At 43.0% G+C, this 277,392-nt stretch overlaps 20 protein-coding genes and 2 long non-coding RNA genes across 44 annotated transcripts; 9 read left to right on the top strand and 13 right to left on the bottom strand.

Moving 5' to 3' along the window:
• Positions 1-1,176: 1,176 nt before the first annotated feature.
• LOC101166148 (probable ATP-dependent RNA helicase ddx6) lies at positions 1,177-12,575 on the bottom strand. 2 transcript variants are annotated; one of them, XM_004074311.4, is made up of 13 exons: positions 12,417-12,575; positions 7,928-8,990; positions 7,741-7,845; positions 7,225-7,354; positions 6,993-7,139; positions 6,823-6,917; positions 6,625-6,747; positions 6,393-6,521; positions 5,998-6,114; positions 5,857-5,920; positions 5,562-5,663; positions 5,266-5,476; positions 1,177-5,196 (listed from the first exon to the last, which is right to left on the bottom strand). In XM_004074311.4, exons 2-12 carry the CDS (start codon positions 8,168-8,170, stop codon positions 5,271-5,273), a joined length of 1,461 nt encoding a protein of 486 aa, XP_004074359.1. In that variant the 5' UTR covers positions 8,171-8,990; positions 12,417-12,575; the 3' UTR covers positions 1,177-5,196; positions 5,266-5,270. The 2 variants fall into 2 exon arrangements, with proteins under 2 accessions (XP_004074359.1, XP_020562902.1); XM_020707243.2 differs by lacking the exon at positions 12,417-12,575 and adding an exon at positions 9,699-9,721.
• Positions 12,576-13,874: 1,299 nt separating this feature from the next.
• LOC101160745 (hormone-sensitive lipase) lies at positions 13,875-28,742 on the bottom strand. The gene is made up of 11 exons (XM_004074121.4): positions 28,667-28,742; positions 25,676-25,923; positions 23,276-23,560; positions 23,110-23,200; positions 22,895-23,040; positions 22,612-22,797; positions 21,717-21,869; positions 21,480-21,624; positions 16,923-17,150; positions 15,027-15,409; positions 13,875-14,955 (listed from the first exon to the last, which is right to left on the bottom strand). Exons 2-11 carry the CDS (start codon positions 25,913-25,915, stop codon positions 14,695-14,697), a joined length of 2,118 nt encoding a protein of 705 aa, XP_004074169.1. The 5' UTR covers positions 25,916-25,923; positions 28,667-28,742; the 3' UTR covers positions 13,875-14,694.
• A 6,134-nt stretch (positions 28,743-34,876) lies between these two features.
• LOC110015931 lies at positions 34,877-36,117 on the bottom strand. The gene is made up of 3 exons (XR_002874162.1): positions 35,974-36,117; positions 35,676-35,748; positions 34,877-35,236 (listed from the first exon to the last, which is right to left on the bottom strand). It is a non-coding gene; the product is annotated as an uncharacterized LOC110015931 (long non-coding RNA).
• Positions 36,118-37,651: 1,534 nt separating this feature from the next.
• slc9a3 (solute carrier family 9 member A3) lies at positions 37,652-57,790 on the top strand. Of its 2 annotated transcripts, none has more exons than XM_023960019.1 (16): positions 37,652-38,062; positions 49,712-50,014; positions 50,151-50,311; positions 52,911-52,989; positions 53,119-53,296; positions 53,593-53,813; positions 53,890-54,092; positions 54,966-55,055; positions 55,138-55,208; positions 55,287-55,416; positions 55,500-55,645; positions 55,862-55,985; positions 56,064-56,234; positions 56,678-56,714; positions 57,181-57,246; positions 57,335-57,790. In XM_023960019.1, the coding sequence occupies exons 1-16, from the start codon at positions 37,819-37,821 to the stop codon at positions 57,628-57,630; spliced, it is 2,520 nt and encodes an 839-aa protein (XP_023815787.1). In that variant the 5' UTR covers positions 37,652-37,818; the 3' UTR covers positions 57,631-57,790. The 2 variants fall into 2 exon arrangements, with proteins under 2 accessions (XP_023815787.1, XP_023815788.1); XM_023960020.1 differs by lacking the exon at positions 37,652-38,062 and adding an exon at positions 47,628-48,019.
• A 528-nt stretch (positions 57,791-58,318) lies between these two features.
• On the bottom strand, positions 58,319-64,466 carry olah (oleoyl-ACP hydrolase). 2 transcript variants are annotated; one of them, XM_004074120.4, is made up of 6 exons: positions 64,158-64,466; positions 59,585-59,723; positions 59,417-59,516; positions 59,179-59,348; positions 59,031-59,113; positions 58,319-58,947 (listed from the first exon to the last, which is right to left on the bottom strand). In XM_004074120.4, exons 1-6 carry the CDS (start codon positions 64,282-64,284, stop codon positions 58,805-58,807), a joined length of 762 nt encoding a protein of 253 aa, XP_004074168.1. In that variant the 5' UTR covers positions 64,285-64,466; the 3' UTR covers positions 58,319-58,804. The 2 variants fall into 2 exon arrangements, with proteins under 2 accessions (XP_004074168.1, XP_020562901.1); XM_020707242.2 differs by lacking the exon at positions 64,158-64,466 and having other exon boundaries at positions 59,585-59,957.
• Positions 64,467-66,939: 2,473 nt separating this feature from the next.
• LOC101165653 (protein argonaute-3) lies at positions 66,940-79,462 on the top strand. 3 transcript variants are annotated; one of them, XM_023960016.1, is made up of 20 exons: positions 66,940-67,525; positions 67,671-67,853; positions 69,652-69,823; positions 69,906-70,026; positions 70,114-70,322; positions 70,599-70,735; positions 71,468-71,602; positions 71,725-71,812; positions 72,246-72,393; positions 72,530-72,649; positions 72,727-72,870; positions 73,678-73,811; positions 73,928-74,112; positions 75,124-75,283; positions 75,367-75,457; positions 75,536-75,730; positions 76,699-76,833; positions 77,277-77,378; positions 77,476-77,675; positions 77,859-79,462. In XM_023960016.1, exons 2-20 carry the CDS (start codon positions 67,835-67,837, stop codon positions 77,965-77,967), a joined length of 2,604 nt encoding a protein of 867 aa, XP_023815784.1. In that variant the 5' UTR covers positions 66,940-67,525; positions 67,671-67,834; the 3' UTR covers positions 77,968-79,462. The 3 variants fall into 3 exon arrangements, with proteins under 3 accessions (XP_023815784.1, XP_023815785.1, XP_023815786.1); XM_023960017.1 differs by having other exon boundaries at positions 66,940-67,529; XM_023960018.1 differs by having other exon boundaries at positions 66,942-67,525; positions 72,727-72,849.
• Positions 79,463-81,556: 2,094 nt separating this feature from the next.
• LOC110015930 lies at positions 81,557-89,434 on the bottom strand. Its single transcript, XM_020707241.2, has 2 exons — positions 88,437-89,434; positions 81,557-84,345 (listed from the first exon to the last, which is right to left on the bottom strand). The coding sequence occupies exons 1-2, from the start codon at positions 89,432-89,434 to the stop codon at positions 83,322-83,324; spliced, it is 2,022 nt and encodes a 673-aa protein (XP_020562900.2). The 3' UTR covers positions 81,557-83,321.
• Positions 89,435-90,520: 1,086 nt separating this feature from the next.
• On the bottom strand, positions 90,521-97,923 carry tekt2 (tektin 2). The gene is made up of 10 exons (XM_011481325.3): positions 97,412-97,923; positions 95,662-95,811; positions 95,465-95,590; positions 93,653-93,858; positions 93,432-93,575; positions 93,218-93,332; positions 92,824-92,931; positions 92,617-92,760; positions 92,466-92,545; positions 90,521-92,319 (listed from the first exon to the last, which is right to left on the bottom strand). The coding sequence occupies exons 2-10, from the start codon at positions 95,809-95,811 to the stop codon at positions 92,115-92,117; spliced, it is 1,278 nt and encodes a 425-aa protein (XP_011479627.1). The 5' UTR covers positions 97,412-97,923; the 3' UTR covers positions 90,521-92,114.
• Positions 97,924-97,998: 75 nt separating this feature from the next.
• Positions 97,999-107,861, bottom strand: LOC101164660 (upstream stimulatory factor 2). Of its 2 annotated transcripts, none has more exons than XM_011481094.3 (10): positions 107,030-107,861; positions 105,935-105,978; positions 102,295-102,410; positions 101,411-101,530; positions 100,905-101,055; positions 100,454-100,532; positions 100,275-100,336; positions 99,725-99,816; positions 99,509-99,637; positions 97,999-99,204 (listed from the first exon to the last, which is right to left on the bottom strand). In XM_011481094.3, the coding sequence occupies exons 1-10, from the start codon at positions 107,065-107,067 to the stop codon at positions 99,115-99,117; spliced, it is 921 nt and encodes a 306-aa protein (XP_011479396.1). In that variant the 5' UTR covers positions 107,068-107,861; the 3' UTR covers positions 97,999-99,114. The 2 variants fall into 2 exon arrangements, with proteins under 2 accessions (XP_011479396.1, XP_004074353.1); XM_004074305.4 differs by having other exon boundaries at positions 100,275-100,333.
• A 3,408-nt stretch (positions 107,862-111,269) lies between these two features.
• Positions 111,270-118,550, top strand: LOC101160250 (lamin-A). Of its 2 annotated transcripts, none has more exons than XM_011481093.3 (13): positions 111,270-111,560; positions 111,970-112,332; positions 113,519-113,675; positions 113,867-113,992; positions 114,075-114,245; positions 114,332-114,457; positions 114,689-114,909; positions 115,558-115,819; positions 115,909-116,016; positions 116,097-116,216; positions 116,296-116,352; positions 117,547-117,741; positions 118,225-118,550. In XM_011481093.3, the coding sequence occupies exons 2-13, from the start codon at positions 111,992-111,994 to the stop codon at positions 118,258-118,260; spliced, it is 1,920 nt and encodes a 639-aa protein (XP_011479395.1). In that variant the 5' UTR covers positions 111,270-111,560; positions 111,970-111,991; the 3' UTR covers positions 118,261-118,550. The 2 variants fall into 2 exon arrangements, with proteins under 2 accessions (XP_011479395.1, XP_004074167.1); XM_004074119.4 differs by having other exon boundaries at positions 111,276-111,560; positions 117,544-117,741.
• A 739-nt stretch (positions 118,551-119,289) lies between these two features.
• naxe (NAD(P)HX epimerase) lies at positions 119,290-122,499 on the top strand. Its single transcript, XM_004074118.4, has 7 exons — positions 119,290-119,437; positions 120,296-120,483; positions 120,556-120,664; positions 121,259-121,369; positions 121,550-121,660; positions 121,732-121,879; positions 122,166-122,499. Exons 2-7 carry the CDS (start codon positions 120,314-120,316, stop codon positions 122,363-122,365), a joined length of 849 nt encoding a protein of 282 aa, XP_004074166.1. The 5' UTR covers positions 119,290-119,437; positions 120,296-120,313; the 3' UTR covers positions 122,366-122,499.
• A 68-nt stretch (positions 122,500-122,567) lies between these two features.
• Positions 122,568-134,485, bottom strand: LOC101159760 (sodium channel subunit beta-1). Its single transcript, XM_020707240.1, has 6 exons — positions 133,689-134,485; positions 133,439-133,602; positions 124,725-124,965; positions 123,742-123,883; positions 123,570-123,644; positions 122,568-122,951 (listed from the first exon to the last, which is right to left on the bottom strand). Exons 1-5 carry the CDS (start codon positions 133,777-133,779, stop codon positions 123,575-123,577), a joined length of 708 nt encoding a protein of 235 aa, XP_020562899.1. The 5' UTR covers positions 133,780-134,485; the 3' UTR covers positions 122,568-122,951; positions 123,570-123,574.
• A 1,943-nt stretch (positions 134,486-136,428) lies between these two features.
• Positions 136,429-141,244, top strand: LOC101164416 (zinc finger and BTB domain-containing protein 22). Of its 2 annotated transcripts, none has more exons than XM_004074304.4 (4): positions 136,429-136,573; positions 137,208-137,405; positions 137,480-138,185; positions 139,659-141,244. In XM_004074304.4, exons 2-4 carry the CDS (start codon positions 137,217-137,219, stop codon positions 140,660-140,662), a joined length of 1,899 nt encoding a protein of 632 aa, XP_004074352.1. In that variant the 5' UTR covers positions 136,429-136,573; positions 137,208-137,216; the 3' UTR covers positions 140,663-141,244. The 2 variants fall into 2 exon arrangements, with proteins under 2 accessions (XP_004074352.1, XP_020562898.1); XM_020707239.2 differs by having other exon boundaries at positions 137,164-137,405.
• Positions 141,245-143,814: 2,570 nt separating this feature from the next.
• LOC101159204 (myelin basic protein) lies at positions 143,815-149,434 on the bottom strand. 4 transcript variants are annotated; one of them, XM_011481089.3, is made up of 8 exons: positions 149,171-149,426; positions 148,499-148,594; positions 148,151-148,177; positions 147,180-147,200; positions 146,869-146,921; positions 145,154-145,237; positions 145,035-145,055; positions 143,815-144,710 (listed from the first exon to the last, which is right to left on the bottom strand). In XM_011481089.3, exons 1-8 carry the CDS (start codon positions 149,288-149,290, stop codon positions 144,575-144,577), a joined length of 558 nt encoding a protein of 185 aa, XP_011479391.1. In that variant the 5' UTR covers positions 149,291-149,426; the 3' UTR covers positions 143,815-144,574. The 4 variants fall into 4 exon arrangements, with proteins under 4 accessions (XP_011479391.1, XP_011479392.1, XP_004074162.1 ...); XM_011481090.3 differs by lacking the exon at positions 145,035-145,055 and having other exon boundaries at positions 149,171-149,434; XM_004074114.4 differs by lacking the exon at positions 146,869-146,921 and having other exon boundaries at positions 149,171-149,428.
• A 26,895-nt stretch (positions 149,435-176,329) lies between these two features.
• On the top strand, positions 176,330-183,599 carry LOC101164169 (sal-like protein 3). The gene is made up of 4 exons (XM_004074303.4): positions 176,330-177,002; positions 179,266-181,824; positions 181,908-182,218; positions 182,954-183,599. Exons 1-4 carry the CDS (start codon positions 176,759-176,761, stop codon positions 183,308-183,310), a joined length of 3,471 nt encoding a protein of 1,156 aa, XP_004074351.2. The 5' UTR covers positions 176,330-176,758; the 3' UTR covers positions 183,311-183,599.
• A 1,738-nt stretch (positions 183,600-185,337) lies between these two features.
• atp9b (ATPase phospholipid transporting 9B (putative)) lies at positions 185,338-205,199 on the top strand. Of its 5 annotated transcripts, XM_023960010.1 has the most exons (31): positions 185,356-185,450; positions 186,476-186,528; positions 187,282-187,455; positions 188,978-189,128; positions 189,890-190,003; positions 190,089-190,197; positions 190,682-190,740; positions 191,105-191,156; positions 191,538-191,632; positions 192,041-192,121; positions 193,020-193,095; positions 193,580-193,656; positions 195,518-195,678; positions 195,792-195,934; positions 196,508-196,632; positions 198,054-198,299; positions 198,911-199,072; positions 199,197-199,289; positions 200,925-201,008; positions 201,091-201,261; positions 201,524-201,622; positions 201,703-201,792; positions 201,916-202,060; positions 202,132-202,196; positions 202,317-202,472; positions 202,565-202,629; positions 202,716-202,824; positions 202,899-202,956; positions 203,680-203,883; positions 203,983-204,015; positions 204,579-205,199. In XM_023960010.1, exons 2-31 carry the CDS (start codon positions 186,515-186,517, stop codon positions 204,713-204,715), a joined length of 3,348 nt encoding a protein of 1,115 aa, XP_023815778.1. In that variant the 5' UTR covers positions 185,356-185,450; positions 186,476-186,514; the 3' UTR covers positions 204,716-205,199. The 5 variants fall into 5 exon arrangements, with proteins under 5 accessions (XP_023815775.1, XP_023815774.1, XP_023815777.1 ...); XM_023960007.1 differs by lacking the exon at positions 186,476-186,528 and having other exon boundaries at positions 185,338-185,450; positions 196,508-196,620; XM_023960006.1 differs by lacking the exon at positions 186,476-186,528 and having other exon boundaries at positions 185,338-185,450.
• Positions 205,200-205,898: 699 nt separating this feature from the next.
• Positions 205,899-212,404, bottom strand: asns (asparagine synthetase (glutamine-hydrolyzing)). Of its 2 annotated transcripts, XM_011481088.3 has the most exons (13): positions 212,288-212,404; positions 211,097-211,352; positions 210,111-210,348; positions 209,860-210,045; positions 209,691-209,792; positions 209,385-209,512; positions 209,182-209,308; positions 207,378-207,484; positions 207,170-207,270; positions 206,858-206,939; positions 206,631-206,786; positions 206,330-206,566; positions 205,899-206,215 (listed from the first exon to the last, which is right to left on the bottom strand). In XM_011481088.3, the coding sequence occupies exons 2-12, from the start codon at positions 211,343-211,345 to the stop codon at positions 206,357-206,359; spliced, it is 1,686 nt and encodes a 561-aa protein (XP_011479390.1). In that variant the 5' UTR covers positions 211,346-211,352; positions 212,288-212,404; the 3' UTR covers positions 205,899-206,215; positions 206,330-206,356. The 2 variants fall into 2 exon arrangements, with proteins under 2 accessions (XP_011479390.1, XP_004074161.1); XM_004074113.4 differs by having other exon boundaries at positions 205,899-206,566.
• Positions 212,405-217,074: 4,670 nt separating this feature from the next.
• Positions 217,075-229,471, bottom strand: anln (anillin actin binding protein). 5 transcript variants are annotated; one of them, XM_011481085.3, is made up of 24 exons: positions 229,250-229,471; positions 227,732-227,882; positions 227,247-227,645; positions 226,512-227,116; positions 224,479-224,773; positions 224,195-224,397; positions 224,021-224,113; positions 223,807-223,912; positions 221,885-222,201; positions 221,607-221,755; positions 221,390-221,531; positions 221,035-221,170; positions 220,521-220,703; positions 220,309-220,435; positions 220,181-220,229; positions 220,037-220,090; positions 219,913-219,957; positions 219,698-219,730; positions 219,597-219,615; positions 218,732-218,844; positions 218,543-218,629; positions 218,349-218,456; positions 217,905-218,077; positions 217,075-217,834 (listed from the first exon to the last, which is right to left on the bottom strand). In XM_011481085.3, the coding sequence occupies exons 1-24, from the start codon at positions 229,265-229,267 to the stop codon at positions 217,720-217,722; spliced, it is 3,720 nt and encodes a 1,239-aa protein (XP_011479387.1). In that variant the 5' UTR covers positions 229,268-229,471; the 3' UTR covers positions 217,075-217,719. The 5 variants fall into 5 exon arrangements, with proteins under 5 accessions (XP_011479387.1, XP_023815771.1, XP_011479388.1 ...); XM_023960003.1 differs by having other exon boundaries at positions 219,597-219,612; XM_011481086.3 differs by having other exon boundaries at positions 221,885-222,198.
• Positions 229,472-230,790: 1,319 nt separating this feature from the next.
• Positions 230,791-237,011, top strand: kiaa0895 (KIAA0895 ortholog). The gene is made up of 7 exons (XM_004074112.4): positions 230,791-231,097; positions 231,613-232,265; positions 233,022-233,165; positions 234,991-235,123; positions 235,306-235,611; positions 235,740-235,837; positions 236,462-237,011. Exons 1-7 carry the CDS (start codon positions 231,076-231,078, stop codon positions 236,618-236,620), a joined length of 1,515 nt encoding a protein of 504 aa, XP_004074160.1. The 5' UTR covers positions 230,791-231,075; the 3' UTR covers positions 236,621-237,011.
• Positions 237,012-238,168: 1,157 nt separating this feature from the next.
• On the bottom strand, positions 238,169-251,206 carry eepd1 (endonuclease/exonuclease/phosphatase family domain containing 1). The gene is made up of 7 exons (XM_004074111.4): positions 250,089-251,206; positions 246,070-246,121; positions 239,645-239,755; positions 239,271-239,399; positions 238,962-239,091; positions 238,702-238,896; positions 238,169-238,498 (listed from the first exon to the last, which is right to left on the bottom strand). The coding sequence occupies exons 1-7, from the start codon at positions 250,919-250,921 to the stop codon at positions 238,308-238,310; spliced, it is 1,641 nt and encodes a 546-aa protein (XP_004074159.1). The 5' UTR covers positions 250,922-251,206; the 3' UTR covers positions 238,169-238,307.
• LOC105355112 lies at positions 248,996-268,699 on the top strand. Of its 2 annotated transcripts, none has more exons than XR_002291194.2 (5): positions 248,996-250,072; positions 254,993-255,097; positions 255,414-255,527; positions 266,876-266,955; positions 268,502-268,699. It is a non-coding gene; the product is annotated as an uncharacterized LOC105355112 (long non-coding RNA). The 2 variants fall into 2 exon arrangements; XR_909605.2 differs by having other exon boundaries at positions 248,997-250,072; positions 255,414-255,513.
• On the bottom strand, positions 253,629-271,435 carry LOC101158211 (septin-7). Of its 2 annotated transcripts, XM_023960022.1 has the most exons (15): positions 271,233-271,434; positions 266,341-266,342; positions 265,037-265,139; positions 263,600-263,706; positions 262,197-262,297; positions 261,980-262,114; positions 260,153-260,270; positions 259,608-259,700; positions 259,393-259,489; positions 258,513-258,564; positions 257,807-257,929; positions 255,539-255,559; positions 254,501-254,636; positions 254,269-254,414; positions 253,629-254,034 (listed from the first exon to the last, which is right to left on the bottom strand). In XM_023960022.1, exons 1-15 carry the CDS (start codon positions 271,285-271,287, stop codon positions 254,004-254,006), a joined length of 1,320 nt encoding a protein of 439 aa, XP_023815790.1. In that variant the 5' UTR covers positions 271,288-271,434; the 3' UTR covers positions 253,629-254,003. The 2 variants fall into 2 exon arrangements, with proteins under 2 accessions (XP_023815790.1, XP_023815791.1); XM_023960023.1 differs by lacking the exon at positions 255,539-255,559 and having other exon boundaries at positions 271,233-271,435.
• Positions 271,436-277,392: the final 5,957 nt, after the last annotated feature.

Genomic DNA, 277,392 nt, shown 5'->3' with positions numbered 1-277,392 from the left:
ATCATATAAATAAGAAAAAGTCTTAAATTATGAGAAAAAACAAAATCTTACAAAAAATAAAGTAACAAATTCCTAAATTTGTTTCAGAAAGTTGTAATTTTAAATAAAGGACAATGTAAAATAAAACCAAAAACTTATATTTAGAGTCTAAAGTTTTCAACAAAGCCAATCGAACATCAACCTGCAACATTGATTTGTGTACATATTACTTTTTAATAAAATATCCATTAAAAAAAGCAGGACTTTCTCCTTGAAAGAATTCAAACATTTTAAATTCGTACATTTTAGTTTTGTTCTTGTGAAATGTAGACTTTTTTCTCACAAATTCACAGCCTTTTTCTACATAATTTTACAACTTTATTTCATAATTGATTTATTTTAACAGTGCCCCTTAATTCTTTACTGTAGATTCTTATCAAAGGTTTTAGAACAATTCTGTTTCATTTCAGCATTTGAGCAAAAAGAGCTTCAGAGATTTCCATCAGGTTTTAGGAAATATGGCTGTAGTGTGTGTGAAGCCCGAAGATGTAAAATGTACCATTTCAAAAATCCCTTAAAATGAATAAAGCTCAAAAAAGTGACATTTGACCTTAATACTCCACCCCTAAAACAACTGGTATTTACACAAGTGCATCAAGAGGGTTCACTCTGGCAGATCTGGTCCTGGTCTGATCCAGAACTGGTTTCCTCTGATGCTCCTCTTGGTACTACTAGGAGCGAGAAGCTGAGAACTTCAAGCAGCGACTCCTGGCACAATGGGGCAGTGGTTAGCCCCGTGGTTCAAGTCCCGGCTGGGGGACCTGAAACAGAGCACCATTGGGGGACCTTTCTGTGTGGAGTTTGCATGTTCTCCCTGTGCATGTGTGGGTTTTCTCCGGGGACTCTGGCTTCCTTCCACTGTCCAAAAACATGCCTCATAGGTTATTGGTTACACTAAATTGTCCCTAGGCATGAGTGTGCATGGGTGTATGATAGTGGCCCTGCGATTTGAACAAATGACAAACTCTATATAGTGCAGTATGTAGTGAATAATAAAGGAATTTGGATTCAATATTGGACAATGTTGGATGATATTAAACAAGGAAGGTAAAGAAAGAAAAAAAGATCACATGACTAAAATGTCCTAAAGAGGAAGAAACTTCAGTTCAAAACACAGAATCAATGACAGCACACAGATCCAAGTAAATTCAGGCCAATTTATTAAATTTCACAACTCCTGCATGTAGAGGGCAGAGCGGTCAGTTGCAATGAACCAAAACAATAAGGGGAGAAAATAAAAGTTTGATAGCTCAACTAAAACAAAAACTTTTGTTTTCAATGCTCTTTTCTTTCAGACCAAAACAATCAGGTCAAAAAATTTTCCAGTAACAAATAAAACCTGAAATAACCAAATTTATTTAAACAGATGCCGCTTTAGAACTGCTCTTTTTGGTGTTGCTCCTCCGCCTGCATGTGTCAGAAGCAAGTTTGATGCTAATAAACAACAACTGTTAGAAATTCTTCATGTCAGGAGGATTTTATCTTAGACCCCGAACCATCCCCATTTTTTAGAATTTTTGTTTTCCTTTTAAGAGATTCCACCCACGAGTCGGCACACCACGCAGGAGTGCCGACACACAAAAACACACACAGACACACACTTAGCCAACAGACAGAACCATTCGCTCTACATTCAAAACTTCTTTCAGAGTAACCTCTAGGAGGTGACCATTGACCCGACTCGCAGGGAAGGTGGAGTGCTGCTGCCTGAGACGTGATGGCAACAATTCTCTGCCAGGGAAACAACTGCCACTCAAAGCCTCCGTCGGGGACGCGCCCCCAACAGAAAGCCTCCGCCGGGGATGCGCCCCGCAACGGAAGGCCTCCGCCAAGGACACGCCCAACAACGCAAGGCCTCCATCTGGGATGCGTCCCGCAAAAGGATGCACTCCGCTGGGGACGGGCCCCGCAACAGAAAGCCTCCGCCGGGGATGCGCCCCGCAACGGAAGACCTAGGTCTAGGACATGGCCACAACAGAAGGCCTCGGTCAGGGCCGTGCCAGCAAAAGAAGGCCTCCATCAGGGGTGCAATCCCAACGGACAACCTCCATCAGGGCCACGGCCACAACAAAAGGCCTCCGTCAAGGACGCACCCCCAACAGGAGGTCTCTGTCGGGAACGCTACAACAATACAGGAACTTCGCAAGGATGCAGTTTTAACATGGGAAAATTCTGACAAACGCAGAAACTGTCAGTGACATCACCCAACAAGAGAACACAATAAGGGTCACAAGAATCCAACAGAAACCTCATGTTTTATCTAAAGTTGAAAGACTCGAGCTCCTGAGACGTGAGTGGAACAGAGAACCAAGAAAAACAAAGAATTTTGGAGAAAAAGAAAAGAAAATTGCATCCCAGAAGAAAACAATCGGGCCATTCGAACCAGACAAAACATGAACATGTGTGCACACAAAAGCACAACTCACCTACATGCAACCTTGACTCAAACAAAAAACAGCAATCGCATCCATCCAAACCAACAGGCAAGAAACCTGCAAAAAACAGACATGGCGTGCACACCAGACACACATTTACACCACTTGCACCCACACACACCTTTTTGTATTTATGCCCACACAAATGCATAAACACACAAACACACATTTTTGGTTTTGCTTCGATCTAAATCTTGAACTCCATCTCAAAAGCAGGAAAACTGCGCCCTCGTCCTCTCCTGAAGCAAACATTTCTCTTTATCTTTATTGTAAACGACCCGTAAACATTAATTCATTTACAATTTAAATGTCGCCTCAAAATGACCTCGAACACGTCAGATGAAGAAAGTCCTGCAGAAGCACGACTACGAAATCGAAGAGCCGCTCTGATCGTCCCACACAACCTGGTTCTGAAAGACGGGGGTCTCAGAAGATGGGCCGCTCTTCAAAACCTTGGGTGTGAACGAAAAGTTCAATCAGAGCTCTTTTTCGTGATGAAAGACAACAGAGGAAACTCGAGATGCCCGTGCATCGAAACACTTGGCCACTGCAAAAAAAAAAAAAAAAAAAAAAAAAAATTCCCCCAAATGATCTCATAAAAAAAAAAACAAAAAAAAAAGTTATTTTGGACATACACTCCTCCAGGAAACAAAAATAGATCTTCAAAAGCTAAAATAAATGTGTTTTTTTCCAATTGTCTTTTAAACTCGTTATTGGTGGTCTGTAAGGGAGGACTGGAGAAGTCACAGCTGCCTGTTCAAATATGCTACAATTCTGCTGCTGAATCCAGAGTCCAACCAGACAACGCTCACATGGATGAGAATCTACAAAACTGTGCAGACGCAGGAAAGTTATTGCTGCTGGAGAAAGAAACCAATTTCCGGCGTGGTCCGTTAGAGGCCGGAGCCCAATTCATCACTCTGGTCCCGGTTCACGTCCAGTTATGACTCAACGAAAAACAAACCTGAAAGGGGGGTTTCTGAAACGACAGCACCGTGTGCTGAAGAGAGAAAGGCGCTCACATGTTCTGCTCAGGATTGGGATTTACTGAATGAACCTGAATCAAAGTTTACACAGCTTGGCTTCAATTTTTCTTTTGACAGAACCCATCTGCTTAATATCTGTTGACTCGTCTGACAGATGCTTGGAAAAACACGGCAGCACAACAAATTCTGCAGCAATAAAAAAACCCAAAAACTGCTGTTCATTCAGTTTACTCTCACAGTGTGGGGACTGAGTTTCTCTGCCTTGACATCAAACAAGTCTCTTCAGCATTTCTCTGTAAAAATCAAAACTGACTTGTATGATTTACCAAACGGAGGGAAGTTTGTCTCATGTTGCAGAAGGCGGCAACCACGTGCTCACCGGAACACGTGTGCAGCATTTTCACAAACGTTTGCTTTGCTTCAGATTATTTTTGTGTGAACCAAGTCAATAAACGTGCAAACTCTCAAACCCCAAAAACGCATGCTGCATTCAAGTGCCTGTAAAAAGCTGGAATAAGTCACATTATTATGATCTGATCCCTTTTCTATGGATCATAGATAAGCTTGCGGTTTATATATATTTTAATTTTAATATCTTCTGCATGTCATCTACTCAAGTAGTTCTTTAGCAGTCAGAAAACCCAGAAACCAAAGTTACAACTAGGTGACGAGCAAATGTCCCAGCTTTTTCTGAACTTGGAGGCAGCACGAATGTGAACACTTGGCGTGTTATAAAACGTAGTTTTATTGCAAACACGCTTACCTAAACGTGTGCAAAAGGCTTGCGCACGTTTGAGAGGCGTGATTTCATGAGACAGACTTCCCTCCGTAGTTTTTCACAGACCATCAAGGTCTGGAGGTAAACTTGTGAGCATGAAGCAGGCTTGCTTTGAGGCTGCAATCCAACCCTCCCAACCGCGTCACAACCGGGCCAACGCTCTTTTGCACAACACAAACAAGAAACTGAGGTGGTGAGAAACACACAAAAAAAGACTGTTATTTAGCACCCAACTCAAAAAGCAATGAAGAATCTGCAGCGGATTGAATTGGTCCCACTCAGGTCAAGAGGTGGTTTTCATCCACCAGCAGCAGATCACTGACGACGTTCTGAATCAGAAAACTCTCCGATTTAATGCAGATCATTATATCATTTATATAAAAGGAGGGCAGAAACAGTCGCGCAGTGTTTAAATAAAGCTGCCGTTATTATTGCAACATTTACATTACAGGGGGAAAAAAATAAAAATGCTCATATTGGGGATGGTTGCTGCTGTTTTTCTTGCATAAAAGCCGTTTAACTGAACGTGGATTTCTATTAACGTTGTGCTCACTCGGCTGCGCGACAGAAGGCGGCGGCGGGCTATGGGGGGGGAGAGTAAGGCACTTCACTGGCATGAGAGCAGGAGGAGGGCTGGAGGGAGCGCGTGTCGGGAGCGGAGTAACACCTGCTGCTGGGGAGAAAAACCACCTGCGGAGGAAAAACTTCAGAGAGCTCAGCTGCTTCTGTGAGCCCAGACCACCCAGGTTTGGAAAAAAATATGTTTGTGGGTTAAGTTTGGTGCAAAACAACATTCAGTTAGCAGAAGGAGGCATTGGTCTGAGGAAATCAGGAAAAAAAATAATAATAAAACAGCTTCTTGAGAGGCTGGAGAACGAGGGGTGGATGTGAAAATGAAGAGTTGCCTGAAGCTTGATGCTTGAAGCTTGTCTGTGCAAAAGCCCGGTGTGTTGCGGTTCTGCAGGAGACAGCACAGATTAGGACCTCTTTAGTCAGTTTAGATGCCGCTCGACTCACTGAGCCTCACCTGGTTTAGGTGCTGTCCTGCTGGCGCTCCGGTTTGTCCTCCCCATCACCGTCGGCGCCGGATGAGTGGTATTCAGCCACATACAGACTCTTGTCGATGCTGCTGGGGATGGGCTTGATGTCTGTCACCAGCTGCTCTTCGATGGCCTTCAGGTTGAAGCGGTCCTCTGACGTGATCAGATTTATGGCCAAGCCCAAATGACCAAACCTCCCTGCAGGCCAGAGAGGACGGATCCTTTAAAATGAGCTCAGAGTTTAGAGAATCTACCAACAAAAAGATCAGCAAATTCCTCACACCTGATCTTCCGATGCGATGGAGGTACGTCTCTGCATTTTTTGGGAAGTCAAAGTTGATGACCACGTTCACAGCTTGGATGTCGATGCCTCTGGTAAAGAGATCTGTCAGAGGAGAGCAGAAGATCAGAGCTTCATGGCATCTAATCAGAGCTGTGTTTTGACCTAATTTACTGGTCAATGTTGCCGTTGTATCAAAGGACAGAAAGATGGGTGGCTTTGCTGTCAGGTACAGAGCAGATCAGGGAGGAGGATTTTCCCCAATATTCCTGAATCAGTGTTTGGAGCCGCAACTCACCAGTACAGACCAGGTTTCTGCACAGCCCGTTCCTGAAGTCATGAAAGACTCGGTTCCTGTACTCCTGCAAACAAACGGGACAACAAAGAACTCAGGCGGGCTGCACGAACACAGAGAACTCAGGGGTCCACTCTTCCTCACCTGCATCATCTTAGCGTGGATGTAGAAACAGGAGTATCCCAGCTGAGTGATCTTTTTGGCCAGGAGCTCCACCCTCTGGGTGGAGTTACAGAAGATGATTGACTGGTTGATCTGCAGCTGTGGTGACAGAGAGGATCCATCAAACACAGAAAAGCTCCCAGAAGGACCAATCCTTTATTGGGCATTATTTCTCCTCTGGTTCTTTTCTTTCGTTAGAAACAAAAAGGACGTCCTTCCAGATTAAAGGAAGTGCAAATGCGTATATGTGAATGAGATCTCCTCAAAACCGAAGATTCTTACAGCAGGAATGGTAGTTTTTTTAAGTTAAAATGACAACAACCAAAGGATGAATGGATGACCACCAGGTTTTCTATCAGTGAGAAGGAGTGAGTTACCCTGGAGAACAGAGTGTTGAGACAGTGGACCTTCTGTCTCTCTGTAACGTAGGCGTAGAACTGAGTGATACCCTTCAGGGTCAGCTCCTCCATCAGGTTGATCTCGTACGGTTTCTGCAGATGCTTTGCCTGCAGAAACAGACGGGACGTTATTCATGTGTTAGCAGAATCCAGCCACAGCCCGTCTGCGTACAGGAAGAACACCGGTCTGCGTCTGTCTGCCGATGCTCACCATGAACTTCTGAACGCTCATGGGGAAGGTTGCTGAGTAGAGCAGGATCTGCCTGTTCTTGGCCAGGAAGCTAATGATGTCCTCGATGAGCACCACAAAGTCCTGAGAGAGCAGCTTATCCGCCTGGAGACAGAGCAGAGAGCCACTTTATAGGACCGATCAGTGACCACAAAAGCAGGAATTTGTTCAACCGTTTACCTCGTCCATCACTATCATCTGCACTCTATCCACTTTGGCCACGCCTTTCTTTATCAAGTCCAGGATCCTTCCGGGAGTGGCGATGACCACGTGCACTGACGATAGAACAGAAATGTGACTGGGGAGGTGCGACCACTGGGGTTCACATTCTTAAAGGCAGCAGCATTTACCTATCTCATCCAGACGCATGATGTCATCCCGCAGGTTGGTGCCGCCTGTGGTGGCCATGACTTTGACCCCTCCCATGTGTTTGCTGATCTGGATGCTGATCTGGCTCACCTGCAGAGCCAGCTCTCGTGTGGGCACCATGACGATGGCTGGGGGGGCGGGGAAACAAGACAGGAGTGTTGGGCGTGGCGTGAAGACCACATGTTCTCTACAAGGTGGAGGAATTCAGCTCACCCTGGATGTGGTCTTTCTTCAGGTCTATCCTCTCCAGCAGGGGGATGAGATACGCCCCACTTTTTCCTGTCCCGTTCTTGGCTCGAGCCAGAATGTCCCGTCCAGACAGAGCAATCGGGATGCTCTCCTCCTGCAAAAATGAGGATAAATAGTTTCTTACATAAAAATAATATGATAGCACTAATATCGTCAGGAGGAAAGATGGATGAGAGTTCAGAAAGGAGGGACAGATGGAAAAACTGGAAAGACAAACACAAAGAAGGAATGAAAAGACGGCCATAAAAGAGAAACAGAATGAAGTATGGCAAGAATAAGTAAAGAAAAATATGTAAAAAAAGAGAGGACTGACCCAAAAAAGTAAAGGAAAGAAGGATAATATCTTGAAGAAACTATTAAGTCTCACAAACTGAATAATAAAAACCATCTAAAGTTTCCATGGAGACGCCAAAGCTCAGTTTGAGGTTGAAGTGTGCAGAACACGCCCCCTGCTGACAGCATACAGAACAACAGCTGTACCTGGATGGGTGAAGGTTTCTCCCAGCCCATCTCAAAGATGCCCATCAGCAGCTCCCTTTTGAGGCAGTAGTCTTCAAACTCGTTCCCCTTTGTGGCTGTGACGTCCTGCGGAGCACAGAAAGTTCACCATAACACCTCAGATGTTCACAGGAGGTGTGCGAGTGTGTGTACTGGTTCTGGGACTCACTGAAGTTTTGACCCTGTTGTCTTTCGGGGGGAGCAGCAGGCTCCTTTTCCAGTCGTCTCCAAACTTGATGCCTCCACCGTCCTGAGGTGGGCCGCCTGCCTTCTGATGGGCACCGAAACCCTTTCCTTGACCAGGGGGCGCTGGCTGAACTGCGGGGGGTTTGTTCTGTCCTCTGAGCTGCCCGTTCTGCTTGTTCAGTCCCATGACCATTGGCCCAACGTTCTCCGTTCTTGCGGTTGCCATTTTTTCCTGAAGTTCGTTGGGATTTCTTTTTTTTTTTCCTTTCGTTTTCCTCCTCTCCTGCTACAAGGTTTTTGCCTCTTAGGTTTTCAGTTTTTAAAAATTTTCTTCAAAAATAAAAAAAAAGTCCAATAAAGCATTAGCAAACAATATTCTCTGTTCTTTTCACGTCCAAAGCGCTGCAACAGAAGTGGATTATTTACATATACACATGTACGTGCAGTTCGGTCCCCTTCAACAACAGAGCGACTGACGCACAACAACGACAAAAGTTTTTACACAAGAGCTCTTCAAAATGAAGATAAATCTGCATTCAAATGCATGAATATACTCATTCACAGTATAGAAAATTATATGTGAACAAGTATGAAAGCAGTTCAAAGTCCTGAAATAGAACAACTAAGGCAATCTGCACGCGGGGGAAAGATGCTTCAATGTGATTTCAGTTCAAAACTTCTTTCGTTTTGTCTTTAACTCAATAATATTGACTGTTTCCACTCTGAGTCCAAAAGTTCCTCAGTCTTCCTCCACTGGAAAAAACGAGCTTCCTCCCCAAATCATATAGTCTGTAAATGAGTTTATTTCCTCTGCATTAGCGGGTGTTGCTCCGTAAGGACAGATCCTGCAAAGGGTTCTCAAGTCCAAAGCCAAAAAGCTTTTCACCCTTGTTGCGTCTTGAGTGCGTTTCCTTAGTGCTGCAGGCGTTTGACCTTCCTTCTGCCTCCTCAGCACAGGTACCCAGATCACTCTCTGAAGTGTGAGTGTGGCTGCAACCAACCCACAGCCTCCACAGAAATTCAGGCCTGATACGCAAACCTGCCACCTGAAACAAATCCAAGAAAAGCAGTCATTTGTTATTTGAACGTCGACAACAACAAAAAAGTACATGTAGCTGTGCTTGACCCATAAATCAATAGTCAGTTTCTAAATAACCCTGATCTTAAACCTTTTTCCTACTCCTCTTGCTCTTCATCAGATAAACGCAAGGTAGGGCAGCGATTTCTGAAAATCTAGCAAGACACCGTCTCCTGTCCCTCCAGGACTTGAGTTTTGACGCATCTGCCTTTAATCTACAAACATTTAACAGTGCGACTGATCTAGTCTGCCCGGTCAAATGAGGTATATTTGAATGAAATTGTTTTTACCATTTAATCTACCCCAAAAAAATCCCTGTGGTTCAATGTAAGACTCAAATTAAGCTCATATTGTGGTCTGAAACAGAAACCATTTAAGGCTCACGTTCACCTCTGATGGGCTGAGTGCAGATATTCTTGTATGTGTGAGTAAAAAAACCATCAGCAGCTAGCTAATGAGATCAGATTTGAAAAAACAAAACAAAGATGACATGTTTTTCTATGATTTCAAGGCAAAGGCACTTTGATTAGAAGCAATTATAAAATCAGTCACAGCAGGTTCCCGAAAAGCCTCTTAAAACCATTTAAAGAAAATTGTTTTAAGGAGAGAATTGTCCTACAAAAGTTGTGGATATCACAAGATCACAAACTGAGGTTGAAAAACACTAAATACCAACCCAATATGGTGCAATCAATTGTCCGGCACACACTGCAGGAAAAAGTGCTATTTCAGGAGAGGGGGGGACAGTTGTTAGCAACCAAAAAATAAAAACTGAGGACTATATTAATACTTTTACTATGCGCAATTTTTTTTTCCTTTGAACATAATTAGAACGGAGGGACCAGTTTTATGCTGAAAGCTTCATGACAGCTCAACAGAACTCAAATCGTTTTTTTTTCTTTCACAAATGAATATTTTGTTTGTTACCAATACAAAAGACGATAAAGATAGTTGGCAGCCTTTTAATAATATAACATCCAGTGTATTTTACAATAATAAGAGATGATGTTTTTATTTTTACCAACACAAAGAAAGAATGTTAAAAATAAAGGAGACACTGACGCAGTGGAGAATGCAGTTTTTAGGGTCAGGAAAATTAAGTTTAGGATGCAAAAGATGCTGCTTTTGCTTGATTTTACTGCAATGAAATGATTCAGAGCTTTTTTTAAATAAATTTTTGTGCAGAGAGCAAGGAAGGAGACTAGAAAAAGGCAGAGGAAAAGACAGATTCAGACTCAAAAGAAGAAAAAGAAATTATTGAGACTGCTAAACAGAAAATCTAACCATTAACTTATAATTTAGTAAACTACATAGAAACATTGGGGTGCTGTGCTGTGTCTCTGTTCACATACAGTAAAGCTCACAATACACTCAGTTTATTGTAAAGACTGGGAGGACAATGGATAACAACAGTGTATTGATGATACGTGTTAAGATGAAACAAAAATCTCAATGCATCAATTAAATAATTAAACTTCATGATGAATTATTAAAACTATAAAAACAATATCAGAAATACAAAACTGTCATACTCCCTCCAGCCTTTAGGGGGCACTGTAATTTTATTTGAAATTTTTGTAAAGCACCTCTCTGCTCTCAGACCAAATTTGAAGTGAATGGTGGTAATGCTGGAGGAGATAATCTGACCTTTAACCATTTACACAGAAGATTAGCGGCTGTGCAGATGTAAACTCGAGATCCAGAGTTGTGGTTTTAATAGGATAAATCCTTTGTCAACAACAACAAAGAAGCACCATGGCAGCCAAAAACTCCAGAATGAGTCATGATGCAGCATCTCAGCTGCTCTGCTCACTCCTTATTTAGCTCCGCACAGCTGTAAGCTTGTTAAGGAGACTGAGACGCATTAGCAGATTTTTTCAGAGGCAGCATAAACACAAACTGTGCCTCAGAAGATGGAAACACCATCCAAAACAAGCTGTGGAACTCAACATCAGCCAGACTTACTGGGATCTAAAAACCAGTTGTGTTAAAAAAAAAAATTAAGTAGAAAAGTCTATTTTCAAGTTAAGAAAAAAAGTCCTGTGTGTACGTGCAGCCTTTAGTTCATTTTCCTGGGTGTACAGGGACAATTATGGGTCTTTGAAGAGGTTGAACTTGCACAAAATATTTAATTTACGGTTTTTGAACTGAAATAAACTTAAACCGAGATTGTTGTATTACAGAAATTTTAAATAAAATATACTTTTAAGACAGCAGTTACATTTTTAAATAACTTTCGTTTTTGATCAATTATAATTGAGTCCCCTGATTCTGTTGTGTTGGAACAGCCTCAGGTAAATTTCTAATCTTGAAATCTCCCAGTGTTTAAAATCGAGGTCATTCTTAAGCTCAATCATTTATTGTGTGCAAACTATCTACCGCAAACTGTGTGAGATGTTTTTGATTGTATTAGATACAGTCTCTACTCTTAGTCAGATTTATTTTATAAACAATAAAAAAATAAGGCGTTAAGTAAATCCTAACATAGTCTTACAGTTTTAGGCATATGCTTTTTTGTAAAACAAAAACAGGTTTTCTACATGCAGTGCAAGATTCATTAACGAATAAATAATAAGACTAACTCCAGATTTAAACAATAGGGGGGAAACAAAAGCGATATACATAGAGGTAAAGAGATTTTTTGCACATGTTGATAAATCCTAAAGAGTTTTAGCAAATTTACTTAAAAATATTTTTCATAAACTGCGAAATCTATCGAGTACGAAGTTTTAAGTCACGTTAAAAAGGTAAAACAGTGTTCCTATATTTGAAAATTACTTCATAATAAGATTTAGATTTGACCAACCTGTCGTGTTTGTACCGCCAACAAGAATAGTCACGGCAGGTGTTTTTAACTGAAAAAAAGTCTGACGCGAACACGCAGCGCTGCTAGTAAGAAGAATCCAGTTTCCGACCACAAACCACTTCTTCTCCGTTTTTAATCGACGCACTTTTGATTTAGTCTTAAAGTACACAGTTTTTGAAAAAACAAGTACGATAATAATAATTAACTACATCCTATTGGAGTGAGATGATGCTCCCTGTTCGTGTCAGTTTAAATCCGCGGTACAACTGCGTGTCAAGGGTAGTGTTAGCAGACCGGCTAACGGAGTTAGCATTACACGGCTACAACTCAATACTTCGATCATTAAATATCAAAAACAACGTTGACCAATTTATGTAAAGCACATAAGGCAAAAATAAACTGAAGCAGCACTTTGATTCACATCTAAACTTATATTTGATAATCCCAGGCATAAAGAAGTGGCGCGACAGTTAGCCTCGAGGCTGGTTAGCACAAATAACTCTAGCTAACATTAGCTTCGTGCTAATCTACTCAACATTGCGATCGTTTTAACAGACCATAGCCGTTTCAAAGTTGCAATAAATTTACCTTAATCTGCTCCTCTTTGTATTAGCGGTGTTTTACGCGCGTTATGTCAAAGTCCTCCGTTAGAATACGCAGAAAATTACTTGATACAAATCGTCTCTTTTGTGTTCCTTCTTAAATCAACACGGTCACCCTCTTCTTCGTCTCCTCGTGCTTGATGGCTCACTGCCGTTTATCAAATATTTCTTGGGAACGCCACTCCCCCTACTGTCTGGCGTTGGTACTACAACACAGCAAAAGGCTTTGAATTTGTTTCAATGAAGGCAAAATTGTCTAAATTTTCTCTTCTATAGTTTTTTTTTTGTAATTTCATTGTATTTGTATTTAGTTTGTTTAAACTCCTTTATACTCTCAGCGTTTCTGTCTTAAAAAATAATGTGCTTTCTAAGAGTGAACATTTTAGCACGCTATTGGTCAAAACATTTTCAAACATTTTCAAACAAGTGAAAATATTTCACTTGTGCACAGCTCTTAAAATCGCCTATAAATACTGTGTAATGGTAGAAATATTTTAAGCTATGAGATTTATTGGGTTACTATACACACAGAACTAAGGAGCTTGAGCTGGCAACACAAATTAATTTAAAAAATGTTTTCATCAGTCAAGAGTTCAATATATTGCTTAAAAACTACTTTTTTTAAACTAACCCTAATGGGAAGCCTTTTAACTGATTCAGTTCTTATCATGGGCTCCTCTCTTCTTTAACCAAAAATGTAAATTTAAAAAAAAAAAAATCCTTTTTATTCTCTAAAACAAAAATTAGCACGTTTTGTCAGTTCTGGCATCCATTTTTGTGACGCTCATACATTTATTTTATTTATATTTTTTTTTCCTTATATATCCAACTCCATTTAGCTTATCACATTAGCAGCATCTGCAGGTAATAAGTTAAACTTTATTTCTGTTCACCTTTCTTTTTGAGCTAATTTAGCTTTCAAAAAGTAACCCAAGAGTCACAGCAATTCTTAGATTTATTTTCAAAATTTCTGTAGTGCTAAAGCACACTTACCTTTTTTCATTGAGTTAAATATGAGATTTAAAATAATTCAAATCTTTGCAACAATCTCTGCACTAAGTCAAAACAGTGTGTAATTTGAATAATCATTAAAGTGGAATGGTGCTTTTAATAAGTATATTTAAAGGGTTGTTCTTTATCCAGGCTTTTATTATTTTACAAGACTCCTGCTGCATTAACCTGCTTTAAATCCATGAAAACAAGGGGAAATTCTTTTAATTTAAAATTTTCCTTTAATCTCCTTTAACCTAAAATTTGTTTTGTTCTCTAAAATGAAATAATTGTTTTTAGGAATAAATAACGCCAGCATTTCCTGACTAAAACCATAAATACAGAGATAAACTAGAATATTTAGGGATTAAAAAGAATCCAACTTTGATTGCTGAATTCAATTAATCCTATTCAAGTTGATAATTTTAGAAAGACAAAGACAATCAGTTTAGTATTTTTTTTAAAACCGTTTTTAATCTATTATAAACTGGGAAGATCTTGTAGAATTCCGAAGCTGTTTTGTTGAGGGTGAGCTTTGGTGTTACGCTGATTTTCATCCCCTCTCTGTCTGCTCATATTGAGGGATAAGTAAAGCAGGAAAAAAATGGATCTTTGACTTTGACAAGCAAACAGGCTGCTCTAAAAAACGTAAACACTTCCCATTTGCTTTTCAGAATAAAGTACACTGAAATGAGCATAAACAACAGCTACGATGTTGATTTAATGCAGGTTACAAAAACTGAAGCAGCAGTTTTGTTTTTTCTTTTTACAGACAGTTCCTTAAAGCTCACATCCTCAAGCTGCAAGTAAACACATGTTGCAGGCCTTGTTGACAGTCTGTGGTAAATATGTAACAAACAGGTTTATCAGGAAATAAATAGCAGCAAAGAGTGAATAGTGGAGTGTGATTCCTGCTTAAATAAAACCCTGACATTAGCTTTCGGGTGTCTGCAGTGATGAGGAGACTGGAGCCGCTCTGAAGGAAACTGTCGTTGGGAATTGGGGTCCTGCGGCCGGTTCTCTGGAACGCTGTGGCCTCCAGAAAGTGCTGAGCAGGACGGGCTTAAAGTGCAGTGAAAGCCAGAAAGTCTCCCCTTTAGAAATGAAAGTTTTTAAAAATGTTCGAGTGAGCCTCAGCAGTGATTGACATATTGCTGTGAAAGTAATAAAACTGTGAGGATGTTGTTCTTCCGACTTTGTTTGAGGATAACAACCTGAAGATTTTCAGAAATTAGTGTTTTTTGGGAGGTTATTGCAAACAGAGCAGCTCAGCATCAGGAAAAGGCGCGCTGGGGACCGTCTTGCACCGTGGTCATTTTGTGAAGCACGTTTGTGGCTTTCTCCTGCTCAAAAACCTCTCTGATTCGGGAAACGCAAACGTCGGCAGCGAACTGCGTCTCTTTGCAGATGTGCGACAGGCTGAGGAAGCCGTGAGGAAGGTCCTCCACCACCGTCAGGCTCACCGGCTGGCCCAGCCCTCGCAGCTTCTTGGCGAAGGTCACAGAGTCGTCCAGCAGAGCGTCCAGAGCTGAGGCCTGCAAGCACACAAACAATGAATAGAATGCCTCACTCAGAGCAGATGAATGCTGGTAGAAGGTAAACTCACCACAATGTGGATGGGGGGCAGGCCTTTCAGTAGGTTGGGTGGGGCCAGCAGTGGTGACACAAATGGATTTCTGAAGATAGGGGACGATGTTGGGGGAATAAAAGCCAGGTTCTGGGAGCGCAGGGGCTCAAAGCCTTCTGGGTAACTGACGTGGTGGTCATGGTCTGGCACAGGGGTGTGAGTGGGTGTCCAGTGGGTCTCAGACCTCATCTGTGGTGTGGACTGGGAACGCTTGACCCCTGAGCTCCGGTTGGGGTCCAGGAAGGACTGGATCCACTTGGAGGCGCCCTGGGTGAGGTCAGAGAGCAGCAGGGCCGTGTCTCTGCCCAGAGCACTCAGGCTGCCCCTCCTCTCTGAGGGCTGCACCGTCTGAAAGTTGGTACCTGAGGGGAGGAGAGCTTTCAGTCGTACAAAGAGGTCAAAACTCAACCGCTTCCCCAATAAGCCCCTGTTCTGCATCTCAACTGAGAAGAGATTGCATCAGCAGCCTGCAGCACCGAACCCCACTCTCTGATCTGTTTTAGTCATGAATGCTTCTCTACTCTTTACATATCCAACTCTTCTTTTTTCTTTTTCTAAGTTGTTGTGATTGAGTTTTGGCAGAAAGACCGTCAGCTTTTGAGGGACAGCATTTGCGTTTCTTTTGCTTCCACATCAACAGGTTGGTTGGTGCGTGAGCGAGAACATCACGTACCTCTCAGATGGAGTCGATTTAGTGAGGAAAGATTTGCAATTTCCTCTTTTTTTTAGTCTTTCTGAGGCAGAATCAGCACTCTGACAGATTTTGAGCATATCCTTCTTTATTTCATTTTTGTTTAAATTCTACAAATACCTTTTTGTGAAGAATTTGGAAAAAGTAACAAACCATTAAAGTCAATCCTTAACCAGTTAACAGGGTGAGTGGAGGTACATCCAAATGTGGGCAACAGTTTGGAAATTATCAACAAACCTGCCCCTCTTTTTGGAAAATGTTGTCTTTGAACACCAAACACATCTGAAGATTTCTGTTACTGCAGGAAGAAAAGTCAAAACAACTCCTCGAAAAAATGAAGAGTGGGTTCATAAAGGTCACGGAGCACGCTCAGTTCACATCTGAAGGGAAAACAAACTCGCCAGCTCCAAACTTGAAAAAGCTTTCTTGGTAAATGTTAACCAGTTAAGCCACTTTTTCTTATTGTTAAGTATAAAAAGCTAATTTAACCCCAGATGAAACAAACATGCCTGTTAAAATTCAAAGTTTTACAGTGTAAATATAAAGTAAAAGCATCTTTGAAGAGCTACGTATAGTAAAAGTATAAAACTTATTAAACGAGCTGCAAATACTGAAATATTCTTTTGATAATAATGCAGCTTTGGATATATAGTTCCTTTCCTCACTGTTAAATAACAAAGTCCTGTTTCTGATTGCTTTTTCATTATTTTTCGAAGCTTGACAGTCGTTTTCCTTCTGGATCTCCTTTGCAAACTCTTCTCATACATTTTGGATCAGCGTGGAAAAAAATTCCTAAAGGTTTCTGACTGTTTTACTGTCTAACGGCTCGTTGTAGTCAGCAGTCCTGTTAGGAAAGCTGCTTCACAAACTTAAAAAAACCTGGACTGCTTCATTTTACCCTTACTTAAACAGAAAGGCTGATATTTTCTAAAACCAGCAGAGGTTTGCAGCGTTCTTCATCAGGTATTATTAAACTGGTTTGTCCAGTCTATAGAGAAGGTGGGGGGCTGTAAATAGAGACATACTTACGTAGCTGGAGCAGGAAGTTTAACATTTTCCTGCTTCATCACCTCATTTATGCATAAATCCTTTGAATGTCCTGTATTATTATTATGTTTTTGAGTGGCTCCGGAATGTTCTTTTGAATTTCATGAGGCGTGACCCTCACCTACACAGACACATACCTGCATAGGCATTAAGGCACCTTGCGAGAACGCCTAAAGGTAGCAGGGGGTCGAGGAGGGTGAGCAGGCGGGACGGCGAGGCATCAGTGGTGAGCAGGGTGGCGGGGTAGGCCGCCATGATGCCATCAGGTACCCTGATGCCGGCGGCCAGCGCTCGCATCGACACGGTGATGCATAGGTTTCCTCCAGCGCTGTCACCGGCCAGACAGATGCGCTCTGCCGTGGAGCCTTGAACACAGAAAAATGCTGTTTGAACGGCAACAACTAGCAGAGAAGCAGCACCAAAATATTCAAGGGCATGGTTTGTGTGCTGTGCATGAGAAGTAAAGTTTATTCTGCCCCCAGAAGAAGACACATGGAGTTTTAGGGTTCGCAGCCTGTAGAGGTAAAATTCCTAGAGACTAAATTAAAAAAAAAAAAAGGCAGGAGATCATCCGATCTGATGAGACCCTGTTCCAGAGTGAGGAGGAATCCTATTTGCTGCTTGTGGCGCCAGAATCATCATATGGGCTACAGCTGACTGAACTTCCTGAATGAGCAAAGCTCTTCTCCTCATTGACAGATTCCTGATTGAAACTGTAAGCCTTCATGACGTTCAGGAGCAGGAGTCCACACCCGAACCTTTGTTTCCGGCCACGTAAACCGTAAATTTACCGACGTGCTTTGTATGTGTAGGAACTGCACCCAAAAAGATTTTCTTTTGGAGCCAGACTTGTCCTTTGGGATTTTCTTTGTACTGGAGTTAAATATTCACAATCTCTATGATTATATTTCACATTTCCGATTATAATTTTTGAGTAAAGGAGGAGTGGCCTTTATCAACCCATGTGGTCATGTGACCTGCAGCTGCCCTGCTTCTATTGCTTACAACAGCACACTTACACTGGAACAAATCAAATGTGAACTTTCATAAGTGGAACAAACATGATAAGAAAAAGCTCTGCACGCAGAAACTCGCTGTGGCTTTTCTATGGAGGCCCAGGAGGCTCATATTGTGGGGAGTTAAGGATTGTTTGTTGTAGAATGCATAATTTTCTGCTGTCAGTTTGGCAAAAAAATAAATGTTTTTAATTAAACTACACATTTCTTTTTTCAGATCTGTTTGTTGATGCTGCTTGTTTACCACAAGTGTTAAATTAATTGTTTACTACAAAACTTAAAAGGAATATTTTGTTGTGAGCCTGAAATAAAGTATTTTTGAAGTGAACTGAATGAAAACTGATTAGAGGTAATGGTAAGATTGATTGGTAAGTTAAACAACTGTTCTGGAATTGTATAATTCTAAAAGGCTTGACTGGGAAACAGATCGACTGTCATAAATACAATTAAAAAGAAAAATCAAAGGCAATCTGAACAAACGTAAACACGGGGAAGCTCAAACGAAGCTGAAAATGTCCACTTGTTGCTCTTTTTTTTTAGAACAAAAACGGTTATTGATGACTTTTGAGAGGAAAAATCATCTAAGATGAATCCAGAGTGACTTCATTCTGGAGCAAGGTCAGCCAATAGCACACACCCTTCATCACCACTTTATGATCCTTAGAATATGTTAAAAAAATAAAAACGTGACACCAAACGACTGATGACTCAAGGCTCGAGCCATTAAAACTCAAATCCTGTCAGCTGCTGCCCTTCCTCGCCTCCTCCTCCTCCTCTTCTCTGGGGTCAAATGTGACACCCTCCGTGTTTCTGTTGTGACAACATTCTGTGGACATACAAACACTTCATTTGAAATCCAGAGAACTACAAGTCCCTCCCCACACACACAGTCACTCCTGGAAGCACAGAACAGTGTTGCAGCGAGAGTAAACACTAATGTTTGAAGTACAAATAGAACATCTGTAGCGCTTTTATCAATGCCATGACACTTTCTCACACATCGCCCTGCATTTTTAGGAAGGCAGACCGGTGAAATCCATCTGATGCAGGAGTGACAGAGGAGTGACAGAGCATGACAGAGCATGACTGAGGGCCGCATCCTGGATGCCTTTGGAGAAGCAGGCCTCTAAAGGGGACCCAAACAATGACCGACTGTTTGTTTCCAACAAGGAAGGAGGGAAATTACACGAATAAACACAGAATCGCATAGAGGTCAATGCAAAACTGACCAACTTAGTTGCCGCAAACGTTTGTCCTTCCGGTTCTGCTGGTTCCTACATTAAGTAGCTGCTTTACATTTAACATTTTAGCATCAAAAGTTTCAACCTTTTCACAAGGTTCTTGGCTGTCCTTTTGTTCTTTTTTATCCTTTAAAGTTTCTGTTTTATACTATTGAAAATGGACAATAAATCTTCAAATCCTCTGCCAAAAGCATCCTGTAAACGCTAAACAACTAAAGTCAAGAATTCACCTTTTTAACTAATCTTTAAATATTACAAACAATCTAAAACTTTTATTACATAATGCAGCGTCTACTAGCAGTTTTGCGCTCCTATCTTTTTGTCTGTTTAACTTCCTTAACTTAATAAAGATTTTGTAACTTTCCCCTCTGGTTTCTACAGAATGCAGACACCGTTTTGCTCTTGCTTTTCATGTTTTCTTCATCTTTTCGGTTTCAAACTAACTGAAGAGTCAAGTGACCACAAATCATTGTGCAGCAACAGACGGTTCTGCTTTAGGAATTGAGAAACAACTTTATGACCCACTGCCTTTGACGGCAGCTGATTTAAGAAAAGATTTTCTGCAATAAAAATGGATTTTCAAAAATGTTATTGCTCATCTGAATCTAAATGACACGCTTTTGAAACTGGCAAAAACTGGCATGGACATGCTGCCAAGACAAATAGGGAGCAAATAATCAAACACCGGCTGGCAGCAGAAATATTTGCAGCATCAGCAAACAAGCAGATTCTGTTTGAGTCCCATGAGAAAGAGATGGAAAACTCCGCCGAAGCCGTGAAGTTTGGAGGAAAAGAATCTGTGTCAAAAGTGAAGGACGCAGATATCCTGCTGCTGGGAGCGGCTGCTATCAGGGATGTAAACAACAGCGGGATTGTAACATGCAGCTGCACAAGAACCGCGGCCTGATCTCCCACAGCACAATCACACAGGGGCACTTGCCTCCCCCCACTAGAGACCCGGGAAAGGAGTCAGCACCAGCAGCACCCCCATCATCTTCATTAGTGCTCCTGTCTGTGCTAAAAAGCCCCGCTGAGAGTCCCCCCCCCCCCCCCAGCCCTGCCAACAACACCAACAATCCCTTTGCTGTTCCACGACTTTCAGTCAAAAATAAAGAAGAGACAAAGAGAGACCCCACCCCCCCACCCCAGAACCACAGCTCATTAGCTAAAAAAAGAGGCAGTTGAACTGTCCCATCGGCTAAATTTAATCAAATTCGTTGTGAACAGATGATTTCAGGTCCCGTTTTTATGTTTTTAACTGAGACCTGGTTATTAAATAAAGATCCTATTGATTTGAATCAGAAAGGAAAAACCTGATGAGGTTCACAGCTCACTGCAGTCTGACACCAAAGCTTCTGTGTTTCTGGTGCTGAAGTTTAATCTTTAGTCATTGGTTCATTAGAAATTTGCCAAGGAATTGTGGGCGGGGCAGTTGGAGTGTAAGTAAGCCTCTCCTGACTTCCCATCATTCCTCTGTCCACACTCTCTCCTGCTAGCTTCCAGCCCCTAAGAAGCCAAAAATTGCTTCTGATTGTTTACAATAGTTTCCGTTTAAATGCAACAATCTACTTTGTGTTTGCGCCGCTTTAGCATTTGATAAAACAATAAGAAACTAAAGTTGAAGTCTGGTATTTTTTTCTTTTTTATAAAGAAAAAAAATGACTGTTTTGTTCTAAAACAAACAAATGTTTTTTTTAAAATCTTCTTTTCTTTTTTTCTTTATTTGTTATATTTATTTTTGTTATATCTTTAAGTTTTATGGAACATAAAACCAGTGACTTGGCACGGCGACTCCTCCTGACTCAACGCTCTGCATCTATCTGGACTTGGGACTGGCAGACAAAAGGGCTACATTACGCCCCTAGTGGTTGCATTTTCTATCACTAATAAATGAGAGTTGCATAAAAGAATAACAGGAATTTTTACGGCCCCATGATACAAAATTACCCAGTTGTCTCAACAGGCTACACTAATTGTACAAAATATGACATTAGGTATAAAATACAATAGCTGATTGCTAAACTAAACAGACAAAACTAAACTGGGCATCCCTGCACTTAGACCCTCCTTTTTCGGTAAAGAAAAACTCCTAAAAAACTAATTCCAGAGGGAACAAAAAGAAGAAACCTTCATTCTTACAAAAATAAGAAGGGACTGTTTTTGTAGTTTCTGAGAATGATGGTAGGGAGACACTTGCAGTGAAGCTCTGTGGTTGTTTTAGAATAATGTGAGTCAAATTAAACCTAAACCGAAACATCCAGGTTTGTCTTTCTTTTTGTTAACACTAATAATGATGCACTTCATACTTAATAAGAGTTTGAAAAGTTAGAACATTTCCTCTTTGGAAAGTCTGACTTTACAAATGCTACATCTACATCTAATGAAATGTCAGTGATGTGATGCTGAGGTGAGGTCTGAGGGTCCGGAGAGAACTGACCCAGCAGGTGACAGTTGTTCAGGGCCCAGCAGTACGCGTAGAAACACTCCTCCAGGGCTCGGGGAAAGGGAGCCTCGGGTGACAGAGAGTAGTCGACAGAGAGGACCGGGACACCGAGCTCCTTTGACCAGTTCCGAAGGTAACTCTAAGATGATTGAACGTATTTGTCATGTGACTCACTCTAGGACAGCAGCAAATAAACAAAGCACATAAACAGATAAACAGAAGTTGTAGTACCTCATGGGAACGGGACGTCTGGGCCACAAAGCCTCCGCCGTGAAAATGGAGGATTAGCCAGGGGGAGAGAGGCAGCTTTTGAACCCAGGGGAGGTGACTCACTGAGATGGGAGCGTTGTCGCTGCGAAAGAATGTCTGCAGCTCTTCACTGTCCTGCACAGAGAAGTGGAGCAGGAATTATAAGGGCCTGAGATTTCCCATTAAATCAGTCCTGAATCGGTAGAAGCATATGTAGCCCCTCCTGTAGTTGGCAGACATGTGCTAGCAAACAGAAGAAAAAGAAAAGAAGAAGTAGCCCCTCCCTGCTTGTCCAGTGTGAACGTCACAGGCTAAACCCGCATTCTTGAATCCTCATCAAATGTCCAGTGTGTCTGTAACTTAAGATGTTTTTGAAAATCATTTTACAAAGTTCACCTGAACCAGAGTTCAGGAGAACATGTGCCAAACATTGCAGAACTTAAACCTGAAAGTGTGAAAACACAGAAACAAATGCAAATAGTTTTGGTTTTTCACTTGAAATGACAAAGCCGGGTGTGGCATCTGACTTTGCAGATTCATTAGGGATTAAACACAGAATTTAATAAAGGTTGGAATCTAAAATAAATTTTTAGGATGCTTAACTTTTTTTTACCTCTATCATTTTGTTTTAAAAGATTTGGGATGTTTTTTTTTTTCTTTCAATGACCAACATATGGACACACAATAACCTGACTGCAGCCTCCTGATTGGATGTAATGGAAGGGTTAGGCTAAGTGGATCCTGCTTTGTGAGATATAATCAGAAATATAACTAAGTTAGACAGACTGATGCTGATGGACGGACGTTCTGAGGATGGAAGATGTTTTCTGATAGGAGTTTTTCTGTTTGCATCTGTTTTTAACCTGCAGATCCTCACCTGTCCTTCTCGAAGCTCGTAGGAGATCAGTCGCATGTGGACAGGCCCTGGGCCCCAGTGGGCGACGGGAGGTGACACTGCAGTGGAGAGTCTGTGATCTGAGGCCAGAGGTAGGTGCAGAGTGACTGGAGGCACGGTCAGGGTGAGGTTTACCTGAACCGTGTTGGAGGCAATTCGGGTGAAGCCCTGGACAAAAGAAAACATGCAGAGGAGTGAAAATGCCAGGCGCAGCACTGCTTCCCAGGCGACTGCACAAAAACAAACACTGATGTCCCCTGCCTACTGATAAAATGTCAGACTCTGTGATGTTCCAGAAGGACTTCCAGAACTGCAGGTCCAGGTTCTGGGTGATGCGTTCAAACTCAGCTCCCCGCAGCTCTGGATTGACAACGTACTTCCCTGACGTGAGAAGAGAGCGAGCAGCTGTGCCTGCAGGAAAGGAGAGCTTAATTAAAAACCCAACATGACATCAACATCGTGACACAATCACAAACTCACCAACGCCCGACTGCTGTTTCCCAAATGTCTCTCCATATGAAACCATGCTGATGATGATGGTCTGCAGAAACGGACGCAGGGCTGGGCTGAACTGTGAGAAGAACACTTATAATACTTAGAAAAGTTTCTCATGAACTTTGGTGTAAAGAGGCCTGGTGTGGCTCACCTGGAAGCCAAGGCAGCGACCGTAGAAGCAGGCTTTGTGCATGGACATGTACTCCTGCACAAACCTGCTGCTCAGCTCCTCGTCCTGCAGGTTGTGCAGCTGGCCATACTCGTTGTCATTTAGCAGCATCTGGGCGACGTGGAGCAGCGCCCTCAGCTGGCAGAGGGTGTTGCAGTACGCCTCCATCTCTGAGGCGTTGTGCTCCGCTCTGAAGAAAGCACCGTTGTAGTTTGAAGAGATGTAACGGCCTTTATGAATGATGTGCAAAATGCAAGACTGCAGAATCTGCAAGAACAAAGATGTAACCTGATGAGCTGAGCTCCAGAACACGCGACACGTGTTAATCGATGTTTTCAGTTTGACGGTGTGTCTGGTCACAGATTTTATTTTACATGTAAATCCTTGTAAACATTTAGTTTGTTTAGGATTTCATCAAGATTAGAGACGAAAAGCAGGTAATGATGGATACATGACTTGCATCACTTTCTATAAAATAGCTCTTTCACATTTGTGGTCGGAGTCACTCTGGCAGGAAGTGACATCAATAAACCTTGACACTTTGTAAAAAATAAAATAAAAAAAGGTGAGACAAACAAGCCTTACAGCTGTTGGACTACACCCAGACAGATTAAAACTGGGTAAAAATAACCTGATCAATCAAATCAAATGTTTTTTTTAACCAGATAAAAAAATCAATTCATAAAATCTATCCATAAACTTTATTTTTAAATAGCTTTTCTGTTAATTTGTGATGAAAGTTTCAGTAACAATGATCAAATTTCCATCTTTGTTCAGTTTAAATTGTTACTTGTGTGAAAAAATGTTTTTTAAAACCAAACAAAAACGTAAAGTTAATTATAAATGGATATCTAGTGAAACTGTCAAATTCATAAATTGACTCAATTATAAACTTGTGAATCTGAATGGAACACATAAAACGTGAAAGTAACCTTCAATATATCTAACTAATGTAACAAGCCCCCTGGTGTTGACATGGTGAACTACACCTGTACAGGTTGCTCTTGTTTTAGAACAAGCATCAACCCAGAAGTCAAAGGTTTAAAATTGCCAAAGGGGGGGGGGGTCTTTTTTTCTCCTTTTTCTGTTTTGTGGAGCTCATGGAAATGTTATGTGAAATATTCCACCAAGAATGCGTGTTTATGCTCAGCGTTGTTACTATGGTAACCCCAAATTAATATTACAAACAATAATTTATTCTTTGAACCGTTGTGCCACACAAACAAAATTCAGATCATATTAACACTTTAAGTAAGGAGATACCATGTGACACAAGTGTGTCTTAGTGTGGGTTTGTGTGCATCTAGAGTCATAAACTGATTAAAAAAATTAATTTGTTTCAAAAGGATTAGTCACTCTGGTCCAACTTTACTATTTAGGCGTCAAAGTCGTGAAGAAACTGAATGTAACAGCTGTTGTCTAGCTCAGGCCTGTGATGGTCAAGAGGCTTACACAATGAGTGACTCATTTATGTCCACAACATTTTGTGTCTTTCCATGAACTGCTACATACTGTGCTCAGATTTACACTTAAAACACAGAAGTGACACAATCTGAATGTACTGGAGGAACTTAACTAAAACAGGAAACTGCATTTTTCCATCCTGAGAACAAGACAGGAGATCAAACAATGAAAAATAACATTTCTTTTCTCAAAATAGGAAAAATGTATTCCTTTTCCATCTTGAAAATAACTCTGTTTTTATTTAAAGTTTTACTTTACAATATCAATCTTGCTAAAACGAAAAACGATTTATTAACAAATTCACGAGATTTTAGCAAATGCACGACTATTCATTGAGGTCAATAAGTTATCAAATAACAAACCAGTTCCGCACACTTTAAATGAACAACTGTTTGTGTTAACAAATAAATAAGCAGATCCTGGGTTCTACTCAGTATTCCTTCATTTCGTGTGTTTCTCCTGAAAGGGTCTAGACTTTTCTGTAGTCCTCTGTTCAAAAGAATCAGCAGGGGTTTAATTATTTTTGTTTCTTCAGATACAAGGTGTTTTTTCTTCACTTTTAGTCACAATTATCTACAGAAGAATCCATGAAGTGTCACTGTTTATTATTAATTTTGTTTTCGCTTCAAAAATTCACAGTTCTTGTTTAGAGTCTAAAACTCTTCTGGAAGTGGAGTGGACTAAAAACAAGCGACATAAAACAGGGTTTTGGACGATCCTGATGTAAACTGCCTTAGCAGGTTAGAGGAGGCTTCTGCAGCCAGCTTGAAATGTAGCTCTTTGAAAGTATCTTGTCTGGAAATGACACAATAGGAATAAATATAATTGAAATTAAAAATGCTCCTGGTTGTAGACAAAGTTCAAGTAGAAGACACTCCATAAAGGAACAGAGACGGGTTGGCCTCCAGCGTGTCGTACCTTAACTAGCGAGCGGTAACCGTTCCCCGGTGTTTGAGCATCCAAGTCATAGTGGTGATAGACGGCAGCAAAGCTGGACACCAAAGGCTCCAAGGCGCGGCCGTGCTCCTGAATTTTCTTCAGACAGGTGACCAGGCGCTTGGTAACAGTCCCATACGGCATATCAGAGGGGCCGCACAAGATGGAGATGTTGTCCTCACACACTTTCTCCAAAGCCGGGAACAAAGCGCTGTGATCCATTTTTGAGGCTGGAGGAGAAGCAGAGAGACACTGAGTTTATCTATCCTCATCCTGAGGACGACGGCAGCAGCTCCATCCCCACAGATTCTCTCTGCTGCTGCTGCTGCTGCGATCAGAGTTGCACACATGCTATTTGTTTGATCAGGGGTTGAAGTTCCCCAGGGGTTTCAAGGACTTTGAAACTACTATTGACTACATCTGGTAAATTTAGTAAGACGGAGAAAGGCAGTTTAAGAAGAACAAACAGAAGCAGAGATGTTTATTCAACCGTCCACAGGCCCCTACCACAGAAAAGAGGAAGCAGTAGTTCTCGTGCATGTTTTTAATTTCCCACATCAATGAAGTTAAATGACCAGCCTGAAATAAAACAGTAAAAAATGTTTTTAAATGAACCTTGGATCATTTCCTTCATTAAAGGAAACTCATACATCACTGCAGGTTCCTGGAACTGAAAATTGGAACCAGTCGGAGCCGAGAGGGCATTCACACAAAGCACTCTCTCTTTATTTAAATGCATTGAACAGGTTATTAAAAGACATAAACTGGTCTTAATGGATCTTTAACAAATGAGAGCTCCAATAAACACATTTACTTAATAAAAACTGAAATGCAAAGCAGAATCAACGTCTGTTCCAACAGATTTCGACTCCCCACCCCCACCATCAGCTTTAATAACTTCAGCTAATGTTCTTTCTGCATCCTCTTCTCAGTCTCTCTCAGGCTACACGGCAATCTGGCCCACTATTCACACAGGAATTCAAAGCCAAGCCCTGTGGCTGCCATATAGGCCCACATCATCAACTTTCCACCGCCATGCCTCTATCCGCATCTAAAAAAATCTCCACTTTAGTCTCACGAGATCAGACAGACTGTTGTACGTTTTCTTTTTATACTCCTTTTGTGCTGATTTGAAACCAACCAGGAACTAAAAAAGTGTTGCATTTGCTTAAATGTCCACTGAAGGATGGTGGGGAAAATGTTCCTCGACTATCAGAGGAAAAAAAATTAAAATTTTACATCATAGCTAAATTACTTGGTGTCTGTTGTAAAAACTATTTCAATATTTAATACTTTATTTGCAATTCACGACCCTGGTGGGAGGTGAGAGCCTTTTATTTAGTACTTTGATTCTATGAGACCTCAAATATCTGTTTTGTTAGTGGGTGGAGTAAAACACCAATGAGGCTTCATTAAGGCTTCAATTTTGTTGTTAAAATCCATCAGGCAATGTCAAAGACTACACTTGAGCTTTTTCTTCAAACGTTTGCTCTGTGAATCATGCCATTGTGTAATATGTTGTGTCACGGTTCTCTGGTGTCGTACTCTAATTCTTTTTAAGTCCTGCCTGTAATATTTTAAGGCTAATTGATTATTTTTAAGCCTACCTGATGTAAAAAAAAAAAAAAAAAAAAGTTTAGTTTCATGTAAAAGGATCCCCTTTTTTAGGATAATGCTATCTTTGATATAAAAGTTTGTGTACAAGAAAAATATCAGCTGATGTCCTGCAGGACTGTGGAGATACGCCTGGGCTGTTTTTTTCCTTCTCTGCAGAGAGACATTTTTTTGTTTATGAGCTGAGTCTGGAGATCTTTATATAGATTTTCACTAAAAACTTTACACTCTTGCATAACAACGCGCATCAATGTGCACAATCTATAACATAAACTCAAACAGAGCCAGTTGAAAACGCTGATACTGTCATGAGAGCCAACAAACACACAGATGTAGGCGTTATCGTTAGGCACTGAAGTGCCGCTTCAAGGATTCAGCGTGACCATGACGAGGGCTGCAGGCTGAGAAGAAGGCTGCCCGGTCGCCACAGCGATGTCCCCCAACAGTGGCTGCTTTGTCTGTTATGACCGACAACTGATGGGGATTATGGTTATTTTTTTTGGACAAAATTCCCCATAATGATCACATGACACCAGCACGAATCTTGCTTCTTCTAGGGTACACATCAGACCCCCAGATTTTATTATCTAACTGATGTCTTGAGAAACATACTCTGCACAGAGCGTCAGCTGGCCTGCAGGTCAAACTGCACAAGCCTGCCCCTCTGAACAGGAAAAACTGAATTTTTACACCAAAACCCTGCATGTAGTGAATATTTTCGGCATTTCTTCAAGACAGCTTAACTACACATTGTTTTCTTTATCTTTATCTAAAAAGAATGTAGCTGGGAGCATTCTTTTTCCTATTTACATTTCACAAAAAATGTACAACTTGTCTCCAAGTATTCATTCAAGTTAATTAAACTTAGGCCATTACTGCACTCCATTTAGGAAGGGGTTGAGCTTTTTAATAATACTTAAACAGCACCGTCAAACTGTCGTGGTTGTGCTGTTTTGACCTGGTAGGATGCATTCATGTCATGAACATGGTGTCCAAAGACGAAGCTCCCCACTGTTCTGTCAACACGTCAGGTGACAAATGTCAACAAAAGAAAACAACGCTCCGAGCTTTGAAGCTACTCCTCTTCACAGAACTTTCTAGAACCGACGCGTTCTCCTCCTAAAAAATCCCAAAACATCCGCTTTCGTTTAGAATTCTGTCATTTTACACTAGGGGAAACTTCGCTTACGAAACAGAGTTTTTTTATGACTTAATTCGTTATTACAGAGTCACGGAGACGCAGCGGCACAAAATGACGACATTTCATTTCCACGTCGAAGTGAAGCGTTAAAACAAAACAGACGAGAACAAAATGAACGACTCTGCGTAGCTATTCCTTCCCCGGCGCCCGGCACTCACCCCGCCGTATCGCCTTCCTGGTTTCGCCTTCAGTTACCGCGCGCTCGCGTGAAACGGTGGTGCGCGCGCCTGGCAGCGCTCGTGCATAATCAGCTCGAGCATAATCAACAGGTACCAAGGGGAACTACAAATCAAGCTTTTTTTTTTTCTAAAGTGCTAACACATTAAGAAAATTGTTTGGTTTGCCTCTTAAATAAATTGTCATCTGTCATAGATTCCCTAACTTTTTCTAAAGGAGGGACTGTTTGCAAAATAAAACAGTAGACCTAAGACAGAGAACAGGCTATAATAAAAGCTTGTTTTACATTCATTTTTAAAATGTTATAAATTACTTGAATTTTTTTTCTAAAACCCTTTTCAGATTTGGCTTTTTTCGTTTTTTATGTTTAGTTTTTGGAGAGGTGGTTCCAAAATAAAACATCTATAAGTCTAGATTTTGTTTTTATGAAAATAGCATTTCATTTCTCTCAAAATAATACAAACTAAGTCAGTTTTGTAAGTCATTAAACGTTTGGGGGTAAATGGTTGTTACCTTTAAGTATTACTTAAAAAAACACAATACTGTAACCAAGTCATAAGACTTCTATAATTTTAATTGGTAAATATTTGATTTCTGGGATCCCTTTGTCCAGGGCTGATTAATAGATAAGATTTTCTTTGGAAGCAATAATATTTAATTTGTGAATGTTTTACAGTTTTTCTAGATACTTTTCTTGACAGCTGCTTTCCTTTTCTCTAAACTGTGAACACAAAACCCAATTTTCAAGCTACAGCCACAAAACCTCAGACTCTTCTTGCAAAACCAAACTTTGGCCTCAAAAAAGTTCAATCTGTTTTAAAACTGAACTTCGTTGTGAAATTGTGTGCAGAGTCAGTCAAAATTAAAAGTAACATTGAACAGTCACTAAACACTAGAAAAATAGAAAACACACATGGCAGGACATGAAGCTGGAGAAACGAAAGTTTAGTGTTGACTATAACCCAAAGGTGCAAAGGGTGTGGTAGAGATCTTGCATGAGACCAGTACCATCTTGTCCAAATGACTTCAAGGACTGATCACTCATTTGATGAAGATGTTGAAGAGGCTGGTGCTTACCCATTACTGTCAATGGACCCACAGCAGTTCCGCTGTGCAGGCAGATGTTATCATCTTCCTCTCAACTAGAGCTCTATCACATCTGGACAAAGCTAACAGCACTGTATGTCACGTTATTGACCTCTCCAGCAATCTCATGAGGGAGAAGTTTTTGTAACCGAACAAAATAGAATCTCTTCATCAGTGTTGTAAATTTGCATATAACAAAAATGTTAGCACTGCTAAAAAAGCAAGAGAGTACAAAGACCTGATTTAGTGTAAATTGAACCACGTCTATCAGTGTGGAGAAACCAAAGAGCTGGTGGTGCACTTCCCCAGACATTTTTGCTCTGATTCACCACTGGTGAACATTCATGGAAAGGACTTAACAATTACAATATTAACAATAAACTAGACTGGTTGTAAGTTTAAACTGTCCACAAATTTACCCCTTCCAATCCATCTTCCAGGATTCAAAATGCTTCAAGGTGCCAACACTTTCATCAACCTTGACCTACGGAATTTATGTTACAGACATGCATCAAGAAGAGGATTTCACACCACCAGTGGTCACTACAAATACTCAGCTATGGCATTCCAATTCACCAATTCTCCAGAAAGTTATGGTCAACAGTTTCATTGGCAATTTATCTATTACGCTTTTGTTTGTGTTTACCTCAATGAAATCCTTTTGTTGTGAAGAAGAGCACATCCACCACATGTGGAAGCTTCTACAACAGCTGCTACAGAACTGTATCTTAATAGAAGCTGAGAAGTGATAGTTCCTTCCATCTTCCACATCCATCTTGGGTTTAATTGTTTCAGATCAGTTATTTAGTTTTGAGGGTCAAAATGGATCCACCAGGGTTGAGGCTGGGCTGTCCTAGCTCCAAAGCACCACTCCAACCTTTTCTTGGCTTTGATAATTTTTTACATGAATTCATCCAATGAAATAAAAAGATTGTTCCCTACCTTGTACTCTAACCCCCTCCATGTGGCCTTTTGGGTGAACTTCTGGAGCAGATCAGGTTCTCAGCAAACCTCAGACCATTTTCACCGCTGCTCCAGTGCTAACTCTTCTAGAAAGCCACAACAAAAACACTTAGGGATAAAAAAGGACGGCGTTCTGACGAAATGTTCAATTTCTGTTGTTAAAATTATAACAAGATGTCAAATTTTGGGTGGAAAATGAACTGGAAGGTTAAAAATAATTCTTAAAAGATTATGATTTATGGTCAAAACAGTAACCCTTTTTCATAAAAACTGTATCATTGTAACAGGTCTCATTGTCCAATAAGCATTTGATCAGGTGAAGGGGAAAAAATGCTGCAGTGTTTGCCAGGTTCTTAATGGAGAGGGGATGAACTCCTGAGTCCCCATCAAACTTTTTGTGACGATTTCATGATGAAGAAAGGCTAAAAGAGAAACAGATGTGTCAGAGTTTAGTCAATCATCTGCTGGTGTGACAGCTCCTATCTCCACAGATCTCCCTGAGGCTGCTGCAGGACCAGAGTTCATCCGCTTGTGTTGTTAATGTTTGGTGTCACTAAGATTATAATCTGAGTGAGACTCAGCATGATGACACTCCTGTGATGCTAAGGTTCAGAGCTCAGATTTAAAGGCGTTGTTACAAGGTGGTACTATTTAAGAATTTTAGACTGAAAATTTTATTTGTATGTGCAAGACAACCAGCTTCATGAAATGTTCTATTGGCATAAAACAAATATCTAGAATTACATTTCAATATATGATTAGATTTGTTGATAATTGATATAGTTTTTGATACTTTAGTTTGTGTGTGTCTGATGTGTGGCTTCCAACACAATTAACTATCAATAATAATTCCTAGAAATTTAAGCTCTTCTCAATTGTAGCATCCTTAATTTTTATTACAGACTCTGGGATGAATTTATAATTTCCAAAGAACTTTAATTTTATTTTGCTTACATTAAGAGATAATTTATTGCTGCCCATCTACTTTTGAAAATTTATTTAACCTAATATTTATCACGTTGATCAACTCTTTACAGTTGTCGCTAGAAAAAAATATACTGGTATCATCAGCAATCATTGACAACTTTAATGATTTTAATACATTGAGTATGTCATACAAGTCAAACAATTTAGGACCTAATATTTATCCTTGTGGGAGACCACAAAAAATCATTCTGGTCTCTGACGTTGATGGACCCATCTTTTTTTTTTTTAACTTGTCCTGTCCAACCGCTGAGCAAGCAGATCAGAGCTGAAGGCCTCTTGTGTTGGACAGATTTTACTGTTACAATGGGGGTTTATGGATCTTCGGACAAACATATTGTATATTTGTATAAACCCCTTTTGTATTTGAGACTGTATTTATGCTAATTATATTTGAATGCATTCCTTGTTGGACCGGATGGAAGAAAAGAAGAGATAAAGAGTGGGATGTTAGAGATGGGGGATAAGGAGATAGAGTGGAGGATGGACCTAAAATCACAAACTGTTTTCTCCCTTCCAATCCAGTTTAAAACGACACCTATTATGCCATAAATTTCGACTTATAAAGTAAAATGGTATGATCTAATGTACCGAAGGCTTTCTTCAAATCCAGAAATACTTCAGCAGTATCTTCTTTTTGTCCACAGCATATGTAATTTCTTCCACAGCACTGATTATTCCTAGTGATGTTGAACTCTTTTCTCTGAATCCATATTGCCTATAATTGAATACATTGTATTTATTGACAAATACCAGTCACTTATCATAGACTATTTTTCTTTTTAGAAAACCGAAGAAGAGAATCGGGTCTGTAATTTGTTATTATTTGTTTTTCTCCATTTACATATATTGGAATTACTTTTGGGATTTTTTCTTTGTTTTGGGAAGGTGCCTGTTTGTAATGAAAGTTTACATGTGTACGAGTGTGTGTATGGTTTCTGTGTGACCATACAGCGAACCAGCAAACTGTGCAGGGTATTCTCCACCTCCACCCAACAGTATGTGGGTAGACGCCATTAACCCCAGGACCCTGCCCTCGAAAAAGCAGGTTTTAAATATGAAATAAGTTGACTTTTGGAGCTAATTTAACCTTAAACATTTAATTTTGCAGGTTTTATATTACTAAATATTTTCTAATAAATGTTTTCTTTTCTGTTGCTTTTTAAATAAATTCAAATTCAAATTAATTTTATTTATATAGCACCTTTCATGACAGCAAAGACAGCTCAAGGTGCTGTACATAAAAACAAAATCAAATGCAATAAAATACAATAAGATACATTAAATTAGCCCCACACAATAAAATACACAAAGACAAACACCAGTGGGAAAATAAATAAATAAATAAAGATAAACCAGAGAAACCAGAAGGCGCCGTCTGCCCTGTCCTCCTATTGGCAGGGGTGTCAGTATAAAACCCAAATACCCCAGCCAAGGGTGAGAAAACACTCGTAAACAGTCTATTCAATTCAATTCAATTCAATTTTATTTGTATAGCCCAAAATCACAACAACAGTCGTCTCGATGGGCTTCGAAGTAAAACATGAACTTAAAAGGATCACGAATACAAAGAGTTCAATAGGAAAATACTAAAATGAACTAACAAACTGACTAAGCTATACTGGCATCCCTGCCCTTAGACCCCCCTTCACGGTAAGGAAAAACTCCCAAAAAAACCGGATTCCGGAAAAAACGAAGAAACCTCAGGGGTGCCCACATGAAGGAGGGATCCTCCCCCAGGACAGACAGGCGATTTACCAGAACTCTTAGAGAAGAATTAACTTATCTAAATCTACAACTACATATATATATATATATATATATATATATATATATATATATATATATATATATATATATAAAAGTCCAGCAGACGATCTTCAGCCGTGGTTGTGGGGACAGTCAAGGGCGCGAGTCGAGCCGGAGACAGGAACCACAGCCAGGTGTAGGAGCAGGAGCAGAGACGAGGTACACGGCCAGGTACAGAGCAGAGACGAGCCAGAGATGAGCCAGAGGCAGGATCCACAGCCAGGTGTAGGAGCGGGAGCAGAGACGAGGTAGACGGTCAGGAACTGGAGCACAGATGAGCCAACAGGAGTCTGGAAGCACTCCCACTCCCCAGGAGGGGAGAGGAAAAGAGGGACAATACATGAATCGCACTGTACCAAACAGAGGCATGGAGAACTAAATGATAAATTATGATCAAGAATAGAGGAGAGGAAGCGTAGAAGTAGAAAAGAAAAGAGGACAGAACCCCGGAGCACCATAGTTACCCCAGCTTCAACTTCTAGCAGCCTTTTAAAGGAAAAAGTTATTAAGTTTAATTTAAACAAATTAACATTAAGTTAAATAATCTCTAAATACTAACTAGTCTGACAATAAGCCTGTCCAAAGAGGAATGTTTTAAGTCTAGCTTTGAATGTACAAACTGAGTCGGCCTCTCTTACATGAGCCTAATAAAATAAATGGTAAAATATAAAAAGTATACAAGTAAAATTCTAGATTAAACATATATGTATATGATAAAGTGTCATAAAATACAAGACTAAAAATTCTAGATTAAGCAAATAAAATGATAAAATGATGTGATAAAACATCATAAAACATAAAAAGATTGAAGAATAAATATTTATGATAAAATATAATAAAATATGATATTTGATATATGATATAAATGTATTCATCAGGCAAGTAACTTGAAGAAAATGATTTTAGCATCTAAGTTTCTGGTAGTCTTTCAGCATATTCAGTTTTAGCTGTCAGCATTCATGTTTGTTCTCTGTAGGAAAGGCAGTTTTTCTAGTTTATCCTCACATAACCTTTCTTGGCATCTCTGCAAACCTAAAAAGTGTCATACCAAAAACAAAAGATTCATGAATTGTGTTTTTATATAGAAAAGGCAAAGAACCTGAATCCTTTTGTAGCTTCCATGGAAGAAAGACCCCCCGCTCATTGGAGGTGACCTTACACATCACCGTGAGGATGACACGGCTCGGCAGCTGATTCACTGTCAACATGACAGCTCAAGTGCTTTGATGGTGTCAAAGGAGACAAAATGATTCAGCAATCTAAAACCAGGAATCGTGCTGTCTTTAGACAAAGGGCCTCACCATTGAGAATCTGAAAAAAATTCATGCTTGTTTGTTTAAACTTTGATAACTTTCTGAGTTTCTTAATGCTGAAGCTTTACTTCATTGTTGTTTGAACAAAAGAATGACTTCTATTTGAATGTGCAGATCTGGCCTTTTTTTTAAATTAATTTAACACAAAATACCTTTTGGATTCTTCAATGATGAATTTCAGAAAGAAAATCTGTATCTTTTTATTATCATATATTTTATTAAAATTCTGGTGTCTTTGTCTTGAGATTTTCATGGCGAGTTGAGTGGGGACCTTGCGGATCACTGACGGAGCAAGGCTGGAGGTCGTGGCGTGGCTGGAGGTCTTGATGTTGTGGTGGCTTGAGGGATCTTGACGAGAGTTGGACCCAGGCAGGCACTTGGTGGATGTTGCTTGTCCTAGAGACAGGAAGGGTAACTTGAGTAACGGGTTCAGAGACAACGAGAGTTTCATGAACCAAACGAGGAACACATGAGACCAGGTACTTCACCATAGTTGGCAACAAACTGGCGATGACTACTAGACTAGGCCATCTGATATACTGCGGGGTTGATGACGGAAGTGCCGGCAGCTGGGTCCAATCAGTGGAAACAAAGGAAGGGGGGAGAGGACTCCCGGGGTTACCATGACAGTTGGTATACTTTTTATGTTTTATGACTCAACAATGTTTTAATTTGCTTTTATGCTTTTTATTCTTTTACGTTTTATGATTGTGCAATGTTTTGTTTTCCCTGTCTACTGCACTTTGGGCCTCCTTGGCTGGTGGTGGACGGTGTTTTATAAATAAATAAATAAATGATGATGATGATGATGATGATATCTCGTCCATCCATTTACCGAAACAGCTGAAACCCCTTCGGGATCACAGGACTGCTATCCCAGCCACTGGTTGGCGAAGATGGGGAACACCCTGGACAGGTCACCAATGTTCACAGGGCCAGAAAGAAAAGGAAGAAGAAGATGAGCAGAAACTAGAAATGATCAAACTACAGGAAATTCTAAACCAAATAATCATGTTTAATCTGCACATTTTTAGGCTAAAAACTAAATTTCTAGTGATGCACTTTGCCCTAACCTAATTATGTAAAAATTGTTTTCTATTTAAAAGAAATTAAATATATTTATTCAGACTTACATGATGATTTTCCAGCTGGAAGGAAAAGCCTGGATTACAAAAGGTCCCAGGACAGAACGTGATCATTGAAACTCAGGGTCATTCTTTGGTTTCTGTCACCTAAACACAACAGAGGGGATGAAGGCTCAACAGCGCGCTGATGGATGCAGGTGCTGGTTTCCAATAAAGCAGACTAATGGGGCAAATCATTTTCCGTACTCGTTTCTTTCATCTTTCACCCGATGTCTCTGGGATTTGCCTCATCACTTGCAACATTTGTCCTTCCAGAAATGAATCACTTCAAGCAGAAACGTTGGGCTTGTCGTTCATAAGATTAGACTGAAGTAAAAATATAATGTTTGAAACTGAGAAATAAGGAGTTAAAGGAAATAATCTTTTTCTTTGGAAGACGCTGTTAGAGGTTGGATCAATAAAGTTTTATTGGGTCACCTGACATGACCCTGTTTAATCAACCCTATCTATTGAACAAGATGATAGGGTGAAAAATGAATTATTTCAAAATAATTTCTTGGTTTCATATTTGAGACAAAAATCTGCAATTAATTTTAAAAACTGTGAAATTATGTTACAGATTCAAACTCTTAATCCACACGTCACAAAGATTACTTGAAGTTAAAAGATGCTGGAATATGAAAAGAATAAGCAAAATCAAAAGATCTGTGTCGTCATTTACATCCGGATTCACGATTTGAATAAAGTAATACACATAAATGCCATTTTAAGCTTTAATTTTCTTTTATATGTCCTCCACCATCAGAAAAATACCACAAGAACACAGTTTTCATTGAAGTGGGTCTCTTTCATTGGCCGAACCATTGGTGCCTGTTTAAAGTGGATCCTCAGTGATTTTTTTTCTTTTTAAATTAAGGATGTAAATTTTAATGTTATCTTCTCAGCTCATATGAAACAGAGATTCTTTTATACCCTAACCCTTGTGCTATCTTAGGCACTCTAACACTGGGAGTGGGGTCATCTAGACCCCAAAATCTTTTTTCTTCAATGATTTGTGATCTTCACTGGTGTCCATGGATAACACGAAATCCTCTTCTCCTTTATCCACCTTTGTCATGGTAGGGAGAACACGTCAATGTGAGGATTGGGTCATCTGGACCCCATAGGATAGCACAAGGGTTAAAGGACATTTGAGGCAAGTTGGTTCTTAGGTGTTGGACTCAAGTCTGACCTGCTCAGAAAAGCCTGTGTTTGTTTTGGCATTGATTCCAGAGCAAGAACTTCTTCATATAGTGTCAAGAATTTTATAAAGCAATTAGCACTTTGTTTTTGCTGCCGTCATCTCTGCTGGTTTTCTCATCAGTGACCACGTTTTTAAACATATGCTTAATTGGTAATTGGTGGAGTCACCTGCTCTGAGAAATTTCTCAGCCAGAAACCGTGAGTAAATAGCAAAAAGTGGCGTGTAAAGAGTGTATTAGGACACTTCACACTCAAACACAGTTGACACAAGAACTGCAGTGTTGTGGAAATAACTGGGTTCTTCTATATCATTTAATTGCGTCTCACTGGAAGGTCAGACGGTGCTGGAAATACAGTCACTGAGCATCAAGTCCCTCTTTGAGGAAAGTGGCTAAACAAGCTGGTCAGGAATAGAGTGGGAGGAGCCAGAGCAGCATCAGAATGGGTTGAGCCTCACCTACAGTAAAACCTGCATCCCTGACAGGCAGAGCAGAACAACCTGACAACTTCTAGTTTGTTGAAGATGTAGATGACTGAAGAAACGGATTATGATCGAGATGTGGAAAGTAGTGGGAGCTGCTGTCTGACCTCCATATGGTTAAACTAACAACTTCCTGAGTTTGTGGGGACTTTTTTAAGCATTTTGAGACCATGGGGGGGAAACGGGGATTTGTGTTTTTTGTCTGCCTGTTGGTGGTCATGTCCAGAAGTCTGAGTTCAGCCAATGAGGCCCCGGTCCATGACACCGCACAGAGCCCCAGTAATGCAACATCCAGCACTGGACACGAAACACCGGTCATCACCACGCTACCCATTGTATCCTGGAAGTGGTCCCACGTCTCCCAGCCATACCTGGTGGCGCTGTGGATCCTGGTCTGTTGGCTTTGCAAACTGGGTGAGTCTCAATTTCTGATGGGTCTTGACCTTTAGGGATCCTGAAGGCATCAGCACCTCCTAAATGACAGATAATTTTTGTGGCTTTTTTGAAGCAGCAGGTAACTGATTTAGTGATTTATTTTATTTTTCTTATTTAAAAAAAGCTTGTACAATTGCAGAAACTATCCAAGCAGCAGACAATTCAGACTTTCATTAGAAAGGGTAGGAACTGAGAGTCTTTATCTGAAGTGGGAAGACGTATTTCCCTTCTGGTTTCATTTGAAGGCTTCAGAGGTTTTTACATGAGAACTGTTCTGCGCTGTCTCTCAAATTAAAAGAGAAAATGGCAGCAACCCAGATCAAAAGTTGAATTTTTTGCTTGCTAAAAATGTTCAAAATTTGATTGATTCATTCAGACGCACTATAAGGGTAGTCTTAAAAAATCTTTTGAGGACATCAGGGTTTGCTCTGAAGTGGTGTATGTTCTCCACTGACCTGTATTCACGCTGACATAGTCTGCAGATGGGAAAAAACTAGACGAGCAAAGAGTGTAGGATTACAGACTGAGCTAGAAAGCAAAAATCTTGGAGCTCAAGTGAATGCATATTAGATTTCGAGGAGTGTTCTCCACGATTATTTTCATATAAAGGTCATTCTAAATCCAGAGATTTTCTTACTAAAACTTTAATGAGATCTTTCTCCTCAAGCAACAGTTCAAGTGTTATCAAATTCTTAAAAATAAAAAAATGATATATATATATATATATATATATAATGTACTAAATTTTAGAATATATGTAATATGTTCCTAAAATATGTATGTCTTAAAACCCATTTAAAGAAATGATCTATTAACTTATTTTAAATGTCAAAAAAATTCTATGATAGAATATTTTTAAAGGTAAAACTTTGAACTAAAACTAGTTAGATTAATTTGTGACAAAGACTAAAAATATACTTTACAACAACAACCTTTTTTATTACTATAAAATAATTTCATAAAAGCATAACAGTTGTTATTTTTATAGTTTCGTGTGAGTGAACCGTACCTGCAGCAGACAACAAAGCAACATAATCATTTTATTCTGCATAACTCTGGTGAAACATTTAGAAATGTTACAAACAATCAAAGCTGAAAGCAGTGATGAGAAAAGTGACATCCACAAACCCGATTAAAACAACAATACATCTCAGGGCCAACATCTCTCCCACCCACCTGTCGGAACCGACCCAGCTTCAGGAGTTCAGCAAATTTGAAGGGTTTTGAAAGACTGCCTGAAACAAGGGGTTAAACTAATGCCCCAAATACAAACAAAAGCCAGGTCAGGTGATGGATTCAGATGATGCAGGTCAGAAAAGTCCAGTCAGGTGAACTTGCCTGTAAGGAATGGCCAAGCAAGAATATGGATCCTCCTTCCAGGAGTAAACAAAGTAGGTTAATGGGGTGACACTCAAAGGTCCCCCCCCCCCACACACACACACCTCCTGCTGGTCAGATCAGTCAGGTGGGGTTTGTGAAGAGTTGATGTTAAGAGGTAAACTTAGCAGGGAGTGATCAACGACTCATCCTCTGGTGTTACTGGGGCAGCTCCTTTAAGCTAAGAAGAGGTTCAGAAGAAAAGAACCCGAACCAGCTGTTGTTGGCATCTTAAACAGGGTGTGATGGATAAAGGAAAAAAAAAGCGGAACTCAAATCCAACTGAACAGCAGAAACGCTCTTCAAGAGAGTTTTTTGACTGGGATGTTCTCTTCCTGTCTTCTAAATCAGTGTTTTTCAATCTTTTTGGGTCAAGGTAAACTTTTTCCTTGATAAAAATCACATGGTGCACCACCAACTAAAAATACAACAAAATAAAAGGAAGCTCTGAAGGGTCTGGAATAAGAATTAAATAAACACAAAGAAAACGATGATCCGTTATGCTTAATTCTGCTCAATGTGAAACCTGGGCACGTTTGGATGAACATAGAGGCGATATCCCTGCAATGATAAATGTTTTCCCCCAAATTCTTTAAAATTAGACAATTTCTCATGCCACACCTGACGATCTATTGGTTGAAAAATCCAGTTCTAAATACTCGACAAAATTCACAGACTTTCCTTTTCAGATTTTGTTTTTGTCTTTGTTTTCCTGTGATTCTAAAAGAAAATTGAAAGTCCTGAGGACAGAATTTGCTTTGAACATGACTCTAAGGTCTGGAGGGCAAATATGAAGCTCCTCCCCTTTAGTCCTCAGTTTAGCCCGAAGATGGTGAAGCATTCTAAATGTTATGGGGTGACACCAACAAGGGACATGAAAACTTGGGTCACAGCCGAACATTAAAGGACAATCTGACCTCCCCGAGTATCAGCCCAGCTGCCAAACTTGTGCTGCTGTCTTTACAAAACACTGGCAGTGGCCATTCCTGTATACACAACAGGTGTAAATGAGTCACAGCCATGTGGACAATGTAAATGAAGGGGCGTGCACGACATTGACATTTACTGGCATAAATATGGGACCACGCTCCACGTGATACAGGTGTTCCGCTCGGTTCCTTCTTCAGTCGTCCTGCAGAACCCCGGTCCGGGTCAGGGCAGCTTCATTTGGATGAGAATCTAGAATCGGCTAGGTAGCCTGGTTGGTAAGGTAGAGGGCTGTCATGCAGGAATCCAGGGTTCGATTAAATTGAATAAATAATGGTACTGGAGGCAATTACCATATCAATGGTGAGCAATTAACATCACCCAGTGGGGGCCCTTGGGCAAGACCCTTAATGCTACTGCCTCCCAAGCACGGTTCAGCTGCAGCTCACCGCTGCCCCAGGGGATGGATCAAATGCGGAGAAGAATTTCCGATTGTGGGATGAATAAAGTATCAATATTATTATTATTATTAATAATCTGACAGGTCACTAGAAAAAGTTGCAATTCTGTTTTCTGTTCAAATTCAAACTATTTTACTATTTTTAGAGGTGTGGAAATATGTAAAAATAAAAAAAATTGACATACCGGTATGTTTAAAGAAATCCAAAACCAAATTCTTTTTATTCTCATTGATGACCTGAAATACCTGGATTTTTACAGCAATTGACACTTTGAGCCACTAGATGTCATCGTTTGAGCCGTTCAGTGAACCTGCAGGGTCTGGTTTGAATTATGAAATATTTTGTAGTGTAATAAGTAAACCTTGATGTTCTGTAAAAACTTCCTGATGCAGCAGTTTCCCACTAAAGTGCATTCAAACAAATAATCTAAAGATTGATTTAGAAGTGAAAAGCAAACATTAAAATTACTATTAATAAAATTGCTACTTGTGCAGATAAGGTTGGGAACATTTATTTCAGCTTAAGAGTAAAAACAAGATTTTAGTGCCATTCTGGGATGAATCAGAAACCTTTTTAGGCGTTTTAAAGACACACACTGGTCTGCATTCATAGTTGACTTCATCTTCTATTGAGTGAATTACTATTTAGGCTGTCATTTACTTAAGTTATTGTGAACATTTAGAACTCTCATCCAGAATCGGTCTGGGTAGACCTGAAGGAAGAAGTTTGAACGCGATATTGTAGCTAAGAAGAACAGGAAATATCAAATTCTGCCATAATTGGGGGGGAAAACAAAACCTGCAAGCTTCAGATTAGACAAAGAGGAGTTGTCATCCAAAGAAAAGTGAAGGAAGATTTATTTTTAAGTTTGAAAAAAAATATCTTTATGGGTCAAATTATTTAAAAAAATATAAATATTTTAAGAACTATAGCAGAAAATTTGAATTCTGGATCAGAATAGGAGTAAAGCTTGGAAAAAAAGGTACATACATGAACTTTTCCTTTTAACTAACTAAGAAAGAAACAAGATTTCATTTTTAGTTTTTCCCGCAAACATATCTTTGATGACTGTTGTGAAGACAAAATAAAAAGTAATAAATAAAATTAGCTGTTATCTGCAGATTTGTAGTTTAATGACTTGCAGTGACTTTGATCCATATTATTCCAAATGGAATTGAAACAAAGAATATTCTGAAAATAAAGATTGTTGTATTTAAAAAAAATACTTTAATAAAACCTTTTAATGGAAAGCAGATTTAACACTGACTTTTTTTTTCTGATTTACCGTATTTGTTGACAATTGAGTTATAAATTACACACTTTTTATTAGTTTAAAAAACAAAGACCAGGTTAAAAATAACAGTCTGAACCTCCACCCAATAAAATGAAATCTGAGCACTAACATTCAGAAACTGTCCTTTTACCATCCTGAACTGAGAGATGCCTCTTTGTGGTATTTTACACAAAGGAATGTCAGATCCTGCAAGGATGCCAAAGAAAATGACGAAAGATTAATAAAAGAAAGTCCTTCAGGGAATTTAATTTAAGTATTCTTCTCTTTTCACAAAGATCTCCTTTATTCTGGTTCTGGCAGAAGGAAATAAAGTTAAAAAAATATCAAAGGTTCCGGATACCTCTAGGAACAAAAATTGATTTACAAGGCTAATGACTTAGTATAAGATAAGCATAACCTCATTTCCTTAATCATTTGACCTAAAGCAAATTTGAGGTAAAAAAAAAAAACTCAGGTAAAAGCTAAGGTGTGAACCTACTGGTTCCCATCTATTTTGTCGTTTGTGCCTGAAGTCACAGATGACACGTTTCACTGAGCACAGTTTCATTTTTCTGATCTGCGTACTAACAAGAACAGCAGCTCTGCTGAACCTCTTTGTTCACAGAGAAGTCGACCTCCAGCACAGAGCTGCTGACGTCATCAAGCAACTCACACCTTCTGAGCGGGATTCATTAGGTCAACCGTTATGAGAATGGTTGATTTACAGTTTCAGAAGGACGTGAACTTTGTCAGGCTCAGGGTCGGCTCACTTTCCAGCTTTATTAGAGCACACATGAGCTGATACTCCAACCACTGACAGATTAAAGTTTCTGCATGGGATCCAGTTATCAGACCATGATTGATCGGTTTCCTGGTTTGTAGAGGAAATCAATCAAAATCTGAATCATTTAAAGCTGAGACACCAGATCAAATAAGGACATGAAGTTAACCTGATGCGTTCTTTTTTAATTTATGGCTGGACCTTCATGAAGTGAGAGAAAAATATCTTCAATTCAGCCTCTCACAGACAGAAGTCCTGATCTTCTGCAAATCTTCTTACAGCACAGCTTCACCATCAACGTCGGATATTCTTGAATCATCTAACAACTCCTAAAGATATGTTGGTTCATCACCAACGGCAAGTTTAGCAACTGATCCTGAAGATGATCATGTCCCAACACGTTACACATCTCAGCTCTGCATGGCTTTCGGTGGTTCCACTCTCTGAAGTGGTGCGTGTTCTCCACTGACCTGTTTTCACGCTGACACAGTCTGCACATGGGGAATAACTAGACGAGCAAAAAAAGTAGGATTACAGACTGAGCTCTCCTCTCAGCGAGTTCATATTAGATTTTGAATGTGTTCTTCACAATTATTTTCATGTAAAGGTCCTTTTAAATTCAGAGATTTTCTTACTCAATATTAAATGAGACCTTTTTCCTCAAACAACAGGTCAGGTTTTCTAAAATTCTTAAAAGATATCTATTTTATATCCACTATATTTTACATCTATACATATATATGATATGTTTATATGTATATAAAAATACTTTCTCAAAATATTTATGTCTTATAGAGCATTTGGAGAAATAATTTATTGATTTTAAATGTACTAAAAATTCTATGAACATAAGTGTTTTTTCAGAATATTTTTAAAGATAAAACTTTGAACAAAAACTCTTCTCTTATTTACTTACATACAGGTCTTCTGAGCATTACCTTTGAGGGAATTCCCTCATCCAGATGTAGAGCACATGGTCTCTGCAGCAGAGAAACTCCAGCATGGAGGGAATGAAGCTTTGCAGCCTGGCTGCTCCAAAGCAGCATTAAGAAAATGATAAAACTGAGACATTCTGAAGCTTTTTCATAACCCTAACAACAGTATCTAATCTTCAACTTTCCTTGGTTGAGACAGTTTTCTTTTTACCCTTGAATGTAACTTTGAGCTTGTTTTGTGCCTCATTTGTGAACCTTCTTGAAAAAAAAAACACTGCCAAAGGACTAAAATGAACATTTTAACTTTGCTCTTGAATTTTTGCTGCATTTATTGTCTGCAAAGGCGACAAGCCCCACACATGCATGATATATCATTCAGCGAGTTAAAGGCATGAAGCCACAAAACTGTTTGCAAAGACTAATTTTAAACTGATCATGGTACAAAGGTAATGAGTAACATGAAAGGGACTAATAAAAGCTAAAAGCAGGTCATTTGGTAAAATAGATGAGTCATTCTAAAGCAAATGTGGCTGCTCTTCTTTCTCCAGCAATGAACCAAAACTCATGACTAAGGAAGCAATACAATCTATAATAAGTATCGATAACACCATATAGAGGGGCAAAGATACATTTTCTTGGGGGGCCTGGGTGCATCATAACAGCTTGTAACTTTTAAAACTTAGTTTTCTTGCTCGCCCAAACCAAGAGGACCATCAGAGGAATCAACTGGTGTGTATGAAACCAGAATCAAGCAGATAAAAGTGAACGCTGTCAAATATTTGGAAACGAAAGATTGTGTGATGACTGTAGACTGCAAAAACAATGGATGAATTGACGTGTGACGTAACCCATAGAAAATGCCTAACCTCTGGCTCTCGTGAAATGAGGCAAAATCCTTTACCATTCCTTTCAGATACGGGCACTGGCACATTGAAACCAGTCGACAGTCTCAATCATCTCTCATGTCTTCACATTCAGTATCAGATGATTGATTCTTTGAACTCAGTATTTCTGTACATTATTGGACTCTGATTTATGCTGAAAGTCTGGGGGTTACCTGGTAAAAAAAAGTACGGTCACCTTTGGTACTCCTGTGCTGCTGACCTTCATCCAGGCGATTGTGGAGCAATTCATTTGTGCTTTTTGGTGTTTATTTTACAGTAGAAAATTCAGAATCACGGTCAGTCAGTTGTTTTTTTTCCAAGAGACAGAGTTTGTTGCAGCAGATGTATGAAGAACTTGTTTGCTTTAGCCTTAGTCACTTGCACCCACACTCTTGTTGACCTGTTGGGTGCTACACAAACTACACTCTGATTATCCACCGTCCTAATTTCTAAAAGTCATGCAACTCAAGGAGCACTCACTTTTCCCATGAAAAGCATTCAAAAGTCATTTTGCACTGTCCACAGAGTAAAAAAGGAAAAAGAAAAATCTGTACGACACCGATGCGTCCCACCTACTTCACCCTTACCCTCTATGTGTTGTTTAAGTAGGTTGCACTGGTGATTAAATCACCTAAATAAAATACTGTGCAAAAATGACCAAAAACAATTAAAAGTTTAAAAAGGGATTTACTAAATCGTAATCTAAAAAAAGTCGCAACAGGTAAAAAAATAAGACATAAAATTTTGATTAAAAAAATAAAATAAAAAGTCCAAAGCCGCCCCCCAAAGGTCCACCGTTGAAATGGAGGGGGAAAACCAGAGTCTGTGAGGAACACAAACAAAACGCAGAAACTTCAGGGTGTTGTACTGACGTCAGCCACACGCATCAAGGCAAATCAGGAGAGCAGACTTTCCTTTATTCACCGATTGTCAGGCCTTCAGGTCCCGCATGCAGCTTTCCATTCAGCCATAGCGTTCCTCCACACGGTCGACGCCCCCGTCTCACAAGGCTCCCGCTGCGTCAAGCTGGCGATCAGCTGATCCGCCCTGCCTTCGCTCTCACCCTGCCTTCGCTCTCACCCTGCCTTCGCTCTCACCCTGCCTTCGCTCTCACCCTGCCTTCGCTCTCACCCTGCCTTCGCTCTCACCCTGCCTTCGCTCTCACCCGGAGTTTTCTTCCTTACGGCACGCTTCAGTTGCTCGCATCTGCCTCAGGTGCTTGTTTGTTTCACTCTGGGGCAACTGCTCAGAGTTCCATATAAGCAGTGGCTAGGAGTTCTGCCCAATGAGGTCCAGGTGTGTGCAATCAGGTCCATGATCCAATCAATTAAACCGCATGCAACAAAACAGCACAACACACAAAACCACCCAACACCAAAAAGAAATACCACGGATCAGCACAAATCACCCACATACCGGTCCACCTTTGACAAATATTCACCACGACCGGTCGCCAGAAGCAAGACTATCGAAACAAATATGAACTTTTTCGCGCCCTCTATAAGGACTCACCGTGTGGTCTTCAACCACGATATTTTGTGTGCCCCACCTGCGGGCTCCAAACAGATTGGCCGTTTATTGCCTGCAGACAGCCCGTATCCACCCGTAAGGCCAGTTGTGACTCAGGCTTTCTACTTAGCTGGACTTGTATGAGTCTTTTAATTTGTATTATTTAATTCTCTTCAGGTTGTAAGAGAGATTTTCTTCACGTAAGACACAGTTTGAGCCAAAAATAGAGTTTCGTCATTTGACATTGCCGTTTATGTCAAAGTTAACACGGCTTGTAAACAATTTTATTGAAAGAAGCTGGAATTTTGCTACCATCACTCTGCCAGAACAGTGGTTCAAACCTTAGTTAACTGATAAGTGAGATCAAACTCTGTTATAACAATAAATACACTGTAAGGGGTGGTCAGAGTGAGCCGGCGTGGAGTCAGCAAGCAGCACGATGAAGAAACATTAACTTTGACAGAACCAGTGGTTCCGCTCCCACAGTTCAAACAGGCTGTGTTTTTACAAGTGAACATTTTAACCAGACTCTGAACATCTATCAGGTGAAGGCACGCACTAAAACATTTAACCTTCATCACCGTTGCTTTAGTTTTTTTTTTTTTCAAATTATGTAGCCTTGTAGTCACAGCCTCCTGGCTGTAGGGAGTCCTTTCAACATCCACACCCACTCCCTAGAGGTGGTCAATTTTTCGTCTTTGTGTGCAGCACGTGGAGGAAGTTTTTGCAAAGTCAGAGTCCAAGCACCCTGCAGGAAGTTCTGAAATGCTGGGAAGCAAGCTGAGATGAACCTATTAATCCATGTTTACAGCTGTACCAAAAGGGTTTGCCAGACCTCAGGTCCTGAAGATGCAGTAGTTTCTGACTGAATGGGGTCCCAAAGGGACAGCTGCAAACCTCTGAGAAACCAGCAGCTTAGATCTGCACGGAGCAGCAGCCGCAAACAAGTACAGATTAAAAAAAGTAAAAGCCTATGGTTGAAGGTTCTACAGTATGAACCAAACTGGTGGAGTTTAACCGCCTGGTCCATAAACTACAGACAGAAGTTTGTTTAGAGAATGTTCTCTTCTCGTGCACGGGGAGGGAAGTATTCTAATCTATATTGAGAAATGGGAGCGTCAATCATTACTGAGACACGCAGCCTTTGGAAACTCTCCAAATGTTTTTATTCAACACCCATCAAATGACCTCTGCTCCATCACCCTTCCCGATATAGGCTCACACACTTACAGGGATGTCATAACAGACCTGAGTCAAAGTACCGGAAAACAAACACAAAGTGTGAACTCCAACGTGACTGAGTAACCACAAAGTTCCGTGGTCCAGCCTCTCCCACCTCAGGCAGGACCCGTACACCTATATAAGACTGAGTCCAGCTTCCAGACAGGTCTGGAGTCTGCAGACTTCACACTGAGAGAGGCATCAGGATGCAAAGACCCAGAAAGTTCTAAAAACGTGATAGAAGGCCAGGTATAGGTAGACAAACCATAGAAAAACACAAGACAGACAAATAAAGGAGTGACCGTCCAGCCTCGTGCAGAACATCGCAGATCGATACATTATCACTCACTGATGGGGCTCCACAGACATGCAGGCCTCTGGCTGCTGGGGTCAGCCATGCTCCTCTGCTGCGTGTCGCCGCTGAAGGCAGAACTAAAAAACTCTCAGCATGAATCTCATTCCAACTCCAACATCACAGGAATTTCCATCGTCACCTTAAAGTGGGAGCATGTGAAGGCGCCCTATCTGGTGGCAGTGTGGATACTGGTGTGCTTTTTGTGCAAGCTCGGTACGTATATCATGATTGTGCTGCAGGTGTGTTTGCAAGGTTCAAGGTTGTGACCGTCTGGAGTTTTTTTTTTCTGAAAGATTTAAGTGTTTCCTCACAAAAAAAAAAAGAGAATGAGTCCATGCACTAATGAAATATCAGCATTTATGACCAGATCTGTAAGCTTTAGAAACATCATGAAAAGCTTGAAAACTTTGAGTAAGTCCAAATCTGGACAGCTCTCAGAAGGATTTTCAACAATTTTTATTAAGAAAAATGTTTTGATGTTGCTGGGATTGCTGAAACAAACAGTTGCTTCTTCTGAGCTTTTTTTCTGCCTGACTGCTGGGTTCTGAGGTCATCAAAGTTCTTAAGCACTAAATGAGTTAATTTTTTACATTAAATTGCAAAATCTATAATATTTTGTGCTATTTACTATCCAAGCTTCTTTTTTGTTAATGAATACAAATCCTATCTGAAATGCAAGCTCTTTACTGTCATAGAATGCATACTCAAATTCCCAATTTTGTTTAATAATATCCTGTAAATGTCCACGCTGTGAGACAGACAAAGCAGATAAAGCGGTTAGAGCAATACATTAAATTCTAAGAAATCTGTTTTTACACATCAGATCAGCTCAGTAGACAACTCCTACTGTCAGATATTCAAGTTCTTGGAAATGTTTGTCTCTTAGATGTTGAAATCCTGTTCAGTCATTGTGAATCTTTGAGAGGTGGCACATTCTGGGGGTGCTGCAGACACTTGCGTGCAAACACAGCTGTGCACCTCCGACAGCTCAGGTCCGTTTCTCCAACTAAAATGAAATTAGAGTGGTTTTGTTTTCTGCCTGTGTTCCTTGCATCCATTTAGGACAAACTTACTCACAGCAAAAATAATAAAAAATAATAATTATAATTCTAGAAATTGAGTCTTGTTCTCTGTCCAAAGGTTTTTTTTTTTTTATCTGGAACATCTTAAAAACCATGGATTAGAAATATTTTTTATTCTAATGCAAGAAATATTTACCTGGTACCTCGTCAGTGTTATCAACTTTTCAGCTCCTCAACAAAACCAAACACTAAAATGTGTTGTTCTAAAATCTTACATTTTCTCTGTTTATGGGTCTCAAAAAATAGTGAAGCAAAATCTTGGTTAAAAAAGATACCTCCTAGACTGCCCCCCCCCCCCCCAAAAAAAAAAAGTATTCAGGAACGCTTAATGTATTTTTAGAGGGTCATTAAACCTCACAAAGGGGTCCCCTTCATATATAAGAAAGTTCTCCTCTGTTTAGAAGCTGGGGAGACTTTTCAACTACCGGTACATGAAAAAAAAGTCTGACTTATCAAAGAGTAAATCAGTGCTCCTGCATGCAACACCTTGGTTGAGTGCGTTTACATATTATATAGGCTTTATGGACACTTCAATGGGCCGGGAGGCTTGCACCAGAAGTCTTAAGTTATGCTCAGAGCTTTCGTTTGTCCTTCCTTGCTGGTTAATCATACGCTCTGCTCAAAGTGACGCTTTCTCAAACCAGCTGTCGATCATTTGCACACCAACGTCTCTTTGTGAGTTTTACTTTTATGCTTTAGTTACAGTTTGTGCTCAGAAGTCACAGCCCATGTTAAAAGTTTTAAATTTTGGGGTAACATTAAAATCAGAGCGCCTTATTTTTAGTCTAACAAGGTTTTCTTGGTTTGTCTTTTCCTCAACCAGTCATTGAGGCCAACCACCATGTGACCAGCATCATCCCAGAGAGCGCCTTGCTCATCTGTGCCGGCTTCATCCTGGGGGGTATAATCTGGGGAGCAGACCATCAACAGACCTTCAGTCTCACTCCAGTAGTCTTCTTCTATTACCTGTTGCCTTCAATCATCGTGGACTCGGGTTACCACATGCCCAACAAGCTCTTCTTCAGCAATTTGGGGGCCATCCTGGTTCACGCCATCATTGGGACCTGTTGGAACGCTGCCACCTTAGGGCTTTCACTGTGGGGGTGTCAAAAAGGAGGAGCCATGGGTAAAAGAGGCATTTCCCTTTCATTTAAATCACTATGTCCATGAGATGTTCAGGCATATGGGTTGCCTACAAATATGTATTTACTTGGTCAATTAAAGTTGTGTCTTCACTTTCCTTCCTCGTTTGTTCGCTGCAGGGGATCTGGACATCGGTCTGCTGCAGTACCTGCTGTTTGGCAGCCTGATTGCGGCTGTGGACCCCGTCGCCGTCCTCGCTGTGTTTGAGCAAGTCCACGTCAATGATGTACTCTTCATCCTGGTGTTTGGAGAGTCGCTGCTCAACGATGGAGTTACAGTGGTTAGTATTGCTTAACCAAGTACAATTTCTAAAATTTATTGTGGTTTTTGGACATTCAAAACCATCTGTTAAAGGGTCAAAATCTGAACTATAAACAGGGTTTCTGCTTTCAGTAATCTTATAATCATGAAAGTGAACCAGATGAAGGAGTGGAAGTTTCCACTGGATTCTACCTTTTTAAAGTAGTCTTATAATGTGTTCGTTTGAATGAGACAGGAAGACTAAAGGAAATTAACTGAAATTAAAATCACCTTTTTCAGCATTGAGCCAAACGTTTCCCCACTGGGCAGATGATCCTGAAACATTCTGTTAGACATCCTACAAAATCATTGATTGTATAAGAGAACTCGACTGAGTGACCCCTCCCCACTGGCGTTCCAAACAGGAAGAACCCGCTGGTTGCAAGAAGTCAAAATTCCATAGACTTCTAAGTAAGGGTTAATGGCCGACGAAGTGTGCATTATGACTTTTTAACGCACGCCGTGGAAGCCTGAACCGTCCTACGCAAAGTGGAGTGCGTTAATTTCTGATAACACACTTTGAAGGCCAATAACCCACTTATACCATGGTCGCTTTCAAAAGAAATAAATATGAAGTAGTTTTTAGCCAATTAATTCTTGTTTTTTTTCGATTTGGATCTCTTTTTCACGAAAAGCGGACTATTTGTTAGGTGGTGCGGCACGTTGTCACGATAATGTAACAAGGCGCCGCACCACCGCTGCAGTCAAGATTCTGCGATATAAAGAAATATATATAAGCTGATCGTCCTGATGGGTTAAATAAAGCATTAGTTCAGAGAGAAAGTTCAGGTCTTACTGCTTACTGCGGGTTAATGGCCTTCAAAGTGTGTTATCAGAAATTAACGCAAGGCAACCCTCCTCCGCTTTGCGTCGGACGGTTCAGGCTTCCACGGCGTGCGTTAAAAAGTGATAATGTACACTTTGTCGGCCATTAATTCTTACTTATCGCACACCCAGCAGCCAATCAGAATCGAGCATTCACCCGGACCATGGTAGAATAAGAAATAAACAGCTAGTACTCATATTTGTTAGAATCCTTGATCTGTTACCTTTAAATATCATGTTCTTGATCATTCTACTTTTTTTTTCTGTACTGCAAGTTATTCAAGTTATAAACTGACCAATAGATGCCCCCGGTAGAAGTAGGTAGTCTCACATTGAAAATTCAAAGCCTTTAATTGACAGATTCACCCGAGCCCGCTTCCAAGTGGTTGGTGTGTGGACTTCCATCAAGCTCACTACTGATTGCCAAGAATGGTGGTCAAAGAAACAATGACTTTGATCGGCTCAGACCAACTGCTTACTGGCATCATCTGACTCCGACATTCCAACCACTGTATCTTGAAAAAATGTTGACTGAATTTGGTTGGTAGGAGCCGGAAGCAAGTCATTTTCTGTGGGTGACGTCACACTCACTCTGTTCAGTTCTCATTTACAGTCAATGAGTAAAAGAGAGTTAGCCATCCAGCTCCCTTTTTTTTAACAAACATTTACCTAAATGATAACTTTTGTTTAAACTATGTTTGAGCAAAAGCTGAATTGTATCAGAATAGAGTTCAGAAGGGCGTGAGCGTCCTACAGGTGATCAAGGTTAATTTGTTTAACCAGATCATTTAAGTCTTAACAAGATGTTTTTATAGAAGTTATGTGTATAAAATCACGCCAGCAAACTGGAGTGACCGATTCAAGAGTCCCTTTTGGTTTCTGTGGGATCAAAGTTCTGCTCATCAGAGTCGGGTTGGCCTCTCAGGAACTGCTCTTAACTTGTTTCAGTCGTATCTAACAGAATTACATTTTTTGGTAAGATTGGATACTCGGTCCTCAAGAATCCACAAAATAAGTTGTGGGGTTCCCCAAGGGTCAATTTTGGGTCCAATACTTTTTAATTTATATATGTTGCCTCTTGAGGATGTCATCAGGTAACACGATGTTGACTTTCACAGCTATGCTGATGATACACAGCTTTACATCGCCGTGTCTCCTGATGACCTTGAACCTATAAACACTCTTTTAACCCTTGTGCTATCTTTGATGACCCCACCCTTACATTTACGTGTTCTCCCTACCATGACAAACGTGGATAAAGGTGGAAAGATTTCATGTAATCCATGGACACCAGTGAAGATGACAAATCATTAAAGAAAAAAGATTCAGCGCACTGTCTAGTGGGTCTAGATGACCCAACTCCCAATGTTAAAGTGCCTAGGATAGCACAAGGGTTACTCTGCATTTTAGATATAAAGTTGTGGATGGCAGAAAACTTCCTTCAGCTCAACCAGGACAAAACTGAAGTTTTAATCATTGGTCCTGAAGACGAGAGAGAGAGAATTTTGCCCAAAATTAGGAATTTTAAACCTTCTCAATTTGTGAGAAACCTGGGCGTACTTTTTGACTGAGCTGAGTTTTATTTCTCACATGTCTCAAACTGCCCAAAAAGACGTTAAATTGGAATTTCTGGAGGTTTTGAGAAATTGTGAAAGGAAAACTTTCTTCCCTGGAGATAAAGCCAATTTCACCTCATGTAATTTACGCTGAATATCTCTGAAACTGAGACATTTACTTGTTCAATTGTCTTTTAGGTGCTCTTTAACGTATTTGATGCATTTGTAACCCTGGGAGGAGCCCAGATCGACGCTGTGGAGATCATTAAAGGAATAAGTGAGACATTTATCATTCTTCATTAAAAAAATGCTCTTGTGATGTCACAACTCAAGACTAGACTACAGTAAAATGGTTCAGTTGGAGAACTTGAAAGAAACCGTTTCATTTTTTCTTCTTCTGTTACAGTTTCATTTTTCGTGGTTGCCTTTGGTGGTTCCCTCTTGGGTATGGTGTTTGGCATACTGATGTGCTTTTTGACCAGATGCACCAAAAACATCGAGATAATCGAGCCTGGCTTCATCTTTGTGGTGGGATACCTGTCCTACCTGACAGCTGAGATGCTCTCCCTTTCTGCCATCCTTTCGTACGTATCACATTTGAAAAACAGCTTTTTTACTGCATAACATCATCCAGCAAGCGTGGACCAAACACCACACTCACCAATGCCTGTGTCAGGGAGATTATGACCTGTCACACAAATTTACTGGACACTGTGTGACCTCCTACCCATCTGTGATCAAAGGGTCCAAACTGACAGGCTCAAAAGTTGCAGATATCTGGGTAGTTGTTGGCTACCAGGGGCATCAAAAAGCAAACATATTTCAAATTAGGCCCAGATGAACTGATTTGTTCTGAACTCCATGTGTGTCTCTTGTGCAGGTGTGTGTTCTGTGGTGTGTGCTGTCAGAAGTACATCAATGCAAACATGAATGAGAACTCAGTCAAAACCGTTAAATACGTCATGAAGGTTTTGGCCAACGGCTCGGAGACCATGATCTTCGTTTTCCTCGGAATCTCTGCCATCGATAAGACCATCTGGGTGTGGAACACGGGTTTCATCCTGCTCACGCTGCTCTTCATCTTTGTGTACAGATTCATTGGTGAGATGCTGCCAGTGCTAGTGGAAATGGATTTGTCACCAAACAGACTGTTTGAATGTGTGTCTGTGTTCTCCAGGTGTTTTTCTCCTCACTTGGCCCCTGAACAGGTACAGGCTGGTTCCTCTGGAGTTCATCGATCAGCTCATCATGGGCTTTGGCGGCCTGCGAGGGGCTGTGGCATATGGCCTGGCGGTGATGATGGATGAGAAAAAGATAAAAGAGAAGAACCTGATGGTCAGCACGACTCTCATTGTGGTCTTCTTCACCGTCATCATACAGGTGAGAGCTCATAAGTTCAATGGTGTTATGGTGAGAAACAATGCTGCAAGTGATTATAAATTAAAAACTTCACAGAAACCTGATCACTTCATACACAAGTTCTAAAGGTCAATGTAAAATATTAGAGCACCTGGGGTTTGACCTCTGGGGCCTAAATCTGAGGATAAAGGTTATCTTAGAGACTCAAGTCCACATGTGACACTCATACTGTTGTGACATAAATCTACAATTCCAATACACCAGATGGCAGTAAGGGCTATTTTGTTGTAGCTGGAGCTTATATAACATAGTAAAAAGTTGTTTGAAGCCGTAAGTATTTATTTCATGTTTTCCCCCATATGTCTCATCTGGGTATTAGCTTTCCAATTTGTTTTAATTTCGCTAATTAAAAAAATTGAATGATAAACCTTAATTTCCCACGAAAATCTAAAAGTTTTGTACGCTAGGCTGTTACTGGGTTTATTATTGACTTTTTACCATGGGAGCTAATGAAAAATTGCTCCCCTCAGACATCTGCCTCCAAAGGACTTTCGAAGAACTGCAACATTTGCTACTTTCTGATTTGCTTAAAATGCAGGGAGATACCATTAGTGCTCATCACAACAGTCTTGATGTTCTGTATTGTTACAAACCTAAAATAAAGTTCATGGAAATGGCAGCTACTATCACCTAAAGGTCATTCTGGCATGTGCTGGTGGAACTCTGAGCCTGAAACCTTTGTTGTTTCCTAATTACACAAACAAAGAAAATAATTTGTGTCAAATGCTTGTACAGTTGTTATAAACTCGTAGCTGTTTTGACCTCTAAAAGGTGGGTGCCCTCTTCATGAAAGGGTTTATAACCTTCTGTTATGTGTCTCTCTGTTCATTACAGGGAATTCTCATGAAACCAGTGGTCACGTGGCTGAAAGTGAAGAGAGCTACACTTCATGACCTCACACTCATTGAGAAAGTGCAGAACCGGGTAAAGATCGCATCTTTCTCCAGATCCAACGTTCCTGTTCAACAGTTTTCTGTTCTCACTCAGCCTCTCTGTCCTGCTGCAGGTCTTTGACCACATGCTGGTCGCTGTCGAAGACATCTCCGGACAAATTGGACACAATTATTTTAGAGACAAGTAAGTTTGGACTGGAGATGTTTCAAAGCTTTCACACAGCCTCATTGAAGTTGCAGTAACTATTTCTTTAATCTTCAGGTGGAAGAACTTTGAGGAGAAGTGGATGATGTGGATGTTGATGAAACCTTCAGCCAGAAAGACGCAAGACCACGTCTTCAGCGTCTTCCATCAGCTGAACTTGAAGGATGCAGTTGAATATGTTACTGAGGTGAGAGTGGAGGCATGTTTCACTCTGGGGAGCGCAGGAGGGGGATGAGTCTACGGGAGCTGACGGAGGTTGTGTGCTTTCAGGGCGAGCGCAGTGGCTCTTTGGAGTTCATTCGGAACGACAGCGTCCTCATTGATTTCAAGAAAAAGCTTGGTGATGACATGTTGGATGCCATGCCTGATGTCACTGCTGACACGTCGTTTGATCAAGGCATCATGTTGCCCTTCAGGTAAGCGGACAGTTGGTCAGAGGAGTGAATGGAGAGGATGACTATTGAACTTAGGAGTCTTCAGTATTGGTTTTTGCATTCAAGCAAATGGGCACATGCATGACAATAATGCCTAAAAAAAGGGAAGACCCCCCCCCCCCCCCTTGTACCCTGGGGAGTCACAAGCCTTCACATTTGGACTGAACCTGGAGTTGGTGCTGAATGTTCTCCCTGCAGGAGAGACCCAGTGCCCTCTGTGAGTCTGGAAATGCACGAGCAGACTATGAACGGATTAAGAGAGATGGAAGACCTGAACTCCCACCACCTGCTGCAGGAGCACCTCTACAAAGGCAGGAAGCAGGTGAGGCCACTCTCTAGAGAGGGGGTGATGGCACGCAGCAGGTGCTGAAGCAGTTCTGAGGCTTCCTCTGTGTTTCAGCACCGACACAGGTTTAGCCGCAACCATCTCAGTATCAACACCGACGAAGACGAAGTGCAGGAGATCTTCCAGAGGACCATGAGGAAACGTCTGGAGTCTTTCAAATCTGCAAAGATGGGCATGGCCCTGCCCAAAACCATTTCAAAACACACAAAGAAGGAGCAGCAGAAGGTTAGAGCATGGCTCTTCCTCCTCATTTTTTCTCCTATCATGCTGCATTCACACAGTGCATTCTTGAATGTGCATCACATGTCCGTTCCCGGGCGTTCAGAGTGGACAAGCAGGGAGGAGCAATTTTTTCTTTTGCTACTGTTTACTAGCACACGTCCGCCACCTACAGTTGGAAGAGGCTAGGTTCCCAAAAATAGTTGTAGAAACTTGCATAACTACGTAGTGACACAAAGCTTGAAACGCGCATATATGCGCATTAACAGACTTTTTATTAAAGGTGATATTAAAGTGTAAACGTAGCTTTAGACTTTATACTCAGATTAGGGTTTGCTATAAGGTCCCGTGACTGCTTTCCTCCTGGCTGACAGGAGGAATGTGGTTTCTGAAGAAAATGTTTTCTGTTTGAATGGCATGGATGAGTTTTTGTGACCTTCTTCTTGCAGACGCCGAATGGAAAGAACAGAATCTCTGTAGATGAAGGTATGGGCCTCCCACTCATTCAACTAATAGAAATAATCAAAACAGACATTTGTTTTCTATTAAAATAAACTTAGTAAAACTGGGGAATGATTCTGGAAGTCTTTTGAATCTTCTATTTTGTATAATGACATTTCTTTATTCATACAAAGTAGGGTGGAATTCCTCTATTTTCTAAAGCCATACCATTTTTATTGACAGGCTCACAGTTTCGATGAAATATGTATTTAATTTTTCTATTTTCATTTCATGCTTTGAACTGGATAATTGGGAAACTTTAATTGATGAAATGATTAATTCTTACAAGAAATAATGTTAAAATTGATTTCAAATAAAAAAAATAGATTGATATTTTTGATGCATCATTGTTTCATTTTTAAAGCTACAGTATAAATTGTTGTGACTGAACTTTCCTCTTGGCTCCAAACGTTGGTTCAGCTTTTCTCAGACTCTGATTCTTTTTCTCCAGATTACGAGTTCTCAGAGGCGGACAGTGCGTCTGGCTATGACCCCTCCTTCACCTACAGGGCCGGAGGTAATGCAGACCCAAGCAGGCTTCAACATGACCTCTGCAACCCTCGGGAGTCATGGCAACACCCCCTCACTTCCTGTCTCTGTTGCAGGTGGGATTGAGAACCCGGCCTTCATGGCAGACTTGGATCCTGTAGTGCCGCTGCAGATCCCCCCCTGGCTGGCAGAGGCAGAGCTGGACAGTGGCGGCGTGGCTCCATCGCAACGGGCCCAGACGAGGCCCCCACTAACAGCAGGTGACCTGCGGCGCCTGGCCCCCCTCCGCATCAGCACCCAGTCGACTGACTCCTTCATGATGGCAGACATCCCTGACGCTGAGCAGCGCCGGGACAGCTTTGACCTGCCTCCACCCCCTCCTCCTCCCCCTAAAGATGGATATCATCAGTAGCTGGACACATAAACTATACCCCCCCCCCCCCCCCCCCCCCCCCCGGTTTTGTAACCAAGAATTATCTGTATGTCTGTAATTGCTGTTGAGTGTCCGATTGCTCTGTATTTATTCATGCCGCTTTGCTGCTTTTGGAAATAAAGGAGGAGTTTTGACCTCTGTGGAGTCACTTATTTATTGGACGCAGCTGAAGAACATGTGTCCTTCACTCCTCTGAATGTTAACCACGTCTCTGCACCTGCAGTCAGGACCGAGGTTGAAGATTTACCAACCAAAGAAAACACAGTGACATCATTTCAGCAGAACAGCACGAAACAGCCGCTTGTGCCACCAACATGGACTGAAAATCTCTCTCCTGGGGGCACAGTCTACAGAGAATTAGATTCCTCTTCGGGAAAGAGGTTCTTGTAGAGATGAAATCGGTTTTCCTCTCCATGCCAACATGTGAAACCAGGATTGCCTGGTTCTTTAGGAGAGCAGCTTAGCAACCATGGAGCTCAGATCTTAGGGAAGCTTTGCTAGGATCCTCCATACATTCACATCAGCCCTAAACAGTTTCATGTAACTGATGTTTCTTAGGAACTTTGTCCATCATTGATAATGTGGCAGCATGGCTAAAAGATCTCAACAACACCAAAGATTAGACAAAAGCAGGTTTAGGTCTCATCTCCAAGGCAGAGGCTGTGGGTTGCTTTAAAATAGAATTTATTAGATTTCCATTTAACACAATGTTAAGAAGAATCCTTAATAAAAACAACAATCCTCAATAAAAGTCAGTAAAAAAAATATTCTGGAGGGGGAGCTTACCGATGTGGTTAAAACTACATGAAAACAAAAGCAATCAGCACCATTATTGTGAAGCACTGCACACATGATGGGGAAAACCACCACTAGACGCGGCAGGCCTCCCACCTCCTAAAACAAGAGCAATAAAATTAACACACAATAAAACCCAGACAATTAAACACTAAAGATAAAAGTGATTCATGTTCAGGGGCGCCGGGTACATTAAAAGCCTCCTGTTGATCAGTCTTCATATTTAGACTTCAGTGTCAAAGGTGAAGAGGAGGCAAATATAAAAACACGAGGCTCATCCTAAAAAGAATGAGTCCACTTTGATTTGACTCCATGCTTTGTGCCAAAGTTCATGAAATCAGTGGACGTAGATGAGAGGTCACAGATAATCCAGCTGTGATGCCTCCAGGTGCTTCAACATGTGGTCCAGCAGGAGCTTTTCGTTTCCTGGATCCTTCAGGTAGAAGTGAGCGCCGTCGAACATCCTGATGGTGAACTCCCCAGATGTGATGCATCTCCACTCTGTTCAGAAAACACACAGACAGACAGGGTGAGTTTGGGAGGACCTGAGCGAGTGCCGTCCGTGTGGACTTCCTGAGGCTGACCCTGTAAATTGTGAGGAAGGTCGTCTTTTCCGTCCAAACAGGACAGCGAGCAGTGGAGAAGGGGACGCTCTGGCCTGGCACACCTGCAGTAGAGACAGCCGTCACCAGGAGGCTTGGCAAACGGGGTCAACGTGCGACGGATGCTCACCTGTAGTTCTCCACCACGTGCAGGTCGGCCTTGAGTGCGGGGAGGAAGAACTGCAGTACCTCCGGGTTCCCCAGCAGCTCAGGAGGAGTACCTCCCATCGAAGATAACCACCGCAGGAAGTCCTCGTCTGATAGCTCACTTCTCCTCTGTGACTTCAGACGGATCTCCGACTGAAAGAACAATCAGCATTTCACTCCTCTGCTACCTTCCTTTATCCTCAGGTGACGCTCTGACTCACAAAGGGGGCGGGAGCGCCGGACAGGAACATGTGGACCGGTTCCACATTGTGCTGTTTCTTCAGACGTTCGGCGACAGCAAAGCTCGTGAGGGCACCAAAACTAAAACAGAGGAAACAAAGATGAGGGCTCCTCAGAGCAGCCAAAAAAGTTCTTCACCTTCATCTTACCTGTGCCCAAACAGAGCAAACGGCTTCTCATCCAGCATAGGCAGCAGAGCGGCAACAACCTCTTCCACAATCTGCTCCATGTTCTGGAAGAACGGCTCCCTGAATCGCGTTTCTCGACCCGGAAGTTTGAGTGCGAACACTGAAAGACCCAACATCACGTCAGGATTTGAACTAAACATGGCTTTTTCATACGCCACGCTGGAAGATGAATAAAGTTTTGAATTCTGATGCCCCGCCCCCTTCAGATGCTCTTCTCTTTCCCCGTCCGGACACCCTAACACAGGGGTGTCAAACTCATTTTGGTTCGGGGGCCACATTTAACCCGTCTGATCTCAAGTGGGCCGGACCAGTAACATAAAAGCAAAATAACAGCATTGTTTTAGTTTTTCTTTTGGAGAAAATGCCTCAATCAACATAGTAGCCTAATCACTTGGGGCCAATGGATCTCAAATAAAATTAATTTCAATTAAAGAAAAGTTGGTCTATTCAAATTAATACAGACTGAATATTTTACATCTGACACTGAAGCAATCCAAAAACTTTTCTTTATGGTAAGTCTCTTAGCGGTGCTGAATGTCATATTCTTTGAGCACTGCGTTGTTGATGACATACAAAGCATTTGGGTTTTGCATTCAGCTTCGTGAAAGAAAGAAAAAACTGTCCATTTTTCCTGGAAGGCTCTTAACTCCACTTCACGTTCGACAAGATTTTGGTCGTTAGGGTGTCGCTAATGATCATCCTTATAGCAAGATAAGAGCAGTAAGGCTCATAGGGAACCAAGGTTCATCCTACCCAGACGCAGAGCTGTTATGTTTCGCTTTTGGCACGTGCAGAGATATGCTGTTTCAACTGTTTTTCCTTTCCTTTGCTCCCCCTAGTGGCGGAATTGCACATTTCGGTTATTTCTTTAAAAAATCATAACTTTCCACAGGAATGGACTAGAAACTTGCTTTCTTTTTTAATCATCCTTATGAATTTTACTCTTCATGTGTGGGCCGGAGTAAACCACCTGGCGGGCCGGATAAGGCCCGCGGGCCGTATGTTTGACACCCCTGCCCTAACATGACCACTGTTAATCCAGAATTTTCTCTATCAGCTGAGTTTATAACTTTACTTTCTTCTGTCCCTCCCAAAAGCATTTTTTTCAAACTAAAATCCCAGCATGCTTTGCCACATCTTAGCTTGATTTTAAAATATCCGAGGAGTGAAACTTTATCGATTCATTTATTTAAATCTAAGACAAAGAACACAAAGTTTCCTAGCAGGAATTGATAACGTTTATGGAATGTTTCTGGAACATTTAGCACAGCAACTTAAGCATGTCACTCTTAACCCTTCTGGTCGAACTAAAACATTGCAGGCTTTCCGGCGTTAAAATATAAAAAAGAAACAAAACCTGAAGATTTCAATTCATTTTTACAAAACTATTAGGGCCACCATAAAAGAAGAAAAAAGATAATTCATAAAATGATTAGAAAAATGCTCAAAAGTTTAAGAGAAGTTGCAAAATTATGAAAAGAAAGTCAATATTTTATTTCTGATTAAAAAAGTTGTAATTTTACCGGAAAAAAGTCAAGTTTTTTTAAATATGGTTTTAAATTTAAAAAAAAAATAGCACTGTACATTAACAAAAACAGTAAAGTGGATTCAGCTAGAATCCTAAGCAGTGTGATGTAAGACCAATTTATCTGATTTGTCTGCAACTTGTATATTAGTAATGTTTCTCTAAAAGCTACATGTAACATTTTATTTTCCATAAAGCGTGACCTTTTCCATGACTTTCAAGCATAAATTTACGACTCTACTCTTCTAAATTCTTGAATTTATTTATAATTTTTCTCATAACTGTAAAACTTTATTCTCGTAAAACTTTGACTTTTTCATAATTTTACAACTTTATTCTCCAATATTTGTTGATTTTTATTTTTTATGGTGACCCACTATCAGACATTGCTCAGCTGTTAGAAAAAAATCATCAGAAATACCTCAAAAAACCTCTAAATTTCTGTGAAGAGTGTGTGAAAATGTTTTGGTGCTATTTGGTTATTAATGTGATTTGTTTTTAACTTTCAATATGGAATTGTTCCCTTCATTTTTTTTTATTAAACTATAATTATTTTGTAACAAAAAGAAATAAACTAATTTTAGTCGTTTTTAGCTTAAACTCCTCAGAGGATGCAAGACTCACAAATCATCTGCTGCTGCGTTGCAGGTATGCAATAATAAAATGTTGCATGTTTTTTTTGGGTTCTCAAAAGAGTCTGAGTACAGAAAGGTTGGAGAAGAACGACTTGATGATTAGTTTACCCACAGAACCCTGAAATGAAAAAAAATCTAATCAGTTAGCTTTATTAACCTCCAGGTAAAACGTTTCTTCTAAAGATTCAACTGGAACTTAATCGGAATGATGTTTCCGTGGATCTTTGCGTTGAATGCTATCTGAGAGATAAAGAGAAGCACAGCCAAGTGTGATCACCTGAAGTGGTCTTTGAACCTGAAGGGAGGGAGGTCTGTTCCAGATCGCAGGTCCAAGTTACTCTGAAATGAACTGAACTCTAAGCTGCAATGAAGCCTGAACCTCCCTGAGAAAACACACAAAGTCCTCACAAATGTTTTTTTCCGTGGAGATAATAAAATGTCTCTGTTGACACAAACAGAAGCTCTCCTGATCATGTGGAGGCGTTATATCACCTCTTGTGATGAAATATCTACTACAGTAATTGATTGATATTAAATATGATGGATGTTGGATTTAAAATTCTTAATTTAGTTTTTTTTTTTTTTTAGATTTGTTAGCTTTCATTTAGATCTATAAAAACATCCAGCTGTGTTGTTTCTAAAATCCTTTATGAATAAAAGTGATTTGAAATAGAAAACAAAATCCAGTTGATTTTTGCAGCAACCTTAAGCACAACCATGCAGAAAATTAAAACATTTAGAGGTTTTAAGAAAGATTAAAGCCCATCTTTCGAGAAATTTATCTTCTAAAAAAAAAATCTAGACAAAAAACAGGAGTAAGGATTTGGAAATGTGAAATCTGAGAGATGATGGATGGAAGACGAGACTGATTTATTATCAAAGACATATGAAAACGTCTATTTGAATGTAATTCTTAAAGGTTATTGAGACATAACTGACATGTATGTAATGCAAAAATAAAAGACAATAAAAGTTATAGTCTTCTATTGTTTATTTTTATTATGGTAGATTTTTACAAGGTGTTGCTTACCTAATTTTATTTGTAGGCGTAAAGAGAGTTTTTTTTCTTTTTCTTACTTTGTTCAGCTCTTTGAGGTATTCTTAATAGGAAAAGGGCTTTCTTACTTCACTTTATCCAGGTTATCAGCCATGAATGCTATTGAACTTCAATAATCCCCCTTGTTTTTGGGCTTGGGTGACAATCATTTACAAGCTCTGTCATGGATTTTGGCACATGGGCAAACTGAAAAATCACGGATATTTAAATTAAATTTGACAGCAATTTGTTACCTGCAACGCTAGAAGCCACAGTTCTTATACTTTTCACAGATGAACCTTAAGAGATAATAAATGTTTAAACATACCACAAGATCAATAATTTTCCAAGTTTTAATTCGAGCTATGTTTTGTGAAAATCGGTTAGGAAATGAGGGAGTTTAGCCCTATTTTTTTGGTTCGCACGGTTCTGTTGACATGACTCACGCAAATAGGCAAAGGCCAATCCATACATATTTATCGATGAATGCGACCCCGGTTTTACTGACAGAGCTCAAAGGTTTCCTGTAGGTCTTCGCCAAGTTTACACTCTCTATTGCAGCTATTTTGGTCCAATTGTCCATGCCGAGCTTCTAAAAGCTGTGGTGTTTTGGGGCTGTTGCTGGGCAACACGGATTAACTGATAAAACCAGGTCTTTTTTTTCCCCTTCAGTCTCACACAGTTGAACGGTACAGACCTCTTAACTTTGTAAGTAGAACAACTTGCATAATCAATGACTGACACTGATACTTTTTTGAACCCTTGCACTGGTTAAATGAACTTAAATTACTGGTTAAATGCATGTTTATGTTTTAGGGGGGCTTTGTGTGTTGAGTCACTGCAACTGTCACTGCCAACATACTGAGTACTTGATTTATGTATTTATATACATACTTAATATATGTTTCTATATTGTTCAAAATCAATTAATGGTTTTTCTAGTTTCCATTCAAAACAAAGTTAGTTTAGTTATAAAAAATGCATTTTACATGACAGTGATTTAAACTTAACAAATGTATACAAATAATACAAAAAATTAAAAGCAATTTTGCTTCTTTTATGCATGTCAACAGAAATTTACTCAATTTGATCAAATAAATAGGTTTTAAATGGATATTTTATTAAAGAGAAGAAATTCTGAGTTTCTGAGGTGATCACGTGATTCAAAACATATAAGTTCCTACTTCCACTTAAATCTACGAACTCTGGACCTTATTCCGGATCTAATCTGTCCCCATTCTGTGGTGTTTTTTTTTTCTCCTGGTAATCAAAGTGGATCAGCCTGAGATTCGTAACCAACAGTGTCAAATGCGTGGACTCTGTTCTCAGGTGAGTTACCTTCCACGCTGTCCATCACACGTCCCCAGCGCGCGAAGTGCGCAGAGCCTCCACCCGCCCACGGGAAGCAGATCAGCCGAGCCACTGCGTCCGGCCGCCGCTTTAAGCAGTTCAGAACCGTCTCCATTTGGGTTTCATCGACTACGAGCTATGCTCCTGATCATTGCAAGGTGCTGCCGGTTCTTCTTTTGCAGGCTCCGAGTGTAATAATTGGTGTTAGCGACACCTGCAGTACGGGCGGACCACTGCAGCTGACTACACCTCCGCTGCCGTAAAATAACTGCTTTGGCGCCTCCGTCTGGTTCTGAGGGGTAACGCAGTTGAGTCATAGTTTCTAAAAAGAAAAAAAAAATCATGAATAAATATTAACACAAGTCATCTGTTTTCTTCGTTAATCTTAATTTCAAATTTTATCTAATGTAATTTTAGTTTTTTACTGTGTCCGTGCCATTACCTTTCTTTCTTTCTGCCATCGTTCCTGAACTCCAAATCAAACTTTTTCGTTCAGGTTTAAATCATTTTGCAATAATTCCACCTTCCCGTTGACTCATTTTCATGGCCTACAAGCAGCATGATAGTAAGTATTATTACTTAAACCTCATTTAAATTCCACGTAAAACATTTAAAAAACAACCATCTTCCGGCTTGCTTAGTTTCAAGTCCATATTCAGTTTTTTATGGTTTCCAGACTGACATTTGAGGCTCAGCACCAGAGGAACAAACGCTCACCTTCCCACTCCAGAACTATCTGCCCTAAAGCATCTGGTTTAAAACTAAATCTCAGCAATTGTGAATTGTAGCCAATTCACCATTCTGATCAGTCAGTTATTCATAACATACCTGTTAGGACTGTTGTGAAATATCTTGGAGTTCATATTACCAAAGATAACAAAACAATGGAGGAAATGAACTTATGGAAAACCTTAGAAAAGTGTAAAGTCAATTTAAACATGTGGTCACAGCGTGACATTTCTATTCTGGGTAAAGTGTTTCTCACTAAATTAGAATGTTTATCCAGATTCATTTATCCAGCATATTCACTCCCAATTCCTGAATCGGCAAGGAAAGCAATGATCCAGGCCAATTTTAACTTCATCTGGAAAAACAAAACTCATTACATAAAAAAGAACAATAATTCAGGATTACAAGATGGATTTAAAGCCAGACTTTGAAAGTTTGGATGGTATGATTAAAATAATTTGGCTTAGGTCTTTTCTGCAAAATGAAGGAAAAATTTGGTTTCATATTCCTTCAAACATTTTCTCTCATCTAGGGGGCATTGAATTCCTTCTAAAATGTGACTTTGATTAACTTCCTATCAAACTTTCTACTTATCATCAGCAGGTGTTACTGTGGAAACTCATATTCAAACACAACTTCAGTCCACACAACACTCCTATATGGAACTGTCGGTATATTTTATGTAGGAACAAATCAATATTTTACAAAACGTATTTTATTACATATTATGACTGATAATGGAAACATTGCCTCAATTGAAACTTTTTCCAGTAAGTTTAGATTGAATTATGGAAAACAATACAACAATGTGAACAAAGCAATCCCTCAGACTTTGATCCAAATGTCCCCCAGTCTGGTTCAAAATGTTCAAGTTCAGCTTCCATCTCTGTTGTTTGATTGTCCACCGGTTAACTCAAAACTTCCAAACTCATTTATGCGATCTTTGCTTGTTAGAGAACTGTTTCCAACATCTTACAAAAATCATTCTATGTCACACCATTACACAAAAAAAGAAACAAGCAAGTTAAGATCTCACTTTTTCCAAAGAGATCCATTTTAAAATAATGAATGCAGTCTATCCATGCAAGGAACTATTACACATACGTTTCTGTTTTCCAGAAAATAACTGTTCTTTCTGTGACATTAATATAGAACTATCAGCCCTTTCACTAACAGCCTGACCTAAAACTTTCCAGCATGACTCGTCACCATTACTCATCAGAGATGACACTTAAACGCAGCATTTCTTGTTCACTAAAATGTTGATGTTCCACTGAAAAAAAAGTTTTAATGTAATGAAGCCAAAGTTGCTCATTATTTATGTGTTTTTTATGGTTTTAGAATTCTCTCAGGAACAGTTGGACTCAAAGATGATTGACAAAATTGATCACATTTAAATTTGCCATTGATGCAATTTTTTCTTTATGTACAGACAGACACGTCTTTTTTTTTTTTTTTTTTTTTTTTTTTTTTTTTATTGAACAATTGCAACTTACAAAACAAAGATAACGTCAGAAGTCCACGGAAGTGACGCAACTCTTCACGAGTTTCCCTGAGTGGGGGGAGAGAGAGAGAGGATAAAGTAGCTGAACTGGGCATGTGCACATCGAAAAAAACGATTCTCCTTCAAAATAAAGCCTTTCGCCAGAAGCTATATTTAATTATGACAAAAGTTAATGTTTTAAGGTAAATGTCAAAATATGATTTATTTAAGCTTGAACTCGTGTGTTTTTGTCAATTATTGAATCAAATGTATTTTTAAATTTATTTTATGTCTTCTAGTCTGAAATTTCTAAATTTTTTGACTGCGATTTAGACACAATAAAAAAAAGTACCTTTACATTTCAAACAAGAAAAGTTAGAGATAATCAGATATTCAATTCCCTTTATTTGAAAGGCAAAACAAATTTATTAATTACTTTTCTTTTTTTCTTTTTCACTTTACTGCAGTTTTTTTTCTTTTACTTTATTTTGTTTGTCACTCATTACTTACATTTTATGTGTGGTATTTCTTTGGTGTTTTTTTTTTCAAGCATGCACTGCACTGTCACACAGTTATTAGCTTCAGCAAGAGGTCACAGTTGTCATCACACAACAAGAATCTCTGAGTTTATTTTTCCACTTTATACACATGTATTACTCTCGCTATATACAAAAACTATAGGTCGACAAGTTGTGCGAGATTGTTGGTAACCTGTTGAGATTGTACCCAAATTTAGCAGGTAGATGGGTATGACCAGGCAACACTAATGACTGTGCACAGAATGAAGCTTGTGAGTAGACGAACTTTAAAATACGTGTTTCTCTCAAAATAGAAAGAAATTAGGATTTTTTTTAAATAGCTAATTTATTTTTCCTGCCTTAGTTCGTTTGATCCGCCTCACGTTTGTAGAAAAATATATTTTATTAAAGGAGTCCAGCTTTTGTTCTGAAGGCCATACCCGGAAGTTATGTACATCCGTTTCCGTTAGCTTGCTAGTCAGGCGGAAGGAAAGCGATGTGAGAGCTAATTCAGACCGGTTCTTACGGAGGAGGACGCCGGGCAGGTGAAGCCCCACACCTGATAAAGTGCAGCACACACCGGACTGTCACCTCGGCCCAACAGAAGAACCAATCCGCTGTTCCGGGTAGGTAAGGATGAGCGACATTTTGAAAGCTAATTCAGCTACCAGCCTCCATCCGCCGGAAAGGAATGTCACCAAAGTCCAAACATAAAGTGACAGAAGAACGGCTCTGGACCCATTTTTAACTCTGTTCTTCTTTCCCCTCCAGCAAACAGAACACAGCAGAACCGAGGCCGCCGTATTCTGGCCAATCCAAAACTGTCCGGTCCGAGGAGAGGACTCCGAACCCCGCGGGGAAGTTCTTGGACTTGGGCGCTTGAATATCGGCCACAGGGTGGGGAGAACCGGGTCACCCGGATACGGACCTCATGAATGGAAATCGGAACAACAGGTGGGCTCTTCAGAACAACGGTGGTTATGTGTTGGTTCCGCCGTAGAAGCAGTTCAGCCTAAAAACCGGGTCATTTCTGACTCCCCCCGTCGGTCACATAACGTTCCGTTCCGGGCCCAAACAACCGGCCTCGTGGTTTTGTCTGAGCGATCACGTGGTAGGAAACCCGCCAGGTGTGCGCGTGCCTCAAGTGTATGGCCGTTGTTGCTGTGGTGACGCGGATCGGATTGACCACATGTGAGTCAGGGCGTGGATGAGTGATGCTGCGGCGGGAAAGAGCTGCAGCTCCCCCCGATGCTGTTAGATGGAGGGCTGCTCATAGGAATGGAACTTAAATGGATATTCTTCCTAAAGGAGGGGGGGGGGGGGGGGGGGGGGGGGGTCAGTTATCTGGGTGGAAGTGAGTGCAGAACGCCTGCTTCTCTGGATAGAGGAGCAGGTTGAGTTGGTGTAGGGGTCAGGCTGGGTCGGCCTCCAGCAAAGGAGTTTCCAGCGTATTCCACCTGGAAGAAGCCTCAGGGCCAACCTGGAACTCTGCAGAGATTTTCCAGCTGTCACTTGCTCCCCATCAATTTCTGTTACTGGGCTAAAAAGAACTTCCAGATCTTCCACAATGGTTTTCATCTTTTGAAGCATCCTAATCAGGTCTGGAGGCTCCAGAACAAAACCGGCTTTCTTCATCAGTTTGCTTGGCCTCTTTGAGTCTCTAATGGTGCAGCACCAATAGGTGACTGCAGATGTGATCACACTCTTGACAACATACTATGAGGAACATCTGGGCGAGGATGTTGAAGGACAGAAAATGTTCCTGATTAACAACAGTCTGCTTTGGTCCTTCTTGAAAACAGTTTAGCTGTTTTCTGAAATAACGTGACTAGTGCTGAAAGTCTGAGTCAGCTAAAATCAACACGAGCAAAGGGAAAAGTAGGATTCATGCATTGGGTCATCAGAGAAGACGATGGAAAGAAATGGAGACCTTGCTTGATTCAATTCAGATCAGAGTTCATGAGTCGACTTACAGAAAGAGGCTTTCAGACAAAAATGGATGATGCTGCAGAACTCAAAGAAAACTCATCCCAAATTAGACTAAACATCTTTTTAATTGCTAGTTTTAACGTCTGTGGTGCATTTTTTATGCTTTCTTAATTTAACATCAGCATCAGCAGGTGTTTATGCGTTTTTTTTTCTTACAGGAAATGCAACTTCTCTGTCATGAATTTTGTTTCCTAGAACTGAAAAAATCGATTCTCTTCTCATTCACCTGTTTCTTCCTCCATACTGGTTTGACATCTAATTTTAGTAGAGTTGAAGATAGATGCTGTTTTTCTCCAGGCAGCTGAATTAGAAAACCATGGGTACCGTTGTCATGGTAACGGCTCAGGGGAGGAAGTGATCTGTGGGGATGTACCAACAGAAAGTGAGCATTAACTGTGGCTTTGTGATGTTTTTATTCTCTTTCCTTCCAAAAGATCTTTTCCAATTTGGCATTTTTAGAAATGGGATCAAAATTGTTCCCAAACCCTCCGTCACCCATCCTCTTCCCCCTGATAGAAACCGTGTCAGTCAGGAAAACTCAGAGCACCGAACTCTACCTTTTCTTAAGCCTGTGGTCTTGCTATTTCCACAACAAACCTACACATATTTGCTCCAGATGTCTTGGAGCCGCCATCAGTTTGTTTTGATCAAAGTGTAAAAGTGTGAATCTTTTAAGTTACAACATTGAAAGACTTTTTAAAGGAAGTGTGAAGGTGAAAGCACCTTTTCCATCTTTTTTATTTGTATTTTTATTCTTCTGTAGGAGCCGTTGGAGCCCAAGCCCTGTTTTCGTTGCCACAGCGACCCGGCTATGGCACCATTGGAAAGGCAATCAAACTTTTGGCCAACTGCTTCCAGGTGGACATCCCCAAGCTTGATGTGTACCTGTACGAGGTGGACATCAAGCCTGATAAATGCCCCCGCCGGGTCAACAGGTAACGGGGCGAGAGGGGCAAAATGGGAGGTTCAAAGAAAGTTTGGGGTCCGCTGACGGACGGACGGACTGTCTGTCTGTAGGGAGGTGGTGGACTCCATGGTGCAGCATTTCAAGGTGACCATCTTTGGTGACCGGCTACCGGTTTACGATGGGAAGAAAAACCTCTACACTGCCAGCCCACTTCCTGTTGCCAGTGGCGGGGTAGGAGGCTGCAGCACCTACGATGCTAATGCCTCCAGCTATCCAGCTATCCAACCAAACTTTCATCTGCACCCTCATGACCCGCAGGTTGATCTGGATGTGACCCTGCCAGGGGAAGGAGGGAAGGATCGGCCGTTCAAGGTATCTCTTAAATTTGTGTCTTTGGTCAGCTGGCATTTGCTGCACGACATCCTGAAAGGACGCAGCACGCCCGAGCCGGTGGACCTGGACAAGCCGCTCAGCACCAACCCCGTCCACGCGGTGGACGTCGTTCTGAGACATCTGCCTTCCATGAAGTGAGTCCACATCAATGTTTTCCAAACTTTTCAATCAACAATCTAGATTAAAATTTCCCCCCTCTCACATTACATCAATCACTTTTTTCAAAAAAAAAACTTGAAATAACGTGGAAGTTTGGACCTAAAATCAGCATAAAAAGCTCACAATCAAAGGAAAAAAGTAGGAGTTGGGTCTCAATCTCCTGCATCGTCACGTTCCTCTAAAATTGTGAGGTTCCAGCCAGACCTTCTCTAGCCTCTGTGATCCACATGCGTTCTCTCTGCATGTGACAGGTACACCCCTGTAGGGCGCTCCTTCTTCTCCTCCCCTAAGGACAATGACTACACACTGGGAGGAGGCAGAGAGGTGTGGTTCGGCTTCCACCAGTCAGTGCGGCCGGCCATGTGGAAGATGATGCTGAACATCGATGGTGAGTGAGAAGATTGCTCTGACAGTGAGAACGTGGAGCAGAAGTCTGAACATCTTACTGAGCAGAATCTGCAAAAAGTCGTGTGGAACTTCAATATAGTTAAATTTAATAAGAGCTGTGGTGTAAATTGTCCACATTTTTTGTAAAATCCATCACCTCTCCTGTCTCCTGATGTTTTCAAAATAATAGAAGACCTGGTGGTTCACAACCTAGACGAACTTCAAGTTATAACTTATATTCTTTCTTTAGTTACAGTTACAAACTGTATAGACCTGCAGAAACCGTGTACACATTTATTCATATGATGATCATCTCAGTACCAACCGGCTATCTAGCATTGTGGTCTACATGTGGTCTGTTTGATGGGGCTTCGTGGTGCTTTTGTGGATTTTAATTTGTCTTTTAATCTGCAAAAGGGGGAAAAAAAAGGATTTTAAAGTATAGCACCATCATCCAGAGTCTTTTTGGTGTTTGAACATTTCTGTTGAGATCCACAGCTGCACTTTAAAAATGCTGATTCTGGTTTCTTCCAACAATAGCGGCATCCTTTAACTATGCAGATAATCCTCGTCACAGATCGATCAATTTTGTTTATATTATATATAACAGTAATAAATATTTTTTTCCTCTGAGTTTATAATCTTAAGAAGCTGTTATTCTGTGTTAGGTTCAGATGGAATCGTTATTCTGAGCTTCATAGATGTGAAAATCTCTCAACTGCTCTCATTTCAGTGTCAGCCACAGCCTTCTACAAAGCCCAGTCTGTCATTCAGTTCATGTGTGAGGTTCTGGACATTCACAACATCGACGAGCAACCGCGTCCCCTCGCCGACTCCCACCGGGTGAAGTTCACCAAAGAGATCAAAGGTACAGCAGCGAGGCTCAGGAGTGACCGTGAACACGGCAGTTTGGAGCATCAGCTGTTCTGAGCCCAATATGAGGCTGGAATCATCTGACCGCAGTTGTTGTTGCTCCTCACGCCTCCACAGGGCTGAAGGTGGAAGTTACTCACTGTGGGACCATGCGGAGAAAGTACAGAGTCTGCAACGTGACACGGCGCCCCGCCAGCCTGCAGACGTAGGTTCCCGCGTAACACTGACACAAAATCAGAGCTGCTGACTCCCAACACAAACCGGTCCTAGTTTCTTTCTTATTTTCTCAGGGTGTCAGAGAAATGTGTTGATTTTCCACAGACTGAGCCAGAATTAGTGTTCGAGCATGGAGCGGAACAGGCCTGCCTGACGGAAGAAAGCAGAAGCACACAGGCAGTGATAGGAAAGATGGTTACAGGTTCCGTTCTTGTTCTTCTGAAAGTGTTCTCACTTCCAGAGATGGACATTTATCTGTTTATCTTAGAATCAGGTGTAGAAAATGCAGCTTTTCCCTGACGGGCTCAATTTTTGGTAGAATTTCAGAAAAAGTGAACGGACAGGCAGCTCTGCTGGACCACAGTAAAGAACCACTTCCTGTTGGGAAAAGGGCAATAAGAACAGGTTCTTGTGATCTGCAGGTTCCCTCTGCAGCTGGAGAACGGTCAGACGGTGGAACGTACAGTGGCTCAGTACTTCAGGGAGAAATACAATCTGCAGCTGAAGTACCCCCACCTGCCCTGCCTGCAGGTGGGACAGGAGCAAAAGCACACGTACCTGCCGCTGGAGGTGAGGCCTTCTTGGCCCTTTCCTTTGGTTCTATGTGGATCCATGAAAATCCCTTTGGGGGGGGGGGGGGGGGGGGGGGGGGGGGGGGGGGGGGGGGGCTGTTCTCATGCACATGCTCAGTGTGTTCCTGTGTTAGGTGTGCAACATTGTGGTCGGTCAACGCTGCATCAAAAAGCTGACGGATAACCAGACGTCCATCATGATCAAAGCCACCGCCCGCTCTGCGCCCGATCGGCAGGAGGAGATCAGCAGACTGGTGGGTGTCAGGTAGCCCCAGCCTCTCCTCCCAGAACCCAATTCTGTTTCCGCAGCTGAGATGCTCTGCTTCTGCAGGTGCGGAACGCCAACTACGGGGCCGATCCCTTTGTACAGGAGTTTCAGTTCCGCCTGTGCGACGAGATGGCTCAGGTGACGGGCCGCGTCCTGCCGGCCCCCATGCTGCAGTATGGCGGGAGGGTGAGCTCTGAACCCTTTCTGGTACCTGCCGTCTTTAAAAACATTACTCCCTGTGCAGCTGCAGCGTGCTTGTGTGTGTTTGAGGCAGCAGAGCTTCCCTCCTTTACTCCCAGGTTTACCAAAACCGCCTGAACAGATGACACAGTAGGTGGTCTCACCTGTTCAGGCTAATTCTCGGTTGAAGCAGAAATTAGGAACTTAAGCACACCTGAGCTCATCCTGAGGTTATGGAGGCGTGCAGCTCCAGGGTTTGCAGCAGAGGAGAAATCGTGATTTGCCTGAGTTTCTCAGATGTTTGACAGACTCATTTAATGTCCTCGAGGCTGTCACTAACGGGGGAGGCTTGCCTTGTTATTTTGATCAGATATGACGATCCCAGAAAAAGCTGGAAAGCTGGAAAGAAGAAAAACCTTCTAAATGAACATTTCAGGAATTGTTTTCAGAGGAATTTCATGGATTTGGTCAATTTCAGAGAGTTTTGGGAAAATCTTGATTAGGAGAAGTGTCAGCAGATGCTTCTGTGGCTGAAATGCTGACGCACTTCTCTTGTTTTAACTTTGAAATTATTGCAGTCCAGCAGAGGATACTGCGTGAAAGTACTGGGTGTTTCCTTCTGTTTATGCTTGATGTGCTTCAGCTCAATTTCTTTTTTTGTATGATCTGCTTCTCTTTGCTTTGCTGCTCCTCTTCATCACTGTCTTCTCTTTGCTTTTTCTTTCAAAAAGTGATTTAAGCAAGGACTCGTGACTCCAGAAGCTGACTTTGTGTGCTCGTCTGTGGCTGCGCGTGCCCGCTCCACCTCAGATCAATGCTGTGCTGTCCTTTTAGAACCGCACAGTGGCCACGCCCAGTCACGGCGTGTGGGACATGAGGGGGAAGCAGTTCCACACCGGGGTGGAGATCAAGGTGTGGGCCATCGCCTGCTTTGCCACCCAGAGGCAGTGCAGAGAGGAGATCCTGAAGTGAGCGCAGAACAAACCCTGCTTTGCAGACTAGCCCATCATCACTCAATGCTGACGGCGCCAGAACCCCGTCCTCCTTTGGTAACGTGAAGGTCTGACTGCGTCGTTTCCTGCAGGAGCTTCACTGACCAGCTGCGCAAGATCTCTAAGGATGCTGGGATGCCCATCCAAGGACAGCCGTGCTTCTGTAAATATGCTCAGGGGGCAGACAGCGTGGAGCCCATGTTCAGGCACCTGAAGAACACCTACACCGGCCTGCAGCTCATCATCGTCATCCTGCCCGGCAAAACACCCGTCTATGGTAGGACAGACTGTCACGGGCAAAATCAACCTTTTTTTTCCTCAAAGTTGATAAAAAATCTATTTTCTTTGGTTGGAGATTTTTTTTCACACAAACTAAACAAAGTAGGAACTGATAAAATGATCATTTCCTTCAGTCTATGGTAGGAATGATGGCTCACCATAGTGTTCTTGGCGGAAACTATTAGGTCGAATGATTTGAAGGCATTTCTACAGCAAGTATTGAAGATCAATTTAGACTTTATGCAGCTTCCATCTGCTTTCTTAACTCGTTTAATCCTAATGGGAGTCATGGCGTTGCTGGAGCCTATCCTTACCACTGTTTGGCGAAGCCCCTGCCCTTAGGCCTGGACAATAAATCACAAATGTATTGTTATTGCGATTTAATGTTATCGCGTTTTATTGTTAGCGCGTTATCGAGCTGTGCAATAATCACTTTGCAAAAGACGGAAAAAATCGCAATAAATAGTCACCTTAAATGTGCTAAAACGATCTTATGGCAGTTTGAAGTATTTAACGAGTCAAAAAAATCCCTTTTATTCATTTGACCAATAGCATGAAGCCTTTGATGTTCGCCTCCTATGTAGACGAGGGGCATTCGGAGTCTAATTTAAATTATGCTGACTCTTAATTAAACTGTTGCAGTGAAATGAAACAATGTATTTAGTTCTTTTGCTATTTGTCCATATATCGCAGGTTATATTGTCATCGCAATATTAATCACTAATATCGTGGGTTTTCCTCATATCATTCAGCCCTACCTCCCCTATAAAAGTGAATCAAAACAATAATAGGTTCCCGAAACAAAGCTGTAAAATCACCAGATCTATTACTTATCAAAGTCTCATAGGAAGATTGGTTTTCAAAATGAGTCACACAACAGAAATTGTTTTAAAAAAATGGAGGGGATTAGGATTAGGACGGAATACTCCATTAAGATTTTTTTAAAACGCCTACCAAAAAAGCAGAAGCAGTGGCGCTGCATCTGAAACGTGTCTGATCTGACCCACAGCTGAGGTGAAGCGCGTGGGAGACACGCTCCTGGGCATGGCCACGCAGTGCGTCCAGATGAAGAACGTGGTGAAGACGTCCCCTCAGACGCTCTCCAACCTCTGCCTGAAGATCAACGTGAAACTGGGCGGGATTAACAACATCTTGGTTCCACACCAGCGGTAACGGTTAAGCGCTCACTCGTTAACTCCAGGAAAAACTCTGCTGGGAGTTTTTACCAAAAGCTTTTCTCGTCTCTCTCCAGACCGTCTGTGTTTCAGCAGCCCATCATCTTCCTCGGCGCCGACGTCACTCATCCTCCTGCAGGAGACGGGAAGAAGCCGTCGATCGCAGCGGTGAGGCTTCGTAGGAGACTCGAGCGCTGATATCTGCGGCACAGGTCATGTGACTGCTGCTCTCCTGATTCTCCACAGGTGGTGGGCAGCATGGATGCCCACCCCAGCAGGTACTGTGCCACCGTTCGGATCCAGAAGCCCAGACAGGAGATCATCCAGGACCTGGCATCGATGGTGCGGGAGCTCCTGATCCAGTTCTACAAATCCACCCGTTACAAGCCAACCAGGATCATTTTCTACAGAGACGGGGTGTCGGAGGGCCAGTTCAGACAGGTTCACACTTCTTCATTCTTTCTTGTCCTGACAAAACTGAGTAAAGACCTCCTGGTTTTCATAAACTTGCAGGAAGGAGGAGCAAAGTTTGTTGATGATAAATATGCTGCTGTTGTCAGGAATGTGCACGAGTCTGTGCAGGCATCCGGACCTGCACGTCTTTTTGCTTGTTTCTGCAGCCATCTCCACCTTCTAGGCTAGTTACTGTTCTCAGAGAGCATGCATTCCCTCTGAGCTCCACAGTGTGGCGCTGGCTCCTGCTAGAGACACGGTTTTTGTTTTCTTCACCAACTTTTTAGGGGCTGCAGAATGTTTGTAGTTCCATTCCCAGTTCATCTAGAGGGGATCAGTTCTTCTTAATTACAGCTGAATGGTGGGAGGCTCTGTAGTCATGTGACCCAGATATCACCCCCCCCCCCCCCCACACACACACACACACACACACACACACATACACATACTATTAGTCAACTCATAATTCTTTTTGCTTGAACCAGAAATTAAAGGTGATGGTTCATGGAGCAGATGTTCATCTTCAGAATAAAAACCTGGGTTTCACCTCAGCTCACAACAGTTTGCTGCTTTACTGAAAACATGGTCAGATCTTAGTCCAACTTTTGTCAGGAGGCGAGTGTTTATAAACCGCGGTGCGGCGGTAGGGCGGTCGACCTATGATCGTAAGATTGCAGGTTCAATTTCCGCCTTGTACGCCCATGTGTCGAAGTATCCTTGGGCAAGACACTGAACCCTGCCTTGCCTCTGGTGGGAGGTTGGCACCAGTGTTCGGCAGCGGAGCCGCCACCAGTGTGTGAATGTGTGTGTGACTGGGTGAATGGGACTGTGACTGTAAAGCGCTTTGTCCTTGTAGGAAGAAAGGCGCTATATAAGTATACGCCATTTACCATAAACTGTTAAACTGTCCATGTGACCAGTCCACTCTGACTGATGCAGAGGTCTCATGATTTTAGGTGCTGTACTACGAGCTGCTGGCCATCCGGGAGGCGTGCATCAGTCTGGAGAAGGAGTACCAGCCGGGCATCACCTTCATCGTCGTGCAGAAACGCCATCACACGCGCCTCTTCTGTGCTGATCGCAATGAGCGGGTGAGATGGAGCTCCTCCTCCAATGTACATCTGCTTTCTGTTCTTCTGTCAGCCAAGAGGAAATGATTTATGAAACTTAAAGTCTGAAGTCTATTCTATATTTATAATAAATAATAAAAAATAAAGGAGAAATACAAGTTTTCTTAACTGCTGCTCTGATCTCGACTGTGTTTCATTTACTTGTACCTCAAAAATTCTCCCCTCTTTTTATATTTATCTAATGAACTCTGCTCTAAGTCATCCAAACATATAAAATCGTTGTAGAGATGATTGCAAACTGCAGGGGCATCGAAAGCAGGCGTTGAACAGTTTGATGCAGCTTTAAAGCTGCAGCCAAAACCTCCTTCAAGGGCTAAAACAAAGGACAGCAGCTCCTTGAAGATCTAAAGACTGAAATGCTGCACCGTCTGTGTCTGAGACGACCTGCGTGTGTTTGCTGGCAGGTCGGACGGAGCGGGAACATTCCCGCCGGCACCACCGTGGACACAGACATCACTCACCCGTACGAGTTTGACTTTTACCTGTGCAGCCACGCTGGGATCCAGGTGAGCTCTGCTCTGCAAAGTCCTGCTTTTGTCAGTCGGTTTGAGGCGGAGACTTTTGACTGTTTAACTGCAACGCCGCCCCTCCCCCTTTCCCTAGGGCACAAGCCGGCCTTCACATTACCACATCCTGTGGGACGACAACTGTTTCACAGCCGATGAGTTCCAGCTGCTCACCTACCAGCTGTGCCACACCTACGTCCGCTGCACGCGCTCCGTATCCATCCCCGCACCCGCCTACTACGCCCACCTGGTGGCCTTCCGTGCTCGCTATCACCTGGTAGACAAGGAGCATGACAGGTGGGGGTGAAGGTGTTTTTGTCCTCATTTGTGTCATACAGAGACCTCAACCTTCAGAAATTATTGACAAAATCGGAAGTACACAGGAACAGGTGTTGAAGGAATCTCTGTATGCTGGGACAGAATGTCATTTTAGTGGGCGGCTGCTATGATCCTGCTCTCACGTAGTCTCTACCCCCACAGTGCTGAAGGCAGCCACATCTCAGGGCAGAGCAACGGCAGGGACCCCCAGGCGTTGGCCAAAGCTGTGCAGATCCACCACGACACTCTGAGGACCATGTACTTTGCCTGAACGCCCCCCCACTCCCTGTCAACAAGGTGGCAGCCAGCAGCTCTGAGGGTGTAGCTGTCCTTACACCACCTCCCACCCTCTAAACGGAGAAAGCCGCTGTTCATTGCGGCCTCCAGAGCCATGCCTTGAACGTCGCACAGACACTTTGAAGCTCCAGCTCAACCGGACGATTCCTTCTATTTATGCATTTTCTCTTTTAAACCTAAGCGAACATTAATCTTCAGCAATAGAGGTGAGGTTTTTCGCTGAGCTGTACCCGCAGACCAGTGACAGCACTCCTGCAGCAGACACAGCTCCTCCAAATCCCAGAGGATGAAGACCCGTAGGGGAGGAGCAGTCAGGAAGTCTGAAGGTGTCTAACAAAGTGCCTGATTTGAGGAAATTTTCCATGGGATGACAGTTTCCTGTTACATCATGACATTTCAGAAAATCATTATTCTAAAAACTTTATGGTCTTCAACACAGAGCTCTTGTATTTCATGCAGAAGTATCTCTTAAGACTGTACTCTGCTGAAGGACCCAATCTTCTGTTTGTAGCTCAGTCTCAGCCTCAATGACCAGCAGGGGGCGGTGTGTCCTGTTGTCTTCAAGCTCCTTCAGCAGCCTGGTGTTTGTTGGCTCAGAGATGATGTCCCATCAAATGTCCTTTAAGACTTCCAGGAGTTTCCGACCAGCTCCTGGAAGTCCCACTTTACTCAGCGATGCCTTTCCTTCACAAAGAATGACTTTTAGGTTCCAACATAGAAATATTTTTAGCTAAAGATGTTCTTGAAACGCACGCGCAGATGCTTATGTATTTTTTTTAAACAAAGGTTTTTATGTGAAGCATAAGCTGCCATCTTTGCATGAGTATGATGCTGCAGCAGGTTTACAATCAAGGCCTTCCTCTAGGACCTGCAAGGCTCCGATCTCTGCTTCGGAGGAGAACGGCGATCAGTTTGACCGCTCCAGACTGCCTTTAATTGTGCTGCTGCTGAAAATAGCTTAGCAAGTCTCCTTTAATGTGCACGTATGCATGTGCACGTGATCAAAAAATAGTTTTTAACAGTTTTTGTTGGTGTGGGAGAGAGGTTGGAGCTCCATCCCCGCTTACGTTTTTAATTTGTCTAATTATTTAAGTAAGCTGCTTCTGGCTAAGCTCCACCCCCTTTCCCTAAACTACGCCTCTTCATTTAAACCACACCCCTTAAACAGGACATCCCCAGTCAACAATCTTGAATAAAAACGTAGTAGATGAATCTGTTCTGTGCATTTGAAGCATCGTTTATTACAATTTCAGCCAGCAGAGGGTGACTGCCTGCTCCACGTGTCTTTAAATTTCCTGGATAACAAAAGACTGACTGCATTGCTCTCCAAAACAGAAGTGTTTGTGTTTTTGTCTGATTGTGTTCTGTTAGACGTGAAAATATACGTCGGGACTTTCCTCACCCTGCTTCTGCCATTTGTCTCTTTACTTGTCATATTTAAACTTTGAAATAAATGAAATTCTTATAAATGTTTGAGTCCTTTTTGGTCTTTAATAGGGGTTCCACAGCATGGAAAACTTTCCACAGCACCCCCTTTAGGCTAGAATGAAAAATACACGAGAACTCTTCAAAAAAACAAAAGTTCAGTTCTAAACCTCAAAGAAACGCAGTGGAACCATCACCTACCTGAGATCGTTGATGTACAGCAGATCTTAAGCCGATATAAGCTGTAAAATATAACCAGCTAAGGGAAAAAAAAGTGTGCAGAAAGCTCTGTGTGTTAGTACGAGGACAAACCCAGAGTGTGAATCTGAAGATGCAAGAATTCATGAAAAGTTAGTAAGTGTCTGGTATAATGAATAGTTGCAGACACTTTCTTTATATTAGAGGAAAATCAAGACTATTTGCAATGGGTGTAACAATTAATTAATGAATCCATTTGTCCAACCGATCGATCTGTCTGAAGGAAGTTGTTTAATCAAATAAAATGGAATCAACCTAAACCAATGTAAAAATGTTTCAAATTTAATGAGTCAATTATAGTCAACATTGGAAGATACCATTTGGATTGAGAGATGGTAGCTTTATTTTACTGTAACGCAAAAAACTGCCAAGTTCCATCACAGCGGATAACACAAGTGATGACAGCAAAAAAAACATCAGTCCATCATTCCAGTCCAATGTGTGGAAACACTTTGAATTTAGCAAAGACATGTGACCATACAGTGTGGTAGAATGTTCTAACAATGTTCCCTTTGAATTGTTTTGATGTGAAAAAACAACAGTGGGCTGAATTTTATGAAACTTAAAGGGGTAATGGATTTGCCATTACTTGTTTGTTTGCATATTTAACTTACACTTGATTATCTTGCATGAAATACAAGGAATCTGGAAAACTTCACCTGTAGTGTTCAGTGCCCAGGTATTTATCTCTGAGGCACACTGGTTGAACATTTGGCTGAAGATGTCCTGTATCGATTTCACATCAGTGAATCGGGTCATTCAATTTCGACTATGAATTGTATTGTTGTTAAGATGCTGGTTATTGGAATTTTTTTCAGGTTTGTTCAAGTCTTTGTGTGAAAATACACCAAACCAGATAAATGAAAGCAGCCGGAGAAACCGTGAATCTGAAGTGTCTTTGTGCACACCTAACTTGATGAGGAGAACATGCAGTGATGCTGAACATGCAGGTTTTTTGTAATCACTGATTGGAGGAGGCAGGAGAGATCATTCGCATCTGTTTGAAGTCCTTCCACATCAGAAAGATAAACACCTTCCAACCACACTTCATCACTGTGTTGTGTACTTAAACTATGAAGCAGCTGGTCCAACATCCCCCTTTTAATTGGTTTAAAGCTCACCTCCATAAAACACTTATCTTTTATTAAACAGATTGTTTCTGAGATTACCCTCCAGGATTTTCCCCAGAAAGAAGACTTCCTGTGTGTCACAGCTCTCACTGGATGTTCCAGTTAAAACAAAGACACCTGTAACTTATAGGATGCTTTGGTTGACACGTTTTATTATCTGTTTTTTCACTTAGGCAAGCAAACATTTATTACAGATAATAAAGAAGTCCTTCTTTCAGCTAGAAGGTTTTATGAGTCTGCACAGAGATCAGGTAATCTATAGCTGTAGTACAGGCTCTGATGATGCCCTGCAAGAGTGCAAGACCACACACCATTTAGCCACCATCCCCATGTCTGGCAAAGTACATTGATCCAAAGAAAGATGTTTGTTGAAATCCGGTTTGCAGACCGTCCGTGTGGTATTTTAATGTTTCTTGTGTTCTGCTAGGACCTGCAGAGACTGGCTATGTTCTGAACTTGCAGGAATGTCCTCTCTCCCCCCCTTGTGTGTTTCTCCGCATATTTTCCTTGGTTTTTAAAGACCCACTCTGATACAAATGGTGTTTTAACATGTTTTTGTGGTATTTTGATGACAGAGGAGATAGTTCAAAGAAAATAAGCTCAAATTGCTTTTATGAGTATTTCTTTATTTAAATTGTTGTGAATCAGGAGCAGACACAAAAATGCAGTTTGAAAAAGCTCTGTTCCATTCTGATGCATCCACCACTTGCAGACCAATAGATCCATGTACGTTTGTTTTCCTCGTCCGAGCTGGAATCTGGCTCAAAACTGTACGTCTGGATGGCTCCGATATTGCTCGACATTTTTGTTGCATTGCTAATGTTACATTGGGGTTATAAGCCGGCGAGGAGCATGCAAACCAGGGATCGGCACGCGGAGAGAAAGACAGTGGCACAAATGGGGGTGACAACAATAAGCACCTGATCATCAGTTGTTTGGAATTTTCGGATTTGAAACAGCGACTTTTCCCTTCAAGAACAATGAAAGAATGGCGGGGGGCTTAAACGCTGCAGGCCTGAAAACGATCCTGTATGTTTGAAAACTGGTTGGTGGTGAGATAACAGGTGGGGTGACACGTGTCTGAGCGAACTTGAGCGCATGCGCAAGGGTGCGAGCTGCTGCACACGTTTTGGACAGCCCAGCTGTTGTTCTTCTTCTTTTTGGCCAAGTTTTTGGCGGCTCACATGGCTGAAGTTATAAGTTCAGTTTGTTAAATAATAATCAAGCAAGGTCAGATTAAACCCAGACTTTCTTTCTGTCCTGCCAAATCTCAAAACTAACTGTGAACAAGTTTTAAAATGAATTCTTCAGCTGATCGCCACTCCGAAAGGAAAAATAGATGCTGTCAAATTACGGAGAATGTATATCACTATAATTTGCAAACCAAGAAAAAAGTAAAAATATTTAATTTTTCATGGAATAAAAGTAACAGAATGAACTTACATGAAGTTACTCAGGCCCTGTCTCATAATGTAACAAAAGCCAAAATGTGCTTTTTTTATTTTAATGGATGTGAAGTTCTTAGAAATATTGATGGTATTTTGTTCTGACGTATCCAATAATACGTTGCTGTAGGTACGACAGACCACAAATGCAGTACTAATTGTTTGAAACCAACGTAGTTACAATACTATTTCAGCTTTGATCTGTTTCCTATAGCAATATTGTTATGAAAGCACTTTTTTGAGTTAATGCCAAAATCTGACCTATTGTTTGTGAATTAAATACAATTTCAGATATATTTGAAATGTTCGCATATTTCTTTGAATTAGAGATTGCGTTTAGTTGGTGATGGCACAGTTGTTAAGGAGAACATTTTGAATTGGCACTTTGTGTCAAAAACGTTGACTCAAGATGTAAACAGATGGAGAACAGGAAGCGGGGTGGGCTTACTTTGCACCAACAGTTTCCCCCACAACTCAGAGGCAAACTATGTCCAAGAAAATGACACAAGTATTTTTTATTTTGGCTAAAAACGGCATGATTGTAATAAAAAGACTACTTTTATTTGAGATCAAAAGATGATTGGAGTTGGACTTTTACCGTCAGATAGATGTTTTTCAAAATGTACCCTCATAAACCGGTCATCTGCAGGACAGCAAACCTGTGGATCCTTTTCGCCCTGAAGTAAATTCTAATGTTTGAAACCACAGAACAACTGTGTGTGTACCTGAAACAGTGGTATTTGGAGCTATATATGAAACTCTAAATTATATAAAAAAAAAAGAGATAGTTTTCAATAACTTTACATAGTTTGTGGTTGAAAAACAGAAGATCTCTTTGGATTCCCTTGCACATCTGGCTGCTTCTAACTTCATCCTTAAAGCTGAGACTGTTAAAAGTCAAATCCTGGATTCAAAGAAAGCCTGAACATCATGTGGATCTGTGCTGTTTGAACCTTAACCAGCAGACAAGAAGTCTCTTAAGTTAAGAACATCTGTGGATTGTCACCTTTTGCAGCTTCAACATTGAAAAGTTAGCATCAATTATTTACAAGAGAGTCTTGTCCGAGCTTTCATGGGGGGGCTTCTTCCTTGTACTTCTCTGTCTTTGGTAGTTTAGGCTCAGGGTTGGGAGGTGCTGCCCCACAGCGTAGGATATGGAGCTTCTCCGCCACGCTTCTGAAGAGGCGGTTCAGTGTGGACCTGACCACCGATGAGGACAGGTAGAAGATGAGGGGGTCCAGGCAGGCGTTGAGGGTGCTGGAGAGCAGGGCGATGCTCCTCCAATCCTCATTCTCCTGGCGGACGAAGCCCACCACATGGGAAGCGTTGTACGGCCCGAAGCAGACTGTGAAGACGATGAGTGTGCCGAGCGCCAGGCCAATGCAACGTAGCCTCCGTCGCCGACTGATGTTGGGGAGGCGGGACAGGATGAGGATGAAGTTGATGTAGCAGAAGCAGCTGATGAGGAAAGGGATGCAGAAGAGCATGAGGAAGAGCTCCAATCGGACGGACATGACGATGCTGAGCTCCTCTGGGGTGAATTCCAGGTAGCAGGTGGGTGGAGGGGAAGTTGGATTGCTGACATTGTGGTTGTGGCCGTGATTGCCCTCGCTCCACTGGGAGAAAGGTAAGATGTAGACAAAGCTGAGGTTAGAGAGAGACACCGCCCAGAACAAGAGACAGGCCAACACGGCGTAGCGAGGCCGGCGGCACACTGCATACTGGAAGGGAAAGGCCATGCCCAGGTAGCGCTCCACACTAACAGCTGTCAGCAGCAGCGTGCTGTTGTAGATGGTCACGTAGAACAGGAAGCCGGTCAAGGGGCACAGCGAGTACGGCAGGAGCCACACCATGTCGTCATACGCCTCCTTCATTTTGAAGGGCAAGAAGGCCAGGAAAAGGAGGTCGGAGATGGTGAGATTCAGGAGAAGGACGTCTATGGGCGTCGGCTTGCGACGCAGCTTGCAGCAGAAGGTGCAGAAGGCCAGGATGTTGGTGGGGACCCCAATCAGGAAGGTAAGGATGTAGATGGAGAGCAGCAGCTGGCTGAGCGGCATGATGGCGGCTCGGATATGGAAGACCCGCCCCCAAACTCTGCAGGAGAGAAAGAGCTCAAACATTAGCGTCTGAGTTCAGGTATGGGTGAAGGTATGGAAACACTGTCAGTTAAACCTGTTATAGAAAATTACCTCAGCACAACTTTAAATATGTTGCCATGGGAACATGCTAACTCGATAATTTTGTACAGGTTCCCAAATTATCTCTTCCATTGATTTTGTACAGCCTAATCCTAAACGAACATCCCCTCATAAATGTATCCTAAATTACATAGAGGTCTAGAAATTTTGTTTTCTATGTAGTTTCTGCAGAACAGCAGGAGTTCATAAGAAATTTATTTCTTAGTTGAGTGCGATACTGTTGAGGGGGTTTGAGCCGACATTTATTTCCCATCATCCCTTTGTTCATACATTCTGCAGCTAGGTGACAACCCCTTACACCCCCAACATGACATTACCGGTTCAACAAAAATAGCAAGCAATATTTGAGCTGCACAGTTTAGAGCCAGATGCCAGCTCGGATAAAGACAACAAAGACATTTATGGATTTATTTTTCTGCAAGTTGATGTTTCAGAATGGAGCGGAGCAGAGAGCTTGTGACCTGCCGATTGTAGCATCTTCGTCACCACTACAAGCTTTTTCAAACAAATATATTTGAATAAAGAAATACTCAGAAATCCAATTTTAAGCTTGATTTTCCTAATACACATCCTTCATCATGAGAAAAATGCCACAAGAGCATGTTAAAAACACTAAAAACAACATTTTCATTGGAGTGGGTCTTTAAAATTAGAACAAACGGAGCTCCCTTTGATAGTCAGATGCAACCTGACATTTTTTGTTTTTGTCAACCAAGGTTCTGTGTACTTGGAAGAACCACCACAGGTCTACCTCTCCATGGGTTCCAATAAATATGGGTTTTTAAAGGTCTGATCTGATAGAAAAATCAATTTAATCACATGTTTACTGTATGTGGCTCCTTGAACCACTGGGAGCAGCTGGTCTTTATGGATCCAGTGCTGATAAAAAAAAAAAAGTGACTGGTTACCAGTTAAAAACCAGCTGGATACGAAGGGTGGGAGTTCAAGTGAGATTGATGAAAGCATGAATCATTTTATCTGGATATAGTTTGGACAGGTTGTTTGGTGCCTGAACCAAAGTGAGGATAAAGCGGTTCTGATGTGTTCTTCATTTGACATATAGGAGACCCACACAGAAAAGTGTCAGCTATCAGATTTAACAAGCAGAATTCCTGTAAGTTCATACTGACAATAAAGAAATTTTGAAGCCTCTACCCTTCAATGGGCACATTTCTCAAATAACAAGAGGAGATAACGCGATTTCTGAGGAAAGAAAACAAGAAGAACGACTAATGAAGAAATACGGTGGGTTTATTTGCTCTCCCCACCAAAGATCTGTGAGGCCTTATGGCCTTATGAAGGTCCCACAATGAACAGCAGCAGTATACCTGGCTCTCAGATCACATGATAGAAAATGATTCACTTATGTTTTTGCTTTCATGTAGACTTTAAATTAAGGTAATTTTCCAGTAAAAGTGGTTTGATGCATATTTGCATCAATAGGCATAGATGAGCTAAACTCTGAAGACAGCAGACATCAAAATAGTAGAATGTAGTCTAAAAATCGTTTTTTTTTTAATGATACTATTGATAATAACAAATACGGTGGCTAATTTAGAACTTATCAAAAGTCAGAATTACTTTTTTCATTCATCTCAATACAAAAAATACATAAATTTGTACTTTTCAAAAATCTCTTAAATGTGAGATGTTTTATGAAATAGTAAATGTTTAGAATAGAGTTGGCAGTGAACTGCAAACAGTTTTTTGTTTATACAAAAATAGTTGACTTTCTTTAGGTTTATGGTAAATGGAGCATCTGAAGTGAAGCAGCAGGACAGCATGGACTGGAATGCAGCACAGAGTGAGCCTGAAGGCAGCGCAGTTCACTCACCTGTCAGGCTGAAGGACGCAGGAGTGCGTTGCTCTGCTGCCTCTTCTCCCAAAGCCCCTCTGTCTGATCGGACCTCTGTGTAACACTTAACCTGCTTCAGCTGAGGAAATTTAATAAACTCCTGGACACATCCTGCCCCCACCCCTCCACCGTACGTTCCCCAGCAACCATCAGAGGTTGAGCGTCACACAGGAAGAAGACTTCTACTCCTTTTGTGATCAGAAGAACTTTGCTCAAGAAACCAACTTCCACTACACAAAAGAAAACTGCAGCGTTAATAAAATGTTTTCAGTGTTCAGAACTGAGACTTCAAAACTTTAGAGAGCCAGACCTTTAGAAGGTTCAGGTCTACAGACAATGTGGACCACACTGGTATCAGCTGAGTGGGAGGGGCAGGTCCCTCACTCCAAACTTTGTCTTCTAGAGCTAACTTCTTCTTGTTTCCATCATGATGGAAGTTAAATCCAGATCTGTGCCCTTCATGAATCCATGTCAACACGAAGTTTCACTCCAGCTTTAAAGTCCCACTCCAATCATCTTTTGATCTAAAGTGTTCCTAGTGGTATTTTAATTATGATTGTGCTGTTTTCAGCCAAAATGTAAATCAATCTATGTTATTTTCTGGGACATAGTTTGCAGTGGTTCATTAGAATTTCACTTCTGAGTTGTGGGCGGGAATGTTGTCGTTGAATATGCCTGTCCTGACTTCCTGTCGTCCCTTTTTTTACACTCTCTCCAACTAGCTTACAGCCCCTAACACTTCCAAGCTATCATTACTGGTGCAACAAAAATGGCGAGCAATATCAGAGCTATCCAGCCAGACTCCAGCTCAGACTAAGAAAACAATTAATGGATCTAGTCGTCTACAAGTGGATGCATCAGAATGGAGCAGAGCAGGAAGCTGTTGTCACAGCTGCAGCCTTTTACAAACAGTATGCTTTTCGTCTGCTCCTGATTCACAACAATTTGAATAATGAAATACTCAGAATTGCTATTTTAAGATTAATTTTCTTAGTTTATGTCCTTCATCGTGAGAAAAATGCTGCAAGAACATGTTAAATACACAATTTTCATTGGAGGGAGTCTTTAAAGTGTCTCTTCAGTCTAAGAAAACAAACCAAGTATTTTCACTGGTGTAAACCAGCACTCCTCTAAGAGTTCTGGTACATCGCCTGTCTGTCCTAGGAGAGGATCCCTCCTTCATGTGGAAATCCCTGAGGTTTCTTCTTTTTATTCCAGAATCCGATTTTATTAGGAGTTTTTCTTTATCGAAAAGAAAAGTCCAAGGGCAGGGATCCCCACTTTAGCTTAGTCTGTTTAGTTTAGTTTATCATTACCTATCATATTTTATGACTGATTTAGTGTTCTTATACACTTACCGGTTTTATATAATTACCGGAATGAAGCCCATTGAGACGACTATTGTTGTAATATTGGGCCATATAAATAAAATACAATTAAATTGAATTGAATCCTCATTCGTTTTTGAATCCCAGCAAGGGATCAGGTTATTTACTGGTGGTAAGAGGAAAATGAAGATGTTTTTCCCGGCAGCTTGATAATGTAATTACCGGACTCTTCATGTTTTCCTGGAACAGACAGATCAGCTCTGTTTGTGGACAAACAAATCACATTTTTCCTGTTTCAAACCCTTCTGAGTTTCCTGACTGATGTCTAGGAGGATGTTAAAAATGACTCAGGGAAAACAGCTCAAACATGTGTAAACATCAACGTTTATTCAAAAAGCTTCAGTAAAATCTCAGACACACGTGGAAGCTATGTCAGAAATGATGAATAGATGCGGAATGACTTGGATGACCCATGACTTGCTCTGTAGCTTATTGAGGCAGTAATTCAAACTCTGTGGCATTTCTGCAGCGATCAGTGGATCATGAGTGTGGAAGTCCAGGCCCACGCCGGCCAAGAACGTCATCTGTAGACGGCTTTTACCTCATCTTTGCTTCAGTCAGCAGGAGAAAGTGATGTCAAGGCTTTGTGAGTTGTTCAAGCTCTCTTGAGCTGCTTGGAGGTTGGCTGCACTTGTCCAGCCCTTCACCTGTCACCATCAGCTCAATCCTGTGTGGCTCTTCTCTGAGAGGGTGGTCAGGGCTCTGACATTTGTAAAAATGTTTGCAGGGTTTCTTTGGCTCTGCCTGCCACAGATTCTTCGCAGGACGCCTCTGGATGAGGCCGGTGAGAGCATCAGCATGACCATGGGCTCCAGGAAAACGTTACAGGAGCTCGTCAGCATGGCCAAGGTCCTCCACTCGACATTTGTTCCAAGCACAAACCCCACCACATGGGATGCATTGTACGGCGCGTAACAAACTACAAACACGGTGAGCGTGGACAGGGCTACTGCCAGGACTCTCCTCTTGCCCATAGGGGGCAGCTTTGAGCGCCACACCAGCGTGACACAGCGTAACGTGCAGAAGGAAGTCACAATCAGAGGCAGGAGGAACAGGACGATAGCCATCTCTAGCCGTAGGGGGAGCAGCACCTCCAGTTGTGAGGCGTTGAAGTGGTCGTAACACGCCAGCTCGTCGTCCTTGATGCTGATGAAGTACCCTCCCCGCTCGGCCACCAGGCCAATGCTCAGGTGCAGCATTACCACCCCCCACAAGGTGATGCAGATGTAGAAGGACAGTCGCGCATGGCGGTATCTCTTGTAGATGATGGGAAAGGCAATGCTCAGGTAGCGTCCCACCGTGACGGCAGTGATGAAGAGGCAGCTGCTGTACAAGGATGAGTATAGGAAGAAGCTATACACTGGGCAGATGGGCGGTGGCAACCTCCAACTCTGCACCACCGTCTCCAGAGCCTTAACGGGCAACCAGACCACCAGCCCCAGGTTGGCCAGGCAAAGGTTTAGGGCATAGACCACATTGGGTGTGGCGCCATGTTTACGAGCTTTGCGCACATACACAAAGAGCACAAACAGGTTGGCAGGAAGTCCCAGCATAAAGGTGAAGCTGTAGACAGAAAGAGCAACGCAGTCTGTGATGTTCAGTTGAATCTCCTTTGTTGAGTTGGCACTTGGATCCGTCCAGTTTCCCATGACGGAGTTGACGGGCAGTATTAAACCACCGGCAGAAGAGGCGTCCGCTTGGCTCGTGTCTTCAGCAGCCGAGATGCTGTGTAATGCCTCCATCCCACGGACAACACCTGAACATGTGACCAAAAAAAAAAGGGTGGGAGCCTGGGAGTGGGAGTGCAGGGGGCGAGGCGCACACGCCATCATGAAGGGAGAGCAGATAAGAGGCGCAGCCATTCATGCAGAAGCTTAGGGCATTTGTGCGGCACCAGCCCGCCTTAATTACCCCCTCAGTGACGGGCAACAGCCAGGTAGCATGTAGGCCTTTAAGTGAAATGGTTCAGAATAATTGGAGCAGTCAGGAAACACGTGATGTATGTGTGTGTTGGAGGGGTCCTGCTCTGAAGTCATAAATGTGGGTGATGTGAGAGCAGAATGGGCAGCCACTCACCTCGGGGGTGGGGGCAAGTTGTGGCACCAAGGTGCTTCTAACAGTTTTATTACACGAAAAGACTCTGTTTATGCACGGGGGCGTGTCCCGCTGAAGACCTGTTTGTGAAGGAAATGGAACAAAAGTAGAAAAAAATGGAGGTGTTCTATTGGAAGAAAACAGATTCCAGGAAGAGACTCCAACGAAGCCACCTTCAACTTCAGAGCAACAGCTGATTCCTTCCACTCAAGTGATGGCAGACCCACCAACCCCAGTGGGGTTTCAATAAGGTTCTTTGACGGGTGAATCCAGAGAGGGGAAGGATGGGTCATTGACCCTCTGCTTTGTCCATTGAGAGCGCCCTCCCCACCCCTTCCTAACCTTGTGTTACTACAACTTACCCACCAAAGTGCAGGACTGGCACATGGAAAACCAGGGTTCCCCCCATAGGTGATGCAACGAGCTTCATCCAGTGTGGGCCTCCACACAACTGCCTAACTATATCCAAGTCTGGGTCTCTCTATCCCCCAGCCCGGATAAAATACAAGGTTGTGTCAGGAGGGGCATTAGGTGTGAAAATCGTTGCCAAACCCCACGTGCAAATCAGTGAAAGCTGGGCAAACCCTGAAGGGATGTGAACAACAACCTGCAAACACCAAATTTAAAAAATTCTCAAGGAAATAAGACAAATAGTAAAGAAATTTAAATCTTATCTCAGGGCCTTGAACTCTTTGCTGTAGCACCTTAAACTGACTTGTTTTTGTTTTTTTCCCTTTTTTTTTTCCCAACTGCACTTGTTTTTAGTGCAATCAAGCTATCATTTGCTAAAAGTAAAGACAAGCTGGACCTAATTTACAAAAATCCCAAATAAAAAAGTGCAAAAATTGTCTGGGTATGCAGAGTACACATAATTAAAATCTGCAGACAAATGGATCAATCGGAATTGATTTATTTAAAGCAATCAAACAAAAAAGTACCAAAGAAGACAAAGAAAAGATGTACATATATATATATATATATATATGTATATATATATATAGAGAGAGAGAGATACATCAAACATACATCTAAAATATAGAGTCTAAATCATAAATAGACATAATTGCAATTATACATGCAGTACAATGTATCCATTAACAGTGAAGTTTGTCTAAAACCATTTAATTAATTGGTTGAATAAGAGTGGGAGAAAATAACTGAGAAAAATTAAGATTTTCTCCTTAAATTAATGTATTGGAACTGCTATTATGCAGCAGAAGAACATTCTTTTCTGGGGCAGGATCTTTAAAGTCGGATGCTCATAGACACTGTCATGACAGATTCCATATCTGCCTTTAGTCCACTTAAAGCACAAACATTGAAACTAATTCCAAAGTATAAACAACTTTTCATGTTATAATGCCCAGATATTGCATTTTTATTACTAGCTATCACAAGCTAATTTGCTGGTGTAACACTCAGTCTTGTTAGTTAATCAACTTCAACATGTTTGTGCACACTCTGACACTTTGTATAGACTTCTTTTTGTGAACACAAAATGCTTCGTTCAATTTAGGCAAAACAAATTTGTCACACAGTCATCAAAAATCAAAAGTTTGGCTGAAAAATGATTTTAACGTCTGGAAATCTCATATGTGAGATTTAGTTAGTAAAGCTGTTGAGAAAAGTCCTACTAACAGGATTCCCGGTGTAAAGTTAATTTTACACCAGGACTTTACGGCGACTTTTTACACTTTACACTTTTTTTTTAACAGCAGTTATGATATGTTGTGAATAAATAAATAAAAATTCTCAAATTTCAGACGTGATTTATCCATGAAATGTAAAAATTTAATTTTGATTGTCATCTGTTTAATCTATCCAGGTCCCTCCCCTGTGGCCTCCTCTAATCACTGTCATGACCCCCACCCACTGTATGTTTTAGAATGAATGTATGACCAGCTTCACAAAATTCCTGTGCTGACACATCAATTAAACTATGACGATGATAAAAATGACGGCAACAGAAAGCCAAAGTTTGCCCATCAGTTCAGTTCAGCTGCTGACATTTTTGCACTTCAGTCCCACGAAGGCCACCTTTACTGCCAGGTTTATCTAAAGCCAAGTCAAAGTTCACGTCATTACTCCTGCCTTATGCTCCAAATCGCATCGGTTGATCAAACAATAAGACAAAGCCAAACACACCCATTAAAGCCAAAGCTTGATAAGACTCGCCTGGCCTTTTGGAAAACAACTGCAGATGGTAAACACTTAGCAACCTGCCTTCGAGCAGGTGATGCAGAATTTGGAGTGAAGGTAAAAGTAGATAAGGACATGGTGAAAACATGGACAACAACGCAGGGAGGGGAGGAGTCAAGAAGCCATCCCTCACTCAGCCATGAGCTGCAGGTTGCCCCTCCCACAGGAGTTCATTAGCGGAACCACCGGCGCCACAACCCCTACTGTGCTGGAGCCCGATGTGAGGCGGGTCCGGGTGTTCAGGCTACGCTGCTCCAGCGATAGAGCCTCCTGTTTTCTGGAGAGATCCTGCAGCATTTGACCGTGATGGAGCCTCATGTTCTGCAGAGAGTGTCTGAGAGGAGGAGAGCATGTAAGGAACACCAGGTGTCAACACTAATACTGTCCTTCCTCCATCCCTGCATACGAGCAATAAAAAAACAGACACCCACACCTTGTTGAGGTTTGGGTTGGGGTAAAAAAAAGAAAAAAGGAACTCACTGAGCCTTGGAAAGCTTCAGCTGCAAAGCCAGCACAGTGGCCTCCAACTGTTCCACCTCTGCAACAAGGCTGTACTGCACCTGCGGGCAGAGACCATAAAAGAATCACCTTGAAGTCACTCGCACTTGCTCGGAAATTTCTCCACAGAGACCTCGTCCCTGCACAGGTCCATCCCAGGTCTGTGGGTCCTGTTCTCCAGCCGGGTGTGAGCCAGCTTCAATGGAGCGGTTTTGGCCTGCAGATCTGCGTCCAGCTCCCGGATGTCGCTCTCCATTTCTGCGATTTCTGCTTCCATCTACAGACAGACGCAGGGGGTGAAAACCAGGCTAGCCAGCAGTTTGCAGAAAATGTCCTGTACATTTCGGATTTGCCACTGCAGCTCGTCCCGCGCCTGCTCCTCGTGGTGACTGCGTTTACGCAGAGCAAACTCTGTGGCTCTGCGTTCCGCCTCCAGCTCGTTCTGCAGCTGCAAATGTAACGGACAGGTTACAAATGAGGAACTTCTTGTGGGCCACAATGCCTCTTTAGCAGTTCAGAGATCCAAATACGGGCAGATGCCTTAGCCAGGTTCAATCTGACTGCTGAGTCAACTTGAACAGTAGTGCAGAGGTCGTACAAACATCTGCTCCTGATTGTGTCTCTACTGATTCTTTGAGGTGATCAGAGCATGTTGACAGATCGTAGCAGAAACCAGTTTTTTCCAAACCTCGTTGATCTAGACACTGGTGGAGGTCTGTTTCCAGCTCACCCACCTGGGCTCTGCTGAGGCTCATGTCTTCCCTCATCTGCTGGGACACCCTCATGGCCTCCTCGGCTTGGACCACATTGTGGTTGCTGAGCTGCACCCACTCCTGAGGGGTGGAGGCGCTGCACCAAGACATGTTAAAAACTTTCAGCAAACAAGATCCTCTGAAAAAACACAGAGGCTCTGACGTGTTAGACAAGGACCCCTTATGCCAACATTACCCTGATGGTATGCGGGTGGGGTTGGTCTTCAGAGAGATGTTAGGTGATGTTATTGTAAGAGTCAGGCAGGATTTATCAATATCCAGAGCCTCCATCTTGTTCTGGAGGTCGCCGGTGAGCTGGTGTCGTGCCTCCTGCAAGACGCTGGAAAAACACCAGAGTCTGAGGCCTGTGGATGGAAGTGGGCATGGGCTCCTGAAAGCACGCCACCCATCTCTCACCACAGCTGCTGAAAAGCCTCATCGATGTGCTGCTGCAGAGTCTGCTGCACTCTCTCAATCAGCTCCACCTCCTTCTGTAGCTGCTCCTGCACAGGGTCGGTGACCAGTTCATACCCGCGCCGCCCCTCTCTCAGCATCATGCACTCGGTGCTGACCTCCAGCGGGGTGGCGGTGGCGGCTAGAGCCTGCTCAGTCAGCTCTTTCGACTGCACACAGCAAAGGCAAAGGTCATATGACCCTCAAACTAAAACACTAATTCTGGAGCTGGTCAGAAAAATGGAGGCAACTTGATGACGGAAGCACATCAAGAATATGTAGTACCTGTTGTTGCTCTGCCCCTGAACTTCAGTCATGGTGAAGTCAATGACCCAGTTCTAACTCTAGCTTTAAGAAAAATGGACTCACATTGCAGATCACTGATTCCAGAGTAAAGCTGTTGTGACTTTAAGTAACTCTGGTCTAGGAAAAGCTTATATCTTGAGCCTCCACCTCCAGGCATTGCAGCAAAAAGCATGTAAAAATGGACTGATGATCTCTGACTATGCAGACTATTCCCACCAGCAAACATTAAATGGGTTAACTTTGATCCAACCACCTCAGCAACATGATGAAACGGCACTATTGGGCAGATCAAGGCAAAAAACATTTATTGACCCTATATAACCATTTAGTACATGCATTTCTGTGACTCCTGTCTCATTAGAATGATCCAAAACCTCCTTCAAAATCCACTAGCTATAACTTGGCCCACGTTTTCTCTCCTGTAATGCATCATCATGTTACTAGAGGCAGTAGAAGGGGGTTTCCTGATCATTTAAAAATGGCTGTTTCCATGAAAACTCAAAAACACTTTTGGCAGGCAAACATTTTGTAATTTTCTAAACTTTAGAGTGATAATAACTCCTCTATTGTTATTTATGTTTTAAATAACTACTTGCTGTATTAACAGAATGTAAAATGTGTTGATAAGTAATTCTTTGTAATAGAGTTACACCACATTAAAAATGTGTGGAGGAAAATTGAGACACTGGGTAACTTAGGTGCTATTTTTCTGAACATCCATGTAAATATTTTTGCCTCTTAAACTAACATTGTTGTGAGCAAAAACTTACCAAATCACCCAACATATCAATGAATTGATATTATTTATATCTTACAAATATTATATTAAAAATATCTTTGTGGATTTCCTCAAAGGGTTTAAAGAACATCATGGTAAAAAAGAATTGTCAATTCTTAGATATACCGGGTTTCATGGTTTCCCCACCTACCAATCAAATATGCACAACTTTAAGCTCTAATAAAATCAGCTGATTAACCAAACACGTTTGATGCTTATTTTTGGTGTGAAGTCAGACTTTTTGACATGGGAGTCAACAGAAGTCCCCTATTCTGAAACCAAACTCTAGCGGTCTTTGAGGGAACTGCACCATTTGGTACCTCCTGGTTCCTCTTGAATTTTAGAAATAGGAGGAGGGGCTTGTTCACAGCCTGTATCATTTTGATCAACTGTCATCTCTTTGGCCTCAAAACTGACTGAGGCTTCAGATGCTGAAAAGTAGCTGTTTAATTAATAAACTTCTGCTTTCACAAAAGCATGCATACTAATAAAGGACAGTTCAAAAGTGAAGAAGACCAATATTTGATTATTTAAAGGTCCTCACAGCAGCCTGAACGTGGACATCATGATCTTCTGATGTAGACGCGTGCTAAAGATGAGTTTTTCCATAAAAGACAGACTTTTTTTTTAAAGAAAGTTTCTTCTATCATGACTGCAAATCTTTTAGTTTAGGAAAGATATCTTAAAATCACCAGCGTCAGAGCATCCATCTCTTCATCCACTTTCTGGGCGCAGCTATCCAGCAAGTCCCTCCACCTGGAAACATCCCAGACTCGCTCAGTGAGGCGACGAGACGTCTCCTTCTCATCCCAGACCGTCTGCAGGTCAAAAGAGCATCCGTGAGCTTCAGGATGAAGACCATTGACTCCCGCATGAAACAGGAACCCACCTTGCAGTGGGTCTCATTGCGCAGCGACTTGCACTCCTGTCGGATCTCGCTGGAAACCAGCCGCTGCTGCTGAGCTTCGGCCCACAGCTGAAGGTTGTTGTTGTTCCACTCAGACACGCCGCAGCGCAAAGAGGGCTTCACTGGGAGCATCTGTGGACTCCCAGAAGATCAGTATCCATCAAAGAGGTTTCTTTTTAAACGTCAGTGCACCCATTAACAATCATAGATGTTCTAGTGCAGTTGTTGTGACATCAGAGCACAGATTTTGAAACTGTTTTATTCCAAATTTACTCTCATCTTTTCAATGAGGCCAAATTAATTTTATTAAAGATGTGTTGACCAACAAAAAGGGTTAAATGGAAGAAACCTCAGCAGAACAAACACCCCAAATAAAGTGCATAAAAAAACAACAATAACAACAACCCTGCAGCTGGGTTAAGTATTAAGTCTTCAGCAGCATAATGAGTACCAAGTTCAGGATCACTCAAGATTACCTAAACTATCAGATTTATGTGATACGGTGTCTGCCAAAGATGGAGCAGAGTTCCACCAGAGCTGGAGGCTCTGTCTCCACTCTAGTTTAGAAAATTCTAGTTACAATCAGGAATTCTGCCGGCAGAGAGCGAGGAACTCTACTTGGAAAAGGTGTAACTTTGAGATGAAAGATTAAAGGTTTTGTGACAATAACAGAATTTTGGAATCTGTTTCAGTAGCACAGAAGTGAATCTAAAACTTCAGAAACAAAATCTTTTCTTATCTGAACTCTGGCATACTGGATCAGCTGGACGATCATCAAAAGGTTTAGAAACAACTTGATGATGTGAGAAAGCAGGAAGTGTCAATGCATGAACTAGATCCTCTGAAAGATGTTCCTGGATTTAAACAAATGGCTAAGATAAGAGGGATGTTCCAAGAGTTTGATTTATTAAAAAAATCTTAATTGAAAATATCTCCAAAGTTTTGTGCAGAAGGACTAGAGACTAAGTGATTATTATCCATTGTGTGTTATTATGTTTTTTGTTGTTGTTACCATGTAAATCCCTGACGGCCTTAGGTTATAGAACAACTACTGTTTCATCTGAGTTTAGGAAATGATTTTTTGTTTTTCTGGAAATGTGAAGTCTTGCAAAATGCAAACCAGGACCCATCATGTTATTTACCTTTGGAGATGGGGCCTTTCCACCAGGTGAGAGAAACCTGAAGTTACATGAAAACTGAGCAAAAGAAACCTGATCTGTTCAAACAGGGGAAACAGGACTCTTTTAACCCTTGTGCTATCTTAGATGACCCCACCCTTACATTGACGTGTTCTCCCTACCATGACAAAGGTGGATAAAGGTGGAAAGATTTCATGTAATCCATGGACACCAGTGAAGATCACAAATCATTGAAGAAAAAGGGTTCAGAGCACTGTCTAGTGGGTCTAGATGACCCAACTCCCAATGTTAAAGTGCCTAGGATAGCACAAGGGCTAAACTAGCCGAGTTACAACAAAACAGGTTGAACTTTTTTTTCTTTTTTCCAGAAATATGCATTCAAAATCATGCATTAATATGTATTATCGTGGACTTATAGTAAAGTGGCAGTCATTTTAGTGGATGAATTTGCTTTGGCTTATTAATGGGCTTTGAAAAGCCTGTTGGTGAATATAGATAATATAATGAAATAACTCCGTTTCAGAGAATGGTTAGATTTTTTTCCCTTTTCCATTGACTTTGAAAAGAAGAATCGTAAATTCCCGCAGACTCACCGTTATAGCGAAGCAAAGGTCTCACGTCGGTAAAACAGCGGCGCTTACAGGGACGCTCGCTTAGCCGGTGCTGACCATGCCTCCATGGAAACGGCGTCTGCTGCCGTTTCCAGGGAAACGACGCAGCACGGACGTGCTGAATAAATGAAAACACGGCGCCGTCACGTGCTCAATATGTGGCGTTTGAATCATTAAAAAAATGTAAAAATATGTATTAATGTTTAACTTAATTTGATCTCTGGAGTCCCCCAAAGTCTAGTCTCCTGTCCACTACACTTTGACCTCACTGATGACATAAATAGATTATCCCTCTGATATGATTTTACAAAATCAAGTTGGGATTAATCCTTGCTTGTTCTTTTAGTCGATTTTCTTCAGAGAGCTGCTGAGTCGTTTAAATTGCTTTACTCTGTCAAATCTAAATCAACAAAACCTCTTGGCTCCACATGCAGACATTTCTTGCACCAGAATGCAGCTCCAGGGCCTTTTTTTTAATACAAACTCAAAAAAATTACTTCAGTTTCACAAAAATGCTGCAGAAAGACGACAAACACATTTTTAATTAGAACTCAAACAGAAAGGAGCCACCAGGTAGAACAGCTTTTATTTCCAGATCAGCAAATTAGTTCATTTCCTCTCACGGAAAAGTTGTTCCACTTTAAATTAGAAAAAAACATTGCAAGCAGCAGGAGAAAGCAGCAGTCTGACATCACAGGAAATACACGCTTCACAGTAGAAGCGCAGTAAAAAATAATCTTTGCATGATTGCAACCTCCTAAATTTCATCTTTACATCTTCGTTGGTCCAGTCTGAGCGGTAGCCATGGTAAAAGTCATGCGAGGGGCGGAGTCATAGCTTCATGAGAGGGCTGCAATTTTGAAAAAGACCCAGTGGATAAAGCATTGGTTTAATTGCAAAAATGTTTTCACTGTTTAAGCACCTTCCAAACCTTTTGAACACATCTGGGTGGTTTCAATGATTTCAAGCTCCTCCTACAAATGCAGGTTCACGTTGAATGTAGTCCACCTGTTCACACAGTAAATCATCGGACCCTCCTAACATGGAACAGCTCATGTCCTGCAGTTATTCAGTGACTGCACAGATGTGCAGGAGCTGACAAAGGAGCATTCTGAATTATAAATGATGCTTTAGTCTTGGGTGTCGCTCCTGCACATGCGGGGGGGGCAGAACCTGTGGAGGACTATGCAATCTGAATAACGGAGAGGCCTCCGTTTCCCAGCAGCCTCCAGAACAGACGCGCTCAGGTACAGTTTCGTTTGGGAATCATGTTTCAGTGGTCACACCTGCAGCCTTTTTTTAGTTTCCAGTTCCCCCCGGCAGCACATCTGTGACCCCCATCAGCCCCCACGGACACCTGTTATTCAGCATGGGGGGAGTTCCTCCGAAGCTGCTCCTCGTGTTCAGAGTCTCGGAGGAGCTCCTCATCCTCAGCTGCGTTTTGGAGCACAGCAGGAGCGTGCACGTCGGCACATATTGGCAGCCCTAGATCTGCTCTGCATCTGTCAAACTGGGACTTAGAACCTCTGAACAGCAGGGGGCGCCATCGTTCACCTCAGAGCTTCCCGCAGACTGAAACAAACGTTAAAGAGGAGAACAGCTGAGACCCATGTTTTGCTGAGTTCATGGAGACATCCAGAGTCTCTGGGGTCTGAGTTTAGGGTGGGGGAGGGTGCGGCACGCCGTCACTGGGCCGTCACATCTCCGTTGGTTTCCACGCCGTGCTGCTGCAGCTGCGCTCGGAGCAGAGCGTTGTCGTTCTTCAGTTCTTCCACCTGTCAGGCAAACCTGCCGTTAGTTTGAGATTCTGCACTACAACTACACCCATTCGAGCTCAGATTTGTGGCCCGTCTTGGCAGGATATGACATAGACCTCAAATTTTCCAAAAGTGACTTGGAGAAACATCTTTCCGTTTTGGAAAACATGTGCAGAGATGCTGCTCTGCAACTGACTCTAAAAAAGCCACACCCCTTTTTAAACCCCATTTGTTCTTAAAACATAGACCTTTCACAACATTTCATTTAGTTGCCGTTGTCATGGAAACTACATCCAAAAACAGGGGAGAAGGGGGAGTGCACCTGCTGTCGGAGCAGCTCGTTGTCCATCTCTGCTTGCTCCACCTCCTTGCAGCTCTCCTGCAGCCGCTGGTTGTTCTGCCGCAGCTCCCGGATGTAATCGCAGGCTTTGGACAAGATGCCTCCTTTACTCTGCAGGGCAGAGAAACGAGACAGCAGTTTCAGCCAACACATCAAAGGACAGCGGCGGTGGACCCGGGCGCAGAGGTCACTGCTCACCGCTGCAGATCTGCTGTCCACGCTGCAGTCCGGGATCAGCTTGGACAGCGTCACGATCCAGTTGTTGATCTTGTCACGTCTTCTCCTCTCCACTGCAGACGGAACAAACTTTAATGACTTTAGAAGCAACAATGTCCAAACACATGATCATCCATAAACTAGCATGAATTGTAAACTAGAATAATGCAGCCATGTAAAAATGCATTTATGAAGAAAAAACAAAAATCTGACTTTTCTAAAACGTCTCTGCAACCGTTCTAGAATCTGGAACGTTTTGTCCCAGAGAAACGGGTTCCAGCTCTTGCTTCTTCCAGATTATTCTGCTGTAATTCCAGATTATCAGGACGTTTTCTGAAAATCCTCCATCTGATAGTAAATCATGCAGCCGGAGCCCTGCTTCAGTTCCTGGAGAACTGTTGATCCAGATCAGAAAGTGTGGATCAAGAACGCATCTTTAGGACGTTCTTGAACCCCTATCATATGCCAGGTGTGTACGAATCTTGAGCCAAAGTGGTTCTGCGAGACGGAGCACGCCGGCAGGCAGCCTGACCTTCATTGTGCTGGGCCCGTCGCCGCTCGTCCCGGGGCACGCGCTGACTCTCCACCTTCCTGCAAAAACATCATGCTTTTTCAGCCTGATCTCATCCACGCACACTCAGATCTGATACAGATTACTATCAGTTTTGTTAATATCAGTCCCTAGGCTGAGTTTTTATGCGTTGGACTCACGTGTACGTCTGTGGAGCAATGGCACGAGGGGTTGCCCCCTGCAACACCTCGGGGGGGCTCATCATCACGTAGAGCTGGCCTGAACACAAACATGTCATGACTTAAGTCCTCTGTACCAAAGTAAGGTGCGCCTTAAGGGCCAATCTTTAGTTCTTTCTCATTTTCTTTGCATTTACTATGAGACATGTTTTTTGGAAGCTAGTAATTAATTTGCCATGTGTGGTACTAAAACCTTAAAGAATAACGCCTCAAAGCTCATTTATTCAGTTTTTTGGCATTTAATCCACTTTCAGTTGTTATCTGTTGTGGTTTCACTTACTTTTTAGTTTTTATGTGTCATCTTTAAGAATCCTCTACCTGTTCTATTGTTCTTTGAGCTGCTTTTACTTTGTGCTGCACCTTCTAGTTTTGAATAAACAAAGTGGATATGGATCATCCTCCTTCTCCTCACCTCCTGCCTGGGTGATGGCCGGATCGGCGGCCTGTACAGACACGGCTGTTCCGTCGCTGACAGTGGCGGGAAAATACGCAAAGCGGGTCTCTCCTGCCACGGTTTCCCCGACAGGACTGCCTCCGTTACTGAAGGGGTTCTGTATCACGGCCTGCAAAGAGGGGCAGGGGAAGGGGAGGGCAGAAGAGCAGTTTGCATGAAGGAGTACATAAATGTTCAACGCTGCTGCAAAGCTTTGGTAAAGACAAGTTTATTGACACAACACTAGAAGACTGAGCTGCTTTTACTGCAGTTCAGGAAATCCTAGCGTTTCCCATCATTGGAAGATTGGAAGTGTCTTCCAACGATGGGCAAAGAGGACGTTTTTCTAAAAGATCTTGGGAGTTCAGGCTTAGAAACTTGAGTTTAATCATGGAGGGGATCATAAACTGATAGTAGAGACTGAAATCAAGCCCATACCAGCTTTTATTTAGCTCCCTCTGCTGGTCTAGAATAGTGGAACCCACCTGAGCCACGGCCTGAGGAGCTCCAGCAAACGCTGCCGTGGAAACGACGCTGACTGCGCCAGCCCCATCAGCCGCCGCCTCCAGGTGCTCATCTGTCACCTGAACCACCCGATAGGTCACCTGGGGAGGCGAGAATTCAGCAAGTCACTAACCCAGATTGCCGGGTCCGACCTTCATTCCTGCAGTTTAAAATTCCCAAAATGTCTGGACTCTTTGAAGCAAGACGAACGCAGAAGCAGAGAAATGAAACGTGAGCAAAGAGCAGAAACGGAACGACAGGATGAAGAAGAGGAGAAACATCTGCTTTATCTGCAGCTGGCCATCAGAGGACTTCGAGGAGCGTGTGCAGCTCATCAGACACAAACTAAACACGAATGAGCTTTAGAAATGCTTCAGGCAGACAGAGATACTGCTTTAAATAAAAAATAAAAAGTAAAACGGTACCAAGAACTGCAAAGAAGACCAAGCTGTGACCATCAAGATGCTTTCATTTATGAGGGATACAAATCCATTTTAAAGCAGGATTTCATCTTTTCCCTCCTCCTTACTGACTCACGGGTTATTTCACGCCTTCATGGTAGGAGTTGCTTGTGGAGGTCTGGATGAAAACACCACAATGAACCCCAGTTTTACTGGAAGACATGGCAGACCTTCCACACCCATCTGAAAACAGCGAATGTTCTGACAGACGGGGCGCTTTGATAAAAGGAAAAACAAAAAAAAAAGCTGGTGCAGAGGAGGAGAAGCCACAGAATTTAACAGTTCCAAGCATCACAGATGTGGGTGTTGCTCCTCCAAGTTTAGTGCTCCAGTGTTAGCACTAAACTCTTAGGATGAAGCAGCTCTCCTCTACTCCTACTCTTTTGAAATGTTGTCTGGCTTACCTGCCCTCCGCTGTTCTCGGTTCGAAACTGGTACTGTACTCCGTGATCTCCGAACGCAGCCTGCTGGACGCTGGCAATGGTCACTGCCGTCTGCTCTTGCCCCCCCCCTGTTTCACCTGCAACACGCCATCATAGATCGGGAACATCAATCTCCAGTTCTAATTATTTCACATCATCAAGAAACCGTTTCAGTAGTGAGCTTTTGTTTTAGTCCAGCCTTTTTGCTTCAGTACAGCATGTTTGTTTTAGTACTACACGCTTTAGTACTGCACATTTGCTATAGTACAGCATGTTTGTTTTAGTACTACACGCTTTAGTACTGCACATTTGCTATAGTACAGCATGTTTGTTTTAGTACTATACGCTTTAGTACTGCACATTTGCTATAGTACAGCATGTTTGTTTTAGTACTACACGCTTTAGTACTGCACATTTGCTATAGTACAGCATGTTTGTTTTAATACTACACGCTTTAGTACTGCACATTTGCTATAGTACAGCATGTTTGATTTAGTACTACACACTTTAGTACTGCACATTTGCTATAGTACAGCATGTTTGTTTTAGTACTACACGCTTTAGTACTGCACATTTGCTATATTACAGCATTTTTGTTTTAGTACTACACGCTTTAGTACTGCACATTTGCTATAGTACAGCATGTTTGATTTAGTACTACACGCTTTAGTACTGCACATTTGCTATAGTACAGCATGTTTGATTTAGTACTACACGCTTTAGTACTGCACATTTGCTATAGTACAGCATGTTTGATTTAGTACTACACGCTTTAGTACTGCACATTTGCTATAGTACAGCATGTTTGATTTAGTACTATACGCTTTAGTACTGCACATTTGCTATAGTACAGCATGTTTGATTTAGTACTACACGCTTTAGTACTGCACATTTGCTATAGTACAGCATGTTTGTTTTAATACTACACGCTTTAGTACTGCACATTTGCTATAGTACAGCATGTTTGTTTTAGTACTATACGCTTTAGTACTGCACATTTGCTATAGTACAGCATGTTTGTTTTAGTACTACACGCTTTAGTACTGCACATTTGCTATAGTACAGCATGTTTGATTTAGTACTACACGCTTTAGTACTGCACATTTGCTATAGTACAGCATGTTTGTTTTAGTACTACACGCTTTAGTACTGCACATTTGCTATAGTACAGCATGTTTGTTTTAGTACTACACGCTTTAGTACTGCAGATTTGCTATAGTACAGCATGTTTGATTTAGTACTACACGCTTTAGTACTGCACATTTGCTATAGTACAGCATGTTTGTTTTAGTACTACACGCTTTAGTACTGCACATTTGCTATAGTACAGCATGTTTGATTTAGTACTACACGCTTTAGTACTGCACATTTGCTATAGTACAGCATGTTTGTTTTAGTACTACACGCTTTAGTACTGCACATTTGCTATAGTACAGCATGTTTGATTTAGTACTACACGCTTTAGTACTGCACATTTGCTATAGTACAGCATGTTTGTTTTAGTACTACACGCTTTAGTACTGCACATTTGCTATAGTACAGCATGTTTGATTTAGTACTACACGCTTTAGTACTGCACATTTGCTATAGTACAGCATGTTTGTTTTAGTACTACACGCTTTAGTACTGCACATTTGCTATAGTACAGCATGTTTGATTTAGTACTACACGCTTTAGTACTGCACATTTGCTATAGTACAGCATGTTTGTTTTAGTACTACACGCTTTAGTACTGCACATTTGCTATAGTACAGCATGTTTGATTTAGTACTACACGCTTTAGTACTGCACATTTGCTATAGTACAGCATGTTTGATTTAGTACTACACGCTTTAGTACTGCACATTTGCTATAGTACAGCATGTTTGTTTTAGTACTACACGCTTTAGTACTGCACATTTGCTATAGTACAGCATGTTTGATTTAGTACTACACGCTTTAGTACTGCACATTTGCTATAGTACAGCATGTTTGTTTTAGTACTACACGCTTTAGTACTGCACATTTGCTATAGTACAGCATGTTTGATTTAGTACTACACGCTTTAGTACTGCACATTTGCTATAGTACAGCATGTTTGTTTTAGTACTACACGCTTTAGTACTGCACATTTGCTATAGTACAGCATGTTTGTTTTAGTACTACACGCTTTAGTACTGCACATTTGCTATAGTACAGCATGGTTTATTTGGTGTTTGTTTCTGGTCTGTGTGTTTGGTAGTGATGGGTCCTGCAACACCGACGCGTCGGCTCATGGGTTGAGCTCATAAAGTGAAACCCTGTGTTTGTGCGCCTATCGCTTCAGGTCAGGAGACCAATACAGCCGCTGTCTCTGTGTGTCACAGAGGAGCCAAACAAGGAAGCGCGTCTAACAGGAGTATGGCCAGATTCGGAGGTTTTCCACCCAATTAGGTGGTACTGATGTTGATATTGTGAAGAAAATTTGCTTTGGACAGGTTTTGCGTCAATTTGGCACGTTTTAGTTAGTTTTATTATCAGTCTAAGCTTCTTTTATTTTGAAAAATATTTTGTTTTGACAAATTACGGGATCTTCTTGGTTAAATTTTTGGCACTTGGGCTAAATCAGTCCAGTGGCAGGTTTAAAAAAAAAATACATTTTCATGCACCAGATGCGCGCCCAGCTTCCAGCTGTTGTACGGTTTTTGCACTCGCACGCCCCACTTTTACCGCGCCCACCTGTGGTTGACATTTGTTTTACTGAATCTTTCCTAAAGGTGCTGAATGTAATGTTTTTATGAATTTCGTGGAATTATTTAATAGTTTTAATAGTGTTTTTGGCTTTTTGTCCCTCCCGTTCCTCTCAGTTTCTGCTTGATCTGGCAGAATACAATTCCACTTCAAACTGACTCTTATTTGAAATAAATCATTTTATGTTTTGAAGCGATACATGGGAATGAGGAAGCCTCAACTACAGTGACAAATACAGTGTTTACACTTTCTTTTTTAATCAGTATTTCAGTGGAGTTTTTTAACTTGGTTGCCAGCCATGATGTTTTCGGTCCGGCAGTAGTCAGTTTTTAGTGACACACTACGACACAGTATCAACACAGGATGGGCAATGTGCTGAAACGCTTCCTGAGTTTGTTTAAAGTGTGCGTGTTCGATCCAGGTGTGCGTGTTCGACCCAGGCGTGCGTGTTCGACCCAGGCGTGCGTGTTCGACCCAGGCGTGCGTGTTCTTCTCAGGTGTGCGTGTTCGTCTCCGGTGTGCGTGTTCGTCTCCGGTGTGCGTGTTCGTCCCAGGTGTGCGTGTTTGTTCCAGGTGTGCGTGTTCGTCTCCGGTGTGCGTGTTCGTCTCCGGTGTGCGTGTTCGTCCCAGGTGTGCCTGTTTGTTCCAGGTGTGCATGTTCGTCTCCGGTGTGCATGTTCGTCTCCGGTGTGCGTGTTTGTTCCAGGTGTGCGTGTTCGTCCCAGGTGTGCCTGTTTGTTCCAGGTGTGCATGTTCGTCTCCGGTGTGCATGTTCGTCTCCGGTGTGCGTGTTTGTTCCAGGTGTGCGTGTTCGTCTCAGGTCTGCGTGTTCGTCTCCACTGTGCGTGTTTGTTTTAAGTGTGCGTGTCTTAATTCTGCGTGTTTGATGTTGCAGCAGAGGCACAGTTCTTACCCTCCTGAAGCTGCACCACTTCCCCCACTTCCTGTTTGTCATGACTGCAAACACAGAGAACACACAAAGTCATTTATAAACTTCAAACTTGCATATTTTTACAGTCTTACGGCACTCTAACTGCCTCCAAAACAACCATAATCCCATCTTTAGGCAGACACTTCTCTTCGCCCCCCCTGCAGCAGAAATTTCTAAACCAGAGGGTTTAATCTGCATCCACTGAAAACAAAGACTGCAGCTCTTCGGTAAAGCTCAGTTTGTGGTTCCACATCTGCTGAGCTCTTAGAGCCAGACCCCAAATGCTTTTAACATCAATATTTTCCGATGTCAACAGGAACACCGCTGGACACCAGATGGTGCAGATTTGAGGATGTCTTAATACAGCAACATGTGTAGAATGTTAAAGATCCTTTCCTAAGAGTGTTTGCTGGTTATTCTTTACCATTTATTGTTTTGGTTGCCCGGTAAGACTCGCAGACACTGCTCTGGTTAACTATCAACATTTCGGGAAGCACACTGGGGCGTATGGACAAATACATCTGCATAAAGCTTGATTTCAGCTGTTAATCTGGGTACATAAAGAATTAGGTTGTTAAATAAAATTATTTACTCATCCCATCACTGCAACTGCTCCGGCATAAAAAAACTTTAGCTTGTTATCATCTCAGTGAGATTTTCAAAGACCTTTAAAAGCAGAACTGTGGTGGGATGCAGATGTTTGCACTAAGGGTCGAAGCTCCGCCCCTTTCAAATTAGGTTGTGGATTGATGGTCAAAACAGAGCTGCAGTGTTGTTGAGTTTTTTTTTAAGTTAATAATTTTTATTAACAATTTTTCGTCCATATAGTCCCATTAGAAGGTTTAGGTCAGCTAGCTTCCTCCGATTTAGCTCATAATAGCCGCAGATGGATTAGCATTAGCCTGCTTCTCAAATCTGCAGCGGCGCGTTCACGCTCATGGTTTTTTAAATAGAAAGAAAAAAAATTAAGATGGTTTATGTACAGATCAGGTTCCACGCAGTGGCCGAGGTCTTGCTAAGCTGCTCCCGCCGCCAGGCCAGACATGGCGGGACAGGAGGCGGGCGGCTGCCGCTCACCTCGCAGAGCTGTCCACACTCTGATCCAGCATCTCCATGAAGCCTGCGGGGGTGGGACGCCGTCGTTCAGCGACGCGGGTTTACGGAGATGAGGCGCTGATCACGGGGACAAACACTCGGGTCATGTGAGGACGACGGCCCAGGACACGTGAGGCGCGCGCGGGCAGCTAAGATGGAAGCTGGAGGGGGTTTCTCTGCGAGGTCCGGCGGCGGTGCTCTGGTTCTGAACGGGATTCAATTCGACGGACGGGCTCGAAGACGAAGAGTGCTGCTTTTCCTGCAGATGGAGACTTCCGTTCTTCTACTGTGGCTGTTTGTGGCGCAAAGCTGCGGCACGGCCATGTGCTCCACAAGACGCGGACTGGACTAGTTAGCACATTTGAGCGCGGAAGGACACTAGCATAATATTCCCGTGTTGTTTGGAACCAGGGGATCGCACCACCGCCGCGCGCGCTCCATGCAGATCATTGACGGTATAAGAGATCATATGCGGATTCAAACATTTGCTCCTCCATGAACACCGTTTCTGCAACGTGGGCCGTCGTAGCATTTGAGTTCGTGCTCCGGGTTTTTCCTTGAACCGCAGGACAGACGGGCCTGCAGGACCAGCAGCCCCCGCGGCTGTTCTGTCGGTTTTGTGTAAAAAAAAAAGGGAGCGTCCAAACTTATCACTTCAGTACAAAAACCTCTTTTTTTCTTTCCCCCCAACCCTCTACTTGATCTGAATATATAAAAAACAGAAAAGAGTCGAGAAGAACCGTGCTTTAACAGTTAGGCTTTACGTGAGATACGTTAAACCAACGCGACGGGCAGCATAGGACTACAGCTGTGAATGACTACAAAACGAATGGCGTCACTATCATTCTTATGGCGGTCAGAGATGAATTTGAACAGCAGCGGAACTGTACTCAAATTAACATTTTTTGTAAAATGCGTTTACAATGGATCAAAAACATATCCACCACAACTTCACTCTGAAATTAGAATATATATTTTTTGACTTTCATTATAAAAACTTGGACTCAAGTAAAAAACTCATAATTAACCTTATAACTAAATTCGGCAAATTTTATGTTCATAAATGCAAATTTTCTTCAGCTTCTATTATCCCCCTGTGGTAATCAAACAAATTGAAATGTGTCTCAATACCATCTCTAAAAGCCTGAATCAGAAAGCTGTATGTTTGTATGAAAGTTGTAGAACCTTGAACGTTTTTATGTAAAATACATGTTTGTATGCTCCCCTGGCACATTTGAAGTTTATTTTGTAAAATTGTGTTTTGTACCGTACTTCTGTTTTGTACAATACAGTTTAAAACAAAAAGAAATAGAACAGAAGAGGACAAATTCTCAGTTTTGAATACACCAAAAACACAAACATGTTGGAATAATAGAACACTGGTTTATAAGTTACGTTTGGAATCCTACACCCCCCCCCCCCCCCCATAAATCTGTTTTAATTTAATCATTTGCATTGCACACTTTATTAATACATAAACTATGAAATAGAAACCCCATTTTCAAATTATTTTTAGTACAACTGGAAATGTTCATAAAATCCTTATAATATAGCAGAACACGTGTTTGGAAAAATAGATAATACTTTTACGGACTTTACAACTGAATTAAAATTAAAATATCTGGAGAATGTATTTGTAAATTTACATGTTGATGGTTGACTCTTCTCTTAAGCAATTCTAAAGTTTTTTTGTTTTTTCTTTTCTTGAAATTTTGCTTTATTTAAATTTATTTTCCTTTTGATTCCTAAAGAATTTGAAAAAAAAGTAGTTGAAGATAAAAATTCTACTAGATATATATAACCGTAAAAATAAACCCTGCAATACTAAATTTGTGTTTACTTAGTCTTTTCAATATCTGTTGTTTTGTATTTTTTCTTCTGGCTGCAATTCCTACTTTTATGATTGATAATTTAATTTAAGTTAAACCAGGTCCTGTTATTTTCAATGATTTAATAAAAAAAATAAAAACTTAGGACTGTTTTGGAACGATTCAAAACATAGTTTGTCATGTTTGTCAAAGTTTTGGTGTAGTTTATTTTAAAAAATGTGATGTTATTACCTGCAGATGAATGCTTAAGATTATGTACACTTAATGAAACCTATTAACATCTTTTTACATTTGCAGCCTTTATTTATTTATATATATATTTTAATTTACATCAAAAATGCTTATAATCAGATCTTCAGTGTTGATGTTTAAACTTCTGTTGTCTCACTCAAATGTTTTTTGTTTTTTTGGTCTCTGTTGAAGGGAGGGAGACCCTGTCCAACTTTACCAGCCTGCAGGCTGCCTTTCACATTTTTAATGTGAACAGCAATCACAACATCTAAACACACGGAAGAGCCTACTCTTCCATTTGAAAACAATGATCTGATATTGATCTCATCTCATATTTCTGGAATTTAGATGTTCCAATCAAGACTTTCCAATTAGTAAATTAGCATGGCTCTGCCCCCAATAATGGTACTTGGTCAAAGTACACTGACATCAGTGTTCTGTATGCAAAAAACTGGAGTTTAGACCATTGTCTCCACCAGAAAACCAAATGAAGAAATACTAATATGTGAGGAAAAATTAAAACAATTCAATCAAATAGTCTTGGATGTGAATTAGTTACTATGAGGCGTCTCTCTGTGCCATCCCTAACAAGTATTTTACACATGCCAGACGTAATGGTACTTCCCTCCCCTTTGCTCCCTTACCCCCAAGGCTTCGTTCACAGCTCAGAAGTGAACATTTATGAAATGGCAACAGATTAAGACTTTATCACATTCATAATCTGATCAGAATTGTGGATGTGTTGAAATCAAAGTGTAACCTAATCAAGGAGCCAGTATCTGTCTTCACACCATTGACTTCTGTTGTGAAGTTAGATGTTTGGAAATGAAAAAGCGTTGGGGATCGATTTGTTTTTGTATCCACCCTCCAGCTGTAATTCAGCTACCCCAAATTCTTCTTTCAAAGGTCAGGGCTTCTCTTTGGTTGAATTAGTAATCTCATTGGTAATGTTCAAGTAAAACCACTAGGTGTTGCTATTGCACCATACTGTTAATAAAAACAACAATCCACTATAGATAAATTTTGTGGATGGTGTTTAACCCTTGTGCTATCCTAGGCACTTTAACATTGGGAGTTGGGTCATCTAGACCCACTAGACAGTGCTCTGAACCTTTTTTCTTCAATGATTTGTGAACCTCACTGGTGTCCATGGATTACATGAAATCTTTCCACCTTTATCCATCTTTGTCATGGTAGGGAGAACATGTCAAAGTAAGGGTGGGGTCATCTAAGATAACACAAGGGTTAAAAAGTCTGCAAGTACTGCATCACTGTGAATGTCAAGGACAAAAAGCTGGAGGTTCGGGTGTAAGTGATCCATCCTGCAGAACTCCAGCAGCTCAAGTGAGGAACACAGCACAGAGAAACATCCCAGAGCCTCTGGACATGGGAACTTCAGATGGATAGAAGGGTGGTGGATTTCTGTAATCAGATTACCTTTTAAATCACAAAACAACAGCTTTATTATTCATATTATTATTCAATTGACGAAGCACCGCTTTAAAACCAAGTCTTAAGAAACACAAAATTGCAGGAAAAGATCATATTTATTTGGTTATTATAATTATTATTTTGCAGTGACAGACACACAGGAACATCTGCTGTAGGGCAGAGAAAGACTCAGCTGCCACATAAGGTTACAGGTTCAGTGACTCAGTCGAGGACACTTTAACACATGGACAGACAGAACGGATCACAGTGCAACCTTCTGATCAGAGGATAACTGCAGATGATCACAAGTCCTGTTTTGTAAGTTCAAGTCAAGTCTCAAGATTTATGGTAAAAATGAAAATTTTAATTGTCACATGTTGCCAATAAACTACTTTTAAACAACTTTTTGGGACACAACAACAGACAGGTAACTTTTCTTTGTTTCCAAAGCAGAAGCCTGATAAAAAAAAGCTTTTTGTTTTCCGCCACGTCCCGAAGATAAAAAAATAAAAATCAATTGCAGTTTGTACACAAATGCTAGACCACAAGTTACAAGTCTCTGGACATCATGCTTAAGTGCAATTGAAGTCCAAGTCCTCATCTCAGTGGACCCCTCCCTACCTCTGTGCCATATAAAGAAATTTGGACTATTGTGACAATAACGTCTAGTGGATGGAGAAAGAGCTTTGAGTTGAACATTGAGGGTGACTCATCCTGTCAGTGTTCAGTGATCCCACGAATGATCAAATGGAGCTGTGGCCGAGTGACTCACTGCTTCGGACTGCTGTGCCTCTGCAGAAGAAGCACCTACCGGGTGCCAGACCCGGGGCCAGCCTCTTCTCCCTCCCATCTCATTCTTTCCTACAAGGGCAGTGCGTCGGGCTTGCAGACGTTGCAGTCCCAGACTGAGCTGCTTGGAGACTCCTCACATCCCATAACACACAGAAGAAGAATCACGGAACCAGTGGGAAAAGATCACAACAGCAGAACCTCCTTGTCCTGTAATCGCCTCTGAAAAAAAGGTAAATCTGACAGATGGGAGTTTTTTAGGTGAAGTTCTGAACCCTTCCAACAACTTTTCTGAGTTTAGGTTTTCATCTAAATACAAAATTAAGAAGGTTTTCTGGATTATTATTTTTTTATTATTATTTTCTTTTTATGCAAGCACATAATTTTCCTTCAATCAACACATGTTTTTAACAGTTTTTTTTTAATACAAATTAATTCAATTCTGTCAAGCTAAATCCAAGATGTCTGATTTGCAATCCTGCAGCAGAGAGGATTTCTGTTGTGAAATATGTGCACATTTTTACCGTCAGCAGCTGAAAATTCCTTCAGAAAAGTTAGATTTCATCTGAGGAACAAAGGCGTGCAGACAGTAAAATGTCCATTAAAGGTCATGAATAAGTATCTGCTTTGGCATGTTTCCAGAACAAAAGGCTGGAAGGTGAAAATGGCAACACCAAAGAACACTCCCCGTGGCTCGAACATCATGCCGCTGTCCCCCAACCGCATCACCAGGCTGCAGGAGAAAGAGGACCTCTCCAACCTCAATGACCGCCTGGCTGTCTACATCGACAAGGTGCGCTCGCTGGAGGCCGAGAACGCCTGCTTGCGGGTGCGCATCACTGAGTCGGAGACCGAGGTGACCCGGGAACTAACTGGCCTGAAGAACGCCTACGAGGCAGAACTGGCGGACGCGCGCAAGACGCTGGACTCTGTGGCCAAAGAGCGCGCTCGACTGCAGCTGGAGCTGGGGAAACTGCGGGAGGACCACAAGGAGCTGAAGGCCAGGTGGGTTCTGTTTAAGACCATGTTTTTTTTCCATGTTCTTGTGGCATTTTTCTGATGATAGAGGATACACAAAATTGCGTTTTTGAGGATTTCTTTAAGCAAATCCTTGCGAACCAGGAGCAAGCAAGTTCGATAAAGATTGTATTTGTGACGTAGAAAATATGCTGGGCGGGCAACTGCGACTCTTCTCCAGTCCTTTCTAATTTATCGAATCATGTACGTCTTCATTTCTCTTGTCCAAGCTGCCATCAAGCTCAAAAATGTACGGCTGGATAACTCCAATTTTGATCGCAGTTTATTTTGCACCAAAAATGTTAGGTTGGGGGTGTCAAGGGGTTGAAGCTGGCAGGAGAATGTGAAAAAAAGAGAGCCTTTAGCAAAGGGGGAGAGGAAGGGGAGCAAGCTCCACCAAGTGTCCCACCCACAACTCAGGTAAATTTGTAATGAATAACTGGCATTCTGCAGAAATTAAGTCCTACAAAAAACAACTCAGGCTTTTTGATTTAGGCTAAAAACGGCCTAATCACGTGACAGTGCTTGGATTTCCTAATTACACCCAGACTCTTGTTTCTCTGTGTTTAAAGTTGAAACAGGATTTCAACATTTTGAAGGAGAGGTCAAGAACAATCCTGACTCAAAAGTTTTACACTTTCAGGCTCTGTTTGCCCATGGGTGAAAGCATGTATGACTGCCCTGCTGAGATCTCACTCATGTAACTCACTGCAGCACCGGTGACTCATCGGCTCCTAATAACTGGAGTTTGTGAGTTTGCTGGGCCCCTCCCTGGACTTAGACTTGTTCCTATGCTGTTACATCCAAAGCCTGATGACTAACTCTTTCCTTCCCCTCCCACTACCACAGTGATCTGTTGACACAGTACGTGGCATCGTCTCAGTGGGTGCTCCCATTATTTTCCATAATGTTGGTCTGTGTGGTTGGCAAAGTTGTTTCCATGGTAGCGACTCCACTAAACCCCAATGTCTGTAGTTACCAGATCTACAGGACAAAACTTTGTGGTCTCTGAGTCATCCACAGCAAGGTCTTTCCCCTCATTCCTGTTTCCCCCAGGCTTCCTTCTCACAGGGATCTATTTTTAAATCATGCAAAAGAAACCTCCAGCGCTATTTTTACTCCTCAGCTCTCTCTGTCAGTTCTGAAGATGCATCCTGAACTTCTGTCTCTGCAGAAACACCAAAAAGGAGTCAGACCTGGCTGCAGCCCTGCAGAGGCTCAAAGATCTGGAAGCCCTGATGAACTCCAAGGATGCCTCTTTGACCACAGCTTTAGGGGAGAAGAGAAACCTGGAGGTAGAAAACCGGGACCTGAAGGCGCAGGTTTCCAAGGTAACCTCATCTGCTCATTAAGTTGCAGTTTTCCGTGTCTTTAAGTGATTCTAAGCATCCAATTCACATTTGTCCCTGCCTTCCTCCTCCTGGAGACTTGGATTTGAACAATTCAGGTTCTTGTCTTCAGATGAAGCTCTGTTGATGACTTGTGAGCCTTCGATGTAATTTTCAATTCACTTGTGTCTCAGCTGGACACCGGTCTGGGTGATGCCAGGAAGCAGCTCCAGGATGAGATGCTGAGGAGGGTGGATGGAGAAAACCGCATACAGACCCTGAAAGAGGAGCTGGAGTTTCAGAAGAACCTCCATTCTGAGGTCAGACAAATCTGCTCATAAAATCGTTTGGATGAAGACCCCATAGACTAACATATATATGGTGAACCTTTAACTTTAACAGGAACTGCAGGAGACAAAGCGGCGCCATGAGTCTCGTATGGTGGAGATGAACAACGGTCAGCAGCAGGACTTTGAGAGTAAACTGGCAGAGGCGCTGGTAGAAATGCGCAGCCAGCATGAGCTACAGATTCAATTGTACAAAGAGGAGATTGAGAAGACGTACAACGCAAAGGTGCCGCTCTAGATTCAAGACAAATGTGGACCTCCCTTTTCCATGCTCTTGATGCATGATGAAGGACATTCTGGTTTCTGTTCCAGCTGGAAAGTGCTCGACAGTCGGCAGACAGGAGCAGTCACTTGGTGGGAGCGGCCCACGAGGAGCTGCAGCAGATACGGACTCGTCTGGAGTCCACGTCGGCCCAGCTGAGCCAGCTGCAGAAACAGGTGAGCAGGACCCAGCAGAACCCCAACAGAACCAAGGCAGCTCCAAGAGAGCCTCCTGCAGTTCATGTAATCCACACAATCTCTCTGAACAAAGCGAGTATTTGTGATATTTGCCTACATTGTTTTTTCTTGAACGTAACCTTTATTTTTGATTACATGCAGTAAAATAAACTTTTTATTAAAAGACTGAGATGCGACTGATCTTTACTGAGCCGGTTCTGTCTGATGCAGCTGGCAGCTCGCGAGGCGAAGATCAGAGACCTAGAGGACGCTCTGACACGGGAACGTGACTCCACCCGGCGCCTGCTGGCTGACAAGGAGAGAGAAATGGCAGACATGAGGCAACGGATGCAGCAGCAGCTGGATGAGTATCAGGAGCTCCTGGATGTTAAGCTGGCTCTGGATATGGAGATCTGCGCTTATAGGAAACTTCTGGAGGGAGAGGAGGAAAGGTTTGTTTAAGGAGGACTGGTGGCAAAAACAGGGAGCAGCAGATGTTAACCACTGCAGAGTTCTTTTGACTCAATATCCTGCTTAATTTTGATTATTGTAATCACCTGCAAATGTAAGGAGCTTCTGATTTTAAGTGAACAAAGTTCCCGTTAGGCCTCATTGGTTTTGAAACTGCATTTCTTCAAGTCTGGTCACTTCTTTATCAGTTCTGATCGTACACCAAACATCTGCAGATGTCCTCCAGCCTTTTCAGTCATGATCACATATTTCTGTGAAAAAAAAGCCTGCAAAGTCTCTGTTTGCTGTGGCAAATATAGCTTTTTTTCTTGGGATTGGTGGTTTTTAATAGTTATGATATAAAAAAAAAAAAAAAAAACTCAGACTTTGGTAGTTTCCCAATTTCATTGGTTTTCTTTCTACATTTCAAAACTTCCCATTAGGGGGCATCCAAGAAATTGAAATGCATGCATTAACTTCCACAAAAAAAGAAATTTGAGGGGGAAAAACTGGGCGTCTTCTTTGCTTTTACATGTTATCACATGTTTTTAAGTCATTTCGGATTTTCAAACCAGCCCTGAGCAGGAAGTAAAAGTGTATTTTCTTCTCCTCCGGTAACTGAATCATCTTTTTCATCTTCACCCTTGCAGGCTGCGTCTGTCCCCCAGCCCCCCTCCCACTAGAGTGACAGGAAGTCGTTCTTCAGTGGGCCGCTCAGTCCACAGCAGTGCTCAGAGCTCGCCCGCTAAGAGACGCCGCCCCAACGAAGCCGACAGTGAGGCCTCCAGCTATGGAGGTGGAGCACTGGCCCGCACTCGCATCACCCAGCAGGCTTCGGCGAGCGGGCGCGTCACAGTGGACGAGGTGGACCTAGATGGGAAGTATGTGAGACTTAGCAACAAAGCCGATGAGGTGAGACGATGGGCCGATGTAGTCTGTCCTTTTGAATGTGAGAAATTGACACAATAGAAACAACTGATGGCCATTTTGTTTTGTTTAAGGACCAGAATCTGGGGAGCTGGCAGGTGAGGCGCCAGGTGGGATCCGGCACTCCCATCCTCTTTAAGTTTCCAGCTAAATTCACCCTGAAGGCGGGTCAAAGGGTCACGGTTTGTACTGTCTTTAATCTCCTAACAAAGCCACAGCTTAGCTGCAGTTTCCTGACCTCACCTGTCCCATCTGCGCTCAGATCTGGGCCTCAAATGCAGGCGGATCACATAATCCTCCTTCAGATCTGGTGTGGAAGTCTCAGCCTTCATGGGGCACTGGAGACCAGTTCCAAACCACCCTGATCAGTGCCAGTGGGGAGGTACATTCAACCAATAACACAACACAGACAATCACAACTCAAGTTACTGTCGTCTGAAGTCAAAACGTTCTTTTTATAGGAGATGGCGATGAGAAAGGTCACCTACACACACTTTGAAGATGAAGACGACAACATGGTGGGTTTAAAAATTCCATATCATATCAATGGGAGTTAAACATAACTTTTTGTCATTTGATGCATTAAGGGTCAAATTTACCCAACATTAATCTAGAAGCTTGCTCATTTAAAAATGAAAGCTTCATGACAAACAAAGGACAAGAAAAACCTGAATCTGATCTATTGTTCCTCCTTTGAATCCATTTAAATTGTAATTAAAACTGAATGTTTTAAATGTTCTAAAATAACTGACATAAACATAGAATAGAATAGAATAGAATAGAGTTGAGTAGAGTAGAGTAAAGGTAGAGTAGAGTAGAGTAGAGTAGAGTAGAATAGAGTAGAGTAGAGTAGAGTAGAGTAGAGTAGAGTAGAGTAGAGTAGAGTAGAGTAGAGTAGAGTAGAATAGAGTAGAGTAGAGTAGAGTAGAGTAGAGTAGAGTAGAATAGAATAGAGTAGAATAGAGTAGAGTAGAGTAGAGTAGAATAGAGTAGAATAGAGTAGAGTAGAGTAGAATAGAATAGAATAGAGTAGAATAGAGTAGAGTAGAGTAGAATAAAATAGAATAGAATAGAATAGAATAGAATAGAATAGAATAGAATAGAGTAGAGTAGAGTAGAGTAGAGTAGAGTAGAGTAGAGTAGAGTAGAGTAGAGTAGAATAGAATAGAATAGAGTAGAGTAGAGTAGAGTAGAGTAGAGTAGAGTAGAGTAGAGTAGAGTAGAGTAGAATAGAATAGAATAGAATAGAATAGAATAGAATAGAATAGAATAGAATAGAATAGAATAGCACAGAGGTAGAGGTACAATATTTTTTTGGGCAATGCAAAAACGTTTTCATAAATATTTTATGAAAACTCAACTCAACTAAAGCCCATTAGCTCATGTTGCAGAAAAACAGAATAAAGAGACAATGACTCATTTAGGTTTTTAGTACTGACAAATATATACAGGAAATGTGAAGTACCTATATTCAATATAACTAAGAAATATTTGCACATACACATATATATATATAAATATGTACATACGCAAAAAAAATTGTAGTTATAGCAGAGCTATGAAAAAAAGAAAGAACTTAAAGCATGAATATTTGTGAATAAGATTGTGTGCATTTCCAAATTATGAGACTAATCTGGCATCATAGCAGTGACAGAGTAATAATTGCTGAAGTTCCTGCTGCTGATGTTATGTGTGCATATTTTCTCTAGCAGGTGGCACACAGCACCTGTGGGGACGGTGAGTACAACCTGCGCAGCCGCACAGTGGTGTGCGGCTCCTGCGGCCTCCCCTCAGACAAGTCCAGCAGTTGCTCCGCCTCCTCCTCCACCCGCTCCGTGCGCAGCGGGGGACTCTCTGAGGCACTGCTGCCCACCTCCTATATCTTCAGCAGCAGCACTCCGCGCAGGGTGGGTCCAGACTCGGTTGAAGTTTGATTGGAATCCGTAGTCCCGCAATCTGTACATTTGTAGAGAGATTTTGCTACACTGCATGATTGTTTTTTAAGTCTATCAACTTCATCTGATTAACAGATTACATATTAAGAAAAAAAGAACATCTGTCTTTTATTTATGTTACCAAGTTTATTCAAGAAACACAAGTAGTTATTCCCAAAACACCAATTCTTTATGGTTTAATCTTTCAAGCTTGGCACCGCCTCCTGAACTTTGACCTTTGGTGGAAAAAGCAGCTTTGACTTTAATTACAGACACCAAAAAAAAACTTTCACATTTCAAGTTATTTGCTTTTACTACTTTGAATCAGAAAAATGAAGATTTTTACAGTTGAAAATGAACCTATTAAATAAAGTTTCAAACCAAATAAATTATTTGAAAATGTCCTATTGAAATCTTCTGGAGTTCTAATTTAGCCAACTGACATTTTTGTTTCAGACTGGACCCAGAGTGGAGAGCTGCCCCATCATGTGAAGTCCTGCATCTTCATCCTTCCTCTTTTTTTTATCTGTCAGCTTTATATGATTATAAACAAGGAATGCATGCATTAAAACTTTCAATATTTTTTTAGTTATGCATGAAAACAGCAAGTGCAGATTATTTTTTACCTCGACTTTTTTTGTAAAAAAATCCATGTGTTTTTTTTTTTTTGCTTGAATGTTGTCATTATTCTTAAAAACTAAGTTTATCTTAAAAGTTGATAGCATACACAAACATATGGGACATACTTTATACTTTACTGAGTAATAAAGGTTTTACAGAAAGCTGTTTTATTTCTGTTTCTGCACTGCATTGGATTGCAGCTCGTGCCTTTCCAATCTGATATAACTGATAACATCATATAGCCTATACAGCAAACAAAAAGAAATTATAAAAAAACCAAGCAAAATAAAAGAGAAAAAAAGTAAACTAAAAGATTTTTTGTCATATTTCATTTTCAAAAATTAGTAGAAGATTTGTTGCAAACAAATGAAATTCTGAAGAATCATATTAATACATAGACAATTACTTAATCAAAACTTTTCAGTGTTTTTGCAATTATGCTTCTTAGTTTTATACAATTTTTCATAACTTTTTGAAAGTTATATACAAAGTAAAGCGAAAACATTTAACGAAAAATAAAATATATTTTAAGCAGAAAATGAAAAGCTTTTGGGGGTTTAAGTTTAAAAAATATTTTTGAAACATTAAAATAAATGTTTTTATTTGACATAGATGTTTTGTTACAATATACACTTCCCTTAAACTGGCACAAAACTGTTTATTTTGTAATTTTTCATTTTTAACATTTAGGCCAAGATTGTCTTAAGCAGCAGCGCCCTCTGCTGGTGAAGTAGTTGGAGGTGCTGCTCACATTGCTATTAAATCCTGCATGCGTATTAATCCCACAAATGTGATCCTTTCGTCATCAATAATCATAAACCCTGAAATCACCCCGACGTTAAACTCTTTTCATTTGGCCTTTGAATGGTCTTTTATTTTGATGTTTAAACAGGCTTTGTTGTGAAGTTTTTTTTTAAGGCGGAAGTTCCGGGTACGCTCGCAGCAGGCGGCTTCAGACCTTCAAACAAACCTTCCCAATTTGCTGTCAGTCTCACTGTGGAAGGGCTGATGTGAGCTTGCTTGTTAATAAGGCAAACCTTTAGACTCGGTAAGTTTCGTTAAAACATTCGGTCAAAACCGGAATCTTGCAGAGCACTCTGATGTTTTCTAACAGCTAACCCAAAAACCGTAAATCGAACATAAATGTCGCAACCTGACATGCCGAAAATGAGCGCAAACCAGCTCCAAATCAAAACATAACAACACATTTTATTATGTCTTTCAAATATAGGATTTGTTTTGTTTATCTCTTAACAACGAATAAAGCTAAAGAAGAATCAACCAGTAGACACATATTCTGGGCATGTTAACAGGGTCACAAACATTTTTGGCAGTAATGGGATAACTGGTATATTATTACTTGTTTCAATTTTAATCATTTGTGCTTACCTAGTTTATTAAACACCACACAGGTACGAATGCTTGACTACTTTTTGAGTCAGTTTATCTCCTGAAAGAAAAAAAGACAATAACAAATCTTAAGATCAGAACATTTGAGCCTGTTATGACCAGACGTAATTGCATTCAGAGTATGCACTTAAACAGGATATTCTAACTAGTAAATAACTTTACTATTACAAAATTAAAGATTTTTCATGACAAACGATTTTTACATGAACACTGAAACATGTGTATTTTTTGCAATCTTTCTAGAATCTGCAGCAAAGTATAAAGAAACATCTTCGTCTTTAGTTAATGTTCATCTGTGTATGTAACACATTTAGCACTATATTACAAATTTTACTTTGCATTTAGTAAGGCTCTACCAAGGATCGATGACCTATAGGATATACAGAGGCCACCCACCAGCCTTCATGGACAGAAAAATCAGGATTATTGTGTCATTGCCTTCCCATTCAGACTTGCTGCTCATCCTGACCATCACCTCCTCTTCCTCTCTGCACAGGAACCTGCACCCACCTGGATGTTGAATGTTCGGGCTCTGTTTGGGATCGGCTTCCTGGTGACCTCCCGAGTGGCAGCTTCCTTCTCCCAGGCTGGGACATGCTCTCTTTCCGCTGCAGCTGACCACCATAAGGAGTGTTTGGGCAGCAGAGCAGCATCCACGATGGCCCACAGCATTAAGTATCTTGGGTGAGGACTGACAAGCTGGGGAGGGTAATACTCAGACTTCATGAGAATAACTCGAGTCCCGTCTCCTGACAGGCAGGAGGAGGCTCAACACATTGACGAGGAGCTCTTCAGTGAGTATGGCTTCAGTGTGGACCAGCTGATGGAGTTAGCTGGACTAAGCTGTGCCACAGCCGTCGCACGGGTGAGACTTGGCTCAGGCTTTTATTTTGAAGTCTGGCACAGAGCTGCAAGGAGAGGGACTTTTTCCTGACAGATGATTGCTGGCAAGTTTTTTAAAGAAAGTCTTCATCAGACCAGTGAATGCTTATATTGGTCAGTATTTGTTGGCGGGTTAATACCAGTTAGTCATCTAGATCCTACTTTACTAAACCTTAACTTACCATCAAAAACAAAAGGTACTTGTCCTCCTTTTTTGTCAGTAACACTGCCATTCTTGCAGAAAAAACACAGTGGAGAGTCATGGATTAGTAGAGACTAAGAAGTTCTCAGTTGTTTGTTCCCAGATTAATGGAATGAAGCTGCGGTACACACTTCCACAAAAGCCCTCCCAGTGAAACTGACTATTAAAGCTCCAACTGACCATCAGTTTTAAAGCCTCTGCTTTCATCCAACCACCTCAGTGATTCCTATTTTCATGCTTATAGTCTATCAACAACATGCTAACATCATCATAGACGTGGAGGTGTTGAGTCTTTGCTACTCTCTGACAGCAGAATCGAACCCTCGACGTGTTAGCACGTTCTGTGGCTCTGCAGCAGATGTCTTTTTGTCGCAGGCGTATCCTGTTGCGTCTCTGACGAAAGCCAGACCGACTCTGCTGGTGGTCTGTGGACCAGGAAACAACGGGGGGGACGGCCTGGTCTGCGCCCGACACCTCAAGCTGTTTGTGAGTAAAGTTTGTTTGTGGTGCGTGAAGATCAGAGCCTTAAAGCTGGTTTTCCTTTTTTATTAGCTGCATTAATGGAAAGTAGATAGAATGAAAATAGACCCCTCCTCAGAAAAAACAAACTTCAGTCGACAGAAGCCAGCTAACACTCGCCGAGTCACTTCCTGTTTGTGTTTGCAGGGGTATGAGCCCACCATCCTGTACCCCAAAAGGCCCAACAAGCCTCTGTTCCAGGGTCTGACCACGCAGTGCCAGAAGATGGAGATCCCCTTCTTGACAGAGATGCCGGAGGTTGTTGCCCTGCTCCTCTGATATCACTGCAGAAGCTTCCTAAAAGCTGAAGACACTCCGTGTCTTCTCAGGTGGACGTCATCGACGAGGCTTACAACCTGGTGATTGATGCCATCTTTGGCTTCAGCTTTAAGGGCTCTGTGCGAGAGCCGTTCGGCTCCATACTGGATGTCTTGAAAAAAACCACGGTGCCCATCGCGAGCATCGACATCCCGTCAGGTCAGCTCCTTCCTAACGACTGCTAATGTGCGGACACTGAAGGCTGGAATTTGTAATCATATTAAAAAATGTTTGAAAAGTTAGAAAACTATTAGTAAAAAGCAACAATTCTGAGGAGGTGAGGCCTTTATTGTCTTTGTCGGTTTAATCAATATTTAATTTGTGGAATGATGCTGCGGGTCTGAGCAGATCTCACAATAGATGAGTGAAAAATGGCTATTGACCCACCCAACCCCCAGGAAACGAAGTGGGGGCTGCCACGGATGACTCCTGTTCTCTCTTCCAGGCTGGGACGTTGAGCAGGGCGCCGCCGATGGCCTGCAGCCAGACACTCTCATCTCCCTCACCGCCCCGAAGAAAGCAGCATCCATGTTCAGAGGCCGGTACCATTTCCTGGGGGGTCGCTTCGTGCCCCCCAGCCTGGAGAGGAAGTACCAGCTGAACCTACCGCCGTACCCCAACACCGACTGTGTTTTACAGCTGTAGGAGAGGATGGGGGTGGTTGTTAGTCCTATGCAGATGTTTGTGCCATTCCAGCGTTTATACTGAGGCCTGGCGCAGCCACCTTCTGCTACAGATTGAGTTTGATTTGTGAAAATAAAATGTTAACATCCACCAGATGTGTGGGTGGGTCTGCGTTTTTTTGTGAGCTTAAAGTGACAGTAGAGCATGACAGAGAGCCTTCCCCTCGTTTTCTAAGTTTTTTTATTTGTCACTCATTATACATCTATCAGTACTGGAAATACACTCCAAAACATCCTATCATAGAGACAATCAATGGGAGCACAGGACGTGTGGTGGGTGTCTTTTACATCGGGGGGGGGGATGCTGTAGAAAGTCTGTCTTGAACCGTCAATATCCACTGTGCCTGTGTCTGACGGTGTGGCTCATCGATGCATAATGTTTGCTTACATAAGTGCAGAACATGCTTGGACAGGCAGAGCGTATGTACAGGGCTCGCTGGTACCATGCTGTCTGCCTGGAGGTGCTAGAGGTGAGGTGGAAGAATCGGCCCAGGCAATTGCCATGCTGGTCAGAGTCTGGAAGGAGGTGTTCAGTCCATGGAGAAAGCCTGGAGACAAACCAAGAGAGCTTCAATCCATCTAGCTAGTCATTAAGATCAGAAATCCTGTGGAACCAGATCAGGTACTCTGTTGTTGAGTGTGTGAGCATTTGAGCCTTGAAATGTTAGCTCCCTCCATAAGGTTTATGATGAAAGCACCATCTTGTAAACATTTCAGCAGCTCGGTGCTTTTAAAGAAGACAGACGTCCCCAATCAAAGTTCTAAACATCGATTTATGAGTTTGTTGACCATCTCTGCTCATAGATCAGATCCTTTCCTCAAGCTGTGACACATTTGAGAATCTAATGCTTCTTTCTCCAGAAAAGGTCCCATACTATTAGCCTTCCACCTCTGCACCTGACAAAAACCTTTGTTCCACAAGTCTTTGATGTTGGTCAGAAACAGTCCACCACAGACGCGTTTCTTAGATCTTCATGTTCTGCTGTTTTGGTCTTTAGGGTGAGAATGCTGCGTCAAAGTCTGAGAGAAAGTTCGGTTTCTGTACATGAAATCTCTTCAGGACCACTTCAGCAAAAGTTCTTTGGTGTTGCCTCACTTCTGAGAGCTGACCAGGCTTCAGACACTTGTGTGGGCGTGTAATGCAAAGGTTCAGGATCCGTTTTTACCTGTGCTATTCTCCGACTTGCACCCCCGCACAGTTATCTTTGCTCTCTGAAGCTATTGCTAGATATTCCGCATTCCTGAAAGAAACAGAACAAAAAGCAAAATTAGCCAAACCCTTCAAAACATGACAGACCTTGTGTGGACAATGATCATTTAGCTGCAGCAGTCACTTACGCCGCCTCTCGAAGCGCTTCTTCACCCGCCGCTGCTATCTTCCTGTAGCAGTATATCATCTCTATGAGGAGCCAGACCTGCAGGCCGATGATGGACACATACATCATAACCTCTGACACAATGGACGCTGTTCCCCTGGTGGCTGCACAGAGAAAAATCAGTCATGGACGTTACAGAAGAAACTTTACAAAACAGGGACTGAATGTTGACCTTTGACTCAAACAAGAATGTAGATGTGTCTTCATAAAAACAGTAGCTGCAATGTCTGTATCTGACTGAACTGTGATAAGTAGTGAGATTTATGTAGAGTCCACCCGCATAATAATCAAGAACACCACACTAAATAGGTGTAGATTACTCATCCAGCCTCTCAGATGTAATGCAATAAAACTATATACATATCTGCACAAACAATTGGTCTGAAAGCCATAGGTTGGTCACGAACCACCAGAGTTCATTCCTGATGAGCCAACTCTTTTCCAGAGAAGGAAGACAGTGTTCCCTCCTCGGTCTGTTTTGATTTTTGATTAAATAGGTATGTTTTGAGAGGCTGCTTAATATTGGTCGTACTTTTTTATTTTATTTCCCATCATCCTTTAGTATGAAAAGGCCTGAGTTGATTCTCTGCTTTTTGTGCAGAAAACAGATGAAGTCATGCTCTTATTAACGCTCTTGTCCTAAAGCCCTTGAATCAACTTTTAGGTTTTTCTCCAGCTCACATCACCTCAGAGCCTCCAGAGTGTCTGTCGAGCAAAATGAAAGTTGATGAAAGAGCTTTGGCTTGATATACTGGTAGTTTTTCTGGAAGCACTAAACTCTCAGGACCTAATCCATCATCAGAGTGCTCAACTGCAGCATCTCTGCAGGTTTAGTGGAAACCTGTGACAAGACTCAGAGCTTGTAAGAAGTTGGCTCTCCAGAAAGATCTCCAGCAAATCCCACAGACTCAAACCTCAGTGACCTTTAAGATGATATCATCGTACCTTTAGCCACCACCGTCAAGTGGACCACCTTGCCCACGATAACTCTTTTCTGAAAGTTGTTGTCGTAGCTGAGGGTGCGATATAAGAAGCACTGGTAGGTGCCCGAGTCGTTAAAGGTGACGTTCAGCAGGTAGATGGAGGCATCCTGGATGTCATTGCTCCTCTTACTCCCGTTCCAGTCGATGCGCTCAGAGAAGTCGATGTGTTCGATGGTGGCGACGCCCTCGTTGTAGCTGTAGATCTAGAGTCACATATATGCAGATAGAAATTACCACCTTATTATTACTTTTAACATATCTTGTTTTTGCATTCTTTTGCACAAAGGGAGATGATGCTGCAGTTAATTGTATTTGTTCAATAACAATAGAGCTATTCTATTTTATGTATCAAAAGCTCATAAATGAAACCTGTTAAGCTTCACTCACTTGATCTTGATGATACCATCAGCATTTGCTGGGCATTATAATATAACGTCCCCCCCACCGGAGATTTATTGCTTAATATTTATTAAAAAATACATTCAGGACCATAAATATTTGGACAGAGACACATTTTTTCTAATTTAGTTTCTGTACATTACTGCGATGCATGTTAAATAAAACAACTCAGATGCCATTGAAGTGCAGACTTTCAGCTTTTATTCCATTGGTTGAACAAAAAGATTGCATAAAAATGTGAAAAACTAAAGCATTTTTTTAAACACAATCCCTTTATTTCATGGGCTCGTAATTAATTGGACAATTGACTTCCATGCTATTGCATGGGCAGGTGTGGACAATTCCCTTGCTATGTCATTATGAGGGAAGCAGATAAAAGACCTGGAGTTGATTAGAGGACTCGTGCTTGCATTTTGAAGATTTGAACAGACAACATGCGGTCAAAGGAGCTCTCAATGCAGGTAAAAGGAGCCATCATTAAGCTGAGAAAACAGAACAAAACCATGCAAGAAATTGTTACAGTATTACGAGGGCAAAATCAACAGTGTGGTACATCCTGAGAAAGAAAGAAAGCACTGGTGAACTCAGCAACGCAAAAAGACCTGGACGTCCACGGAAGACAACAGTGGTGGATGATTGCAGAATCATTTCCATGGTGAAGAGGAACCCGTTCACAACAGCCAACCAAGTGAACAACACTCTCCAGGAGGAAGGCGTATCAATATCCAAGTCTACCATAAAAAGGAGACTGCATGAAAGTAGATACAGAGGGAACACTGTGAGATGCAAGCCACTCATAAGCCTCAAGAATAGGAAAGCTAGATTGGACTTTGCTAAAAAGCATCTAAAAAAGCCAGCACAGTTCTGGAAAAACATTCTTTGGACAGATGAAACCAAAATCAACCTCTACCAGAATGATGGAAGAGAAAAGTATGGAGAAGGCGTGGAGAAGCTCAGGATCCAAAGCACACTACATCATCAGTAAAACACTGTGGAGGCAGTGTGATGGTCTGGGCGTGCATGGCTGCTAGTGGCACTGGGACACTAGTGTTTATTGATGATGTGACACAGGACAGAAGCAGCCCAATGAATTCTGAGGTGTTCAGAGACATACTGTCTGCGCTGATCCAGGTGAATGCAGCCAAACTGATTGGGCGGTGTTTCATAATACAGATGGACAACGACCCAAAACGTACAGCCAAAGGAACTCAGGGGTTTATTAAAGGAAAGAAGTAGAATATTCTTGAATGGCCAAGTCAGTCACCTGATCTTAACCCAATTGAGCAGCATTTCACTTGTTGAAGACTAAACTTCAGACAGAAAGGCCCACAAACAAACAGCAACTGAAAGCCGCTGCAGTAAAGGCCTGGCAGAGCATTCAGAAGGAGAAAACCCAGCATCTGGTGATGTCCATGAGTTCAAGACTTCAGGCTGTCATTGCCAACAGAGTTTTCAACCAAATATTAAAACTGGGGTCTGAGCCGTCGCACTGTTTTGTTGTTTCCAAAATGCCCCGCCCCGGCTGCAACATGAATCCAATGGAGGACCTCTTGGCGAAGGTTGCGGGGCAGTAGGAGTTGAACACGGTCAAAACCTGCACCTGGGGCCTCATTTATAAACGTTGCGTACGCACAAAAGAAGGCGTACGCCACTCACTACGCAATAGTTGAGATTTATAAAAAGCAAACTTGACGGGAAAATGTGCGGTCCTTCACGCAAGCTCTGACCCAGGCGTACGCACAAAAACGGGTGAAATGAGAAACGGCGACACCGTCGGCAGATGGAAGAAACACGTGAAAGTGACAGTGTGTGCCAAATCGTGCTGGCATGTGCTGTGCTACACAATGTGGCACAGCTTAAAAACGTGCCTCTACCCCCTGGCGCTGATTGCTGTGTTGGCCCCGACCCTGAACCCCATCCCCACGCATTTGAGCCATTTGCTGCTGCTGTGCGCCAGCGTTTGGAAGTGATGCGTCGCTTGTAAAGAAAAAGAGGTGTGGAAAATATTATTTATTTAAGAATTTCCTCATCGTGCAGTTTATTTCAGTCAGGGCGATCTTGATTTCGCCCAACTCCTTGGCCACCTCTCTGATTGAACTACTGACTTCCCTCTGCATTTCAAGGACTGCATCGGTGAGGACGCGCCCACTGCTGGAGGGTTGAGAGCCGCGTGCCGTGGAGACGCTGGGTCCAGACGGCTGCTCAGCTGCAGCATCGTAACCACTGGCCCCGCTGGAACACCCAGCAACTAAAATAAAATTGTTCTATATTAATAATCTGTAATTGTGTAGCCTGCATACATGTGACTTGACTGCATTCATTTGAATTATTTCTCTTACCTGTGTCAGCCTGACCCTGGCGCGTCGGCGTCCCCTCCGTCTCAGTCAGGTGACTGAGGCGGAGGAGGACGCCGATAAGGGGGACTTAATAGGGATTCCCCAATAATAGCGGCCAGTTTCTCATCAAGAGGGGTCAGCTCCGGTCCCCCCCCCACCCCCCCACGTGGCGGACACACTCTGCCGATGCAGCACTAGACGTTTTTTTGCCTCGACTTTGATGTCCGATCATTTCTTTTATTTCTTTTTCATTTCGGCCACGGTCCCAGGTTGTGAGGCTACAGCATTTTCGGCGTCTGCCACCGTTTGCCGCTTACGTGCCTTTTTGGCATTAGTAATGCCCACACTGGGCCCTCCAAACAACGTTTTATCCTCTTTTCCACCTCGCCAACGATAACTTCTACTTCACATTGAGTGAAGTTACGTTTTTTTGATTTCCCTTCTGTGTTTGCCATGATTTAGCAAGCCATGAATATTAATTTGTGGGCGTTTCACGGACTATTTATGGGCAACTATGGGCGTGTCATGAAGCCGCAAAAGCTGCGCTGCATTTAGAATCGGTTGTGATTTATAAAGGGAAAGATGCATAGGATGTGCGTGCGCACGGTTTAATAAATCCGAATATTTCTGTGCGTACGCACGTCCTATGTTTCATCCGTACGCCACTTCTGACGCAAATCCTACGCAAAGTTTTATAAATGAGGCCCCTGGTGCCCACCACCACCTGTAGAGTACGTCGTTGTGCAGCTCCAGACTGCCCCACTGGGAGTGCAATATTTTCAGCTCTGGGGCTGGGACTTGCTTTGTGAAGTCTTCATGTTATTTATGAGAGGCAGTATTGTCATTTTCACTTTCACGTGTTTCTTCCATCTGCCGACGGTGTCACCGTTTCTCATTTCACCCGTTTTTGTGCGTACGCCTGGGTCAGAGCTTGCGTGGAGGACCGCACATTTTCTCGTCAAGTTTGCTTTTTATAAATCTCAACTATTGCGTAGAGAGTGGCGTACGCCTTCTTTTGTGCGTACGCAACATTTATAAATGAGGCCCCTGGTCCTTGGAAAGACACAGCTTGCCAGTCGGGTTGCCTCTGGGTCTCCAGCCAGCCCCTCACCTCGGCCAGCACCTGGTCAGCCTTTTGCTGCTCTTTGAGCTGTTCTGTAGAAAATGGTTCCCTTTCAGGGATGGTGACAGCTGGATAGGCTGCAGCTGCCAAGGGTCCCAGTTCTCGTTGCTCTTGGCGAAGGCAATGGCGACACTCATCAGTGAAGCAGGGATGCCTGGAGAGAGCATCAGCATTGCTGTGTTGACGTCCTGGGCGATGCTGGGCCTCAAAATCATATTCTTGCAGGATCTCCAACCACCTTGCCACCTGGCCCTCAGGCTGTTTAAAGTTTAACGTCCAGGTTAGGCTGGCATGGTCACTTCGTAGCCGGAACTTTCTGCCAAGGAGGTATGGCCGAAAGTGCCTCACCGCCAAAATTACAGCCAGGAACTCCCGTCTGGTGATGCAGTAGTTTCTCTCGGGCCGACTTAAGCTGCAGCTTAGTAGGCCACAACCTGTTCACAAGTTTCGTCCTGCTGGGAGAGTACAGCTCCTACCCCCACAATGCTTGCATCAGTGTCCAAAGTGAACGGCTGACCAAGGTCAGGACAGTACAGGAGCATCAGCAAGGGCAGACTTTAGCCGCTGAAAGGCTGCTGCGCACCCCTCAGACCATTCAAAACGCTTGCCTTTGTCTGTCAACCGACAAGGAGTTGGCAATGGTGGCAAAATCCTTTATGAAGCGGCGGTAGTAAGAAGCCAAGCCAAGAGAGCTTCGTAGCTCTGAGGTGTTTGATGGTCTCACTGCGGCGACCTTAGCAGGGTCAGTTGCCACTCCACTCTCGCTGATGACATGACCTAGGAAATGTGTTTGGCGGGCCAAAAGGGTGCACTTGGCTGGGTTTAGTTGTAGCCCAGCCTGGCGAATGGCTACAAATACTTCACGCAGATTGTGGACCGCTACTGTGAAGTTGTGGGCATGGACCAGCAAGTCATCCAGGTATACTACGCAGCGTGTGCTGGGGATGTCTTTAAGAACCTGTTCCATAAGCCTCTCAAAAGTAGCCTAAATGGCATTACTTTAAACTGCCATAGTCCTTGGCCAATGGTAAATGCTGTTTTGGGCCGGGCCTCTGGTGCCAGCTCCACCTGCCAGAACCCGCTGCGTAAATCCAATGAGCTGAACCAACATGAGCCAGTCACATAGTCCAGTGCGTCATCAATGCGGGGCAAGAGATAGGAGTCTTTTCGAGTCACTGCATTGAGGAGCCTGTGGTCCACACATGGACGCCACCCTCCGCCTTTCTTGCGGACCATGACCACTGGTGCAGCCCTGGCACTTTGCTAGCGGCAGACGCTGAGGGCGAAGGCGGATTGGATTAGCCTCACCAGTGTCAATGTGGTGCTGGACCAGACCTGTTCTAGTGCAGTCCTCTTCACGAGCAGCAAAGATGTCCCAAAACTCTTGGAGTAAGCACCCAAGCTGCTCCTTCTGTGTCCTGCTGAGGTGAGTGTTGGTGTGATCCTCCATATCTTTAATCGCTGCAACTGTTTCAGGGGATGGAGCAGTGGTTAGAGAAGGGATGGTTGCAACAATTTGAACTCCATGGCTTCTTTGGTGTTTCTGTGGGCGCCGATGGTGACGCTGTTTTCTTGCAGGTTTGCTGTGTTGTGCTGCATTGCTCTGTTGCAACCTCCTTGTGGCCTCTTCCGGACCGCAGTTGTAAGACCTCAGTGTCTATGCAGTGAGGATTGTGGGACATCAACGTATGCCCCCCAGCGACCAAGGAGGTCAAGCCCTATAATGCAGTCATCTTGGATGTCAGCCAGCCAAAACTCATGTTTAGACTTAATAGCCCCAACTGCCACCGATAACAATTTTTTCCCTGACACGATGGTTCGCTCACCTGTCACTGTGAGCAGTGCAGTCTCAGTATGAACCCAACCCTCTGGGAGAGAGCCTGGTAACGGTCCCTATTTAACAAGACAGATGGTGGACCCTGTGTCCACCAACCCACTGCAGGGCTGGCCACCAATGGAACAGTCCAAATATAATCCACATGTTGGGCCACAGCGACCTACCACTGGAGTGATGGTTCCGAGGGGTGTTGTGGTTTGGGGTGAGGATCCCCTTACTGCCTCACCCCACTGGTGTTTCCCTGAAGGGCCTGGGGTCTGGATCAAGGACTGGGTGCCGGACAGTCTCTGGCAAAATGTCCTGGTTCTCCACAGCGGTGGCAGCAATTGGACGGCATCCGGCGCCGTTGGGTTCGAACAGCTTGAGCTTGACTGAGCTCGTCCTGCGCAGAGTCCTCCGACTCATGGTCAGCAGCCCTCACCAGTGGGGATAGCTCAGTTGAACCAGGACACAAAACGTCCTCCGCCTGTTCAGCTCCTCTCCCAGACTCTCTTCACTACGTCGCCGACACCGTCGCCTGATCAGCTGCTCTCTGCTCTGCTCACTGGACACTCGCTGCCCAAACCTTCTGTTTAAGGCCCCAGTAACGATTTTTTTTTTAGATGAGCTACATACAATTTTTTTTTTTGCTTGTTGATGTGAAGAAAACGTAGAATTAATTGAGACTCTGGTCCCGTTACCCAGGCCAGGTCCAAGATGGTGAGCTAGACCCTGGAACCAGAACCATCAGAAGAACCATCCTCCCGCCAAGCCAGTAGAGGGCTCTTAGTAGTCCAGATGAAAAAAAAGGCCTCTGACCCAGCTTATGCCCACACCATTGCCTTAATGGACTATATCATACAAACTGAATTCATGCTTCCCAGTGCACTTACCTTCCACTGCACTGCGGGCGGGTTGGTTTTTTGTGTTTTTGTTTTCTATGGTGCAACTAAAAGTTGCTGGACTCAAACACATGCTACAACGGTAATGACTTTTGTGAATGCGAAAACATTAACCTTTGAAGTAATATTGTATATATCTATGAATGGCCATGTATTGTCTTTCTTCATTATTGTCCATCACTGTAAATAAACTGCACCACACCAAAAAACAACTTCAGTTTCCTGACACTGAGTCGAATTTCAGTCTTCTGGTCACTAGCCCATTTAGTTTTTTCTGTGACACAGTTGCTACAATGAGACTCTGATGTCAACAATAAATAGGAAGCAGCACTCCCCGCTTGTTAGGAAATAAATGCCTCAACTGAAAAAGGAGAGACTGAATGTTTGTGTTTTCTCCATCTCTGCCCGTCTGTGAAGCATTATTTTAGAACAGGGCTTTTATCACAATTAGGAAAATTTTGTAACAGCTAAAGAAAAAGATGGGTTTGTTTGGATAGCACAGCACATACACAAAACACATTCCAAAGCATTTAAAACAAAAACTGCAAAGATGAGACTGAGCGGAGGAGGAGTAGGAGGAGGGTGTTTTTCAAATTTAAGAGAAACACTTATAATGAGATTTTCATTAAAGACCCAATCTAATCGCCTTTTGATCTATTTTCAAAGTGTCCCCAGTGGTCTTTTAATTGTGATGATGCTGTCTTTAGCCAAAATCCCAAAACCTGTGACCTTTTCTAGGACATAGTTTCTGCAGAGTAACATTAGTTCAGTAGAAATTCACTTCTCTGAGGCGTGGGCGGAACTGTTGGCACGGAGGAACCCTGCTCCCACTTCCTCTCACCCATCTGTTTTTGCACACCCCCTCTAACTTACAGCCTCTCACACCTATCCAGCCGCACAGTTTTGAGCCAGATTCCTCAAACGAGGAAAACAAAGACGTACATGGATCTATTTGTCTACAAGTGGATGCATCAGAATGGAGCGGAGCAGGGACCTTAAGGCCTGCTGATAGTAGCTTCTAGATCACAGCTACAAACTTTTTCTAACAGCTTTTTTTTCGTTTGCTCCTGATTCACAACGGTTTAAATAAAGAAATACTCCGAAATGTTATTTTAATCCTAGTGTTCTCCATCATGCAAAAAATGCTGCAACTTTGAGTTAAAAACCCCAACATGTTCATTGGAATGGGTCTTTAATACTTTGGTTGTAGTGTTAAGTAGCAGAAGCATAAACAGTAACTTCACAAGGATGACGAGCAGTAGCTCACAGCTGGAAGGTTCTTGGTTCAATTCTCATTTTGGTCCTTTCTATGTGTTTCCTGTTCATGCATGGGTTCTTCTTGCTCCTTACAGACCAGATCCATGTTTTACATGTGGGTCTAAAGTGACCCATGCAGGGTTGACTGTCTGCATGTGTTTTTTTTGATGGATAGATGACCTATTTAGGGTCCCATTACACCAGAAGCTGAAGGTTCTGCTTTTGGTGCTGAGGTGGATGACAGAAGATGTGGATGGTAGAGGAGGATCAGGAGGAAATTGACATAAAGTCAGATGTAATGAGAGGAGTATAAATGGCCTTAAGCAGGTCTGGTCCTGCTGAAAGTTTCCTTTTAGTCAAACTACTCATAATTTCAGGGGTTACATCTTTTATGTAATCTGTTGTTCCCAGATAACCACCAATATTAAAGACCCACTCAAATGAAAATCACATTTTAATGCTTTCAACATGTTCTTGTTGCATTTTCATCACAATGGATGACATTTATAAAGAAAATTCAGCTTAAAATTCATTTTTGAATATTTCTTTATTCAAATTGTTGTAAATAAGGAGCAGACGGACAAATACAGCTTTTAGCAGGGCGGTAGAAGCTACAATCGGCAAGCCACAAGCTCCACAAACCACAACCCGCCTTCACCAAAGGAGGATTGGAGAGGGTCTTTAAGGGGTTCTTGTGATCTTTGAGTAATCATGATTTGGTGTTTTAGGTCATCTGGAACCAAAAAAAAAGCCCCCAAATGTCTGAAACACCTTTTCTCCTGAGAGAAACATCTGCAGCTTCATGGAGATCCACAATCCCTTCAGAAACTAAACAGCACTCACCTGAACAAAGTCAGCCTCTCCTGTGGGTCTGAAATACCACTCCACAGTGGCGAACGCCTCCACCTCGCTCCTCCTCTTGCAGGAGATGCAGCCCAGCTTGAAGCCACGGCCCACCACGGCCTCTGTGTCAGAGTCCACTTCTGCACAGGCGCCATCGCAGTGGTCTGCAGTTTCCAAAGAGACAGGCGTTACTGCAGGTCAGCAGGAGGGCCACAAACACTTAGGGCTGCAGAGGAGCAGCTGAACTCACCGATCAGGGGGCAGAGGAGAGCAAGGAGCAGCAGGTGCACAGGTGCCATGTCTCCAGGTAAGAGGACAGCTTGAGGATTTATGAGGCTCATAAACTGGACAGCTTTAATAAAGCGATATTTGCACAGCTTTGAGGAGGAAAACCGCTGATCTGCAGCAGAAGACTAAACATGCACGTGGCTGAGTTTGTGCATAGGCCTTCCTCACAGTCGTCTTCCTCAGAATCCAGCTGGTTCAGGTCTTTGGCTCAATCCAGGTATCAGACTCACGATTGACGCAGATCCTGAGATCGATGAAACTCGTCCCTGAGGTCCTGATGCTCACGTGGATCACAACAACATCCCTCAGCACCCGGTGCATCAGCACCGCTGCGCGTTCAGAACCGAACCTGTCGGTTTAATTAAGGTGGGCCTCCCGGCCTGTCCGGACGAAAACAATCGCTTATCTAACGACCCCGTGCGCGTAGCGGCGACGTTCCGCTCGCGCGCTCATAGCAAAATGACCGCAACCAGGGATGGAAATACAAGCGTCCGCGCGCAGCTCGGTTCCGCGTGAATCAGCCGCGCGCGCGCAGAGGACGCTGCAGATGCACTGCGGTAAAAAAAAAAAAAACGGCACTGCGCGCGAGCAGATGCTGCGTGTCACGAAGCGCGGGTTGATGTCCACCGGATCCACACGGGCACGAGCTTTTGACTTGAAAGCTCAGCTTTGGTGTGCACATGCGCCGTGCACCCTATCCCCTTTTAATATTTTGTTAGGACCACTTGTGTACCACCATCCTTTTTTAGATGGGGCGGAGGGGTGAGGATACGTCATTTCCTTTCTGTTGGGCAGTTTTCGGGCATAAATGGAGGTCAAGGTTTAGATGTCAAGGTTAGGAGTTATGAAAGCGTGACAGAAGATGGATGTCCTCGTGTGTGTGGGTGTGTGTGTGTGGGGGGGGGGGGGGGGGGGGGGGTTGAGAGAGAGGATGCCGGAGCATCTTCTTTTGCTGCATTCCCTGACTGCTTGGATTTTCTAACATGCACTGAAAATAATTTGGAGTGTGATTTATTTACTTAAAGCAATAGTTTTTCCACACAGAAAATGCTTGTAAATAGTACTAAGGCAATTGTAAAGTAAAATTTACTAGAACCACTTATTGTTCATGAAAAATACACAAGTAAATTTCACTCAGATTATTACTATTGCATCCAATTACAAAACCTAAAATGTTGCTGTTTCTTTGTGGATCTTACTAATTTTTACTTTGTTATATTCTATGTCATTATTAAGTTATGTTTATAAATGATATATTAGTTAACAATAATTTAATTAAGTACATATATTTACTATTCGATTCAATATAATTCTATATTTTCCCAAAACACATATTTGCAGCTTAAGGATTATTTGAAACCCATTTTTATTTAACATTAGAAGTTGCATAAATAAAACATCTACATAATATTGCACATAGACACGGCCTTAATGTCTTGTTAGCAAATTTCAAAACAGTGCAAATAAACATAAGTCTAGTAGATGCAAGAAGGAAGTACAGAGATCAACATCAACCAGAAAAGTAGAGCAGTGTACAATTTAAAAAGAATTCAAATGCATATTTCAATTTCATTGGGCAACCTAAGTTGACAGCATACGTGTAGATGACACCAATGAGGAGAATGCAAGCGTTTGTCACACTTATGCAGTCCTCCAGAACTTTTGGCCCCTCAATGATGACTCACCCATACACAGGGTCTTTGTTGTCCTGTGTTGCAATGGTGTTACATTGGGATGGACAATCTTGAAGCGATTACTTCAGTCCTCTTTTACTGCTTCTCGGCTGACATCCTGAGAAAATAAATAGGCTGTAATTAGAAAGAATTAAGAATACATTCCAAGAAAAACAAACAGCTAAGAGAGGGAAAAAAATGTTAAAATAAAAAGAAAGAAATATACTCAATTTAGTGTAATTTAAACAATGTTCATATGACACTTTTTTATGTCAAGTCTAACTATGGCCTTCACATTATTTTTATGAAAAATTAATCTATGTTAATGCACAGACTTATAAATTACAAAGAAATTTATAGGTAGAAAACAGACTCACTGGATTTGTGTGTGTGTGATACCTGATTTGTAACAATACAATACATTACTTTGTGTACATGTAATTGTGTATTCACATTTACTTTCGAATATGTTCGTCCAAAGACACAAGTTACAAACCAAGTATTACACACACACAAATCCAGTGATTCTGTTTTCTCTCCATAGAAACCTCAAATGTAATCCAGAAGTCAGACAAAACATTACAAATGCACAGCAGTGTTATTGCAAAGTAAGGAATTAGACATTTAGGGATTTGTCATTTATATGTGAGGTTCTGAGGCAATTTATTTAGCTTCGTTCATACATACAGAATAAATCTGTTTATACACACACTCATAAATTACAAGGAAAGTAATCTATTAAATAATACAGAAGTCACACAAAACATTACAAGTTTGCAATAGCGATAATGTAAAGTAAGGGATTACATCATGCACAACTCTTTGGAAGTAACTAACATTACAATCGAAATATTTAGTGTTGAAATTTTGTTTACAAATTTTTTTTCTACTATTTTATATTAATAGAAGTATGGAAAACTTGTTTCGCAGATTCTTCAGGAGGCCGTGAAGCTGTTCGTCCAGTCGGGTGAGCACGCTCGTGTTTTCAGCGTCTGTGCGTGAATGCGTCAGTGACGTCATTTCAGTTCCGACGTTTCACTTCCGAGGTTCAGGAGATGAAACATTAGCATCGACTAGCTTGTCCGCTTCTACCCAAAGCAGCGGGGACGGTTTTTCCGCCGCGAGCCCAGCAGCCCGCTTTCTGCGCCGTGCCGTTCGGCGGAAAAGCTAGAAGGTAAGCACCGAGCGGAAGCTAACGAAGCTAACTGTTCGCAGGTAGAGCAGCAGGAAGCATGGCGCCGCTGACAATCTGAACCAAAAAAAACAACAAAAAAAACAGAACCGAACATCCGATCGAATTATGTAAACCTTCTGGAACCGTCCGAGTGTTCCTGCTTTCAAAGGAGCAGATGCAGTTTGAAGATAAAGGCAAGTTCTGCTTCTGAGAGTCAGGTGAAGCAGAAAATCAGCACTTCTTATCTTGTTTGTGCTTGGTTTTATTGAAATTATTAACAAAGATGCACAGATCCATGCAGATGGGAGGCAAAGGGCCGCTATTGTTTGACCTTTTAACCCGCTCCCGTGACACAGGTGATCAGTGGAAAAGGACACGCCCCCCAAATGTTTGTCATCATAAGACATGCAGGTTGTTCACCAAGGCTGTCAAGATTCCCATTTTTAAAAAAAAAATCCTGAGCTAATTTGAATAAAAGGCAAATGATTAAACCAGAACTTTAAAGTCACTCCTGCTGACCTTTTGATTCCTTATAGATGTGGAGGATAAAATAGAATTCTGTCATTTTTTTGTTTTGCTTAAATATTCAGATATCAGAGATGTTTGCTTCAGCTTTTGGTACTCCTGCCTGCAGCTCTGGAGCATGGATTCGGCCTGCTGCGACTCCACGGTTCAGGTGTGTTTCCCAGGGGCCCGCGCTGCTGTCCTGGACAACCTGAACCGTCAGCGGGAGGAGGGCCAGCTCTGCGACCTCTCCATCCAGGTTCAGGGGCAGGTATTCAGGGCCCACCGCTGCGTGCTTGCTGCCTCCTCGCCGTACTTCCACGATCAGGTGGGTGCTTTGATGGGCAAACAATGCACCTATGTGAGTGAGTTTTATTGCTGAAGACTCTGGTTCCTCCACAGGCCCTGCTGAAGAACGTCACCACGGTCTCCCTTCCCTCAGTTCTGGACCCAGTAGCCTTTGAGAGCGTCCTCACTTCTGCCTACACAGGCCAGCTGAGCATTGTACACGACGACATTGTCCACTATGTGACCGTAGCCAGCTTCCTTCAGATGTGGCACATTGTGGACAAATGCACAGAGATGCTGAAGGGGCCCCGCCCCTCTGGGGACGGGGGATCTGCGGCTCAGCCTGCATCTCGGCAGCAATCGCCCAGCAGCACAGAGAGCCTGTATGTGGAGAGGGAGGGCCGCCGCAGGGACAGGAGGCCTGACGCTCTTCCCCCTTTAGCCACCTGGAGGCGACCCCAGCAGCTGGCACGGTGGGCCCGGCCGCGGGCCTCGTCAGCCCAGCACATGGCAGACTCCCAGCTGGACGGACCCCCAGGTTATGCGGAGAGCGTCTTCAGCAGCTGTGAGGAGGCACTGGCCTCAAACCACACCGTGGGGCCTAACACCAATAGCAGACTATCTGGAGGGGGCGCAGTTGAGGCTTCAAAACTGAAAGGAAGGTGTCATCCAAGGGGGGGGCAGCTGACCACAGAGCGACTGCCTGAGAAGGAGGGCGAAGAGTCACAGAATGGAAGGAAGAGCGAAAGAACGGAGACTGAGGCCGATGAAGGAGTTGGGGAGGACGGCGAGGCGAGGAGGGAGGCTTTAAGTCACTGCGGTAAGACCTGCACAGGTGTCATTTTTTTGGACACGCCAACACACCTGGATCAGGTGTCCACAGAGGTTCTGATGGCGTTGGTAGAGCTTATTCGAGTAGGGGCGGGGTTTTCTCAACTTTCATGTGGTACAGAGTTTTTTTTTTTTAGATGTCTGAAGAAATTATTGTTTCCGGATCTGAGATGGCGCTATTATTATTGTAATGCCCTGCTCTCTAGTTTTTGTTTACTGGCCTCTTGGTTGTCCCTAAGGTGAGGACCAAGACACACGGTGGGGCTTCGTTCTGCCATTACGGCCCTCGCCTGTGGAAGGGCCTGCCAGAGAGCCTCAGGGCCGCAGAGACTGTAGAGGTTTTTAAGAAGAGGCTCAAGACCCACCTTTTTAGTCTGGCTTTTAAATGACTTTGAACATTTCCCATGTCTTTTTATTTTTTATCTATCTATTTATTAATTAATTTATTTATTTACGTATTTATTCATTTATTTATTTGTAAGGACTATTATTATCTCTGTTTTTAATATGCTATTCTTTTTATTGTTATTTTACCAATGATACGATCAGTTTACGTATTTTATTTTTTAATTACTAAAATTGTTAAATCTTATTTTATTTTTTATCTTTTTTCTATTTTATTGTTGTTATTTTATGATAATTTTTATTCTGATGTTTTTAACTCCAGTGTTTCCTCTTGGGGATCCATTTTTCTGGGGCACCACCGGCTTGACCTGTAGGGGGTGCTGTTGCTGCAGTGCCCGTTCTCGTTGGGCGGGCTGGGGTCCCGCTCTGTGGTCTAATAGCCATGGAGTGGGCCCTGGGCTGCTCTGTGCTGGGCGGGCGCTGTGGTAGTGACCCCTGTGGTCGGGCTGGGCCTTGGAATAAATGGATCCCCATCATATCGTTTCCTCACAGCAGTACCAAGCCAGACCTTCTTTAAGCTGCAGTACTTTGTTTCTGTTCAGGGTTCTACTGGGGGGAATTGGGTAGGTGGGGTGTGGGTGGGTGGGTTGGGGGGGGGGGGGTGAGGGAGGGGTCCCATCTTTGTGTGATTGTCCTTTGCTGTTTTTAACAATTTTCGTTTTTTATGACTGTTTTATCTGCTTTTATGTGAAGCGCTTTGTGTTTTTAACTGAAATGAAAGGCGCTATATAAATAAATAAAGTTTGAGTTTGAGTTATTAGTGTTAGCTTTATCACAAACATAAACAATACAAAAAAGTTCATAAAAGGGAGACCCCTCTATACACACACACACACCTACACAGACACACACAGACTCTCCATTATAGCCATCATGTAATTATTTACACAGATCAAAAAAAGTTTTTTAACCTTATTTTTATAGATAAATTGGACTCTTGCATTGGGATAAATGGAAACTAACTTGATCGTGTAATACGCCCCCTAGTGGTTACCTGCTGAACTGACTTGGCTCCATCCAGAAAAAGTGCTCATGCTGAGTGTGTTTGTTTCTCCAGAAGTCCATGCAGTTTGCAGAGGACAAGAGGAGGTGGGACACACTACAGGGAGGCACAGAGACCATCTGAGGACCAACCCCCCCTCTGACCATGGTGGTGTTCACTGCTCTGGGGCAGGTGAAGAAGCCACGGGTCCAGAGGCTCCAGTTTCTGCCAGACTCCAGTGGCAGATGGAGACCTGGTCTGAGCAGGACCCACGGCAGGAGGGGGGGAGCAGGAGCTGCTGCAAAGACGAGAATGACGAGGAGGAGGACTTTGAGGGCCTCACTAGTGGGGGGAACAGCAGAGACGCATACAATGACATTACCCATAGGGCTTTGCTGCCTGTGTCCCCCGACTTCAGCTCAAAGGCGACCTGGCCATCCGGTGGGGAGGGGCAGAGTGGCTCTGTGACTCCCACATCCAGTCAGCAGCAATCCACATCATCTGCAGGATTCCCACCCCCTCCTTCACCCCCGACTCCATCCTCCTCCTCCTCTATGTCCCTGGCCTCCCCCACCTACTCCGGAAAAGTGCACTTCTGCCACTGCGGCAAGGCCTACACCCTGAAAAGCATGCGGGACCGCCACGTGAAGATGCAGCACCTCAACCTGCGCCCCTTTGGCTGTCCCGTCTGCTCAAAGTCCTTCAAGATGAAGCACCACCTGACCAAGCACCTGAAGACCCATGGGGGGGTGCAGCCGTATGAGTGCACCCTGTGCGGGAAGAAGGTCGTGTGGAGGGATAGCTTCCTGAGACACCAGGCCCGCTGTGGGGGGCTCCCTCCCGACCGGGGCTCCGACACGGACAACAGCTACACCTGCGGGTTCAGTGAGGGAGGGGCTTTTCTCCCAACAGGACATGTAAAGGTGGAGGAGACAGACTTTCACAGGGAAGTGGAGGAGGGGATGGGGCAGCTGCTAGACAACATGTCTGGGATTGTGAACGAGCTGAGCGTACCCCCTGAGAGCGTGGACTCTAATGTTCTAAAGGAAGAGGTCACAGAGGACTTCAGTGGGAGCTAAGCTTTTGGGGGTTGGGAGGTTGAGGGGGTCCTGAAGCTCCTTTGAAGCCTGAAGGTCCACATTGCACTAGTTTGACCTCGCTGCTCCATAGCTCCAAGCTGCAGGAAGTCAGGCCAAGAATGACAGGAGTCATATGGAATTTCAAAATAAAAGTCCCTGAGTGGAAACGATGTTCAAGAAAAACAAATGGTTGTGGTAGTTTTAAACATCTGCATGTTGTCCTCAAACATTGTCATGAACTCCATCTGAAGATTTGCACACGCTGTATACAAGTTTTTGTTCAGGCGTGCATGAGTTTGTGTGAATGTGTGTTGCAGCATTTTCTCCTGTGGAATCAATATAAACAAATTAAATTTTTTTCACTTAAAAATTAAAAAGAAAAAGCAATTTTTAACTCATCTCGGTATTTTTCTCTCAGCTCAATTGGGTGTTTTGTTCTGAATGTTTGTCAATCCTCTTCAGGCTCCTTTTACAGCCAAACCCCACATGGTCTGTGATCTTGTGTTTCCATCCTGCAGCAGTCCCTGGAGTTGTTTTTCTTTGCACTGGAGTCTTTGAATAAAAGTTTACACAAATGAATAATCCACTGCTTTAAGGTCTGTTTTGTTCAACTTTAAATCATTTTGTTCTGGTTTGCCTAACTTTCCATGAGACAATCAGAGCTGTAGACTTCCCTCTTCCTGAGTGTCTTGAACTGCTTTCATCAGTAAATGTAGGGGAAAACCAGAGAACTTAATGCTTTGGGTTCTGCAGAGGATTTGAGGCTTTTCAATGAAACCATATATGAAGGTTTGGGGTTCTGGGATTTGTAGTTTTTGTTGATTTAAAAAAGATTACTGGACAAAATCCTTTTATAGTCATCAGGATGTGCATTTCATATAAAAGTGCACATCCAAATATGCATTAAATACTTAAGTAAAGAGAAAAAAAATTTTCTCTGTAGTTGTATATAAAATTATTATACAGAATTGTATTACTTGGTAGAGTATCATGTGGCACACATTAGCATTATGGCATGTGGAGAGAAGCTTTTTTGAACCTGGCTGTCCTAGAAGCACCAAAGAATCAAGAGCTGTAAGAAACTCCCATTTCAGGGATGGGATGGATCTTTTATACTGTTTAAGTCAACATTTTACAGCAGTATTCTAGAGGGAAAGAAGTCCAGATTATCAAATTCCTCTGTCCTCCTCCCAGTGTCACTGCAAGGCCCAGTGGTTGAGGAAGGAGATTGTGGTTGTTTTGGGGCTTGTATTGTAGCTGTAAATAATGATGGTGGCACAAGATGGCAATTTAGCAGACTGGTTGTTTGGAGCTGTTGTGACCTGTTGTGGCTTTCTTTGTCTTGATTAGCACAGCTGTTGTGAACACTTGTGAAGTGGTTGTGAATACTTATACAGCTGTTGTGGTCTTAACAACACGTGCGGCTGTTGTGAATACTTGTACAGCTGTTGTGGTCTTGACTACACGTACAGCTGTTGTGGTTTTGACTACATTTGGAGCTGTTGTGAATACTTGTACAGCTGTTGTGGTCTTGACTACACGTACAGCTGTTGTGGTTTTGACTACATTTGGAGCTGTTGTGAATACTTGTACAGCTGTTGTGGTCTTGACTACACTTGCAGCTGTTGTAAATACTTGTACAGCTGTTGTGGTCTTAACAACACGTGCGGCTGTTGTGAATACTTGTACAGCTGTTGTGGTCTTGACTACACGTACAGCTGTTGTGGTCTTGACTACACTTGCAGCTGTTGTGAATACTTGTACAGCTGTTGTGGTCTTAACAACACGTGCGGCTGTTGTGAATACTTGTACAGCTGTTGTGGTCTTGACTACACGTTCAGCTGTTGTGGTTTTGACTACATTTGGAGCTGTTGTGAATACTTGTACAGCTGTTGTGGTCTTGACTACACGTACAGCTGTTGTGAATACTTGTACAGCTGTTGTGGTCTTGACTACACGTACAGCTGTTGTGGTTTTGACTACATTTGGAGCTGTTGTGAATACTTGTACAGCTGTTGTGGTCTTGACTACACGTACAGCTGTTGTGAATACTTGTACAGCTGTTGTGGTCTTGACTACATGTACAGCTGTTGTGGTCTTGACTACATGTACAGCTGTTGTGGTCTTGACTACACGTACAGCTGTTGTGAATACTTGTACAGCTGTTGTGGTCTTGACTACATGTACAGCTGTTGTGGTCCTGACTACACGTACAGCTGTTGTGAATACTTGTACAGCTGTTGTGGTCTTGACTACACTTGCAGCTGTTGTGGTCTTAACTACACGTACAGCTGTTGTGAATACTTGTATAGCTGTTGTGGTCTTGACTACACGTACAGCTGTTGTGGTCTTAACTACATGTACAGCTGTTGTGGTAGTGACTACATGTGCAGCTGTTGTGAATACTTGTACAGCTGTTGTGGTCTCTTGACTACACGTACAGCTGTTGTGAACACTTGTGAAGTGGTTGTGAATACTTGTAGAGCTGTTGTGAACACTTGTACTATTGTTATGAACACTCTTGAACCCGTTGTTGTATTGACCACATGTATAGTTGTTATAGACAAATGGGCGGCTGTTGTGGTCCTGAATATTTGTAAAGCTTTTGTGAACACTTGTACAGCTGTTTTGGTCTTGACTATACAAATAGCTGTTGTGAACACTCTTACACCTGCTGTTTCTGTTGTGGTCTTGACTACATGGGCATCTATTATAAACAATTGTGCAGCTGTTTTAAACAATTGTGTGACTGTTGTGGCCTTGACTAAACATGCAGCTGTTGTGAACACTCGTAAAACTGTTCTGACCAGTTGTTTACCTGTCAAATCCCCCTGTACACTCACTGAGATGCTGCGATATTTAAACAACTGAAATGTTTAAAAAGTTAAGTATAATTTGAACTTTTTAAAACTTTTTTTGCTCAATGGTTCATCCTCGGGCATTGATCGGCTGGAGGGTTCCTGGTTTAAGTCCTGGGATTGCTGGGACAGGGTTACCTTCTAGTAGCTGTCCCACTCCTGATATACCACTGTTCTGCCCTTGAGCAAAGCATTTTACTCTATTAACCCAGTGGAACAGATCAGTGACCACAGATAGATCCCATTCTTTCATTTTTTTCTTTCATGGCAAAAAAACAAATATAAGAGTCTATGCATGGATTGCTCCACCTAAAGCAGTTTATTTGGTGAATAGAGAATTTAAAGCTTCACATCAAAAGACTGAACTTCCTTGCTGCATGAATTCATCACGAGATGTTTCAGGAACCATTCAGCTTCACGTTCAAGTCAACACAGTAAAGACCTAAAGAGTTAGGCTGCACATTAAAACAGGACATTTAGAGACATTAGATGAGCAGACAACTATATTTACAGAGTTTTTCTTTTAAAAGGAGAACATTTATCAGATCAGCAAAGCAAAAGAAATCCTGCATTGTTGAATTCATCACCTGCCCTACTGCTCTGCTCTTGACCACCTCCCTGTTTCCTCCTGAAACCCTCAACCCACGTACAGAAAACCATCATCTGAGACCCACATCATCATCTGAAGAAATCCATCAAACTGAAAATGCACAAATCAAAAAGATGAAAGCTTTTAAGTCTTTTACATCACAGTGCATCTGAAAGGGCAACATGTTACAAACCTGTATCAGTCTGCAGGTCTTAGAGACACTGAGACACGTTAACTATTATTGTTCAGACTCCCAGCTGGAGTTGTTCAAACAAAAAAAGCACATTTTTGCTCCATAAAGCATCACGTGTGTACAAAATACGAGCATGAACAAACTTCACACCATGGACATGTGCACCATCAGACAGATGAGACTTTTTTTTGTTGAGCAAAAGCACGAAGGATTCTCACAGAGTATTCCCAACAGCACCATTAAAGGGATGCTTCCACTGAAGGAGGCTTGTGTTAGTCTGTTAACATCTCCTCAGGTTGTGAGTCTGCTTCTCCTTTCTCTTCTGATCCCTTCGGTGTTCCACCTGTGATCTTGTCCTCAGAAGATGGTGCTCCAGCGTTTTGGGGGAGGTTTGGACTTGGACTCTCCCTGAAGAGAAGGAGGAGGAAGAAGATGAGGGGCAGAGAGAGGAACAGGGGTGGGTTTCTCCAGCTGCTGGATGAAGGTAACCTGAGGTTGCTTTGTTGTCTGTTAAACTGGGGGAACCAGAGATGATTGTCGCATTTTTCACATTGACAGGGATTGTGCAGATGATCAGCTCTGGAAACTACATCCACCAAGGTAGATCAGAGATGAATATTTAAGCATAAAAATGAGGATGACGTTAGTTTATTACAATATGAAAGTATGTTGATGGATTGAAATGACTGAACTCAAGCGGTAAATCATTGCTTGTGTATTTTTTTTACTCACTCGGATCTGCTGAGATCATCACTGTTGCATTTGAGCAAGCACAAACAGGAAACAGCATTTGTGAACCCCACTTTCACACCAAAAACAAAAAGTTTGGCCAAAGATGGACAAACGCTCACCAGAGTGAAGAGCCTGGACAGTGTGCTTTGGTCCCTGCGTCTCCTGACTGGGGACTTTGCGCTCTCGGCACGTGACGATGAGGCCTATAGAAAGAGGCTTTGTCAACAAAGATGAAGGCCTGAAACTGGACTTTAAAGTGGTTAGTGTGACCCTCCATCTCTGAGGATCAGGGACTGCAGGTCTTTGAGAAAAGGAAAGCATTGAACTGATGTTAAAGGTGTTTTGGAAAGAGGAACACACTTTCTACTGCTGCAAAAAAACAGATGAAAGCTGAAGACCCTCCCACCTTTTTGAAAGAAGAGATGCTTAGTCTTTAAAAAACAAAACCACTCAGATCATCTTCTCAGCAATTGTAAAAACATTCCCAGTGATCTTTTAATTATGATTATGCTTTTATCAGCCAAAATCAAACAATCTGTGTCCTAATAAATGACACAGAGTGACATTACGGTAGTTTATTAATTTCCCTCTAACTTGTGGTCAGGACCGTTGGTGTATAGCAACCACGCCCCCTCCCTTCCCCGTTACAGAGTACGCTGTCTCCCACTAGCTTACAAACCCTAACCGAACATTACTGATGCAACAAAAATGGCGAGCAATATTGGATCTATCCAGACGCACAGTTTTGAGCCCCATACCAGCTCAGATGAAGAAAACCAAGGCATACAGGACATCGATGTAGTCGTCTACAAGTGGATTAATTTTCTATGCCACAAATAAGCTCTTTTTCCATCAGCGTTTTTTTGATCTGCTCCTGATTTTCAACAATTTCAACAAAGAAATATTCAGAAATGTAATTTTTTGCTTAATTCTCTAAATATATGTCATCCATCATGAGAGAAACACTATAAGAACATGTTAAAAAACACAAATACAAGCTTTTCATCAGAGTGGGTCTTTAAGCAGTTGCTAGGATGATGCATAATAGTAGTGATGGGTGTTTGGTGAGTTTGTAAACTGAGAACAATCAATACCCTGAGATTGAAAAAAGAAACATGGCCAGTAGTCTGTTGCAGAATACAGCACAAGAAGAGCAACTTTTTGGGCCTCAAGAGCAAAAGAATGAAAGAAATACTAAACTTCAAATCAAATCAAGACTTGACCCTCACCTCAACAAATCTCTGCTGTAGGATTTTGTGAACCTAACATCTAAGTGTTGGGCCGTGAAAGAGTTGCAGTCTGTCTCTAAGGAGAAGCAGATGCAGCATGAAGGAGAGTCGAGGGAAGCGGGAACTGTAATCTCTATGCTTTATGAAGTACTTGGACACGCCCACTTGGATACAGGTTTGATTCACCTGACCTCACTTACACTTCAACAGATCACGCCTACACGACCCCCCCACCCCCACTTTCATTATTTTTGCGACCATGTCCATCCTGATTGTTTCAAAGGTTCTGAATAACTCCTTAAACCCTGTGTTTGTGGTTTCTTTGCAGAGTTGTGAGGAAGTGCTGCTACCGTGGCAGAAAGATATGAAGAAGGAAAACACGTCAGGAGAAGGTGCCTCAGAGACACAGGCAGAAAAAGACATGAGTATAAGAGCAGGTTCACCATGGAGGTGGTTGAATGAGTCTTGGGAAATGATGCACACTCTTCAGTAAGATGAGAGGAAGAGCAGGGAACTGTTTCAGGCACACATAAGAGATGGAGGTGTTACAGAGAAACATGGAGGAGGGCGTCGCAGGCCCCCAGGTCCTAAGAGGAGGAGTTTACCGGTTGATAAACAGCCGAGCAGTTTCAAAGTCATCCAGAAGGAGCGAGTCACTCTGGATTGAAGCACAGAAGCAAGTTTGAGTGACAGAGAAGTGAAAGCTGTGTTAAAAGAGAGGTGATTTTTTCTGATTCCTGTGGTGTATCAGCTAAATTACGCCACCTGGAAGTGGACCCAACTCCTCACAGACATGCAAACGCAAAGCAAGACACATGCGAGGTGGAGGTTAGACAGGTGCACACAGACAACGGTCACTGCACGTGCTCAGAGCGCACGCTCGGGAGCAGGAAGTCACAAAAGATGGCAGACGTACCAAACCCAGGATGTCCTTCCACTGGACATGAAAAAGAAAGACAGGTGTATGGTGAGCTAGGGAGCTAATAGTGCTGGGGGTCGTGCACAAAAACCATGCCATCCCCGATTTACAAGTAATAATAATAATAATGGATTGGATTTATCAGCACTTTTCATGACACTCAAAGCGCTTACAGTGTGTCCATTATTCACTCACTCCTCGTTCATACTTGGTGATGGTAAGCTACTGATGTAGCCTCAGCTGCCCTGGGGCAGACTGACAGAGGCGTGGCTGCCATTTCGTGCCTACGGCTCCTCTGACCATCACCGGGATCATTCATGCGCATTCACACACCAGTGGAGCCACACTGGAGGCAAGGAGGGTGAAGTGTCTTGCCCAAGGACACAACGACATTTTGGCTGGTGGGAGCGGGGATCGAACCGCCAACCCTTCAGTCATTGGACGACCCGCTCAACCACCTGAGCCACTGTCGCCCCAAGTGATGAAGAACCACCTCTTTTTGAAGTTATGATGATTACTTGACAGGGTTGGGGGATCAAAAACACGGCTGCTGACAGGACAACACTGCCCGCCAATCTTTCCGCTTATCAGATCTACTAAGGTTCCACCATTGAGAACTTCGGGATACAAGTGTGAGTTTGTATGATGAGCTGAAATACAATTTCATCTGTTTTAGGCAGGCTAAAGTTTAATTGTGACTCTGCTTGCTTCTGGCCTCTGCTTGCAGCTTTGTAAGTGACGACCTGAGAGCTGCTTAGAGGAATACTTCAGTCAGGAGCTGCCTTGTGATAGGATGCAGTTGGATGATAACTGAAAAACTGCTGATCACATCACTGAAGATCTTACTTTTACACAGAAATCAAATAAGGTGTGGATGAAGAGGCTTCTTTAGTGGTAAAAGAAAAGAAACAGGCGTTCACATCCAACCTGCAGCAGATCAGCAAAGCAAACTTAGAAAGAAGACTCACCCTGGATTTAGCAGGAGGAGAGGAAACCTGTGTGAAACACCAAACAAGACTGATTGAGCAGGAAAGAAAAAACTCAAATGCCTCTGTAGTCATGAAGGAATCACCTGGTGGATCAGAAACGTGATTGTTGCTTTATAAAACAAAAGTGAGGTAAGAAAAAAAAACATGTTTTAAAGAATTACAATAGTTTTATCCATTTCATTTGAAATTGTTTGAAATTAAGCCAATTTAGTCCAGATTATCACAAATAGGCTAAATTAGCTCAACTGTAACTTAGTCTTTGGTTTAAAGGACTTGTTAACCTCTTTGACCCAAACCAACTGCTTCACACATAATAGTGGGACTCACCAGGCTCCTGAAGAAATGCACCACAGCGTTCTCGTTGGTCCGACGACGAGAGGACGACTGTTGGGGCGAAGTGGCCAGATGACCCCGGAATGAGCCCTGGGAGGGTGGGCACACATCAACCACGAAAACACAAACACAGAAAGTCCAGCTTAAAAAAACTTAAACAGAATGACCCTACCCACACGCTGACTAATGAAATAACTAGCTAAAACCAACAAAAGATCAGAGTGTGAAACACCCAGGAGCAAAGGACCATTTTCAGAAGATTTTGAAGTTATAAAAGATTCTTCTAAAAATAACACCTATGCATAAAAAACATGCATGCTGTTTTCTTTGCAGCACAGCAATCCTTGATGATCAGGGAGCAAAGGTTAAGTTGGAGGTTATTTATAATCTTTATCCTGAGGGCATAACCAGATAAAACATGAAGATGAACATGAATTGAGCTAAAATGTTTAAATGTAATCAAAATGTAAAAAAATGTAAACCTCTTATAACAAAAGTCTAGAATTTTGTTTTACGTTGGATTCTTCAAATTCCTCCTACTGCCTAAAGAGAACTCATTAGACATGATGGAGATTAAGGTCCCTATGGAGGCTTTGGTTCTGGGTCAGAGTCAGCAGAGGAACAACAAGGATTTTGAGGTCTCATCTCTTCATCGTTGATGCTCACCTTACTCCTCTTCTTCTTATTTCCACCGAAGAATTGGCCAATCTGGTCCATCAGACCAGGGCTTTTCTTCTTCCTCCCCAGGCCGAAGCCGCTCTGCCCAGAGGTGCTCGCTGTCGCCATAGTGACCTGCTTCTGCTCTCTGCTCCTCTTCTGCGCCCGTCCAGACCTGCAGTGTCGTCGCCCTGCCCCGCCGCTCCCTCTGGGTTCTTTGCTGTCTGACGCTCAGGGGGCCGTCCTTCAGGCTGTTATTTCCTCTGCATTGAGGGCACCACAGGGGTCAAACCAGAAGAGTTGTCAGTGCTCGGGTCCATGGTTCTGGCTCGGCTCCAGGCATTCTTCTGAGCTTCAGAGGCTGTGTCAGTCACTGTTGCCCCCACACGGACCTGCCATTGTTCCTCTGACCCCCACCCCACCGCTGGACAACAAGGGTTATCGGAGTTTGAACTTACAACATTGTTGGCTTGCCTGCACACCTTCTTGATTCGAGGATGGAGTGCACATATTGGGGCGTGCATGTTCACAGCTTTTCAGAGCTTCAACTTGTTGATGTTTCTGTCACTTTTCTGAAATATTGCAGAAGATGCATCCCAACAGTGCAGCAGGAGAAGCTTGAGGAGGGGAGGGGATGGGTATCATTGTGCCAATACAAAGCCACACAAACAACTATGTTTGTGTTGATTCATTGACGCCCTACAGCAGATCAACAAAGCAGCATTGTGTCAGAACGCCCTTCACATTCAGGATATAAATGCAGGCAGACAGACGCCTCTTTGTTTCTGATCGAGTTAGAACCATGTCAGGTTTGATGAAGGACTTGACACCATCAGATCAGCTTTCTCCTGAAGAAAAGAAGATTTCCCTTTCTGTCTTCTGGAGAACCACATTTGAGATAAAGCTGCAAGTTGTTTGGACATTTTCCTGAAAAGAAAACGAAACGTGATATATGAATGCAGGAGACCATCAGCGACAGCCTTGGACAAACCCAGTCCAAACAGGTCCACTCTGGCAATGTGAGTGTGGCTTTAGCTCCAAGATCTCACCACATGGACCAAACCTGCCTTCTTATGGCTAAGATCTTTGTCGTTGAGATGTCTGGGGTCGTCTTCATTCATCACACTTTCACCATTTTTGTCTGTACTTTATGAATAATTTTAAATGTAATTGTGAAAAAGTCAACTCAGTTATCAGAAACCGTCAGAAGAACGCTTTAAAAACTGTTGGCTGCCCCTAAGGTGGAATGTGCCTCAAGACAGCAGCCTTTGGGTTCAGCATGGCACCCTTCTCAAGTCTAAGCAAGCTGTTGGTCCTGCCGGGCCGGACCAGCACCCACGGGCCTGACGGGGGCACAGGCAGGAATGCAGAGGTGGGCTGAGCGCACAGCTTGTGCACGCTCTGCACAAGAGTCTTGGACTTGTTCCTGCAGCCGGAGGGCGAGGCTGAACGGCGGGACAACAATGGTATCCGTGTACGAAAGCTGTGGGACGCAAACACGGGAGAAATGTGGAGAGACCCCCCCCCTCTCCCCTTCGCAGAGGCAGCTGAGCATCTCCTGATGGTGAAGGCCTCCCTGTGTTTCTGCACGTGTGCACGAGGCAACCACAGTGGAAGTGCAACTTGTTTTGCAGCAGATAACGGTTTTCATGACTTGTGCAGCTTCTGTTAGTTGGGGGAAGGAAAGATCAGACAACCATTAATGTGCATTTAAACTGATTCATGAAAATGACTGGAGCTGGATACTTCCAAACTCTATTCTATTACAGAATCATTGGTTTTGTTGATCGTAACATTTTCTTATATGAGTTGAACACAACACAATGACAAATGTTCCACAACATCGTTCATATTCATGTGAAGGGGTCATAGATTTTATAATACCCATGAAGCATTGGCCAACACTCAGCTTTAGCCAGTTTAGTCCTTAGAAGCCATGTCAAAGGCGGTTTATTTTGAAAAATTAGAACCCAGAGAACAAACTGGCTTACAACAGGACAGACAGTTTTTAGCTCTGAAAAAAAGTTAAAAACACACCTATTACACTGCAAAAACTCAATCTCAAGAAAGTTAATAGACCCCTTGCTTCAAGAAAAAAATAGCTTATTTTCTGTCTTGCAAGAAAAATAATCTTATTAAACAAGTTTTCAATTGCAAAATAATATTAGTTTATGAAACTGTCTCAGTGACTATAAAAAAAAATATAATTCTTGATCAGACTATTTTTCTTACTCCAACGGCAGATTTTTTGTTTTTTTGCTTATTTACGAAATATCTGCCAATGACATAAGAATTTTTGACCTTTTTCTAAGGGGCCTGTTTTTGCAGAGGAGGAGCACAAAGATAAAGTGTTAATGTCTGATGAAACTTTGTTTGAAAAGTTTTACTAAATAATATGGATTACATTTTTATGGATGTAAATCAGATTGAACAACAACAATTCCTGTACTTTGACATGAATGTTTATTTCAGTTGAGCTCATAAATACCCTAATGACAAATGTACATGTTTGTGTCAAAAAGACAATAACACAGTAGTTGGAAAGAAGTCCAAAGCAACCTTAGAGTGACTTTTCGGACTTTGTTTCCATCTTTTTGTCTCAAAAGGTTTGCTCTCTGACTCTCAACCTTCTGGCATTCCTCAGGTCTGTCCTCCTGCCTGCAGTTGTTTCTCTCTTTTCAAGAATAACTCCGACTTCAGATGGTGGAAGGTTTTTAAGAATTCTTTTTCAGTTTGTCTGAAGCACATGTGTTTACCAACATAACCTAAATCTCTTTGTCTCATTTTTAATGTTACACACAAAGGCATTCTGAGCGCTGAGCATTATAGATCTGACAGGTCCAGGTGGGATCCCCTTCAGCCCTTCCTAGTTAAACATGCTCCCCTTCTCAACTGCACCCAACCAAAATGTGGGACCAATACAACACAGACAAAATAAATTTTGAAAGGATGTGGCCCGTCCTGTTGCTTCTGTGGTGCTGAACACTTTAGGTCACTTTGAAATGACAAGATTCATCATCTGTGAACTCCACCAAACAATGATACTGCAAAGAAAGTGCCTGCCTCCTGCAGCAGAAATGTACAGCCAAGTTTCATCCTCAAAGCCCTCACTGAAGGAATAAATTTTGTGCCCAAAATCTCACCATACGTGACTATTCATCATTTCCTTAACACAGATCAGTCATAATGTCCCCTGTACAGAAAGTCAACCCCAACCATGATGTTTCCACCAGCGCTTCCCAGTGGTTATGGTGTTCTTGGGATGCATTCCAGCATTCTTCTTCTTCCAAGCACGTGCCGTTTACACCAAAGAATTCGATTTTGGTTTAATCTGACCCTCCTTTGGACCATCCAGATGAACTCTGGTAAACTTTAGATTGAGCTGGACATGTCAAAATCTTGTAATTCTTACATTTTTTACTAACTGTTTCAACAATTGATCTCTTCTTATCAAGCTGCTTGTTCAGGTGTGCAATCTTTGGTGTCCTTCGACAGCTTTTTAGTCTTGGTGTAGAGGTTGTAGTCTGACTGTTTAAAACTGTGGACAGATGTTTTTATACAGATAATGAGTTCAAACAGGTGCCTTCAATACAGGTAATGAGTGGAAGACAGAACCCCAACCCTGCTCATCCAAATGGCACTAAAGCAGCGCAACATCTTCTCAATCAAGCTTTAAAATGTGGGTGCCCTGAAGAACAGAATCCTGTGATGTCATGTTTGTGTTTTACACAGAACCGTCCCTCAGGAGTACGGCGAGCTGCAGAGGCCGTTTGTGCCTTGCTCTTGCACTGAGCCTCTCAGCATCAGCGCATCTCCGTGGTGGGAATGTGTTTTGGAAAGAAGCCAGTGATTCCATCAGCATTTGGCTAAGAGCTGAATGCACGATTGTTTGTCACCTCAACAATATCAGGCTTTCTGCGGATGAGACGTGTTTGTGAACTGAGTGAAGAAAATACCAAAGTGTTAGTTTTATTTTAAATGAAACATGATCCAAAATGAAAGCATCACAGCAGCTTTTGGAACCACATGAAGCTCATAAACTTGAGGATTTAGTAGATTTTGTTTAACTTCAGCACAAAGTCAGTATTAATGCATAACCTCTCAAAGGTGTACATAAAAGGGACGGGGACAATAACTGGAAGGGATGCAGTAACAGGTTGGAGAACACTAGCAAGAACAGTTAGTGTGTGTGGTTGGAGGGGCAAGGCTGAAGATGGGTCTAAATATTCTCTGGCTAATGCACAAATAAATTACTATGTCACAGTAAAGGTTTGTGTGGCGACTTTCATTTTGAAATAATGCATTGTTGGATTTGGTAGTGTTTATTTAATTAAACCTTAAAAAACAAAATAGTGGCAGCAAAAATGGCAACAAAAAAAAAATGAATGCACTTGGGTCTACAGCAAACAATACAATGAGTTCAGTTTGAGGATTTTTACTGAAAGAGTGGCCATTAGTGTTCTCAAAGAGGTACTGCAACAAGTTTAAAGTGACCTAATGTCTTCTCCTCCCAAGGTTAACAGTATACGCTTTTTATGATCCACATAAACATTGCAGATCTACTATATGCCTACAAAAAAACCCTGATTCAACACATCCACTCTTTTCCCATTCCAGCTTAATATTTTACTGTAAATACAAACTCAAAGCTCAAGATAGCTGTGATTTCATCTGCACTAAACCATCTTTGTTTGTTCTATGTTGTATGCTTTTATTTTGTATTGCATGAATTCCTGATTTTCTTTCTTGGGCCATTAAAACAGATGTGACTCAAGTACTGTGTTTATCCTGTGAATGAGCTCTATTAAACCAGTGTTATCAGTCTTAGTGGAAATACTGACTCATAGATTGGGCTGTTGGTCATATTGTGGTAGCCAGACTGTTCTATTTATGAGAAACACAAACACATTCAGCTGCTTTAAAACACAAACTATATATACTAGCTACGTTCAAGCTACGTTCACATCACCCTTGGTAATGTGCGTTCAATGAAAAGTCAATGTAAATGCTCACTTTGGGCTTCCACGTTCAAAACTCTCATATTCCTGTGCAGCTATGGACATTTTTAAGACTCTTTTCAGGCTCTACATAGAAAAAGCTCGGCCATTGCATGCATGTTCTAAGTCAAAACAGGTCCAACTATGATCTATCAGGGACTAGGATTTGGTAGTGACATTTGGATGACGTCCCTTTTAATTCATGATACAGGTTGAAAATTGATCCTGGAAGAGAAATTGATAATTGCAGTTTGTGTTTTTTATTGGACCGGACTGAAAAGAAAAGGCGGGAGGGATCTTGGGGGAGGGGGTAGGATGATGATTATAGAGGGGGGGGGGCACAATTATAAAACACATAAAGCACATAAAGCAACAAGCAACAAGTTGCTGATAGTTAATAATCTTTACTGTCAGGTGAAGATGTATAGTAAATCTAAAAGAGGTGGGGCCAGTACACACACACACACACACACTCAAATGTTACATACCTGTTGACTCCAGAAATGTTCACATATAAACAACTCAACATGTACACAATACAATTAACATTCACTCACACATAGTCTGTAGGGGGGTTGATTGGACCAGGGTGTGTGTTTTGAGTCTTGAGCTCTAACCTCTGAGCTCCTTGATGCCTTGTTGAGCTAGAGCTACTGGGATAAACAGAAGACGAGTTCTGGCCCCACTCTGATTGATTGCCCTGCTGAAACACGCCGGGCCCACGCAGGCCCACGCAGGCCCGGGTCTTTGTTCTGATGGGAAATGGAGTTGAGCGCTGAGTGCGGCTCGTTCAGAAACAGATAAAGATTTACTGTCATCAGAGCCGGGATTGAGGCAGACATTGATTTCTGAGAGGGGGCAGCGGGAGGGGGGTGGTTGAAATGAAACGACACGTTTTGGAAAGGAAACTCATTCTGGGCCAGCAAAGAGATATGATCAGCTTATTTGGGAGGGGGATAATATGGAGCCCTCTCCTAGAATGAACTTTAAAAGAAGTCAATTGTAAATATTGATTTCTGAAATTAACTGTCAGTCTCTATTGGTGAGATTATTCCTATCATCTTGTCAAGGGGGGGGGGGGGGGGGGGGGGGGGAAATGAATTTAAAATGGATGACAAAGAAGGGTAGGTGGGAGGGGGCTTTTGGGGTTTCAGATTAGTTTTATTCACCCAGAAATGGACGTTCTGTTTGATCAGATAACAACCTGGATCTCATCTGGAGCCTGAAAATGAGATGAACTGGGATCTGACATCCATGTGTTGGTGTCCACACACTACAGACGTGAGAGCTGGATCTGGAGTGGGGTAGAACAAACACTAGGATGTTGAGACCAACGCAGAAAAAGAAAGTTAAAAAGAAGCTTTACCTAAAACGGCAAAAGAAACCACAACTCACTTTTACAGGGGACTTCCTTAGGCCCACAATTCTGCACATTTATCCTAATTGATGTTTCAAAAAGCTTTTCCACCTTTGTGTTCAGCATCAGGTGCCTCACATGGTGTATGGTTTTAACCCTTATTTTGTGTCCAGGTCCAAATTGACCAGTTTTCACACTTGAGCCTTGAAAATAGCCAATTCTGGTCTGGCCTCCCTGTTGAGTTGTATTGTTGCATGGATTTTTCAACCTTATACAACCATTTGTATCATATTGTGCATTTCTGAGACCCATATCTCATTTGCATAATCCAAACTTTCCTTAGAGACCCATTATTTTACTTGGTACATGTTTTTTCCCCTGTTATTTCATCATCTTTCCACTAGGGGCAGTAGAAGGGCTTTTCCTGTTCATTTTAGATAGATAGACAACTTTATTTATCCATTTGGGAGGTTCCCGCATGGAAATTGACAATTGACAATTTATCTATCTTTTAAAATTGCTGCTTCTGTTAAATATCAGTAACATTTTTGGCGGGATTTAATATTTTTCAAACCGCTTTGGAGATAATTATGACAGAACATTAGGGTCACAATAAATAAATAAAAATAAAATGAAAAGAAATAAATGTATAAAAACTTAAATTGTCAAACATAAGAAAATAGTCACAAAAATAGTAAAAAAAATACATATTGTAAAATTATGATAAAGAAATCAAAATTTTACAAGAATAAAATCGTAAATTTATTATTTAAAAAGTTGTAATTTTTCAAGGAAAATTTCATGGAATAACTCATCTGGTTTTTTTTCATAATACTACTTGCAGTATTGAAAGACTGTACATTTTGTTGATAATTAATTATTTAAAAAACACTTGCACCATGTTAAAAATGAGTGTTTCAAATTTGAGACAGGGGGTAAATAAGGTGTATTTTTTCCTGAACAATTATTTCAATATTTATACACTGTGATCAAAAACCTAGCAAATCACCCAACGTATACCCAAATAAAATAAAAAAAACATAATGTAACGTTTATTTGTGAATTTCATAACAGGATTTGAAAAACATCTTAACTTTTTGTCTTATTTGCTTCTAACTTTTTTTAATTGTCTTTTAAATATTTCTCTTTTGAATGCTTTTATTGTTTTGACTGCAATGCTAAAGTTCTGTTACAGTCCAGTTCTGTTCACATCGATTAATTTCCTTCTCCTTGGTCGTGTATTTATGAACTTCCTTCCAGAAGTCATGATGTTTGGTTAAACTTTTTTTTCTTGTCTTCTTCATGTTCTGTGTCGTGGACTTTAACTTAAACACGCTGATTGGTGCTGCAGAAGCTTAATTCAAACTCAAAAATCTGATTTTGTCCCAAATGATAATTTACAAAGGGTTATGTTCTGTTCTTGAATCTAAAAAACATTCATCTTCTCTATGTTCATGCTTCTCCTTTATCCCTTCTTTTCTCTGTGTTGTTCAGACAGAAACTCACTAGATGGCAGTCCTTGTCTATGTCAATCACTTCCAATACTTACATTCTTCCGGATAATGTGACTGTCTACTCCTCCTCTTCCTCAACTTCATCTCTATTTCTCTTCACAGGTCTTCATGGTCTACAGACATTTCCGTCTTTTTTCTGTTTCTTTTTGCTTTTTAACTGTTAACATTCAGGCTTTTATTGCAAAAAGAAAAAAATGTATTAAAGAAAATAATTTTTCATTAGTTTTTTTTTCTACATCAATAACAAATTATATTAAGTCTAAATAAAAAATACAAATATTAATTAACCTACTTAATTTTCCATCACGCCTCATTGATTCGTTCAAACGGACAGATTTTTCCTGTCTGCTTCATTCTGTAAACAGGAGTGAGAGGCCAGCGGCCTCAGCAGCAATGGAGGGGGGGGGGGGGGGGGGTACAGCGCCTGCAGCCTTCATCGTCCTCTAATTGCCATTTACATAGTGTTCTAATCATTATTTTATCTCCTCCTCCCCAGAACAGAAACAATAAGCTGTGATCCATCGCTCTGATTGTCGGGGTCACCATGTTTCACCATTTTAAAGTGAGAATTTTAGCTTAATTATTATGTTCTAATGAACATGATATTTTTAGTTAGACATGCACAACTGGAAATTGAGTTAATATCCGTTTTTATGGGTGTGACATGGTTGTTTTCAATGAAATTTTAGTTGAAAATTCAAAACAAAACTGACTGCAAACCTTTCCACCTGCAAGCGGAAATGAGAGTGCCCTCCTGGTCTTTTTTCAACCTTTTTGTTTTATTCTGCTCCTTCTTTAGTCAACCAGCTAATTTATTCAAAATAGGCGTTCCTTTGGAAGGAACAGCTAAAATGCCTCTGATATAAAAAGTATAAATATCATTGATTCCTTGAAAAATGAACAACATAACAAAAAGGGAAATGTTATTTAGGTGAAAGTTTAAAGCGAGTGCAATGGAAATCCAGACGGAAAATGTGCTTTGGAATAATGTTTATGCAAAAATTTATTTAGAGAATTTTTGGTTAAACTATAATTTTTTTTGCTATTTAATGTGTATGGGAGTGTACACTAAATTCATAAGGCTTTGGTTGAATCACAAATTGTAAAGTTGGTTTGGGATGGAACATATTTGCTGTACCTGTCATCTGTTTGCTGTTGGGTCATTATGTCTTCCACATCCATCAATGAAGTAGATGCTTTATTTTGAATAGTTGAACCAAATAATTTATTATTTTATTTTTCAACTTTATTTTCTTGTATAAGCAAAAGTAGAACGGTACCAATAATAATAATAATAATAATAATAATAATAATAATAATAATCTGTCCTCTTAAATTACGGGGACAGAAGAGGAGCCTTTTGAAAATGAGTTTAATATTTTAGGGATTTTTTTGTATTGTCTAGACTTACTGTTTGAAATAAACAAATAAATCAAATCAAATCTAATCGAATATGTCTTTACAGAATAATAAATAAAGAAAAAAATGTTCAGGAAGTAAATGAAAGCAATTAAATTGCATTAATAAAGAAGACATACTTGACATAGATAAAGTATTACCTGTGATATGTATGAGGATTTCTGGAATAATGTAATGTCTTTAATTCGAAGTTGTTAAACACAATAAGATATATTTGTTAAAAAATAAGCAAAGTTTGCTTTCTCTTACTCCTTTTCAAGCAATTATCTAAACTGTTTTTGACAAACTTCACATTATTTTATTATTTTATAACTTTTTTTTGTTCTGGACCAGATGAAGGTGGAGAGGCAGATGAGGAAGAAGGAGTTAAGAAACATGAAAAGGAGAGAATAAGGAGGTAAAAGAGGGGAAAGGGTGGAAGGTCAATATCAGAGAAACAAAAATATTTGACATAAGAAGAGAAAACGTCAAAATAAACGGCAAAAGTTGTTAGAGTTTTTATGCAATCAAAATTTAGAGAAAGGCGATTATTTTAATGCACAACTGCACACTCAAAGAGCCAATGTATGCATGAGTTTTTGTGTGTGCAGGAGAATAAGGATGTGTACATGCATGTGTGTGTGCTTGTGTGATGTCTTGCATGATTCAGTGACTTTGGAGATCCCAAAATATATTCAGTTATTCTCTTAGAAACTGAAAGTAATCTGAGTAAATGGCCTGTTACTGATAGAGGGGTCAGCTGACCAGTCACCCCCCCCCCAACCCTAAACTGAGTGATCCTGACAAATCCTGCCAACGATTAGCAGATTGTTTCAGCTCGTGGTAAACTGCCATCTTTATCCTCCCATTTGGAAGTTTGCTGAGTGTGTTTGAGCCGACTGATCGTTATTAATTAGGGTCATTGTCAGAGTGCATGCGCACACATGCACGCCTGGGTGTGCGCTCTAAAAGCCCACTCAGCAAACGGTGACAAAGGTCCATTACCTTGTCTGTGATCTATTAGCACTATGCAAAGCTGCACCGGGATGAAGAGGAGGCGCTCCAATTGGCTCTTAATGGGTTCACCGGTTTTCCACAGAGGCTCTCTGCTTGTTCGCCTGGTTTGTAGGTTAATGCATTTTCAAGTGCCCACCAGACGACGCAGCGCTGACAATGAGGCGCTCACGTGTGACCTGAGCAAAGATGCAGATGAGGACAGATAGAGAGCAGCAGCTGATCAGCTGTGAGAGACAAACAGCTGTCCTTCAGGAGAGAGACTTTACTGAAACCCATGTGAATTTCACAGAGAGGAGGACTCTTCAACTCAGTCTAAGCTCTCCTTCAGAGGAGCTCCTTTATAAGTTCATATTATTTCTTTGATGGGGAGATGAAGTGATCTCTATGAACCATGAAGACATGAAACAAATCATCCGTAGACAAAAGTTGTACTTTGGAGTTATTATTTGGAGTTACTTTTGGAGTTATTATCTAGACATGCTGCCGCCACCAGTGTGTGAATGGGACTGTGACTGTAAAGCGCTTTGGGCCTTCGAAAGAGGGTAGAAAGCGCTATTTAAGTATACGCCATTTACCATTTACCATTTACATTAGCAGATGCGCTGAAGATGAACCTCCATGAAGAGCTCCTTTGACTCCTACTTTTTGGGTTAATACTGGTAAATTTGTCTTTGAAACTCACAAACCTGTGTAATGTTTTCTGCTCGTTCGGTCCAGATTTGCAAAGCTTTTATCCTCCAGTGCTACTGCACAGTTGCTGTCTGTTTCCTCTGCTGCAGTTTTCCGGCTGCTCCAGTCTTGGCAGGATTTTGGTTTTTGCATATTCACTTCTTTCAAAGGTTTTATTGTGCCGTTTGTGGAGCTTCAGAGCTGAATGTAAATGAGAGGTGTTGCCTAACGCACCAGCTCTGATTCACATAAAAGGCATTAGAAGAGAGCAGCGCAGCAATCAGCAGAATAGGCTTGAATACATTTGCAGCGGTGCAATAATTAATGCACCGATCTGATATCCATTCATTATATTTTGCTCCATCTTTTTGAAACTCTGCTGGTCGGACGGGTCTTCAGATGAGAGATGAGTTGTGTGATTGTTGTTGTGTGTGAAGGGTTGTGTGTTTGATGTGCTCGCTCATGTTATGGAGCAGCCAGCCTCATTGTGTGTGAAATTATAATAACCTGAAAGATCAGGCTTTGAGATGGAGGGGGGCTGCACTTTACAGGACATGCAAATGTCGGCACTTTAAAAAAATGAAATAGAATAAACATCAAGACGAGTATAGACAGCATACATACACAAACGATAAACCTGCAGTGACAGAAACTGTGAACCTGGATGGATTCATGTGTTTCACAGAAGATGAAGAACCTGCAGCATCTGTAACCCTTGTGCTATCTTAGATGACCCCACCCTTACATTGACGTGTTATTCCTACCATGACAAAGGTGGATAAAGGTGGAAAGATTTCATGTAATCCATGGACACCAGTGAAGATCACAAATCATTAAAGAAAAAAGGTTCAGCGCACTGTCTAGTGGGTCTAGATGACCCAACTCACAATGTTAAAGTACCTAGGATAGCAGAAGGGGTAAGGAAATCAAGCCCTGAAGAAAAACATCTACGAGGTAACCAATGAAATCATCAGAACAACAGTGATGCCAACAAACCCTCTGATTAAGAGGTCAAAGATAAGGAACATGGCAGGAAATGATCAGTTGACTTCCTTTTCACAGTTTAGAGATCAGAGTCAGGATGAAGCAGACAGATTAAAAGGATCTCTTACCATCCTGTCATTTTAGGATATTTTTCTTTATTTTCTTCAGAGCATCATCAAAATGATGTTTGTGATCAGAAACAGTTTTCGATTCTTTTTTAAGTTTTATTTTGAAAAATTAAAGCTGTGGAACACAAAAAGTCAAAGCCTTAAGCCCTTGACGTCTGTTGATCTAAATATGCTGCAAACCGCTTCGGGTCCAAAATGAGCTTAATTTAGTATTAAAGCAACAGAAAATGTTTAAATCTCTAGAAATAAATGTAGGTGCCAAGGACTTAAAAAGAAGGAGATCATATCTCCTCTGACCTGTTTATGTTTTTTTCTAAAACACAAATAGAATTTTCTGTTTGAAAAAAAAAGAAGAAAAACAGTAGAACCAGGTAAGTTCGTCAGGTAACCACCAAGGACACACATCGAAGTCACTTCAAAGCAAAAACTGTTAAATTTCCCAACAAAAAATAAAAATGTGCGGTACTAGCTCATATATATATACCATTCAAATCAACTCGAATGTAGGCGTGGTCTTTGATCAATTAATGTGGGGGGTCTTCACACATTACTGTGGGGATCCTCGTGTTTTTTTAGCGCTGTCAACACTGAAATGAAGAACGCATGTTTGTGTGTCAATTATGGAGGCTTTTAGATCCGGCCTTCATCAGTGTCAGATCAGACCACAACAGCAGCATCTGCCACCAGCGGCTCCCAGCTTCCCTGCAGAGAAATCCTCTTTGTGTGTGTGCTTGTGGGATCAACTAGCCTTTCACCGGGACACCCCGACAGAAGGTGAGGCCAGCTCTGAGCAAACTGTAGCAGAAGAATCTGAAGCTGGATTTAATGTTTCACAAAGCACTTTGAAGACTTCCCTTCTCCTTAAATCTAACAGACCTCATTAAACGTTGGATATCCTGGGGTGGAGAATGGCTCCAATGGAAAAAACTATGTGAAGCCCCCATAATCTGGACTGACATTTATTCAGACCTTAAATCTGTGTCAGTTGTGGAGGGACTCAAGAAAAACACATTTTCGTAGCTTCACTGAAGACCAATACCCAGAAAAATGTTGTAACTGTGTCCTTCTTGGTTTTCTTTGGGGTGTCAACACCTGCCGTTTGGAGAAATCTCATCCTCAAATGCTCCTCACGTGGGTCTACAAGAAATTCCAGGAAACGGTTGGACCCCGCTCTCCTCATTCCTTCCCTGGTGGGGTTGGCTGCACTAGTGAGGCTGTTGGCTGCCCTTCTGTGTCTGCTGCTGTTGTTTTCTGGGGGACCGCAGTGGGGAGGGCTATTGGTGAAGTGATAGGACATGCCAACAAATTGCATCATTTCTGGCTCAGCAGCCAAGGACAATGATGTGCCATATGCCATTTGAGGGGGGGGGGTGTCATGGGTGGAGCAATGACTTGCATTCATTTGCATGCAAGAATCCTGAAACAGCCCCCTCTCTAAACTCTGTCCTGCACACGCCTTGGCCGGTGGCAGAGCACAGACCAGCTGACCCATCGGCTGTGCTTGATCACTGGGGGGGTGGGTCTCATGAGCTGATGTCATGTACATTGGTGTGCTGTCTTTTAAAAAAATAACTTGTGAAACTTCTCTGTTTTCCTTACAGTTCCCCTTTCCTTCTGTAAAAATCAGCTAAAACCAACTTTATAACCAATCCACCACCAAACCCTCTGATCATCTACAACTGCAATTTTCTTGGTATTTTCTCTCATTTGAAAATTTCAAAATGTCAAAGTGGTTCAAATAGCTGTATTGGCCCTTCCTTGTAGAAGATGTAATCAAGAGAAATATTGCTTTTTTTTTTTGTTTTTTGGCCAAACGCTGTCCAGGAGGGGCCACAGTTCTGCTTGTTTTTAGAAATCCCTGCCCCACTACAAATTACCTGGATCAGGTGCATCCCATCCATGAGAGGCAGCAAAATAAAAAAAAAGTTGCTCTTAAGGCTGCAAAAATGATTTTAGACAAGAACATTTATCTGTGAACTCAAACAGTTCACAACTTTCTGCCTATGAAATGCCTAAATTACTAAAAACAGTTGTGGTGCATTCATTGACCCTTTAAATGACATTGCAATTCAACAATTTTTATAGGTAATGTAAGCTTCAGACTAAGATTGTGTGTGATGATAAAACCTGTGACAAATTAAGTATTCTACTTTAGTTTCAATAGCTTTGCCACCCAAAATATTAATTTATAATGCAACATCCTTTTTTTTTGCTTGTTTGTAACTTTTGCTTTTCAAAGAAAATATGTTTAACCAAGCTGTTTATTTTTTTAGACTAAGCTTCCTCTGCTGCTCCTTCCAGCTGTTGTTGTTTTCTGTGCAGCATTGTGGTCCACATCATAAAGAGGTTGGACCAAAGTAAACATGCAGGATTTATTTCAAGGTTAGAATGAAAAACGAATAAACTTTTTTTTTGTTTAACTATTTTGCATATATGTGAGATATTTTATATGGAATTTATGAAAAGATGACATAAGTCCTTCAATCCTGTTTCGTTTCTGGTTGGGTCTTTGTGATGAGACTGAAACGGTTTGGAGTAGCTTCTTACTCGAATAAGTAGCAGAGAATTAGCAGCTGATCTTCTGTTGACATGAAACAAACAAGTTCAGGGTTGAAAGTCTGACAGCCCAGCTGTGATGTTGCTAATTAGGACAATATGTGCGTAATAAATCTCTGAAGCTTAGCCCCGGAATCCTCTTATTCCTTTTTATAATCATCATCACCATCACTTTTGTTGAAAGAAACAGCGTGTTTTCATGTGGGGGGAGTTGATTTTCTCTGTATGTGCATATGCTCTGTGCTGCTGAGGATGGGAGGAAGCTGTGATAGGCTTTGACCTTCGCCCATGATAATGGTGCAACCATCTTCACACTGGGCTGGTGCTGGGGGTTCCTCCAGCCTCTGCACCACGTGGAGGGGCATCCCACATAGCTTTTCATTGAACCTTCTCCTCACTGTCAAATGCTGACTCTTCCATTTAACCTGATGGTCTCTCAAAAAAAACATCAATTACAGTTGAGACAATTTGAACTCATTGGGGTGCTCTGAAGGGTATTGTATTATAGCATCCATAATGATTTTAACGTGGTTTAATCCATCCATTTTCACAACCCACTGAATCCCTTTCAGAGTCACAGGGCTGCTGGAGCTAACTCACTGTTGGGTGAAGGCAAAGTACACCCTGAGCAGGTCGCCATGTCTGTTGCGGGGCCACACACTCATTCTCACTCTCGCATTCACACCAAGGGGCAATTTAGAGTCACCAATTAACCTATGAAGCATGTTTTAGGACCGTGGGAAGAAGGCGGTGTGCCTGGAAAAACCCATGCATGCACAAGGAAAACATGCAAACTCCACACAAAACGGTCCCAGCCAGGATTCAAACCAGGACCCTCTCGCTGTGAGGCTAACCACTCTTCCACCATACAGCCCCATGACAAAACTGTGGAAATTTTAAAACAGCTAACACAAAAAGGTCAGCCTGAAGTTAAGTTATGTTATCTGGACTTAAAAAACATTGAGATCTGGAATCACTCATCTAAGTGGCTTCGCAGTTTAATGAAGCCTCTTGGATGAGTGATGAAACATTTCCAAAAAGACGACTCTAAGTGCTGAAGCCATGATTCAGCTTCAGTAAATTTGGACAAATGGAAACCTTTCTCGACACCAAAAGGTCATAAAAACATACAACCTGGTGATGAGCAATCAAAAGCTATTTCTTAATAATAAGTAGATGGACAATCACCTGAAACAGGAACGGCTGTGGAGGACAGAAACCAGATGTGACAAAATAAAGGAAACAGAAAACCTGCAAACAGAAGATAATCCACATGCAAAACAAAAAAGGTACCAATTAAGTGGTTTTACTGAAAAAAAACTTTCATACGGAACACGAAGAACCAAGAAAATAACTTTCTGAATATTTGCAAACACTTTTGATGGTTTCCTGTGATGAGCGTGTCTCCTGTTTGTGATGAAAAGTAAAGGAAAGCAGACATTTTTGTGATGTAGAAAGATTTGTGACGGAAGTCGGATGTTTGCTCATTAAATTTGTTTAGGGGGAGCTTAATGAAAGCTGCGTTTGTGAATGTGTGAAAAATTCCCCATGAATGCAAGAAGTTAGTAAAGAAAATGTGGGAACCAGCCGTTATGATTAATGCGGGTTCATTCTTTTAGTCTTACATAATCTTTGTCTGCTTGTTTTGTTTTTGCAGAAAACTATGTATGGGGAGTGGGTGTGTGTGAAGGGTGGATGATTAGCTTCTTTTTGTCCCCTGTTTTTTTTCTGCTTCATTTTCCCTGAGAAGATTAAATATTTCTGCTTGAGAAAGTCTTTTGACGCTGCTGCTGACTGCTGTCCCTGCCCCACCCCCCCACCCCTCTCTATCACTGCCGGAGCAGGGTCCCCCCCCAAAAAGCTCCTCGATTCTCCCCTATTTGGTCCCACCAAAATGGGGTGAAAAATGTAATCTTATGACAAAGAATAGAAAAGAGTCTACACAGGAATTTTTTTCTGCAAGTGGCCTCTTTATTGGGAGGGGGCAGGGTGGGGGGTGGTCCTTCAGAGTATCCACACACAACAGGGCTCCAATCTGTCAAATAATTAGCCAGTGTGGGGAGGGGTGGTGGGTATAAAGGTTTTTATTTGCCTGAATTTCATACTTCCCCTGCTTGAATACCCCATGGTTGCATTACGGTCCTGGGAACTTCAGCTCAGGCTGGCAGCGCTCATCAGACCGACGGTGAACCTCGTTCCAACACCAACTTTAAAATAAAAACTGGAGAAAAGTCTTTTCTGTGACTCATCTGCAGGACATGATCATGCTGAAAGACTGATGTTTCTGCTGACAGTTGTCCAACCATTGACTGCATAAGAGAACTGGACAGAGGGAGTGTGACATCATCTGTAGAAAAATGGCTTGCTTGCGGTTCAAATGAAATAAAGTCAATACAGTTGCCATTTTTTCACAATACGGACATTGCCTGGATGGAACCACAAATTGACAGCTAGCAGTGATTGGTTAAAGTCGGTTTGAGTCTGTCTTTGGATGTTCGACAAGAGACCACCAACTTTTGTTGAGGCATCTGATTGGTTAATAACTTAAATAACTGGCACTACAGACAAAAATATCATGCTTATTAGCAAGAACATGTTAAAAAGGCAGTAGAGCAAGAACATGGGTATTATTACAAATAAAATGATTGAGTAAGAGCTGTTTGTTTCTCAATAGAAGCCTATGGGATTTTAGCTTCTTGCACCCAGCTGGTACTTCCTATTTGGAACGTGGGGGGGGGGGTCACTCAGTCAGTGAGTCCAACTCATGTGAAGTACATTTTAGAACATCAGTGGGGCCATGTTGGATCAGATTCTCTTTGTTGGAGGGATTTTCCCTCGTAAACATTATGCAGATGATGTGCTCTTCTCTCTGGATAATTCTGCTCCAAAACCCACACAAAGACTTTCTTCTTGATGTTGTTTACATGAGCTTCCCCATTCCCCTTATTCCTACTTGTGTTATTAGCTGAGCACATTGCATAACCGAAGATCCCTCAGATGATACTGGATTGCTGGTCATCCAACTGCAATTCAATTCAATTTTATTTATATAGCCCAAATTCACAACAGTCGTCTCAATAGGCTTTGTACCAGTAATTGTAAAGTAAACATAAAATCATGAGGATGATGAATACATAGAATTTAATAAGAAAATTCTTAACTGAACTAACTAAACAGACTAAACTAATCTGGGCAGCATGCATGGAGGGGCCACTGCCATTCTGCCTGGTTTTGCAGTCTCAGCTTCCCTCCCATGATGAAAGCAAGGCCCTTGCCTCCACCCTCCCCACTAGCTTCAGTGTATGGGTTTGTCAATTGGTGTTTCTGTCTTTTTGGGTAACACCCTTGTTTAACCTATTAGTTGGTGGTTAAAAAGTGACACCTAACTCCAAATTGCTCCATTGGTGTGACCGTTTGGATAAATTGTCTACATACACGTTTTCTGACTTGAGCAGCATCTTCTTCATTGACCAGTACCTAAATAACAAGGTTTATTTTTTTCAGTGCGTATTTTATATATTTATCTGGGACGTGTATATGTGTTGACTGACATGGGACTGTTTAAAGAGATGCTTGCATGCACTTTTTAGAGAATAAATACAATGAATTTGATCCTGTTATATACAGTGTCTCAAAACCACAAGGAAGTCCCAAAGAGGAACCCATGAAAAGAATTTTAAGATTTGGATTAAATTTAATAATGAATTAGAACAAACTCATTAATAAATTATTGCTTGACATTTAATGATCAGAATTTAAATATGTTTAAAAACAAATGATCGATAAAAGCTTTTGAGGCATAGATAATTCAAAAGCATGGGACTATGCAACAGGAAGTGATGTCATCCAAAAGTTAGGACAGAATTTGATGATATACATGTCAGAAATGCTAAAAGCCTCAAGGAGTTTACTAAGGTAGCTGTTTTAAAGAAATGAAAGAGGAAGAAAAATTATAAAAAAGACAAAAGTAAGGAGGGGGGCTTCTTTTTTTCTAAACTCCATCCTGATTGACCTGCAAGCTTTATCAGTTATCTTCAACAGATTGACTTCTGGGGTTGAGTGACATTTGACTGCTGTGCACATAAATCCAGCTTTAGTTGAAAAATCTGTCTTTTATGACATCTAAATTGTGACTTCTTGCTGTGATCTTGAGAAATTGAAGGGCACGGTGGTGATAGTATTACGGTCTGGAGGTGCAGGTGTCAAATTTCCAAGATTTTCCCCCTTTTCCTATTTTCAGGACATTTTCCTGTTACAGTTTTGATTTTTGGATGCAAATAAGCTGCCACATCATTTAATTATGATCACAGACTCAAAGTGAAACAGAAACTTTAGTATTTCTCCCCACAAATAAAAATACATTAAAAAAAGTTCTTGGCAAAACAAAGAAAACCCCCAAATGAATGGACCGTATAAAAAAACGTAAGTAAAAAAGTTGAATTAATTGAAAATAAATTAATCTTTGCTTACAAATTGTTTTATATTTATTAACTTTCCTTTAAATGTCTGTCTTGAGTTTTGTATTTATTTCTTGAAGCAGTAATTGATCAGTTAGTTTGAAAAGAAATACTTTTTTATTAAAGAAAAATCATATAATGTTCCGTTTAAATCCCGTTTTTACTAAAAGGATTTTTTCATTATCAAAAAATTTGTTTTAGATGTAATTTAAAAAGATGCTATATTGAATTGCAACAAATTGTAAATTAAAAAATGCAAATTTATGACTTGAAATCAAATAATTTCTGCATTTTTTAAATATTAATTATGACAGTGATAATGGCTCATTTATTTTCAAGACAGTGTTTCATCAGATATTTATTTGTGATTTTTCCTAAAAGTGATTTCGGACCATCATATCTTAAATGTGTGTTTACTCATATTGTTATGAATTTGTCGTGCTGTGATCCATCCTGTTGTGTTGCTGTTTTTAATTATTTTATATTGACACATGGGGGATTGTGGTTTTTGCTTGTTTTTAATGTGAGAGGGTAATCAAAGCTGCAGCCTGATTAACTTTTTAAGGTTTGATGGATTGTGTCGTCCTTGTGTATTTCTTTCAAGGATTAGGATTCTCTCGTTTATAGTTTGGCAAACTGTTTCCTCTCAGCATTAACCTTGATTGGGCCCCCACACAGCTAAGCATCCCCCGCCCCATGCCAAATTCATGTTCAATTTGATCAATTCAAACCCTGTAAAAGAACTTCACATCCAGATTGGATCTGTTCAACTTGGTTCTGAAAACCCAATTTGAGTTCAGCACATCATCAGGCAGGAAGTCGCAGGCATGCGTTTTCTGACCTCCTGGGGTTGGGGTGGGGGGGTTCTCTTCCTGTGAAAAACCTGAAGCAGATATTTCCTGCAGCTGAAACCCGATCAAATCAAATCTGCTGCACAAACTCAGACTCAAACACACTCCTGATTGTCAGCGGGGACGGGGGTGACATTCTCAAATCTCATCTTGGACCGAATCTTTTCTCCATCTTCACCCCCCCATCCCCACCTCAGGCTGTGATTTATTCGCACAAAATGCTGCACAAAGGGAGCCTTGTTGGCTAAATGGGATAGCCTTAATGGAGACTTATATTTCCAGGATTATATCTGTATTCAGTTGCAAATGATTGGGGGGGGGATGCATGGGGGGAGGCTTGTTTCAATACTCTTCCTCTGTCTATGAATAATGGTATCATTTGAATTAAGTGGACACCTGGTGCAGTGGGTACGGCTCGGAGGCGCGCCGTTGACCCGCCGCTGCTGCCAACTTCCCTTTTTCCCAGCCTGTCCTCATCCGTCCCTCCCAGCATCTAATCCCCCCCTGCACAAGCGGCACACACTTGTAACTTTAGTCTCCCATTGGTAAAAACTTGCTCTTTTCTAAAAAGCAAAGAAAAAAATAAAATGGAGGAGGGGGGCACCCATGAGATGGGATACAAATTCTTATCCATCTCCTCCCAAGTCGGCGGCAGCCATATGAAGGCCGGTGTAACGTTTCAGGAGAGCGTCCAATTAAATACTGTAAAAAAAAAAAAAAAAAGATAAAACGAGTGTGTCCCTGGGAGTTTTGGCCATTAAAGCCCCCTTTTGTTGATTTATTGTACATCAGCTACTGAGCCGTGCAGGGAGGAGGACATTTCTTCCATTTGTATGCATCCTGCATCCACCTCCACACAATCGGGCCTGTATTGCGTTGTGCAAATTTATACCAGGATGTAGGTTCAGAGTGCCCCCCCCAACACACACTCTTCTCTAAAGAAAAGAAAAAGTTTTTCAAGTAAGTGTCTGCTTTCATGAGCGAGTGATTGAGGCTCACAAACAAAGCTTTGTTTCTGTACTCACAGATGTACAGCCGCCGCCGCCGCACAACTCTGCCCCCCAGCTCCAAAAGCCATTCAGCCATTTCTGTCGCAGAACAACTTTGGACTGTTTGCAGATTCTTCTGGAGTGGACATCCAATAATAAGTGCCGCTTTCCCAGGCTGTGCTTCTTCCCTGCAGGAGGCAGTTTTTCTCCAAGTACATATCAAACCAAAGAAAAGAGAACCCATAAGGAAAACCCCATCACCACCACCATGGTTTCTGATGTCTTCCTCTGACACGCTTTCCTTAAAATCTTACGGCAGACTTTAGTTTAATCCATGACAGGTCCATAAACGGCCAAACTTCTCTCTGCAGGGGGGTAATATATGCCTTTGGTCTAAACATTAAAAAATTCCAGTTTTTATGTCAAAATTTCCAAATTTCATCTGTCAGAGGAAGCTAACTACAGATCTTCCTCTGACAGATCCTCCACCTGCTCTAAGCATTCTGGAAAACCGCAAAAACAACAGCGCTGACAAAAACGATGGAGGTTCTCCTCAGCCGACAAAAGTCGTGGGATTTTTCTCTGCTCTGATTGTAGTTCTAGGTATTTGGGCAAGTGTTCAGAATCCTTCATTGCACCAACAACACAAAGTGACGGATTGGTCTTTCAAAGCAGAGAGTTACGGACTGTGACATGTTTTTAGATGACTGCATATTTGGTGTTCATTGGTTGGGAGACAGATCCTCTTATACTCCTGTACAGGAACATTGGGGCTTGACATTTTTCAGCGATATACTGCCCCTTCCTCTGCCTTATATTCACAACTGCTTTCACAGGTGATTATGGACTGTCTGCGGATAAAAAAAAAGGGTAAACCTGTACAGGGCACGCAGGTTGCCCACAAAAAATATTAAGATTGTAGCCCGCTCTGTGAGCCCTCTGTGTGTTGTCAGTATTCATCTTCTTGACCGTTAATTCCCTTTCGGGGTCACGGGGCTGCCGGAGCCTATCCCGGCCACTTGGGCGTAGGCAGGGGATACCCTGGACTGGTCGCCAGTCTGTCACAGGGTAGAATATCTTCAACCACACATCCATTCACTCTCACACTCACACCTATGGACAATTTAGAGTTGCCAATCAACCTATGAAGCATGTTTTTGGAGAGTGGGAGGAAGTCCTGGCTGTGAGGCAAGAGCGCTAACCACTGCGCCACCGTGCAGCCCGTGTTGTCAGTAGAGAACTGTAAAATACGCACCCCCATTGCGCTTCATTACCAGCGGCATTACCAGTATAACTTACATTATCCTTACACATACTTCACAATACACTTACCACACGAACGACAATAGTATATAATCCATTTTCATGAGGTCCCTTAAGGTGTCCACATCAGCCTTAAGGTAACTGCAAGACACACAACCTAAATCCCATATTACCCACACGGGTCAGCCTTAAAGCTTAAAGGAGGTGATCCTCCATCTATGTAGCCTTCACAGTAGCAACAATGAGATTTGAAGATGAAGAAACGTCTGATATTCAGAGGCCTCCTTCATCTTAGAAGGTGTTGTCTTCTTCCTGGAGTCCCAGCTGCCACCTAAGGAGTTTTCTTTCTGTCACTATCAAGTTCTGTGAGTTCTTCTGACCCAGACATGTTTGACCCATTCAACAGCTGACCCTCATTTAGCTTCAGTGTTTCAGAAACACGGAAGGGAACTTCAGAAACTCAAGTGTCTGCTGTCTCAAGAATTAAATGGAACACGTTGAGCAGATTAAATCCCAGTTTCCGCCCGGAATCCTGCGGTCTGTTGGGAAAAGACCCGGAGCAGAGAGTCCAGATGTGTTTACAGAACTTCTTCCTCCAGACGAGAGAGAGTGAAACCAGGATGAGAAGAACTCGGACTGATTCACTCACTCTGTGGGCTTGTGATTCTGACATTAATGTCAGAGGCTGCTGTTGACAGACGCTGTACACTGCAAACATACTCACACATCATGAATGGTACGTGACCTTCAGAAGGAAATGGGTTTAATATCTGCTTTAAGCAGAGTTGTTTGTATCACCTGCAACAGGCAGATCTTACAGACATTTTCTGGACAGAAATGTTCGGTTGAAAGGCAGTCTGAAAACAGACCAAACGCAAGGTTCAGGACTCAATCCGGACCAAATAATGCGGACTCAGTCCGAACCAACAGACCTTTCTAGTCTGAATACACCCTGAATGTACAGATAAACCTGCATTTGCTTCTAAAAGAGTCAAACTGTTATACAGATCAGTAGTCAAACCTCTTCTTGTCTGTGGCATTGGAGATTCTGCACAGTAAAAAAGGCTGTTGCATGGCAGGTTTCTGTTCTTCAGTCTGCAGTTTGGTGATTGTCATGATGGTCTTTGTCCACAAACCAAAACACATAATCTTGCATAATTTCTGTCAAACGGTAGCAGCATCGGACTTTCTGTTTCCTCCATGGAATCATCAAAACCTTCAAACATCAAGTGTCCCTGCTCGGGCTGTTCTTCAGTAAATGCGGAAACCGCTGGTGGATTGTTGCTCAGTTTGACTGGTGTATTCGATTTTTTTTCCTTTCTTTTTTCCTTGACCAATTTCAATCCCAGCCCCCTTGAATCATCAGCTTCTCCATTTCCAGCATGAAGGTGCTCCTGACACCCAGGACATCATGTGAAACCATGAAGGACAGGAGGCAATAAGAGGGAGAATGGCTGCAATCTGAAGGAAAGTTTTCCTTTCACTCTCGCTCCCATGGCTTTCTGTCCTCTTATCCAGCCTGGAAGATAAAGGCAAAAATCAATACTGAAACACAGAGTTAGATAAAAGCAGTAGGTATGGTGGTGGGGGTGCTGAGCTGAGTGTGAATTAAAGCGCTCTGGCCTCTCAAGCCTCAGTCCACAGAAGCTAACAGGCCTGTCGCACTGCTGTCCGTCACTCTGCTCCGTGTTTGATCCCCCTTTGTTCAGTCCTGATTTCTTCGCTGCTCTGTTCCCCGTCTGCTTTGTGCTTTGGAATGAAGAACCTGCTTTCCATTCAGCTCCAGCAGCTCCTGAGTGAAGCTGTTGGATGTTGTGAGAGAGCTTCCACATCAGTTCTGACAGTCTCAGCCAAGGATCGTAGAAATCGTGTTTAGCCATGGATTTCCCACTGTCCGTTTTCTTCTCCAAAACATAATTACTATAATTTCTTTCAGGATAATAAGAGGATTACCTTGGAAAATATAACTTTAGTCCATCAAATTAATGTTTAAAATTTCCATTAAAGACCCACTCCAATGAAAATTATGGTTTAACATGTTCTTGTGGCTTATTTATCAAGACAGATGACATATATAAAGAAAATTAAGTTTTAAATATTTAGTTTTTGTATTTACTTAATAAAATCGATGTGAATCAGCTGGTGTCTGGTTCAAAACTGTACAGCTGAATAGCTCCAATATTGCTCGCCATTTTATTGCACTGGTAATTTTAGGTTGAGGGTGTGTAAGGGGCTGTATAGTGGGACAGAATTTAAACAAAGGGATTATGTGAAGACAAGGAAGGCTTACTCCACGCTAACAGACCTGCCCACAAATTTGAGACGGATATCTGACGAACTACTGCCATTCTGTAGACGCTATGTCAAAAAAACAACAATGATTTTTTTGGCTTAGTCATTATTAAAAGCCCACTGGGAATGATTTTAAAATAGATCAAAAGATGACTGGACTGTGACTTTAAAGATAGATTTTTAAATGTTCTTTTCTTCATCGAAGTCCCAGTTTTACCCTAGTTATTATAAAATGGCATGTATTTGTATTACACTTTTCTACCTTCCTCGAAGCCCCAAAATGTTTATAGTCACAGTCCCATTCACCCATGAACACACTGATGGCGGCTCTGTTGCCGAAGACTGAGCAACCGAGGCGAGGTGGGGTTCAGTGTCTAGCCCAAAGACACTTTGACATACAGAAGGCGGAAGTTGAACCTGCAATCTTCCAATCACAGATCGACTGCCCTACCGCTGCACCACGGTCGCCCGTTATGTAGAAAAACTTGAATGAAGATTTATTTTTGTTTCAATTGTAATCCAGCTTTGGTTCATTTTGTTCTAACATCCTCTTGCTCTCCAACCAAAAACATCCCAACAGTTGGCTGCAGGTTCAGCCAGTCCACTATCACCCGACCTGTGATCAGGTGCGATTTAAACCTTTTCAGCCATCTCACCTGTTTCAGAGTCAGACCAAGCCTCACCAGTGAAGCACGCTTGATGAAAAGTGGGAAGCATGGGCCATCTGAAGGAATGTTTTGGACTGCCAAACATCCAAAGCAGATATTTGAACCAACGTTTTCTTCAGATTTGTTCTTAGGGATCCAGCTCAATTCATGCTCCAAACAGACTAATAGGTTTTGTAATGTGTTTTTCAAAAAGGTTTCAGTCTAGTTTCAACTAAATTGTACTTCCTGATAAGTAATGTTACATTTTACTGAAACTTTTTAAAAAGTCTTCTGAAATTGGATTTCTAATATGAATGTCTTGTAAATAGGTTTATGCTTTAACTGTGAGGATGCCCTTCAAATCAGTACAGATGTTTTTGGTTTCATTGCTTTTTTTCATTCACAGTTTGTTTTCTTGCATACGACCACATCTTTGTTGACATATTTTAGATTGAAATGTGAGGTAAAAGAGTGTGTTTCATCTTCCAATGTCTTCCCATGGCATCAAAGATAAGTATAGGACACGTTTTGGATGCTCTGAGTCTCATGGAGCAGAGATGGTCTGGGAGCGAACACATTAAAGCTCGTGTCTTTCATGTCTGTTCTTCATCAGGGGTCATGTGATGCCTCGCTGTGTCCTGGGGTCATATTTCATTGTTTCAGGGACGGCTGCTGTCATGTCATAATTAAAATCCAAACAGCCGTTATCGATCGTGTTATCAGGAGGGTGCAGCGAGCCCGCTGCATCCACCCACACAGAGATTTATGAACATTTGCAACAAAAAAAACCTCTGTATGTGTTTCTGGGTTACCACAACATTAGTTTGTGCCTTTCCTATACCTATTATGGCAAAGGGTTAAGAGTGGAGAGCTAAAAAAATTGATGCAACACTTCCACCCACAGGAGACAAATTCTGGAAACACTCGGAATTTGTGTCGTCCAAAATTTAGTGGCGGAAGAGTTGAAAGGAGTCTCGGAACATCATCTCACCATCTTCACGTTTCCGTACATGTGTATAGTTTTCTTAATAAACCAAGATAATGTGCTTTTTTTGTCTGCAGGCAGACGCTATTTAAACTGCCAGGACATGAACACAGTCAGGGCATGAAAATGGTCAAAACCAGCACTGTATGCATTCCTTAGAGAATGAGGTGAGACCACTGAAAAAGTTCTGTTTGCAGCAGTTGGTGAATGTGTTCATCAGCTTTACATTTAAAAACCATCCACATTTAGAGCAGAGATCAGGTGAAGCTCAAATTCTGGGCCCTTTTCAAATTATTCCTGCATTTTTCTGAAGCACTTTTTATTTGGTTAGGCTTTGTTCAATGTAAGGAGCGGTACCTCCCCTCTGCATCTTCACGGACAAAACTCCTGACTTGTGATGCTTCCAGATCTGTTTGAAGTTTTAAACCCTGCTTCTTTTTTGTAATTTTCTGGACTGAGTAAAACTTTCGTGGATTGATGAAGACACTGGGAAACACTTGTTTAGCTACTAAGAAAAAATGAAACAATTATAAGGTTTTATTTCGATGGGTGTGATTGGGTGGCTGCACAGTGGTGTAGTCGTTAGCACTCTTGCCTCACAGGAAGAAAGCCCTTGTTTGAACCTAGATATTTTCTGTGTTGAGTTTGCATTTGTGGGTTTTTTCCTGGTTTCCTACAAAAGTCAAAAGACATGCTCTAAATTGCCCCTAGTGTGTGTGTGTGTGTGTGTGTGTGTGTGTGTGTGCGTGTGGTGGTGGTGGTGGGGGGAATCCTTATCTCTCCATAGCAGGGGAGCAGCAGATATCAATCAGTACCATGTTGTTGTGCTATGTTATTTACTGTCCTTTCAAAGCTGCAATTTTTAACAAACCATAAAATAAGGCACAGAGGAGTACACTAAAGTGTTGTGGTGGAGCGCCTGTATCATCTCAGCAAGAGTTAAACATGTGTTTGATTCTGTCTTTAAACAAACTCCAAAATCAGCAGAGACTCCGCTCTGCCTCCTCCTCCTCCATCACCGCGGAGCTTTTCTCCAGCACGGAGAGTCTCTGCAGTGTCTTACGCCCCGCATAGGTTGTGAAAAAAGGGTCTCGAACTTCATCCTGAAAGCAGCCTATAGTTGGTCAGAGCGCGTGCATTGACTGGCCGGAGGCGGATGCAGCGCGAGGAGATGCGGGCTGAGCGCTGATCCGCGTGCAGACTTCTTTACGCGCAGGTAGGCTTTACTGGCGGATTTGGAGACTGCATGCACAATCCTTCACGAGCTCAACCCAGAGCCTAGAGGAGAACCAGCCTTAGAGATGGGCCCCGGGGCCCCGGAGCCAAAAGCGTGACCGCCTCGACACGCGCGCGGCGCTCCGGGGTTTTCCGGAACTGAAGTCCACTGGCCTGCTCGGATCTGTGCGCGGACTAATTATTATTAAGCAGCATCCCTCCTTTAATTTCTTCAGCCAATCACCGATCAAAGGGGCAGCTGAGCTGCGAGGGTTTTTATGCCCCCCTCCATCATAATTAGTCTGACATGCGCAATCTGCACACGAGAGTCAACAACAGCCACCGAGCCCTTATTTCACCGAGCTCGCGCGCCTGAAGGCCCATTCACAGCTCGTAGATGCGCCGGCGGAGGGAGCAGCGAGTCCCGCACACGGATCATCATGTCCCGCCGCAAGCAGGCCAACCCACAGCCGCTCCGGTCCGACGAGGACTCGCCGGGAAGCGGCGTCCGCCGCGCGCATGGTACGTGACAGGGAAGTTTGAAAAGTTTATAGTTTCTTTCAGGTTTAAGTTTTAATTACACTTTTTCCATTTATAAAATAGGATTTTAATAGAAGCATATTCTAAATAGTTTTCATAATAAGTTTTCATAATAATCATAGGCCATTGAATTAAAAGCTTATATTTTGTAATCAGGTTTAAGAAGGGCATGGCTGCCGCACAAACATAAAAAGATGCAGAATAAACCTCAATTTATCGTTTATTTATTTATTTTTGTGTCATTTTGCCCAAAAAGCTTAAAAACAGACTGGAAATCTTTCCGAAACAGTGTTAAAGTTTTAAGAAATCAAGGTCTTTAATTTATTTTATATATTTATCTAATTAAAAAAACATGATCTGTGTTTTTCACTTTTTTGGATAATGCCCCCCATCCCCACCTACCCACCCACACAATAACGTTGAGTGAACAGTTTCCAAATTATTCAAAGTAGCCCAATTTCAATAGTCTTCCTTCAAAATGTGCAGTTTAACTTCAATTTTCCTTCTAGAATAATATAAAAAATCAAATGGAATTTAATTTATTATACCAGGAAACTTTTTAAAAACTTTTTATCTCATGTTCTCTTTAAAGGATTACGTTTTTTTCCTTTTTGCTGTGTGGAAACCTTTTTTTTCAGTGGGGCGCATTGAGGGGCACACTGACTTAATCTCCATGACACTCACCCTAGGAGAAAAAGTGCTGCTGTCCGGATCAAAACACAGTTAGTCTGACCTCTGAGGACAGAAGGTCGCCTGCAGTCCGGTTGCAGGTCTTTCTATTCTCCGCTTAACCTCAGAGGGGACGGATGTAAACCTGTGTGTGTCCTGTCAGAGTTCAGTGAACGAGGATGAGGGTTTAGATAAACTTGTTTTGTTTGGAAGCCTGTAAATCATATCGTATGGCTTCTTTGTTTTTCCTGGAGTAAAAGAGGAAAGGTCCGGAGCATTGTTTTCCCTTCCCTTATTGCTTTTATGAGAACAAACCTGCAACTTCCAGCCACAGATTTTACGCTGATGCAACAAAATCTGCAAAAATGCAGCTAAAAAAAGTGTCAGAAAGTCTTTTCATAGAGCATTTAGTAAAATCTCGCAGGTACATTTGTCTAATTTCTCCTCAAGTTTTTTAATCTTGATAAAGACACTCAGCTTCACTGTGATGCAATGATTTGCTCCATTTTTTTTTACCAGAAATATATAAAATTTTGGTCAATAACGGGGAAATAGATCTGCAAAAGAAAGTGAATGTTTGCTGTGTTTAAAATTATCTAAAGACAAGTCTTTATAAGTTTGATACCTGTAGGTCACTGCGTTTTTTAAAAAGTTCTGCAGGCCGATTCCATTTAAGTAGGTCAAAAAGTAAAAGTAGTTGACTGGACTTGGTTTTATTTTTGAAGACTTTCCACGTGTTCTCTGAGAGGCTTTCTCCATTCTGAAATATAGTGGTAGAAGAGCTGGCTTATGTGCTTCGTAGAAAAAAGGCATTTATAAAGTGCATGAAGTCAATTTGAACAGAAATTGGTGAGATTTTAAAGTTTCAGCATTTTCTTAAAAAAAAAAAAACAGCAGAAAGAAAGGAAGCAGTTAGACTGCAGCACATCAGGAGGTCTGAACTCTAGATGACTCCTCAGCTGTTACCAACGGACGCAAAATAATAAGTATTTAACGTCGCTTCATGATGGCAGAAAAAAGGACGGATCGGGGTTTTCCAGAGGAATCCTCCCCTTCAGACAACCCCAGCGCGGTTGATGCTAAAAGGTGGAGACGATCCGTATTACATAAACGCACAGAAGATCGATTCTCTGCCTGCACTTTCATCATTTGTTCCAACGCGCATCTGAGATGTCAAATAATGTCACTGAGCTTTATTGATTGTTTTTTTTTTCTTGGTGTGGGGAGGTTTGGAGACTGCTAAGGGCTGCTCCTGAATTATGGATGAGAAAATTCTTCCCTTTGCTCTTTTTTTTTAAACTTTATTTTTTAAATCTCTATATTTGAATATAAAACAATGAACAGAAACGGCAGGAAATTGTTTGTTTTTCAATGAAAATCACTGATTTAAGTCTTAATTAGGTTTCTTCAGACTGTTGTTATATGACTGAAAAGGGTCAGTTTGAATTAAAAAAAAAAAAAGGAAATCCATTTTTTTTATTTTCTGAAAGTGCAGTTTTATGTTTGGCTGGGGCGGGGCATCTGCTCACAGAGTCAGCCACATCTCTTGTGTTTGGTCATATGGATATCTCTGCAGGCGCGGCGGACGGCTCTGATCATGAGACGCACTTTTGTCCCACATGCTGCTCTCACTTCACCACTTGGACCGATCTGAGCCAGCACCAGAACTTCTGCAAAGACCATCCCCACATTTTCCTCCTCAAGGACAGTGCAGTTCCTGTGGAAACCCCCCTGAGGCCCTCCCCAGTTCCCAGCGTGGCGACCAGTGACTCTTCTGTGGTGGAGTCCACCGGGTTCGAGCTAGGGGAGACAATGCTGAACGAAAACGACAGTCTGGATAATTCTGAGGCAGGAAAGGAGTGGGAAGAAGTGATGGAGCTCGATCCCTGCCCACAGGACAGCTACACCTCATCTTCCAGCCCCTTGCCCCCAGAATCAGCCCCCTCCCCACAAAGTTCTAGTGACTACAGCATGCCCGGCACCAATGTGACCTTGGAGATCCTCCAGAGCACCCGAGTGGCTGTGGCTCAGTTTTCCCAGGGCTTCGGTAGCAGCGGTCTGGGGGGGAAACCAGCGTCGGCTCCCCTCCCGCTGATCCTGCAGCAGCTGTTGGCCCTGCAGCAGCAGCAGGTGCAGCAGCTGCAGCTCATCCAGCACATCTGCAGCCAGGTTGCCGTCATGAATCGGCAACCAACGCAAGCAGCTCTGAGCCCCGCGTCCAGGTCTCTGCCTGTAGCGCCGAGCCCCTTTCCCTCACTGGCCATCATTCCTCCCCCCATCCTGCCTCTGTCCGGAACCATGCCCTCCTCCATCAATGGCCAGGCAGCTGTGTCTTTGTCGCAGGTTCTCCCTCCACAGACTCTGTGTGAACAGTCTTCGTTTACAGAAAGCGGCACTTCTGAGAGTTCAGCCCCGTCAGTGTTGCCTCAGCCTGCCTCTCCCAGCAGAAGCAGCTCCCAAACGCCAGCCTCCTGCAGTCCCCCATCCCTGACCCAGAGCGGACTCCCCAGCTCATCTTCCAACCTGCCATTTCTACCTCAGAGCCCCCGAAGTGCCACTTTTCCCAACCCCTTGTCCTGCATGGCAGCCACAGCCAGCGCCCTGGACCCTCTGGCTTCCTTGATGAAGCTCAGGAAAGGGAAGCTGCTGGTGGACGCGAAGCCAGAAGAGCCCTTCTTCAAGCATAAATGTAGGTTCTGTGCCAAAGTCTTTGGCAGTGACAGCGCCCTGCAGATCCACCTGCGCTCCCACACGGGCGAGCGGCCCTTCAAATGCAACATCTGCGGCAACCGCTTCTCCACTAAGGGCAACCTGAAAGTGCACTTTCAGAGGCATAAGGACAAGTACCCGCATGTGCAGATGAACCCTTTCCCTGTCCCTGAATATTTAGACAATGTGCCAACCAGTTCTGGGATTCCCTACGGAATGTCCATTCCCCCAGAAAAGCCTGCCTCTTCATGGCTGGACAGCAAGCCGGTTGTTGCGCCTCTTCCTGCCGGTCTGGGTCTTTCTCTGTCCTCCCCTGCTGCCAGCACTGGGGGCTCTAGTGACTTTGTAAGTGCAACCCCACCTGTTAAGTCTCCTTACAAGGCAGCACCTGGTGAATGTGTGACTGTGTGTCCTAACCATAGAGGCACTGAGGCTCCTTTCTCTCCTGTTTCAGAGTCTCAGCGTGAGACAGGAGCCTCCCAAACATTGAAAGCAGAGGAGCTACACCTGCCCCACATGTGCAGCTCCACAGCAGGGGCCAGCCCCTTCACAGAGACAACCCGAACTCTCGCCACCCCCGAGCCTATCCCCTCAGCTTCCTCTGCCTCCTGCTCCCCTCCCACGACCTTCCCAGCAGTAGATCCTCCAGACTGCATGCAGACCTCGGAGACCTCAAAGCTGCAGCAGCTGGTGGAGAACATTGACAAGAAGATTGCAGAGCCCAACCAGTGCACGCTGTGCCAATGCGTGCTCAGCTGCCAGAGCGCCCTCAGAATGCATTACCGCACCCACACCGGCGAGAGGCCCTTCAGGTGCCGAGTGTGTGGCCGGGCCTTCACCACCAGGGGGAACCTGAAGACCCACGTCGACGTTCACAGAGAAAGCACTCCGGCGCAGGTGCAGCACTCGTGCCCCATCTGCCAGCAGAAGTTCACCAACGCCGTGGTTCTTCAGCAGCACATCCGTGTGCACGTGGTGGGTCACATTCCTGACCCCACCACAGGGGACGGGTCTCATGAGGGGGGCGGACTGAGCTGCAGCAAGCTCACAGATGACAACTTGATGGAGAATGACGATGAAAAGGAAGAACGGATAGATGAGGACATGAAGCTCACAGGGGGGCTCAAAGACAACAGCCTGATGAACACCGCTGCAGCTTACTCAGAAGAAAAGGTGGAGAATAGCAGCGAGATCAGCCCACACCTTCCTGACCCCTCACCCCCAGGGTCAGCCTCTTCCTTTCAGAGCGATTCACAGGGCTTCATGGTAGCAGAGGATGAGCTAGACCCCCAGGAGCTCTCTGTGAAGACAGAGCGGCCCGAGTCTCCAGCGTATGTGTCAGCAGCTGCTCGGGGTCCCAGAGGAGACCCCAGCGTGAGGGAGGGGGCTCCATACTGTGTGGCCTTCCAGCTGACCCAGGACAAAGGTGAGGCTGAGGAGAGGCTCTCCTCCTGGTGACGCTGGCTCTTATAACCTGCAGGTAACCTGCCCTTTCTGCTTCTGCTGCAGGCCAAAGCCCTGCCGGCTTCACATCCCGCTCCCTAACAACTGAGCTGAACGGCATGATGGGAAGGCAACAGCCTCCCTTCAGCATCCACATCACTGCTGCCTACCCTGCAGCCAGCGGCCCACCACCCGCGACCTCCGTGCTTGCCTCTGTGCCCCCACGCCGATCAGGGAAGCAGCATAACTGCAGCGTCTGTGGGAAGAACTTCTCCTCGGCCAGCGCCCTGCAGATCCACGAGCGCACGCATACCGGGGAGAAACCGTTCGTCTGCTCCGTCTGCGCGAGAGCCTTCACCACCAAAGGCAACCTGAAGGTGGGAGGAGGGCATACTGTTTTATGATGGGGAACTTATCTGGGAGGGTTCAAAGAAAATAATTACAGAGGGCTTTAGCCACTTAAGACCTGGCATCCACATGTATGGACATCATGTGCACAGGGGTTAGCTCAAATATTAGCTTGGATCTTAAGAGGTTAGATTAAAACTCAACCTTGGAAACAAAAAGCTGGCCTTCTTACCAAACAGAGTAAGGTGCTGCTGAATGAAGAAACTTTACTCTTAAATTCATACCAGCAGAAAACCTGCTGTCCTGCATGAAGGTTTGGAGCTTCTGTTCTTTTCCAGGAACAACAGTTCAAAGTCCTTCAGAGCTTCAGGTCTTAGATGCCTCAAACCTGCTTATTTCATTCTAGAAGTGGTTAATTTTGTGCAGTCTAAGCTTTCAGGGTGGGCCCCTGTCTCGACCACATGTCATTTACAGAAGACAGTTTAATCCAAAAGCAGATTACAGCTTCTCCTTCTTCAACAGGTCAGCTGAGACTCCAGCATTGATCTTATGAAGTTATCTGAGTAGTTACAAGTACAATCCCAGTAATTGCACATAAACCAGAATTTTATGCGTAAATAAAACAATATTTAGAGTTAAGAAATTAGAGCATGTAAAGTAAAGATTGCTGTCTTGTGAGTTTCAAATGCCTCGTGAAAGTTGGAGAAGTTGCTGCAGCTCTGAGACCAGCGAAGCCCTTTATTCATTTCAAACTGTCCTTCCAGGTTCACATGGGAACTCATATGTGGAACAATGCTCCAGCCAGGAGAGGCCGGCGACTGTCTGTGGAAAACCCGGTGGCCCTGCTGGGGGGAGACCCTTTGAAGTTCAGGGAGCTGTTCCAGAAGGACCTGGCACCTGGACCTGTGAGCATGGAGCGGGGTCTCTGGAGCCGGTACGCAGCAGCCATCACCAACAGCCTGGCGAACAACGAGATCTCAGTGATCCAGACTGGAGGCGTGACTCAGCTGCTTCCTCTAACCGGGTCTGGCACTGGCCTCACCAGGACTACAACAGACCTGGGAGGCAGCAGACATTTTTCCATGCTGGTTGATGACACTAAACAGATTGGAATCAACTGACAGACGCTAAAAGTCTAATTTTTTTTAATGCAAACGACCAGAACAGACGAACATTTGTGAAAAGTCTCTGTTATCCCTCATCATGTCGGACTCAGCTGTAGCATATTTGTCGTGCGTACTGTTGTTTTTGTATCCACTGAACAAGTTAAAGCCCACCACCCATGAACTGTGCTCAGATGTTCAGAAGGCGGAAGTTCTTCTGCAGCCACCCGCTGGTGCACAGCCTGTCCCGCTGTGACCCTCTTACCTGTTCAGACTGCAGCGGGACCCAATAAAGAGCAAAACCCAACACTGTGTTCTGTTTCTCACACATAAACATGGCAACTGCAGCTTCAAATCAGTAAGCACAAATGGAAACTGAACAAAACAAAATTTCATTCTTTAACCTTTATGCCTTTTGTTATCCTGAGGATGGAACTTAATAACAATAATCAAAATCATGGGAATTCTGTTTTTTTTCTAACTTGTCCTGTCCAACAACCGAGCAAACAGATGAAAGCTGAAGGCCTTTTGCGTTGAACGGGTTTTACTATTACAATAAGGGGTTATGTATCTTCAGATAGCCAGGGTGTGCATTTTTCCAAATCATAGGAATTCTATCATGATTTTGTTAAATCATTTTATCTTTAAAGCATTATTTTACAGCCATGGACACCTCAAGATGCAAAAGCAAAAGAAATGAGTAAAACTGAATGAGTGTTGGTTACAGTTGATGTATTCCAACATAGTACAGTCCTTTTATTAAAACCAAATTATTTTAATTGTATGTTAAAAGTCTACGTAGGGGAACAAACAGATTATAGATCTAATGTATTTTTGTGTATTTCCCGCACCGAGCAAACAAAAGGTGACAGTGGGGGTGGCCGTGGTGCAGTGGTAGGGCGGTCGACCTCTGATCAGAACCTTGCAGGTTCGATTCCCGTCAAAGTGTCCTTGGGCAAGACACTGAACCCTACCTTGCCTCTGGTGGAAGGTTGCCGCCAGTGTTCGGCAGCGGAGCCACCATTAGTGTATGAATGGGTGAATGGTTCTGTGACTGTAAAGCGCTTTGGGCCTTCGAGGGAGGTAGTAAGCACTATATAAGTTCTAAATAAGCGTTATATAAGTATTTACCATTTACAGTGGAGAGAAAAACTCCACCAAAATCAGGCATGTCCAAAGTCTAGCTCGTGGGCCAAATGCAAAATTCCCTGTGAGGCGCCTTTCATAATATCAATACTATGAAGCCCCCAACACTTTTTAAAAACTGTGTTCGATTTCTCGATTGTGATTGGCTAAATTAGGTTTTAAGTCTGTGAGATTGACAGGCTTGATGGTGCAGCGTCCACTGTTACGCGCCAAGGGGAGCTTAGAGTAGAACCACATTGAGAACATTGAGAGAGGCCAGTTAAGGTAATTTGGATGTAAATTTTGGGTGCATCTTGGACATCATGGGAAGGTATTCCGGGCACCTCTCACCAAAAGAGGCCCTGCCCTGAAGAAGACCAATAACGTATTGGAAAGACTAAAGCTCAATTGACCTCAGGGTGCCTTGATGTTTTCCTGGCAGAGGAAGTTTCTTTGGAGATGGAGGTCTAGGCACCTCTGGTTAGTCTACTGCTCCCATGACCCAACTTTGAATTACAGATGAATGTATAGGTTTATGGATTGAAAATTACAATTTGCATTGACAGATGTGACAGATAATCTTTACAGATAATCTTTAAATTCTTAAAAATTTTTTTTACAAAAGAACCCATTGTAAAAACCTAATTTAAAAATCTGTATTAAAACTTAAAAATTTATAAAACAAATAAAATAAACATTCATTATTTCCTATATGGATTGTTAAAAGGTTGTTATACTATACAAAAAGGCAAACTTTTGACTCAAGTTTACAAATGAGACTTCTTGGTAAAAAATATACTTCTGAAATTCAGCTGAAAAAACTTGATTTACTACCTTGAACCTGATAATTAATTAGATATTTTTTTAAAGTGCCAAAGTTCCGATTCTAGTGAACGCAACGCAAAGCTTCAGAGGTTTAACTGACGTCACGACGCGATCTTTGTTCGGCCAAGATGGCTGACGGCATCCCGTTAAATCCGATGCGGAAGAATTCGAAGAGGCTACCGTACTACTACTCCGCCGGACTGCCGAGGTATGAGCGGCCCTACGGGAGCGCGAGGGGCGCCGGCGTGCTGAGAAACAGCCGAGGGTCACAGCTCGGCTGTTTCCCGGGCTCCAGGAGCAATGTAGTGGCACTGGCATTGCACTGCTTTTAGCTTGCGTTGCTTCCTGACAGCTTTGTTTTTGTGTCCCCTCGACTGAGAACATAAACTCAGACATTTAAGATAACTGTTGCCTTTTAGAGTTCAATCATAGATGACCTCCAGCTCTCCCGTTGCTGGAAACCGCGAGTTTCAATCGTTTATCCTCCAGTTTTAGCCGCTCAGCTTCCGCTGTCATTTTTTATTTGGTCACGTGATGTTTCAGGCGTTTGATCACATGTTACGATATGGTGTAAATTTAGTCACGACCCGTTCTAAAAACAGTTGTTAACTTGGTCTGGAGTCACTCCTAACCATTATGAACTCCGTCAAAGACTATTTAAACCCATATTTGGCCCATCCAATCCCATTTAAAAACCAATTTAACCATTGTATCCCGGTTTAATCGTAGTCTGAACCCATCAAATCCTGTTTAATCGTAGTCTGAACTCATTAAAATCCGGTTTAATCTGAGGCTGAACCCATCAAATTCGAATTTATTCTCAGTCTGAACCCATTGAATCTGAACTTCATCTTGTTCTATTGAAACCTGGTTCAACCTCAAGTCTGAACCCATGAAATTCCTGTTTAATCTCAGTTTGAACCCATCTAATCTAATTGAATATTAGATTAAACCCATTGAAACCCAGTTTAATCTCAGTCAGAATCCATGTAATCTCAATTTTTTAACCCGCTCCAAACATAATTTATCCCAGTTTATACCTGGTCAGAACCTGTCTGAACCCTGTCTTAACCTGGTCAGAACCCAACTAAACCCATTTTTAATCAATCTAACCCTGTGTAAAAAATTTAGTCTGAACCCACCTGAACCTATTCTGAACCCAGTCTGAACATGTCTAAACCTAATCTTTGAACCGGTCTGCTCTCGTCACTCACCAGCGTGTTCACTTTTCAGACTGGACCAGGAAAAGCTCAGAAAGCTTCAGGCTGAGGGATGGACAGAACCAGGTACCAGAAGTCCACCTGTCAGCTGTGCTGGAAGATCACACACCTGTCAACACTGATGAGGAGTGAAATAGTGACAGAAAAGTGTCTATTGTTTGTTATGACATCTTGAAGTATTTGTATTATCCAGTGCAACCATAGCTTGTGACCAATAGGAAGCACTTTGCAGTTCCTGCATAGTCCAACAGTCTGTCATGATGGACCCCGGTGACATAATGGTGCTTTTTTCTGAAGAAAAAAAACTGGTGTAAATTTTGCTCGAATGGGTCTAAATATGTCTCGTTTACATTGAATTGTGTTTTTCTTAACTGCTGAATGTTTAGAAACAGACTCATCAGTTCCTTATTTCTATCTATTTTTAGTCAGATGAAGGGCAAAACATGTGGTTCTGGTGATGAGCTAAGATCTGGTTGCTGCTGGAGTTTTAGACAGTTCATCTCAGGGTTTACTTAAAAATCGGGCCAGAATCTTTTATGCTGTCGGTGCAGATGTGAAGGTTGATGGATGTGTAGTTACTGTGGTTGTGAAGATTTTTCATAGTCTCTGTTAGGATGCTGTTAGAAAACCTTCAGATTCAGACAGCTCTGCTTAAGAAGAGCAATGGCAATGAAGCAGAAACTGATGATGGCGTTCTGTCCTTCCTCCCACCCTGTCCCCCTGTCTGTGTTTGAGCTTTTCCTCTGGTCCCTTCCTCTGGCCTGGTGTGACATGTTCAAGAACTGCATCATTTCTGAGCCCTCTCCTCCTGTCTTCCAGATTCTCTGTAGAAGATGATTCATCCATCCTGGATGAGATGCCTCTGATGATGTCGGAGGAAGCCTTTGAGAACGAAGAAAGCGACTACCAGACGCTGCCGCGGGCCCGGCTGGCCCAGAGGCGACGGGGCCTGGGCTGGCTCCTGCTTGGGGCGTGGAAGCTGCTCTGTGGCAGGTATGCTGTCCCACTCTACTGAGGGGAATGCTCCTCCTCTCCCTCTCCTGAGGGGTGGGGGGGTGGGGGGGGGGGTTGGTGTTTGATCATGCATTGATTCCATGCGCGTTATAATGTCAGTAAGTTTGCTTTTTGACGATCGGTGTGGATTTCGAACGCACCAGCAGTTGTGCATGACGTGCAAACAGGGGGATGAGGGCGTGTGTTTTTTTGTCGAGTCCCTCGCTGCGCATCATCAGTCCAAAAAGACTTTCAGGTCAAACGGGACGGAGATGTGGGCCCGGATCCGTCTGACAGGTTCTGTCCTCTAAAGACGCTCGTCTGTTTGTTTACGGCAGAACAGCAGAGCTGAACATTTATGAACAAATGTTTGTCCTGCGTGTGATCCCACTGACGCACGCTCATGTATGAGCTGGGGTCGGGTGGCTGCAGCTGCATATTGATCCCCCCTCAGCCCCCCACTAATGAACAAATCGGATTTTTCACAGTTTGATGCTTTCCAGTAATTTTCTGTGTGCATAGTGTGGGATTATAAAACACAAATATTTCAAAGCGAATAAGCCGCCACTGTTCAAACGGCGTATTATTTGAAAAGCATTCATTTGCTCAAATAACGGCTCTTATGAATCTGGACTGGGCGCGCCCAGAGCCTGAGGGCGCTGCAGCCAACGCAAACCCACAGTCGGTGTTTGGTTTTACATTTTGCCAGCTTGCTTAAAAGGTGGAAAGGCCAAGTCGCCCAGCATGACGGTGTACACTGCTGCTGCAGGCAGCCCCCCAGGTGCCAGCTCCGGCACGCTCACACCAGATCGCTCTCATTGAAACGAAGCGCGCTCTGTTTGCTTTTGATGGCAGATAATGGAGATAAGCCCCCCACCACCTGTTTGCAGGTTCAAACAAAGTCACCCAGCTCGAAGGTGGATGTCGGAGTCCGTCTGTCCTCTGCTGGAACATTAACCCACAGTTTCAGATGATCCTGCGCAACCAACTACAAATGAGACTTAATGGTGAAGTGGATCTGAAGATTGCAAACATCTTCAAACTTTATTTGAACAGAATAGTTTTAATGGAAATTGGGAGGTCCAGGAGGACACTGCGACTTGTGTCCATTGAAAAATGAAGACACATTTGACCAGTTGGATGGAGCCCTTCATGTTGTGGACCAATCAATAGGACACCTTTTCTGTTAGATGCGTGCCTCCTTTGTAGACATGGATCATTTTAAGTAATTTGTTGCAGTAAAATGGAAACTATGCATTAGTAGTTTTTCTTTCTGTTTGTTTTCTGTTTCTCATTGTGTGCATATCATTTCCTAATGAGGTGTGCTTAGTGTGGCTGATTGGCACAACTATTGTCAAGCGCCAAAACTAGGACCGGGTTTACTGTACTTTTCCATCCATTCAGTTCAGCATTTTCATGGTGAACTCCACCTGAGCTTCAGGCTCATATCTGAAATCACCCCAGAAGACGTGGTGTTTACCGACTTGATATCACCACAAAGCCTCTCTGTCTCCTTCCGCAGCTGCTGCGACTGTCTGCTTCGTCTGTGTCGGAGGAGGAAGGAGCTGAAGGCCCGCACCGTGTGGCTCGGCTGCCCGGAGAAATGCGAAGAGAAGTACTCCAAGAACATCATCAAAAACCAGAAGTATAACATCCTCACCTTCGTGCCTGGGGTGAGTTGCACCTTTTTTTAGAAATCTGGTGTCTCATCTCTTGCTAGAGCCTCTAATTGTCCTTAAGCTGCACATCATCAACCCCCCACCACCATGCTTTACAGTGTGTGTTTTGTATGCAGGATTTGCTCGAGGCTGGCTGAAACCCCAAATTAGGTCACTGTGATAACTCACCAGCTGATTGTTTGAAAGCATCACAGGTTTTTAAGAAAATGTTCAAACCAAATGACTTCATTAAACTCATTCAAATATGAATGTTGGCCAGTTTCCTGTAAATAAAAAAAAAGTTCAATTTCACAAAAGAACCAGATAAGAAAGGAGGACTTGGACTCGGTGAAGCTGGACTCATGCAGGTCTGTGCAGATCCATCTGAGGAGCTTATTAAAGTGTGGACAACTGCGTGATTAAAAAGGCTGCCTTTGGCTCGCGCCATTAAATGTCAACTGTCTGTTGGACATGTAGATATTCTAACCAAAACCCTACGTTTCTCTCTGTTCTTCTTGAATTATTAAGGACACTCAAATTGAGTCTAGCTGGATGCATTTCCCTTAAAGGTCAACGGGTTCATTAGCTCCAGAGCATCAGGCATTGATCCCAGCACCTGTGACTGTCTGTGACAGGACGCCACGCTCCCAACATTACGCGCATCACTCACAGCGTGACCTTAGAGGACTGAAGTCCATCTTTTAACAGGACTGGAGCGTCTAGTTCTGCATGTTTCTGATCATTCTCAAGTTCCTTCCATCGTTTTGTCTTCTCAGGTCCTCTATCAACAGTTCAAGTTCTTCCTCAACCTCTACTTCCTGGTGGTGGCCTGCTCCCAATTTGTACCATCACTGAAAATAGGATATTTGTACACATACTGGGCCCCTCTGGTAAATAACACCCCCACCCCACCATTCACTCTCAAATGTGATGACGAGGTTTAAGGAGAATTAAAGCTTTGTTTTTGCCTCTTAGGGTTTTGTGCTGGCCGTTACTATGGTGAGGGAGGCGGTGGACGAGGTGCGGCGCTGTCGGCGGGACACAGACATGAACTCTCAGCTGTACAGCAAGTTGACCGTAAGAGGTCAGAGATCTTCTTCTGTGTCGTTTCATAGCGTCTGAAAGGGGATTTCTGTTCAAATGTGGATTTAGTCTTTGACCTCACAAAACCCCAAAATGCCGCAGCTTAGAGGAGAGATAAAAGTCCATGCAGTGAATGTGGATAACCAAGAGCAAATGAAGAGCTGCAAGATGATCAGGTCATGAAAATGCTGCAGCAGTTGCCATGCTCCATCCCGTGAGCACACAGTTAGTTTTCCCCTAAACTTGGGGTCCCTTGTCACCCTGGGGTGGGGTCCACTTCCTCAGCGATAAACAGTAAGTGAAGCTCGGCCCTGAGTATTGGACCCTGAAAAGCTCTAGAACACGGAGATCTTAAGCTGCAAAACTCAGAAGCAGCTCATGTTTGTGAGGAGAACTGAATCACCTCTGAGGAAGTTTGATTTTATTTGATTGAAATATATCTGAACGGATGCTCATATTTGATTTCACACACCCCTCTCTTCCAGGTAAAATTCAGGTGAAAAGTTCAGACATACAAGTTGGAGACCTGATTATTGTTGAAAAGGTAAGTTTTAAGATTTTTAATCAGTTCATATTATCTGTAATTGATGAAGCAGGTGAAGAATCTATATTTGTTTCCGCCTCCTGTTGGCTGAATGATGGATTTGTCCCTAATGGACAAAACGGGGGGGTTCAGATTTCCTCTGTTGCCTCTGTTCTCCCTTTAAACACTTTTTAAAAAATGTCATCTATTTAGAAATGTTTTGCATAAAAACAGTTGAAATGGGGAAAATGTTCTAACCTCTCGAATTTACTGCCTAAAAATCGTGATTAGAATGCAGCAGGAATATTGAGAAAATGTGGTATCGTATCTGAATATCTGCCCCCCAAAATGAGGTTTTCGTTCTGTGGTATTCCTGTTTTTGCAGAACCAGAGGATTCCTGCAGACATGGTTTTCCTGAGAACGTCTGAGAAGACAGGTGGGCATCTGGATTGGGGGGGCGGGCTGGAATGGTTCTGAGGCTAAAACAACGTCCGTGCTCCAGCAGTGCAGGGTTTAACGCTCAAATCTGACTGCTGGAGTGACGGCGCATCAAAGATCCGCACCGTTTCCATTTGGATCTGTTGGCGGAGCTGACGCACCTAATTGGCTGAATGTTGCAACAGGAAGTGAGCATCTGCAGGAGACCTTGTTTTACCCTAAAGCTGGTTTTCTTCTGATCAATTTCCTCCTGCTAAAACATGATCACACAGAGGCAGACTTTTTGTCTGCTGGGGATTCTGGAGAAATTTTTGCTTGGTGTGGTGTGGAACCCTTCAGGCTGGTCCTGATGGAGCTGATGACCTACTCTTTTTTTCAGGTGCCTGCTTCATTCGAACAGATCAGCTGGATGGGGAAACTGACTGGAAGCTGAAGGTGGCCGTTGGCTGCACACAGCGCCTACCGGCGGTGGGGGTACGGAGACCTAACTCGCCTCCTGCACATGTCATCACTTACAGCACAGGTGTCAAACTCCAGGCCTCAAGGGCCAGTGTCCTGCATGTTTTCTAGCCAACCTGCCATTGAAGATCCTTATTGGCTAAACACACCTGATCCAGTTCATCAACAGCAGATGAGGCAGGATTTCTAAAAAAAAACAGCAGGAGGTCGGCCCTCGAGGCCTGGAGTTTGACACCCCTGACTTAGAGGAACCACCTGACCTTCAGTGAAACATCCTGACCAATCACAGCATTTTATGACACAGCAAAAGTGGGGGGAATACAGGACATCCATGGGGGGCTGATTACTTTTGTAACTCTGAGTACTTGTGATGTTGGCATTTGAGGAGGGAGAACCTGAACTCTGTCTGTTTCTCCTGCTCAGGACCTGTTCTCCATCAAAGCTTTTGTCTTTGCCCAGAAGCCTCAGCTGGACATTCACAGCTTCGAGGGGAACTTCACGCGGGTACGCTTCATTACAGCTTTATCTCCTGGTTTAGCTCCTTCTGGTGGTGGCGGGGGGACACATGAGGGTGACACAGCTTTGTGATGACGGGGTTTGTGTGCGCTTCTTCTTCGTTCCTCTAATGTCACAAACAGGTTCTCCATCCTGCTGCTGCCCCCCCCCCCCCCCCCCTTTTATTAACAGCAGATTAGTCCAGCCCCCGTAGGGAGGGAAGCTCCAGTACAAAGGGGGGCTTTGTGGGCCGTCTTCACTCTTGGCCACACACCAGGCGAGCGTTTCCTGCGCTGATTCATGGCGCACAGCCTCCTTTAGCAGGAGAAGAAACCAGGTTCCCACAGATCTGCAGCAGCAGACTCTCCCATTTATTAAAGCAGGGGGGTGTCATGGTCCGACCCAGTTTGAAGCCTACGGTGGAGCAGTTTCACTTTTCTTATTCATCACATTAGACAGCAACCTGGCAACCAACTGGACACTGCCCTCTAAGTCCAGATGATTTTTGTGTAGTCTCTGGACAATTATAACATTTGTAAACTGTTTTAAAAAAGGAACAATTTATTATACCAACATGATCAATAGTTATATTATACTTTGAAAATGTGCAGAATTCTTAACCCAGCAGTTAAAAATGTTTGCTCAAACAGAACAGGGTTAGGGTTGGAGGTGATGCTGCAAATATCAGTATGGTTTTAGGACACAAAGTTTTGGGAGATTGGAACAAAAAAAACCCAAATGTAAATAACAGAACTATGTATTTATGAGAAAGTGTGTGTTTTAATTGTGAACTAGGCTTGTATTGAAACCAGAAAAAAAACAGTTTTTGTTTGAGCATGATGTCATCATGACGTCAGTTAACACGTGCTGAAGTTAAATCTAAATGTTCTGGTCTGTGATCCTGCAGGAGGACTCGGACCCTCAGATCCAAGAGAGCCTCAGCATCGAGAACACCCTGTGGGCCAGCACGGTTGTGGCATCTGGTGAGAGAAGAAGTCCTTTCTGTTTAGCTGGAATTTCACTGGTGTGTTCATCAGATGCTTCAGAACTCTCCCCCCAATAATTGTGCTGATAATCCCCTGGTATCGCTGCTTTTGGGGAGGCCTGTGGGCCGGGTCTCCAAAATGAGCTCATGCTAATCCTGAGGTCCTCGCTGCATTTATCACTGTGTGGTGATTTTGGAGTTAGACCTTAAGAAAAGGCTTCATCTTCTTCCTACTTTTCCCTTGGTGCCTGTTTGAGGGTTTGTCGATTTCTCTTCAGCTGTAATCATGCCTTTGGCCTCCATTAGGATCATTTGATATTAATGACTCATCGGTCTTCTGTAATGAGGCGTCTGTAATGAACCTGGAGGATAAAGGAAGGATCGATCGGCCCTCGTGAGCGTCCAGAGGAGCTCAGGTGTCATAGCTGCTGGCAGCTCGGCCTCGCTGCAGCCTTAACCTTCTTTGTGTCGGTCTCTGGCAGGAACAGTGATCGGGGTGGTGATCTACACGGGGAAGGAGACCCGCAGCGTCCTCAACACCTCCTCCGCCAAGAACAAGGTGAGCACCTTCCCATGTCCAAGGGTAATTAGGATCTCTTCCAAAGACGTGCACCCGTAACAGATCCACACCTGTAAGCAGTCTGGAAGGGGGCGAGGTTACTGCTGTCACTCTGCACTTTCAACAATAGTCTTTGCCTTTAAGAGCTCCACAGATGAAAGTAATTCAATTTTGTAGGAGGTTCCTACAACGCCATAAACGCCACCAAACCAGGTGACTGATGAGAATTGGGTCTCTGTTGTCAGAGCAGACAGACTTTAACGAGACTGTTAAAAAGAGAGGTGTGTGCTGGTATCACACACACACACACACACACACACACACACACTAACCCGTGACTCGGCATTACTCTGAGGAACTGAACGGTGTTTGCTCTCTTAAGATCACTGTCTTCTCATTTTCTTGACTTTCTCCAGTTTCCCGAGTTGAAGCATCTACCTTCACACACCCCCACCTCTGACTAGAGTCTGGATCTTGTTGAGTCTGGACTGAATACATATTCATGTGGGGGCTCCGGCTCTTGGTCAGGTTTCTCACGTGTCGGGGCCGGAGCGGCTCATCCAGCCGTCCCTTTGACTTTAATGGCCTGCAGAACAAAGGAGTAAAAAAAAATGCACTTTTATTCACCGATAGCATCTTTTTCTTGAGGTAATTGAGTCACCCCCCTCGCCCCCACCTCTCCTGACTGAATAAATAATGACTTCATCTGATCCGCTGCAAGGCCCACAAAATGTGGAGCGGCTATTGTCTGGGTGGGGTGGGCAGGGGGCGTCTCTCCTTTTCATGCGTGCTCCGTTTTATTTGTCTTAATTTTTCTTCATTTTAACCTGCCAAACCCACCATTTTTCTCAATTGCTCAACCATGAAGCTTGCAGCGGTGTTTGCAGTGGTACATGCCCCCCCCCCACTCATCCCCCCCAGCTTTCCCTTTCTGCTACTGGGAGTTTAACAGAGATGGATAAATCAGTCTCACTGGTCCCCGAGCTTGCCCAGTCCTCAGGGAAGTGCTTTTGGCAGTGTGTGTGCTTGTGTGTGTGTGTGGGGTTTAGCCAGTGAAGGAATTTTTTTTCAGCTCTTTATTTATGTCTGCCCCCTTCCTTCTTTTTAGAGCAGCTCCTTTATTTAAGGGAGGGGGGCATGTGATGTGCTGTTTTGTAAGCGTGGTGCATCACATGAAAGCCTCTGTGTTGGAGGGGCTTCTTTATCTGACATCTTTTTTTCCCACATGCTCTATTGGCAGACAGAAGCACTTGAAAATTAAAAGACAAATCTGACCCCTCCCACCCCTGTTTGGCCTGCAACTCCTCTCAGTTTTTTTTTACAGTGATGTTGTTTGTGCTTCAGGTGATAGACGGTGAGGAGCACTGGCTATATAAGAGAACTGGACTGAGTGGGACGTCACTTCCGGTTCCAACCAAATGAAGACATCCTGTGGTTGAACACAATACAAACCCAGATCACCATTTTTGGCGATACAAATGTAGTCATGTTGGGACGGGGAATAGTCAGTAAACGTTAAAAAAGAAACGTGTCCGAAAATTTTGGTCAAGAAGATCCTGCAGGGTTTGGTGGCAGCAGCTCCTGCAGGACGGACAGGGAGGCAGGGTAAAAATGCCCCCCCCTCTAAATACTGCTGTTTTATTATCTGACCATCATGTTTTCTTGCTGCTTCTGCCCACCAAAAGTGTTATGAAAGCTGTGTGACTGCTTTGTTATGAGTTGCCATGGCAATAGGACGTGATGCTGTGAGACACATTGGAGCTGATGTTTTTATTCTTTTGAAATCCTTGAGTCTCGTGTGAGCAGTGTGATGCGGGAAGAGGAAGACGCATCTCTGACCTTTGACCTCTTGTCTCTGCAGGTCGGCCTTCTGGACCTAGAGCTGAACCGCCTCACCAAAGCCCTGTTCTTGGCCCAGGTGGTTCTCTCCATCGTCATGGTTGCGCTGCAAGGATTTGTGGGTCCTTGGTTCAGAAACCTCTTCCGATTTGTGGTGCTGTTTTCCTACATCATCCCCATCAGGTACTGTGTGGATCTGAAAGACCCAATAGTGTGGTTCTGGTCACACCCCTGTAGAAGAGACCCCGATCCGGTTCCTCTCCTTCCCCTCTAAACACGACCTGCTGTCTGTGTAGTTTGCGGGTCAACTTGGACATGGGGAAGTCTGCGTACGGCTGGATGATCATGAAAGACGAGAGCATCCCTGGTACTGTGGTCAGAACCAGCACCATCCCAGAGGAACTGGGCCGACTGGTCTACCTGCTGACAGACAAAACTGGTATGCTGACACGCTGCAGTTCCTGTTTTAAACTGTCCAGCTTCTCAGTAATGTTTGTTTTATAGTTTATTTGAAATGCATACAAAAAAAACTTTCAGCTGAACTGAGATCCACGTGAGGTTATCTGACACGAGTCCAGCTGAGGTCCACCTGTCCCACAAAGTCCCTGCCCAGCTGCTGCACATCTGCAGTGGAAGCATTGCAGCGGAGATGAGGCATCGGTGTCTGTGATGTGTTCCCCTCAGAGCCTCTCTGAGCTCCTTAACTCCTGATATTCGGACGGAGAAGCAACCCTCTGGTGGTAGAAGAACCGGTTCATCATTCTAATGATCAGCTACACTGATCAGTCAGATCTTGAACACTGATGAATTCTAGGAGTGACCTTTTTAGTCCGATTTTACCTAGATGTGTTTAAGGGGTCTGAATCTGTTGCAGCCCCAGGAAGCCCCATCAGCTGATCACACCTCTGCTGGGGCTTCCTGTTGCCGAGGCGTTTGGATCATCTGCAGAGCTTTGATAGGGCCTGTGTGGCAGACACCAGACCTGTAATGTCTCACCTGGTCTAAACTGCAGGGACTCTGACACAAAATGAGATGGTGTTCAAGCGGCTGCACTTGGGAACGGTGTCGTACGGGGCGGACACCATGGATGAGATCCAGAGCCACATCGTGCGGTCTTACGGACAGGTGAGTGCCCAGGTGAGCCTGAGCTTTAAAGACGTACTCAGAACACCTTTTGATCTATTTTAAAAGTGTTTCCAGTGGTCTTTTAGTTATGATAATGTCATTTATAGCTAAATTAAGTCATTTTCTATAACAGTTTCTGTTGCACGGCAGTGGTTGATTAGAAATTCACCTCTGAGTTGCAGGTTGGGGCGTTGGTGCAAATCAACCCCACTACCTCTTCCCCTCCCCGTTGCTGAGAGCTGGAAGCTTAATTTTCTTTACATCATCAGAAAAATGCTACAAGAACATGTTAAAAACGCCCAAAACACGATTTTCATTGAATTGGGTGTTTAAACTCAGAGAAACTAGTTTATTCCTAGTTTCTGTGAACAGTTTAAGGCTCCAGAAAAGTTGAGTGTCGAAAGTTGATTAACACCTTTGCCCTTGTGAGCAGATGCAATAAATTACAAAAACAATACAATATTTTGCCCGTCCATCTCATTTTTTAAAACCATTTTTATATTAAGCTAAAGACTTCCAGGAAATAAGCCCATACTGCTCATTCATCATGCAGGGCCCCTCAGAGACTCCTCTTCCTCCTCCTTGGAGCTGCAGTCTGACAGAATGACATTGTTTGCTGTTGGCCCGCTCCAGAGCAGCTGCTGGGACCGGGACCATCTGTCCCGCATCCTCCTGTCACATCTCCGCTAATGAAACACAGCCGAGTGGTCACTGGGCTGCTACAGCAGCTACAGAAAACGCATCCAGAACACACAGAAGTACAGCTTTATGCAGTGAAATGTCCCAAACTGACACTTTTATCCTTGGAAGAACACAAAACGGTCTCATCTTTTAGCCACATTTTTTTAAGCTGTTTTCATGGGGGGCCTCCAGCTTGAATCTGAAGAAGCAAGAATCCTGTGTGTAGCACACAAATGGCTGCTGGGTAAAATGTTTTGGCTATTTTATGTATAGTAATCTTGCAGGACTTGCAGGAGTTGCTGCTTTTCTCCCTTAGACTGTGTGAGAGAGAAAGCCAAACCAAAAGGGGCAGGGGTGTATGAAAGACACTTTAGACTGTTCAGGTGGAAAGTTCTGTGTTGGGTGTTGTCATGGTAGTGGCTCCACCATCAGTTCACCTGGATAAACAGTTCAGTTTGAGGGACAGCTGACTTTAATGGTATTTAGACAGAAGCTGCTTCCTGCTGGCAGCATCTGGTTTACATCTGAGTCACTCCAGGTCGGCGCAGTCAGCTAACTTCCTACTTTATCCACATACTGGATAGTTAATGACTGGTGAGAGTCCTCCACTTTAGGGCAGTGTGGCGCCCCCGATTGCATGCTGCCAGTCTGATTAGTGCTGGTGAAAGACTGAAGCAAGTCTGGTGCATTCAGAAGGTCATATCCTTTGGGATCTCCATAACCTAACCTGCACTCACTTGTTGTTGCCCAAGGTGACCCATCAAGCAAGTTCCTCTACAACAGGCGGCACCACACCGTCAGGGAAGAGCCAGACAGCGGGCCCCAGAGTCCGTAAGAGTGTCAGCAGCCGCATCCACGAAGCTGTGAAGGCCATCGCCTTGTGCCACAACGTGACTCCTGTGTACGAGTCGCACGGGAACGGGGAGACGGAGTCCGCAGAGGCCGACCAGGACTTCACTGATGACAACCGCACCTACCAGGCCTCCAGTCCAGATGAGGTAAAGCAGACGTTTGCAGTCCAAGGTTTCTGACAGGAAACAGCTGGAAATGTTCAATCTCTAGTAAATTGTTTCTTTGTTTTTTTTTTACCATACTTAAATGTTGCAAATTAATTTCAATTCTTGAGTTTTGAGGTTCAAACCTACCATTACCATTAAAGTCAGCTTGTCGGATCAGTCCACTCTGCTCTGAGTACGCCATCTTTTTTCTTTCTGCAAAACGGATATAACAGCTGCATTTATACTATCAATGAAGTCCCCTGTTCTCAGTAAACATAAGCAGATCTTTTGATAAAGTGTGTGCAGGGGTGGGGGCTGAGGTATTAACAGGAAGTCCCAGTTTGTAAGTCACTGTGAGTTGTTTTAAGGTCAGCTGAGTCCTCTCTGGTGATAGGGTCAGTTCCTGGAAGGAGGTGGTGGGGGGGGTCTTATGTGTAGCTGAATCATGGTGTATGAAAAAGATGGGATGTATGAAAAAGTTTCTGGGAGGAGACGCCTCCCTTTTTGGTATGAAGTAGATGTATACAGGATGTTTTCCCTTTTTTTTTCTTATAACCTGATTGGGGTTGGAGATTACAGTGCTCACGGAGGTCCGCTTTGTGCTTTCTCAGGTGGCGCTGGTCCGGTGGACAGAGAGCGTCGGCCTGACTCTGGTCAACAGAGACCTGACCTCCCTCCAGCTGAAGACTCCATCTGGACAGATCCTCTCCTTTCACATCCTGCAGATCTTCCCCTTCACCTCAGAGAGCAAAAGGATGGGCATCATTGTCCGGGTGAGAACCTCGTTGTGTGTGTTAGTCCTTCAGTGGACAAAGAAAGAAGGCTGCTCTGCCGGAGCGCCTGTGTGACCCACCCCTGAGAAGTGTAAACCACTGATCTGAGCCTTCTTTGCTGTAGGAGGAGTCCACAGGAGAAATCACTTTCTACATGAAAGGGGCTGACGTTGCCATGGCGAGCATCGTTCAGTACAATGACTGGCTGGAAGAGGAGGTAAAAACTCTTTACTTCAGCAGAACCTGCAGATGTTGTTAAAGTCATTCCAGGCTTCAATGTCTCAGAGAGTTTGGTGCCACTAAAATTTAAACAAAACTTGCTTTCAAATTTGGTTTCTTTGGTTGCAAAATTTTCGTTGGCATTTGCAACCTTTGTAAATCCATTTAATATTGTTCCATTTTCACACCTCACTCTCACTTGTTCAATCTCATCTATTTGTTTTCTCAAGCCTGAGAAATGTGCTACAAAACCAGCCAATCGCAGACGAGCAGCTTCATGCTGATTGGTTCCGTCTAATCAGATCAGATCGTCTTGCTACGTGCCAAAACGACAGTTGGGAAGAAATTTAAGAGAAAATCGTTTTTTCCCCTTGACTGTACATGAGAAATGGACCAAGTAAGGGTGACATCACCCATACAAAATGGCTTACATCAGCTTCCAAATGAAGTCAGGTCAGTCGCCATTTTTTCGTTATACGGACGCCACCATGTTGGAGGCAGATGTCATCAGTATAGAGTGATTGGTTCGATTCAGTCTGAGTCCACATTTCTATGGCAACCAACTTCGCCAATCAGGAGTGAGCTTGTTGGAAGTTCACGCCCCTACCTCTGAAAGCGGGCAACACGGAATCTGTTAAATGTTTTAAATGTTGGATGTGGGGTTCAGCAGACACCACTTACTTTTATTGAGGCATCTGACTGGTCAGTTTATAACTTGAACAACTTGCATTAAAGAAAAAATATGATTAAAAATTAGAATTGGCTAGAAAATGTTTAATAAAGGTAGCAGAGCATGAATGGTTATTCTGACCAATAGAATGACTGAGTAAAGCTGTTTATTTCTCAATAGAAGTCTTTGGGATTTTGGCTTCTTGGAACCATTGGGTACTTCCTCTTTGGAACGTGAGGAAGGAGGGGTCACTCGGTCCAGTTTTCATGCAGTCAATGGTTTTTTCAAACTGTAACAGACATAAATTGCTTTTCCTTTATCACCTTCTACATTGCTGCTCCACCCCTATGAGTGGGTCCTCAGATTACACTGAGTTGATGTGGAAGCCCCCTTCAGGACCGTCCCACATGATGAAGGGGGTCACTGCTATCGTGGTCTGGGTGTTTTGAGCCTATTCTGGACGCAGATCATGAAGTTTTCTCTCTGCATCTGGACTTCATGTCCTCCAAAGGGCTTCAGTGATGCGGCGTCATGTTGGGATCATCCACAGCTTCATATCTTCACATCATCGTATTGGCATTATTGAGTTATTTGGCACCGGGAGGGGGGGGCTTTTGATTTAATTAGTGACCCAGATAGAGCTGAAGTAATTAGTCTGTCATATTCCTGACCCATGGAGCAATGTGGGATCTGACACTGTCTCTGTATGTCAATAACCAATCAACAAGGCCGATTAGAGCCATCGGTGTTTCATATCAGAAATGAAGCGTCTGCGTCCTCTGAACGTCATGGGGGGGTTGTTATTCTGCATTGATTGATTTAGTTGCTGTTAATGACGGCTGTCTGCCAGACACAGGAGGCTGCCTGCTCTGCGTTTGTGTTCATGCGTTAGGATTTCATACGTAGAAATAAAGCCAAGAGCTGTTGGAGGATCTCACCTGTCACCTCTCTGCTCTCTGTCAGTGTGGGAACATGGCCAGGGAGGGCCTGAGAACTCTAGTGGTGGCCAAGAAGTCTCTGTCTGAGGAGCAGTATCAGGACTTTGAGGTGTGGACGGTCAATCACAAACCTGTGTGAAGAAATTCCCAACATTCAGTTCAGCTCTGAGCGCATGTCCTCCTCTGTGCAGAGCCGCTACAGTCAGGCCAAGCTGAGCCTCCACGACCGCGCGCTGAAGGTGGCAGCGGTGGTGGAGAGTCTGGAGAGGGAGATGGAGCTTCTGTGTCTGACTGGAGTGGAGGACCAGCTGCAGGCGGACGTGAGGCCCACTCTGGAGCTGCTGAGGAACGCCGGCATCAAGGTGTGTGTGTGGGGGGACACAGAGCTACTTTATTAAAAGTAGTCATCAAACTTTGATAACTGCACACAGAGATTCTAGTCCCCATGGTCATCAGCACATCTGAAATACCTTGAGTTTATCTTCTTGGAAGAACGCGAACAGAGAGCTCAGGATGACCAGTTGGTCTAACCTGGGTGGGCAGTTAGCCCCGGTGCTGGGACTATAAAAGGCCCCATACTGCAAAGCATCTTGCTTCTCTACAGCTTTCTCTTCATTTCCTCAGATCTGGATGCTGACAGGAGACAAGCTGGAAACAGCGACATGCATCGCCAAAAGCTCCCATTTGGTGTCCAGGAGCCAGGACATCCACGTCTTCAGATCGGTAAGCCCCCCCCAGCCCCCATTCTTTAAGCGTTTTCATCTACTTGGTGTTGCTAGTTGACCTGTTGCTGACTTGTACAGGTGTCAAACCGAGGGGAGGCCCACCTGGAGCTCAATGCCTTCAGGAGGAAGCATGACTGTGCTCTGGTCATCTCTGGAGACTCCTTGGAGGTACAGAAATGCACCCCCCCCCCCTGACTGAGGGGCGCTGCATAGCAAAAACAGTTCAGAGAGGCATCTGCAAAGATCAATAAAAAATATCTGAGGTCGTTCCTAAAGACAATACTTTATCAGGTGTGCCTGCGGTATTACGAGCACGAGTTCGTGGAGTTGGCCTGTCAGTGTCCGGCGGTGGTCTGCTGCCGCTGCTCCCCCACGCAGAAGGCCCAGATCGTCACGCTGCTGCAGCAGCACACGGCCAACAGAACCTGCGCCATTGGTGAGACGGCCGATCCGGGGGGAGTCTGCGCCTTAAACGCGCCTCTCTAAAATGCTCCTCTCTGGTCACAGGCGACGGCGGAAACGATGTCAGCATGATCCAGGCGGCCGACTGCGGCATCGGCATCGAAGGAAAGGTAGGTAGACGATTCGTGTGCAGCTTTTAAGGTAAAAAGGCTGGATGGACGAAACTGGTGACTTATCTTGGCGGGGTTAAAACTCCTCCGGTTGTCCTTCAGCTGCTGCTTATTTTGCAGGAGGGGAAGCAGGCGTCCCTGGCTGCAGACTTCTCCATCACACAGTTCAGACATGTGGGCCGCCTCCTCATGGTTCACGGCAGGAACAGCTACAAGCGCTCAGCGGCGCTCGGCCAGTTCGTCATGCACAGAGGGATGATCATCTCCACCATGCAGGTGAAGTCCTCAGGCTCTTCCAGGGTGGTGGTTTCCTCCAAAACCTTTCTGATTGGACTCTTATTATTCGTATTATTATTTTTCTTCTCCAGGCAGTCTTCTCCTCTGTTTTCTACTTCGCCTCTGTGCCTCTGTACCAGGGCTTCCTCATGGTTGGGTACGTTTGTGTTTCAGTTTGTTGGATGTTTCCCCCCTCTGAGGAATGTCAGAAAGGCTGACGGTTTCTCTGGAATTTATCTGCAGGTACGCCACCATCTTCACCATGTTCCCCGTCTTCTCCTTGGTTTTGGATCAAGACGTGAAACCGGAGATGGCTCTGCTTTACCCGGAGCTTTACAAAGACCTGACCAAGGTGCTGCTACAGCACCACCACCTAACCCACCTTTATTTACTTCAGACCGACAGCTAAAGTTCTGTATCCCTCAGGGCCGGTCGCTGTCCTTCAAGACTTTCCTCATCTGGGTCTTGATCAGCATCTATCAAGGTCTGTATGAGATGACCCCCCCACACACACACACACACAAATGCACACACCTCCACCTTTCAGCTCAGTCTGTTTCTCAGTATCTTGGGTTTCCAGCTTCGCCCTCGTTCACATGCGGCCTTTTGTTTGGCAGTAAATGGATATTTGTATAAGTGCTGATCTGTGCTGCTGCTGGAGCGTGACCCCCCCCCCCCCCCCCCCACAACCACAACAGCCATGAAAAAGCTGCTTAAAGACGCACCGAAGCAGGAACAGCTGGAATGCTGTTTATGAACTCCTCTGTGACCCGCTATGCGCCGCTGAGCTCAGTCCAGTTATGATAAAACAGCGATAGGGATACCGACGGCGCCCGGACATGAGTGTCACCCTGACGTGAGGCGCCCCTCCCTGACTCGCCTGCGCCAGATTTCCAGAAAAGCCTGAAGGGATTTTAAATAGACTGGGCTGAATTGTAGAAGTTCCTGGAGAACTTTCTGTCCCTTTTTTAGCTGCAACCACACCATTATTCCTCCACCTCCATGCATCACAGCGCTGTCATGCTGATCAATCCTCTCCTCTGTGGTTAGATGTTTGGTCTGATCTCCATGTTTCCATATGAGAAATAAAGCATAATCTGATTTTTGTGAATCTACATGGAAACTGCTCCTTGAAAAGTCCTGGAAAGTTTTGAAACATTGTTTGACTGACTTTTAAATTGTTCAACCTTGTGTTTGGCGCCCCCAGGTGGCATTTTGATGTACGGCGCGCTGCTGCTGTTTGAGTCGGAGTTTGTGCACGTGGTGGCCATCTCCTTCACGGCACTCATCCTGACCGAGCTCCTGATGGTGGCGCTGACGGTGCGCACGTGGCACTGGCTTATGGTGGTGGCCGAGCTCTTTAGCTTGGCCTGCTACCTCGCCTCGCTCGCCTTCCTCAGCGAGTACTTCGGTGGGTCTCCATCCTCTTTCCAAAAGAGGTTTCTTCTGAACTTCTTTCCCTAAAGGTTGCCTATGTTTATGTTTCCTCTGCTTCTGTGTGCTGCTGCAGGCACAGGCAGGTTGTCCGCCAAAACTTTGCTTGGTAGGTTCATGGCGTTTTATCTCCTCATCACAGGTCGACAGATGACATTCCTGGGTTTTTCAGTTTGGAAGAATGAGTTTTGGATTTAAACAAACCTTTATTTAAATTTTTAAAAATGCACACATGTGCATCCGGAAAGATGAGCTAAAAAGTTTAGGGAAAGCATCATTCATCGCCATGGAGACTGTTCAAACTGAAAGAACTTGTACCGCCATCTAGTGTTGGTTGGTGTAAAATGCAATGCGCCTTTATAAAGGAGCTGGTCCACAGACAGACGTTTCCGGGAGGTTTGGTTTTGGTATGGTCCAGGTTTAGGTTTGGCCTGATCCAGACCAAACCTGATGAAGTGCAGAGGAAGGGGTATCAGCATTTTCCGGGACTGTCCGAGAGGGGGAGGAGCCTTAGATAAATGCTGATTTGATGTTAACATGACGCATGATCACGCTTATCCTCTTCATTTCCGCTCCGTACACACTTCTGCATGGTTCCTCTGTGCCCCCCCCCTAGCCCCACCAATCACAGCCCCCTCTGCAGCAGTCTGACTGTTTTTGATGTTCCTCCAGATCGCTCCTACATCACCACCTGGCCTTTCCTGTGGAAGGTGTCTGCCATCACACTTGTCAGCTGTCTTCCTCTCTACATCATCAAATACCTAAAGCGCAAGTTCTCGCCCCCCAGCTACTCCAAGCTGTCCTCCTGATACAGGCGGGGGTCGCTAACGGACGGGCCACCGACCAGTCGGATTTTACTTGAAGCACAGGAGCAGCTTTTAAAAAATGTTTCATCAAACAGTTTTATAGAGGTCAGGTTTTTATATGGGCTGAGTTTTTACTTTTTTTATCGGGTTTGTGTAAATGAAAGTTCATCACAATCCTGAACCCCCCCCCCCCCCCCCCCAGTGGCTGCTGTTAGGGCTGAGACTCTTGGCGATCAAACTCCTGAAGGAGGAATGAGTTTTATCATTCCCTCCACCTCTGATCAGCACATCATCTTCTGGATGTGGAGCAGGTCTGCTGCTCGTTTTTTTGATCATTCCTTGTTTTCTGAACTCCAACGGCGCCTTTGCTGTGAAGGAAGCAGCAGAGCGACGCCACAGACTGCACTTGAAGTTCTCCATCTGTGTTCTGCTGTTTATGTCTGTCAAAAAATCTGTGGTAATAAAAAAAAAAACAAAGAAGGCTGAGGATCTTCTTCTGAGATGCTTTTTTTGAGTGAACTTCATCATTTGGCTGCTACAGAGAGACAAAATCGCACTAAGACGGACCCGAGCACCTCAATTCTGGATCAGAGCAGATCCACAAACCTCTGCAGTGAAGGTCCATCTCCTCCTCACGGCTATGGACATCAAGTTTAATCATTAAAGATGCAGGTGTTAGGATCAAATACTATCCAAAACACATGCTAAGACTCCATAGTACATCCCAGCATGCTGTTGCAGAAGCTCTCTGAACTTGGTTCTGTCATGACTTTCACAAACTAAGGAGGACTTCTGGATTTATTCAGACAGAGATACTATTGAGTTTCACCTTTTGAGGAGAAATGTGAGGGTTTTTTTTGTCCTTGTGAGGATTAGTCCTGATCAGATGAAGCGGCAAGGAGGAGGAGCAGAAGCATTTACTTTGGATGAAGATGATCCTATAAGGAGATGAAGATAAAAATGTTCTCTTGTTTTGCTCCAACATGAAGGTCTAAAGTTCAAATCCCAGACAGTTCCTGTTTCCAGAAACATTCAGCTCCACCTCCAGGTAACCTCTGCAGCTTTTAATTTTTTTTATTTCACTAGTGGGACCTCCTACTGCATTCATTTCAAACTCGAATCTGAGCTGTGTGAGGCTCAGGTTGTGTCTGTGTGTGTTTGCAGGCGTTGAGGTGAGACAAAGTTCTGAGTTGAGGGGAAAAAATTTATTCAAAGATTTAGGCAGAAGACAGACGTTTCTGCAGAACAAGATCCTCAAAAACAAAAAGACATTGGAGACAGCAGCTCTGAGGATGAAGGTCCAACAAGCTATCAGCAGAACCATGAGGAGCAGCTGAAACCAAGCAGAACCAGAAACGTGGATCAACCACTGAAGGACACTCGTACCTGGACAGACAGGTGAGTCTCTGGTTCTGACCCCCACATGAGCACATTTTTTGCACTTTGCTGGCCAAGAGCATTAGACACCCACACCATGACACTTCCTCCTCCAGTTTCCATCATCTTTTGCAGGAACAGAAGGACAAGCAAAAGGTAAGAATTTCCCAGAGCATCAGAAGAACCACCTGATCTAAGAAGTCCCTCCATAAACCTGCAGATGACAGAAGGAACCGACACCTGACGTTCTAGGAGGAGCAGGCTGCATCACTGGTCCTTGTCGGGCTCGTAGATGGACAGGGTTCGGGCCGACGGGTCGGCCGCTTCGATCCAGCGCGGCATCCAGTAGTGGGAGAGCCACTGAGCTCGGCCCGGGTACAGCTTCTCAAACACCTGCCTGAAGTAGTAGGCCTCTTTGGTGGTGGGGGGGTTGTGGGGAAACGTCTTTGAGGCCTTTTCCATCTGGTCGTCGTTGACCTGCAGGAAAACTGAGCTTAGACAAAGTTCTGAAGAAGATCCAAACGCCCTTAGAAAAACCTACGATGGCCTCCAGGTGCTCCTGCAGACAGGTGTACCAGGACTTCTTCATGGACATCATCCCATCACTGAAGGCCTCCTTCCGCCTCCACAGGATCTCCTCTGGGATTAGGTTGAGACCTTTGAAAGAATCCCGGAGGAGATGCTTCTCCACTCCATCCTGACAGAACGAACATCAAATCAGACCCAGATCTTCCCTCAGGCAGGAGGATGTGCGGTGAGTTCACTGACCTTAGGAACTCTCATGTTCTCAGGGAGGGACAGGTAGTATGCAGTAAATCTGTGATCCAGAAAGGGAACCCTGAGCTCCAGCCTGAGGAATTGAACCAGGAACTTCTGTAAAAAGTCTCACTGACATAATTGAAGTGAGGCTGCCATGTTACTGCACCCAATTTGGAGTAATCGCTTTTTACAAGAGCTGCCCAGCTAAATGAAGCTGAAATTTCCTACAGTTTTTAATAAAATGATGGTACATCCGGGAGTGCGACGCTGGGACGCTCGAAGCCCGGCCAAACGCTCTAGGCCCGGCCAAACGTCTGTTACCCGTGGGCGGCAGTGGTGCGGTCGGCCCGGAGAACGTCAAACAAGTACAGTTCCTTCAGCAGACGGACGCTGTCCTTAGCTGCTGCTGCGGCAGATGGAGCCTGAGGGGGAGGAAACGAGGGGACACCTCCTGTTAGTACGCCCCCCCCCAACACAGATGCCTCGACCTAAGAAGGGAGGAGGTGCACAAGCGTGCACGTTCACCTGCCTTGTGGAAGTAGATGTATCCCTGAGTGAGCTCGTCAGATCCTTCTCCAGAGAAGATCACCACGCTGTCCGTCTTCTCTCGGATGTGCTTGGACACCAAAAACATTCCTGGAGACGGCCGAACATTCTCATGTCAGCCACGTGCACGCCACGGAGGCGCCAGAAAGACCAATGCAAGAGAGGGAATCTTTCCCAGGGGCACCTGAACGCAGCAGAGCTGTGACTGCAAAGCGACTTAGAGGAATGTGTCAACGCAGCGTTCATCACTGAGCTTTGAAGTCAGCACAACCCCAAACAAAAGACACATCTGATCACGGCAGCAACAGTCCTTCTGATTCAATGTCATCAGGTTCAACTGAACCATTGGTAAAAAAAAAATGTCACGCATTTCTGCCAGAATAAAGTTCAAACATGGTGCTGTTGAAACTGAAAAAGATTAGAAATATAAAAATGCATTTTCTGGGCCACTCAAAGGTCTGAGTTGTCCCTGAAGGCAGCATTGGTGTAAATTCCAAATGAAAAAAGGTTGCTCACCAGCTGTTCACCAGTTTTTTCTGACAACAGCGTCCACCAGGCCTTCATTTTACCAGCTGGTAATCCTGCGGTTAACTACCGGTAATTACTAGCTGTCAATCAGTTGTTAACCGTCATCATAAGCTCTGCTCTGCAGATGTTTATCCACTATTGGACATGATTAGCTGCTTTTACAAAGTTTAGCAGGAGTTTTCAAGCTGATTAGTGAATACACTTAACAGAAAATGGTTGGAAGAAAAGGAGATTAACTCGGATCAAACCAGGATCAGCTTAAAGAAAATGAAAAACCAGATTTTAAATTTGGAACAAAAAATAAAAAAAACAGTTATAAAACTTAAAAGTAAAAAATGTAAACTTCAATGGTAGAATTTTAAAAAATAAAAATATCTATATTTTAAACTTAAAGAATATTAAAGAGTTTTTTAAAAATTAATTACAAATCTAAAACTCTTACCAAAAAAAAAAGACTTGTTTTTTATTTTTATTTTCTCTCACCCTTCGCTTTAGTCTTAATTTACAGTTTCACTTCAAATTTGTGTTTGTGTTGAACCTAATTTTACATATTAAACTTGGGAAAGGGTTATCACTACAGAACGCCACATCAGAGGAGGGATGAAACAGGCGGCGCCAATGACGGATGCTGTTCTGGAGTGGAAATGAGGTAACATTAACAATCGTGTCCCTGTAGCCAATGGACTCAAAGCCCCCCCCCCCCCCCCATGTCAAATTAGGCTCAATGCCAAAAAACAAAATTCTGAATTGAAACGGTAAATTAAGAGGAGAGAAACAAAAGAAAAACCAAAAGTTGAAAAGTTTTGTTGTGTTGAAACCGGCGCCATGTTAGTCTGCCACCTACCATAAACCTCTCATTCATGATCACTTTCGTGAATGAAAAAGGACGCCACCAGTACATCACTACCAATACAAGTCCCTGATTGGTCAAAGTTCAACTGATTTAACTTTCAGCGCAAACACTTTCAATGTCTGCGCGTTTTGTGCTTGGAGCCCAAAAACGGACTTAAAAACCTGCTTGGCATCACATGAACACAAAAGCTTTCAATGCTTAATCCTGAAATGCGCAGATACGTATGTTTGCCTAAGCTTTTTTATTAAAGGCGGTCGCTGGAACGCATATAGAAGTCATGAAGCTGACATAAAGGCTTCAAAGCATCAAGCTGAACAAAGCTGCAGCTTTTTCCTGAGATCAAAGTGATTCGTGGACTCCTCACGGACCGGGGGTTTGCTGCTGAGTGGAGTGGACCTTCTCTCACCGACTGAGGCTCGGATGGTGGTGATATCATAGGTCTCCAGGTGGAAAATGACCTCCTCCACGGCGCGGATGCCCTCCTCCGCAGTGAAGTTCACCTCGTGGTGCTCGCTGCCAATGTGTGCCGCCACCTGAAAATCCAGAGGCGGAGCTACAGAGGGAGAGCTGCTCGGCCTACGCTCATACGCCCACGAGAGGAACACTGACCTTGCGAGCAGCCAGAATGTCCGGACTATCTTCCGATCCGATGGAAAACGTCTGAATTTTGTACGGCAGCTTCTCCTCTTTGGCCAGCTTCACGAGCAGAGCGGCGATCAGGCTGGAGTCCAGGCCACCTGACGGCACACGGCGGCAGTGAAGCTTAAGGCACAAACTCCTGATGTGATCATAGGCCGCCTGAATGCATCAGGAGTTTGTGGAAATAGCTGGGAGAAAAGCATCGTTACAAACTGACAAAGTGATGCCTGACCCCTCTCTGCACCGTGGCGTACCAAAGATGACAACAGAACCTACCTGATAGGAGGCAGCCGATCCGCCGGTGGGCCATCAGCCGCTTCCTCACGGCGTTCTCCAGCAGGCTCCTGATGTTGCTTTTCACGGTTTCTTCATCCAAACCTGCACATAGGCCATTTCAGAAGCAGGTCTGCAGGAGCAGCAGGAGCAGCAGCAGGCGCGTCCTCACCTGCAGGAAGTGTCTGCAGAGGATCGTAGAGGGCGTGCGTCGGCTCCTGCGTGCAGCAGTGGAACGGCTCCATCTGAAGGGACTGGACCTTCCCGCTCAGCTTCAGGTCAAACACCTCGATGTGTCCCGGCAGGAAGGGCTCGATGCTGACCTCCTCGCTCATGGAGTGGCTGATGTTGGTGAGACCTGCGAGTACAACGGCATCACGCTCACGCTCTCAGAGGACGCTCACGGACGTCCAGCTAGCCCACCTTTTGCTTCAGAGCAGACAGCCAGGAAGCCATCGTCGGTCAGGAGCTTGAACAAGGGCCGCACGCCGTAGGTATCCCTCCCCAGGTGCACCTTTCTGTTGGCCGTGTCCAGCAGGATGAAGGCGAAGACGCCGTCCAGGAGGGAGGCCATTTTTTTAATGCCAAAACGGTCATAGAGATGGAGCAGTACCTCACCGTCCACTTTGGTTTGGAAGTCAAAGTCAAAAGTCTTCTGGAGCTGCAGAGAGGGCCGGTTCAAGGTTCAGGTTCAAGGTTCAGGTTCAAGGTTCAGGTTCAACAAGCAAGTGGTGAAATGATGTTTTGATGCCTCGTTCTTATGATTAAAAACCATGTTTCACGTTTGTACCTTCCATTTATCTGTGTTTACTTATGACGCGTTTGAAATTATAAAAAGGGAGGGATGTTAGGCTTACGTAATTATCATTTGCTTACATGCTATTATCACCATGATATGATTGTCTAAGTTCTATTTTTCAATAAGAAAACAATGACCTGAAAAGTTCTGATTATACAAGAAAATGATGTTCCTGAACTGCTTGATTGAATGACCTACTTTCATGTTATCAACGCTGGCCACCAATAAAACCAGACTGGAGACACTGAGAAGGCAGAACTCCTCTGTGACAGTTCGCCCTGTCCCAGACAGATTCTCCATCTGCAGAAATCTAGCAAAAGTTCTCATCTCCTGTGTGGTTTTTCTCTTTATCCCTTGTGCTATCTTAGATGACCCCACCCTTACATTGACGTGTTCTCCCTACCATGACAAAGGTGGATAAAGGTGGAAAGATTTCATGTAATCCATGGACACCAGTGAAGATCACAAATCATTGAAAAAAAAAGGTTCAGAACACTGTCTAGTGGGGTCTAGATGACCCAACTCCCAATGTTATAATGCCTAGGATAGCACAGGGGTTACTAAGGAAAAAGTCAGAACCCTGACAGGGGCAGTAAAGTGGTGGGCTCACCGTGTGGTGGTTGTAGATCTCCCCATTGTAGCACAGCCACAGGTACGGGAACTTCTTGATGCGCAGCGGCTGCATCCCGTACAGCTGATCCACGATGGCGAGCCGGTGGAAGCCGAAGCAGCAGTTGGTGAAGCCGTTGACGTTCTCGAAGCGGAATGCGTCCGGGCCTCTGTGGGCGATTTTCATGGCACACGTGCACTGGACCGACAGGCACTCATCGCTGCCGAACAAAGCCCAGATCCCACACATGGTCCTCCTGCAGAGAGAAGAATATAAACAGCTGCAGACCCGCCAGGGGTTCTGCTGGGCCCTCTGGGTTCCTGCACCTAAAAGCACGATGGAGTCGTGATCTGTGAAGAACTGAGGAAGGAGCAGGACCGCTAAGGTGGAACCAGGTCATCCTGAAGGCTGCAGTTCAGGACTTCTGAGTCTCGATGGTGTTTGTGAAGTGAAAACATGTATGTAGAAGCTTCTGCACCGGCCAACTGATCCCTATCAAGGTTTTAACTAGAACTAGAACCAGACTGTTCTGACCCAAACTGAGGTTCATCATCCTGGTGTTGAAGGATAATCATCAGGATGATGAAGAGCATCATGTTCTGGCAGATTTGGTGGAGAACTTCATATCAGAAATCAGGGTGGATGACGTGATCTGATGCAACCCGGACCAGCAGGTTCGGTCTGATACCAAACTCCTCCCTCCCTGCAGATGTATTTTTCTCTCAGAACTTTGGTTTTTTTAATATAAATAATAAATAAATAAAAAGTTTCAGTTCCGTTTATTATTATTTTTTCTTTTCTTTTCTTTTAAAGTAAATTTTACGTTGATTATTTCTATGATGTATTGTGATTTTAATGCATTTTTCTGTTTTGTGAAGCACCTTGAATTACTTTGTGTACGAATTGTGCTATACAAATAAACTTGCCTTGCCTTGCCTTATCGTTCAGTGTTACTTCCGGGTCCTTGGTAGATCAAAACTGCTTGGCCCGGTACCTATGGCCGGTACTAACCTCTGTTCTGTCACAGTACGCTGACACGGTTCCACCTCATCCTGCAGATGGGGTACCGTCACAGAACGCCCGAGCTGTCTAGAGTAGACCAGGCTCACCCATCATAAGTGCACGTGCTACGTTCATGCGCAACTGAACGGAGACGGGCTAACTACGTTCACGTGCAGCCGCTCCACTCACCTTCACGGATAAGAATGAGTCACTGATACAAGAAAGCCGCGCGTGGATCCCCGCCCGAGGACGACAGTCCGTTACTGATGCAACCGGAGGAGCGCGTGCGCTTTTCAAAATAAGAGTCCAGACTTTGACAATACGTCACGGTGACGTAAATCCCACGTGAACCGAGTGTGAAAATAAATTAAAATGTCTTCTTCTTCTTTTTTTTTTTTAAATTAGTGTTAAAGTGTAATTTCAAAGTGTTTTCACTATAGCTTTGTTATTCTGTATTACTCTGAAGCTGCGCGTGCGCAGATGAAACGCACAGGTGTGTATATATTGTCCCCTTGAACGTGTTATTGAAAAAAAGATGAGGTCATGAAAAGTTGCGTTGCATCTGTTGCGCATGCCCATACATGCATCTGTATCTTTCAAACGCAGAGGTGTTAAAGAGTTCAGTTGCATTTTAACTACCCGGAAAACGCGTCAGAACACTAAAACAGAAACTCTGCAGTCAGAGTACAGTTGCTGCAGGAAAGGGAAAAGTTTAATTTAAAATCCAGGTTCATCTGAACACATCACTGCTGCTTCCATCTGTTTGAGTTTTATTTTGAAGTCCAACTAAAATACTGTAAAACTAAAGGGATTTCTGAGTTTGCATGCATTTAGGTCAACTTTACACAAAATTCTGTCCAATTTTTAATTAATTATATGCTCAAATTTAAGATTTTTTTTTTGGGTTATGAGAGCAGAAGATCTCTGCAGGGCCATGTCTACCTGACAGGGGTTCTGTGCTAACCTCCTCATAAAGGCAGTCTGAATTTCTTTTTATTTTTTACTCTTTTTAACCCTTGTGCTATCCTAGGCACTTTTAACGTTGGGAGTTGGGTCATCTAGACCCACTAGACATTGTGTTGAACCTTTTTTCTTCAATGATTTGTGATCTTCACTGGTGTCCATGGATTACATGAAATCTTTCCACCTTTATCCATCTTTGTCATGGTAGGGAGAACACGTCAATGTAAGGGTGGGGTCATCTAAGATAGCACAAGGGTTACATTCCTGTTTATATATTTTCTCGTCTTTTATTCATTTTTATTTTTTTATTTCCTTGTATCTCCCAGCCTTGAGTTGCTCCAGTTTCACTACAATTCACTATTGTAATGACCGTAAAATGATTCTAAATAGATGGAATCAGATGTCATAAGTGTGGACAAACCTGAATGCGTTGAGACCAGTCAGACAAGATCCACCCCAAAAATCGTAATCTAAACATGTCTGGGAGATCGGATTACTGTTGGCTGCTTTTCCCTGACATGAAACTTCACACCTGCTTCTGCCATTCAACCCCAAATCTACAGAGTTTTTCTACATGCAATTGCTAAGGAATTATCATTGAAGATATATGCTAACCACAAAAAAGGTGCAAAGGTTTCCTCTCCCCATTTCCTGTCATCCAAGTGGTGCCGTTTAACCCTTGTGCTATTCTAGGCACTTTAACATTGGGAGTTGGGTGATCTAGACCCACTAGACCAGGGGTCGGGAACCTAAGGCTCGCGAGCCATATATGGCTCTTTTGATGGTCACATGTGGCTCGCAGACAAATCTTTAATTCAAATTTTTTTTCTTCATTAGACCAGTCCTTCTCGTGCGCGATGCGATGGCAGAGGCGCGCAGTAGTAGCGGTGCTTAGAGAGACAAATCTGCGCCAGCACTAGTATAAGTTTAAAATTGTCTATTAATTCACAGAGTTTGTACCACCCGGAAACCTGTGAATTGCCGTGCCTAAAACTGCGCGCTCCCGTCTCTGAGAAAGAGCGCGCAGTTGCGGGGACGGGATGTGTGAGGAAGAAAGCAGAGGGTGGGGGTGAGGTGTTGTGGGGACAGGCAGCAGGTGAATCGCGCAGGGATTGTAAATAGGTAAAACCCACTGCCTGTCACTCACTGCAGCGTGTGAGTGTGTGTTTGGCTCCAGGTCCGCATGTGAGCAGTCTGTCTCACATCTACAAAACATTCATACCAACCTAAGATCACGTTTAAAGTCTCAACGCCTGCATGAAGCAGAAACTCACCACGTAAACCAGACTAGACCATCAGCAAAACTACCACGAGAAATACTCATCATTTATTAGAAACAGCATAACAATGTTATTAAAAAGAATCCACAGACTTATTGTACTTTAAAAAGGTTGAAATTACATCAAATGCACACATTCACTTGTATTTTAGTTTTAAACATATTGTCGCGGACTGACTTGGATGGCTGTTGGGCCGCGTTAAAAGTTCTGGAGTTCATTGACCGCATCAAGCAGAGAGCTGATTGGCTCTCAGTTCTGTCGCTCAGCCTGTTGTTAGGTAGTTTGGACCAATGGGGTTCAGCTATGGGCCGAATAAGGGAAAGGGGAGGGGCTGCAGCGGGAGCAGGGGAATATAAAGTTGGGAGACGCGCTCTCGTCTCGGCGGGAGAGATTCAGGAGTTGCTGAATTAATTGTTCGGCGTTTGTCGCGGTCTGCAGTAACCCGAATAAAGAACCTTAAAAGAGGTTAAGTCTCCGTGCCTCAGTGTGGGAAAGGGACACTACATTATTGTATGGCTCTTTCGAAATTACATTTCAAAATATGTGGCGTTTATGGCTCTCTTGGCCAAAAAGGTTCCCGACCCCTGCACTAGACAGTGCTCTGAACCTTTTTTTCTTCAATGATTTGTGAACCTCACTGGTGTCCATGGATTACATGAAATCTTTCCACCTTTATCATGGTGGGAATTAGGGTTGGGCCTTGGCGATGTCCCCTAATTTGGCCGTTGACGATGTTTGCTGTCAACCATCGGGATGGACGATGACATCGTGGGGGGGGGGGGGGGTATTTTTACATTTTTCGTTCTTATATAACTGCTATTCGTTATTTTGCTTTTTTCATTTTATTTCCCAACTAATGACTAATCTGCGATGATCCAGTATAAACTGAGGGAAGTGACTTTAACAGAAAAAGTAACAAGCAAGATAGAAAAGAAGTGTAGTCGCTCCCGCACTTAATTAGTGAAGTGGACCGGCGGAGCGCGGACTTAAAGCTTTGTGTTTGATGGGAAGGGGGGGGGGGGGTACATGAGCGGTATGTGTGGGAGATTTAAGACTGCGATCCGTCCTGCAGCTCTAGGGGTACAAGTAACCGAACTCAGAACCGGGTCTAAAAGTGTGTCTGAGCACAGCTCGGATCGTCAGCACACACAGCGGTTTGAGCATCAAAGCAGAAATGTCGCTCAGTCCTTAGAAAACATTCAAACAATCAGGTGGATTTGTGTTTCCAGTTGTGTCCCGACTAAATAAAGGCTGATGTTATTCTTACACGTGTACGTGCAGCGCCACCCAAAGCTAATGTTGTTAGCCCGTGTTAGCATACTGCTAATCCTGGCTCCGTTCAGAAAAAGCACTGACCACACGGATTAAAATTCAAATGATGAGCGAACAGGTGTTTGATAATAACCGTAACATTATTAAAAGCACGTTTAGAAGATCATCTCGTATTTTACCGAGCTGACATGTCAATATATATAGCCGCTCGGTGCTGTTATCGTTTTGTATTGAATTGTTACATCCAATAAAGTTTGGAAAAAAAGCCGCTCGGCGGAAGTTGTATCCCCTTCCGGTTTTCAAACTGCGCATGTGCGAATACTGCGCATGTGCGAATGATTTATTCCGACCGAAATTGTGACCTTAGTGAACGTTTTTATATTCTGAAAACATTTTTCTGGGCCCATGTACACGGTTGGATTCCAATCCGACCATTGATCCCATCAAGATATTTTGTACATGTAACCGCGGCTTATGGTGTCGACGCGCAACGTGGCGGGGGCGTGGCATCACGATGGTGGTCTCTCCATCGGGATGTCAGTCACCCATCACGATGGACGATGATATCGTCCATCGGCACAACCCTAGTGGGAATAACATCAATGTAAGGGTGGGGTCATCTAAGATAGCACAAGGGTTAAGCTGGGGTCCAAGGAAGGAGGCGAACTTTAAATATTTGGACAAAAACACGCCCATGGAAAGACATTGAATCTTTTATCTAAAACCTTTAAAACAGGAGGAACTGTGCCCTTTCTTCATATGACTAAACAAGGATTGGGCAACTAAACATTAGGATTTAAACACTGTCCATATAAACTTGACTGAAAGAATCAAATTTAAAGGGAGTAACTACTAGAGTTACAAGCAAACATTTGTTACTGTCATTGTCAATTTAAAAAGTTATAATAAATAATTTAACATTAAGGAGTAGTTACATTTACCTTTCATGACATTTCGTTACATGTATAAGTTATATCTGGCCCTTTGAGGACAGACACTATGCTGATGTGGCCCTCAGTGAAAATGAGTTGGACTGATGTAGAACATGAGGTCCAAGCCCTGACCTGATAAACTTGTGCAGAATTCATGTGAATTTATTTGAAGTAAATGCTAGTCGGGCAGCTTTGTAGGGTTCTTCGTTGCAGGAGTGGGTTCTGTTTCCTCTGATGCAGCAGAACTCTACAGAAATCAGAGTCTGAATCAGACCCGTAAGACTACACCAACTGCCAACTAGCAGTGGGGTTTTTTAGTGAAAAGTCAGACACTGAACTACATGTTTGCTTGTAATTATCATCTTGGCAGCATTTTAAATTGAAAGGAATCACCAAATGAAGTATTATGATATTTCATTAAATGGATATTTTCCTACACTCATACTCTTTAGTATCAGAACCTTGTGTGACTAAATCTGGTCACAGGACCAGCACAGAGACTCATTAAATAAAACAAATTAAAGGAGACTTAATTTTTTAAGAACTGTATTGATGCTCAACATGGTGAAAAAAACTCAGTTTTTTTTATCATCATAAACCCTGCAGTCTGCTCCAGGACCTGAATTAGACTCAGCACTTGAACCATCAGAGCAGGAGTTTCTCCACAGAACTGTGGTCCGAAAGTCTGCTCATCCTCTGTGCGGTTGCAGGAAACACACAGAAACATGCACAACATGTCAGTAAAACAACTATAAAGACATGAATTAAGCTGCAGCAGGTACAGCGCAGGGTTGGAGAAGCAGAAGCCTCTGCTCGAATCAGACGTTCGTAAGCTGTAACAGCTAAAATATAAAGTAGAAAGTGTTCTTCCTGCTGCTTTAGTCCAGCAGGAGAAAAAAACTTTTAGATTAATTCAACAATAATGAGCCACGTCTCATATTCAAAGAAAACACAATATTAGCCTTGGAATAAAAATGCAGTGTGAAGCACAAGCGTTTGCAAACCAAGCTTCTGTGTAAAAGTGCCAAAGCTCTGCTCCGACAAAATGTCTCATGGCTTTTTTCCCTCCCTTCGGATGCATGGAGCGATTATTCAAAAAGTTAGTTTTTTTTTATGTATTGCACTCAGAAAATGTAGACACTCCGAAACACAGGTGGGGCGGCGGCGGCGGTGGTCACTGCGGCCCGTGACAGGCGTCCGGCTGCCACGTGCGCAGGTCCAGCAGGATGTGGTTGAGCTTCTTCATCCACAGATTCCTCTCCTCCTTGGTGTCGGCACTCAGCCAGTTCCTGCAAACAGACAGCAGGGTGAGGTTTGGAGGCGGCCGCAGGGTGAGGGCCCGCAGCAGCTGCAACTTACGTGGTGACACACAGGGCGTCCGTGCACTGACTGACGAGCGTCTCCTTGTCGCCCTCTCTCTGCGGCCGCACCGTGACCAGCTCAAAGGTGTTGGGCCTGGCGCAGAACTCCCTGTTGGCCGGTTCCACCTTCTTGCTGGTGCAGCTGGTAAGGTTGATGCGGCCAATGGGGTTCTGAAGAGACAAAAAAACGCCCTCAATCATCTCCATCCTTTTTTGATTTGACCTTTCACCTGCTCTTGCTTTTTATGTCCTTATGAGCATGCAGTCTCCTGAGATCTCCTGACCCTATAACACCCCTATCCAACTTCTGTGCTTGGATTTACTGCAGACAGTTCTTTTTTAGCCCCGCCTCCATTTAATCATCCAGTTAAACCGGTTCAGACAGACGTCTCAGAACCCCAGAAAGAGCTGAAGAACATGATGGGAGGGGTTGGCGGCTCACCTTTCTCTTTTCGTCATCCGGGTACGTCCAGTAGGAGATGCAGTACCCCGACAGCACGCACCACCTCCTGTGCCAGGCTCCGAACCCACTCACGTCTTCAAACATGGTCTTTGCAGGGACAGAGCACAAAAGCAGAGATGGTCAGACTCCACCTGAGCCGAGACTGCAGAAGGTTTCGGTGATCGCCGGCTTACCAGAAAGCCCTTTTCCTCCACCTTGGAGCCAACTTCACAGTGCAGTTTCAGGTAGACATGTCCCTCCAGGGGGCACAGGAAGGAAACCTATCAGCAAAAGTACAGTCATGAGAAGCTCCAAGGAATACAGTGTGATCTGAGAACAGCAGAATCAACAGAGTCCAGACCCCTGAAGCACAGCATCCGTACCTTCTCCAAAGGAAACTTGTTTTTACCGATGGAGGACAGGGTGAGCGTGTGTGATCCCACCATGACAAAGTTGCTGGTGCGGACCGCGTTTGGGCCTCCAGGACTCGCCATGACTGCAGACACAAAACGATCCGTTATTCTGGTTCTCAGCAGGTTCCATCTAGAAACCGCTTTTGTTAACTCAAGGAGGAAGTCCCAGCAGTTTAGTCAGACATTCGAACTCTGATCTTCTGAAGTTTCCTCTGCTGGTTTGAAACCTTCCTGCTGCTTCTGGTATGAAAACGATTACCTTCTGCAGATTCTTGTCAACATTTTTCACGTCTCCCCTTTTTTCATGCTCATAAAGACGGGCAAACTTGAAATCCGTCAGAGCTGAGATCTTCAGCGATGGTTCAAACATTGTTCAGAGTTGATAAAACAGCAGATGTTTTGCTTTTTCATTTATCTGCTTTTTTCACCTATTCCATAAATTATACAAAAATTCAAATAGTTACTTACAACCTTTCAAAGCCAATTCATAAAAGAAATACTATTCTTGAGGCTTCATGCAAATGTCAATCTATTAGCCGTTTTTGGTCATCTTTAATTTAAAAACATTGATTGAAGCATTGATCCAGTCATTTTAAGCAGTTCTAGCAGAAATTTTAAAACTTCAACTGATTTTTGGATTATACAAAAACTTGACAGCTTCTGTCATTTTTAGGTTTTTGCATTAATCCCTTTCCGTTTTCTCATACTGGTTAAACTTATTTAAATAATTTTGCTTTAAGCAGATTTAAAGTTTGACCATGTTAACATGCTTCTCTTTATCTAAAATCTTTTAGAGACGTGTGACCCAGAAGCTCAGGCTCATCCGTGCACGTACCTGGGGTGTGCGCGCTCTTCTGTAAGAGAAGGTCAGATGAACAGATTAGCAGATGGAAAGTAGAAACTTTTTAAAGCCGTGAGGAAAACGGAAAAACTCACTGTGATGGCGAGGAACCTCTTTGGAGTGATGGCCTGAGAGAGGAGGGCAGCAAAAGTTAAAGAGGGAAAATATGATTGACAGATACACACACGTGCACAACATGACTCTAGTCTTCATTGTTTTTCCAGGAGTGCACAGACAGATTCCCAGGAGTGACCCGTTTCAAACCAGCACACTGAGCCACCGGTGAGGAGCAGAAACAAACTGTTCGTACCGACAAACACAAACTGTGGGCCTCATGAACCTGCCTCCACATCATCTGGGCGGACACACATGACCAAACTTTCAAAGATGACAACAGAACCTATGCCGGGTCAGAAACAGAACTGCTTAGTCACCTTAGACTTGCTGGGTTTCTTCTTCTTCTCACTGCAGACTTCATGTTTCTGGACCTGCAGGGAGAACCAGAGAATTTTCTGCACAGTCTGACACAAAACCTTTCATCCTTGAGACAAAGATTTTGTCCACAGAGAGCCTCTCACCAAACAGTAGACCTGCAGCTGGATGTGAAAGTCGCTGCTGACGTCAGATCTGAAAGCAGAAGAGTTCATGGTCGGCGGAGGAGCGGTTTGAGCGTGTACAGGTGAAAGGTCAGCGGCCCCACACTTACATGCTGAACTTGGTGGGGAAGGTGAGTGTGTCTCCACTGAGGCCGCGGTGCGTGCTAGCCAGAGGAGTGGCCACAGAGTCTTCTGCCCCAGCACGGATCAGGATGAAGAAGGAGTGTTTTGTGGATTCTGGACCATCAAAACAAGCAAGAAGAACATCATGACGACATGAGCCTCATGAAAGCTCAGGGAACCTTCAGATCCCTTCCCATACCTGGTCTGTTAGCAGTGGAGCAAACAAAGTCGGCCTTCAGGGGGAGCCGCAGCTCCTGCAGGGTGATGGAGCCCTTGGAGGCGGACATGAGGCTCGGTTCTGGAGCTCCAGAAGCTTTCTTCTGTCCTGTTGGGTCTCCTTTGAGACGTTCCAGCTCTGCCTTCAAGGCCTCCCTCTTCTCCGCTAAGAAGCACAATCAGCAAGACAACGTTCAGCTGACAGTCCTGAGCTTTCCTGAAAAACCTCTAGAGCAGACCAACAAGAAGAAGCTGCAGGAATCTGAAGTCCAAACTTTAGTCTGACCTAAATGGTGGACCTTCATAATTTTCATAAGCTAAAAAATAATGTTCCTCCTGAATCATCAGATGAAGGGGGGGCATCAACCAGCTGCTGGATCATCAAGGAACTCAGTTTTTTTCTCTTATATGTAGTTTCTTGGTGACCAGCTCTGAAGACGGTGCAGAAGATCCGTCAGCTGGGTCCATGTAAGCACAGTTGGGTCAGAGGAACTCACTGGCTACCAGGAGCAGCCTCTCAGCTTCGGCCTCCACCTGCGATCCTTTGCCGTGCTCCTCATCGGTGCAGCAGTTTAGGGCCTGGCTGGCCTGGTGGATCACCGTCTGCTGAAGGTTCATCTCACTGGTCAGGATCTACAGAGGACAGGTGAGATAGAGGAGAAACCTCAGTGAAAACATCCACCCAGCTCAGATTTGAACAGGAAGACCTAGTTTGGTTGGAACGGCTTGACCCCGCCCACCAGCATCAGCTTGATCTGCGATTGATCTTTAGCTGCAGCTTCACAGCAGGAAACCTTCAGGTTGTTTTAATAGCAGCTCGAAAAGGTTAACCAGTCGCCTGAGGTGTCAGACCTTCATCTTCTGCCTGATGCTGAAGGCAGTGGACCCTCGAGGCTCGTCAGCTCTCTCAGTAACATCCTCCTTCCTAACGATCACCTGCTTGACATGCGGCCTCTCCGCCTCCTTCACCCTGGTGGACCTGTAGGCGTCAATGCTGATGGAGACAAAAGCGGAGCGTTGAAAAGCCTCCATCTGAAGGAGAGCGTGGACACGAAGCGGCAAATCTCACCTGTAAGGCAGTTTGAGATCTTCGTCTGAAGGGTCGGCGCAGCCAGAGGAGGCCGTCGGTTTGGCGCCTCCTCTCTGGAACTTGCTGGGTTTGGAAAGGTTCTCTGGGGGGTTGTTCTTCACCAGGAAAGAGTTGGCTGGAGTGGACGTCTGCATGCAGAGATGAAGACAATGCTGCGCAGCTGTTCTTTACACACACACACACACACACACACACACACACACACACACACACACACACACACACACACACAGACAGACAGGCAGGCAGGGTCATACCATGACTTTACCCTCCGGACTCTTCACCACAGACGTTACAGTCTCTGTCAGGGGGATGAAGAGGGACATAGAGGAGATATTTAAAGCATCTTCCTCCTCCTCCTCTTCATCTCTGTCGTCACTCTGCTCCAACACCCCATCAAAGAGTTCGTTGATGACTGCAGAGTTGATGGACTGGTCCACGTTCATCTCGGTCTCCTTAATCACCTCCTCTTCCTCCTCTGGAGTTTCATCACTCTTCTTCTCTACAGATTTGCTGACATGTTTCAGGGGGCTGGATGCTGAGGCTGGGGGGCTGACCATCAATGCAGGACCTGCTGTAGACACACCTGTTAGATCAATCATTGTGCTTTCATTGGTCCAAGTCAGTAATTCTAAAAGGCTTTCATACATTAAACACTAGGATCTATTGACAATGATCATCAGTGATGAAAGTCAGGCAAGGAAAAAATCCCTGAACTTTTCTTTGAGCGATATGGCGGGCACAGAGCGAAATTTTGGAAAAATACGTGGTCTTAGATGCATTCTGGTGCATTCTGGCAGCTAGTTATTCACTTCTTTATCAAGAAACTAAGACTAATTGGAGCATCATGATTTGTCATTCAAACCCCTAGTTTGACTCTCCATTAAGGACTTGCTGGTCCTAAAAAAGAATTTGGAAAATTGCTCAAAGTAACACAATCCTACAATCTACGCTTTTCCTTAAAGCTGCAAAACATACAATTGCTAAAATATAGTAACATCAAAGCCCCAAATGGCAAAAAGAACACCAGTAACTATGATATTCTATGAAAATACCTCAGTTATTTATACATTATTTCTGCTTTAGAAATGACTGATGTACAACATCCACTTGCACTGTTTTCTCAAACTATAATTACATCAAAATATGGGATCTGCTTTAAACTATAATTCTATAACATAATACATCAATTCTTTAACACCAATACTAAGTAATCTGGGAAATATCAAAACAAACATACAAACTAAACTAAACATTGTAAACATTATTTTTTAAGGGAGTGCGGGTCCAAACCATCAAATACTTATAATTAATGTTAACTATACTGAACTAAATCATGGTAATTAGGAAATGCAAATAAATTAGATAGAGAAATGTATTCAAAATAAAAACTGAAACTCAAAACTAAAATTGAAATTATTTCAAAATGTGGTTTTGAGATTATTTTACACAAAAAAGTATTTGACCTACACTACCTTAAAAATCTTTTTTTTTTTTCCAGCCAAGACCACTTCAATTTGTTTTTTATCGTCTTCTCACAACTGAGGTCGTGACCACGCTCAATAATGACGATGCCTGCCATTATTTTAACACAAATTTGATCGCAAACTCTTCAGATGTGTTTGTGAAAGTTTAGCGTGGGTCAGCCAGTTTTGGTCTCTAGGGAAGCAAGTCACGCTGACCACGTGGTGCAGACAGAGCCAATCAGACCCGTCGACGCATCCGAAAGCAACTAAAACGTCCCGTCATTGGTCAATTAGGCCGGGAAGACGAAAGATGGCCACGACCATAGAGGAAGCGATCTGCGGAGAAATATAGAAAATAAAGCTAAAATTAGCTGATTTCAGACCATTTTCTAATCCGGAAAGCGATTTGTCCGTAGAGATCAGGTCTTTATTTCCCGGAAAGTACGTTCGGTTTGCTCAAAAACCCGGATTTCCGGGAATTCCCGGAAGACTTTCATCACTGGATCATGGCGGCTGGCTCTCTCAGCCTCAACGACCATCAGCTGACAATCGCACATCACATCAGGATCTTTTTTCTGATCAATTAAAGTGATAATAAAAAACATAATCCCCTCCTAGAGTCTCAAGAACCCAACAGTATCTAAGGTTACTTTTGGAAATCCCGCTCAAACACCTGGATTGACCAGTAAAGCTGCCTCAGGGTGATAAAGTACCTGGAGAGATGCGCAGTGGGGATTGTTGCTCCTCATTGGTCAGGCCTCTGGGTTCATCCTGAGGCTGCACTGCAGTGGCGTCACTCTCCAAACGCTGATCTGGCTCCTGAAGAGCAGAGTTCTGTCAGCAAGCTAAACCTACATGCAAACTGGACTTTACTGCTGGCTGACGCTCAGCTGGTCCGTTCTAGCTCTGAGAAGGTCCACCACCAACCTTGATGGATGTCTCGGTTTCTTTTTCACTCTTGCAAATGCTGTTCCCCTTCTGGAAGCGACTGCGAATCTGAGCCAGCTCAGACTCTCTCTCCTGAAAGCACAGACCATCACTTTCATACATGAGCTCAGATCAGATTTTTCAACCTTTTGTCAGGCTCTGCCGCAAACCCACCAGTTTCTGCCGCATGGTGAGGTCGGCCGTAGCTGTGCTAGCGCTCTGAGCAGCCATGAGTTTCTCCTGGAGCAGTCTGGTGTTTGGTGAGGTTGATGGCGGTCCAGCAGGAGCCCGGGGCTGAAGTGGAACTCTGGCTGGAGTGGTCTGAAGCACACGCTCCTGGCATTTTTCGCCAAAGCGCTCCAGGAAAGACTTCACACCTTTGAGCATCAAAAGACAGGAATTCAGCTTATCCTTCCACAACAAGACACCTGAACGCTCACGGAGCTGCTTTCACTCACCAGGAGTTCCAGCAGGAACCTTCTTCTGCTGTGCTGTTGAGCTAGAAAAAGAGGGTTTGTCGTGAAGCTCAGGCTTTTGGGGAGTGTAGGTGTTGAGACCTCTGGAGGGGCTCTGTGGTACTGATGCTGAGGAGGAACAGCCATTTTGTGTGGTTGATGTGGAGGCTGCTCCCTGGTTAGAGCTCTTCAGAGGACTTTGTGCCGACTGAAGTGCAGGTTTTGGTGGAGGGAAGTCTGCCTTCTGAAGATTTGGAGGAACCATTTGACTGGACTTGACTGGAGACTGAACAACCCCCTGAAATGACAAATAGCTCTTTGTTGTCTTGAGAACATCCAAAAACTCCATACAGTGCATTTCTAAGGCTGCGTTCACAATGCAGCTCTAATTGAACAATCACAAGAATTTGGAGGAATCCCCCCCCCCCCCCCCCCTCACTTAAACCTGACTTGAGGTGACATGCCTGCACTGAGCTGCACATGCTCAGAATAATGCACACAATTTTCCAAGATGGAAGCAAGAGAATTTTCAAATTGAAAAGGGTTAAGAACAACCCCAACCTATGAGCACATTTCAGGAGAATTTTAAAAAGTTCAATTTGAGCCTCACTTGCTTTCATCATCTGAAAAAGGTTAGTTCACAAAAAAAATCATCAGATTTGTGTCACAATAGCCTGCAGTGTGAATGCAGTCCAACATATGGAATGACACCAAGCAGATTTTCTCAAAGAGAAAGTGTACGGTTTGGATCTCCCTCTTGTCTTTAGAGCTGAAACTTAGAATATCAGACATGCCCTTGTAGTGCTGTAAAACATTTTCTTCCTTCCATGACCCTGCGGCTAAATAAAGATCAATAGAACGCAGAGCGGGATTGTCGGGAAAAATCTGTAATCATCAGAAAAGCTGGTGTCGTACTTGCGCAGACACCCCCAAGTGGCAAATGTGAAAAATAAACTTCCTGGTTGAATCAACGGCAACATGAAAATAAAAATAAATAAATAAACATTAAAAAAACAGCTGCTACCCTTTTTTTTTTAAAAGAAGACACAAATATAAGTGTATACAGTTGAAAGACGTGGGGCCCAAATCGATCCCACACATGGATTCCCGAAGAGCATGCACCAAAACCTACAAAGACAACAAAAATCACCATCTGAAAGATGGGAATACAACCAGAAGAGAACAGCAGCTATTAAATGCAGTGATCTGCTGTATGAAAGGCAGCATTTACATCGAAGAGAACTGTGCTTCTGTGAGTCCACGTGACTTCATGGTCCCCAACCTCTTTTAAGGGGGTCGTCTTTAAGAGGTTTGTTTATTTGAAACCTTGCTTCATTTACCAACCAGAATTTTCTATATAGTTTAATCTAAAAATGTTGATTCAACCCTGTACCAACAGGGTTCTTGGTTCCAGAGTCCTTTCCCTCAGGGTCGCACCGCTGCAGTGAAAACATCTGTCTGAATAGTCTTTTACCAACAAGCCAACAGACTTAAATTGGGACAGAACTGGAACAATTCATCATGTGGAAAAGATGCTTCACTTTATGTTCAAATCAAAGTCTTTTTTGGAGTTTAAATAACAGCATTGGCTTCACTACCGATGCCACCATGGAGGAATGGTTCAAATCTGTTTATTAAAAGGTTTGTTGTGTTTAAACGGAAATTGGGGAGTAGTACTCTTTGTGTGCTGACGTTTGAAAAGTGGCCTCTTACTTGGTATTGTACACTCATGTGGATGTTTTTCCCCAATTACCTTTCAGATAAATAACCACTAGCTGTCCTCCATTGTCCTTATGTCTTAGTGGGAAAGCTTTAGTTTTTACAGTTTTGTTTTAAGTGAAGCTGCAGCTTTAACAGTTGAGAAGAACCCCTGGATAATGAGACTCTAGGAAGTTTGGATTCACTCAGACTTCCATTCAAAACGGTTCACTTCTCTGGGTTATGGCAATAGCAAGATCCCTGCCTCATACACAGTTTATTTTCCTCAGTTCAGACAAAATGTTTCATTTTTAGCTTGGTATAAATTGAACTACTACCTGCTTGAAGATGGACTTCTCTGTGAGGTTCCCAACAGGGGTTGGTTTGCTGAGGTAAACGGCAGCGGTTGGTTTGCTGGGGCTCCCGGCAGCGGTTGGTTTGCTGGGGTTCCCGGCAGCGGTTGGTTTGCTGGGGCTCCCGGCAGCGGTTGGTTTGCTGGGGTACACGGCAGCGTCTGGTTTGCTGGGGTTCCCGGCAGCGTCTGGTTTGCTGGGGTTCCCGGCAGCGTTTGGTTTGCTGGGGTACACGGCAGCGTTTGGTTTGCTGGGGTTCCCGGCAGCGTCTGGTTTGCTGGGGTTCCCGGCAGCGTTTGGTTTGCTGGGGTTCCCGGCAGCGTTTGGTTTGCTGGGGTTCCCGGCAGCGTTTGGTTTGCTGGGGTTCCCGGCAGCGTTTGGTTTGCTGGGGTTCACTGCAGCAGGCTTTTCTCTGGGGATGTTGACGTGGCTCAGATCATCTTCCCAGGATCCGATGGTGGCCGCCAGGTTGGCCAACCTGCCCCTCCGCCCCACAGCCATTTCAGAGGAGGAGGCTGGAGCAGCAGGCGAAGACACTTCAGCATCCCTCTTCAACAGCAAGACAGGCGTGCAGTCTTCCTGTGCAATACCTATAAATGTAGTGGTCTGAGTAACAGTACTAAGACATTTAGAAAAATTGACTATCCTATCAAAACACCAAGATTGGAGAAATAAAAAGGAGGTTTGAGGGATTTCAGCAAAATCTGAGAGCATCCTCACCATCCCAACACTTCCTCTGCTCCGCCAGCTTCTGCAGTCGGGATTTCATGCCTCCACTGGGAGCTGCAGCTTCCTCCATTCTTTGTTGAACTGAAACTGTAGCCTCCATCTCAGCATCTCTGCTTAAAAGTTCAGGACCAGGAGGAGCAACCATCTTCTCTGACTCTGGCTTCCCCAGAGGCTCAGACTGGACAGCAGGGCGAGCGGCAGCCTTCTCCAGGGAATACCGAACCCCAGCAGGACCTAATGGGGGTTTCTTGTCTGTGGGAGGATCTGGGAGCTCAGGAGCTCCAGCTCGTGGAACCACAGGCTCTCGATTCTCCTCATTAGCTGAAGGTTGAGCATTTTCTTCAGAGTACCTTCGCTTTGAAGGGGAGGGCTTGGAAAAAGCCTGCACCACTAGAAGGTAAAAGATGGAAAATATGAGCAAACAGGCAACAGCCTGTTTGCTCATATTTGATGCTTCTTCCAAAAAACATTCATACCTTTTTCAGGAACGGCGTCGCTGATGATGCTGTTCGTGTCCGTCAGAGGCTCCCTAGGCCTTTTGACCATCTGTCTGCTGGCAGCAGTTGGCCTCTCTGCCAGTTTTTTCTGCAGGTTCTCCCTGCGAGCTCGAGTTCGCTCCAGCAGTTTCTGTTTGGCAGATCATCATTCATAAGCTTATAGTGAGAAAATCTGTTCCTGTCATCCTAACTGCAGTAAAGATCCACAGACCAGAACCATAAGAAGATCTGTGTAGGAGGAGCAGTGACAGGACAAGAGAGCGTTTCATGACAAATACTGGCTAAAAAAACATATAAATCTGAATTTAATCCTTAAAAAGGTTTTTAATTGCTGCCATTGATGCCTATATGGCTGCCGGTTAGAAACCACAGATCATAACAAAGCCCTGTTTTTATTAACAACACCACCAAACACAGTTGGAGGACACGCTGTAAAAATACAGGATTCTCCCTAAACGTCTGATTTCCTTATCGCGAAGGAGGGTCTGAGGGCAGGGATGCCCAGTTTAGTTTAGTCTGTTTAGTTAAAGTTTACTATTCTCCTATTGAATTCTATGCATTTATGATCCTTTTGATTGTATGTTCACTTTACAATTACCGGTACGAAGCCCATTGAGACGACTGTTGTGAATTTGGGCTAATCAACTAAAACTGAGCTGAATTAAAACTATCTGATTATAAACATCCTCATTCATAAAAAAGAAGAAAAAGCTGATGCAGAGTTTTGACCAGAAAGAAATTAATTGTTTTAAATGTTAGGAGGAAAATGAATGATTGTGTTTTTTGATTATTCAGACTTCTAAATTGCCCGTAAAGTCATCAAATCGGATTATTACAGCTATAACCAATGATGAGAACTATGAAGCCCTGTAAATAAATATGCTCAACTGAGGAAGCAGTTATGTGAACAGACTAACTGTCACTGCATACAGAGGAGATGCTGTTGGTTTTTTTTTCTCTCCTTCTCCTCCCCACCAGCCTGCCACAGTCTGATTGACTGTGCAAGCTCCAACACATTCCTCCTTCTGAGAGCCAACCCCCCCACCACCACAGCACAGTTCCTCTAACTTAAGCGGGGTGGAAAAGCTGACTTCACCCGCAGCAGCATTCTTCAGGAATGAGCCGCGCCTAACTAAGGTTTGAAATGCCAAAGTCTCTAGGCCAGTTCCACGAGAGCTGAGACAGTCCTCCTCCACGCTGTGCTGTAATTTCACACTGCTCCATCCATATATGTACTTCCATTGAATCCACATTTATCTGACAATTTTAGATAACAGGCAGTAGTTAATAAAGGAACTGACCTGGGAGACTAACCAACCACGACTATGTATGTCAGCCATTTTTCCCGAATCTGCTTTCTTATTTAGAAACGAACATTTCCCCATGTTAATTTGACATAAGCGGGGAATATTATCTTAAAAAATGGAAAGGGAGGGCAGAAAACTACTTAGCATAATGTTGAGTTACGAAGATAAGTAGGTTGCTAGCTTAACTCACCTCGGTAAACGGGTCCATTTTTGGCAGTTAAACCCACTTGATACGATGTTTTTTTTTTCTTTCAAACTAAGTATTTTTCAGTAGAAATCTTGTGCAGAAGCACTCTGCCTGCGAGGAGGACTATGACCACGTTCCCAAGCGTCTCTCTTCCCTGTTGCTCTTCTGCTCAAAACGACGTCTGTTAAAATTTGAATTTCAGCGCTGCAGTCACTGCGCAGGCGCCGACTGTTGAGGCGCGCTTCAAGACCAATCACAGCGCCGATCTAAGGAGAACCGGTTAATCAGCCAATCACTGGTGAGGTAAACATAAAAAAGAAGATAAAACGAAGAATGAAAGCTGTCACAACCAAACGCCAGAGACTTCCAGCTCATTGGAGGGGGAGTTATAGGTCCAGTTACAAAAATAAAATATGTAATTGCATTGACAAATTCCCCGCAACAAACAATCAGTCCAGTTGCTCTGGCAAAAAACAAAACAAACCTAGTACCCTACAATAACATAACCAGCATGACTGAGAATCCTCACACATACAATGTTGTATATTATTCTTTTTGTTTAAAAAAATTGTCTTGATTGAAAATTTTTGTTAAAATTATATCTTGTGGAAGTACCATCTCATCAGTCCTGTGCTAAGGTCTCTGGACTGGCTCCCTGTAGCTCAAAGAATAGACTTTAAAGCAGCTCTGCTTGTTTACAAGTCTCTTCATGGCCTTGCACCAAAGTACATCTCTGACATGTTAGTGCCATATGAACCTTCTAGGAATCTGTGGACCTCAGGAACCGGCTTCCTGCAGGTGCCCGAGTCAGGACCAAACAGGGGGAATCAGCATCTCAATCTTACGTAGCTAAAAGCTGGAACAGTCTCCCTGAGGTTGTTAGACCTCGACTGTGTTAAGGTTCAAATCTATACTCAAAACATTCCTGTTTAGCCGTGTATATAATTGAAGGGTCCATATCGACACCCCTTTTCATATTCTCTTCTCTTTCCTTTCTTTTAAATTACATTTTATAATGATTGTGTATGTTTTTAGTCTTTGCACTGTTATTTATTGTTATTTTAATGCATTTTCCTGTTCTGGGAAGCACTTTGAATTGCTTTGTGTACAAATTGTGCTATACAAATAAACTTGCCTTGCCTCTGTTGAGAAGAATAGTTTTGGAAAAGTAATCATAAAAAGTTCATTTGTTTATTTAAACATTCATATATATTTAAATGACATGCTGTAAATAAAAACCTGGCCTCAAAAAAGCACAAAAGAAATTAGAATTATAAACGATATAAAATGCTTCCAGATGGGCCACGCCCACCGAGGAGCTGGCCTATCAGGGTTTCTCAATGGATCACCATGGATTTAATTAATCTGTCTCACATTGACCTGATCCTTCAAAGGGTAATGCAACCACAAGGGGGCACAATTTAGTTTCTCAAAGTAGGGACTTTATCGTAGAGATTTTGACAGGGAAAAGTAAAGAGTTGGCCGACAATGGCTTTTTTTTATTATTTACTTTAAAAAGTATAAACATAAAAAAAGGCGATGCAAAAAGGCAAACAGTGAATAGAAATTCCATAAATGTATCGAGCTTCATAATGAACTTCATTTCCCATGAGCCTCCTCAGGATCATCGCGTTCTGCCGTTGCTTATGGAAACAGCGGCAGGTTAGAGCCAGAGCTGCAGAGGCGGCTCGGTTGAGCTCCATCGGACGTTCAGGAGCCTCCATCGTTGTTTGTTTGGGTTGGGGGAGATAACGAGCCCGTCCAAAGGCTGAGGAGAGGACACTGAAGTGAAGCAGTTATCAGAAACAGAGTAAAGTCTGATTATATGAATGTCCAACCTGCACCGACCAGGTGAGGAAAAGGCTAGATTTTGCTATGTGACGACAGGTTGCGTTGATATTTTTCACTGCATGTTTGAAAATGTTCAAAACGAGCACAAACTAAACCTACAGCTGATAGTGTTAAGGCACCACCACAGATAAGCGTTCAGTCATTTCTGCAAGACCTCTTTAGACATAACAACTGAGGCAGAACTAAACCAGCAGGCATGACTGAGCCGCCCCCGCCCGTCCTGAACATCACACTAACTTGTAGCTAGTCCAGACAAGATCTTGATACTAAATCACAACCAATTAGGAGCAGTTAGGTCAGATGAGAGCATGAGTCATCTGAAAAGTTTATTATTATTGCTGAGCTACAGTAAAAAATGTGACATCAGCCCTTTTTGCAGCATCAGAGCAGGTCTAACTTTGTCCCTATAAGAGGATTAGTCTGTCTAGTAGGCTGTAAAAATCCTGCACGTGAGCAGGAATCCAAAGGGAGAACATGTCAGATTTCCTTTCTGTTATCTGTTTTTCCTCCTCCAGAGAGACTCCACCGCCCCCAAGCAGACATGTCCAACCAGAGCATCCTCAATGCTGAGAAGGCAGTGAGTCCTAGCCAAGTGGTCCTTGAGAAAATGTCTTCCTCTGTCCTCAAATGCCTTCTCAGCACCAGCTCCAACAGCTGCAACCTCTTTCAAGCCGAGGAGCAGGAGAAGGATCAGGAGCAGCAGTCCCAGTTCCAGGAGCAGAAGACATCTGGAGCGTGCAGGAGGAACCGTCTTGCCATGACTCCGAAGAAGCCACGAGTTCCAAGTGTTGTAAGAAGCTCAGCACAGACTAACATCATGCCCTCACGCAGCAGTTCTGGTCTCCTCAAGCCAACTCAGAACATGGGAGTCGTGGGCAGAGCTGTGGGTTTGAACCCCCCTGCAGCTCCAAAGCTGAGAAGAACACTCATCTATAATTTGAATCGTGCAGAACTCCCAACTTTGCAAAAAGCAAGGCTCACTCGGGAGGCAGAAAATGGCAGAAAGTTGTGCATTTTTGCTGCCCTGAAGCCATCCAACGTTCAGAAGGAGAAGCAGAGGTTCTTCAAATCCACCTTTAGCTGCAACCCTCAGTTTGAGTACAGCAGTCCTGTTCCTGCACTCATCCTGGAGCGCCACAGCGTTGCCTCAGATCGCTTCCTGACACAGGTGAGTGAGGCCATGTCTTAAAAGTCCTACTCCAATCATCTTTTGATCTATTATAAAAGCACCCCCAGTGGTCTTTTATGCCGTCACTACTACAAGCTTTTTCATATGGCGTTTCTTTTCATCTGCTCCTGATTCCCAACGATTTGAATAAAGAAATACTCAGAAATGCCATTTTTAGCTCAATCTCTTCTTTATAAGTCCTCCATCATGAGAAATGTGCCTCAAGAACATGTTAAAGACACCAAAAATACAATTTTCATAGTAGTAAGTCTTTAATTATCATGCAGGTGAAATGCTTATGTGTGGGTCACACCTTTCTGACATGAACTGGTCATTTGTTACCTGAACCAAGACATGAAAAACATCATATAGGTGGTTTGTCTGAAAATGTATTAAACTAAATCACCAATGGGTTCACATTCCTTTCCTTCTAAGTGGAACAGAACTTGGTGCATTTTTCTGCAAAGCCACAGTCAATCCCCTTCTAATAGGCATATTATGATTTTAAACAGTGTTTTGTGAAGTCCAGTTGTGTGAAGGTCAGAGATGCTCGCCTTTTGTAACTCCACGTCAAGTCTTAAAGATTATAGTTAACACAAAGTTGAGAAATCTTTTAAATAAACTACTTTCAGCAGCCTTTTTTTTACACAAAAAAAGTGTTTCTGCATAAACTGAGCTGATGTAACTTAATCAGACATCCGCTGAACATGTGAGCATGGATTGGGTTTGAACGTTTTGGAAACGTATCTTCTGCAGGCAGTGCACATCATGGAGCTGGCCTTGAAGCGCTACGGCAGCTACGAGAGGTTTGAGCAGGTGACCGGGGGCAGCCTCCTCTCCAAGAGCCGCATCTATCACAACGTCAAGAAGTACATGGAGACGGAGGGCTGTGTGGGGGAGGTAAGAGGATGAGGTCGTGATTCCTTCCTCTAATACTGTACTTTACGATTTATCCCAGCCACTTTGTAACTCATCAAAGTCGCTTAGAGGCTCGGACGGGGGTTGTCGGATGAAGCTCGGAAAGAGAAGTCGGGTCATTCAAACTTCCGCTGCTTCAGGAGAGTCAAGTTTCAGTACATTCATGTCACCTTTTCTGTGTTAATAGAGCATGACCCATGCTGTGCACGCACCTGACCTCACAGCACAGAAAATAGTGGGGTGTGTGTGTGTAGCAGACAGTGTGTGTGCATGTGTTCTTTGTTTATGTCTTTAGAGCAGTAGAACCTTGCTATAAACCAAACTAAACCTGAAGTTTCATTTTTTTTAACTCCAAAAATTGACCTCCTGTTTGGTGCCTAAGCCTTTAATCCAGGGGTCGGGAACCTTTTTGGCCAAGAGAGCCATAAACGCCACATATTTTGAAATGTAATTTCGAAAGAGCCATACAATAATGTAGTGTCCCTTTCCCACACTGAGGCACGGAGACTTAACCTCTTTTAAGGTTCTTTATTCGGGTTACTGCAGACCGCGACAAACGCCGAACAATTAATTCAGCAACTCCTGAATCTCTCCCGCCGAGACGAGAGCGCGTCTCCCAACTTTATATTCCCCTGCTCCCGCTGCAGCCCCTCCCCTTTCCCTTATTCGGCCCATAGCTGAACCCCATTGGTCCAAACTACCTAACAACAGGCTGAGCGACAGAACTGAGAGCCAATCAGCTCTCTGCTTGATGCGGTCAATGAACTCCAGAACTTTTAACGCGGCCCAACAGCCATCCAAGTCAGTCCGCGACAATATGTTTAAAACTAAAATACAAGTGAATGTGTGCATTTGATGTAATTTCAACCTTTTTAAAGTACAATAAGTCTGTGGATTCTTTTTAATAACATTGTTATGCTGTTTCTAATAAATGATGAGTATTTCTCGTGGTAGTTTTGCTGATGGTCTAGTCTGGTTTACGTGGTGAGTTTCTGCTTCATGCAGGCGTTGAGACTTTAAACGTGATCTTAGGTTGGTATGAATGTTTTGTAGATGTGAGACAGACTGCTCACATGCGGACCTGGAGCCAAACACACACTCACACGCTGCAGTGAGTGACAGGCAGTGGGTTTTACCTATTTACAATCCCTGCGCGATTCACCTGCTGCCTGTCCCCACAACACCTCACCCCCACCCTCTGCTTTCTTCCTCACACATCCCGTCCCCGCAACTGCGCGCTCTTTCTCAGAGACGGGAGCGCGCAGTTTTAGGCACGGCAATTCACAGGTTTCCGGGTGGTACAAACTCTGTGAATTAATAGACAATTTTAAACTTATACTAGTGCTGGCGCAGATTTGTCTCTCTAAGCACCGCTACTACTGCGCGCCTCTGCCATCGCATCGCGCACGAGAAGGACTGGTCTAATGAAGAAAAAAAATTTGAATTAAAGATTTGTCTGCGAGCCACATGTGACCATCAAAAGAGCCATATATGGCTCGCGAGCCTTAGGTTCCCGACCCCTGCTTTAATCTGACCTAAAAATGATGTATTTCAAGAAAGAAGAATATCTGCCTGCACAAAAAAACCCAGAGCAGCCTATCCTTCAGAAACCCTGAAAACTGTTGATTTCAGAAAAAACAGAAGAAACTAGGCTGACTTAGACGTTAGCATCGAACTGTATTTACTGTAGAACATTTCAGACTGAAGGATTTTTACTGCAAAATGTTCACTTTCAGAGCTAGTCTTTTCACACACACACGAGCCGCAGTCCACTCTACAGTTACTCTGGTTCTCGTCCTGTTGGCAGATCGTCGTCCAGCTGTCGGATGACCTGCTGTCTCGTGCCTCGATGACCGTGGTCAACAGCAGGCACACTCTCAACATTAATGTCTCCAGTGCACGAGAGCACTGGCTGGAGGGCATACTGAGACACGAGATTGGTGTGTATGAAAGCTTTTACTATAAACCCCTCAGCCCTCTGTGTGAGCTTCCTCTGGGCCTGCAGCTAAACAGCAATCAGATGATTTGTTCCACAATTTATAAACAATGCAGCTCATCGAAATAATTGAAATGTATTAAGGAAAGTACAGCTGCAAGACTAATTCTGGTCTCCTTCTGTCAGGAACTCATTACTTACGAAGTCTTAACAACTGCCAGCAGCCATGGAGCAGCAGCTCAGGGAGGAAGAAGCTTAACCTGAGACCTCTGAACCCAACGGAGGAGGGCCTGGCTAGCATCCACAGTGTCCTCTTCAGGAGAGACCCCACCCTGTGGCGCGCCGCCATGCTCTATTACACCGTCTACCAGGCCAGCCACATGTCCTTCTGTCAGCTCTTTCAGGACCTGGGGCGCTTCGTTGAAAACCCCAGCACCCGCTGGGACTACTGTGTCCGAGCCAAGAGAGGCCAGACCGACACGGCACAGCCAGGTCACCATCCCACACACATAATAAGGACATAAGACTGAAGTCAAGAGACTGACTGAAGACATTAGGCCAAATGAAGAGTCTGTAGTAACATGAAATCAGCTGTCACTCAATGTCTTTTCACCTTGAAGGATGCTTCAGCAAAGACCAAGTGTACCTGGATGGTGTTCTAAGGATTCTGAGGTACAGAGACGACATTAACTTCCCTCTGCTGATGGCTCTTGGAAAGGTGAAGCATCTTTTACTCGTTATTTCTAAGCACATTTTTTGTTTTTAACTGCTGTTTTTAAAAACGGATGAAGCAAACAGATTTTTTGTCCAATTTATAAGCCTTGTCGGCTTCCCGATGGTGCGGTGGGTTAGCGCTCTTGCCAGGCAGCAAGAGGGCCCTGGTTCAACAAACAGGAGTGAATGTGTGAAGTTTGTATGTTCTCCCCATGGACTCCAGCTTCCTTCCACTACCCAAAAACATGCTACATAGATTCATTGGTTACTCTAAATTGTCTGAATGCGAGTGTGTATGGGTATGTCATTGTGGCCCTGCGTCAGACTGGCGACCGGTCCAGGGTGTACCCTGCCTTTGCCCACGAGTGGCCGGGATAGGCTCCGGCAGATCCAGTGCAAGAACTTCTTACATTAGCCATCATCTGTGTTATCGTCAAGGCTCAATATGCCCCCCACACACCCCTCTCTTCTGCAGTTTCTTCCATAGAACAGCTTCAGAACAACATTATTTCTGATATTCATTCAGCTTAAGATGAGGATGCAGGTTTTCATGACAAAGAATGGTTGCTTCATGCACTCCACCATGCAGTTCTTAAATGTCACCCCTCTGTCCTCCTGCGGGTTCTAGGTATCATTTGAAGATGTGGATCGTCTGAGAGTCTTGGCTCAGATGGACAACAGCCGCATCCCCCACTTCATGCAGGACCAGGTGAAATACGCAGAGCAGCTGACCAAAATTATGACTGTCAATCAGCTGACCGACGAGGAGTTGAAAGCCATCATATGAGGTCGGCCTGTCCTCCCACTCTGTCCTGAAAGAGGCTGTCCCCTGCAGCTGTGCTCTGTATGCTTCAGACTGCCTCCACCTGCATCAGGAATATGAGATCTACCTCTTCATAAAAGTGAATCCCAGTCCAGTCTTTTCCTCTTAGAATAAGTCAAAAGAAAGTCACCTTTGTGTTTAAGGACATATGAAGTTAGGTTCTGTGCCAAAACAGCAGTAGTGTGTCTGCATAAAAAACGATTATCAAAATGTTGCAAGTGGTGCCAAACTGTTTAATTGTTGTTTACATAGTTTGATTTCAGTGGAGGTTTCAGGGCCTTTTTTTAACCTGTGTGATTGTTTTTGAAGCCACTGTGTTCCTTAAATATTAAACCTGTTTGTACTTGTTCTTTTATTTGTGACTTGCCAAGTTCTTTCATGAATAATTTTTAGCACTTTCCCTTTTTCCAGGTTCATAAGTGTTTGAGCTTGTTTTTCCCAACTTTTCTTCACCACGAGTTAGATTTGGAGCCAATGCAAACATTTTCCTCTTGAATTCTTACAAATGGTCAGTAGAGGGCAGCTGTTTCTGAACGACTTATTTCCTTGAGCTGGGAAAGGAAAAGGTTTCCAGTTGGTTTCTAACCTCAGAAGTTGTACAGACAAAGTGGATCTGCTCAGGGTACCACTGGTTTAGAGAGACGCAGCAGATGGAGGAACTGCATCATCAGGTCACCAAGATGCTGTTACACTTGCCAATGTTGGTCAGAATATTCCAACATGATGGATGTTCTCCTGCTGCAGGTTCTGCTTCAACATCAGATGGTTCAGCTGCTCATAAGCCTCATGTTCGTAACCCTTGTGCTATCGGCACTTTAACATTGGGAGTTGGGTCATCTAGACCCACTACAGTTCTCTGAACCTTTTTCTTCAATGATTTGTGATCTTCACTGGTGTCCATGGATTACATGAAATCTTTCCACCTTTATCATGGTAGGGAGAACACGTCAATGTAAGGGTGGGGTCCTCTAAGATAGCACAAGGGTTAAGACAAACAAACCTGGTGTTTGTACTACCTGGCACTGTGTCTGTCTCTTTATTTTTTATATCACTCAACACTTTTGAGTAAAGATGTCCCTAAAAACTTCTCATAGAGAAGATGTTTTTTGTTGTTTTGAGCGTTTTACCAAAGCTATTGCCATTTTTAGTTCCTGGGACCAGGACTGAGAAGTTCACTTCTATGAATTTTTTCACTCCAAACGTGCAGCTCAAGCCTTTGAGTCCACCCCTTCTCATCAAAGGTGTGAAGGAAGCCCAGTACAGTAACTGATATTTAAAAAATAAAAGCCTTTTGATGTTAAATAAAAAAAAAATCTGATAGAAATTAAAGGCCCAGGCAGACCCATTTTCTGACCCAGTTTGTTTAAGGCTGTTTGTTCCTGATTTAGGAAGTTAAGAAATCTGCTTCCTGAGTTCCTAACCCCCCCCCCCCCCCCCCCCCCTCCTCCCTCCTCACCGGTTCAGGTGCAGGAGATGAGATGCCCCGCATTATTACATTCATGAGAGTACAGCATCATTTAATTTCTCTTTATTTATATACAAATAGAAAAAGTTCTGCATCTTCTATGGCTTATCGACTTAGGAGTTTCTATGAAACAACCATCTGTGGGGTAGCTGTGCTCCACGTCAAACATGGAGGGAGGGGGATGCATCATCTCTCGTGCTTTGGGAAGTCGTCTCCTCTCTCCACCCCCGCCACACTCGTCCGGCTCAGATCCTTGAATGATGGCTCGATGAAGAGCTCAGCTACGATGGGGCAGTGGTCTGAGGCCACACCCCCCCACGACCAGTTATCTGGGATCCAGGGGTTGGTCAGGCCCTCCCGAACCACCATGCAGTGACCTGGCAAAGAAAATCGAGGAGTAAGGAGCGACAGATACAAGGTTGCACTCGATTCAGAAATGACGTTTGAGTCTTTAGGCTGCTCTCATGTTAGCTAAACGGCCCTGTGATTCTAAACGAGTTCAGATTCTTCACACTTCTCAAAGCCTGAACTTGCATCTCTCAGTTGAGACACCAGAGTTGTACAAACAGTTCACCCCTACCCGAGTAGATCTTCTTGAGGGAGCGGCTGAGCCAGATGTTGTCCAGACAGCGATTGCCTTGTGGCGAGCGCGTGCTGATGTTGGTGAACTGGGTGGATGGTACCAGGGCGCAGAACTTCTCCTTCCGCAGAAGATCCAGCTCAGAGCTCTGAGGACCACAGCCAAAGTTTCCCAACAGCAGCAGCTCCTTGCCTCCTGCACACAGATGTTCTGAGGTCATTCCACGATCCCAGGTTAGACCTGTAGACCCTAAAACCCACCTTTCAGTGTTTCCTGGATGCTGGGAGGGAGCAGCTGGCGCCTGGCTTCATCTGCGCCACGGTGGTTACTGTTTGACTCGCCTGCAGCCTGCAGGTGGACGTTTACTAAAGTCAGCTCGCTTGAACCCACCTGTGAAGAAAATTCTGGTGAGAAACTTTGAGAATAGCTTCTTAAAAACTGAAGCATTTGACAGAATCTGACAAAAGAATGCCTAAAATCTAAGCTGGTGTTGTAAATGAGCCTCACTGCAACATATAGGACACGTCTGAAAGCCTGACTTAGCTCTTTTTTTCTTCACATAAACATACCAAAAAGCGAGCCAGGTAGAGACGGGGGTACAGCTGATTCCCGCTAACAACCCCAGAGTCCAGAATGACGGCATTCTTAAGGTCAATACCTGCCGAGCTGTCCCATAGGAAACCTGAGTAGGTTACTGCCTGCAAACAAGGCATGATGGGAAGAACAGTCAGTCAGCACAGATTCCTGCGAAGAAAATTCCTTTTAATCTATTCTGCATTAAGAAAATCAATTTAGAAGCAGAACGTTTCTGTGAATGTCCTGAGAATGTTGACGCACAGATCTGGTGATGCTCCCATAAACAAACGCCCCAGCTGATAATCAGCTGAGGCACTGAGTGAACAGCCCCGCGGTCCCGTGAAACGACTGTCAGCAACATATGTACCGCATCGACGTGTGTGCTTGGGTTTTCAGAGACGATGCTCTTCCACAAGCCTCGAGGCTGCCTCCACCGCCGCACGCTGCCCAGCGTTCCCTGGTTCAACTCCACGCAGAACTGAAACGGAGAAATTGAATCATACCTGTGAACACACAGACACCTGAGCGGAGGTGTGGTCTCCAGAAAAACACCTGCCATATAAGGAAACACTCAGAGGGCACCTCTGAAGGCCAACTCCTGGTAAAGCTGTAGAAATAAATGAAGCACCGACAAAGCATTTTCTTTTTAAATAATTTTTTCACCAACATTTCAAATTATGCAAATGTATTTAAAAGTCGCAACCGTTTTTATCTGTAATGATTTTAAGTGAACCTCAGCCCAATTGTCTAACCGCTCAAACTCGTTTTTAAAATCCTGCAGCTTAATCTGATTTTTTTTTTACCTTACAAGACTAAAAAATGTGATAAAATACTAAAATAACACTAAGTCTGACAGTGGTTTATTAGAAACTTACAAATGTTTTAACTGACTGCTTAACTATCAGAAAAACGTGATCAGGAAGGCACCCAAGTTCAAAGTTGACAATCTAGATTAGCTCCTTTGTTATGAGCTCTGCTCATGTTCAGATCTTCATCCCAACACTGGGGGGTGCTAGTTCATCTTCATCCACAGCACAGAGGCCTTGCAGAAACAAAGTGGTTCATTTAAGTTCACTGAACTCCAATAACCTTGTCTGATTGAGGAAAGAGGAAGCTTCACCGGGCCGGAGACACTCAGGAAGGCCCTGCTCTGGAGCTGCTGGGGTTACTGCGGCACGACAGGAAATCGAGAGGAACCCACCCCTGTGCAAAACACGCAAACTCTGGCCCACTCCACTCAGAACTGACAACAAACCATGTTTGGTCTTTATACAGGATTAACCTTCAGAGGAACTGAAGACGAAAATCTGAAAAGCAGCTTTCAAGCAGGGAACGGAAAGAGCTGACGGTCCAAAAGGCAGAGTTTGTCATAAATATTCAGCTATTGCATCACGCAGACGTCTGATATTCTGACTGAATGTCCAAAAGCCAGAAATGGAAGGTCGCAGTAATTATACATCTGTGCTCCTAGTTCTCTGAGGTTATGATCTGCTGCTCTTATCTGACTAACACAACGCTGCTGACCTTTCAACTCTGGACTGGGATGTTCGTCACACTCACACAGACTGTAATCAGGTTTCTTGTGAAGAAGAACAGGAACTTGGAAGAGCCGTCAGTTCTGGTTGAGCTTCCCTTTTTTTAATTAATTTACCTCCACTGAAAGATTGTAGTTTCATGTGACCAACCTTTTACAAAACCCAGCTGGCGTAATTAACTCAGACGAAGCCCACAGACTGAGAGCATAGATGTAAATGCAGAGAGGATACCTTGCTGCTTGTCTCCAGACATTTTAGTCCAGCTAAAAATAAGTTTTTACATTTCACATTTTATGCCCCCAATCCACAGATTACCAAACATGTTTCATTATTTTGAAAATATTTAACACTTTTTAAAGTAATGGAAAACTTAAATTTAAAATGGGAGTTGCGTTTGAATGAATGAACCTGTCTGCTCTCTGATTCAGTGGTAACCTGTTTTTGGACAACTCCCAGATTCCTGGAGCTAATATGACTCATTGCATAAGTGGTACATGTTTAGCATGTGCTATATAAAGGGACAGTGGCCGTTTGGGTGACGAATACCACGCCCTGACCTTCAGACAGGCTCCAGGAAAACAACAACAGCCCTAACTCTTTGTTTCCATGGATTCCAGTTCAACACAACATCTTTTCTGCATGATGATGCTGGGAAATCATTTCACAGTGAATGGATGAGTGTTTATTTCTTTATGGAACATCGAAAAGTTCTGCCCACTTTCAAAATTTTTTCCTGCAGCTTCTTCAGTCATGTGACATCAGTGACGGCTATTTCATCATTAAACCGACTCAGTTATGTTAGAAGTGCAACACTGTAAAATCATTTCCTCAAAACCTCTAAGGATATCTTAAGACACTTTATGGGCACATTTGAAAAGCAAAAGTACATTTTTCAAACGTTTTTTTTAAGCTTTGCAAAAGAAGATTGTTTTAGAATCCACATTGATTCGTTTTTCCTCCTTTTTGGTCCAAATTTCTTTACAAAGAAGCAGATTTGTAAAAGACAGAAACAATTTAATTTATTAAATTTCATGTTCCCTTCCTGAAATTCTAATGTCTAAATGGCCATCTTTTTGACTAGGTAAAAAATTAGGGCTCAAGTTCCGTCCACCATGACAGCAACCATCAGTCAAGTTGAATGTTTCACTGATTTCTATCAAAATAGCTTAAGGGACTAGAAATTGAATTCCTATTTTTTTAACCACTATTTAAACCTTTGCTTCCCTTCAACAAAGGTAGACCGTAAAGTCTATCAACAACAGTAGTGATATTGATTGAAACTTATATTAATTAGAGCCCTTCAGTTTTCATATAAGTTGCGATTAATTAATTTCAGAGAACTTAGTGCATAATTTATTTTTTAATCACACTAATTTTGTTTGTAGTCTATAGCAACCATCTATTACACTGTAAACCCGAATGTTCAGAGTAATTAAATATGATGAGTAGATAATACTCAAAGACTTAAAAAAACTCTTCTAACTCAATCATATAAAGTTTGTTCAACACATCCCCTGTTTTGAGTATATGTAACTAATAATTTTTTATTTAAAATAAAATATGTTTAAATTAAGTAAATTAAACTTAAAAACATAATTCAAGTGTAATATATAGATTTAAGTATTGCACACTGTAAACCCGAACGTTCAAAGTAATTAAATATAATTAGTAGCTAATACTCAAAGTTTTCAAAAAAACTCTTCTAACTCAATCATATAAAGCTTGTTTAACACATCCCCTGTTTTGAGTATATGTAACTAATAATTTTTAATTTAAAATAAAATATGTTTAAATTAAGTAAATTAAACTTAAAACATAATTAAAGTGTAATATATAGATTTAAGTATTGCATCCTGGATTTCTTATCTCTCTTGTTTCAGGTGGTGCATGCTTTCAAATTTTTATTTTTATTTTTCTAAATATTGTAGCAACCTGCAGCCCCGCCTTCAGCCCCTAAGACTCATGGGAAGTGGGGAATCTTGGTGTGAAAACCATGAGTGAGAGGGCTGGAAGCAGAAGTGAGATGCATGCTGTTTGGCTGTTTGTGTGTGTGTGTGTGTGTGTGTTCAAATAATTGGAAGAAGCGTGCAGAAGCAAAGGTTCCTTTGCACAACAGAAGTTATTGTTTGATAATATACTTCTTGTAGGAATAAAATTCAAATATGAAATTAAAAGTTTATTCCTTATTTTAAATTAATAAATGTAGAGAAAAGTACTTTTATTAGTTTTATTTAGGCATTGCACAGAAAGGAGTGAGTCATTAATATTGTTAGCCAGGTGTTTACAACATTTTGCTGTACAATCTAAAAAGAGCATTTAGGCTGTAGTTGGAAAGATAAACTTTTTTCCATTGTTCTAACTTAATTATTTGGTTTGGTGAAAATAAATCTTTTTTTTTTTAGTTCATTCAACTTAAAAATAACATGTAGTTGTCTGATGTAGTTATTTTTACTTTCAATCAACTTAATTGAATTAAGTTGGTGTAACTTTGGTGTAAATGCACCATGATGTCATAACGTAAGGCAGCGCAAGGAATTATGGGATACCATTTTCTTTGCCAATCTGGGCAGATTGGGGTTTAGGTGTGCGTTTTTGTCCATGGTTTTTGTTGTGTAGCTGTTTTACTCTGTTTTAACTAGTAATTTAAACTATTATTTTTATTTCTTTCTGCACCATAAGTTAGAGTTTGGTAAAGGATGATGACAAACCCCGTAGAGCACAAAACAGTGTATGTCCCTTTATTACAGGCAGAGTTCACAATGGCTGAGCTCTTGTCTTGAACTATATGACATTGCTGGGTCATTCATGTCTTTGATGTGAATAAATCAAGGTCCAGTAGTTGAAACTTAAGAAAAATGAGCCAATGTATATTGTTGCATATCTTTTTTCAGTTAGACTAACTTATCAATTTGAGTTGAATAGCCATATAAACTAAGTTGCATAAACTCAATTCAATTAGGTGTTACCAACTGAAGTAATTCAATTAAGTTGGATCAACTTTTTTTCTTTTTAGAGTGTTTTAAGTTACCATTACTCTATTTTTTAGGCAATCATTTGCCTAAAGAAAATAAGTTTTGAAAAGCATGGTTTTGAGTTTACTGACTCAAACAAATTGATTATCCCTGTACAAGAAGGTAACTAATATATATCGAGTTCTGTTAAGATAAAATTGTTGTTTTTCCCTATTTTTTTAAGTTATGCAAACTTATTCTTGTGGCTTTGAAACTCAAAACTGCGAGTCATAGTGACTGATGACAATTAAGTTGTCTTAATGTGTGAATGTAAGTAATATTTAATGCCAGTATTTGACTTGCACGAATTGACACTTTTAATTTAACTGTTATAAAGAAATACAAGTAGCACACAATTAAATCATTTATGTTGTGGAAAACTCAGACTTTTTAGTTAATCAACTCAAAAAAATTGTGGCAAATGATTGCCTTAATTTTTTTAAGTTCTGGTAACTTGTTCGGGTTTACAGTGTATGTAAGGGATAACTCCCGTCGAGTTGTCCTTCATAGATTAAAGGACTAATTGGAGGTCTGATCACGTCTGACGATTCATTAATTAATTAATTATCCTCTGGTCACTTACAAAGAAAAGAAAGAAATGTTAAATCAATTACTAAAACCAAGTAGTTTTGGGGTTTTAACCGTTTTTCACAAAATGCGGACAATTTGATACGTGATGTTACGGGTCGTCATGGTAGCAGAAGAGGAAAGGCAGAGGAAAGCGGTATATATTCTAAACATCATCAAAAGTTCACCTCTTACTACTTTTTTTGTCCTGTCACAACAAAGCCTAAATTGTTCAGTTCCTCCAGTGTCATCATCTCATGTCTCATTTCCTCCTTCATCTATTCTCTTCTCTATTTCTCTTCTGCTGCATCCCAGTCTTCAAAATCACCAAACAGGTTAAAGGAAACTTTAAAATCACAATAGTTTCCACTGTAGAGTAAGGTATGTCAACGTAGAATTAATGAGAACATAAAATTTATTTTGGAATTCTCAGAAAAATGTTCCCACTGTTTTTTCACGTGTTAAATTAGAACACTCACAAGTTTGAAAAAAATACCCATTGGTGGTGTAAAAGTAAAGATTGGAAGTCTTATAATGCAAAACTTCGTTAAGCAATTTTTAAATTGTATTTTGATCTTTTGCTGTACCACAATGTCACAAATTTAAATAGAAATGAGCCTTTTCACAACAGTGATTTGGTTAGATAAAAAATAGATTGATTAATTAATTAGGGGTCATAATGAATTAATTGCTCAAACAAATTAATTACATGAAAGCACTTATAATTACCTTGAATGCAATATGTCAATACAGATTTTTTTCAGATTTTACATTCCTGGTGGCAGTAAACAACCAGGTATAGTTCTCAGTCTGCATCATTTCAGCCATTCAGCAGCCAGTAGAGCTGCAGCTGTACACCAGTGGAGTAAGTAAAGGGAACAAAGTGCTTTCTGCAGGTCTGCTGCAGTCTTCCTCGCCAGGCAAACCATGTGAAGGTAAAACATCTTTTTCTGACAAGACAAAATTCCAATGAAGCCTACGAAGTGAATTGTCTTAAACTCATTCAGGACTACAAACACCTTTAACTGGAGTTGTCAAAAGCTTGTTTTCCTCTTTTGTTTATCATCAAATTCGTATTTCTTTAATTTTTATTTCTAGACCTTTGCATCGGTTAAATCTACTGTTAGATTCTGAAAATGAGAAAATGTTTGAAGTCAGCAGGAAAGATCAAACTTTCTCATCAAAGACGCTCTGCTGCTGTTAGCTTGAAGAATGTTTACACTCATTTTTTCTCTGATCTCATCTTTCTGCTGCAGGCATAAATGAGTTTTGCAGCGACCCGTTGCCATAGTTACTTTGGCAGCTCACCCAAAATTCAGTGTTTACACTGCCGGCAATCCAAGATTTTTCTAAACGGCAAAAATAGAGCCTAAAGTGAGTCGACCATATCTTCACCACCTAAACAACCTTTCAAAATTGGCTGATTGAGCAGAACAAACCACCTGCCAATCAATAAAACACCCCTTATGAAGCTGAAATTATAGCTATGATAAAATCAAACAAATGTCATAAATAGAATATAAAGCAAAAAAAAGACAATGTAAAAAGTTTATTTCTTTGGTATAAAATCTGACTTTTTAGCATAGGGGTAAAATTGGAGATTGCTTCGTTTAGGCACCAGCCTCCAGTGGTCATTTGAGGAACTCTAACATTTGGTAGGTCACATTTGGAAAGCTCACCTTTTCCAGAGCCTCACGGTCCAGCAGGTCCTGCACAGCTAACAGCTTGATGCTGCAAACAGATTCAAGTCAGAAACAGTCAGAATGCTTTCCTAGATACGTTATTTGTCATAAACCTGCAAAAGTCAATAACAAAATGTTCAAAATACAGAATTTCAGTCTGAACGCTGCAAACCAAACCAGAGACCCTCAGAAGACTCCCCCAACTTCTCATCTTGCCTTTGTCTTCTTGAAAAATAAACAACAACAACAACAACAACAACAAGAAATGCTGAGCTGCTTTTTTAGAGATGAAAACGTTTTTGGATCCATGCAGCCATGATTAGTCTGCACAGGTTTCAGAACAGCAGCAGATCAACGTGCACACAGCAAAAGATATGAGCGTGCACGTGAATTTTCCCTGGCTTCAACGCTCCAGCACCTATTTGCCTTTACAGGCCCATAAAGTTTTATCTGTTTACTTTACACATGATTTTACAGCACAGTGCGCCTTCCCTCGACTCAGCTGTCATGGAAGGCGATGGGAGGTGGAGTCCAAACAGGCTTTCAGAGTCCTCAGAGCTAAACGTGAACCACCACCCGCCTCTATAGTAACACGGATAAGAACACGGAACATTTCCATGGAGGTGAGCCGCTCCTTTAGGTTCTGACAGAGGGTAGATTGGAGGAGCCGAAAGCACTGGTGTACCCCCACCGTGCCTTAATGCAGTAGACATTCCTGGGGTTTTGGAGGAATGTCAGAATCTGAGCAGACCTTCACACGTAAAAGGTTCTGTAGGATCAGGTCCTGACTCCAGTTTACGTTTAGGCACCTCGTAGAATCATTCAGAACTCAGCTGTGCATAACCTCCTTATCTTCAAAGAAGGTCACATTCACAAACCTTAATCCAAAACTAATAAAAACATTTGTGCCTCCTCAGATTCTGTTCTCAAACGGGCCAACTCTTCCCTGCTGGTTCAGGTTGTGACCTGCTCCTCCCCCAGCAACACTGGGAGGGAAAAGAACACAAACTGAGATGAAGCCAAGACAGGTTAATAGGACATCGAGGGCAAATCAGAGCCTGGACTGAGACTTTGGTCAGAACAAAGAACAGCTAATTCTGCAAAGCAGCTGAACCTTTTCTCTTCAGCAGCCCATCATCATCTGATCATCCCTCCATACTTCCCTTAAGTCCCCAAACTGCCCTTTACATGTGTCGAGTTAGAAATCCCACTTTTTCCGTGGTTCCTCCACTGAGCGCGTGCAGAATTGTCATTTGCGACAGCCTGCTTTAAATGCAGAACTGGAAAATGAAAACGCTTCACTTTTTCACTTGCCGACGACAAAGACACAGACCTTTAAAAGCAGATCATCTTGTGGATCTTGGGCTGCACTTCCTTTTCCTCTGCCCCCTCTAAATCTTCTGCTTTGGGCTTTAGTGAGCTGTTTGTGTTTGTTACAGATGCTAAAGGCTACAAGCGTTAGCATCAGAGAAGATATTGGTGACCTTTGCTCCACAGATGGAAGAGGTTTCATGTCCTTGCATGTTTTTGTTCAAGGTCCAACAGTTCTGGAAAAACCTCTACATCAAAACATCACTCAGCACTTTGTGAAGCACGACTGAGCACTTTCCCTTCCTTCCTGCTGATTTTTGTTGTTGTCAAACAACAGTTAACCCAAAGATGGGGGCTCTTTGTTGTGTTGAGGTTCCTGCCTGGCCACCCATGTGTGCAGTTTGATCTGGACCCACAGAAATATTTGAGCAGCCCCCAGAGCCGAAGTCATCACTGCAAACGCTGCAGTGCGACCTTCCGATCTAACTGAACAAACTGTTAGATGCCTCATCTCTGCACAGCATCCTTTACAGTCTGGAAGTGGATCTACCCGTAATAGATATTTCTGTTAGGGAAAGTGAAACCCTCGGAAAACACCAAACTTCGTGGTAAAGCTCAGCTTTAGCCCTCCTCGTTTTGTTAAACATCCTCTGAGGACTAATGTAAAGTCAAACTGGGTAGATGGAGAAATGCCTCTGATGCAAATGTGAGCAGAGCATGGCTGTTTTGTGGTTCCGCTGAAACCCAGCTATGCTTCATCTCTAAACAAACAGCACAGACCGGTAACTGCTAACCAATGGCAGGTTATTCATTAGTATGCTTATGTCATCCATTCACTGTAGGTGCTTGGAACAAAGTATGAAGGTTCCTGGTACCAGCTGTCAATAGTCCAAACCCCACATGACCAGGACAACGGCAAGTTTACATTAGGATGTGGGAAGCTGAACCTACCTCAGGATTCTACAGGGTGAGAGCTGGTTTGACCTGGCTTAGGTCACTAGTTTCGCCAGAACAAGCGTCTGCTCTGAGATCTGTGCAACACGCTTTGGACCGGCCGAATGGGTCAGAACATGCCTAAACTACTTAAGCAAAACTCTTCGCTCTTCTCTTCCACCTGCGTCCCTCCCCTCTTGTCTGTCTGAAATAAAAACCTGGTTCACCTTAAACTTTCTCAAACTCAACAGAGATTAAACCCTTTCCAAAGTTTCCAATTTTACACTCTCCACTGACTCCTCTTCAGTTTTTCCTTCCCCTCAGTCTGGGTGTCATCTTTGACAGTACATTATCCTTTCAATCTCACATCAATAGCATCACTTGATCTGCCTACATTCATTTAATTGTTTATGAATTGTCTCTGCCCCTCCCTTACTGCCCACTCCACTTCCATCTTGGTTCATAGTCCTGGGCCTGGGCACTCCTCTCTGGTCTTCCCAAAAAAAACTCTGAATAAACTTCAATTGGTCCAGAATTCAGCTGTCCGCATCATCACCAGAACTCCTTCCTTCCATCACATCACTCCCGTTCTCCAGCAGCTGCACTGGGTTCTGGTAGTTTTCAGGATTCAATTCAAACTTCTTCTCTACACTTTCAAAGCCCTCCATAACCTGGCTTCCATATTAACACTTCCTCTCGCTCTCTCCAGTCTTCTTCTTCCCTTCAGCTTTCTGTCCCTCAGGCCCGTATGGTCACCATGGGGAACCGTAACTTCAGCCGCTCGGCTCCACAACTCTGGAACTCTCTCCCTCTTGACCTTCGTATCATCGTGTCTTTTTCACCTTTTACATCCAGGCTCAAAACCTGTTCAAATTTGCTATTCCAGAACACAATTTTCCTTCATCTGTTATCAGATTTGATCAAGATGTCCATTTATTTATTGTGTTTTTAACATTTTGTCAAAGTGGTTTCATTGTGTTTTACTTTTGAATCTGTATAGTGTTCTTGAGTGATTTGAAATAAAGTGGATTATTGTTATAAAAACTAACTTGCTGATGGTTCTGTAGGTTCTGCTGCACCATGACAAAGCAGAAAAATGTGAACCTCAGGAGTCCCCCAGCCGAGCATGTGACTGAAAACCCTCTGGAGCAGCAGGTCAATGAACCCTGCAGGATCCGATAAGATAACCGCTCAAACAGGGACCCCCACTCTGAGCAAACACAGCCCTCCCCGACAGCTTTCTCTTCATTACTTATAGGAGGAGGGGGGGGGGGGTCCAAAAAATAAATTTGTCTCAACTTTGGCTCCGTCTTGAATATACTCAGCTGACAAGAGACTGAAAGAAAAGATAAACATACACTGCCTCCCCCAACACACACTCCACCTTTCCAAACAGGTTGGGCCTCTCAACCACCAACCAGGATAACCAAAGAACGGAGTTACAGGCGCCTCAGGGTCACCACAGTTCAGATCGGAAACATGAGCTAAGAGTAGAATCTTAGAGCTTGGATCCAGAACCAATTCTGATATCAAACTTCTAAACAGGTCCGGGACTCCTCACTCCTGACACACAGAAACCAGAACCACCAGAGTTCTGGTCAATTGAACCTGATCCAACATGTCAGTGGTTAAAGAATCCCATGATCACTGCACTCCTGGGGGGTGAAGAAGGGGTCTAGGTTCTTCTTTGGAGCAGGAACTCGGGAACACAGCCCTGGGGGAAGAGGAAACATCCACCTGTCCTCGCGGAGTTTAGGTAAACACACACTCACTCATTCTCCAGCAGGGTCATGCACACCACCTCCTTCACGCCAGGGTTGTTGGCCTTGTCGCACGAACACGCCTGCAGACTCCAGGTGGCCACGCGCACCACGGGCCTCCCGTCCCGCAGGCTGGGCGACGGCTCCACGTTCGGCCTCGTGGACAGGATCTGGGTCGGACCCCCCGGGGGCAGATCCAGGTCTTCACTCCTGAGGCTGAATGAGGTCGGGCTGGGGTGCATCCTGGCCTGACCCCCGTTGGTGTTTGTGGATGGCGCCCTGGAGCGCACCACGAAAACCTGGAAACGGATTCTGTCCAGCAGCGAGCTGTTGATGTGGTTCACGCGCACCAGGTCTTCGATGCTCCTGAATGGGCCGTGCTCCGTCCTGTAGGCCACGATGTTCTTCACGATCTTCTCCGTCATGCCTCGGATGCTCATGAGCTGTGCGGGGGTGGCGGTGTTGATGTTGATGCCCGTGCACGGCTCCAGGTCTTTGCGCAGCGAGGACGGGGAGTGCTGGGACGAGCTGGTCCTGCTGGACACGCAGATTTCCAGTTTGATGGCCTCGAGCTTGGTGGCTCCCACTCCGCTCACCAGAGCCAGGTCCTCCACCTTCTTAAAACCGCCGATGCAGTCCCGGTACTCCACGATGTTCTGCGCCACGGCGCGACTGACTCCCGGCAGGGTCATGAGCTCTTCCTCCGTGGCCGTGTTGATGTTCAGCCGCTCCTGGTTTACCAGGATGTTGCTGAAGTTGCACGCGGCGCTGAACTTGCGCTTGCCGCCGCTGAAGTCGGTCGGGTCCCTTGGGATGGAGCGATGACAGCCCAGACTGCCACCCATGGCTGCAGGGGGGTGGAGGACCACGGGTGGTGCAGTTAGACCGGGGAGGGCCACTATCTGGAAGCTGACGCTGCGCGCGAGGGTACCAGTCGCGCATCCAAGCCCGCGGACCGGCTTCGTGATCACAGGTGATAAGCTGCTACCTGCTGCAGCGCCGTGGAGTGTCGCCCCCTCTGCGCCCTGGGGGGGCGGGTGAAAGCAGGATATGAACCCCCTAGGCGTAAACTTTGCACTTGGACTCGTTCAGTCAGCGTTGGCGGACCGACCTCCGCTCTCTGATTCACTGTCACCTGCATGTTAGCAAAACCACGCCCACTGCTTTGAGGCCCTTCAAAATAAAGCTGCACGTTCACATTGAGCTCGTGGCACGAGGACTAGCCGTAATGCTCCAACCTTTACACGAGGTCATCATGCACTCTATATTAATAGAAGCCGTTCCTATGACTGTGTGTGCACGTAAATCCACACAAACACGAGCAGTACTTTTATTTTGAAGCCAAAAGGTTCTCAGTCCGGTTGATTATCAGGGGCGGTGCTTTATTTTGGACAACCAAACACGTGTCGTCATAGAGGCACGTGCTCAAGGTTTTTATATTTAAAGGGAAAAACAAAAAAACTTTTAATGTAAAAACTGCTGCCAAAGCGATGAATGCGCATGCGTGAATAACACACCTGAAGACAAAAATTTATTCAAATTAGATTGTTACTTTAAAATACATTTTCTCAAACAAAAGTAAAATTAATCAAGTACTTACTGGAGTAAATAAAAATACTTGAATATCAAAGAAGATATTGAACAAAATTCCAGATTTTAAGTCTATAATTTATTAAATTAAGCCGGAGAAAAAAAACATCTGGACAAATTATGGGCCTGCTAAATAAGATTCCAAGTTGTTAACTTTGACTTTAACACACCCGAAGCCCCCCCCATGTGCTGGACCAGAGGATAACTTCTCATTTTATACTCTAATTACTTCTCAATTTCGAGAATTTATTTTAAAATCCAGCAGTTTTCAACATAAACATAAGTAGATGAGATGCCCCCCCCCCCCACTGCTCCAGTGAAGGATGCTGGTCCACCCAGTGGGAGCATCAAGTTTGATGATTGTCTGCAGCTGTTCAGACCAGAATTCCCGTTCCCACACTTTCAGGAAAAATAAGAATCTTGTGGCATGCACATTGACCTTAATGGATTTACAGAAGAATCCTCCAGCAAATGCCCAATCCGGCAGGATCCCTATCGCAAACATGAACACATGGAGAACTGTTTTGGATCAGAAGATCCCACCACTCCCAGAGGATACAGCAACCTCCTGTCCTCTGGTGTTGCCGCCTGACATTCCTGGTTTCATGTTTCCGGCTCCTGTTGTGGACGGCGGCCAGAGGACAGTTTGTTATGTCACTCCACCGAAAAAGCGGCAGCGGCGCTGCACAAGCACCAACCACTGCCTGAAAATGACATACGGCACATTTTCTCAAGAGACTTCCAGCTTCTTTGTATAAATATTACATTCGAGGGGGAATCACTAAACCCACATCATGTCTTTAGGTAGGACACACTACCTCAAAGTTTCAGTGATCTGTTTGTATAATGCTGTCATTAATTGAGAGGTGTTTCTGCTCAGAACCTGGTAGGATTTCATCACAGCAGCTCTGCTGAGGCCTTCAGAGCCGCTTTCATAAAGTGGCGAGCTCCACAAAGAGGAGACGTCAAGCCACTGGGGCAAATTGACTGTCCGCTGCAGTGCTGAGCTGTCCAATTGAAACCCTGATCAGGGAAGACGTGCCACCAGCTGGCTGTGGCGTGATACAATTGCACCTGCGTGGGTTTGCTGGGTCCAAAAGGTCCCATCCTGTTCAAACATCAGAAGAGGTTAAGTCAACAAACCTCCATATCGACTGCATCTCTGAGCATCAGCTGATCCATCGTCGTCTACTGTAGAACACGCTGAAGGCCAATACATGACTAGGTGTGTGGAACCCCACCTGACCTAATGAAATCAATATCAAACTTTCATCAACCGAGAGCCCTGCGTCCACTTCAGGGTTCTGTGAGCAAACCCAATTTGAAAGAGTCAGACTTCCAGACAAGGAAGACTGAATAGAATCTGATCTTCAAGATCTCTACCACTACACCAGCCCCGCTCACTGCTGATCAGCCGAATCATTAAATATGTGATTGACTGAGCACACCTGGTCCAGAGTTGGAGATCAAGAACCAGGATTGAAGATCACCACTCTACTAAGATTCTACTGGAGGAACCTGATAAAGATCTAAGAGTGAGAAAACATCACCCTCTTCACAGTCCTCCTGCTGCTGGAGGTTCATCAAGAATTTAGAACCCTAAGACAGAAACGAGAACTGGTCTGAGATTCTGGACCCCTGCAATTGTTGGGCCATTAGACCTGTGGTCACACTGAGATCCAGTCAAAGACGAGCAGGCTCTAATCCAGCAGATAAGGCTGGTTTGGGGATTGCTGCTGCCCTCTGCTGGCTGTAAAGCTCTAAATTTGAGTATTTTTTGCTGTGGTTCATTGTCCTGATTTATGCACGACACCTTGACAATAAACTAATCACAGACCTGAGACACTCCCAGTGCAGCCTGGATTCTCACCTTCATCCTGAATCATTCCTCCTGATCCAAATTTTCTTTGACGCACCGATGTTGAACCTGCAAACCCTCCCACACACACACTCATGCAGATCTGAAGCTCCTCCTACCAAAATTTTATTGTCAATTCAATCAATAAAAACATAATCTACAGTAGCTGTTAGTTAACCATCAGCCCCCTCCCCACTTTGATGGTCAGTCCAGAGGAACTCTACCCCCCCAACAGCACAAACCCCACTTTTACATTTGAATACATTTTCAAAAAACACAAAAAGATACAAATCAACGAAAAGAAAAAAAGCTGCTCCTGCAGGAACTGGTCCATCTGGGGGAGTCCTGTTTGCCACTGTGGGGGTGGACGCTTAGATCTCAGCTGATCATTGGTTTTAGAGGATGTGCAGCAGAGCAGCACCCCCAACAGAAAAGCACAGTTATCGTTGAAAGGGGGGGCAACAACCCGTCCTCCTGAGTTAAAAGATTTTCTTCTTTTTGTTTGCACCCCTGAAACAAAAAAAGCACAGTCAGGAACCAAAGACCTGCTCCGTCCCTGAGGGAGGGGGCCAGATCTAGGGGACATCAGTTACAGTCCCTCCCCCATGCCCGTTCATTAACATCTTACATATCTCAGATTACAATCAAGAAAATGCTCTGTCATCAATGATAATGGGGGATTACATCCCTCCAACAACAGAGTTACTGCACAAGGCAATAACTCTTTTACAGATTGGTGCTCACTTGAGGGTCTCCAGCTTCTGCTGCTCCAGGATCCTCTGCTGAGTCTCCCAGGTGGCAATCTCCTCCTCCAGCTGACGCCGTTTCTCCTCCAGATCTCTGTGTTGAGCTAATATGCTCCTGTTCATCTGGTCGTGTCGTTTCTGGAGCTGAAATCCCACAAACACACAGAAGCGAGGTGAACTGAGAGTATTCAGGACGACACAAAGAGCATCAAGGTCTGTGGTGCAGTCACCTCAGCCTCAGAGTCTCTGAGTTTCTGCAGCTTTTCTTTGACTTTCATCTCAAACACATTTTCCATTTCCTGCTCCATCTTTTTTATTCTGCCCATGTTTTCCTGCCGCTCCTCCTCCATCTGCGCCAGAGGACTCCTGCAGACACAAGGCAGGAGATGCATGAACATCCACGGTGACAGAGGGTAGAACAAAGGAAAGAGGAGAAGAAAAAGGAAGGGACCAGCTTTAACGGAGAACCCATCTTACCAAAAACACCCAGAAGCTCCTCAGACTTTATAAACTAGCCAACATCTGTGTTTCTAAACACATGACTGCTGTTCCATGTTCTTAATTTGTGGGAAGTTCTGTGCAGCCCATCAACCGACCCATCGTCCTGTTCATGTTTAATCATTAGCAGTTAGCTCTGCTTTATCTCACAGATCACAGCGATGTTGACCGTTGTGATCAGAAACACAAATAACAGTGTTTTTGTACTTTCATGTTTTGAACAGTGTAAGGTGAGGACTTATCTACCAAGAAACATCACAGAAGACCAGTTCTGTTTGGAGAAACGGGAAAAGTTCTGCAGCTGCTGGAAATGAATCCAACAAGCCAAGGTATTTTTTTTTCATATCTTTTATGACAAGGGTGATTGGAAAAACACCTTAAACATCTAAAAACTGACCAGATTCTAGTGTTCTGTAGCAGGGCGACTGCTGTGAGCCACCATATTGGATTTTCCAGCCCAGCGTCCCCCGACTAAACACTGTAAATTAACCTTTTTTTTTTTTAAATGTAGAACTACAAAATAAATCTAAAATTAATTAGTCAAAAAAAACGTTTACACCCGTACCAACCAGAAACCAGAAATGTGGAGCCTGAAGGTGGGAGTTTCATTTGTTCTAAGGTGAGATGTTATCTCCACGTGTGCAGATATAAACGACTGCCAAACATCAACAAACATTTAAGGAAAAGCGGCGCAGAAGCAACAAGGAAGACGAAAATGAAGAGGAGATGAGGAGCCAAGAAGCAGGTGATGATGATGAGGTAACACTTACATGCCGTCAGATGTGTCAGTTCTAAAAACAAACAAAGACGAACCATGCATTAGCCTGTGCTGAAGGCGGGGGTGCTCAGTGGATCACAGGCGCTGACAGTTCGTGCCATCCGACTAGATAAAGGCTATCCATGGTTAGTTGTGTGGGAGGGTTAAGTAGACCAGAGGCAGAAAACCCTTCAAGGGTCATGTGTGTGACAGGTGGCCTTATTGGATCTCCTGGGGGAGACTTGTAATGACCTTTGCCCTCCTTGTGCTGACCTCTCTACCTGCTTTTACAATCCCCTAGACAGGGGTATAACATTAATGTTGATCACTTTTCAAGTGTCTCTTGGGATGTAATTTTCAACAGATGAATTTTTTTTTCTAATTCCTAAGTACAAAATACCTAAATTAAAAAAAGTTGAATATTCTGTTTTGCTTTAGTTAATTCAATGACCTAAAATTTATATTATATGCACTGATTTTCTAAAAGGTTTTACTTTTGTTAACTTAAAAACAACAACATTTTTTTTGAAGTTTTCCTCCAAATCTTTCTAACAGATTCTTACACATCAAGTTTCCATTTGAGGTACGAGTTCAGTTTTTAATAACGTGGAACCAATTATCAGTGAAATGGAGCTTTATTTGTTTCGCCTGAAACTCTTCTGCTGGGCAGCAGGTGGCGCTTCTGAGGCTTTCAGAGTCAGAGTCAAAAGTGTCAGGATGTGGTTTGTGTAGATGTTCAGCAACTGCAGCGCTGTGGCTGCACGTCGTTGCGTTACTGTATGTCATGGGGGACAGACAGGCCCCCCAACTACATTCCTTTCTCTCTGAGACAGCAAAGTGCCGTCTCCACCCTTAAAAAGTCATAGAAACTATGAGCCCATCCCTATTTAGGCTGACAGACATTTAAGAGACTTGACAAACCCTTGGGTCACGTGACCTGTTGGTTTCTTTTTGACTCATTTCTTGTTGTTTTAACACCACAGTTTTGGCTTCTATCAACACGTCTTCAAAACCTCTTTTTAAAAACGAGTAAAAAGTTGGGACAAAAGGGGCCTGACAGTAAGTGAGGTGGTCCCCACCCTTTTTCGGGTCGTGGACAAGTTTAGTGTTAAACAATTATTTCATGGACTGGTCTGCACAAAGCCGAAGTGGGCATCTAATTTTTTCCAGTTTCCATTAACTTTTGAGGGAAAAGTTAATTTTCATCTTCTGTGAAAAATCTTCTGCTGCTTTAAACTTTATTTGTACACTAGATTTTGAGTAGGAAGCGTTAAAATATGATACAGATTTTCCCTTAACGCAAGTGAAAGCTAAAAAACTGGCACAAATTTCAGCTTTATTTGACTTTGAAGGAGCGACGGAAAAAACAAAAGTGAATCCAGTGTTTAACCAACTTTATTAGCAGCTTCCTTGTAACATTAGACAGCCGGTTGCTAGATTTTATGCAGAGTGGGCTTGGTGTGTGGGGACAACTGTTGCAATAAATTCATATTTGGAGTAAAGACTCCTGTTTTTTGTCTGCTATAAGCAGCTTTCTTTTTTCTTTAAAGTCAAAGACTCTGCTTTTGGTTTCTCACCGACTTTAAAACTTCCCAACGTCGTTTTTTTTAATCTTTGCTTGCTCGGGAGTTTGAACTTAGTGGTCGGCGCAGCCGCTTTAAGAAAGTAGCAGATGTATTTTCGACAAGTGACCAATTGAAGAATGAGTTGAATTTGGTGGAGAGAGTCCAGTAGAGAAAAAAAACAACAACTATAAAATGAAAAACAAATGTAGGTTGAGTTTTTTGTATCATCGACCTGCTGCCAACTGTCTCACAGACACGTAGCGGTGTGTGGCCAGAGGTCTGGGAACCACTGAATTAGTACATTTTTTTATTGTCTGGGCTAAAATTATGCTTCTATATGGTTAAAGTCTAACATTGAGGACTGGACAGTGTCACATAACCCCCTTGTAGTTACAAGAACTGATCAGGCTCTAGCTAAAGAAGAAAAAGAGGGCGTCGGCTCTATAAACCTATCATGCCTTGCTGCGGCATTGTGGGTAATGTAGTTTACAGCTGCATTTTAATAGGCCATAGAAAAGTCATTTCTAAGATCTTTACCTTCAGTTCTTGCCAAGAAAAAAAAAATGTTAGCCAGCCTCATGTGCTCCATCCCAGCTTTAACCGCTAGAGATGACTCAGTTCTTGGGTGGGGTTAAGCTTCATGTGTTTTCTGCAGTCTTTATGCGTAAAATGATGGCGGTTCTCCACAGGTTGTGTGGGAGGGGCTTATGACTTACTTGGTTAGCTGTCCGTTGTGCTTATTCTCCACACCGTTACACGTCACCGCTGCTAACTTCCCGCTCCGGAAGTTCTCATAATGAACATTGTTCGTCACGTCTTTGAGGTCCTGCATGTGGGTTCTAAAGATGAAGAGGGGATCACGAAAGAGAACAAATTCATTCTCAACCATCACGCTTAGGTGAACATCTCAGATATTTTTTAGGATATTTTTTTTGATAAAAGGTCAATCTGCATTATTTAATCAATTTCTTACAAAAAAAAAAAAAAGATTCAATAAGTGATTTGTTCCTTGAGACGTCATTATGTCTTTAAGAAATAAATGAAAAGTACGTTCTTGACATCACACATCAGCCTAGGACGCATTCACACCATGTAATCTGAACTGTACCCAGGTACATTTGAGAACAGTTGGGTTGTTTGCTGGAATTGCTGTGAAGTGCACTGAGGCCAGAGGTTCAGAGGAGGTCCAAAGCACTGGTACCACGTGGGTCTGCTGCGATCGCTGAACACACTGATGCTCCAAAGCTATAACATCACTTATCCCCCTGGTGTTAAATAGTTATGGAAAAAAAAAAAAAATACTCTACAAGACTTCTTTATTCTACGCGCCCACAAGCCCTTCTTGATGGATGGGGTAACATCCATAGTCTGGCCCAGATCGTTATGGACCAGGCTGGACAGGGACAAGTCAGAATGACTCACCGGATCAGCATGTTGCGCAGAATCATGAAGTCACAGTGTTCAGAGTTCTCCACTGAAAGAGGAGACAGACAGACATGCATGTGATGAAACGGTGGAAGTGCATGCAGGCATCACAGATGTCAAATCAGCAGTTTTCTATTGAGCGATTCTATCAATTAAAACCATCTGACTTCAGTTTAGAAATTTCATTGATGAGCAGCAGCTTCCTCTGAATGTCAGAAACTGTCCCTCAAAAAACATGGAAGTTTATTTTTTATTACGGTGCCTAACCAACCCGGTTTCTTTTTTTAAATTTTTTTATTTATTTATTTATTTTTTTACCAACCCGGTTTCTGAGGGCAACTTGGTTGCTAGAGGAGCCACTTTACCAGGACAGTTGTGTGCTGGTGGGCCAACCACCTGTCTCTCTGGGGACAGGTGGTTGGCCCCCCAGCACATAACTGCCAGCATGTAGCGGATGACCTTCCTCCTGACCCTGACCCCACCTTCCAGATGCTTTTCAGTCAATAAACCACATTCTTGGGATGCTACACCTCCCCAGAAAGAAGAGACCCTCTTGCTTTAGGTGTGTTCCCTACACCAAATTTTGGGTGGTCCGATGCAGACCGGACTGATCACAAGCTGTAGTCAGAGCTTCTGTCAGCAGATGTTTGGAGGCTTTTTGGCATCAGCTGACTGCTCTGATTCTGTATTGATCAATGCTTTGATTGATCAGTGAGGCCTACTGCTGGCTTTGATTGTCTGCAGCAAAAAAAAGTAGAAGGCGAGTCTTGCGAGCAGACTGCTTAGAAACAATATCAACCACTGTGTGTATGTGTGGCTTAGATACGTGTGTGCAAGTGTGCTGCTGGAGTATCCAAGTTGACCTTAAAGCTCTCACCTTCAGCCACCCCCCAGGGATACTTCCTCCCACGAACTCGTTTCCCATCAACCTCGATAATTGTGTTGCTGCCCACCACAGCCAAGGGTAAACGGTCCTGCAGGAAAGCGAGGGGGAGAACACATGGCAGAGTTTACTCACAAATGCTAAAATGACCTACAATGCGTTTCTGTGCATGTAAGATGGAGTGTGTCTGTGTGTGTGCGGGGAGTGACCTTTATTTTTTTGACCATCTTCATCTCTTCCTCATCCTCCGTCTCTGGGAATTCATATATTTTGATTTCATTTTCCTGGATTTCCTTCATTATCTGTAAGCAGCAGAAAAAAGTGAGAAAACGATGACTGCAGACACAATGACTACCCTGCAGGAGAAAAGCCTGCATTCTAAAAACAAAAATATGTTCAGACAAACTCAGAATTGTTGCAGCGATCTGTAACTTCCGGATTTCTGTTTGGATTTGTTGCTGAATATAATCAATCAGTCAGGAATCTCTGAGATCAAAAGCTTGAAAACACCAGTACTGCAGCATGCACATGCCAAAAAAAGGGCTTTCAGTTATATTTTCAAGTTAAAATCTCAAATGGGAACGCATCCCCTTTATCAGTTCTGCTTAATTAAAAACAAAAAGCTCTGTTACATGAACAACATGAACAACAGGTGACTCCTTTTTAGTTGGTGATAACAAAAAGTCCATAAGCCAGATAATTTGGAGTCTGAGGAGAATAGAAACCATAGAAGGTTTTGTGGAGGATCACACACCTGTCTCTTGAACTGCTGGCACTCCTCAGGAGTCAGTGTGTCAGCTTTGGCGATGAGAGGAATGATGTTCACTTTCTCGTGTAAGTACTTCATAAACTCTGTGTCGAGCGGCTTCAGTCTGCAGGAAAACAAAGGTGCTGTGAGCTGCAAAATAGTGAGAATGCCCCCAAAGGAAAGTCGCTGTCAACTAGAATGGTCTTTGAGCCTGCTCAGACCTGGGGTGTGACCCCAGAAAGCCCCCCCCAGGTCTAAACAGGTTAGAGTTTAAGATGTTTCAGCCATCAGGAACACTTTCCTGTCTCTGTGAGTTCCTGCTGCACGAAGACACACACCTGCTACAAGAGATAACAGCAGCCTGTCTGCTACAGTCATCCATCTTATAAAGATTTCTTCAGATATTTAAGGATTTCAGATCTGATGCTGAAGCTGCTGAACCAGCACAGCCAGCCCCATTCAAACTGCAGAATGACTGATAAATCGTTTATCTGGGGGGAGAGTCAATGACATTTGGAGCACAGCTGGATATTTGTATGCCAGAGATCTGCAGTCTCTGCTTGTAGTAGTGGGGGGGGGTCAGCTCTGTTGTTCACCTGGGAATGTCTGTACTACACTGAGTCATCTCGTACAATGAATGCAGCAGATGGTGAGCTCAGTTCAAAGAAAATTGTTTCTGAACATCTGATGTCCATCACATTCGTCTCCAGTGTCAGAGGCTGACAGTGAAGCATCATCAGCATCATCTGCGGTTGCAGGATGAAGCATTCAGCTGTCTGGAAAAAAGGTTGACTCAACTTCACCATTTCAGAAACACTGAATTGATTAAAATCTGTCCGCTCTTATAAAGGTGATGTCATTAGAAAACAAGAATCCTCACTCAACTGAATATGTGAAGACTTTACGGGAGAAAGAGGCCGGAGTGAAAATTACGCCGAATGAATGGACATCGATATGGAAACACCAATGGAAATGTACCGCTTCACAAAGATGGAGAGAATTTGGATGGAAAAGTTTGATCAGATTCTTTATCACACCACTTCAAAAGACTCATTATGATGGAAACCCTCCGTTATGTTGGAGAAAATGTGGAAACCAAAGAGCACATCATGCTCACATCATGTGGGACTGCCCTCTCATCAAACCATACTGGACTGATGTTCATAAAACACTGCAAAAGATTTTTAAATGGACATTTCCTTTTGAAATTAAAACTGTTTATTTTGGATGTGTGCCACAGGAATGGTCTAAACAAGATAAATACTTGCTGGGCGCCCTGTTGGTTGCAAGCAAAAAGTGCTCAACTAAAAATTGGCTTTTCCATGCTGTACCAACTCTAATAATATGGTAGGAATTAACATTTCAAAAATATATAATGGAAGAACTAATGGCACATTTGAACAACAAAGAAAACTGGTTTATATTATGCTGGAAAAAGTGGGTCCAATATGCTAATTTACATGTGTCACATATTATTTCAAAAATACAAACAAATGGATAAACACTGGTCACTCCCAATAGTTCAATGTTCTTATATTTTGTAAAAAAACAAACAAACTTGTGTTCAATGTTTGTGTATTAAGAAATTCTATGCAGATTCAAATTATAATGTTTATTGTACTGTATTGTACTGTAAAGCTGAAAACTTATAAATAAATAATTTAAAAAAAAATCTGTCCGCTCTGTTCTCCATAGAGCTCTACGGACTCTTTACAAAACTAAAAGTGCTGATCTTAAACTCAAACTTTCTTTCATTCATCTCTTCTTCAACCTAAAAACATCTACTCCCCACATTTGCAAGATCTGGTCCTGCAGGTTAAACAAGGTACCCACCCATGTCCGGACGGAGCAATAAAGTACAGGCAGCAGTGTACTCTGCTGTCGGGCATCTGCCGCCTGTTGACCCGCGACTCTGCGTTGAGGAAGTCTTCAAACTTGCTGTCAATATAGTCCGTCACCGACTTCCAGCTGAGAAATGAAGGTCATCGCATGAAGAACAGCTGGAATCAGGGAAAACGGCAACGGGTTAAAGGAGGAGGAGCCTACTCACCAGCCACTGTTGTCCACAGCATCACCAAAGCCGGGGGTGTCCACAATAGTGAGCAGAAGCTGCACCCCTCCTTCCTTTATGAGAACCTTTGACTGTTCCACCTGCAAGCATCAACAATGATGGGTCAGAAATATAACAGACATACCAACCAACCAAGACCACAGCTGCACAGATGGGGGCATGTCTACGGGGTGGGGCAAAAGAGTACAACCAAAGTGCACAAAGATGTAGCTGAAGATCAACAGGGAAGAAAAAGAACCATCTCCATCCTTCCTGTGATGGTGTGACTGTAGGACAGCTAAGGGTGGAGTTGATGGTTTCACTCCCAATTTTGATAAAAAAAACAGAATGAAAGACTCCAGTTTCAATAGAGAAAGTTTCCAAAAGTTTTACAAGTGTTCATAAATCTAGAAAGAAAATATGATGGATATGTGTCTGCTATGAGTCATTCATGTAAAGAAAAAAGAAAAAAATACATAAAGCGTTTGCAGACACCCGATGCATTTAGGGCCAGACAAAACATTGGATTATTGGGTTATTGTGTTGTTTTCCAAAGAGATGGTTACCATTTAGCAGAACAATTAATGCACTAACACATAAAAGCGCATTTCCACTTCATGTTCCTCAATGCCTGCAGATTTGTGTGTAGTAATGGCTGACAATAACTTGTCTCTTCCTGGTTTGACTACCACATCGGGGTTGCTCTACGAGTTTTTCTGCTCTACATCTTTGTCTTCAACGCACCGCTGTGATGTCATACATGACATGACATCTGAAATGGGCATGGTTAACACAAAAAAGGTAGTGAGGAAATGGAATGGGGTAAATGTGATCACACCTGGATCTGAAAAATCTCCCTTTGGTTCATCAAAAGGGGCAGCTGCAGTGAAACTGAGCCATTTGAAGGGTAGAGCAGATAAGCAAGAACACCTGCATTTTCACCTGTAGGGGGCTCACAGATGGCGCTCAAAACCTATTCCTTTTTACATTTAAGGTTCATCTGAACAATCATGTTTGTCTGCGCTCAAACACTTCTCCTTTTAAGTGCAGTCATGCAGTCAGGTCTTGCTTGTAATCTCATCTGTGGCATCATGGGGAAAACATTCAAAGCAGTGCAGTTTGATTTTCAGCTAGAGGAAGCTGGGATTGTTGTGGAGGATCTCAGATTAATCATAGATGTCATCAACTGAAGGCGGTGAAGCAGAGAAATGCACCTGCTGCCCTGCAGTCTGTGAGTGAAAGTAGACAAACCCGTTCAGCTCAATAACAGCAACACAGCGCTGTCACCTGGTTGCTGTCAACAGCCTCCACAGGGGATCAATCTGCTACACCCCTCAGAATCAGTGAGGGGCAGACTGAAGCCCACTCTGGCCCGCCTAATGTCTGAGAACACCTGGATTTACCTGCACAGTCTGCTTGATCCGATGGGATGGACCCGGATATTCAGGGGAATACAGGTCTGTCAGAAAGAGGGAGTTGATCAACGTGGATTTGCCGAGCCCAGATTCTCCTGAAAGACAAAGGTGGGGGTGAGGAATGAACACCACCCAAACCCGTTTCATCTGCATTCCTCCTATGAAGGCGGAGCAACATGACTCCAGATGTTAGTCACCTTCATTTCTGCCGCAGCAGCTTTACATTCCTCACAGGGCTCAGGTTAAAGCACCCCCCCCCCCTTACAGGAAACAGCTCTTTTCTTCTCAGTCCAGCAATTAGACAAAGACAGACAGACAGACAGACTGACAGACTGCTTTTCCCAAATTCTTTTCCTGTCTGTACTTCATGAATCTAATCAGAAAATCAAGGAAAGGGTGGGGAGGAAAACTCCATGACTTTAGACTACAGCAGTGTGTGAGTGGAAGTGCATGTATGCCAGTGCATGGGGAGGGGGGGGGGGGTCTGTGCATTTATAAGGACCCATTTCAGGGTACCTTCATGCAAACTTGAACATTTTAGGAGACCCAAAAACTGACATCATTGGCTCTTCTTTCTGCTGACAGAGTTTTAATGCAGAACTTTCATGAGCGCAGACGGCACAAAGATCTGAAATGACCTCATTCCTACCTGAAAACCCTGTTAGGTATGAGCGATCTGTCAAACCTCTTTAATGTGGGCTATGAGTTCATCAAAGTTCTACAGCAGGAGCTTTGCTTAGCTTCCTGTCATCCCGCCTCCATGGTTTGGACTCCTCCTCCTCCTCCTCGTCCTCCTCACTGCACGCTCCCCTCACATGAACCTGCCTTCAGGCTTTAAGAAGAACAACACTGATGCGCAATGCATCTCCTTCTCCTTGATTACGTGGCCCCCCCACCTTTGTCCACAGAACCCACAGGAGTGTGTGGGCTGCAGGAGCTGACATGGGGAAGAGGGGGTCAAAAATCTTTCCCAGAAAACAAATATCTTAAGTCTGCCTGTCACCCAGCTGAAGTAGACCCCCCCCCCCGCCCCCTTAAAAATAAACTAAAATATAAATGGTGCTGTATGCTGTGGGTGCAGGGAGGGGGGATCCATGAAGACTAGATCTGCAGCGTCAAGAAATGGTGTCACACAGGATGTGACATCATAAAGTTGTTACAAGTAACTTTGTGGTGCTACGACCCCCAACACCTAGTGATTCTAACACGTGACAGAACCCCCCCCCCCCCCCCACCCCACTCCCCACTCCACACGAGACAACAGATGATCACAAAGTGAATCTATAAAACAGATTTTCTCTTTTCCATTAAACCCACAGTAACAACACGAAGGCTGATGACATCACATGTGCACACTCACAAATGGATTTCTCACACACACACTGTTAATCCACACCAGCGATTGACAAACATGCACTCACTTACCAACAACCATCAGGGTGAACTCAAACCCCCTCTTGACCGATTTGCGGTACACCTGGTTGGGAAGGTTTGCAAATCCCACGTATGCTTCGAGGGTTTTTGGCTGCTGTGGATCAGAACCAGAGGTGCAACTTTTCTTTCAGTGCAACAAGACAATATGAGAAACCAAGTCCAGATCAGATTCTGGAATACAACACTCATTTGATCCTGACTAAACCATTTCGGAGCAAATAATTGCAGATCTGGACTCAATAGATCCAGAATATTCAGACCAACTGCATTCAGGTCTGGACTGATGAAATCCAAAACTCTGATTCAGGAAAGTCAGAACTATAAGTTGCAGAAGAATCCCAATCTGAACATAACAGATCCTGAATAATAATATCAAATACATTAAGATTTGCAGTAATCAGATCCAAAAATAATCAGGTTCAGCACAGTCAAATCTGGAATGATCAGATCCAGATTGCAGCAGAATATTCTAAATTCCATGCCAATGTTTCAGAACAACTTAATAGGCTTTTGAGCCACTAATCTTAAAATTAGGAGTTCAAAGGTCAGCTCATAAACTCTCCTGCATAAAACCTCAAGAAGTTTTTTAATGTGTTTGCCGCTGCAGGTTTTTTCTTCAGAAAATGTGTTTTCCTATTCAGAAATATGTCACCTAAACATTTACACCCATACGTGAAAAGGAAGCACGAATAGAAAGCTATTGTGTGTCAGCGTTCGATGCTGCACGTTCTACATAAACGCAGACACACTTCAGTGTTTCAACTCTGTCTGAAACTGCCGCATCTGCTTTGGTTTTTGCTTTGTCCTGCTGCACAATGAATCACTGAAGTTCAAACCACATCCTGCCGTTTTTACTGCAGTAAAACTGCACTACTACTACTACTACAACAGTACTGCAAGTGTAGGCAATGATGGATGAAACCTTGAAATCATCCGGCAAATCTTTGCCTCCACTTATTTCATCTCAGCTAAACGGGACCACAGAGGCTAACTTTGAACAGATGTGAATATCTGTGAAGCTGCTTATTGGTTGTTTTCACCTAAATGTATTTAACAAAAAACAGCCTAATGCTGTCAGCTCATGATTTTTGCTTTAGCTGAAGTCTCTTCTTCTCCTGCTTTTTTTATTTGTTTGTTTCAACTCTGATAGATATTTCAACAGATTGGACTGGACCTAATAAGGTTTAGAGTCGAACGCACATTAGTTGAACATCAACACCAGAAACCAAAGGTCCAACAGGAAATACTGCAATATGTTTATTAGTTATCAGAGTTTGACTGCAGCAAATACTTACGGCTGCATGGAAGCAGACGGAGGTCCGGGTCAGAGGAAGGTCATCAGGTTCAGTATGGAGAAAAGAAGAACACAAACACGGATATAATGAGTGACAATCATGGAAGCAACACAGCACTCAAAAGTTTGTCCATATAATGAGCTGAAACGGTGAGTGTATTGTTTGTAGTTTATGTGTTACAAATGACACTCTTTAACAAAAGTGACTTTTTTCAGATAACAGTAATAACACTTGGAAAAACTTCCCATAACCTCCTCTGACTAATCGCCTTTTGCCTCTTAGCCCCTCTGGGCGATATAGTCATACTACATTTTAGGACTGTTATGGCTTTATGGTGCTAATAATATGGTACTTGATCAGCATACAGCTTCATAATTAATATCTTAATTGGTTAATTGGCAACGTTTGCAAGTCAGCAAGAAAAAAAAAGGGCCCACAGCTAACGTCATACAAAAATGTGTCATCAGCATACATGTGTGTGCACATTAAATAGTATTCTTATTGGAGCTAATAAATCACGTGATGTGTCCTTTAGAGAGGTGTTGAACAGACGGAAGACACTGAAACGCAGCAGAGCAGGAAGCAGAGCAGCAAGCTGAACCTCCGGAAAAAGAGGTGAGTTCCTCCGGAAGCTGGGTTACAAATATACAGCAACTCAGCTGCAGCTCCTTCAAATGAACTCTTCCCACGGCCTCTGAACACCACCACCCCCCCTCTTTACGGCACACCGGAAACTCTTCTTCCCACTTGGGAATTCACTGACTTTCACCAGGAAGGGCGCTAAGTGGTCCCCGTTTCTGCCTCCAGAATGAGCCAGAGGAGCTTTGGAAAGGTTCACTCCCCTCCGACTTAATTAACTGAGAGCAGCAGGATGCACATGCATGACCGGCCATCGGCTCACTAAAACACTGTTGCTTTTATACCCCGCCCACAACCACCACCACAGAGTGAGCATAACAAATAAAAAAAACTTAAGATCACATGTGTGATGCAGTAATGTGAGATTTTTATGGTTTCGCCAGATAAGCATGACAGGAAAAAACCTTTTGTTAGAAAAATGTATAGCCCTAAGGGCCAAACATGCCTGTGGAGGAAACATTTGATATGTGGGGAAACAATCTTCATCACAGTTTTCCAGGATGAACACCCCTTCCAAAGTGTCAGGACAGTGTGCCATGATGGTTTCCAGGAATCTCTGTACGTTGCCATACACAGTTCATGAATGAAACTCTGAAGAATCTGTGACCTTTTATCCACCTGAAGGATGTGGACACAAAAGAGGCACCAGTGAACCTCACAGCTCCGCCGACATTCCTGGAGAGTAATGCTGGAAAACTGTGACGCAGGATAGTGATAGGCGGAAACATAGTCACAAATTCCCATGCAATGCACAGAATATTTGTGGCAGAACAAACAGTTTTGTCCAACACAGCGATGCGCACTCGCTGTATGAATGCAGAAACAGAATCTCGACCGGTCTTAAAGCTTCTCTCATGTCATGGCTTCCAAGAGTCCGGGCTGTCATAAAAATTGTTTGGAGCTGTATTCCTAAAGCTGCCTTTTTGTTTTTTCTAATACGTAGAAATGGATTTTGGTATTTAAACTGCGCGACACTCCCATGTGACTCATCCTAATGTAACTAAGATGGGTGGACACATTCACAAACAGAGACAAAAACACACCTACAGAAGCATCTAGTTACTCAAGTCTGGTTCTGTGGCATATCAGCTTCACAATATGAATATGAGTAGTATTAAGATCCCTCCAGAACAAGTGCTACTTCTCCTCCAGTTAGGAAAAAGCTGTTCTCTCCAGAATGCTGTCTGGCAGTGTGTTGGCAGCAAATGCAAAGTAAATCTCTGCACCATTATGTGCTGTAAACAAGACTCTCTTTATTCAGGCACACCGAAAATGTACTGTCATGGGATATCCTTATAGTAAAAACGCAAATACCATGAGCATCTAGCGGATTTTCAAAATAAAAAGCCACTGGACTGCTTTGTTGAATGGACAGCAGTGCTGTGATGCACAGTTACCAGTACGTTCCATGACGGAGTGTCTGCGTCTCTGGATCCAAGAATGTTAGCCTCACCCTCAATTCCATAGTTTTCCTTCTTGTGCATTTTTAATCTACATGAATTTTCTTCCTTGTTTTTTTCAGCACCACCAAATGAAGCCCTGAAGCAGAACTGTTATGCCTAAAACCCAGGTATCAATACTCAAGTTGCACACAGTTGATACCAGCACGTACATTTTCCTGTCAATCTTCAGTCACGTTGGGGACAGATGGATAAAAACTGAATGGATAATCTCGAACCTAAACCTAACAGTAAAAAATAAATAAATAAAAAAAGCCTGAAGTGGGTCAGACATTTTTTGGGTAACATTCAATTCTTAAAACAGCCACCTTTAAAACCATTTTCTAGTGTGTCTACTTTCCATACAAGAACTTTGGGTAGACAGTCACAAGGGTGCGTTAACATCCCATTCATGTTCACATGATCATATTTTCCAGTTGAAAATCATGAAGCTCAAACTACTTTGCTGTGTAACACTAGGCTTTATTTTAGAATGTTTTAAGGTTTTTGAATGTAGCCTCTGGCTTTGGTGCCTTTCTTATTTTTTTTCTGTTTAGACAATGTTGTTTAGATCTCTTAAAAGTTCAACATAAATTATAATAAATTGTCGACTAAAATACGAATACCTATTTTTAAAATTGTTACAATGTTTTATACTTCGATTTTCTTCTTTAAAAAGGTGATTGTTTTTGTTCCCCGTTGCTAAATGTACTAAAATGCCCATCTCTATGCATTTATACTGGTATGCAGCTTACAATAGGTGGTCCATGACAAGACCATCAGCAGCATCAGATCCTGACAGATGACCACTCTTAAATGTATTCACCTTTGTAGGAATCCAAAAGTTTATAGGTTGGCTGTGTGTCTATATAACCCTTGTGCTATCCTAGGCACTTTAACGTTGGTAGTTGGGTCATCTAGACCCACTAGACAGTGCTCTGAACATTTATTCTTCAATGATTTGTGATCTTCACTGGTGTCCATGGATTACATGAAATCTTTCCACCTTTATCCACCTTTATCATGGTAGGGAGAACACATCAATGTAAGGGTGGGGTCATCTAAGATAGCACAAGGGATAAATAAGACCAATATGTTTCAGGTCACAAAGTGTTATTAGGCAATTAATATTATATTTATTTATGAATACAAAATACTACTGGCACATATTGGTATGGAAAGATAAAAGCACAAATATTTAAATTATGGATTGTGGAAGTTATGTCATCGTTTGCCTAGTATACTATTGCTTTGACCCTACAACTACAATAACTATGAATGTTTCAGAGCGCCAGCAGACTTCAGCGTTCAACAGCCAGTTTACCTTTCCTTCTACAACAGACAGAGACATGCTCTAAACCGCCGCCTCTTTCACTTTTATACACCAGAGGAAGTTTACCCACAATACCAACGCTTGCTCAGTTTCCAGTGTTCTGCCAATTTCTGCTTGCCTGCAGAAACATATTTGTGATGTCTGCCTTCAGTGGAAGCACGAACAAAGCTAAGAGCCTGAGCTAATGGTTTGTATAGAAGAGCAGTTTAAAGTTGATGTGTGTCAGAGAACATACAGGCTTTTCACAGGAAAGGCACCAAAACCCAAACTGCATTCAGTTGTTTGATGGACTGCATTATCAGGTAAAGTACAAAATATACTCCATTCCCCAATGGATCTATGAACTGAAGTAACTTGAAGTTAACTTTGATTCTTGGGTAGATCAAACTTGATTAATTTGGAAATTAACTTTCTGTTTTGTTATGTTTGTAGCTGATTGTGTTTTTGGTAGATCATGGAATTTGGAGTTGTTGTTTTTTTGGCCTTGATTTGGGGCTAGGTTGCACAATAAATCGAAAATGTATCGTCATAGCGATATCAACCTCTGCGATAGGCGTATTGCAAAAGACAACATAAACTGCAATAAATGGTTACCTACACACATGCTTAAACAACTTCATAGCAACTTGATAATTAACAAAACCCTTTATGCTTTTGACCAATCAGATGGACCGCTTCACATCGTTGATTAATACACTGGAGCCCATTTAGGTTCAATCCCCACCTCCTTATTAGACGTGGATCATTTGGACTGTAATTAAAGTTATGTTGACTTTTATTTAAACAAAACCCTTGCAGTGAATCGAAAATAATGTATTAGTTCTTTGTTTTGTTCATGTATCACAAGTTATATCGTCATCACAGTTTTGATCATTAATATCCTACACTTTCCTCACTGTACTATATGCAAAAAACAAAGACCTAAACATTAGATATTGGCCAAATATTGCCTAAAACATTGGCATATAAATACTGGTAAAGATCCAATGTTGTGTTTCTATATTGTAAGGCAGAAAGAGCTGCACAATCACATCTACACTCAAAATCATACAACACAGCGGCGGAAAGGTGGTAACAAGTCCAAGTGAATTTAGAAAATACTACTTTTATTTAACATTAAAGACTAATAAAGATGAACAGAATTTGAAATATTCAACTGAGGTCCATCCAGGCCACCCGAGTAAAACATAATATAGACACGCCCCTGCAGGACCCGCGGGTAACCTTTTGGGGGTCCGTTTTGCCGAAGGTTACCGAAGTGGCCGCTACACCCCAAATCCACAGTCATGCCAGGCTCCCCGGTCTCACTGAGTGACAGTGTGGCTATGCGGGGACACACACACGGTTGCTTGCATTCACGCCTCAAAACTTCTTAGACTTTGGTTTGTTTAAAAAGCAGATTTTTAATAATATCTCAGCATCCGCGCGCTCAGAGTTGACCCACCATCATGGGGCAGCCTGCCGAAGCCGGACACACTCACCCATGACGCCGCGTCTCCTGTCCGCTTCACACAGCAGCGTTCCTGCGGCTGACATTCCTTTGAATCACGCACGATGTGGACGCGCACCACTTTAGTTAAATCAGGCGAACAGCGCGAGAGCCGCGGCAGAACAACCACCAAAGCTCGGAGAATTGATAGCAGATATCGCGAGGTTTGGAGAGACCAAACAAACTTTAAAAATCACAAGTTATTATGAGGGGGCGGAACATTTATATGAATGCAGTTCCACTGGGACCACATCTCTGCTGAGCGCTAAGTGGTCCAACAGCACCATCTACTGGACTGCAACTTCAATGGAAAATTCAAATTGGATTGGATTATCACCAATCAGCAAACTGTTGATTTAAACCGATTTAAATTTGGACCGGACCGTCATAAATCCGGGTCCCTGGTTCAAAACCAGGGTGGAACCTTTTGGTGTAGAGTTTGCATGTCCTCCATTTGCACGCGTGTCTTATCTTCTTAAGCTTCCTCCCAAAGTCCCAAATCAAGCTTGACAGGTTAAGTTGGTTGCACCAACTTCCTTAACACTACAGAAAGATGGATGATGGGTAAAGAATCTGTCTTTTTGTTTTGCTCCTTGAGAGTACTTCTGAAAATAACACGTTCCAAAAGAAGGAAATTGGATTTTTTCATACCATTAACTATTAAATTATATCTGTTGTTACTTTATGTTGTATTTGGCATTTTTTGGGTTTACTCCCTGGGGTTTCTTCTTCCAAGTCGTGATTTATTTTTCTGTTTGTTTTACACAAATCAAGTAATATCTGCGTGTGCTAATGGAATGGAAACCTGTTTGTTTCCTTGTGCTTCTTGGCCCTGTTCCAAAAACAGGTTATGCGACATGCCCACATAAAGCCAGGGAATAACTTCAACTTTTGGTTTCTAAAAACTGAAGTATCCTTGAAGGTAAGTGGCTAACCATAGCAACTTACACTCTCAACTAGGCCATCAACAATAAATTGCAAATTTATTGTCATCGCAATATCAAGCTGTGCAATATGCATATCGCAAAAGATGGAGCCCTTCCAGTTGACCGATCGGATGGAGCCGTTTTATGTTAGATGCTCGCCTCCAATGTCGACGATGGTCATTTGGAGGATAATTTAAGTTATTTTGACTCTTTAAAAAGTGTGCAGAAAGAAAAAATGGGGATGGTTCTTGTGCCTTCTTTGATGTTCCTGAGGAAATTTTTTGTGTTGTAAACCTGCTATAAAAAGAGATTTCAGTTGTGAATAAATGTTTTCCTGGGATAAAAACAGTTCCCCCATTATGATGCTGCCGCTGCCATGTTGAAGCATAAGGAGGGGATTAGTTTTTGGAAACCAGTTCACACAGCACTGGGTAAAGGCCAAATGTGGAACCATATTATTTGTGCTAAAGAAGTTCTTAAACTTCTTTCTCTGATCTCCATATTTGATAGACAGATATCTACCCTGAATCTGCAGGAGTAGGGATGTGGTCTGCTGTTATAACTCAACCACATGGTGTCGGTGCTGCTGTTTGAGGCAGCAGCCCGGCGTTCTTCACTCTCACTTGGGTGGTTTTGTTGAGGCACTTCTGCTCTCATTGATGAAGAGGCGCAGGAAATGGAAACCTCAATGGCGGTCCATTAAATCTTAATTTCAGTTCTGTGATTAAATGGCTGCAGAAAAACACAACCATCTGTCTTCCAAAGAGTCTCTTCAGGAATCTAATTTCACTTCCAGGAAACTGAATTATTATTCATGCACGTCTGATTCCATCATTGTGGAGGCCGTTTGCTTTGGCAGACATTCAGCGTCTCGTGGACCGTCTCACACAGACAGGGAGAACCATTTACACGGGCTCTCTTGTTTCTCTCGGGTTTGTCATTCAGCACTCTAGCTCATTCGTCTCTGTTCAAACATAGTTACTGCTCTTTTTGCGCAAGACTGAGCTCATGCAGTTGTCCAGTTGTCCAGTGTGGAGCTGCTGGGGAGGGGGCAGTCATCTCCAGAAGCAGCTCATTAGGATGCAGAGTGGGTTTTTCCTGTCGGGGAGATTTCACATGCCTCCTGACGGGAGGTCAAGCTTTCAGCCACAGAGGGAGAAAAAAACAGTTTGGGATAATTAAAATATAAGTTCCACATTAAACAGGATAGTTTGTAGCTTTAATATTCATCCATTTTAAGAAGTTGTTTTTATTATTTTAAATATAGCTGTGGAAAGAGGTTTGTTTGTGTGGTTCAGAGAGGCTTTCTGCTGCAGCTGCAGGGTTACGTAAATCTTTGCAAATATCCACTGTGGCCAGATCCCAGGCCACAGAAACTCCCACAGAGCTTCTGTTTTTACCTCTGCTGGTTTCCAGCATGCACTCGCCTGCATGTGAGGCCTTAGCTTGTGCTCTCGCTCTCTGAGGTACGTGGGCTGACCCTGGGCAGCCGTGAACACTGTTTTTAGTCACTTCACACCTGCTGCCTGCCCATGCTAGCCTGTCTGACTGTTTCAACAGGGGAGGCTGCAGATGCAGAAGCTGACGGGGAGAAAGGCCAACTGCAGAGCATGAATCAGGGTTGCACTGTAATCGTGGGGGTGGGCAGAACTCACCTGGTGACCCTTCAAGAATCTGAGTCAGAGGATAGAAACACGCACGCTCCTCTAACCCCAAACCCTAACACTTACCCTAACCCTAACCCAAAATGAGGATTTACTGCTTTGGTGGACATAAAAGCTGAAACTGAGACCTAAAATGATGGTGTGAAAGGAAACGCTAAAGGTCAAATTGTGAAATCTGGCTCTCTGAAAGCTTCTGAGGTGGATGCTTGACGATGGCTCTGCTCAAGTAGGACTGAAAATCCAAATCCAGGAAACCCAAAAAACAGGGAGCTTTGAGCTTTCGGTTAGGTTGTAAACATGCTTCTGATGCCAACCTTCCACCTTTATTCACATCACGCGTGTACAGACTGAGGGATCTGGGTTAAGACAATTTGATGGATCCACCACACAAAGCATTTATTGACAAAAATGGCAATTACACACGGGCTGCACGGTGGAACAGTGGTTAGCGCTCTTTCCTCCCAGTAAGAAGGCCCCGTATCAAGTCCTGGCTGGGGGACCTGAAATAGAATCACCTGACCCAGACCCCCATTGACTTTCCCAATCAATGTTCTTCCCGGATAGGCTCCAGCAGCCTCAGACCCGTGAAAGGGAAAATCAGTTTAAAAGATGAATAAATGTCTAATAAACAACCATCCTTGTCATTATCTTTCTTTGGGTCAGGGTGGGATAAGTGGCCACGTCTTTTAGGGGGAAGTACTGCGCCTTTCATTGGAGATCCATGTGTGAATCCTCTTGGGTGGTCTTGAAACTGAACTTTAGCATGAGGGAGGGAAATGTACATCTAAAAATTTGTCAAAGCTCCTGAAACATGAATTCAGACATCCTGAGGGACACTTTGGCAGCAGCAGTGATGACCACAGACTTAACCCGGGTGTGAACACAAGCAGAACCTGAATAAACAAGTTTAAAGGGCAAACATGGCCTGAAGAACACTAAACAAAAAAAGAGGTTGATGTGTTTCTAAGGTCACATCAAGGATTTAGGTCCAAAATCGAAAATGTTTCTGCTGATTGTATAAAGCTGTCATCTTTTATAGAAATTGACACAGGACTCTAGCATCTTGTTCGTTTTTATACATTTCTTTTGGCAAACTATTATTTGTATTGTGACCTTGAGTCGTTTGAAAAGCATAACTTTGAAAATGTTTCATACAGAGGCTGCAAGGCCCCCCTGTTGGTGGATGGAGACTTTTGGGATTGCTGGGTGATGTGCTGACAGGAGCTGCCACTCTTCATCAGCACCTGAGCCAGAGGGAGCTGGCCTCAGGCTGCCGCACATGAAACATGCAGCTCTCACATGAGAGTTCTCATACACCTGCCAAAAAGCTGCTATTCATTGTTGGTGTACGACCCAAAAGAGACCTCGTCATGGAAAAAAACCTAAATGTTTAATACATAAATGTAATCATGAACAAACTGCAAAGTGAGGAAGAAATAAAAAAAAAGTTGACAAAACAGATGACCTGACATAGATGAACTGAAAACAAGACTCTAAAATACCCTGGTGATCAATAATATATTATATTATATATAATACTTTTCTAGAAACACTTCCAAATGCTTGTCTCATTGGTCCAGATGCAGTTCTATAGTTTCAGATGTGGTTCTAATTGCAGATTTAGACTAAAAAAGGTCTAGAGAACAGCAAAGGTTTGAGTCTGGATCTATATCAAGATAAAGTTATTTTGAGTTTTATCGTTTACGACAGAATTTGTTTGTTTTTGTTTCGTTACTCCTGAATGAAAGAAGCTCTCAAAATGCAACCGGTTTGTAAAGCACCATTGGGACTAGTGTGTGATTTGGTCGTACGATTTATTTTATATGATTTTAAAAAACAACAACATATTTTGCCATAGAAAAATAAAGAGAACCCTGCTTCTGCACAGGAACGCATTCTGGGAGATCTGAAAAATTTAAAGCTGCAGTTAAATGACATCATCAATAAACAAACACAATTTCAAATACAAAGGCTACGACTTGAAAGATTTGAAAACTCTAATAAATCTGGCAAATTTCTGGCTAATCAGCTTAAAATTAACAGAGAAAAATCATCAATCACCTCTATTATGGACCAAACAGGAAATGTCACCCATGACCCGGTCAAAATTAATAACGCATTTGAAAACTTTTATAAAAACCTGTACACACCGCAGATCAATCCGTCAGAGCAAAGTATTGACTCATTTCTTAATAATGTAAACCTACCCAGGCTAAATGAGGATCAAATCACAAACTTAGATTCTCCGCTCTCGCTGTCTGAACTTCATGAAGCTCTGTTACTTATGCCCAATGGTAAAGCACCAGGGCCTGACGGCTTTCCTGCTGAGTTTTATAAAGAATTCTGGGAACAACTGGCACCAACATTTTATAAAACTGTCACATCTATTAATGAGAGCCAATCAATGCCACCTAACATGAACTCAGCCAACATAATTCTTCTTCTAAAACCAGACAAAGATCCCACTAGTCCTTCAAGCTATCGCCCTATTTCTCTAATCAATGCAAATGTAAAAATTATCTGCAAAGCACTAGCACAGAGAATAGAAAAAATCACTCCTCACATAATTCACTTCGACCAGACTGGATTCATCAAAGGCAGACACTCGGATGATAATGTCCGTAGACTAGTTAATATAATAGACTTTGCCACCATTGAAAACCAGGAAATGACGGTACTATCGCTGGATGCTGAAAAAGCCTTTGACAGAGTTAATTGGAAGTTCCTTATTGCTGCCCTCCATAAGTTTGGTTTTGGAGAGGCATTCATCAATTGGATCAAAATATTATATCACAACCCCAATGCATCAGTTAGAACTAATAAACAGACTTCAAACAGGTTTTTTCTTGGAAGAGGAACCAGACAGGGCTGCCCAAACTCTCCTTCTCTTTTTGCTATATTCATTGAGCCTTTAGCTGCAGCAATAAGACAGAATGAGAGCATTATAGGAATAAAAACCAAACACAGCCATCATAAAATTAGTCTTTATGCGGATGACATATTACTGTTTTTAAGGAATTTACAATCTGTAAATGAAACGGCAATGATCATAAATGAATTCTCCTCCATATCAGACTATTCCATTAACTGGAATAAGTCTGTTTTATTACCACTCAACAGGAATATGGAACAAAGACTAAAACAGGAAATATCAAATATCTGGGTAACACTCAACTGTGCACAGGTGTTAGCTCAACAGACTGAATGACTGAAATATTTCACACTAGTTGGTTTTAAGGCATAAGTATGCGTGTGAACACTATCTGTTTTGTGTACATGTCGACAGGTGGACATTTTTGCAACTAACAGGTGTGTTTATAACATTTGAGTGTGTGTGTGGACAGGCTCCGCCCTTTTTTTTGTTTTTTTTTTTTTTTTACATTTGAACCTTACCATAATGATTAACAACCAGTAAACTTGTTGCTTTATGCTGCTTCATGGTCTTATCCCCCTTCCCCTCCTATTATCACCCCCTACCCCCCCTCTCTCTAACGTCCCTCTTTCTTCTTCCCCTCTTTCCTTTTCCGTCCGGTCCAACACCAAAGATTTTCAGACATGTTTG

Source organism: Oryzias latipes, chromosome 11 (assembly GCF_002234675.1).
Source record: "Oryzias latipes chromosome 11, ASM223467v1".
Lineage (NCBI taxonomy): Eukaryota > Metazoa > Chordata > Actinopteri > Beloniformes > Adrianichthyidae > Oryzias > Oryzias latipes.
Note: the sequence above shows the minus strand (reverse complement) of the source record. Positions and strands in the feature narration are given on the sequence as shown.

Excerpts from the sequence above, each read along its gene's own strand:
- LOC101166148 (XM_004074311.4), bottom strand. The coding sequence starts at position 8,170 with ATGGCAACCGCAAGAACGGAGAACGTTGGGCCAATGGTCATGGGACTG. Across the intron at positions 7,846-7,927 it reads ACAACAGGGTCAAAACTTCA|GACGTCACAGCCACAAAGGG; the intron begins GTGAGTCCCAGA and ends TGTGCTCCGCAG. Across the intron at positions 6,748-6,822 it reads AGATGATAGTGATGGACGAG|GCGGATAAGCTGCTCTCTCA; the intron begins GTAAACGGTTGA and ends CTCTGTCTCCAG.
- LOC101160745 (XM_004074121.4), bottom strand. The coding sequence starts at position 25,915 with ATGGATCACAGCGCTTTGTTCCCGGCTTTGGAGAAAGTGTGTGAGGAC. Across the intron at positions 23,561-25,675 it reads GTTACCGCTCGCTAGTTAAG|ATTCTGCAGTCTTGCATTTT; the intron begins GTACGACACGCT and ends TTGTTCTTGCAG. Across the intron at positions 22,798-22,894 it reads CAGAGTCTGACATTTTATCA|GGCTTCACCCGAATTGCCTC; the intron begins GTAGGCAGGGGA and ends TCTTTTGTCCAG.
- slc9a3 (XM_023960019.1), top strand. The coding sequence starts at position 37,819 with ATGGGGGGGAAACGGGGATTTGTGTTTTTTGTCTGCCTGTTGGTGGTC. Across the intron at positions 50,015-50,150 it reads TCAAAAAGGAGGAGCCATGG|GGGATCTGGACATCGGTCTG; the intron begins GTAAAAGAGGCA and ends TGTTCGCTGCAG. Across the intron at positions 54,093-54,965 it reads TCTTCACCGTCATCATACAG|GGAATTCTCATGAAACCAGT; the intron begins GTGAGAGCTCAT and ends TGTTCATTACAG.
- olah (XM_020707242.2), bottom strand. The coding sequence starts at position 59,901 with ATGTGGCCCCCGAACCAAAATGAGTTTGACACCCCTGTGTTAGGGTGT. Across the intron at positions 59,114-59,178 it reads CACGTGGTGGAGAACTACAG|GTGTGCCAGGCCAGAGCGTC; the intron begins GTGAGCATCCGT and ends TCTCTACTGCAG. Across the intron at positions 58,948-59,030 it reads CCTTCCTCACAATTTACAGG|AGTGGAGATGCATCACATCT; the intron begins GTCAGCCTCAGG and ends TTTTCTGAACAG.
- LOC101165653 (XM_023960016.1), top strand. Across the intron at positions 73,812-73,927 it reads TGCAGAGAGGAGATCCTGAA|GAGCTTCACTGACCAGCTGC; the intron begins GTGAGCGCAGAA and ends CGTTTCCTGCAG. Across the intron at positions 77,379-77,475 it reads GCAGCCACGCTGGGATCCAG|GGCACAAGCCGGCCTTCACA; the intron begins GTGAGCTCTGCT and ends CCCTTTCCCTAG.
- LOC110015930 (XM_020707241.2), bottom strand. The coding sequence starts at position 89,434 with ATGGAGGCATTACACAGCATCTCGGCTGCTGAAGACACGAGCCAAGCG. Across the intron at positions 84,346-88,436 it reads CTGCGAAGAATCTGTGGCAG|AGTTTGGGGGCGGGTCTTCC; the intron begins GCAGAGCCAAAG and ends TCTCTCCTGCAG.
- tekt2 (XM_011481325.3), bottom strand. The coding sequence starts at position 95,811 with ATGCTCCCAGTGAAGCCCTCTTTGCGCTGCGGCGTGTCTGAGTGGAAC. Across the intron at positions 95,591-95,661 it reads GCAATGAGACCCACTGCAAG|ACGGTCTGGGATGAGAAGGA; the intron begins GTGGGTTCCTGT and ends TTTGACCTGCAG. Across the intron at positions 92,546-92,616 it reads TGGACCTGTGCAGGGACGAG|GTGCAGTACAGCCTTGTTGC; the intron begins GTCTCTGTGGAG and ends CTCTGCCCGCAG.
- LOC101164660 (XM_011481094.3), bottom strand. The coding sequence starts at position 107,067 with ATGGAGATGCTGGATCAGAGTGTGGACAGCTCTGCGAG. Across the intron at positions 105,979-107,029 it reads AGTGTGGACAGCTCTGCGAG|TCATGACAAACAGGAAGTGG; the intron begins GTGAGCGGCAGC and ends CTGTGTTTGCAG. Across the intron at positions 101,531-102,294 it reads CCGAGAACAGCGGAGGGCAG|GTGACCTATCGGGTGGTTCA; the intron begins GTAAGCCAGACA and ends TCGCCTCCCCAG.
- LOC101160250 (XM_004074119.4), top strand. The coding sequence starts at position 111,992 with ATGGCAACACCAAAGAACACTCCCCGTGGCTCGAACATCATGCCGCTG. Across the intron at positions 113,676-113,866 it reads TGAAGGCGCAGGTTTCCAAG|CTGGACACCGGTCTGGGTGA; the intron begins GTAACCTCATCT and ends CTTGTGTCTCAG. Across the intron at positions 116,017-116,096 it reads AGGCGGGTCAAAGGGTCACG|ATCTGGGCCTCAAATGCAGG; the intron begins GTTTGTACTGTC and ends ATCTGCGCTCAG.
- naxe (XM_004074118.4), top strand. The coding sequence starts at position 120,314 with ATGTTGAATGTTCGGGCTCTGTTTGGGATCGGCTTCCTGGTGACCTCC. Across the intron at positions 120,665-121,258 it reads GTGCCACAGCCGTCGCACGG|GCGTATCCTGTTGCGTCTCT; the intron begins GTGAGACTTGGC and ends TTTTTGTCGCAG. Across the intron at positions 121,370-121,549 it reads CCCGACACCTCAAGCTGTTT|GGGTATGAGCCCACCATCCT; the intron begins GTGAGTAAAGTT and ends TTGTGTTTGCAG.
- LOC101159760 (XM_020707240.1), bottom strand. The coding sequence starts at position 133,779 with ATGAGCCTCATAAATCCTCAAGCTGTCCTCTTACCTGGAGACATGGCA. Across the intron at positions 133,603-133,688 it reads TCTCCTCTGCCCCCTGATCG|ACCACTGCGATGGCGCCTGT; the intron begins GTGAGTTCAGCT and ends TGGAAACTGCAG. Across the intron at positions 124,966-133,438 it reads GAGAGGCTGACTTTGTTCAG|ATCTACAGCTACAACGAGGG; the intron begins GTGAGTGCTGTT and ends ATGTGACTCTAG.
- LOC101164416 (XM_004074304.4), top strand. The coding sequence starts at position 137,217 with ATGGATTCGGCCTGCTGCGACTCCACGGTTCAGGTGTGTTTCCCAGGG. Across the intron at positions 137,406-137,479 it reads CGCCGTACTTCCACGATCAG|GCCCTGCTGAAGAACGTCAC; the intron begins GTGGGTGCTTTG and ends GTTCCTCCACAG. Across the intron at positions 138,186-139,658 it reads GGAGGCTTTAAGTCACTGCG|AAGTCCATGCAGTTTGCAGA; the intron begins GTAAGACCTGCA and ends TTGTTTCTCCAG.
- LOC101159204 (XM_011481089.3), bottom strand. The coding sequence starts at position 149,290 with ATGGCGACAGCGAGCACCTCTGGGCAGAGCGGCTTCGGCCTGGGGAGG. Across the intron at positions 148,595-149,170 it reads ATAAGAAGAAGAGGAGTAAG|GGCTCATTCCGGGGTCATCT; the intron begins GTGAGCATCAAC and ends CCACCCTCCCAG. Across the intron at positions 145,056-145,153 it reads TGTCCAGGCTCTTCACTCTG|TGATGATCTCAGCAGATCCG; the intron begins GTGAGCGTTTGT and ends CAAATGCAACAG.
- LOC101164169 (XM_004074303.4), top strand. The coding sequence starts at position 176,759 with ATGCCCCCCTCCATCATAATTAGTCTGACATGCGCAATCTGCACACGA. Across the intron at positions 177,003-179,265 it reads CGGCGTCCGCCGCGCGCATG|GCGCGGCGGACGGCTCTGAT; the intron begins GTACGTGACAGG and ends ATATCTCTGCAG. Across the intron at positions 181,825-181,907 it reads CCAGCTGACCCAGGACAAAG|GCCAAAGCCCTGCCGGCTTC; the intron begins GTGAGGCTGAGG and ends CTTCTGCTGCAG.
- atp9b (XM_023960006.1), top strand. The coding sequence starts at position 185,371 with ATGGCTGACGGCATCCCGTTAAATCCGATGCGGAAGAATTCGAAGAGG. Across the intron at positions 202,473-202,564 it reads TGATCATCTCCACCATGCAG|GCAGTCTTCTCCTCTGTTTT; the intron begins GTGAAGTCCTCA and ends TTTCTTCTCCAG. Across the intron at positions 202,630-202,715 it reads CAGGGCTTCCTCATGGTTGG|GTACGCCACCATCTTCACCA; the intron begins GTACGTTTGTGT and ends ATTTATCTGCAG.
- asns (XM_004074113.4), bottom strand. The coding sequence starts at position 211,345 with ATGTGTGGGATCTGGGCTTTGTTCGGCAGCGATGAGTGCCTGTCGGTC. Across the intron at positions 206,787-206,857 it reads AGAACATGAGAGTTCCTAAG|GATGGAGTGGAGAAGCATCT; the intron begins GTCAGTGAACTC and ends TCGTTCTGTCAG. Across the intron at positions 206,567-206,630 it reads AGGAGCACCTGGAGGCCATC|GTCAACGACGACCAGATGGA; the intron begins GTAGGTTTTTCT and ends GTTTTCCTGCAG.
- anln (XM_011481085.3), bottom strand. Across the intron at positions 221,171-221,389 it reads GCATCAGGCAGAAGATGAAG|ATCCTGACCAGTGAGATGAA; the intron begins GTCTGACACCTC and ends TGTCCTCTGTAG. Across the intron at positions 220,230-220,308 it reads TTCCCCACCAAGTTCAGCAT|ATCTGACGTCAGCAGCGACT; the intron begins GTAAGTGTGGGG and ends TTCTGCTTTCAG.
- kiaa0895 (XM_004074112.4), top strand. The coding sequence starts at position 231,076 with ATGTCCAACCTGCACCGACCAG. Across the intron at positions 232,266-233,021 it reads CAGATCGCTTCCTGACACAG|GCAGTGCACATCATGGAGCT; the intron begins GTGAGTGAGGCC and ends TATCTTCTGCAG. Across the intron at positions 233,166-234,990 it reads CGGAGGGCTGTGTGGGGGAG|ATCGTCGTCCAGCTGTCGGA; the intron begins GTAAGAGGATGA and ends TCCTGTTGGCAG.
- eepd1 (XM_004074111.4), bottom strand. The coding sequence starts at position 250,921 with ATGGGTGGCAGTCTGGGCTGTCATCGCTCCATCCCAAGGGACCCGACC. Across the intron at positions 239,400-239,644 it reads CAAGCACACACGTCGATGCG|GCAGTAACCTACTCAGGTTT; the intron begins GTACATATGTTG and ends CCTTGTTTGCAG. Across the intron at positions 238,897-238,961 it reads CATCCAGGAAACACTGAAAG|GAGGCAAGGAGCTGCTGCTG; the intron begins GTGGGTTTTAGG and ends ATCTGTGTGCAG.
- LOC101158211 (XM_023960022.1), bottom strand. The coding sequence starts at position 271,287 with ATGTCAGCCGCAGGAACGCTGCTGTGTGAAGCGGACAGGAGACGCGGC. Across the intron at positions 257,930-258,512 it reads CTGCGCAACATGCTGATCCG|AACCCACATGCAGGACCTCA; the intron begins GTGAGTCATTCT and ends CTTCATCTTTAG. Across the intron at positions 255,560-257,806 it reads CACAACGGACAGCTAACCAA|AACTGACACATCTGACGGCA; the intron begins GTAAGTCATAAG and ends GTTTGTTTTTAG.